Source organism: Heptranchias perlo, unplaced genomic scaffold (assembly GCF_035084215.1).
Source record: "Heptranchias perlo isolate sHepPer1 unplaced genomic scaffold, sHepPer1.hap1 HAP1_SCAFFOLD_43, whole genome shotgun sequence".
In the NCBI taxonomy this organism is placed as follows: Eukaryota; Metazoa; Chordata; class Chondrichthyes; order Hexanchiformes; family Hexanchidae; genus Heptranchias; species Heptranchias perlo.
The window spans coordinates 7,854,962-8,142,458 of NW_027139442.1; the positions used below are offsets into that span (position 1 = coordinate 7,854,962).

Here is a 287,497-nt window from a genome sequence, read left to right on the forward strand (position 1 = left end):
ACAAAGCATGTAAAATGGAACCATTCACTCCCGTCTGGTACTGTACCACTCATGTATGTCCCAATGTCATTTCCAGTGCACATACAGTATACACAGCGTGCAAAAGGAACGATTCACTCCCGCCTGGTACTGTATGGCCCCTGTGTGTCTCACTGTCCATGTACATTTATCAGGAAAGTTTGAGCAGGCTGAGGCTCTTTTCACTCGAAAAGAGAAAACTGAGGGGTGAACTAAAAGAGGTCTTTAAGATGATGAAAGGTTTTGATCGGGTAGACTTCGATAAAATGTTTCCACTTGCCGGGGAGATCAGCGCGAGGGGCCATAAATATAAGATAGTCACTTATAAATCCAATAGGGAATTCAAGAGAAACTTTTTTAACCAGAGAGTGGTTAGAATGTGGAATTCACTACCACAAGGAACAATTGAGTCGACTATCATAGATGCATTCAAGGGGAAGCTGGATAAACACATCAGGGAGAAAGTGATGGAAGGATATGTTGATAGGGTGAGATGAAGTGAGGAGGGAGGAATCTCATGTGGAGCATAAACACGGGAATGGCCTGTTTCTGTGCTGTACATTTTATGTGATTCTATGTAAAATAAATGAGAACAATTCAGTTCTTCCTTTACGGTACGATTAGTGCGTGCCCCAGTGTCAGCTCCTGCATATGTACAGCACCAAGCTTGTAAAAGGGAACGATTCACTCCTGTCTGGTACTGTACGGCCCCTGTGTGTCTCGGTGGCAGCTCCTGCACATGTACAGTACACAGTGGGTAAAAGGGAATGATTCACTCCCGTCTGGTACCTAACGCCTCGTGTTTCTCATTGTCAGCTCCTGTAGATCTACAGTACACAGAAAGTAAATGAGAATGATTCTCGCGTCTGATAATGTACAGTCCGTGTGTGTCTCAGTGTCAACTCCTGTACATGTACAGTATACATGAGGTGAAAGGGAACGACTGACTCCAGTCTGGTACTGTACAGCCCGTGTGTGTTTACCAGAGCTGTTACAAAGGCATGCCTGAGGTTGTCAGTAACAGATGGCAGGGCAGTGATGAACGGAAGGGTGGGACGGCTATTATTACGGACACGGGAGTAGACGATCTTTGCAATGGAGAGGATAGGGAGTCAGAAGCTCAGCTGGTTGTTGAATAGGATGTCGAAGTTACGAACAGTCTGGATTAGCCTCAAACAAAAGCCCAGGAAGGGGATGCAATCAGCGGCAAGGATGTCGAGATTGTGGGACCAAAGATCTTGACTTCCCAATTTTTAACTGGAAGAAATTGTGGCTCATCTAAGACAGGTTATCCAGGTAATAGGCTATCCTAGATTTGGTATTGTGCAATAAGAAGGGGTTAATTAATAATCATGTTCTGCGGGGTCCTTTAGGGAAGAGTGACCATAACACGATAGAATTCTTCATTAAGATGGAAAGTGAAGTAGTCCAAACCGAAACTAGGGTCCTAAATCTAAACAAAGGAAACTACGAAGGTATGAGTTGTGAGTTGCTATGATAGATTGGGAAGCTTCATTAAAAGGCATGATGTTGGATAGGTAATGACTAACATTTAAGGAACGAATTGCAACAATTATACGTTCCTTTCTGGCGCAAAAACACTATAAATGCGGCCCAACCATAGCTAACGAAAGAAATTAAGTATAGTATTGAATCCAAAGAGCAGTCATATAAAGTTGCCGGAAAAAGTAGCAAGCCTGAGGATAGGGACCAGTTTAGAACTTAGCAAAAAAGGACCAAGAGATTGATTAAGGGGGGGGGGGGAATAGAGTATGAGAGTAAACTTGCAAGGAACATTAAAGTGGAATTTATAAGTATGTAAAAAGAAAAAGATTCGTGAAGACAAATGTAGGTCCCTTACAGTCAGGAACGGGAGAATTTATAATGAGGAACAGGGAAATGGCAGAGCAATTAAACAAATACTTTGGTTCTGTCTTGACGGAAGAGGACACAAATAAATTCCCAGAAATGCTAGGGAACCAATGGTCCAGTGAGAAGGAGAAATTAAAGGTTATTAGTATTAGTAAAAAAGTAGTGCTGGAGAAATAAATGGGACTGAAGGCCGATAAATCCCCAGGATCTGATAATCTGCATCCCAGACTACCAGAAGAGGTAGCCATGGAAAGCGTGGATGCATTCGTTGCGATCTTCCAAAATTCAAAGAATATGGAACAGTTCCTGCAGATTTGAGAGTGGCAAATGTAATCCCACTATTTCAAAAAGAAGGGAGAGAGAAAACAGGGAACTACAGACCAGTTCACCTCACATCAGTAGCAGGGAAAGTGCTAGCGTCCATTATAAAATATGTGATAACAGGACATTTAGAAAATATCAACGGGATTAGACAAAGTAAACATAGATTTACGAAATGGAAATCATGTCTGACAAACCTACTGGAGTTTTTTGTGGCTGTAACTGGTGGAATAGATAAGGGAGAAACAGTGAAAATGGTTTATTTGTATTTTCAGAATGCCTTTGGTTAAAGTCCCACATCAGAGGTCAGTGTGCAATATTAAAGCACATGGGATTGGTGGTAATATACTGGCATGGATTGAAAATTGTTTAACAGACAGGAAACAGAGAGTACTAATAAGTGGATCGCATTCGGGGTGGCAGGCAGTGACTAGTGGGGTACCGCAGGGATCGGTGCTTGGGCACCGGCTATTCACAATATATATGGACTTGGATGAGTTAACGAAATGTAATATTTCCAGGTTTGCTGACGAAACAAAGCTAGGTGGGATCGTGATTTGTGAGGAGAATGCAAAGAGGCTTCAAGACGATTTAGACAAGTTGAGTGAATGGGCAAATGCATGCACATGCAGTATAATGTGGATAAATTTCAAGTTATCCACTTCGGAAGGAAAAACAGAAAGGTGGAGTATTAATTAAATGGTGATAGATTGGGGAATTATGATGTACAAAGGGACCTGGGTGATCTTGTACACGAGTAACTGCAAGCAAACATACAGCTGTGGCATGCAGTTCGGAGGGCAAATGGTATGTTGGCCTTCAATGCAAGAGGATGTGAGTACAGGAGCAATGATGTCTTAGTGCAGTTTTACAGGGCCTCGGTGAGACCACACCTGGAGCATTGTGTGCAGTTTTAGACTCCTTTCCTCGGGAAGGATATAGTTGCCATGGAGGGAGTGCAGCGAAGGTTCACCAGACTGATCCCTGGGATGGAAGGACTATCATATGAGGAGAGATTGGGTCGACTCGGCCTGTATTCACTCGAGTTTAGAAGAATGAGAGGGGATCTCATTGAAAGATATAACATTCTGGCAGAGCGAGACAGACTGGATGCAGGGCGGAAGATTCCGCTGGCTGGAAGGTTCCGAACGAGGATTCACAATCACTGGCTACGGGGTAGGTATTTAGGACTGAGATGGGGAGAAATTTCTGCACTCAGAGAGTGGTGAACCTGTGCAATTCTCTACCATGTAAGTCGGTGGAGGCCATATCACTGAATATATGAGCTGGATAGATTTCTGGATACGAAAGGCATCATGGGGTATGGGAAGAGACCGGGAATATGGTATTGAGATAGAGGATCAGCCATGATTATATTGAATGGCTTAGCAGGCTCGAAGTGCCGAATGGTCTACTCCTGCTCCTATTTTCTATGTTTCTAGCAGATGAGTCTGACAACACAAAGACATTGCAAGGGTCAAGAGAGGCCGTGGTTTTATCAGCGTACATCTAACGCTGGTCCATGTCTGTGGACAATGTCACCAAAGCACAACATGTAGATGAGGAAGAGGAGGTAGCCAAGGATTGAACTTTTGAGACATCAGAGATAATGGTGATAGGGTGGGAAGAGACGTTTATCCTGGCAATGATCAGATAAGAGTGTGGGACATAGTGAGGGTAGTCCCACCAAAAGAGGCCAAGGTCAGATGAATGAGGAGGTCATGGGTGGGTTTGCGGTCGGTGTATGGGGAAATCTGCAGGGCAATCAGGCAAGAGCTGGGTATTGCGGCTAATTGGATAGTTCTTTTAAAGAGCCAGCACAGGCACGATGGGTAGAATGGTCTCCTTCTGTTCGATATGATTCTATAATTTTATGTGTGTAGCGGCGGGTTTGGGGGTGGGGGGGTGGGGGGGGGTGGTGGGGGTGGGGGGGGGTGGCGTGGAGCGGTGGGCCTTGGTGGGAATTAAACCCAAGATTGAGAATTTTAAACGTAAGATGATGGGGAAGTGGGAATCAGTGAGGGTCAGTGAGGCCGAGCAGGACCTGGTGCGGGTCGAAAGGTGGAGGATGGATGGCCGGCCTGGAGTGAACTGCAGCAATGGTGGCTGGAGGGGACAAAGGCATAGGCGAGGGTTTCAATGCCAATGGGCTGAGGAAGGAATGAAGGCGGGTGAAGGAAGCACGGAGTCTTTATGACGGATGTCAAGTCGGTTCACGAGCTCAGCTCAGTTGCACGGGGCTAATTTTACTGGAGCCATGAATCAAACGTAAAATAAACGGGAAACATCTGCAGTAAAATAACGGAGAGAGGAATGGCAATGAAGCTCGTTCAGTGTCCGACCCCTGATATCACCCCATTTCTGAGCTACAATCCTGAACCTGCCCTTTAACAGTCCTTCTGTAAGAGACTCAAAATTCATATTTTAACTGGAATACTGCAGAAGCAGCATGAAGCGGATTTGTTTGTGGCCTTGGATTCAGTGTGCACTGCTGAGAAATCGTTATAAATGATAAAGGAATCAGCAGGAGTGAACATGGTTAATACAATTAGATGAAAACTGTAAATGAAGTCATTATTGTTGGATCAGTCCTGTATGAGCACAGTTTATAACTTTATTCCTGAGAGAAGTCTGATTAAGATAATGTCCTGGACTTTGAGATGTTTCTGATATTTCCACGTCATTCTTTACAAAGGATTCCAAGCTGCTGATATAATGTGTTTGTTCAATGACTGTAACCAGTAGCAATGATCAGGGATATAACCGTGTCAGTGGAGACTCAGCCCCTGTATAAATTAGGGCTCATTGAAATGAATGAGCTCTCAGTGCCTGCTGGAGCTGTGGTTTCCAGGCCAACAGCGGTCAGCGCTTCTCACAGAAATGGGATATCCAGGAATGTACCAGATACAAGAAATTTATTATCCGGTTCTTGCAGCCGTTGGAATTTCTGGTAAGCCATTACCTCAGCTGTTTATGGTGTAAATCGATGTTAGTTGTGCTACCGTTTTTGGTATTTTATTTCTCCCATCAGGCTTTACACAGCTGCCTGTTCTGTTTTATCAGTTGATGGAATGTCCTGTCTCGGCTCTTTCAGTCTTGTCACAGCTGCATGATATCCGCTATCATCTTTGTAATGCAACCCTGTCAGTGCTGCTGGATTATTCTGCGCACTGAATGTACTGTTGAATAATGGTATGTCCTTAACTTCTCAACATTCGGTCTTGCAGCAATTGCATTGTATCTGTAATGTACTTTTTATATCCAACCCTGGTATTGTAACTGGATTATTCTCTGTACTGAACGTATGGGAATCAGGGATCTGGGCTTAGAGCTGGTTTCAGACCATCAGGAGCTGTTAACAGTTTCATGTTGTGGATCGAACCTGTCCTGGAATATTTTTTCATCAATGTGTTTTCAGTGATTGTCAATGAGACAGCTCACGGTCTCAGTGTTACAAGGAGGCAGCGCAATGTCATCCCTCCCCGACAACATGGTTCAGTTTAACTGGGATTTCAATGTATTTATTGGTTGTCATTGTTACGAAATATTATGTCATTACTTGTGTATCTGACGCCGAATCAGATGTCTGTCCACTGAACTGAGTTTGCTGCTGATTACTCCACATCTCTTTCTCTGATTCACTGTGGGTGAATTCACTGTAAAATGCAAAGTTTTGAGTTTATGTTGTGTCAGTTTGTACAGTTTCCGTTCGAATCATGGTCCTTCTATTTATCTGTAGATTATAACTGGCAGCGGTGATGTTGGCGTTTTGTCAATTGAACAATGCCGCCATCCAACGCGGTGCTTCATAATTACAGGAGAAGGAATTTCAATTATTGTAAGGTGTGCCTGGAAGAGGGATTCGATTCTGTTTATTCCATGCATCATAGATGAAGTAAACAGTGTAGGTGAACAGGTGGAGATTTGGATGATCTGTAGAAACATTAAACTGTTGAGAGAGGCTTCACTATTTAACAAACTGACACTAAGAATATGATCGTTGGAACACGCGGCTGGTGAAGAGAAAGCAGGCGCAGAATGTTCGGATTGAATCGGATGTGAAAAGGGGCATTGAGAAATAGAGTAGAGAATGCAGAGAGACAGAAAAGAACGATAGAGAAAGACTGAAGAGGAAAACAAGAGGGATGGAGAAAATTAACGCCAGAATGGAAGGGAGAATGACAGAGAGACACGCAGAGAGACACACAGAGAGGCAGAGAGAGAGAACTAGAGAAAGAAAGATAAACTGGGAGAGAAAGACAGAGACAGAGAGATACGCACAAAAGGAGGGAGACACAGAGACACAGGGAGAAAGCAGCACCGGGGTGAACTTTCAGTCCAAATATTGAGAAGAAATGTGACTTGAAGGTGATATTAGGATGTTGTCAGATTGTAAGAGTTTTCACGCCGGGTGTGTTTATCGCTATCAGGTCCTCAGTCTGGTTAAATAAATGTTCCTTTTACTTATTTACTGACTGAATAAATAAACATAATTGAAATGTATTTAAAGAATAGACTCAGTCATTTCTTGACCGTTATGAATTATTCGGATACTGTATTCTAAAAGCTGTGTGTCAGCTTAATTCAATAAAGAACGAGGCTGACTTATAAATGCATTTTAATTTAATTTTAATTGAATGTGTAAAGTAAATAAATTGAAAACATTTGATGCCAAACGAGCTGTTCATTGACAAAAATAACCACAGAAATCATTGATTGGATTGTGTTAGCGGGACCTATGGATTCGATTCCCTCTAACACTCTGCTGCAGTCTCTCCCTGTGAATCCCAGCACCTCCTCCAACTGCATGGAATCCTCTTTCTCCTCACCCGTTGCTTCAGTTTATCGGCTTTCCTAAACCAGCTGCTGCTAACTCCCCTCCAGCTCCTACATGTCTTTTTCCTTGTCTCCCTCCCAATCTCACTCACAGGCTCGGTCTCCAGCTGCCCTTCCCCGTGTAGTGCCAGCCCCTGTCGGCTCTTCTAACTCAGAGCAACAAACCAGGTACACCTCCCGCTGTTCCCTCACCTTCCTACCGTTCGCACTCTTGCCACGTCCATTTGGAGCCCAAATCCGGTTTTAATCCGCTGGATTCCCGCTGGGTAAAAGCCCTTCTCCTTCCTCACCGGCACCGTGCCTTCACTTAGAACTTCCAGAGGATCTGGTGCTCAGTTTATTCACTTTGTGTATCGATTTCCCTATTAATTATTGATCATTGTGTTTTAAAACATGTCTCTGCCCGAAAGCGCTGCCCAGGCCAATGAATCACTTTCCACTCTTCGATGTAGCAACAAAGCTGGAAATTTCACCCCAGATCCTCTCAAGCTGCTGCTTTGACTCCAGGTCTGATCAGTAATTTCTCTGCTTCTTTTTCTCTCTCCTATAGTTAACTTGATGGCGATTGTGATCCTGTCCCGAGGAAAGTGCGGACTCTCCAAATGTATCACTCGCTACCTGGTGGGAATGGCAGTGGCCGATCTCCTGGTCGTTATCACTGATGTGATATTGAGGCAGATTCACAGGATTTATTTCCCACTTTCATTCATCAAAATTACTCCCGTGTGTTGTCTCGTTGCATTCCTGATTTTTGCAACCACAACGGCCTCTGTCTGGTTCAAAGTCGCTTTCAGCTTTGATCGATTTGTGACCATTTGTTGTGAGAAGCTGAAAACAAAATATTGCACCGAGAAAACGGCGGCTGTGGTTCTGGGAACAGTGAGTGTGCTGGGCTGTTTGGAGAGTCTCCCCTGGTACTTTACATTTGAACCTCTATTTATAATTGATAATGTTCCCTGGTTTTGTGTGCTTAAACCGAGCTTCGATACTTCTCCCGCATGGGTCGCATTTGAGTTGTTTCACCGCATTTTAACCCTTTGTGTCCCGTTCTGTCTGATTTTGCTGTTCAATGGTTTGACGGTCAGACATATTTTAGTGTCCAGCCGAGTCCGCAGGGGACTCCTGAGAAGAAGCAATGGAGAGAATCACAAGGATCCAGAGATGGAGAAGCGAAAAATGTCCATCATTTTACTCTTCAGTATATCGGGCAGTTTTATATTGTTATAGGTGACACAGGTTGTATTTTACTTCTATCAGCGAATTACAAACAGTAATGATTATTACTTCTCCCCCACTGACCCTCTTTATATCACGGTACACACAGCAGGAATGCTGCAACTTCTCAGTTGCTGCACAAACACGTGTATTTATGTCCTGACCCAGAATAAATTCAGAGAGGAGCTGAAGAACGCGGTGAAATACCCACTGATTCTAATTGTTAAATTAGTTAAATTATAGAAAGTGCTGAAGGGTTTCAATCACTTGAACTAAACCCCATTTCATTTTCTATCCCCTACACTTCACACTGGACGGTAAGTCCATTTTATATTAGCAGCACCGAGCCCGGAAATTATCTTAAATCTGATTCTGATATATTTTATTGATAATCTGACCGATTGAGGCAGGGCTCGCTCTGCAGGTGACGCATGAATTTCTACTCAAAAAGGCGGCACTAAAGAGCTCAGCTGGACTTCAACTAAATGGCCGCCCTGCACCGACAGGAAATGGGCAAAACTGGCAATCACAGTCACTGCTGTGGGCCGGATCAGAATGGGTGAACTCGATATAAACGGAGAGACAGAATGTGTGAGATATACAGACAGAGTGAGAGCTGACAGGGTTTTCATCATGGGACCAGGAGGCACAACGGGCAAACGGGGGGCTGGGGAGACAGATTGTGAGGGTGGTCCCTGGATTACGTTATTGGACCAGGAGAGCCTGAGACAGACGGGGCACAGGAGGAGGGGGTGACAGACTGTGTGTGTGGCGGGGGGTGTCCCTGGGTTACCTTATTGGACCAGGAGAACCTAAGGCGCACGGGGCAAGAGGGGAGGGTGACACAGACTGTGCGGGTGGTCCCTGGGTTATGTTGTTGGTCCAGGAGAGCCTAAGACACACTGGCAAAGGGGGTGAGTGATTAAGACTGTCAGGGGAGGGGGTCCTTGGGTTACGTTATTGGACCAGGAGAGCATGAGACACATATGGCAGAGGTGGAGGTGGAGGCAGGCTGTGAAGGGTGTGACTGGTTTATGTTATTGGATCAGGAGACACTGAGAAACATGGGGCACAAAGGGAGGGGAAGACTGGCTTCGAGGGGGATTGGTTACATTATTGGACCAGTGAAACTGAGACACACACAAACACACACGGAATGAACATGCATGAGATACGTGTCCCTTGTCCAAACAATGATGTTGAATTGAGCTGAACTGTGCCACAAATGAATATGGAATTAAAATATCAAATTCAATCCAGTTTGCTCCAGAGCTTCACAATTTTGCTTCGATATACCTCGTTAGAAGTAAATCGAGTTAGAGAGACTGAGAAAGGATGATAGAGAGAGACGGAGAGAATGAGTGACAGTGAGAGAGGGTGATACTGACTAACCGCATTTTGGAGCTGGATCTGCTGGTGGATTCACTGTGGAGCATCCGCGATGCTGAGATTATCGTGGATAGCACGTTCAGTGAGGTGGTCACACCGCAGGTAAAGATTATGCAGGAAGAAAATAAATGGGTGACCGCCAGGAAGAGTAGAAGGACTTGGCAGGTAGCGCTGGAGTCCCCTTGGGCCGTCTCACTCTCAAACAGATATATCGCTTTGGATACTGTTGGGGGAGATGGCTTATCAGGGGAAAGCAGCAAGAGCCAAGTTCGTGGCAGCACGGGTGGCTCTGCTGCACAGGAGGGGCGGAATAAGAGTGGCAGGTCTATAATGATAGGGGATTCAATTGTAAGGGGAACTGATAGGCGTTTCTGCAGCCGCAATCGTGACTCCAGTATGGTATGTTGCCTCCCTGTTGCTAAGGTCAAGGTTGTCACGGAGCAGCGGCAGGGCATTCCGGAGGGGGAGGGTCCATATCGGTACCAATGACATCGGCAAAAAGAAAAGATGAGTTCCTGCAAGGTGAATTTAAGGAGTTAGGAGATGAATTAAAAAGCAGGACCTCAAAGCTAGTGATCTCAGGACTACGACCAGTGCCACGTGCTAGTGAGTATCGGAATAGGAGAATAGACCAGATGAATGCGCGGCTGCAGTGATGGTGTAGGAGGGAGGGACTTAGATTCCTGGGATATTGGGACCGGTTCTGGGGAAGGTGGGACCTGTACAAGTGGGACGGGTTACACCCGAGCAGTACCGGGACCGATGTGCTCTCGGGGGTGTTTGCTAGTGTTGTTGGGGAAGGTTTAAACTAGAATGGCCGGGGGATGGGAACCTGAGCAGGGAGACAGAGGAGTGGGAAACAAGGATAGAAACAAAAGACAGAAAGGGAAGAAGCAATAGTGGAAGGCAGAGAAAACAAGGGCGAAAAACAAATGGGGCCATAGTGCAAAATAAAATTAAAATGACTAGTAATCATAAAAAGACAAGTCTAAAGGCATTGCGTCTTACTGCGCGGAGCATTCACAATAAGGTAGATGAATTAACAGCTCAGATAGAAATTAACTGTTATGATGTGGTTGTGATTACAGAGACATGGCTGCAGGGTGACCAAGGGTAGGAACTGAACATCCAGGTGTATTCAATATTTAGGAAGTACAGGCAAAAAGGGAAAGGAGGTGGGGTTGCGTTGGTAGTAAAGGAGGAAATCAATGCAATATTGAGGAAGGATATTGGCTCGGAAAATCACGATGTCGAATCTGTATGGGTGGAGCTAAGAAACACCAAGGGGCAGAAAACGTTGGTGGGGGGTTTCTATCGGCCCCCAAACAGTATTGGAGATGTAGGTGTAGAAATGCAGAGGAAATTAGAGACGTATGCAAGAAGGGTACAACTATAATCATGGGTGACATTAATCTATATATAGATTGGTCAAACCAAATTAGCATTAATATTGCGGGAGAGGAATTCCTGGAGTGTGTACGTGATGATTTTCTCGACCAATACGTTGAGGAACCAACTGGAGAACAGGCGATCCTCGACTGGGTATTGTACAATGAGAAAGGATTAACTAACAATCATGTTGTGCGGGGTCCCTTAGGGAAGAGCGACCATAACATGATAGAATTCCTCATTAAGTTGGAGAGTGAAGTAGTTGAATCCGAAACTAGGGTCCTGAATCTAAATAGAGGAAATTACGAAAGTATGAGGTGCGAGTTGGCTATGATAGATTGGGAAGCTTTACGAAAAGGGATGACAGTGGACAATGTTTAAAGGACGTGTGCAGGAATTAAAAGAATTATTCATCCATGTCTGTCGCATAAATAAAACAAGAAAGGTGGCTCAACCGTGGCTTACAAAAAAAAACAGATCCAAAGAGGAGACATATAAATTTGCCCGAACCGGGTGTCTTTTCTACTCTAAGCACAGCCTGCCTTTCTTGTACCTTCTCTTTCTCAATTTTTAGGCCATTCAGTATCTCAACGACCTCCTCTTTTACTCTGACTTTTGTTGCATCTTCTTCCTTGTTACAGACAGATGCAAAGTGCTCATTTAGTGTCTCAGCCTTGCACTCTGCCTCCATGCATAGACCCTCTTTTTGTCTTTAATCGGCCTCACATCTCCTCTTCCTACCCGTTTACTACTTATCTGTCCATCGAAGACTTTTGTTTTCCCTTTTACGTTGGCCACCAGTCTATTCTCATTCTCTCCCTTTACCCCTTTTATTTCCTTTTTCACTTCCCCTCTCTACTTTCTAGATTCAGCCTAGTTCTCACTTGTGTTGTCAACCAGACATCTGTCATACACCCCATTTTGCTGCTTCATCTTAATCTCTATCTCTTTCGTCATCCATTGAGCTCTGGCTTTTGTTGCCCTACCTTTCCCCGCGTGAGAATGAACCTAGACTATACCCGAAACATATCCTTCCTAAAGGCCACCCATTGTTCGATTACAGTTTTGACTGCCAATCTTTGATTCCAATTTACCCGGGCCATATCCGTTCTCAACCCACTGAATTTGGCCTACCTCCAATTAAGTATTTTTATTCTGGATTGCTCCCCGTCCTTTTCCTTAACTAATATAAACCGTATGATATTATGATCACTGTTCCCTAAATGTTCCCCTATTGATGCTTGATCCACTTGACCCAATATTCAGTAATGTTTTGGATAAAACGCATTAACTACTCTATTTTTGTATCCGTTGGTGTTCCGGATAAGCAATTATCTCATCCGTTAATGGTGTAAACCTGTTTTAACTCTCCTGCTGAAATTTACAATTTTCTTCTCCCATCATCTTTTGCAGAGTCACCTGTTGTGTTCTACCAGTTGATATCGTGTGTAAACTTGGTACGCTTTTGGTCTTGCGAGAGCTGCATTATATCTGCAATAAACTATGTGTATCCAGCCCTGAGAATGTTACTGGCTAATTATCTGTACTAAATGTATTGAAATCAGATGATTGGGCTAAGGCGTGGCATCATACCACGAGGAGCTGTTAACAGTTTCATGTTGTGGAACTAACCTGTCCTGGAATATATTTTCATGAATGTGTTTTCAGTGATTGATATCGAGACAGCTCACGGTCTCAGTATTACAAGGAGTCAGTGCAGTGTCCTTTCTCCCCAATAACATGGTTCAGTTGAACTGGGATTTCAAAGTATTTATTGGTTATCACTGTTATGAAATATTATTTCATTGTGTGTGTTCCTGCCACAGATTTAGATGTCTGGCCACTGAACTGAGATTCCTGCTAACTCTTTCACATCGTATCACAGTATCATAGTAGGTACAGCACAGGAGGTAGCTATTTGGCCCAACGTGCCTGTGCGGCTTTTTGAAAGAGCTATCAAATTAGTCCAATTCCCCTGCTCTTCCCCCATAGCCCTCGAATTTTTTTGCCTCAAGTATTTATCGTAGTCCCTTTAAAAAGTTAATATTGAATATGCACCCAACACATTTACAGAAAGTGCATTCCAGATCGTTACAACTCCCTGCATAACAAATGTATCCTCATATCGCCCCTGGCTCTTTTGCCGATCACCTTAAATCATTATCCTCTGATGACCGACCCTTCTACCACTGGAAGCAGTTTCTCCTTATTTACTCAATCATAACCATTCATGATCTTGAACACTTCTAACAAATCTCCACTTGACCTTGTCAGTTCTAAGGAGAACAATCCCAGCTTCTCCACTCTCTCCACAAAACCGAACTCCCCCATTCCTGGTATAATTCTAGTAAACCTCTTCTGCAACCTCTCTAAGGCCTTGACATAATTTCTGAGGTACCGTGCCCCGAATTGAACACAATAGTCAACCTGAGGCCCAACTAATGATTTATAAAGGATTAGGATAACTTTCTTGCTTTTGTACTATCTGCCTCGAGCTGTACTATCTTGTATCTAGCTGTACTGCCTCCAGCTGCACTATCCTGTATCTAGCTGTACTGCCTCCAGCTGCACTATCTTGTATCTAGCTGTACTGCCTCCAGCTGCACTATCCTGTATCTAGCTGTACTGCCCCCAGCTGCACTATCCTGTATCTAGCTGTACTGCCCCCAGCTGCACTATCCTGTATCTAGCTGTATTGCCTCCAGCTGCACTATCCTGTATCTAGCTGTACTGCCCCCAGCTGCAGTATCCTGTATCTAGCTGTATTGCCTCCAGCTGCACTATCCTGTATCTAGCTGTACTGCCTCCAGCTGCACTATCCTGTATCTAGCTGTACTGCCTACAGCTGCACTATCCTGTATCTAGCTGTATTGCCTCCAGCTGCACTATCCTGTCTCTAGCTATCCTGACTCCAGCTGTACTACCTTGCCTCCAGGCAAAGGAGGACCAGGTGTCACAGTGTGTCAGATACCCTCCCGCACCAGGGTTCAAATCGGTTGGGGTTAGGGAACTATGTCAGTTACGTGTGTCTAGCTGGTACCCCGCTAAAACTGAGCTAAGTCCCCGTGAGTGAATCTTCTTGTAAAAGCGTTTGTGTTTTATATATTGAAGTTCACTGCAAAATGCGGCAAAGGGAATAATTCGAACCAAAGAACTTCACAAGTTTTGTTTTTTTATGTATTCATTATCAGGGTGTGGGCGTCGCTGACAATCAAGAATCTGTTGCCCCTTCCTAGTTGCCCTTGAGAAAGTGGTGGAGAGCCTTCTTCTTGAACGGCTGCAGTCCGTGTATCCCACTCAGCTGTAAGGTAGGGAGGGCCGAAGTATTGATCTCGTAATATACTCTCTGCTGCACAACATCACCACAGTCTTCAACTGGGTCAATTTAAAGGAGCTTTCGTTGATGCAATCATCACACAAACGTGAATGTATTGGGAGAGCAACACTTCAGGAGGGGAAAAATGTAGGTCTTGTTCTGTGTTCTGCAGTGCTAGACTGAAGTTAGATACAGGGTGAAGCTGACTCTATCGATGGTTCCTAACCCTAAACTCTAACCCTCCCTGCCAACCTTACTCGAGTCAGATTATAATGGCATTAATAGGATTCGGGTTTTAGTTAGGGCTAGGACTTGGGCGAGGGTTAGGATTTGGCTAGGGCTATAAAGTCAGGATTAGGGTTCGGGTGCCAGGTTTAGGGTTAGGGTTTAGGGTAAGAGTGTCAGGGTTAGGGTGTTAGAGTAAATGGAAATCCCAATCCCTCCATCTCTGCAACCTCCTCCAACATCATTAAGTCCTCTGACTCTTGCCTGTTGTGCCCTTCTCCCCCTCGCTTCTTCCCATTATGAGACCTTTAACTGCCTCCACCCTATTCTCTGGAATTTCCTCCTTAATAAGCGCCAGGAACTTTTTTGGTCACTTTGTACAGGTTGATTTCTTTTTCTGGGACACTGTGAACAATTTCGGAGTTAAAATGCTGTGGAATGAGCTGCTCGTGAAAATTCATGGCTCCCATGACATCACGCATCCTCGAGCAGATGTAAATGATAGTGTTTTGGTTGCTCAGATGTTGTAGGGTCTTTAGCAGTAAGTGGTATTCACGTTTCTTGTAGACGATATCGGATCCCAGGATGATGTCGTAGTCTGTTGGAAATTGATCATGGTTTACACCCCACGAGAGAGCAGAGACTTTTGACCGCTGGATAATTGAAGAGGGGACATTGTTGGCCACGTTAAGTTCTATTTGATTCAGAACATCTGGTTTGTCTGTCAAGGTCACATCTCCACCTGCCAGAAGAATGTAAAAGAGTAATGACGTATCTTCACTTATTGCTTCCCTATGACACCAACCTGTAAATGTTAAATGTGGGCAAAAGGGATTCGGGGCAAAGCAAATTAACACAGCAAAGGCTGTTAAATATAATGATGAACTTGTGCAGTGTCACAACATTGATCAGCGATTCCATTAGCACAACGGTTATTTCACTGGATTTAGTAATTCAAAACTGCGGAATAAAAATCCAGCAACTTGAGCTCAAATCCAACCACGGCAGTTTGAGATTTTGATTTTAATTCGATAATGTCAACATAAAAAGCTGGTATCAGTAAAAGGGGCGATATTGACTTTCTGCCACAGCGTAAAAGCGGTGACAACGAGTTTGTCGCCCGTTGAACATTCCTCCCGGTTTTTATTTTTAGCTATCACACGTTTTAAACTGCCGCTTGAAGTCAATATCCGCCCCAAAGTGACCATGAAACTATCCGATTGTGGCAAAAACCCAATAGGTTCACTAATGTTCTTTAGGGAAGGAAACCTGCGTCCTGAAACGATCTGGCCTGTGTGTGACTCCAGTCTCACATCAATGTGGTTGATGCTTTACTGCCCTCTCGTGTGGTCGTGAGCCATGCCGCAATATCAAAATAAGGATAAAGCTGCGACACAGGCATCGAATTGGGTCAGAAAAAGGCACACCCAGCCCAGTTGACCTTGCAAGGTCCTCCTCGCTATCAATTAGGGACTGTTGTCAAAGTCGGGAGAGCTGCCTCACAAACTAGTCAAGCAACGGTCTGACATACTCTGAGAATCAGACCTGTCCTCACACTGAGGAAACCCTCCATCGTGTCGTGTGGCACTACCACCCTGCTGAGCGGGATAGATTAATAACAAATCTAGCAGCACAAAAGCAGGCACTCATGAGGCGCCATGGGCCCTAAGCAGCAGCATAATGGAATGCCACAACAATCTTGTCACCGCAGGGCTCGGCATATCCCTCACTTCTCACTCGCCATCAAGCTTGATGACTAAATCTGTTTCAATGTGGAATGTAGAAGAGCATGCCTGGAGCGGCAAGAGGCTTATATGAAAATCAGGTGCCAACTTGGTGAAGACACAGCAAAGGATTACCATGCATTATAAACAGTAAGAGCACCATGCATTATAAACAGTGAGAGCACCATGCATTATAAAGAGTGAGAGCACCATGAATTATAAACAATGAAAGCACCAGGCATAATAAACAGTGAGAGCACCATACATTATGAACAGTGAGAGCACCATGCATTATAAACAATGAAAGCACCAGGCATTATAAACAGTTAGAGCACCATGCATTATAAACAGTGAGAGCACCAGGCATTATAAACAGTTGGAGCACCATGCAATATAAAGAGTGGGAGCACCAGGCATTATAAACAATGAGAACACAATACATTATAAACAGTGAGAGCACCATGTATTATAAACAGTGAGAGCACAGTGCATTATAAAAAATGAGAGCACCATGCATTATAAACAGTGAGAGCACCATGCATTATATACAGTAAGAGCACCATGTATTCTCAACAGTGAGAGCACGATGCTGTGCACAGAGTTCAGCAATCCCCAAACCAAACAATCAGGTTAAAGCTCTGAAATCCGGTCACATCCAGTCGCGAATGGTGGTCGCAAATTAAGCAACTAACAGGAGAAGGAGGCTCGGTGAAGATTCTCATCCTCAACAAGAGCGCAGCCCAGCACATGGGAACATAAGAACATAAGAAATAGTAGCAGGAGTAGGCCATCCGGCCCCTCTTGTCTTCTCCTTTATTCGAAAAGATCATGGCTGGTCTTCGAACTCCACTCCACTTTCCCGCCCGATTCCCATATCCCTTGATTCCCTGAGTGCAAAAAAAAGTTTGATGCGCTTGCAAAAATCTACAGCCAGAAGTGCCAAGTGGATGATCATTCTCAGCCTCTTCCTGAGGTCCCCATCATCACAGATATTAGTCTTCAGCCAATTCCATTCACTCCACGTGAAAAACAATAAATGTTTGAGTTCATGAACTGGCAAAGGCTGTGTGTCACGACAACATCCCTTAACCTGCTGGTCTTTTCCTGCCCGTCATGTCCGTCTGCAACCCCAGCTCGTCAAGGTGTTTTTAGTGAAGCGATCTTTACACACAAAACCGCACCTGGGGAAGGGCTTGCGTCCGTCTGTAGTGAAATGAGACTCAATTCTCTTTGTGCCTCACCTTGCCCTTCTCTGAAGCTCAGGGACTCGAAATATTCTTGCCGGCCTCTGCTACAATGCGCCTGCGCATTTCTAGTCCCGTCCAACCGAAAGCAAAGTGACTGAATACGGAAGCGATCGCAAAATGCTCCCTGAAATCGGAAGGTTTGTTACAGCACAGCCCAAGGAGTCTCACCCCTTCTCCGAGTCTTTCTTCTCAACGCGCCCTTTCTCATTGCTCAGAGTGCGGAGGCCTGGTTTCTTCCGTTCACCCACAGTTGCATCAGGTCCGCACACTCCATGTTTAATTGTCTGGTTGGAGCAGAAAAGGAGATGATTTTAAGCCCAGTGTACAGAGAGTCAGCACCCACCACATCAGCCGGCAATGCATTCCAGAGACTTTCTACTCTCTGGGAAATGAAGAACCGCCAAACATCCAGACTCTTCTTACCTCTGTGTGGTCCAAACGCCTGTTCCCTGCTCCTCCCCAATCAATGAAACTGGAAATAATCTGAAACTGTGCACACCCACCATGGGTTGCCTCATAAAATGAAGACACTCAGTTCTTCTTTATTTGGTTAGGGGCTTGTGTCCGCGGGGGGTGTAGCTCAGTGGAAGAGCACATGCTTTGCATGTATGAGATCCCGGGTTTAATCCCCGGCATCTCCAAACCTGTTGAATTTGGATTCAATTGTGAAAATATTTTCTGAGACTGCCATCACCTTGAAACACAAGGACAGGCAAGAGTTTATTTTCCTCGCGAAAAAATGAACGCTCCGCACAGAATATGTTTCAATGATAGCCCGCACGCAACGTGGAAATGGCTCCCATCTCAGGGTTGGACTGCGTGCCCAGTTATGGATTATTTCCAGTTTCACAGATTTGGGGGAAGCGGCGGACAGGCGTTCAGAGCACAAAGAGGTAAGAATAGACTGAATGTTAGGCGTCAATGTGTTTTAGTGAAGTTATCTTTAAACACAAAACCACACCTGGTGCAAGTCCTGCGTCCGTCGATAGTGAAATGAGACTCAATACTCTCTCTGCCTCACCTTACCCTCCTCTGAAGTTCAAGACCCCAAATGTTCTTGCCGGCCTCTGCTACAATGTACCTGACCATTTCAAGTCCCGTCCAACCGTAAGCAAAGTCACTGATAATGGGAGCGTTCGAAGAATGTGGACCTGAAACAGAAATAATGGTCAGCAGAGCCCGAGAAGCGTCTCTCCCTCTCCGCGACTTTCTTCTCAACGCTCCCTTTCTCATTGTTCTGAGTGCCGAGCCCTGGATTCTTCCGTTCACCCACAGTGATATCCGGTCCGAATACTTCATGTTTTATCTTTTGGTTGTGACAGAAAAGGAGATGATTTTAAACCCAGTATACAGTCAGCACCCACCACACCAGGTGGCAATGCAATCCACAGACTCACTACTCTCTGGGAAATGAAGTACCACCGAACATCCAGACTATTATTACATCTGTGTAGTCTAAACGCCTGTTCCCTGCTCCTCCCCAATCTGTGAAACTGGAAATAATCGATCTCTGGGCAGAACCACCTTGGGTGGCCTCATAAAATGAGAACAATCAGTTCTTCTTTCCTTGGGGAGCGTGCTGTGTTATCTGTGGATGCAGCTCAGTGGTAGAGCGCATGCTCCGCACATATGAGGTCCTGGGTTGCATCACCAGAAACATGTTTTGCACCAAAATTACCGACAGAAAGAGGAAGCACGCTTTCTGAGCGCAGCGAGTTCCAACATCTGAGGCTCCACAAGCATTAAATTGTCCTCGAGCAGGACTTCATCACACAGCCACCTCAGCAGCTCAGCTCATAGCGGCCGCTGAATTACCGGGATGAGTGACGGTGCAATGCCGAGCAAGCAGCCCCAGCTCTTGTTCCTGTTTGACGCTCTGTCATTCTTCCATCTCACTTTATGATTCAGAGGTTGGATTTCAGCACAGTAACTGACCATTAGCAATTTTTAAAAAAAATTTCCGCAGACTTTTTTTATGGAAAGTTCAAAATAAAGTGGAGCAGAAACCCCGTGAACTGAAGCAGAGGTTGAACATTGTGAACAGGCGGGACCGCTGGGCATCTCGATGTCCTGGAGAGATGGAGCAGAAAGCTTTCGTCCTTACTTCTAAAGTGCCCACTTGTTCATTTTTTAACCACATTTATCGACGTGGGGATGTTACTCAGTGGAAGAGCGCGTGCTTTGTATGTATGTATACCCGGTTTCAATCCCTGGCATCTCGAAACAAGTTAAATGTCTAATTTTGGATTCAACTGTGAAAATATCCTCTGAGACTCGCCTCACCTTTGAACACAAGGACAGGCAAGGTTTTCTTTCCCTTGCGAAAAACTGAACGGTCTGCACAGAATATCTCTGCTGCTGCAATCAGTAGCCAGTGGTGTTCCACATGGGTAGGTGCTGGTTGCCAACTCTTTACAATCTATATTAACGATTTGAAGGAGGGGACCGAGTGTAATATATCAAAGTTTGCAGATTATACAAAGATGGGAGGGAAAGTAGAGAGTGAGGAGGACATAAAAATCCTGCAAGGGGATATAAACAGGCTCGGTGAGTGCGCGGAGATTTGGCAGATGCAATACAATATTGGAAAATGTGAGGTTATGCACTTTGGCAGGAAAAATAAACGAGCAAGTTATTTTCTTAATGGCGAGAAACTGGAAAGTACTGCAGTCCAAAGGGATCTGGGGGTCCAAGTGCATGAAAATCAAAAATTAGTGTGCAGGTGCAGCAGGTGATCAAGAAGGCCAACGGAATGTTGGCTTTTATTGCTAGTGGATACAATATAAAAAACAGGGAGGTATTGCTGCAGGTATATCAGATATTGGTGAGACTGCACCTGGAATACTGCTTACAGTTTTGGTGTCCATACCTAAGAAAAGACACACTTGCTATGGGGACAGTACAAAGGAGGTTCACTCGGTTAATCCCGGGGATGAGGGGGTTGATATATGAGGAGAGGTTGAGTAGATTGGGAATCTACTCATTGGAGTTCAGAAGAATGAGAGGCGATCTTATTGAAACATATAAGATTGTGAAGGGTCTTGATCGGGTGGATGCGGTAAGGATGTTCCCAAGGATGGGTGAAACTAGAACTACGGGGCATAATCTTAGAATAAGGGGCTGCTCTTTCAAAACTGAGATGAGGAGAAACTTCTTCACTCAGAGGGTAGTAGGTCTGTGGAATTTGCTGCCCCATGAAGCTGTGGAAACTACATCATTAAATAAATTTATAACAGAAATAGACAGTTTCCTAGAAGTAAAGGGAATTAAGGGTGACGGGGAGCAGGCAGGAAATTGGACATGAATTTCGATTTGAGGACAGGATTCGATCAGCCACGATCTTATTGAATGGCGGAGCAGGTTCGAGACGACGATTGGCCTACTCCTGCTCCTATTTCTATGGTCTTATTAATATAATTAAATGGTAGCGCGCCCACAACATTTAAATGGCTCCCATCTCAGGGTTGGACAGCGTGCCCAGTGATAGATTATTTCCAGTTTCACAGACTGGGCGGAAGCAGCGGACAGGCGTTTGGAGCACACAGAGGTAAGAATAGTCTTGATGTTGGGAGGTTCTTCTTTTCCCAGAGAGTACTGAGCACCTGGAATGCATTCCCGGCTGGTGTGGTGGGTGCTGACTCTCTCTCCGTCTTCTCGAGGGATCTGGACCGGTTCTTTACTGGGGCAGAGATCGCATCATATAGAAGGTGAGTGGTTTTACACTTAACCTACACATGGTCAATGTCATCCATTGAACATCGAGTCGATCACCTGAGGGAGTCGAGGAGGAATTTCCCAGAATTTCCCCTCCTTATTGGTCCTGGATTTCCTTTCTGGTTTTTAATCGCTCCCAGGAGAGTACATGTTTCCGGTGGGTGGGGCGGGTGCGGTAGGTACGACGTGTCCAGTCACGATGCTCCAGTCATGTGGAACAGGTTTAATGAACCAACTGTCTTTTCCTGCCCGTCATGTCCGTCTGTAACCCCAGCTCGTCAAGGTGTTTTTAGTGAAGCGATCTTTACACACAAAACCACACCTGGGGCAGGGCTTGCGTCCGTCTCCAGTGAAATGAGACTCAATTCTCTCTGTGCCTCACCTTGACCTCCTCTGAAGCTCAGGGACTCGAAATATTCTTGCCGGCCTCTGCTACAATGTGCCGGAGCATTTCTAGTTGCGTCCAACCGTCAGTCTCGTAACTGATAACGGGAGCGTTCGGAAAATTACGCCGTGAAATAGTAAGGATGGTTACAGCACAGCCCGAGGAGTCTCTCCCCTTCTCCCACCCTTTCTTCTCAACGCGCCCTTTCTCATTACTCTGAGTGCGGAGGCCTGGTTTCTTCCGTTCACCCACAGTTGCATCAGGTCCGCACACTCCATGTTTAATTGTCTGGTTGGAGCAGAAAAGGAGATGATTTTAAGCCCAGTATACAGAGAGTCAGCACCCACCACACCAGCCGGCAATGCATTCCAGAGACTCACTACTCTCTGAGAAATGAAGAACCGCCTAACCTTCCAGACTATTTTTACTTCTGTGCAGACTAAACGCCTGTTCCCTGCTCCTCCCCAATCTTTGAAACTGGAAATAATCTGAAACTGCGCGCGCCCACCATCGGTGGCCTAGTAAAATGAGAACAATTAGTTCTTCTTTACTCGGTTAGCGGTCACTGTAATCAAGGGATGCAACTCAGTGTGGTACAGCGCGTGCTTTGCATATATGAGGTCCTTAGTTTAATCCCCAGCATGTCCATTTTTTTTCCACCAGAATTAAGCAGGGAAAGGTGAATGACGCTTTCTGAGCGCAGCGAATTCCAACTTCTGAGGCTCCACAAGCATTAAATTTTCCCGGAGCAGGACTTCATCTCAAGGTCCCCTCAGCAACTCAGCTCATAGCAGCCGCCGACTGACCGGAATGTGTAACGGTGCAATGTCGAGCGAGCAGTCCCAGCTCTTGTTCCTGTCTGACGCTCTGTCATTCTTCCATCTCACTTTCTGATTCAGAGGTTGGATTTCAGCCTGGTCACTGACCATTAGCAATTATATTTTTTTATTTCCGCAGACATTTTTTTTTGGAAAGTTCAAAGCAAAGAGGAGCTGATACCCCGTGAACTGAAGCAGAGGTTGAACATTGTGAGCACTTGGGACCGCTGGGCATCTCGATGTCCTGGAGAGACGGAGCAGAAAGCTCACTTCTTTACTTCGAAAGTGCCTGCTTGTTTAGTTCTGAAGTGCCTATTGCTCCGTGGGGATGTCGCTCAGTGTAAGATCGCATGCAATCCCGGGTTCAATCCTTGGTATCTCCAAACATGTTAGATTTCACACTTTTGATTCAATTGTGAAAATATCCTATGAGGCTCGCCTCACCTTTAAACACAAGGATAGGAATATAGGAACAGGAGTAGGCCATTCAGCCCCTCGAGCCTGCTCCGCCATTTGATAAGATCAGTCAAGAGTTTCTTTACCTCGCGAAAAACCTAACGCCCCGCACAGAACATAATTTAATGGTAGCGCGCCCACAAACGTTTAAATGTCTCCCATCTCAGGGTTGGACAGCGTGCCCAGTGATAGATTATTTCCAGTTTCACAGATTGTGGAGGAGCAGTGGACTGGCGTTCAGACCACACGGAGGAAAGAATAGTCTGGATGTTGTGAGTTTCTTCTTCTCCTGGAGAGTACTGACTCTCTGTAATGCATTCCCGGCTGGTGTGGTGGGTGTTGACCCTCTCTCTCTGCCTTCTCGAGGAATCTGGGCCGGTTCTTGACTGGGGCTGAGATCTCATCACATGGAAGGTGAGTGGTTTTACAGTTAACCTGTCCATGACCAATGTCATATCCTGGACTGGTTTCAATCGCCTGACGGGGTATTGGAGGAACTTTCCAGAATTTTCCTTCCTTATTGGCCCTGGATTTTTTTCTGGTTTGTAACCGCTCCCAGGAGATTACATGTTTCCGGTGGGTGGGGCGGGTGGTGTCGGTAGGAGGTGTCCAGTCACGATGCACGAGGCATGTGGGGCAGGATTGATGAACCAACTTGTATTTTCCTGCCCGTCATGTCCGTCTGTAACCCCAGATCGTCAAGGTGTTTTTAGTGAAGTGATCTTTAAACACAAAATCACACCTGGGCCAAGTCCTGCGTTCGTCTATCGTGAAATGAGACGCAATGCTGTCAGTGTCTCACGTTATCCTCCTCTGAAGTTCAAGAACCCGAAATATTCCTGCCCGGCCTCTGCTACCATGTGCCTGAGCGTATCTAGTCCCGTCCACCCGTAAGCCTCGTGACTGATAACGGGAGCTTTCGAAGAACGGCGAACTGAAACAGAAATAATGGTGCACATAGCCGGAGGAGACTCTCCCCCTCTCCCTGACTGTCTTCTCATTTCTCTGAGTGCCGAGAGCTGGTTTCTTCTGTTCGCCCACAGTTGAATCAGATCCGCTTACCTCAGGTATAGTTGTCTGCTTGGCGTACAAAAGGAGATGCTTTTCAGCCCATTAAATCCTTGGGGTGGCCTTAGGAAAGTGAGACACTCAGTCTTTTTATACTTGGTTAGAGGTCTTCATTGTCTAGTGATGTAGCTCAGTGATAGACCGCATACTCCGCGTGTATGAGGTCCCGGGTTCTATCTTCAACCAATTTATCTCTCGAATTTTGAATTCCAGTCAGTCGGCGGCTGCTATGAGCTGAGCTGCTGAGGGGACCTTGAGATGAAGTCCTGCTCCAGGACAATTGAATGTTTGTCTTAGAAGTTGGATCTCGCTTCCCTCTGAAAGCACGATTCGTCTTTCTGTGGGGCATTCTGGTTAAAAAGAAGTGTTGGAAGCGTTAGATATTGAACCACGCAAAGCAGGCGCTATACACGCAAAGCAGGCGCTATACCACTGAGCTGCAACACGGAATCCAATAAACATCTTCTCAAGGGTAGAAGATTATCCTCGCTGGCAAAAAACAAGTTGGTGGAACTTTTCACTCTCTCCCAATTTGAAGCACTAATGAAAGCTTTCGAACCTGCTCAATCTTCCCAGAATGCAGTCTTCAACAATCAAGTTCTGTATTGATCCAAACTCTGCAAGTGAAAGATCCATATTGAAAATTCCAAAATCCTTCAAGGGGTAATCATATATTTAATCGAATGTTTAATACTGAGCCTGAGCTCGTATCACGCCTCCATGTGGGGGAACACCTGGGCAACAGTGATCACAATATTATAAGTTTTCGATTGGCTGGTAGAAACAAAGGTCCTGAAAATGTACAACTGATTCCAGATTTAATTGTAGCAAACTTCACTAAAATGGCAGAAGATTTAGAACAGGTTAATTGGCTAAAACTGTTGGATGGTGATGAAACCGATGTGGAATATAAATGCGAAGTTTTTAAAAACAAGATAAAAAATGTTGAAGACAAATATGTGCACAAAGTCTAAAAAGGGAGTGTGGTAAGAAAAGGCAAGGTGGCTGACTGGTCACGGACAAAGAGAAATAAGATATAAACAAAAGGATTTCTACAAACTAAAGGCGTCTAAGACTCAACTAAACAGAGTTAGGTACCGGGAACAGATAAAGAAAACGAAGGCTGCTGTTCGATCAGCGAAGGGGATAATGGAAAATCCGAACCTAGAGAATTGTGAATGTTTTCGGGAAAGCGTTTACAATTATGTGAAGAGTGAGAGAACTGTCGAAGACTCTATTGGGCCATTGAGGGATGATCAAGGACAGGTTACGAAGGACTCACGGGGTATGGTGGCAATGTTCATTGGGAACTTTGCGTCGGTTTTCACCCTTGAAGACGATGCTCGACTGTAAGAATTTCATGATGTTGTTGAAAATATTAACTTCGATGAACATAGTGTTTTAGAAATAATTACGAAGCTTAAAAGAGCGAGGGTAGCCAGTCCGAATAATATGCACCCAAGAGTCTTTATGGAGATTGGGCAGATGCTGTGCAAATCCCTAGTCCTTGTCTTTAATAGCTCGCTGCAATTTGGGACGGTTTCTGTACACTGGAAGGAGGCTAAAAAGTCCCCAATATTTAAAAAAAAGTAGTTAAGACGGACCCGGGTAAGGGTTTGACCACAGTCCGAGGGAATCTGCTTCAGGGGGTCTTTCGGGATGCAATGAATGACTACTCAGATAGAGAAGGACATATTAGGTGCACCCACCATGACTTCAAATAAAAGTGATCATGTCTTACAAAGTTGATTGTATTTTTTCAAGAAGTCACCAAGATGCTGGATGTGGGAAGCCCAGTAAACGCTCTTTACTTAGACTTCCAAAGAGCTTTTGACAAGGTACCGCGCAAGAGGGTTCTCTGCAAGTTCGAAGCCTCCGATATCAGTGGTAATATATTGAGCTGGATTGAGAACTGGCTGGAAGGTCATAGGCAGAAAGTAATTTTAGATGGATTTGGAGCTGTTTGGAGACCGCTCACCAGTGGTGTCCCTCAGGGATCGGTTTTAGGACCATTGATCTTTACTATTATTATTAATAATCTAGATGTAGATGTTGCAGGTACGATTTGCAGATGATACTAGGATTTGTGCGAGTGTGAGGTCTGTAGACAATTCTCGATTGCTTCAGGCAGATCTTGATGCGTTGGGGGATTGAGCTCGTGACTGGCTCCAAATGGAGCATAGAGTTTTAAAGGTTCATGAGAAATGCCGCGATGTGATAGGTAAAGAGAATAAGGAGCTAGGGTCTAATTATAGGAACATAGAACCAGATGAACCAGAGTAGACCATTCAGCCTCAAGAGCCTGTTCCGCAATTCAATCAGATCATGTCTGATTTGTACCTTAACTCCATCTACCAACATTTTTGCCATAACCCTTAATACCCTTGCCTAACAAAATTCTATCAAACTTAGTTTTGAAATTTTCAGTTGACCCCCAGCTTCAACAGCTTTTTGGGGAGAGAGTTCCAGATTCCCACTACCCTTCTTGTGAAGAAGTGTTTCCTCACATCACCCCGGAATGGCCAAGCTCTAATTTTTATGCCGCCTTGTTCTGGACTCCCCCACCTGAGGAAATAGTTCCTGCCTATCTACCCTATCACATCCTTATATCATCTCAAACACCTCAGTTATATCTTCCCTTAATTTCCGATATTCAATGGAATACAAGCCTGGTCTATGCAACCTGTCCACATACTTTAACCGCTTTAGCCACAGTATCATTCGAATGAATCTGCGCTGCACCCCCTGCAGGGTCAATATATCCTTCCTGAGGTGCGGTGCCCAGAACTGAATGCAGTACTCCAGATGGGGTCTCAGCAGAGTTCTGTGCAGCTGTACCATAACTTCCATCCCCTTGTATCCCAGCCACTTTGAGATAAAGGCCAGCATTCCATTAGTCTTTTAAATTATATTTTGTACCTGTCCGCTAGATTTTATTGATTCCTGTACTTGGACCCCTAAATCTCACTCTTTCTCCACAGTTCCGAGCTTCTCGCCATTTAGAAAAGACTCTGATCAATCTTTCTTAGGTCCGAAGTGGATGACCTCACACTTTCACACATTGAACTCCAATTGATTACAAAACAACACCAACTATTTTGTCCTTGTGCAAGACCGTCATCAGGCCTCAGTTTGAATACTTCGTCCAGTTTTGGTTAACCCTTACTGAGTAATACTGAGGCTTTGGAAAGGTTGCAGAAGAGAGCAAGCAGATTAATTCCCTGTTTGAAGCATCTTAGTTGTCAAGATAGGCTAAAAGAGCTGGGACTCTGCACTTTAGAGAAGCGGCGACTTTGGGGTGATTTGATCGAGGTGTATAAGATAATGAAGGGAATAGATTGTGCTCGGGGAGACAGTTTGTGCCAACTAAATATGTTAGGAAGGACCATGGGTCACAATTTTAAGCTGTACAAAATCAGATCTAGGTTAAATGTCAGGAAGTGATTCTTTTCCCAGAGAATAGTGAACCTCTGGAACAGACTGCCGGTTCGTGCAGTGTACGCCGATTCGCTGAATTCCTTCAAGCGAGAGCTGGACCTGCTTCTGACTGCGGTGGAGATCACCTCGTCCAAAAGGTTGGTACTGCATAGAATTATCAGGTACAGTATGATCTCCTGGGAGGACAAACTTTCACAGACTGAGAAGGTTAGACAACAGGAGGACAGACAGAAGGTATTTTGTTTCGGTCAATCAAAACGGGCTGCTGATGTGGGTAAGTGCTGCGTATACTTTATTTTGTATTAATAGGTGCAGTTATGTCGTACTGATTGAATTTGTGAAGCCAATAACTCCGATTGGTTTGTGAGTTTGCTTGGTGTGAAATGAAACAGTTTCTCGATTGGGATCAGCTTCATCTTAACAAGTATTTCCTGTCTGGGAATATTGAAAGATTGGTGAGGCGTGTGACACATGTACAGAAACATGAATATCCAGTTCAGATTAAAAGGGCGAACTATTCATGTTTCCCTGGGTTACAGTATTATAATGTTAGATATTGGACAGTCAAGAAAGAAGAATGTCCAATTCAGATTATAAGGGGCACTATTGATGCATCCCGGGGTTACAATGTCATATTGTTAGATAAAGGGCAATGCAGAAACACGAATATATAGTTTACATTATAAAGAGGACCGACTGCTGCATCCCTGGTCATGCTGTCGTGTTGTACGATATGGGGCAGTGCAGAAACACGAATATCTAGTTAATTATAAGGAAGAACTATTGTCATATTCCTCTGTTACTGTTTGGTATTGTTAGAAATTGGAGGCTCCAGAAAAATGAATGTCCAGGACAGGTTATAAAGGGAACTATGGATGTATCCTTGCTTTACGCTGTCACATTATTATTTATTGAGCAGTGCAGAAACACGAATATAGAGTTAAGATTTAAAAAGTGGAACTTTTGTTACATCCCTGGGTTACACTATCGTATTGCCAGATATGGACCAGTGCAGAAACAGAAATATCCTGATCAGATTCAAGCGGAATGATTGATGCATCCCTGGGTTACATGATCGTATTGTTAAATATTGGACAGTGCAGAAACACAGTTATTCAATTAAGATTAAAAAGGGGAACGATTGTTACATCCCTGGTTTACACTGTCGCATTGTTAGATATTAGACAGTGCCGAAACATGATTATCTTATACAGATTATACGGGGGAACGACTGTTAGATCATTGCGTTACACTGTCGTATTGTGGGATTTTTTTTTTATTCGTTCACGGGATGTGGGTGTCGCTGGCAAGGCCGGCATTTATTGCCCATCCCTAATTGCCCTCGAGAAGGTGGTGGTGAGCCGCCTTCTTGAACCGCTGCAGTCCGTGTGGTGACGGTTCTCCCACAGTGCTGTTAGGAAGGGAGTTCCAGGATTTTGACCCAGCGACAATGAAGGAACGGCGATATATTTTCAAGTCGGGATGGTGTGTGACTTGGAGGGGAACGTGCAGGTGGTGATGTTCCCATGCGCCTGCTGCCCTTGTCCTTCTAGGTGGTAGAGGTCGCGGGTTTGGGAGGTGCTGTCGAAGAAGCCTTGGCGAGTTGCTGCAGTGCATCCTGTGGATGGTTCACACTGCAGCCACAGTGCGCCGGTGGTGAAGGGAGTGAATGTTTAGGGTGGTGGATGGGGTGCCAATCAAGCGGGCTGCTTTATCTTGGATGGTGTCGAGCTTCTTGAGTGTTGTTGGAGCTGCACTCATCCAGGCAAGTGGAGAGTATTCCATCACACTCCTGACTTGTGCCTTGTAGATGGTGGAAAGGCTTTGGGGGAGTCAGGAGGTGAGTCACTCGCCGCAGAATACCCAGCCTCTGACCTGCTCTCGTAGCCACGGTATTTATATGGCTGGTCCAGTTAAGTTTCTGGTCAATGGTGACCCCCAGGATGTTGATGGTAGGGGATTCGGCGATGGTAATGCCGTTGAATGTCAAGGGGAGGTGGTTAGACTCTCTCTTGTTGGAGATGGTCATTGCCTGGCACTTGTCTGGCGCGAATGTTACTTGCCACTTATGAGCCCAAGCCTGGATGTTGTCCAGGTCTTGCTGCATGCAGGCTCGGACTGCTTCATTATCTGAGGGGTTGCGAATGGAACTGAACACTGTGCAGTCATCAGCGAACATCCCCATTTCTGACCTTATGATGGAGGGAAGGTGATTGATGAAGCAGCTGAAGATGGTTGGGCCTTGGACACTGCCCTGAGGAACTCCTGCAGTAATGCCCTGCGGCTCAGATGCTTGGCCTCCAACAACCACTACCATCTTCCTTTGTGCTAGGTATGACTCCAGCCACTGGAGAGTTTTCCCCCTGATTCCCATTGACTTCAATTTTACTAGGGCTCCTTGGTGCCACACTCGGTCAAATGCTGCCTTGATGTCAAGGGCAGTCACTCTCACCTCACAGTGAGAGTGACTGCCCTTGACATCAGTGCAGAAATATGACTATCCAGTCCAGATTATTACGGGAAACTATTGTTATATCCACGAGTTGCACTGTCGGATTGTTAGATATTGGGCAGTGCGGACACATTATTATCCAGTTCAATTTATAATGGGGAATTACTGTTACATCCCTGGGTTACAAAACCATATTGTTAGATCTTGGACAGTGCAGAAACATGAATATCCAGTTCAGATTAGAAGGAGGAACTATTGATATATCCATGTGTTACAGTACCATATTGTTAGATACGGGGCAGCATATTAGCCTCCGGAATTATTCAAGCACATCACAAATCTCAATCGAAATGAACCATGAAGCTTAGTGCTTTACAGAACAGGATGAGGCCAGTTGGCGCAACATTTCAATGCCAGTTCATGATTGAAGCAATTGAGAACGTAAGCCATGGTAAACTTTCTTCGAAATGCCCTATATCTTCATCAATTTCAAATATTAAATTCAATTTTCTCTTAAATGATGCAACGGTAAACGTTGCAATTGACTCTATTTTTGTTTTTGCATTCAATGCGGTAAAGCATCCCATAGTCCAACAAATATCTGCGTGAAGAATTTACACCTAATCCCTTTCATGATGAGCTGGAATTGATGACCCCTTGTCACTAATGCTCACAACCAAAGGATTCAGTCATTCTTTATGACTCTGTCACTGATCCTCACAACCAGAGGATACAGTAATTCTCTATTACTCTATCACTGATCCTCACAAACAGAGGATACAGTAATTTTTTATTTCTGTATAAAACACCTTCATGGTTTGAAATTTAAGTCTCCTCTTCTCCATTTTCATTTTAAAAAATCCCGGCATTTTACATCTTCCCTTTTTCCAGTTTCCTTTCCCTGACCTCATTCGAGAGAATCTAGATTGTGCTTTCTATGGGTTTAATGTTGTTTCTGTAATGGGCTTCCAAACTGCACACTATACTCTGGAACTACGGGCTTTAACCAAAGAGAATAAATAATAAAACTTCATCCGAGTCATCAGCCCGAGAGAGCAGGAAAACGGGTTATAACCCAAAAGAAAAAAGACATATAATTCATACATCTTGATCCTGTTCACTGTAGTTGGCCTAATTTTCGATAATGGGCCCCCTCAAGGCTGTCTCCGCTGTCTATTTGCCCCACTTTTGCCAGCCGTGCCTTCAGCCATACCCACTCTCCAGAATACCCTTTATTTCAGTGTGATGTCTGTTGATAAACCAAGTTATGTTGGTCGAACAGAACAGTGTCCACAAGTACGAGCTAATGTTAATTTATCTCAACAAATTACTTTTGCTCATACAGTGGACAACGAATGAACACATTCCAATGAAAGTCAACAATAACGCGCATTCACAGATCGCCTTTAATGTAATAAACATTCCCAAAGGAAGGGGGTAAAAAGAGGAGAAGCAAATGAAGGAACGGAGGGGATAAGGTTGGTTTTCGAGAGTAGAATTTAGAGGATTTAACATAGATAAATATCCTCAGCCGCTTTTCTGAGGTGTGATCAGATAAAAATGGACCCCTGGCCAAAGAAGGAGATATTAGGAGGGATGATAAAATTGTGAAGCAAGAGTTGGCTTTCACGGAAGATCAGAAATAAGAAATGAACTTGCCTTTCCATTGCGCTTTTCAAGACCCCAGGACGTCCCAAGATGCTTTGCATTCAATGCAGCACATTTGAAATGCAGGAAAATGGCTGAAAATTGCAGACCGCAAGCTCCCACAAACTGCAATGAGTAAAATGACCAGAAAATCGGTTTTAATAATGTTGGTTGAGGGATAAATACTGTTGAGGATAGAGGGGAGAATTGTGCTGCCCTTTTTTGAATATTGCAGTGGGATATTTATTATCTGCTTGAGAAAAGAGATGGACCCTCGGTTCCCAATGTGCGCTACAGAAAGACAGCACCTCTAACAGTACAGTACTCCCTCCATACTGCACTGTTCTATGAGGCTGGGTTGCCTATGGAGTGGGATTCCAACTCGCGACTTTCGAACATCAGAATCGAGACTTCTACCACTGAGCCACCACTGATACCTGAAAGGAGAGAAGGCGATGGAGAGGCAGCGATATGATGACATCTGAAAGGTGGTCCATGTCTGTGGACAATGTCACCAAAGGGCAGAATGTAGGTGAGGAAGAGGAGGAAGCCAAGGGTTGAACCATTGGAGACAGCAGAGATAACGGTGATTGGGTGGGAAAAGAAAATTCTCCTGGCTATGATCAGGAAAGTGAGTGGAACCAAGCAAGGGTGGTCCCACCAAAAGGTGAGTTTCCTGTAGGTGTGGAGGAGAGGGTGGAGATGGGGAGGGGAGGGCCACGGAGTGATTTATCCCCAGGATGAACATTTAAAATGTTTGGTGATCGGGACTTGCGAGTCAGTGAGGGTCAGTGAGGCCGAGCAGGACCTGACGCTGGTTGGAAGGTGGAGGTTGGGTGACCAGCGAGGATTGCATTAGAGGAACGGAGCCTGGAGGGTAAAGAGGCATTAATGAGGGTTTCAATGGCAATGGGCTGAGGAAAGAATGGAGGCGAGTGAAGGAAGCAGGGTTTACATGGGGCCAATTTTACTGGAGCCGTCAACAAATCTAAAACAAAAGGGTAAACATCTGCAGTAAAATAACGGAGAGAGGAATGACAATGAAGCTCGTTCAGTGTCCGACCCCTAATATCACGCACAGTCATTTCTCGACTGCAATCCTCAACGTGCCCTTTAACTGTCCCCGTGTCAGAGACTCAATATTCAAGTTTCAATTGGGAAACTACAGGAAGAGAGTGAAACGGGTTTGCTTCTGCCCCTGGATTCGGAGTACACGCGGAGAAATCGTTAAAATTTATAAATGAATCGGCAGGAGTGAACATGCTCAATACAATTATATGAAAACTGTAAATGAAGCCGCTCATTGTTGTTGGACCAGTCCTTTCTGAGCACAGCTTTTAACTTTATTCCTGAGAGAGGTTTCATCAAGATAATGTCCTTGACTTTGAGATGTTTGTGTTATATCCACGACATTACTTACACTGGAGACAACGCTGCTGATGTAATGTGTTTGTTCAGGTGACTGCAACTCATAGCAATGATCAGGGCTATATCCGTGTCAGTGGAGATTTATCCCCTGTATAAATCAGGCTCGTTACAATGTATCAGCTCAGAGTGCCTGCCGGAGCTGCGGTTTACAGATCAAGAGAAGTAATTGCTGCTCACCGAAATGGGATATCCAGTCCTGTCTCAGATAGAACGAATTTACTATCCTGTTCTTGCAGCCATTGGAATTCCTGGTAATCCGTTATCTTATCTGTGAATATTGTCAATCGGTGTTAACTGTGCTGCTGTTCCTGGAAAATTATTTTTCTCCCACCATGTTTCATGCAGCCACCTGTTCTGTTGTATCAGTTGGATGCTGGAATATTAAAAGTCTCTGCTCTTTTTGTTTTGCATTATATCGAGAATGAACTTTGTATATCCAACCCTGGCGTTGTTACTGGATAATTCTCTGAAAGCACTGTTGAGTAATGATATATCCAACTTCTGAACGTTCCGTCTTGTCGCAGCCGCAGAATATCTGTTATGATCTTTGCATAACCAAGTCTGTCATTGTTATTAGATTATTCGCTGCACTGAATGTATTTGCTCAATAATGTTATGACCTTAACTTGTAAACGTTCGGTCGTTTGGCAACTGCATTATATCTGTCGCAATTATTTTTATCCAACCCTGGCATTGTAACTGGATTATTCTCTGCATTGAATGTATTGGAATCAGGTGTCAGGGCTAAGAGCTGGTATCAAACCATCAGAAGCTGATAAAATTCTCATGTTGTGGACCTAACCTGACCTGGAAATATTTACACAAATGGGTTTTCAGTGATTGATAGAGACAGCTCACGGTCTCAGTGTTACAAGGAGGCAGCGCAATGTCCTCCCTCCCCAATAATATGGTTCAATGTAACTGGGATTTCAAAGTATTTGTTAGTTATCAATGTTACGAAATGTTATTCCATTATGTGTTTATCTGACTCGGCTCCAGAGTTCTGGATACTGAATTGAGTTTGTTGCTGATTCTTTCGCATCTCATTCTCTGCTTCACTGTGGATGAATTCACTGTAAAATGCAATGTTTTGAGGTTATGTTGTATCAGTTTGCACTTTATCTGTTGGAATCATGAGCCCTTCCATTTATCTGTAGATTATAAACAGCAGCGGTGACGTTGGCGTTTTGTTAATTGAACAATGCCGCCATCTAACGCTTTATTTATAATTAAAGGAGAAGGAATTTCAATCGTTGTGAGGTGTGTCTGGAAGAGGCATTCGATTCTGTTTATTCCTTGCATTGTAGATTAAGTGAACAGTATAGGTGAACAGTTGGAGACTTGGATGATCTGTAGAAACATTAAACTATTCACAGAGACTTCACCACTTAACAAACTGACACTAAGAATAAGATTGTTGGAACACGGGGCTGGTGAAGAGAGAGCAGGCGCAGGTTGCTAGGATTTACTCGAGTGTGAAAAGGGGCATTGTGAAACAGAGTAGAGAGAGTGCAGAGAGATAGAGAGAAGCGATAGAGAACGATAACGACAAGGAAAACGAGAGGGAGATGGAGAAAGAACGAGAGAAAGAGTGAGACAGAGAGAGTGACAGAGAGAGACACACACTCAGAACGAGAGTGGTTCGAGAGAGAGCGGCAGCAGTGTGAATAATTCATTGGAATGAACTGCTGAAACTTCCAGTACAATTATGAAGAGGAAATGTGACTTGAAGGTGTTATTAGGATGTTGTCAGATTGTGAGAGTTTCATTCTACTCGAGCCAGGTGTGTTTATCGCTCTCAGCTCCTCAGTCTGTTTATGTGAATTTTCATTTTACTTGTTTACTGACAGAATAAATAAACATAATTGAAATGTATTTAAAGAATAATATCAGTGATTTATTGATCGCATTGAATTATTAGGATAATGCATTCTGGAAGCTATGTGTCAGCTTAATTCAATAAAGAATTAGGCGAATTCAATGAATGCATTTTAATTTCATTTTAATTGAATATGCAAAGTAAATTCATTGAGCACATTATGTAATGAATAATCACAAAAAATAAAAGTTGAATTCATTAATTTGCGTTGTGTAACTGGAACCAAGAGATTAGATTTCCTCGAACACTTTACTGCAGTCTCTTCCTGTGAATCCCAGACTCTCCTCCCACTGTATTGAATCCTTTGTCTCTTCATCCGTTGCTTCAGTTTATCCGCATTCCCAAATAATCTGTTCTGCCTCCCCTCCAGCTCCAAATGTCCTTTTCCTTGGCTCCCTCCCAATCTCACTCACTGGTGCGGCCTCCAACTGCATCTTCGAATCCGATCCGAAGCCTCAAACACAACGCCGCGGATCTCGGTCTTAAACGCCATATTCCAGCCCTCTTCACCGAGAACAACAAGCCAGCAGTTCCCTCATCTTCCCGGCCCTCGCTCATTTCCCCGTTCATCGGGAGCCCAAATCGGGATTTAATCCGCTGGATTCCCGGTGTGCAAAACAACTTTTCTCTTCCCCACCGGCACTGCGCCCTCACTCGGCCCTTCCAGTCGATCCGCTCATCACTTTATTCACTTTCTCTGTCAATTTCCAAATTCATTATTGGTCATTGTGTTTTAAAACATTCCTCTGTCGGAAAGCACTGTCCAGGTCAGTCAATCAGTTCACACCGTTTGATGCACCAACAAAGCTGGAAATTTCACCACAGATCCTGTCAAACTGTTGCTTTGACTCCAGGTCTGATCAGTAATTTCTCTGCTTCCTTTTCTCTCTCTTACAGTTAACCTGGTGGCGATTGTGATCCTGTCCCGAGGAAAATGCGGACTCTCCAAATGTATCACTCGCTACCTGGTGGGAATGGCAGCGGCCGATCTCCTGGTCGTTATCAGTGCTGTCATAATGTGGCGCATCGTTGAGATTTATTTCCCAGTTTCATTCTTGACCATTACCCCCGTGTGCCGTCTCATTGTCATCCTGACTTTTGCAACCACAGCGGCCTCTATCTGGTTCACAGTGGTTTTCACCTTTGATCGATTTGTGGCCATTAGTTGTGAAAAGCTGAAAACAAAATATTGCACCGAGAAAACGGCGGCTGCTGTTACCGGGGTGGTGAGTGCCCTGAGCTGTTTACTAAACATTCCCTGGTACTTTGTAATTGGCCCGGAATATATAATGGACAATGTACACCGGGGTTGTGTCTGGAAACCGAGCTTTTTCACTTCGCCCGCATGGGCAGCGTTTGACTTTTTAAATCTTGTGTTAATGCCTTGTCTCCCATTCATTCTGATTTTGCTGTTCAATGTTCTCACCGCCAGGCACATTTTAGTTGCCAGTAGAGTCCGCAGGGGACTCCGGAGCAAAAGCAATGGAGAGACTCACAAGGATCCAGAGATGGAGAACCGAAGGAAATCCATCATTTTACTCTTCAGTATATCAGGCAGTTTTATATTGTTATGGAGCACATTTGTTATTTATTTTATAACTCTGCGTATAACAAACGCCCAGTCCTATCCAGCCAGTGACATTGAGTCAGCCGGATTCATGCTTCAACTTCTCAGTTCCTGCACCAACACGTGTATTTATGCTGTGACCCAGACTAAATTCAGAGAGGAGCTGAAGAACGGGTTGAAATACCCAATTAATATAATTTTACATTATTTAAATCATGGATACGTCTCAAGACTTTTCATCCGAAATTAAATAAAGTTTCAATTACAGTTCATTTTCACGTTTTGGGGTGGTGTCAGGCGGGCGGTATCGGATCGTGCGCCCGTTATTCACCACGCCTGATTTTACTATCCATTGCCAACAATGAGTTCACTAAAGTAACTGATATCAAATCAATACTTTAAATTTTTTGCTGTTATTAGTCTGAAAATAAAATGGTTTCAATGTTAAATGTTTAATCCTGAAATGAATAAAATCAAATCCTCCTTTTCAGTTGAAGATTATTTCCCATCACACACTCTGCCCGGTGGGATGGACTGAGGGTGAGCTGTCAGGGTCAGACAGCGTCCTGTTAATTGGGACATGTGTTTTGACCAGAACAGAATAATAATGAACCAACACCAGGTCGCTTACTAACTGGCAAAATATTAATGTAATTTCAAACTCCAGTGGGGAGTTCCGGAGATCGTTTCCTCTCTGAGCTGCTGTGCAGCAATGTTTACTCACTGCAGGGAGTTTAATGGGACATGAGGCTGGACCTGGTTACACAGATCTATGAGGAAACCTCCTGATACATTTCTGAGACGATCGGGGGCCTGGAGATTTCTCACGGCCGCAGCAGGCCAAGGGAAATCTCTCCTATTCCTCCTTGCCCCACAAAATATCAGTTAAAAATAAACTTCTCAGTGTTGTGGACCACTCAATGCCCATCGAAAGGGCGGCTTCTCCACCCATTTGTAACCAACATTAAATGGTGTCCCGTGTACTTCATAATACTCTGATTTACATATTACACGTGGCCTGACCGGAAACAGGTGGGTGTTGCTCCGGCCGCTCTCCTCAGGACCCTACGCACGATGGCGGAGGCAGGAACGCCACCGTTAAAGGAGCGGTTAATGACCTGGCACCATTTACTAGCCTCTTCCACCACATTTCCGCCAGGCGAGGATACTTAAAATCGGCCACACCTTTCCTGACCTACGACATAGAATCAATCTTCGAAGCCCACAAGCTGGTTCATTGTCTCAAACTGCACCGGTTCAGAACACGTGGAGGGACATTTTCATCAGCGCTGGGGGCTGTGCTGGTAGAGCGGATCACACGCCCATTATAAAACGGGCCCGATTTTAATTTCTGCTCAGTCAGTTTACCGTCCAAGCAGTGAAGGTAATATTACCCCCGACACCTTTGATCCCTTACTCCGAGCGTGAAAGACAACAGACAGTTTTTGCCAAACACTAACATAAATGAGGGCCAATGCATCCGTGTATTCAGGTAAAAGGCGATAAACACCTCCACAGAGAAAGGACTCCTATCTGAGAGAGGCAGTGGAGAGCTTGTGAGTGATAACAAGTTGAGAGCACCAGGGTTGTTCTGGAAATTTGTGGTCTGTCACAGGGAAAATCTGCTCTGCAGCTCATGTAGAAATCTAATGGTTCTTGGTGACCAACAGTTAATTAAAGGCAATTCTAGGCAATTAAACAAATAATGCCCAACAATGAGTCATATTATGGCCTCGTATCCAGAGAAGTTAGCCATTGATCGCTCTGATATCTCGAACGGCCCATCGGTCTCACTGGTATTCGGTGAGAGACATCTGGAATGGTCCATCGGTCTCACTGGTATTCGTTGCGAGATATCTCGTATGTTCCATCGGTCTCACTCGTATTCGGTGAGAGAAATCTCCAACAGGTTCTGGAATCCCCTGCTCCACCCCGGTTCACAGTATAAATTCACCTTTTCTTTCGAATGACAGCAGTACGCTTGGACCATCCTCCCTCAAGGTTCCCACCACAATCCCTGCTCATATGAAAGGAGCTTTGAAAGGGCCGTGAATCCACAAGCTATCATCCAATATGTGGATGAAATCCTAATACAGACCGAGACACAAGAAGAGCACCTGCGAATGGTGAGTGAGGTTTTCCATCGACTACAGTCTTCTGGATTTAAGTTAATGTTACTGAGCCGCTGTTGATAAAAGCTCAGGTCAAGTTCATTGGTGTCATCTTCGAGGCCGGGTCCCGCTCTGTGGACCAGGATAAATTCAAGGTTATCACCTCCTTACCACGGGCCACCGATGAGACCTCCCTGAACTTGTTTCTGGGACAGAATTGTGTGGGGATTTTATCTCTGACTATACAGAAATTGCTGCTCCCCTGTCTGGCCAACTCTGGGGGGGTGTTGAACGGCAGTGGACAGAGAGGCACACCAACATCATCACCACCCTTAAGACTAGACTTGTTACTGGTCCGATGCTTGCCGCCCCCATTATACAAAGCACTGTGCCCTTTACCCTCTTTCCTGATCACAGAGTTCCGTCGCCATGCTTGGGCGTTTCCATAATGTTAAGACCAATCGCATTAATTTATCATCGACTCCTCTCCAAGGAGCTGAGCTAAACTACACAGAATGAGAGAAGCAGGTACTTCCATTGTATTGAGCTCTCTCTAAGTTCCTCCATATCATTGGAGGTCACAAGGTTAAGGTTTACATCACAGTCGAGGGCTCTTCCTAACAAAAGGCCGAATTAAAGAGGGAAATGTATCTCTTGCCCGAATCGCTGATTGGCCTCCTTGTTCACCGAGACCCTCGAGGTCCCAACAGCAGACGATGTTCGGAGAATTTTTACTGACCCGGATCCGAAAAGTTTTAAATCTCATAAAAAATAGTCAGATTCCAAATTTGAGTCAAGATAGTTCTATAATGGTGTGGTTCAAGGGAACTTCAGATGAGTGTAATTTGAAAAGCTGCAGCTCTGCCTGTTACACCCACAAGCCGTGTAATCAAATGCAGCAAGTTTGGGGTTTGATACCAATGGTAATGACAGTACCCACACTGAGAAGGATGGGTCTGGTCACACTGGCCGAGCAGATGCAAGAAGTCTCGTGCAGCTGGACCGTACCCCACCACCTGTCCTGAAGTGAACCGTGTTGACCACAAGGCCATCAAACAGTGGACGGCACGGATCGTTTAAAGTGTCCTGCAGGGAAAGGGGTGTGTAGATCCGGTCGGCCAGTTCCCCGACCAGACGGTCGACACCATTTACTGGAACGTCGTATCGCCGGAACTGACCAACAGGCGCCAAGATGTACCCTGGATGGTGATGAGAAGGGCCCTCCCAATGCGGTCTTAACTGCACACAGCATCTCAGCACCAACGTGAGCTGCCCTCAAGGCTGCAGCGGGGCGAAACCATCCTCTATTTCGTGGAGGGCTGCCCCTCCCTGCAGAATGTGTGGAGACAGATGCGTTGGTGTCTGTCCCGGTTAATCCCCAACAGCTCGGTGACCCAGGACGCTGTGCTCTACGGGCTGGTTTCCGGTAACCAAACTGAGACAGATATCAACTGCTGCTGGTAGCTCATCAACTCGTTGAAGGAGGCCCTTTGGTCCGCCAGAAACCAGCTGGTCTTCCAGCTGAAGGAGCTGTCCACGACCGAGTGTTGCCGACTGGCACATTCCAAGGTCCAGGAGTAAGTGCTGTGGGACACATTGAAGCGAGGTGTGGCCTATGCAAAGGCTATATGGGGAAAGGCCACCGTGTAAGGCCATTTCACCTTGTATTGTACAGCATGTATTAGAAGATATGCACAGTGTTTTGAATTGTAATAACGGAATCACAGTGTGTACGATCTGTATTGTATTGTTTTGAATTGTAACTCTGATATTTACATTGAACTGTGTGTATCCATAAATTTTATGAAATAAACTATATTTTGAAATATTAAAAAAATGTTCCGGTCTCACCGTGTCTGTTATTATTGGACAGTGAGGATTGGAAATATAGCCGGACAGTAAAGATGTGGCGAGATATACAAAGAACATCTATTGAAGGCACCAGGTGAGAAATAAGAGTATTTTCTTCAAAGTGGGAAACAATAAACTGTCGAGGAGCAAAACGGTTTGGGTGTCCAGGGACACCAATCACTAAAAACTCGTGCATATGTACAAAAATAATTTTGAATATCCCAATTTCTAGGCTGTCATATCCGAAGGTACCACTATCAGGTACTTGGCCAACTCTCAGGAATTTGCTGCTGTAATCAGGCCCCAATGCCTCCCTTGCTGGTCCATTCCATACATTCAGCACCCCCTGCATTAAAGAGCTTCATTCAATCATTCTGCTTATCCTATGCCCCAGGTAGAGAAGACGAATAGTGGCAGGAGGACCCTGACCATCAGCCTTATGTGAGTTTGCACATTTCTGCTTTTTATTCCGTATTTTTCATTTATAATTTTTCCCTTTTTTTCTACATTGCTATTTTGATTTCATTCTTGCAGATTTTGCATTTTTAAACAAATTCTCCAAACCCTGTGCGCGGTGAGTGTTGTCTCCGGGCCCTTTGATTGACAGCTCTCACCTCCCCAGCCACGCTCGCCTCCTTGGCTGACAACTCCCATCACTTGACACGCGGCAGCGTCACTCACCTTAGCCCGCTGACGTCACGACGCGTACGTGCCGCTCCGGCCCGAGGGACGCCACGCATGAGCCGCGCGGTCGCTGTGCCGCGTTCGCTTCGCAACAGGCCGAAGCAGGGAGGATGATGTTGGCGGCCTCGGGCCGGCGGGAGGGCGATGCTGTGGGCGGGGGGCGAGGCCAACAGAGGGAGGGTCCGCACCCTGGAGTGACCTGAGAGGAGAGACGGGCGGAGTTACTCCTCCGTGCCCCGTGAATCTCCACTCTGGCAGAGCCCGGTGTCGAGCTAGGTTCGGGCGGTGGGGGTGGGCGGGGGAGTCACTCTGCCGCCTCCCAGTCAAACGGGCCGTGGGTCGGAGCTGAAAAGTGAGCGAGAATCAAACAGCACAGAGCGAGGCCGCCATGTCCATCGCGCCTGTGCCGGCTCTGTGAAAGAGGCCGCTCGGCCCATGGCGCATGTGCCGGCCCTGGGAAAAACCGATCCAATTAGTCGCACTCCCCCTGCTCTTTCCCCACAGTCCCGCAAATTTCCCCCCTTCAAGGATTGACCCGATTCCCTTTTGAAAGTTATTATTTAATCTGCTCCCACCGCCCTTTCAGGCAGTGAATTCCAGATCAGGACAACTCGCTGCCTGAAAACATTCTCCTCATCTCCCTCTGGCTCTTTTCCCAATTCCCTTCAATCTGTGTCCTCTGGTTATCGAACCTCCCGCCAGTGGTAACAGTTTCTGCCCATCGACTCAATCAAAACCCCTCCTCATTTTCAACCCCTCTATTAAATCTCCCCTGAACCGTGTCTGCTCTGAGGAGAACAATCCCAGCTTCTCCAGCCTCTCTCCGTAACTGAATTCCCTCATCCCCGGTACCAATCTGGTAAATCTCCAACTGAACCTTCTCTGCTCCAAAGACAGTAATCCCAGCTTCTCTATTCTCTCCACATAATTACTATTTTTTTATTAAGTGGGTTGTGCTTGGTATTTGGAAGCTGTAATTCGGTGAGTAGAAAGCAGTGGGAGGATAAGTCCGCAGATTGATTTTGGGAGATGGAGAAGACGGCGATCATGGATTCAGACAAGGCAGGGAGGTGGTCTTTGAGACCGTCCGTGCTCTGTTGTAAGATCTCTGTGTGTGTGTCTTGTTCCAGCCGTTCCCATTTGTACCTATGACCTGACTGGTGGATTCTGTGAACTCGACTGCTGCTGTGACCCTGACTGTTCCCCCGCGGACATCAATGTCTTCTCCACCTGTCCGCCAGGCAGTGAACCGTAAGTTTCTGTTTGTGTGTTACTACATTGGCTCCCGGTCGAGCACCGCCTCGATTTTGAAATCCTCATCCACGTGTTCAAATCGCACCACAATTTCGCCCCCATTCCTATCTCTGTAACCTCTTCCAAACGATATATTCTCCCCAGACAACTGTATATCTCTCCATCCCATGCACTCTCCCCTGGCTCACCACCAGCTTCTCAAGGGCAATTAGGAATGGGCAATAAATGACAGCCTCGCCAGCGACGCCCACATCCCATGAACGAATAAAAAAAATAACGTGGATTCTACCCCACCCATTTGTATCCTCCTGCAGCGCATGTATACTCTACGCACAGTCAGTGCTGGGAGAGTCACTCCTGTTATACACACAGTCGATGCTGGGACACTCAGTCCTGTTATACACACAGTCCGTGCTGGGACACTCATTCCTGATTATACACACTGTCAGTGTTGGGAGATTCAGTCCTTTTACACATGCTGTCAATGCAGGGACACTCAGTCCTGTTATACACACAGTCAATGCTGGGACACTCATTCCTGATCTACACACAGTCAGTGCTGGGACACTCAGTCCTGTTATACACACTGTCAATGCAGGGACACTCAGTCCTGTTATACACAGTCAGTGCTGGGACTCTCAGTCCTGTTATACACACAGTCAGTGCTGGGACACTCAGTCCTGTTAAACACACAGTCAATGCAGGGACACTCATTCCTGATATACACACAGTCAGTGCTGGGAGACTCAGTCCTTTTACACATGCTGTCAATGCAGGGACACTCAGTCCTGTTATACACACTGTCAATGCAGGGACACTCAGTCCTGTTATACACACAGTCAGTGCTGGGACACTCAGTTCTGTTACACACAGTCAGATAAATAAATAACTGCAAACAAAGAATAAAATCTCCAGGCCTGATGGTTTCTATCCAAGAGTATTAAAGGAAACAGGTGTGGTAATTACAGATGCAAAATTATTGAGCACTTGAACAAGTCTGAGCTGATAAAAGAGTGTCAAAATGGCTTTTTGAAGGACAGGTCATGTCTGACTTATCTATTTGTATTTTTTGATATAACTAACAAGTTGGACAGGGAAGCGTCTATGGATGTTGTCGATGTGGCCTTCCAGAAGGCATTTGATAAGGGTCAGCACAAGAGATTAATAGAATAAATAAAATGCACAAAATTGAAAGTGACCTTGTGACTTGGGTTGGAATTGGTTGGGAGATCGGAGAAGAGAGTCGGGATAAAGGGAACGTTGATTGATTAGCGGGATGTGACAAGTGGTATCCCCAGGGATCTGTACTGGTGCCTCAGCTTTTCACCATATTTATCAATAAATTGGATGAAGGAATAGCGAGTTGTAGATCCAAGTTTCCAGATGACACTAAGTTAGGACGTACATTAAGTGATGGAGATGGGAGCAGGAAGTTATAAAAGAGAAAGTTTAAGTGAATGGGCAAACTGTGGCAGATGGAGTTCAACGTGGGGAAGTGTGAGATCATTCACTTTGGATGCAAGAAGGATACATTGGAATATTTTCTTAAAGTGAGAGACTGGGAACTGTGGAGGAGCAACGGATTTGGGTGTCAATGTACACATATCACTAAAAGCTAATGCACAGATACAAAAAGTAATCACAGACTAATGGAATATTGGCCTTTATCTCGAGGGCTGGAATACAAAGTGAGGAAGTGATGCTTCAGTTCTATAGATCCTTGGTCAGAGCTCATCTGGAGTACTGATCCTCACCAAGGATATATTGGCCTTGGAGGGGGGACAGTGCAGATTCACCAGAAAGAAACTGGAGCTAGAAGGGTTTGATTATGAGGACCGGTTGCATAAACTTGGTTTGCATTCCCATGAGATTAGAAGGTTGAGGAGTCATCTGATCCAGATATTTAATATTATAAAGGGATTTGATAGGGTAGAAATAGAAACTATTTTCTCTTGTGGGGGAATCCAGAACAAGAGGACATAACCTTAAATTTAGAGCTTGGGTTCTTGGAGTGAAATCAGGAAACTCTTTTTCACACAAGGGTAGTGGAAATCTGCTCAGGCTTATTGAAGTGGACCCTGTGATATAATAGAATTCTCTGTCCAGTCAGCCTTGGTCATCTTGTAGATCCATCTTTTAAAAAGGTGGAGGAACTCAGTTCCAAGATGGATTCCACTCACTTCATCATGTGTCCTCAATCAGCTTGTCTTATCTTCGAGACATCTAGGACCAGAAACACTGCGTTTTAAAGAAAGCTGATTTATTTGACACTTGTACAGAATACTAAACTCCAGCCCAGTTTAAGGGGTAATTAAAATCAGAAACAAACCCCAACTGTCGGAATGAACATGGTTCAGTCCTTTACGTGATTAACAGCAGCAGTAACAGCAGAATCCAACCCCTGCAGTCACATGTGAACTCGCTGGTGACTCAGCAGGTGGAATGACCGAGTGAATGCCATCCCACACACTGAGCAGATGAGCGGCCTCTCCCCAGTGTGAGTACGTTCGTGTCTCAGCAGATCCCCCGTTCTTTTAAAGCTCTTCTGACAGTCAGAACATCTAAAGGGTCTCTTATCGGTGTGACCAAGTTGGTGTTCAATGAGGTGGGATGACTGAGTTAATCCCTTCCCACACACTGAGCAGGTGAACGGCCTCTCCCAGGTGTGAACTCGCTGGTGTTTCAGCAAGTGGGATGACTGAGTGAATCCCTTCCCACACACGGAGCAGGTGAACAGCCTCAAAGCAGTCTGCATACGCAGGTGTTTCAGCAGGCTGGAAATTTGTGTGAATCCCTTCCCACACACGGAGCAGGTGAACATCCTCAAAGCAGTTTGCATGCGCTGGTGTTTCAGTCGGCTGGAAATTTGTGTGAATCCCCTCCCACACACGGAGCAGGTGAACGGCGTCTCCCGAGTGTAAGTGCGTTGGTGTGTTAGTCGATCCTTTTATATTAAAAGCTCTTCTCACAGTTAGAACATTGAAAAGGTCTCTTCCCAGTTTCAATACGCTGGTGTTCCAATAGGCCAGATGATTGAGTGAATCCCTTCCCACACACGGAGAAGGGGAACGGCCTCTCCCCAGTGTGACTGCGTCGATGAGTTTCCAGCCGGGACGGGGAACTGAATCCCTTCCCACAGTCCCCACATTTCCACGGTTTCTCCATGGTGCGGGTGTACTTGTGTCTCTCCAGATTGGACGATCAGTTTAAGCCTCGTCCACACACAACACGTGTACGGTTTCTGCCCGCTGTGAATGGTGCGATGTTTTTTCAGGCGGTGTAACTGGTTAAAGCTCTTTCAACAGTCAGTGCACTGGAACACTCTCACTCGGGTGTGTGCGTCTCGGTGATTTTCCAGTTACACTGATGTTTGAAATCTTTTGCCACAGACAGAACAGACAAATATTTCTCCTTCTCGAATTAAAGGCCGATGATCTTCAGGTGCTGGTGAATCGGGTAACTGTCAGATCTTGACGTGATGTTTGGTTTGAATTTCTCTTCTGCAAATCCTCCCCTTCTCATACCCTGTAAAAGGAGTTTAAAGAAGTCCTCACTGTGAATACAGGATAGAAATTCAGAATTCGGAATTCTTGTTTCGATGGAACATTCTTCTCGCTCATTCCCCCAGAGTGTAAATCCCCGTCCCACACACTCACCCTCCTCCCTCTGCTGAAATCCAAGTCGATCGCACCGTCTCCAAAATTGTTCCTTCCATTTAAGTTTTCTCTCTTCCTTCAAGGTGCTGACTCTGGCTGGATTCAGCTCTACACTCTCTGGTTTCCATCTCTCTCCTCCCCTTTTCTCATTTTATCACTCCGGCCCTCCACCCTATCAAAGACCGTCCCATTTGTTCTTTCCCTCCCCCTCCCCCCACCACACACACTATGTCTGGCTCAGTCCTTGCTTAAAAACTTGAATCTTCAACATCTGACGAAACCCTAGTTCTGACCTGAAAAGTTAACTCTGTTTCTTTCTCCACGGATGCTGCCTCACTTGCTGAGTATTTCCATCATTTTCTGTTTTTAATTCAGAGTTTTAGCACCGCCAGTATTTTGGTTTTGATTGGATAAACCTCGCTCTTCTGAACCGCGTCGCAGAAATATCAGCGAGAGGCTTTCAAAATGGCGGATATCGTTAACCAGAATGGCGCACGGGGTAGAATGCGGTCCATCTACTTTAGAAGGGGTGCAGTGCGCAGGCGCGAGAAGCGATTATGGTCGGAGCATGCGCGGTGCGGGTCCCGGACAAAGCGGGGCGGAGCTTTGTCTGCGCAACACCGGCTCAGGCCTCGAATCCGAGCCGGGGACTCCGGCGCTCGATCGGGCCGGAGGGGGGCCGGGCTCCATTAAACCCTTCATCCAGCGCCTCCCTCGTCCTACCCACCACTTCCCGGTATCTGTTCCCGTTTCCACGGAGTCCTACTCGCGACAAACGACACGAGAGAGGCGCTCCCAGAATGGAAGGCGGGCTTGGGGAGAATGCGCAGTCTGATCGGGACAGCTTCGCCTTGGAGAGATAGAGGGGTTTCTGGGGCGCTGTGGATTGTGGGGCCTGCGGCCGTCATTAGTCGCCGGGTGTTGGTCAGTGTTTTATTGCCCGCGTCGGGCACAGATCCGTGTCCAGAAATACAGACTGAGGAATTCAGATCCGGTTTGCTGATCAGACACTGACCGTACAATTTAGAACATTGTTCCTCAAACTTTTTTTTTCTTGACTCAGTGGAAGAAAAACACTTCACCCTGGGATTCAATACAATAATATCTTCTGACTTTAGTTTTTATCAAATCCCAAATAAAGATCAATGCATGCTTGTTCTTCATTTCCCTTCAACTAATAACTAAAATTAGACAACGACTTTAGTTGAAAAACATTTTAAATACAGTGCAAATACAATTTTAAAAAAGAACAGGTTGAGTTTCACTTACTTAATGTGACTGGTGTTGATGATCTCGTTCCAATCTGGATCACGAGATGAAAGCGCTCCACGCATATCAGGTGCGCTGTTGAATCGGTTTCGTTCTCTTGTTTTTAACCTTCTCAGAGTTGAAAATCCCAGTTCGCACATGTAGGCTGTTGTGAACGGCAGCAACAACAGAACACTAATCTTACTTAACAGTGGATAATCGTAGAAAGCACGGATCCAAAAACGATGACAAACTGAATGACTTCTGGCGTGTTTTCAGTGTGCTCACAGGTGAGTCGCATCAGCTCGTTTTCTTCCTCAGCCGTCAAGTTTAGCTTCATTATTGATTCAGGATTTTCGAAAGCAAAAGAATCTTTCACCCAACGCTTTTTCTTCAAATTTTCAAATCTCTCTGCAGGTCTTGCTGCATGCAGTCCGAGCCCGCATGCAGCAAGACCTGGACAACATTCAGGCTTGGGCTCATAAGTGGCAAGTAATATTCGCGCCAGATAAGTGCCAGGCAATGACCATCTCCAACAAGAGAGAGTCCAACCACCTCCCCTTGACATTCAACGGCATTACCATCGCCGAATCCCCCACCATCAACATCCTGGGGGTCACCATTGACCAGAAACTGAACTGGACCAGCCATATAAATACTGTGGCTCCGAGAGCAGGTCAGAGGCTGGGTATTCTGCGGCGAGTGACTCACCTCCTGACTCCCCAAAGACTTTCCACCATCTACAACGCACAAGTCAGGAGTGTGATGGAATACTCTCCACTTGCCTGGATGAGTGCAGCTCCATCAACACTCAAGAAGCTCGACACCATCCAAGATAAAGCAGCCCGCTTGATTGGCACCCCATCCATCACCCTAAACATTCACTCCCTTCACCACTGGAGCACTGTGGCTGCAGTGTGTACCATCCACAGGATGCACTGCAGCAACTCGCTAAGGCTTCTTCGAAAGCACGTCCCAAACCCGCGACCTCTACCAGCTAGAAGGACAAGAGCAGCAGGCGCATGGGAACAACACCACCTGCACGTTCCCCTCCAAGTCACACACCATCCCGACTTGGAAATATATCGCCGTTGCTTCAATGTCGCTGGGTCAAAATCCTGGAACTCCCTTCCTAACAGCACTGTGGGAGAACCGTCACCACACGGACTGCAGCGGTTCAAGATGGCGGCTCATCACCACCTTCTCGAGGGCAATTCGGGATGGGCAATAAATGCTGGCCTCGCCAGCGACGCCCACATCCCATGAACGAATAAAAAAAAAATGGTCTGACATAGCAGCGAGATGTAACTGTACGACACATTTCATTTCATTCTCTTTTTCTTCATTGATGCTGTTCTCCTCAATGTGTTGTAACAGTGTGAAGCAGTAAACGAGTAAATGAGCACCGCTCCCATTTCTAAGCAAAAAGACTGCAGTTCACTGAGCTTCCTTGAATGAAATTAACAATTTTCACTACTTCCTTCAGGACTGCCATAAGATCAGGGGGATTACCCTTGGACGCCAAAGCTTCCTGGTGAATGAAACATTGATTCTAACCATCATTACCAGCTGCCTCAGATATTCTTCTCACAACTCCGCTATTTCTACCTGTCATATTTGCTGCACCATCACTTGGAATTCCGAGTCTAATTTGTGTTATCCATCTACACAGGCATGCAGTGCTTCGAATATCTGTGCTCCTGTATTTGTTGGTAAAGTTAGACAACACAACAAACCTTCCATAAAGTCATCTTGCCCGACATATCTCACAGAAACTAACAGTGTTGCACAATTTGAAATAGCAGCACTCTCGTCAGGTTGGACAGCAAAATCCCCGGCTCACTGGAACCAAGTAAAAAGCTTGGCTTCCAGATGGTCAGCAATAGAACATATTAGCCGAGACATTGTGTTATCACTGAGAGGAATGCTTCTCAATTTTTCAGCAGGCTTCTCGTCGAAGATTGTAGGCAGCATATCCTGAGATTGTGAAAGAATAAGTTTTTCGACAACTCTATGGACCATTTTCTCTTTTGCCACGCGGTATGCGACCAAATATGACGCCAGTTTTTTCTTATCATTCAGAGCAGTTGACCGACTACGAACTTGTGCTGATAACTTTAATTCCTGTTGCTTCCTTTGAAAATATTCAAGCGTGTGATCAACGAGTTCCCCATGTTTTGTTTCTAAATGTCTTTTTAATTTTGACGGTTTTAAACACTTGTTTCCAAGCACCTCGCTGCAAAGAACACACTGGGGCTTTGGATCTTTCTTTGCGTTTGCACAATTGATCAAAACACATTTTAAAAAAGCCTCACTATACTGCTTCGCCCACCATTTGGTTTCCTTCTTAGTCGGTGGTTCAGACCATCTCGACATGGCAGAAGTTTGTCCGCCATTTCTCGAACTTTCTGTTGAAGATGACGTACTGACACATGTTTTTTTTTTCTTTGTCGGAAGTAGATGGGTTTGATAACTGTGTTTCCGAACTTTCTCTTATTACAAAACGATCCATTTTTGGGGACTAAAGTTTGAAGGTTAAGCCGCTCCTGACTCCTTTCCCCCTGATACTGGGACCAGACCAACACCACTCACCATGGCTTTGGCGGCGAGGAAGAGCACGTCCTGGTTGATGCTCGGAAAAACTAAACATGACAGGAAGACTATTCCACTGGAACAAGACCATCGCTCCACAGAATGAAATGACTGCCTGTCATCTGCCCAACGGAAATTACCAAAGACAAACGTGAATCTAAACTTCAGTCCAACATTCAACCGATCAATGTCACGCAATCACAAGTTCTGAACATAAAACTCCCTGTGACATATCATCTCTTTATGAAATAAATGTTTGCCCGTTTCTTGTTTGATGTCCAGTTATGCTTCATTTGATTTTCCTGGGTTTGTGCTTTGACCGTACCCATTTAATGACAGTGAGCTGATATTTGCCAATCGGGCTCAGCATTCTCTGGCGAGCAGCTACCTGCCCTGTTAAGCGTCGCTGGTAACCTGATTTCTGACGAATTTCCTTTCCATGTTCCACTCCATTTATACTTTTCTTTTTAGGGTTCAAACGAGGGTGCGCAAATTGAAACAAAAAGCAATTTGGCAACATGCAGGTCTCCGCAGTAAACGCAAGAGCACTCAGAAGGAATCCCAATGGAACAAATCCCTTCTCATTCACTCGCACTGGAAAAAATCCTTAAAGACAAAATCCTATTCCCTCCCATTGCATAGAATCCCAAAGAGAAAAAACCCTTCATCATTCCAAGCCATTATAGAGAGTGCGGTGCCCAGAAGTGAACAGCGTGCTCTAAATGAGGTCTAACCAGAGCTCTGTATAACTGTGACAAAACTTCCACTCCTTTTTATTCCAGTTCCCTTGAGATGAAGATCAAAATTTCATCTCCATTTTAACTTTTGTTTAGTGATTTAGTAATCACTGTACTTGGACCCCTAAATTTCTCTCCTCCCCCACAGTTCCTAGCTTCTTGCCATGTAGAAAACACTCTGATCTATCTTTTTAAGTTCCAAATTGGATAACCTCACGCTTTCTCACCTTGACTTCCATCAGCCACAGATTTGCCCACTAACTTAATCTATCAGTGTCCCTTTGCAACTTTCTGCTCCCATCTATAACGCTTACTGTGCCACCTAACCTAGTGTGGCCAGCACACTGGGATATAAGGTTCTTCACATAAGAACAGAAGAAATATGAGCAGGAGTCGGCCATATGAGCCCTCGAGCCTGCTCCGCCATTCAGTCGATCAGGGCTGGTCTTCGACCTCAACTCCACTTTCCCGCCCCATCCCCATATCCCTTCATTCCCCTGGAGTCCAAAAATCTATCGATCTCAGCTTTGAATACAACTCAACAACTGAGCATCCACTGTCCTCTGGGGTAGAGAATTCGAAAGATTCTCAACCGTTTGAGTTCAAAAATTTTTCCACATATCGATCATAAATGTCCGACCCCTTATCTTGAGACTATGACCTCTAGTTCTTGACTCTCCAACAAGAGGAATCAGCCTCTCAGCCTGTCAAGCCGTCTAAGAATTTTATACGTTTCAATGCGATCACCTCTCATTCTTCTAAATTCCACAGAATATAGGCAAATCTTACACAATATCTCCTCATCGTCCAATTGCACAAAGACCCCCTTACTCTTGTATTCCAACACACTTGCGATAAAGGCTAACATATCATTTGCATTCCTCACTCCCATTGGAATCTTGGTGAATCACTATTTCGAGTATGTTTTCCCTCTATTCGTTCCATCGGGAAAATAAATGAACATTGAAAACATTTTACTATAATTATACTCGTTTATGTTTTGGAAACAATATCCAGTTAACTGCATCAAAATCGATTCCAAACTTAGAGTTTCAGAAGGAAGTGGATTAATGCGAATACTTAATTGCGATAGCCTGGAAACAAACCCGGGTCAACCACTTGGAATGCAGCAATGCTCGGCACTATACCACCATTGGTGATAATCAATAATCATAAAATAGTTCCCAAACATCAGAGCTTGAACAGACACAGCAGGCTGTTGGAATTTGTTCCATTCCCCACCACTCAGATAATGAAGCAGTCCTTGCCCGCATGCAGCAAGATCTGGACAACATCCAGACTTGGGCTGATAAATGGCAAGCAATATTCGCGCCAGAAAAGTGCCAGGCAATGACGATCACCAACAAGAGAGAGTATAACCACCTCTACATGAAATTCAACGGCATTACCATCGCCGAATCCCCCACCATCAACATCCTGGATGTCATCATTGACCAGAAACTTAACTGGACCAGCCACATAAATACTGTGGCTACAAGAGCAGGTCAGAGTCTCAGCATTCAGAGGCGAGTGACTCACCTCGTGACTCTCCAAAGACTTTCCACCATCTACAAAGCACAAGTCAGGAGTGTGATGTGATACTCTCCACTTGTTTGGATGAGTGCAGCTCCAACAACACTCAAGAAGCTCGACACCATCCAGGATAAAGCAGCCCGCTTGATTGGCACCCCATCCACCCCCCGAAACATTCACTCCCTTCACCACCGGCGCAATGTGGCTGCAGTGTGTACCATCTAGAAGGATAAGGGCAGCAGGCACATGGGAACAACACCACCTGCACGTTCCCCTCCAAATCACACACCATCCCGACTGGGAACTTATCGCCGTTCCAGCATCGTCGCTGAGTCGAATTCCTGCAACTCCCTCCCGAACAGCACTGTGGGACAACCATCACCACACGGACTTCAGCGGTTCAAGAATGCAGCTGACCACCACCTTCTCCAGGGCAATTAGAGATGGGCAATAAATGTTGGCCTCGCCAGCGACACCCACCTCCCATGAACGAATTAAAAAAAATCCGTAGAAATTCCCTTCTCCACTACATTAGTCACCGCTTCAAAAAATTCGATCAGGTTCATCAGGCAAATCCTTTACCCTTTAGTAATCCACGCTGGCTCTCTCTGATCAGCTGGAAATGTTCACGGTGTTGAGACACTCTATTCTTAATTGTAGAATCTAGTAAATTCCCGACAACTGATGCTGATAGCCCCTTTCCCGATGTAGTTACGTTATTAGCATTCTCCCGATGTCGCTCCAATTTCGCCCCTCACCCCACTTATGCAGTTCAAACGTAGTCCCTCTGCCAATGTAATTCCTATGCAGCCACTCCTCTTATGTAGGTCCACTGTCGCTCCTCTCCCTATGTAATTCCACTGTCGCTCCTCTCCCTATGTAATTCCACTGTCGCTCCTCTCCCTACGTAATTCCACTGTAGCTCCTCTCCCTATGTAATTCCACTGTAGCTCCTCTCCCTATGTAATTCCACTGCAGCTCCTCTCCCTTTTTAATTCCACTTTAGTCCCACTCCCTATGTAATTCCACTTTAGCCCCTCTCCCTATTTAATTCCACTGTAGCCCCTCTCCCTATCTAATTCCACTGTCGTCCCTCTCCCTTTCTAATTCCAATTTAGTCCCTCTTCCTATGGATTTCCACTGTAGCCCCTCCCCTTACGTATTTCCACTGTATCCTCTCTCTCTATGTAGCTCCACTGTAGCCCCTCTCCATATGTAATTCCACGGTAGCCCCTCTCCAATATGTATTTCACCTGTAGCCCCTCACCCTATGTAGTTACGATGTACACCTACTCGCTATATAGTTCAACTGTAACTCCTATATCTATGTAGTGCCGCAGTAGCCCTTCGCCTCATGTAGTTCCGCTGGAAGCCCTCTCTATGTAATTCCACTGTAGCCCCTCTACAAATGTAGTTCCACTGTACACCCTCTCCATGTTTTACCACTATGCACCCTCTTCATGTGTAGTTCCACTGTAGCCCCTCACCGTATGTAGTTTCAGTGCAGCCCCTCTTCCTGTGTCGTTCGTATGTAGCCTGAGCTGAAGACCTCCTCTTTAGTATCTCATTTTGCCTTCTGTTCCCAGCAGCATTTGCCTCTGGCACACGGGACTGTGAAGCTCATTTACTATTGTACAGCAGCCGATACATCCACAGGACTCTCTGACCTCTGACTGAAGCAGTGCTACATTAGGGACAATGTTGCTCAAATGCGGGATGTATCTCAAGGACGTGCATTGAAACACGTCATTCGAACCTTTGATAGATCTGTCGTGACGAAGCATTTGGAACATTGTCTCCAGTTCTCGCCATTGGTATTTCCAATGACGCAATGGACAAGGTTGAGGAGGAGTCCAAGAATGATTCCAGGGTTTAGGGCTCTAAGTTATGATGAGCAGGAACACAGGAGCTGAACTGATTGTCACTGAAAAGTAAAGACTGTATGGAACAGACTCTCACACAAATTACCCGAGTATCTCCTTCAAAAAAAACCGAGTAAATATGGAGTGAGTTGATGAGGTAATGAAGGAGACACGGATGTTACTGAGCTGCAGAGAGGTCTCAAAGCACCACCTATAGATGGGATGGCCAGGGACGATCGCTGATGGAGTTTTTTATATGTAATAAGGGGAGGTCAGAGCTGATAACAACTTCCCCCAATGAGCAGAAATACAAGAAGTGACTATTGATGGAATGGAACACCGCCACTGAGCCATCTCAACCCAGTATAGCACAGGAAGTACTGGATGTCCCAGTGCAGGACACCAAGTGAATGGAGGTCACCATCCCAAGGAATCCTCCTAACCCGCCGACCAGCTGATACATCTCATCCCAATGTCACAGCAGGAGGGAACATGTCAGGGTGTGGCAATCTGACGAGACTGTGACCAGTTAAAACGGGAGGCAATGCTCAGTGGGAGCTACTGGCGAGAAATCATTGGCAGCCTCAGGTAATAATTACTGAAAAAGGTTCAACATCACTGAGGAGCACTGAGAATTTGTGAAGTAAGTTTTCTAGCTCCATTTGTAAATTTGTCGGTAGCAGTAGCCTTTGCTGCTTCCGCTCACTGTTTTGCTTTCTCCTTAGAGCTGCTACATTGGCTCTGTAAAGCCCGAGGTTAAATTGTCTGCTCGTCATGAAGCAGTTTTCTTTAGAAATTTGAAGGATTATAATGCAGAATTTGAAGGCAAAGTTCTGTTTAATTTTAAATCAATTTCTTGTGCAGTTACAGAATTTGGGCTGCTGCGTGTTACGAATGGCAAATCTGAGTTTGAAACACACCCTCAGAGCTGCTTTAGCTCCGTCGCTGTAACTTTGTCAAAAATGCACTTATATTTACAAAGGTAAATGGAGTTTTGGCCGCACTTACGCTGAAGTTACCGTGGTGGAGCGGGAGCAGCGCCCAGGAAACTATAGTTTCACTCATGTTCATTCCCTCTTTATGATTGCATGGCCGTCTCCTATTCTCTCTCCGACTCCTTTATCAATCGGTTCTCCTTTCATTCTTTCTCACTCCCCTTTCTCACTCGGTTTTCATTTCATTCTCTCTCTCCTTTATCCCTCGGTTCTACTCTTATTCTCTCTCTCATCTTTATTCTTCTGGGCCTCCACTCCCATTCTCCCTCTCAATTTATATGCCGGGTTCCCCTCTTTCATTCTCTCTATCATTCTCTCTCTCCCCATTATCCTCCTGTGCTCCTCTCCGATTCTCCCTCTCCCCTTCATGCATCTAGTTCCCCTCTCGTCTTTCCTCTCTCCCCTTTATCCATCCCTCTCCCCTCTCTAATTCTCCACCTCCCTTTTATATGGCTGGTTCCCCTCTCTCACTCTCTCTCTCTCTCTCATCCTCCCGGTTCTCTTCTCTCAATCTCTTTCTCTTCTTAATCCACCAATTCCCCCTCTAATTCCCCCTCTCTCCTCCTCTGGAGTCTATAATTAAGGATAGAGTTGTAAACAATTTTACAACACCAAGTTATAGTCCAACAATTTGTTGGACTATAACTTGGGGTTGTAAAATTGTTTACAGTTGTCAACCCCAGTCCATCACCGGCATCTCCACATTAAGGATAGAGTGACTGAACACCTTGAAAATTTTCAGCTGACCAGGGAGAGCCAGCGTTGATTTGTAAAGGGTAGGTCATGCCTGACGAACCTGATTGAATTTTTTGAAGAGGTTACTAAAGTAGAGGACAGCGGAATGTCTATGGATATTGATTATATGGACTTCCAGAAGGCATTAGATAAAGTCGCTCATAAGAGACTATTAACTAAACTTGAAGCTCATGGAATTGAAGGCAAATTATTGACATGGTTAGGAAATTGGCTGAGCGGGACGAAACAGAGTAGGGATAATGGCTCAAATTGGCAGGATGTGACTAGTTGTGTCACATAGGGATCTGTTTTTGGGCCTCAACTATTCACTGGATTTATTAATGACTTTGATAACGGGATAGAGATCCATATATCCATGTTTGCCAATGACAAAAAGATAGGCAGCATTTTAAGCAGTGTAGATGGGAACATAACATTCCAGAAAGATAGTAACAGACTAAGTGAATGGGCAAAACTGTGGCAAGTGGATTTCATTGTAGGCATGTGTGAGGTCATCCACTTTGGACGAAAACAGGGTTCATCAGTGTACTTTCTAAATGGTGAAAAGCTCGAAACAGTGGAGGTCCAAAGAAACTTAGGGGTCCATGCACATAGATCATTAAAATGTCATGGAGAGGTACAGAAAATAATCAAAAATCTAATGGAATGCTGGCCTTTATATCGAGAGCAATAGAAAACAAGGGGGTAGAATTATGCTACAGCTAGAAAAAAAACCCAGATTAGACCTCACCTGGTGTACTGTGTTCAGTTCTGGGCACCACACCTCAGGAAGTATATATTGGCCTTCGAGGGAGTGCAGCGCAGATTTGCTAGAATGAGTTCGGGCGAAAGGTCTTCGACCTGAAACGTTGACACTTTTCATTCTCCACAGCTATGGTCTGACTTGCTGAGCTTCTCCAGCACTTTTTGTTTCTATTTCAGATTTCCAGCTTTCGAAGTATTTTGCTTTTGATTTACTGGAATGATATCTGGACTCCAAGTGTTATATTACGAGGAGACATTACACAAACTAAGGTTGCATTCCCTGGAATTTAGAAGTGTAAGGGGTGACCTAATCGAAGTTTTCAAGATATTAATGGGAACTGATAGGGTCGATAGAGAGAAACGATTTCCGCTGGGTGGGTTTGGGTTAGGGTTAGGGTTAGACATAGCCTAAAATTAAAGCCAAAACTTCCAGGAGTGAGATTAGGAAACACTTCTGCACGCAAAGGGTGGTGGAAGTTTGGAACTCTCTTCAACAAAGGCAGTAGATGGAAGCTCAATTGTTAATTTTATTTCTAAGATTGATAGATTTTTGTTAACCAAGAGTATTAAGGGATATGGGGCTCAGGCGGGTATATGGAGTTAGGTTACAGACCAGCCATGATCTCATTGAATGGCAGAACAGGCTCGAGGGGATTAAATGGCCTCCTCCTGCTCTAATGTGCTTTCAGTCTGTGAATTGCCAATTCTCAATCCAAGAATGAATCTTTTTCAATTGCTGAATTACCTGATATTTAGGGATCTTCTTACTACAGAAATGAGGGTAACGATCGACAGGCTTCCGAAGCACAAAGAATCATTGCCCCATCCTCCAGGTGGTGCTTTGTTAAACCAGGGATTTCCAAGCACTCCGACAGGGCACAGTTTGGAAACAGTTTTCCGGTTGGTAGAAAGTAACCGGAAGGCGGATAATTGAATATTTGCAGTTAGTTGTTGGCAAATAAATTGATTTCCAAGTTCATTTTAAAATAAAAAAACAATTCAACCGTCCGGGTCAAAGGCATCAGTTTTAGGTGCTCTGTGCTGATGATAATTTGAAATGTTGCTGACCTTAAAACAGTGCAGCTTTTGGGCCGTGCAATTACACGGAGCCCTGAGCAGATCCAGTTACGTTAATTAGCTGATCACTGAGGGCTTGCCGGTACCTGAGCTGGAAACACAATAAACTTTAATTAATTAGTCTCCCTTCTCTCGCCTCTTCACCAACAAATTTGATAATAACACATTAACACAATATTCAAAAGTGTTTGGAATCTAGGCTGTTCCCCATCGATTCGTTGTAACTCGAGTCAGATAAGAAATATATAAAGACACTGCGCAACAAAGCGCCGAGAGTCAGCGGCCTATCACATCGTCCCGCTGGCAGTGAGCAGCATGGAGCAGTGACTGTCACCACCACAGTGGGAAAAGGCAGTTACTGAACGGTGCAGCTGGTGAGACAGGTGAAGAACATGAAACTGGTCAAGAGTGGGCGGCAGAGAAAGGCTGCTCACCAACCCGGCCGAGGTTGGGTCGATGATACCACGGCTCGCAACAAAAGCTCTTCTGCCAGGTTTGTAAGCTGAGCAGCTCTGGATCAAAGGGAGTAACTTCACTAAAACAACAGTCGCAGTGTAAGGCAAACACCGTCCCTGCCTTCAGATAAAGGCCCACAGTTTCGGCTCTCTGCATACTGACTTTATTTGTTCACTTTCTTAATGAGGAACTTTCAGAAACTTTTGAATATTGCGTTAATGTGTTATTATCAAATTTGTTGGGGAAGAGGTGAGAGAAGGGATGCTAATTAATTAAAGTTTATTGTGTTTCCAGATCAGAGTTTGTATTGTTTTATCCACTGTCGGACAAGCGGACTGCACGCACCGAAAGCTGAAACCGAGACAGGCTCACATCCAGACCCCTGGACAAAACCTACCTAGAGACTGCAGTGGCTCAACAAGGATCAAAGCAGTACAGAGTGAGCTCAGAGAGGATAATGGAAACACAGCAGGAAAAGAAGCATTTCAGCAGCCCCGACTCCACGGAGGACAGCAACAAACTCGAAAGTCGCTATCAGTTTTGCGGGCACACTTTGAGAATCACTAGGGTCTCCAGCAATAAATTAGTGGTACCATCAATAATCTGGGAAGCTGTAAGTCCAATGTTTGGAGTAAATGCTTGGATCTGATAGAGAGAAACCAAACTCAGAGATTCTTCCTTCCACGACAGCAACCGCCAACACCCCCACCCCCGCCATGTTGAGGAAGCCCGACTTGATGAATTGGTTTTGCAGACGAACATGCATAAGAACATCGGAATTGCTAGAAGAAAGATTATTGTTCGCCGTCTCCTTTCCTGGTAGTCACATGACACAGTGAGAACCGAGTTGTAGACAAATAATAGCAATCAAACCGAATGAATTAGTCTCCAACAGACCCAGACATGAAGCGAGGAAAACCCTCCAGTGGTGGAGAGCTTTGGGAACCATAGGTCCAAAGTCACCTGTTCCTCCCAAACCTTCTCCACTCACCACATGTCATGTCTCCAATTAATCATCTGCCTGCCCACTCACTTACCCTGTCTACAACCCTGAGCAGACTCTTTGTATCCTCGTCACAGTTTACTTTCCCACGTATCTTTGTATCGTCAGCAAACTTGGATACATTACACTCGGTCCTCTCATCTAATTCATTAATATAGAGTGTAAAAAGCTGAGGCCCAAGCAGGGATCCTTGCGGCACCGCACTAGTTACAGCCTGCCAACCTGAATATGACCCGTTTATCACGACTCTCTGTTTTCTGTCCGTTAACCAATCCTCTATCTATGCTAATATATAACCCCCAACCGAATGAACCCCTTTTTACTCTTTTACTCTATCAAAACCGTTCGTGAATTTGAACACATCTTTAAAATCTCATCTTAAACTTCTCTGGTCTAATAGAACAACCCCAGCTTCTCCAGTCTCCCCACTTAACTGAAGTCCCGCACCCCTAGTACCATTCTATCAAATCTACACTGCACTGTCCCTAAAGCCTTGACATTCTTCCTAACGTAGTGCTCAGGATTAGACACAATACTCCTGCTGCGGCCTCACCAGTGATTTATAAAGGTTTAGCGTCACTTCCTTCATTTTGTATTCTGTGCCTATTTTATAAATCAAGGGTCCCGTATGCTTTTTTAACAGCCTTCCCAAATTGTCTTGCCACCTTCAAATATTTGTGTTAGTACAACCCGAGTTCGTTCTGTTCCTGTACCCCCTTCAAAATGGTAACATTTTGTTTATATTGTCTCTTCTTATTATTCCGATCAAAATGTATCATTTCACAGTCAGTTCTCTGCGTTAAATTTCATCTTCCATTTGTCTGCCCATTTCCCTTGTGTGTCTGGTCTCCTGAAGTCTGTTCTTAGCCTCCACATTGTTTACTACATTTCCGAGTTTCGTGTCATCTGCAAACTTTGAAATTATACCCTCTATACACAAGTCCAGTTCATTAATGCATATCAAAAAGATCAATGGTGTAAATACCGACCCCTGGAGAACACATCCAGCCTGAGAAATAACCGTTCACAACTACACTCTGCTTTCTGTCTCTTTGCCAATTTCATATCCACGCTGCCCCTGTCCTGTTAATCCCATGGGCATCAATGTTGCTAACTCATCTGCAACGTGGTACTTTGAAAATTCATGTCAACAAACACAACTGCACGAAAACCATCAACCCTATTAGTTACTTCATCAAATAACTCAATCAAGTTTATCAAACACGATTTGCCTTTAAGAAATCCGTGCTGACCGTTATTTATTAAAGCATGTTTTTCCAAGTGACAATTAATTTTGTCCAAGATTATTGTCTCCAAAAGTTTCCCCACCACCGACGTTAGGCTGACTGGCCTGTAGTTACCAGGTTTATCCTTCTCCCCTTTTTTGAACAGGAGAATAACATTTGCAACCAGTCAGTCCTCTGGCACCATCCCCATATCCAAGGAGGATTGAAAGATTGTGGCTATAACCTTTGCTATTTCCACCCTTACTACCCACAACAACCTAGGATGCAACCCACCTGGACCGCGTGGCTTTTCTACTTTGAGTACTGCCAACCTTTTTAGTGCATCCTCTACTATCTCTTCCTTTGCTGGGACATTGGCAGCATCCTCTTTTTTTGTGAATGTAGATGCAATGTTTTCATTTCGTACCCAAGCCGCGACTCCACAATGAGTTCGTTCTTTTGTCGCTAATTGGCCCCACCCTTCCTTTGACTGTCCTTTTGGTAATTGTCTGTTTATAAAAGACTTTACTGTTCCCTTTTATGTTATCTGCCACTATTTTCTCGTACACTCTCTTCGCCCGTATTATTTCCTTTTTCAGTTCTCCTCTGTACTTTATGTATTCTGCTTCATTTTCTAATGTATTATGGTCCTGACATTGGTCATAAGCCTCCTTTCTCTGTTTCGTTTTACTCTCTATATTTTCAATTATTCAGTGAGCTCCAGCACTGGATGCCCTTCCTAACTCCCTCATAGGAATGTGTTTCTTTTGCGCCCGAACTAGCTTCTCCTTGAAGGCCTCGCATTGCTTATTTACTGTTTTTACAGTCAGTCTTTGTTTGCATTCAACATGGGCCGGATCCCTTTTCAACTCACTGGAATTACCCCTCAGCAACTTCACCTTTGATTGATCAATGTCTCTTTCCATAACTACTCTACACCTAATATATAACATCCATGTCACCATGTTCTGTCTTCATACCATCCATGGCAACATGTTCTGTCTTCATACCATCCATGGCACCATTAAATTGTTTTTACCCTCCAGGCCATATTTACCGGGTTTTCCTCCTCCCTCACACAATGTAATGGTTATATAACCTTCTTGTATCATGTCTTGGGTTTATACGTTCCAATTCACCATACCCTGGGTTTATGCCGTCGTTATCGTCATGTACTCGGTTTATACCCTATCTGGCACAAAGTACTGAATGATGTATCCTCCATGCAATCGATATGGGGTTAATACTCCACCAGCACCATGTATTATGTTTAAACCCTCCTTGATCCCCTGCACTGGGAATCCACCATCCTTGACACTCTACACTGGGTATCCACCATCCCTGATCCCCTACACTGGGTATCCACCATCCTTGATCACCTACACTGGGTATCCATCATCCTTGATCCCCTACACTGGGTATCCACCATCCTTGACACCCTACACTGGGTATCCACCATCCTTGACACCCTACACTGGGTATCCACCATCCTTGACACCCTACACTGGGTATCCACCATCCTTGACACCCTACACTGGGTATCCACCATCCTTGACATCCTATACTGGTTATCCACGATACTTGATCCCCTACACTGGGTATCCTCCATCCTTGATCCCCTGCACTTGGTATCCACCATCCCTGATCCCCTGCATTGGGTATCCACCATCCTTGAAACCCTACAATGGGTATCCACCATCCCTGATCCCCTACGCTGGGTATCCATCATCCTTGATCCCCTACACTGGGTATCCACCATCCTTTACACCCTACATTGGGTATCCACCATCCTTGACACCCTACACTGGGTATCCACCATCCTTGGTACCCGACACTGGGTATCCACCATCCTTGATACCCTACACTGTGTATCCACCATCCTTGGCACCTTGTGCGGTATATACACGATTGTTAGCACCGTGCACGAGGTATTTTTTTTATTTCTTCATGGGATGTGGGCGTCGCTGACCAGCCCAGTATTTATTGCCCATCCCCAATTGCCCTTGAGTATACACAATCCTTAGCACCATGCGCGGTGTATCCACCATCTTTGACACCATTCCCGGTGTATACACCATCATTGACACCATGTGCATGGTATGCGCCATTCTTGACATCAAATATTGAGTTTATACCCATCACAACACGATGTTCAGATTTTTATATCTTCCTTGGAACTAAGTACTAGATTTATATCTTCCTAAGAATTACTTACTGGCTTGCACCCTCCCTTGCTCCCTCCCTTGCTCCCTCCCTTGCACCTTCCCTTGCACCTTCCCTTGCACTGATCCCTGCACCCTCCCATGCTCGCACCCTTGCACCTTCCCTTGCACCTTCCCTTGCACTGATCCCTGCACCCTCCCATGATCGCACCCTTGCATCCACGCTTGCTCTCTCCCTTGCACCCTCCCATGCTCCCACCCTTGTATCCACGCTTGCTCTCTCCCTTGCACCCTCCCTTGTTCACGATCTTGCACCTTCCCTTGCACCTATCCTTGCACTCTCCCTTGCTCCGACACGCTCCCTCCCTTGCACCCTCCCTTGCAACCTCCCTTGTAGTGTGAACTTGGATTCAGAAAGTTGCAGGTGAACGAATTCTAACGTTAATGCCATATTTTGTTTCAGGGCCTCGTTCTCTGCCGGTTCTTTGAGAAAGAGAAAATCAGTTTTTCTGGGAAGAAGATGATTGAATTGGGGTCGGGCACTGGGATCGTGGGGATTCTTGCAATCCTGCTGGGTGAGTTAAACTTTCCAAGCGATAGCACTTTGCATGTGTGAGGTTGAGCGATGAACTGTAATGGAATAGGACGGCTATATAATGAGAAGGACCATGACAGTGACTGGTCATTGGGGTGATTAAACCCCCAGTAATATGCACGTTTTGTGAACGCTGCAGTCTGTTCTTCTTTTGAGGTCTTTACTGTTAGGAACATAGGAACAGGAGTAGGCCATGCAGCCCCTCGTGCCTGCTCCGCCATTTGATAAGATCATGGCTGATCTGTGATCTAACTCCATATACCTGCCTTTGGCCCATATCCCTTAATACCTTTGGTTGCCAAAAAGCTATCTAACTCAGATTTAAATATAGCAATTGAGCTGGTATCAATTGCCGTTTGCGGAAGAGAGTTACAAACTTCTACAACCCTTTGTGTGTAGAAATGTTTTCTAATCTCGCTCCTGAAAGGTCTGGCTCTAATTTTTAAACTGCGCCTCCGACTCCTAAAATCCCCAACCAGCGGAAATAGTTTCTCTCTATCCACCCTATCTGTCCCCTTAATATCTTATAAACTTCGATCAGATTACCCCTTAACCTTCGAAACTCGAGAGAATACAACCCCAATTTGTGTAATCTCTCCTCGTAACTTAACCCTTGAAGTCCGGGTATCATTCTCGTAAACCTACGCTGCACTCCCACCAAGGCCAATATGTCCTTCCGAAGGTGCGGTGCCCAGAACTGCTCACAGAACTCCAGGTGCGGCCTAACCAGGGTTGACAGTTCTTCACCTCCAGTTTTGTTCTGTTTGATAGAGAATGCTTTCAAAGCACAGGACCCTCACCTCAGGCAATAAGAATGATGCCTCAGAAAATTCGCAGCTTTCTGGACTCAGCCGCTCCACCTGCCATCATGGAGAAAGTTCCTCCTCCCATCGGGGAGCGGGATCTCAATTGAACTGCTGTTGATCTGTGAAAATCGAGTAAGCGTAAAATTCCAGAAAATGACAAAGTGAAACATTTGATCACATTTCTCCTTGAGCTAATGAGCTGAGAACTAGATAACAATCAGAAATGGCCTGGTTATATTCAATGTAATATTTGCACAACATCCTGAACATCTCGACTCTGATCAGATATTAAACGGGGAAGCTGCAGCTTTTGATCATGTTTTTGAGTCCTTGTGAGCTCCAGTCACGTGCCCAGCACCCAACTGATGGCCAAATTATATTCCAAAAAACACTAAGCATGCTTTGGAATAAAATAATGAAGCAGTCCGTGCCCGCATACAGCACAACCTGAACAATATGCAGGCTTGGCTGTTATGTAGCAAGTAACATTCGTGCCAGACAAGAGCCAGGCAATAACGATCTCCAACAAGACAGAATCTAACCAATTCCCATTTACATCAAACGACATTACCATCGCCGAATCCCCCACCATCATCATCCTGGGGGTTACCATTGACCAGAAACTTAACTGGACCAGCCACATAAATAGTGTGGCTGCAAGAGCAGGTCGGAGGCCGTGTATTCTGCGGCATTGCCTGAGGAATTACTGAAGGAAATAAACATTATGTCCTTATCATTATCATAATCGAACAGCCCCACTTGTGACCTTGTGATGGAGGGAAGGTCATTAATGTAGCAGCTGAAAATCGTTGGGGCTTGATCACTGCCCAGCGATGTCCTGCGGCTGAGATGATTGGCCTCCAACAAACACTCTCATGTACCTTTGCACCAGGTATGACTCCAGCCACTTGAGAGTTTCCCCACTGATTACAATTGACGGCAGTTTTACGAGGGCTCCTTCGTGCCACACTCGGACAAATGCTGCCTTGATGTCAAGGGCAGTCAGTCTCATCTCACCTCTGGAATTCAGGATTCTTTTCCAAATATGGACCAAGGCTGTCATGAGGTCTGGAGCCGAGTGGTCCTGGCGGATCCCAAACTGAGCATCGGTGAGCAGGTTATTGGTTACTAAGTGCCGCTTGATAGCACTCTCGACATCTTCCATCACTTTGGCGATGATTGAGAGTTGGCTGATGGAGCGGTAATTGGCCGGATTGGATTTGTCCCGCTTTTTGTAGACAGTTCATACCTGGGCAATTTTCCATTTTTTAGTCGGATAGATGACAGTTCCGACTGGTACAGCTCAGGTCGGGGCACAGCTTATTCTGGAGCACAGGTCTTCAACACTGCAGCCGTGAGCCTTTGCCATGTCCATGAACTCAGCCATTTATTGTTATCACGTGGAGTGAATGGAATTGGCTGAAGACTGGTATCTGTGAGGATGGGGACCTCAGGAAGAGGCTGAGAATGATAATCCACTTGGCACTTCTGGCTGCAGATTGTTGCAAGCGCATCAAACTTTTTTTTGCATTCAGGGAATCAAGGGATATGGGAATCGGGCGGGAAAGTGGAGTGGAGTTCGAAGAGCAGCCGTGATCTTATCGAATGAGGGAGCAGGCTCGAGGGGCCGTATGGCCTACTCCTGCTCCTATTTCTTATGTTCTCATGTTCCCATGTGCTGGACTGCGCTCTTGTTGAGGATGAGAATGTTCACTGAGCCTCCTTCTCCTGTTGGTTGCTAAATTTGCGACCACCATTCGCGACTTGATGTGACCGGATTTCGGAGCTTTAACCTGGTTGTTTGGTTTGGGGATTGCTGAACTCTGTGCACAGCATGGTGCTCCCTCTGTTTATAATGCATGGTGCTCCCTCTGTTTATAATGCATGGTGCTCTCACTGTTTATAATGCATGGTGCTCTCACTGTTTATAATACATGGTGCTCCCACTTTTAATAATGCCTGGTGCTCTCACTCTTTATAATGCATGGTGCTCTCACTGTTTATAATGCATGGTGCTCTCGCTGTTTATAATGCATGCTGCTCTCGCTGTTTATAATGCATGCTCCTCTCGCTGCATATAAATCATGGTGCTCTCACTGTTCATAATGTATGGTGCTCTAACTGTTTATAATGCATGGTAATCCTTTGCTGCAGCTTCACCAAGTTGGCAGCTGATTTTCAAATACGCTCGGTGCCGCTCCAGGCATGCTCTTCTACATTCCTCATTGAAACAGATTTGGTCACCCAGCTTGATGGTGATGGAGAAGTGAGGGATATGTCGGGCCCTGCGATGACAAGATTGTTGTGGCATTCCATTATGCTGCTGCTTAGTGCCCATGGTGCCTCATAAGTGCCCGGTTTTGAGCTGCGAGATTTGTTATTAATCTATCCCACTCAGCAGGGCGGAGGTGCCACACGACACGATGGAGGGTTTCCTCAGAGTGAGGACAGGTCTGATTCTTTGAATATGTCAGACCGTTGCTTGACTAGTTTGTGAGGCAGCTCTCCCGACTTTGACAACAGTCCCCAATTGATAGCGAGGAGGAACTTGCAAGGTCAGCTGGGCTTGGTGTGCCTTTTTCTGTCCCAATTCGATGCCTGGATCGCAGCTTTATCCTTATTTTGATACCGCGGCGTGGCTCACGGCCACACGAGAGGGCAGTAAAGCATCAACCACATTGGTGTTGGACTGGAGTCACACACAAACCAGATTGGTGAAGGACGGCAGGTTTCCTTCACTAAAGGACGTTAGTTAACCTATTGTTTTTTTGCGACAATCGGATAGATTCATGGTCACTTTGGGGCGGATGTTGACTTCGAGCGGCAGTTTAAAACGTGTGATAGCTAAAAATAGAAATCGGGAGGAATGTTCAACGGGCGACAAACTCGTTGTCACCGGTTTTACGCTATGGCAGAAAGTCAATATCGCCCCTTTTACTGATACCAGCTTTTTATATTGACATTTATGAATTGAAAATCAAAATCTCAAACTGCCGTGGTTGGATTTGAACTCAGGTTACTGGATTTTTATTCCGCAGTTTTGGATTACTAAACCAGTGAAATAACCGCTGTGCTAATGGAATCGCTGAGCAATGCTGTGACACTGCACAAGTTCATCATTATCGTTCACAGCCTTTGCTGTGTTAATCTGCTTTGCCCCGAATCCCTTTTGCCCAAATTTACCATTTACATGTTGGGGTCATAGGGAAGCAATAAGTGAAGATACGTCATTGCTCTTTTACATTCTTCTGGCAGGTGGAGATGTGACCTTGACAGACAAACCAGAAGTTCTGAATCAAATAGAACTAAACGTGGCCAACAATGTCCCATCTTCAATTATCCAGCGGTCAAAAGTCTCTGCTCTCTCGTGGGGTGTAAACCATGATCAATTTCCAACAGACTACGACATCATCCTGGGATCCGATATCGTCTACAAGAAACGTGAACACCACTTACTGCTCAAGACCCTACAACATCTGAGCAACCAAAACACTATCATTTACATCTGCTCGAGGATGCGTGAGGTCATGGGAGCCATGAATTTTCACGAGGAGCTCATTCCACAGCATTTTAACTCCGAAATTGTTCACAGTGTCCCAGAAAAAGAAATCAACCTGTACAAAGTGATCAAAAAAGTTCCTGTCGCTTATTAAGGAGGAAATTCCATAGAATCGGGTGGAGGCAGTTGAAGGTCTCATAATGGGAAGAAGCGAGGGGGAGAAGGGCACAACAGGCAAGAGTCAGAGGACTGAATGATTTTTAAGGAGGTTGCAGAGATAGAGGAATTGGGATTTCCATTTACTCTAACACCCTAACCCTGACACGCTTACCCTAAACCCTAACCCTAAACCTGACACCCAAACCCTAATCCTGACTTTATAGCCCGAGCCAAACCCTAACCCTATACTAGTCCCAGCCCTAACCAAAACCCGAATCCTATTAATGCCACTGTAATCTGACGAGAGGTTGTCAGGGAGGGTTGGAGTTTAGGGTTAGGAACCCTCTATAGAGTCAGCTTCACCCTGTATCTAAATTCAGTCAAGCACTGCAGAACACAGAACAAGACCTACACTTTCCCCCTCCTGAAGTGTTGCTCTCCCACCACATACACGTTTGTGGAATGATTGCATCAACGTAAGCTCCTTTGAATTGACCCAGTTGAAGACTGCGGTGATGTTGTGCAGCAGAGAATATATTACGAGATGAATACTTCGGCACTCCCTACCTAACAGCTTAGTGGGATACACGGACTTCAGCCGTTCAAGAAGAAGGCTCACCACCACTTTCCCAAGGGCAACTAGGAAGGGGCAACAGATTCTGGCTTTGTCAGCGACGCCCACACCCTGATAATGAATATATAAAAAGAGAAAACTTGTGATGTTCTCTGGTTCGAATTATTCCCTTTGTCGCATTTTGCAGTGAACTTAAAAAAATAAAGAACAAACACTTTTACAAAAAGATTCATTCACGTGGACTTAGCTCAGTTTTTGCGGAATACCAGCTCGACACACGTAACTGACATAGCTCCCGACCTCCAACCGATTTCAACCCTGATGCGGGAGGGTATCTGACACACTGTGACAACTGGTCCTCCTTTGGCTGGAGGCAAGATATTACAGCTGGAGGCAGTACAGCTAGATACAGGATAGTACAGCTGGGGGCAGTGCAGCTCGGTACAGAACAGTACATCTGGGGGAAGTACAGCTAGGTACAGGATAGTACAGCTGGGGCAGTACAGCTAGGTACAGGATAGTACAGCTGGGGCAGTACAGCTAGATACAGGATAGTACAGCTGGGGGAAGTACAGCTAGGTACAGAATAGTACAGCTGGGGGCAGTACAGCTAGATACAGGATAGTACAGCTGGGGGCAGTGCAGCTAGGTACAGGATAGTACAGCTGGGGCAGTACAGCTCGGTACAGGATAGTATATCTGGGGGAAGTACAGCTCGGTAGAGGATAGTACAGCTGGAGGCAGACAGTACAAAAGCAAGGAAGTTATCCTAATCCTTTATAACTCATTGGTTAGGCCTCAGCTTGAATATTGTGTTCAATTCGGGGCACGGTACCTCAGAAAGGGTGTCAAGGCCTTAGAGAGGTTGAGGAAGAGGTTTACTGGAATTGTACCAGGAATGAGGGAGTCCCGTTATGTGGAGAGACTGGAGAAGCTGGGATTGTTCTCCTTCGAACTGACAAGGTCGAGTGGAGATTTGTTAGAAGTGTTCAAGATCATGCATGGTTATGATTGAGTAAATAAGGAGAAACTCCTTCCAGTGGTAGACGGGTCGGTCATCAGAGGACAAAGATTTAAGGCGATCGGCAAAAGAGCCAGGGGCGACATGAGGAAACATTTTTTATGCAGCGAGTTGTTACGATCTGGAATGCACTTTCTGTAAATGTGGTGGGGGCATATTCAATATTAACTTTTTAAAGGGACTTAGATAAAAATTGAGGCCAAAAAATTACAGGGCTATGGGGGAAGAGCAGGGGAATTGGACTAATTTGATAGCTCTTTCAAAAAGCCGCACAGGCACGTTGGGCCAAATAGCTTCCTCCTGTGCTGTACCTATTATGATACTGTGATACTATGTGAAAGAGTCAGCAGGAATCTCAGTTCAGTGGCCAGACATCTAAAGCTGTGGCAGGAACATACACAATGAAATAATATTTCATAACAGTGATAACCAATAAATACTTTGAAATCCCAGTTCAACTGAACCATGTTATTTGGGAGAAAGGACACTGCACTGACTCCTTGTAAAACTGAGACCGTGAGCTGTCTCGGTATCAATCACTGAAAACACATTCATGAAAATATATTCCAGGACAGGTTAGTTCCACAACATGAAACTGTTAACAGCTCCTCGTGGTATGATGCCACGCCTTAGCCCAATTATCTGATTTCAATATATTTGGTACAGATAATTAGCCAGTAACATTCTCAGGGCTGGATACATCGTTTATTGCAGATATAATGCAGCTGCCACAAGGCCAAAAGCGTACCATGTTTACACACGATATCAACTGGTAGAACACAACAGGTGGCTCTGTAAAAGATGATGGGAGAAAAAAATTGTAAATTTCAGCAGCAGAGTTAAAACTGATTTACACCATGAACGGATGAGATAATTGCTTATCCGGAACACCAACGGATGCAAGAACAGGGTATTTAATGCGTTTTACCCAAAACATTAATGAATATTGGGTCAAGTGGATCAAGCATCATTAGGGGAACATTTAGGGAATAGTGATCATAATATCATAGGGTTTAGATTAGTTACGGAAAAGGACGAGGAGCAATCCAGAATAAATATACTAAATTGGAGGTCGGCCAAATTCAGTGTGTTGAGAACGGATATGGCCCGGGTAAATTGGAATCAAAGATTGGCAGTCAAAACTGTAATCGAACAATGGGGGGCCTTGAGGGAGGATATGGTTCGGGTATTTTCTAGGTTCATTCTCACGCGGGGAAAGGTAGGGCAACAAAAGCCAGAGCTCCCTGGATGACGAAAGAGATAGAGATTAAGATGAAGCAGCAAAATGGGGTGTATGACAGATGTCTGGTTGATGACACAAGTGAGAACTGGGCTGAATCGAGAAAGTAGAGAGGGAAAGTGAAAAAGGAAATAAAAGTGGTAAAGGGAGAGAATGAGAATAGACTGGTGGCCAACGTAAAACGGAATCCAAAAGTCTTCGATGGGCAGATAAATAGTAAACGGGTAGGAAGAGGAGAGGTGGGGCCGATTAAAGACTAAAAGAAGATCTATGCATGGAGGCAGAGTGCAAGGCTGAGACACGAAATGAGTACTTTGCATCTGTCTGTAACAAGGAAGAAGATGCAACAAAAGTCAAAGTAAAAGAGGAGGTCGTTGAGATACTGGATGGGCTAAAAATTGATAAAGAGAAAGTACTAGAAAGGCAGGCTGTACTTAGAGTAGAAAAGACACCCGGTTTTTATCAAATGTTTATGTCTCCTCTTTGGATCTAATTTTTTTTTGTAAGCCACGGTTGAGCCACCTTTCTTGTTTTATTTTTGCGCCAGACATGGATGAATAATTGTTGTAATTCCTGCACATGTTCTTTAAATATTGTCCACTGTCATCCCTTTTCGTAAAGCTCCCCAATCTATCATAGCCAACTCGCACCTCATTCTTTCGTAATTTCCTCTATTTAGATTCAGGATCCTAGTTACGGATTCAACTACTTCACTCTCCATCTTAATGAGGAATTGTATCATGTTATGGTCGCTCTTCCCTAAGGGACCCCGCACAACATGATTGTTAGTTAATCCTTTCTCATTGCACAATGCCCAGTCTAGGATCACCTGTTCTCCAGTTGGTTCCTCAACGTATTGGTCTGGAAAACCATCACGTACACACTCCAGGAATTCCTCCCCGACAGTATTAATGCTAATTTGGTTTGACCAATCTATATATAGATTAATGTCACCCATGATTATAGTTGTACCCTTCTTGCATATGTCTCTAATTTCCTGTTTAATGTCCTCCTCTACATCTCCACTACTGTTTGGGGACAGATAGACACCCCCCACCAACGTTTTCTGCCCCCTGGTGTTTCTTCGCTCCATCCATACAGATTCGACATCGTGATTTTCTGAGCCAATATCCTTCCTCAATATTGCATTGATTTCCTCCTTTACTAACAACGCAACCCCACCTCCTTTCCCTTTTTGACTGTCCTTCCTAAATATTGAATACACCTGGATGTTCAGTTCCCATCCTTGGTCACCCTGCAGCAATGTCTCTGTAATCACAACTATATCATAACCGTTAATTTCTATCTGAGCTGTTAATTCATCTACTTTATTGTGAATGCTCCGCGCAGTCAGACGCAATGCCTTTAGACTTGTCCTTTTATGATTACTAGTCATTTTAATTTTATTTTGCTCAATGGCCCCATTTGTTTATCGCCCTTGTTTTCTCTGCCTTCCAATATTGCTTCTTCCCTTTCTGCCTTTTGTTTCTATCCTTGTTTCCCACTCCTCTGTCTCCCTGCTCAGGTTCCCATCCCCCGGCCATTCTAGTTTAAACCTTCCCCAACAACACTAGTAAACACCGCCGCGAGCACATCGGTCCCGGTACTGCTCGGGTGTAACCCGTCCCACTTGTACAGGTCCCACCTTCCCCAGAACCGGTCCCAAAGTCCCAGGAATCTAAGTCCCTCCATCCTACACCCCATCACTGCAGCCACGCATTCATCTGGTCTATTCTCCTGTTCTTATACTCACTAGCACGTGGCACTTGTAGTAGTTCTGAGATCACTACCTTTGAGGTCCTGCTTTTTAATTCATCTCCTAACTCCTTAAATTTACCTTGCAGGACCTCATCTTTTTTTTTTGCCTATGTCGTTGGTACCGATATGGACCACGAGTACTGGCTGTTCACCCTCCCCCTCCAGAATGCCCTGCCGCTGCTCCGTGACATCCTTGACCTTAGCAACAGGGAGGCAACATACCATACTGGAGTCACGTTTGCGGCAGCAGAAAAGCCTATCTGTTCCCCTTACAATTGAATCCCCTATCATTATAGCCCTGCCACTCTTATTCCGCCCCTCCTGTGCAGCAGAGCCACCCGTGCTGCCACGAACTTGGCTCTTGCTCCTTTCCCCTTATAAGCAATCTCACCCAACAGTATCCAAAGCGATATATCTGTTTGAGAGGGTGACGGCCCAAGGTGACTCCTGCGCTACCTACCTATTCCTTCTGCTCTTCCTGGCAGTCACCCATTTATTTTCTTCCCGCATAATCTTTTCCTGCGGTGTGACCACCTCACTGAACGTGCTATCCACGATAATCTCAGCATCGCGGATGCTCCACAGTGAATCCACCAGCAGCTCCAGCTCCAAAATACGGTTAATCAGTATCACCCTCTCTCACTGTCACTCATTCTCTCCGTCTCTCTCTATCATCCTTTCTCAGTCTCTCTCACTCTATTTACTTCTAACGAGGTATATAGATGCAAAATTGTGAAGCTCTGGAGCAAACTGAATTGAATTTGATATTTCAATTCCATATTCATTTGTGGCACAGTGCAGCTCAATTCAACATCATTGTTTTTACAAGGGACACGTATCTCATAACTGTGCATTCCGTGTGTGTTTGTGTGTGTCTCAGTTTCACTGGTCCAATAATGTAACCAATCCCCCTCGAAGACAGTCTTCACCTCCCTCTGTGCCCCATGTCTCTCAGTGTCTCCTGGTCCAATAACATAACCCATTCACCCCCTTGTCAACCTGTATCCACCTTCAGCTCTGCGATATATGTCTCATGCTCTCCTGGACCAATAACGTCACCCAAGGACCCCCTCCCCTGAAAGTCTTAATCACTCTCCCCCTTTGCCAGTGTGTCTTAGGCTCTCCTGGAACAACAACATAACCCAGGGACCACCCGCTCAGTCTGTGTCACCCTCCCCTCTTGCCCCGTGCGCCTTTGGCTCTCCAGGTCCAATAAGGTAACCCAGGAACCCCCCCCCACCCACCACAGTCTATCACCCCCTCCCCCTGTGCCCCGTCTGTCTCAGGCTCTGCTGGACCAATAACGTAATCCAGGGACCACCCTCACAATCTGTCTCCCCAGCCCCCCCTTTGCCCGGTGTGTCTCCTGTTCCCATGATGAAAACCCTGTCAGCTGTCACTCTGTCTGTATATCTCACACATTCTGTCTCTCCGTTTATATCGAGTTCACCCATTCTGATCCGGCCCACAGCAGTGACTGTGATTGCCAGTTTTGCCCATTTCCTGTCGGTGCAGGGCGGCCATTTAGTTGAAGTCCAGCTGAGCTCTTTAGTGCCGCCTTTTTGAGTAACAATTCATGCGTCACCTGCAGAGCGAGCCCTGCCTCAATCGGTCAGATTATCAATAAAATATATCAGAATTAGATTTAAGATAATTTCCGGGCTCGGTGCTGCTAATATAAAATGTACTTACCGTCCAGTGGGAAGTGTAGGGGATAGAATATGAAATGGGATTTAGTTCTAGTGATTGAAACCCTTCAGCACTTTCTATAATTTAACTAATTTAACAATTAGAATCAGTGGGTATTTCACCGCGTTCTTCAGCTCCTCTCTGAATTTATTCTGGGTCAGGACATAAATACACGTGTTTGTGCAGGAACTGAGAAGTTGCAGCATTCCTGCTGTGTGTTCTGTGATATAAAGAGGGTCAGTGGGGGAGAAGTAATCATCATAACTGTTTGTAATTCGCTGATAGAAGTAAAATACAACCTGTGTCACCCATAACAATATAAAACTGCCCGATGTACTGAAGAGTAAAATGATGGACATTTTTCGCTTCTCCATCTCTGGATCCATGTGATTCTCTCCATTGATTCTGCCCCGGAGTCCCCTGCGGACTCCGCTGGACACTAAAATATGTCTGACCGTCAAACCATTGAACATCAAAATCAGACAGAACGGGACACAAGGGGTTAAAATGCGGTGAAACAACTCAAATGCGACCCATGCGGGAGAAGTATTGAAGCTCGGTTTAAACATACAAAACCATGGAACATTATTATTTATAAATGCAGGTTCAAGTGTAAAATACCAGGGGAGACTCTCCAAACAGCTCAGCACACTCACTGTTCCAAGAACCACAGCCGCCGTTTTCTCGGTACAATATTTTGTTTTCAGCTTCTCACAACAAATGGTCACAAAACGATCAAAGGTGAAAGCGACTGTGAGCCAGACAGAGGCAGTTGTGGTTGCAAAAATCAGGACGGTAACGAGACAACACACGGGAGTAATTTCGAGGAATGAAACCGGGAAATAACTCGCATGAATCCGCCTCAATATTACATCAGTGATAACGACCAGGAGATCGGCCACAGCCATTCCCATCAGGTAGCGACTGATACATTTGGAGAGACCGCACTTTCCTCGGGACAGGATCACAATCGTCACCAAGTTAACTATAGGAGAGAGAAAAGGAAGCAGAGAAATTACTGATCAGAACTGGAGTCAAAGCAGCAGTTTGAGAGGATCTGGGCTGAAATTTCCAGCTTTGTTGCTGCATCGAAGGGTGGAAAGTGATTCATTGACCTGGGCAGCGCTTTCGGGCAGAGAGATGTTTTTAAACACAATTATCAATAATTAATAGGGAAATCGATACACAAAGTGAATAAACTGAGCACCGGATCCTCTGGAAGTTCTAAGTGAAGGCACGCTGCTGGTGAGGAAGGCGAAGGGCTTTTACCCAGCGGGAATCCAGCGGATTAAAGCCGGATTTGGGCTCCAGATGGACGTGGCAAGAGAGGGAACGGTAGGAAGGTGAGGGGACAGCGGGAGGTGCAGCTGGTTTGTTGCTCGGAGTTAGAAGAGCCGACAGGGGCTGGCACGACACGGGGAAGGGCAGCTGGAGACCGAGCCTGTGAGTGAGATTGGGAGGGAGAGAAGGAAAAAGATATGTGGGAGCTGGAGGGGAGTCAGGAGCAGCTGGTTTAATAAAGCCGATAAACTGAAGCAACGGATGAGGAGAAAGAGGATTCAATGCAGGTGGAGGAGGGGCTGGAATTCACAGGGAGAAACTGCAGCAGAGTGTTGGAGGGAATCTAATCTATAGGTCCCGCTAACACAATCCAATCAATAAATTCAACCAATGATTTCTGTGGTTATTTTTGTCAATGAACAGCTCGTTTGGCATCAAATGTTTTCGATTTATTTACTTTGCACATTGAATTAAAATTAAATTAAAATGCATTAGTTAAATCAGCCTCGTTCTTTATTGAATTAAGCTGACACACAGCTTTTAGAATACAATATCCGAATAATTCATAACGGTCAAGAAATGACTGAGTCTATTCTTTAAATACATTTCAATTATGTTTATTTATTCAGTCAGTAAAAATGAACATTTAATTAACCAGACTGAGGACCTGATGGTGATAAACACACCCGGCGTGAAAACTCTCACAATCTGACAACATCCTAATATCACCTTCAAGTCCGATTTCTTCTGAATATTTGTACTGAAAGTTTCAGCAGTTTATTCCGATGAATTGTTCATCCCGGTGCTGCTTTCTCCCTCTGTCTCTGTGTCTCCCTCTTTTTGTGCGTATCTCTCTGTCTCTGTCTCTCTCTCCCAGTGTATCTCTCTTTCTCTAGCGCTCTTTCTCTCTCTGCCTCTCTGTGTGTCTCTCTGCGTGTCTCTCTGTCATTCTCCCTTCCATTCTGGCGTTAATTTTCTCTAACCATCTCGTTTTCCTCTTCAGTCTCTTTCTCTATCGTTCTTTTATGTCTCTCTGCACTCCCTACTCTATTTCTCAATGCCCCTTTTCACATCCGATTCAATCCGAACATCCTGCGCCTGCTTTCAATTCACCAGCCCCGTGTTCCAACGATCATATTCTTAGTGTCAGTTTGTTAAATGGTGAAGCCTCTCTCAACAGTTTAATGTTTCTACAGATCATTCAAATCTCCACCTGTTCACCTACACTGTTTACTTCATCTGTGATGCATGGAACAAACAGAATCGAATCCCTCTTCCAGACACACCTCATAATAATTGAAATTCCTTCTCCTGTAATTATAAAGTACAGCGTTAGATGGCGGCATTGTTCAATTAACAAAACGGCAACATCACCGCTGCGACTGAAAATCTACAGAAAAATCGAAGGGCTCATGATTCAAACAGAAACAGTACAAACTGATACAGCATAACCTCAAAACTTTGCATTTTACAGTGAATTCTTCCACAGTGAATCAGAGAAAGAGATGTGAAAGAATCAGCAGCAAACTCAGTTCAGTAGGCAGACATCTGATTCGGCGTCAGATACACAAATAATTACAGAATATTTCGTAACAATGACAACCAATATTTCGTAACAATTACAACCAGTTAAACTGTACCATGTTGTCGGGGAGGGAGGACATTGCGCTGCCTCCTTTTAACACTGAGACCGTGAGCTGTCTCATTGACAATCAATGAAAACACATTGATGAAAAAAATATTCCAGGACAGGTTCGTTCCACAACATGAAACTGTTAACAGCTCCTCAATGTCTGATACCAGCTCTTAGCCCAGATCCCTGATTCCCATACGTTCAGTACAGAGAATAATCCAGTAACAATACAAGGGTTGGATATGAAAAGTACATTAAAGATATAATGCAATTGCTGCAAGACCGAATGTTTAGAAGTTAAGGACATGCAATTATTCAACAGTACATTCAGTGCACAGAATAATCCAGCAGCACTGACAGGGTTGCATTAAAAAGATGATAGCGGATACAATGCAGCTGCTAAAAGACTGAAAGAGCCGAGACAGGACATTCCATCAACGGATAGAACAGAACAGGCAGCTGTGTAAAGCCTGATGGGAGAAATAAAATACCAACAACGGTAGCACAACTAACATCGATTTACACCATCAACAGCTGAGGTAATGGCTTACCAGAAATTCCAACGGCTGCAAGAACCGGATAATAAATGTCTTCTATCTGGTAGATTACTGGATATCCCATTTCTGTGAGAAGCGCTGACTGCTGTTGACCTGGAAACCACAGCTCCAGCAGGCACTGAGAGCTCATTCATTTCAACGAGCCCTAATTTATGCAGGGGCTGAGTCTCCACTGACACGGTTATATCCCTGATCATTGTTTTTATTTACAATAATTGAACAAACACATTATATCAGCAGCTTTGACTCCTTTGTAAAGAATGACGTGGATATATCAGAAACATCTCAAAGTCCAGGACATTATCTTAATCAGACTTCTCTCAGGAATAAAGTTATAAACTGTGCTCATACAGGACTGATCCAACAATAATGAGCGGATTCATTTACAGTTTTCATCTAATTGTATTAACCATGTTCATTCTTGCTGATTGCTTTATACTTTATAGCGATTTCTCCGCAGTGTGCACTGAATTCACCGACACAAACAAATCCTCGTCTCGCTGCTTCTGCAGTATTGCAGTTAAAATATGAATTTTGAGTCTCTTACAGAAGGACAGTTGAAGGGCAGGTTCAGGATTCTAGCTGAGAAATGGGGTGATATCAGGTGTCGGACACTGAACGAGCTTCATTGCCATTCCTCTCTCCGTTATTTTACTGCAGATGTTTCCCGTTTATTTTACGTTTGATTCATGGCTCCAGTAAAATTAGCCCCGTGCAACTGTGCTGAGCTCGTGAACTGACTTGACCTCCGTCATAAAGACTCCGTGCTTCCTTCACCCGCCTTCATTCCTTCCTCAGCCCATTGGCATTGAAACCCACGTCTATGCCTTTGTCCCCTCCAGCCACCATTGCTGCAGTTCACTCCAGGTCGGCCATCCATCCTCCCCTTTCGACCCGCACCAGGTCCTGCTCGGCCTCACTGACCCTCACTGATTCATACTTCCCCATCATCTTACGTTTAAAATTCTCAATCTTGGGTTTAATTCCCACCAAGGCCCACCGCTCCACCACCCCCCAAACCCGCCGCTACACAGATAAAATCATAGAATCCTATCGAACAGAAGGAGACCATTCTACCCATCGTGCTTGTGCTGGCTCTTTAAAAAAACTATCCAATTAGCCGCAATACCCAGCTCTTTCCCGATTGCCCTGCAGATTTCCCCAGACACCGACCGCAAACCCACCCATGACCTCCTCATTCATCTGACCTTGGCCTCTTTTGGTGGGACTACCCTCACTATGTCCCACACTCTTATCTGATCATTGCCAGGATAAACGTCTCTTCCCACCCTATCACCGTTAACTCTGATGTCTCAAAAGTTCAATCCTTGGCGACCTCCTCTTCCTCATCTACATGTTGTGCTTTGGTGACATTGTCCACAGACATGGACCAGCGTTAGATGTACGCTGACAAAACCACGGCCTCTCTTGACCCTTCCAATGTCTTTGTGTTGTCAGACTCATCTGCTAGAAACATAGAAAATAGGAGCAGGAGTAGACCATTCGGCCCTTCGAGCCTGCTAAGCCATTCAATATAATCATGGCTGATCCTCTATCTCAATACCATATTCCCGGTCTCTTCCCATACCCCTTGATGCCTTTCGTATCTAGAAATCTATCTAGCTCATATATTCAGTGATATGGCCTCCACCGACTTCCATGGTAGAGAATTGCACAGGTTCACCACTCTCTGAGTGCAGAAATTTCTCCCCATCTCAGTCCTAAATACCTACCCCGTAGCCAGTGATTGTGAATCCTCGTTCGGGACCTTCCAGCCAGCGGAATCTTCCGCCCTGCATCCAGTCTGTCTCGCCCTGTCAGAATGTTATATGTTTCAATGATATCCCCTCTCATTCTTCTAAACTCGAGTGAATACAGGCCGAGTCGACCCAATCTCTCCTCATGTGATAGTCCTTCCATCCCAGGGATCAGTCTGGTGAACCTTCACTGCACTCCCTCCATGGCAACTATATCCTTCCCGAGGAAAGGAGTCTAAAACTGCACACAATGCTCCAGGTGTGGTCTCACCGAGGCCCTGTAAAACTGCACTAAGACATCCTTGCTCCTGTACTCACATCCTCTTGCATTGAAGGCCAACATACCATTTGACCTCCGAACTGCATGCCACAGCTGTATGTTTGCTTGCAGTTACTCGTGTACAAGATCACCCAGATCCCTTTGTACATCATAATTCCCCAATCTATCACCATTTAATTAATACTCCACCTTTCTGTTTTTCCTTCCGAAGTGGATAACTTGAAATTTATCCACATTATACTGCATGTGCATGCATTTGCCCATTCACTCAACTTGTCTAAATCGTCTTGAAGCCTCTTTGCATTCTCCTCACAAATCACGATCCCACCTAGCTTTGTTTCGTCAGCAAACCTGGAAATATTACATTTCGTTCACTCATCCAAGTCCATATATATTGTGAATAGCCGGTGCCCAAGCACCGATCCCTGCGGTACCCCACTAGTCACTGCCTGCCACCCCGAATGAGATCCACTTATTAGTACTCTCTGTTTCCTGTCTGTTAAACAATTTTCAATCCATGCCAGTATATTACCACCAATCCCATGTGCTTTAATATTGCACACTGACCTCTGATGTGGGACTTTAACCGAAGGCATTCTGAAAATACAAATAAACCATTTCCACTGTTTCTCCCTTATCTATTCCACCAGTTACAGCCACAAAAAACTCCAGTAGGTTTGTCAGACATGATTTCCATTTCATAAATCGATGTTTACTTTGTCTAATCCCGTTGATATTTTCTAAATGTCCTGTTATCACATATTTTATTATAGACGCTAGCACTTTCCCTGCTACTGATGTGAGGTTAACTGGTCTGTAGTTCCCTGTTTTCTCTCTCCCTTCTTTTTGAAATAGTGGGGTTACATTTGCCACTCTCAAATCTGCAGGAACTGTTCCATATACTTTGAATTTTGGAAGATCGCAACGAATGCATCCACGCTTTCCATGGCTACCTCTTCTGGTAGTCTGGGATGCAGATTATCAGATCCTGGGGATTTATCGGCCTTCAGTCCCATTTATTTCTCCAGCACTACTTTTTTACTAATACTAATAACCTTTAATTTCTCCTTCTCACTAGACCATTGGTTCCCTAGCATTTCTGGGAAGTTATTTGTGTCTTCTTCCGTCAAGACAGAACCAAAGTATTTGTTTAATTGCTCTGCCATTTCCCTGTTCCCCATTATAAATTCTCCCGTTCCTGAATGTAAGAGACCAACATTTGTCTTCACTAATCTTTTTCTTTTTACATACTTATAAATTCCACTTTAATGTTCCTTGCAAGTTTACTCTCATACTCTATTCCCCCCCCCCCCCACCTAATCAATCTCTTGGTCCTTTTTTGCTAAATTCTAAACTGGTCCCTATCCTCAGGCTTGCTACTTTTTCTAGCAACTTTATATGACTGCTCTTTGGATTCAATACTCTACTTAATTTCTTTCGTTAGCTATGGTTGGGCCGCATTTATAGTGTTTTTGCGCCAGAAAGGAACGTATAATTGTTGCAATTCGTTCCTTAAATGTTAGTCATTACCTATCCAACATCATGCCTTTTAATGAAGCTTCCAAATCTACCATTGCAACTCACAACTCATGCCTTCACAGTCTCCTTTGTTTAGATTTAGGAACCTAGTTTCGATTTGGACTACTTCACTTTCCATCTTAATGAAGAATTCTATCATGTTATAGTCACTCTTCCCTAAAGGACCCCGCAGAACATGATTATTAATTAACCCCTTCTTATTGCACAATACCAAATCTAGGATAGCCTATTACCTGGATAACCTGTCTTAGATGAGCCACAATTTCTTCCAGTTAAAAATTGGGAAGTCAAGATCTTTGGTCCCACAATCTCGACATCCTTGCCGCTGATTGCATCCCCTTCCTGTGCTTTTGTTTGAGGCTAATCCAGACTGTTCGTAACTTCGACATCATATTCAACAACCAGCTGAGCTTCTGACTCCCTATCCTCTCCATTGCAAAGACCGTCTACTCCCGTGTCCGTAATAATAGCCGTCCCACCCTTCCGTTCATCCCTGCCCTGCCATATGTTACTGACAACCTCAGGCATGCCTTTGTAACAGCTCTGGTAAACACACACGGGCTGTACAGTACCAGACTGGAGTCAGTCGTTCCCTTTCACCTCATGTATACTGTACATGTACAGGAGTTGAAACTGAGACACACACGGACTGTACATTATCAGACGCGAGAATCATTCTCATTTACTTTCTGTGTACTGTAGATCTACAGGAGCTGACAATGAGAAACACGAGGCGTACAGTACCAGACGGGAGTGAATCATTCCCTTTTACCCACTGTGTACTGTACATGTGCAGGAGCTGCCACCGAGACACACAGGGGCCGTACAGTACCAGACAGGAGTGAATCGTTCCCTTTTACAAGCATGGTGCTGTACATATACAGGAGCTGACACTGGGGCACGCACTCATCGTACCGTAAAGGAAGAACTGAATCGTTCTCATTTACTTTTACATAGAATCACATAAAATGTACAGCACAGGAACAGGCCATTCCCGTGTTTATGCTCCACATGAGATTCCTCCCTCCTCACTTCATCTCACCCTATCAACATATCCTTCCATCACTTTCTCCCTGATGTGTTTATCCAGCTTCCCCTTGAATGCATCGATGATAGTCGACTCAATTGTTCCTTGTGGTAGTGAATTCCACATTCTAACCACTCTCTGGTTAAAAAAAGTTTCTCTTGAATTCCCTATTGGATTTATAAGTGACTATCTTATATTTATGGCCCCGAGCGCTGATCTCCCCGGCAAGTGGAAACATTTTATCGAAGTCTACCCGATCAAAACCTTTCATCATCTTAAAGACCTCTTTTAGTTCACCCCTCAGTTTTCTCTTTTCGAGTGAAAAGAGCCTCAGCCTGCTCAAACTTTCCTGATAAATGTACATGGACAGTGAGACACACAGGGGCCATACAGTACCAAGCGGGAGTGAATCGTTCCTTTTGCACGCTGTGTATACTGTATGTGCACTGGAAATGACATTGGGACATACATGAGTGGTACAGTACCAGACGGGAGTGAATGGTTCCATTTTACATGCTTTGTACTGTACATGTACAGGAGCTGATAATGAGGCACACGGGCCAGACGGGAATGAATCGCTCCCATTTTACCCACTCTGTGCTGTGCATATACAGGAGCTGGCAGTGAAACACACACGGGCCGCACATCACCAGACAGGAGTGAATCATTCCCTTGTATCCGCTGTGTGTTGTACATACGTCAGAGCCGACACTCAGTCACCGTTTGTCTCCCTCGCTCTCTCTCTCTCTCTTTCTCTGGCTCCTGTCTCTGTTCCCATATTTCAACTTGTCTCTCTCCCTCTTTCAATTGTTCTTTCGTTCTCTGTGTTATCTCTCCCAAAATTTCTTGATTGAAACGTACCCTGAAATATTTCATTCTCATTATTTAAAATAACAACACATCACATTTCTACGGCATTTTAAAATGTTAAACATTCCAGCATTTTGGAACTCCCTGTTAACTATAGAGAGACAGGAGATGGGATTGTTCAATGGAGATTGACGATTTGTTCAATTCAATAGGGTGAGAATTAGATTGTGTCCCTCACATCTACACAGGATTGAAGCTGTTCACAGTATACAGCCTGAGATGATGAAATGGTTGAACAATGTCAGCGAAACTTCAAACTGACAAAATACATAAAAGAACAGGAGTTGGGAGAATATACAAAACCTGAGGCTCCGACCAGAGCGGAAGGAAGGTGTCAGCACCCTTCCAGTTCGACATCAATTATGCCTTTGGAGCAGATTCTGTTTAACTTTAGTTATTTAAATGTCGTCGCCGGGCAATGTGGGATTCGTCGGGGTCCCTGGGATGCTTGGGCCACAGGAGGAGGCGAGATGGGCTGCGAGGGGAACCCGTGTGCTTGGGCTCCAGGGGGGAGTGAGCGATAGGCTGCGAGGGGACCCCGGGTGCCTCGGCCTCAAGGGGAGGAGAGATACGCAGTGAGGGTTCCCTGGGGTGCTTGTGCCACAGTGGGAGGTGGAGACAGGCTCTGAGAGGCCTCTTGGGTGCTTGGGCCAGAGGGGTAGGGAGACACAGGCTGAGAGACGACCCCGGGGTGTCTGGGGCCACACGGGGTGGAGAAACAGGCTGCGAGGGGACAACGGGTGCTTGGGCCACAAGGGGAGAGGAGACAGGCTGCGACTGTTCCCTGGGGTGTTTGGGCCAGAACGGGAAGGGAAGACAGGCTGTGAGGAGAGCCAGGTTTGATGGGCCACAGTGAAAATGGGAGACAGGCTGAGAAATGACCCCGGGGTGCTTTGGCCACAAGGGGAGGGGAGACAAGCTGTGAGAGGACATTGGGTGCTTAGGACACAGGGGAATGGAGACAGGCTGCGAGAGGCCCTTGGGTTACATTATGCGCTCAGTGACACTGAGACACACACACACGTTGATAATCAGTCACACATGTCCCGTGTATGTGCTGACCCATTTGTGACACTTTTGTTCCATCAAATCAAACATTCCTAAATATGACAGCGAGTCCCTGCGTATCATTTTCTTTTAATCCACGGTGTACTGTACATGTATAGGAGCTGACACTGAGACACACATGGGCCGTGCAGTACCAGTCAGGAGTGAATCGTTCCCTTTTATCCACGGTGTACTGTACATGTGCAGGAGCTGACACTGACACACTCAGGCCGTACAGTATCAGACAGGAGTGAATCGTTCCCTTTTATCCACGGTGTACTGTGCATGTGCAGGAGCTGACTGACACACACGAGCCGTACAGCATCAGACAGGAGTGTTTTTTAAATTTTGCTGTGGGATTACTGGGTCACTGAGGGGTATTGGGTCCCTCTGGAGTTACTGGGTCACTACGGGGTTACTGGCTCATTGTGGGGTTACTGTATCTCTGTGAGGTTACTGAATCACTGCGGGGTTATTGGGTCACTGTGGGGTTACTGTATCACTGCGGGGTTATTGGTTCACTGTGGGGTTACTGAATCACTGCGGGGTTATTGGGTCACTGTGGGGTTACTGAATCACTGCGTGGTTATTGGGTCACTGTGGGGTTATTGGGTCACTTTGAGGTTACTGTGTCAGTGGAGGGTTATTGGGTCATTGTGGGGTTATTGTGTCACTGTGTTGTTACTGGTTAACTCTGGGGTGACTGTATCACTGTGGTGTTATTGGGTCACTTTGAAGTTGCTGTATCACTGCGGTGTTATTGGGTCACTGTGGAGTTACTGAGTTACTGTGGTGTTATTGGGTCACTTGTAGGATACTGTGTCACTGCAGGGTTATTGGGTCATTGTGGGGTAATTGGGTTACTGTTTGGTTGCTGGGTCACTCTGGGGTTACAGGGTCATTCTGGGGTGACTGGGTCACCGAGGGGTGACTGGGTAAATCTGGGGTTACTTGGTCACTGTGGGGTTACTGAGTCACTGTTGGGTTGCTGGGTCACTGTGCGGTTACTGGGTTATTGTGGGGTTACTCAGTCACTGTTGGGTTACTGAGTCACCGTCGGGTTACTGGGTCACTGTGGGGTTACATTGTCACTGTAGGATTACTGGGTCACTCTGGGGTTACTGGGTCACTGTTGACTTACTGGGTCATTGTGGGGGTACCGAGTCACTGTTGGGTGACGTGGTCACTGTGGGGTTAGTGTGTCACTGTGGGGTTACTGGGTAACTTTAGGATTACTGTGTCACTGTGGGGTTACTGGGTAACTTTAGGATTACTGAGTCACTGTGGGGTTACTGGGTCACTTTAGGATTACTGTGTCAGTGTGGGGTTACTGGGTCACTTTAGGATTACTGTGTCAGTGTGGGGTTGCTGGGTAACTTTAGGATTACTGTGTCACTGTGGGGTTACTGGATCACTTTAGGATTACTGTGTCAGTGTGGGGTTACTGGGTCACTTTAGGATTACTGAGTCACTGTGGGGTTACTGGGTTACTTTAGGATTACTGAGTCACTGTGGGGTTACTGGGTAACTTTAGGATTACTGTGTCACTGTGGGGTTACTGGGTAACTTTAGGATTACTGAGTCACTGTGGGGTTACTGGGTAACTTTAGGATTACTGAGTCACTGTGGGGTTACTGGGTCACTTTAGGATTACTGAGTCACTGTGGGGTTACTGGGTAACTTTAGGATTACTGAGTCACTGTGGGGTTACTGGGTCACTGTGGGGTTACTGTGTCACTGTGGGGTTACTGGGTAACTTTAGGATTACTGAGTCACTGTGGAGTTACTGGGTAACTTTAGGATTACTGAGTCACTGTGGGGTTACTGGGTCACTTTAGGATTACTGGGTCACTGTGGGGTTACTGGGTAACTTTAGGATTACTGAGTCACTGTGGGGTTACTGGGTCACTTTAGGATTACTGAGTCACTGTGGGGTTACTGGGTCACTTTAGGATTACTGAGTCACTGTGGGGTTACTGGGTCACTTTAGGATTACTGAGTCACTGTGGGGTTACTGGGTCACTTTAGGATTACTGGGTCACTGTGGGGTTACTGGGTAACTTTAGGATTACTGAGTCACTGTGGGGTTACTGGGTCACTTTAGGATTACTGGGTCACTGTGGGGTTACTGGGTCACTTTAGGATTACTGGGTCACTGTGGGGTTACTGGGTGATGATAATCTGTTCCCATTAGATTTGTGGTCCTTGAGTTTTCTGCTGATCGTCCAATTTAACTTGTGTATCTCTCTCTGCAGCTCCTCCTCCATCTCACTCGACATCTCCATCACTCTCTATGTACCTTTCCCTCCATCTCACTGTACATCTCCATCACTCTCTCTGCAACTCTCGCTCCATCTCTCTCAACATCTCCATCACTCTCGATGGACCTCTGCCTCCACCTCTCTCTACATCAGCATCTCTCTCAATGTACCTCTAACTACATCTCATTCTGCATCTCCATCACCCTCTAAATACCTCTGCCTCCATCTCTCTCTGCACCTCCATCTCTCTCTCTCTGCACCTCTCACTCCTTCACTCGACATCTCCGTTTCCCTCTCTGTACCTCACTCTGTTTATCTTTATTTCTCCACCTCTCGCTCTGTGCTTTTCATTATTTTTGTTTCTTTCTGCAAATCTGTAGTTCTGTATTTTTTAATCTCTGTCTCGACATCTCTCTCTCTCTCTCTCTCTCTCTCTCTCCATCTCTCTTTCAGTCTTCCAGTTTCTGTCTCTCTGTATCTCAGTTTCTCTCTGGTTCTCTGTGGATCTGGGTGAGATGAGATAGGAGAATTGAAGATTTTTTATTGAAATGGGGGAGACAGGCAGTGAGGGAGGAGCATGTGTTATATTCTGGTAACAATGACACTGAGACGCACAAAATCTATATATTTAGAGACATGTGTCCTGTGTGTATACATTGGAGTTAAATTTCCACTGGGATTCTCCCGGTAGTCCAAAGCAACCTGTATGTTTCTCCCTCTCCAGCTCCATCTCTCTCTCTACATTTCCATTTCTTCTAGTCTCTACCTCTTCTTGCATCTCTCTACCTTTCCATCTCTCTCTCTGCATCTTTATATTTAATTCTGCATCTATCTCTATTCATATCTCCGTATTTCTACAATTCTTTACATCTCTTTATCTCTCTATTTCTTCATATCTCTTTATCTATCCTGTCTCTCTGCATCATTGTACCACTCTCTTTTTATGTATCTCTTTATTTATGTCTCTATACCTCTCTCTATAAATGCAGCTCTCTTTGTATGTTTCTCTCTTTCTAATAAGGTCTATCTCTCTTTATTTCTCTCTACCTCTCTCTTTATATGTATTTCTCCCTTTGTATCTCTGTATCTCACTCTCTATATGTAACTCTCTTTTTATGTTTCTCTCTTTCTAATAATTTCTATCTCTCTTTTTATTTCTGTACTTCTCTACTTATATGTATTTCTCTCTTTATATCTCTGTACCTCTGTCTTAATGTGTAGATCTCTATTTATATTGATCTCTCGACATTTCTGTTTCTTCTCTATATTACTTTCTAACTCTCTTTACATCACTTTGTATTTTTACTCTCTGCATTTTTATCCGTCTCGCTTTGTATTTCTTTCTGCCCTTTTTAAATCTCTTTCTGTCTGCACATCTCTCTCTCTCTGTTTCTGAATATCTCTGCCTTCTGGTTTCAGTCTGTGTGTGTGTGTGTGTGTGTGTGTGTGTGTGTGTGTGTGTGTGTGTTGATCTCCCTTGCTGATATTCTCTCTCTATCTCTGCCTTTCTGTCCCTCTGTTTTCTGTTTCTCAGTCCCTCTCACTGTGGGCAGATGTTGACTGTGTGCGATAGTGTAAATTGGGTGACAGCAAATCAGGAGCCTCTTTTACATCTCTCCTGAGGTTTTTCCCATTAATGTTAAAATGGGGAGAGATGTAAACCCTCGCGATCACCCAGTTTACACTATCGCATGAAATCACAATCTACCCAGTGTTTATTCCTATCACTACATATCTGCTCCCCTCACTGTCTCTCCTCTCTCTCTGTATCTCCCCCTCTTCTGGATGAGTTGAGGTTCAGATCACCTGTGATGTAACTGATTTACGGAACAGGCTCGAGAGACTGAATGGCCTCCTCCTGTTACAATGTCAGCCATGTTTGTGTCTCTCTGTCCTTGTCTCTGTTCATAGAATCTTTGAAATTTAAGGCGCAGAAGTAGGCCATTCGGTATATCGTGTCCTTGCCGGTCGAAAATGAGTTATCCAGCCAAATCCCACTTTCCAGCTCTTGGTCCGTAGCCCGGTAGGTTATGGCACATCAAGTTCACATCCAAGTCCCCTTACAATCCCATCACGGTTTGTCAACTACCACCCTTTCAGGCAATGAGTTCCAGACACCCACCACACTCTGGGTGAAAACAATTCTCCTCAACTCCCATCTAATCATTCTACCCATCACTTTAAATCTATGGCCCCTGGTATTGACCTCTCTGCTAAGGGAAATAGGTCATTCCTATCAACTATAACTAGATCCCTCATAAACTTATACACATCAATCAAATATCTCCTCAGCCTCCTCTATTCCAAAGAAACAACCCCAGCTTATCCAATCTTTCCTCAAAGCTAATGTTCTTCTGTTCTTGCAACATCCTCACAAATCTCCTCTGTACCCTCTCCATTGCAAACATATATTTCCTGTAATGTGGTGACCAGAACTGTACGCAGTACTGTACCTGTGGTCGAATTAGTGTGTTATACAAATTTACAATAACCTCCCTGTTCTTATATTCTATGCCTCAGCTAATAAATGAAAGTATCCTGTATGACATCTTAACCACCTTATCTACCTGTCCTGCTGCCTCAGGGATCTGTGGACATGCACTCCAAGTTCCTTCTGTTCCTCTACAACTCTCATCATCCCACCATGTATTTTGTATTCCCTTGCCTTGTTTGCCCTCCCCAAATGCATTATCTCACACTTCTCCAGATTGAATTGCATTTGCCACTTTTCTGCCCACCCGACCAGTCCATTGATATCTTTCTGCAGACAACAGCTTCCTTCCTCGCTATCAAACACACGGCCAATGTTTGTATCATACGCAAACTTCTTAATCATGCTCCCTACATTTAAGTCTAAATCATTTGAATATGCCACCAAAGCAAGGGTACTATTACTGAGCGCTGCGGAACCCTACTGGAATCTACTTCCATTGACAAAAACACCTTTTGCTTCGTGCCATTGAGACAATTTTGGATCCAATTTGCCACTTTCCATTGGATCCCATGGGCTTTTACTTTTCTCACCAATCTGCGATGTGGGACCTTGTCAATAGCATTGCTAAAATCCATGTAAACTCCATCCAGCGCGCTAACCTCATCGACCCTCCTTGTTACCTCCTCAAACGAAAGATCAGTCACGTTAGTGAGACACGAGCTTCTCTTAATAAATCCATGCGGACTCTCCCCGATTCATCCGTGCCTTTCTAAATGATGATTAACACTGCCTCTCAGAACTTTTTTCAGTAATTTGCCCACCATCGACATTAGACTGACGTGCCTGTAATTACTTGTTCCAACCCTTTTTCCCTTCTTAAACAATGGTACAACGTTAGCAGTCCTCCAGTCATCCGGCTCCACGTCTGCAGCTAGAGAAGATTGGAACATGATGGTCAGAGCCTTCACTATTTCGTCCCTTGCTTCCCTTAACAGCCTAGGGTACATTTCACCCTGACCTGCGGTTTATCGACTTGCAAAGATGCTAAACCCCTTAATATTTAATCTCTTATTAGGTTTATCCAAACAATGATTCGCACTCCTCCTCCTAAACTACAATGTCTGCATCGCCTCCTTCTTTCGTGGAGACAGACGCAAAGTGTTCATTAAGAACCATACCCACGTCTCCCGCCTCCAAACACAGGTCGCCTTTTTGTTCTAATAGGCCATGCTCTTTCCTTAGTTATCTTCTTGCTCTTTATGTATTTAGAAAATATCATTGGATTTTCCTTGATTTTACTTGCCAATATTTTTTCATGTCCCTCTTTGCGTTCCTAATTTCCTTTTTAACTTCACCCCTGCACTTTCTATGCACCTCCAGGCTTTCTGGAGTATTGAGATCTCGGTATCTGACATAAACTGCCTCATTTGCCTTATCCTACCCTGTATGTTCCTTGACATGTAGGGGGCTCTTGATTTGGGAGTCCCACCTTTTGACGTTGTGCGAACAAATTTACACTGAAACCTCACTATCTCATCCTTGAATGTCTCCCACTGCTCTGACACTGATTTACCTTCAAGTAGCTGTTTCCAGTTTTCCAAACCATGTCTTTGTCCTTTTCCATAACTACTATATATCTAGAGTCATAGATTCATAGAGTCATAGAGTTATACAGCATGGATAGAGGCCCTTCGGCCCATCGTGTCCGCGCCGGCCATCAGCTCTGTCTACTCTAATCCCATATTCCAGCATTTGGTCCGTAGCCTTGTATGCTATGGCATTTCAAGTGCTCATCCAAATGCTTCTTGAATGTTGTGAGGGTTCCTGCCTCCACAACCCTTTCAAGCAGTGAGTTCCGGACTCCAACCACCCTCTGGGTGAAAAAGTTCTTTCTCAAATCCCCTCTAAACCTCCCGCCTTTTACCTTGAATCTATGTCCCCTTGTTATAGAACCCTCAACGAAGGGAAAAAGCTCCTTAGTATCCATCCTATCTGTGCCCCTCATAATTTTGGACACCTCAATCATGTCCCCCCTCAGCCTCCTCTGCTCCAAGGAAAACAAACCCAATCTTCCCAGTCTCTCTTCATAGCTGAAGCGCTCCAGCCCTGGTAACATCCTGGTGAATCTCCTCTGCACTCTCTCCAAAGCGATCACATCCTTCCTGTAGTGTGGCGACCAGAACTGCACACAGTACTCCAGCTGTGGCCTAACCAGTGTTTTATACAGCTCCATCATAACCTCCTTGCTCTTATATTCTATGCCTCGGCTAATAAAGGCAAGTATCCCATATGCCTTCTTTACCACCTTATCTACCTGTTCCGCCGCCTTCAGGGATCTGTGAACTTGCACACCAAGATCCCTCTGACCCTCTGTCTTGCCTAGGGTCCTCCAATTCATTGTGTTTCCCTTGCCTTGTTAGTCCCTCCAAAGTGCATCACCTCGCACTTTTCCGGGTTAAATTCCATTTGCCACTGTTCCGCCCATCCGACCAACCCATCTATATCGTCCTGCAGACTGAGGCTATCCTCCTCGCTATTTACCACCCTACCAATTTTTGTATCATCAGCGAACTTACTGATCATACCTTTTACATTCATATCCATGTCATTAATGTAGACCACAAACAGCAAGGGACCCAGCACCGATCCCTGTGGTACCCCACTGGCCACAGGCTTCCAGTCACAAAAACAACCTTCGACCATCACCCTCTGCCTTCTGCCACTAAGCCAGTTTTGTATCCAAAGTGACAAGGCACCCTGGATTCCATGGGCTCGTACCTTCTTGACCAGTCTCCTGTGGGGGACTTTATCGAAGGCCTTACTGAAATCCATATATACCACATCCACTGCGTTACCCTCATCCACACGCCAAGTCAACCCCTCAAAAAATTCAATCAAATTAGTCAGACATGATCTTCCCTTGACAAAGCCATGTTGACTATCCCTGATTAATCCTTGCTTCTCCAAGTGGAGACTAATTTTGTCCTTCAGAATTTTTTCCAATAATTTTCCTACCACTGATGTTAGGCTCACTGGCCTGTAGTTCCCCGGTTTTTCCCTACTCCCCTTCTTGAATAATGGTATTACATTAGCGGTTCTCCAGTCCTCTGGCACATCCCCTGTGGGCAGAGAGGTTCTGAATATATGTGTCAGAGCCCCCGCAATCTGCTCCTTTGCCTCACACAGTAACTAAACTATGATCACTACCACAAAAATGCTATCTCACTGATACACCTTTCACCTGCCCAGCTTCATTTTCTAAAACTAAATCCAGAACTGCCCCTCTCTTATTGGGTTTGCGACAAACTGGCTCAAGAATCATCCCCGGAATGCAATTATTCAATTCTCTGCCCTCTATACCTTTTACACTGATTCTATCCCAGTTAACATTCGGGGACTTGAAATCCCCTACCATTACTACCCTATTGTTTTTGCACTTCTCAGAAATGTGTCTGCTTATTTGCTCTTCGAACTCCCTCTGATGTTTGCGGGGTCTATCGTTCACTTCCAGAATTCTGATTGCCCATTTTTTGTTTTTTGTTCCACCCATATGGCCTCATTTGATGATCGTGGTGACATATCATCCCTCATCAGAGCTGTAATTGCTTCCTTAACCAATTTTTATCCTTTTTATCCATTTTTATCCTTTTTTAACACCACCTCTATTTCTGTTCTCTTATCTTTCTCCGTTCATGGGTAAGGGACACCTAACTTGGGTTTGTGATTTCCTGTAGTGATGGGAGGAACACCTTTCTGCAGTGAGGGATATGTCTGGGACTTGGATCCTCCTGTGTGTAAAGGTGTGTCTCTTTATTGCTGCCTGCCTATATATCTCTTACTCTGAGTCAACCCCTCAATTTGTCCATTTAGATTGTCCTCAACTCTTTTGGTTTCTCTCTGTAACTCCCTGATCTCTGTCTCTCTCGATCCGCATCTTCAGGCTTCTGTCTCCCTCTCCATTAACGAGGGAGATCCATTTTGTCTTAGAAGCAAGAGAGCCATTTTGTGTTAGGTGCAAGACATCCATTATGTTAAATTCCAGCAGTGCTCCATTTGGTCCATTTCATTTCCAGATAAATTTGTGGTGAGATTAGTCCACGGCCAGAAGAGATCCAGGGCGGTGATTTTTAAACCTTTTAAACTTTGTCAGGATGAGCATAACACAGAGGGTGGAGATTACACATAGGGAGAATATAACCCAACATGGAATATAACACAGATTGTGAGATTAAAAAGATGGGGAGATTACACACAATGGGAGGTTGCACATTGTGGGAGATTACACAGCATTCAATATTACACACTGGGGAATATGAGGGTGGATATTACACAGAAGCGGAGGTTATACAAAGAGGAATATTACACGGATGGTATTTGACATCAGACGGTAATATTACACAGAGGGCGAGATTACACGGAGTGTGAGATTACGCAGAGAGGGGGAGATTACCTAGAGGGGGAGATTACACAGAGGGAAGATTCTACAGGAGGGAGGTTATGCGAGGAGGAATATTACACGTGGAGGGGGGATATTACAAAGAGCATGGTGATTACACATAGGGGAATATTACACTGTAGGGCAGATTATACAGATGGGGAAATTACACAGAGTGTGAAGATTACACAGATGGAGGATATTGATATGTATCTTTCTTTTTATCTGTTTATCTCGTTCTATAAAACTCTATCTCTCTTTGTATCTCTGTAACTCTCTCTTTATGTGTATGTCTCTGTATATCTTCCAATTTTCTCTGCATCACTTTATATATCTCTCTCTCCATCTTTTTAATCTCTGCATCTTTATCCGTCCCGCTTTGTACATCTATGCATTTGTTTCTGCCTTTCCTTTATCTCTATCCAAATCGCGCTCTCTCTCTCTCTCTCTCTTTGCGAATATCCCTGCCTAGTATCACAGTTTCTCTCTCCCTCTGGTGATCTCCCTCGCTGTTATTCTCTCTGTTTCTCTTCTTTTCTATCCTTCTGTTTTATGTTTCTCGATCGCACTCACTTGAGGTAGATGTTGACTTTGTGCAATTGTGTAAAGTGGGTGACAGCGAATCGGGAGCCCGTTTCACATCTCTCCCGAGTTTATTTCCCATTGATACAAAAATGGGGAGAGATGTAAAACCTCGCTATCATCCGGTTTACACTTACTCATAAAATGAAAATCTACCAATTTTTATTCCTCTCTTAACATATCTGCTCCACTCACTGACTCTGCATGTCTCTCTCTCCATCTCTCTCGCTCTCTGTAACGCTCCCTCTTGTGGGTGAGTTGAGGTACAGATCAGCCACGATCTGACTGATTGGCGGAACATGCTCGAGAGACTGAATATCATTCTTCAATTCCTATCTCGCCCATGTTTTGTGTATCTCTGCCCTCTTCTCTGTATTTTTTATCTTGGGTGTCCAGGGCACAATTTCAAAATTTGCAGATGACACAAAACTTGGAATGGTAGTGAACGGTGAGGAGGATGGTGATAGTCTTCAAGAGGATATAGACAGGCTGGTGGAATGGGCGGACATGTGGCAGATAAATTTAACGCAGAAAAGTGTGAAGTGAAACATTTCTGAGGATGAGCGAGGGGAGGCAATATTTAACGAAAGGGTACAATTCTAAAAGGGGTGTAGGACGGAGAGATCTGAGGTTAGATGTACCCACATTGAAGGTGGCAGCGCAGGTTGAGAAAGCGGTTAAGAAAACATACCGGATCCTGAGCTTTATAAATAGAGGCGTAGAGTACAAAAGCAAGGAGGTTATGATGAACATTTATAAAACACAAGTGGAGTATTGTGACCAGTTCTGGGCACCGCACTTTAGGAAGGATGTGAAGGCCGTAGAGAGGGTGCAGAAGAGATTTACGAGAATGATTCCAGGGATGAGGGACTTCGGTTACTTGAATTGACTGGAGAAGCTTGGATTGTTCTCCTTCGAGCAGAGAAGGTTGACCGGAGATTTGATCGAGGTATTCAAAATCATGAAGGGTCTAGACAAAGTAAATAGAGTGAATCTGTTCCCATTGGAGGAAGGGTCAAGAACCAGAGGACATAGATTTAAGGTGAAGGCGACATTAGAAAAAAAACTTTTTTACACAGCGAGTGACTGTCATCTGGAATGCACTGCGTGAGGGGATGGCGGAAGTTGATTCAATCGGGGCTTTCAAAAGGGAATTGTGTAACTGGATAAGCACGCGAAGGGAAAAAGATTTGCAGGACTGCGGGAATAGGGCGGGGGTGTGGAACTGGCTGGAATGCCCATGCAGAAAGCCAGCAAGTACTCGACGGGCCGAAAGGCGTCCTTCAATGTTGTAACCATTCTATGATTCTATGATTCTAAGATTTAAATGAAATAGAGTAACAGAAATAGAGACTGCGAGAGACAGAGACAAAGACAATGAGACACAGACAGAGAGCGATTTAAAGAGAGAGAGAGACAGAGAAGGAGGCAAAGACAGGCAGACCGAGAGAGAGAGGGAGAGAGACAGAGAGAGAGAGACGGTGAGAGAGAGAGAGACAGAGAGAGAGGGAGAGAGAGAGAGAGAGGGACAAAGAGTGAGAGAGAGACTCAGAAAATTCAGTAAACTATCAGTGAATCAGCACAGACCGGGGATCAGGGCCTTTACCCAGTAAACTATCAGTGAATCAGCACAGACCGGGGATCAGGGCCTTTACTCAGTAAACTATCAGAGAATCAGCACAGACCGGGGATCAGGGCCTTTACCCAGTAAACTATCAGAGAATCAGCACAGACCGGGGATCAGGGCCTTTACCCAGTAAACTATCAGAGAATCAGCACAGACCAGGGATCAGGGACTTTACAGAGTAAACTATCTGGGAATCAGCACAGACCGGGGATCAGGGCCTTTACCCAGTAAACTATCAGAAAATCACCAAACACCAGGGATCGGGGCCTTTACCCACTAAAGTATCAGTGAATCAGCATCGACCAGGGATCAGGGCCTTTACCCAATAAACTATCAGGGAATAAGCTCAGACCGGGGATAAGGGCCTTTACCCAGTAAACTATCAGAGAATCAGCACAAGCCAGGGATCAGGGCCTTTACCCAGTAAACTATCAGAGAATCAGCACAAGCCAGGGATCAGGGCCTTTCAAATTTCAGCTAAAATACATTTGCATCATCATTAGCATATAATCTTCAATAAACCAACGTAATCGGGCAGCGTAATAGAACGTAATCAATTTTTTCCATTACAAAGTATTTCTTGATGTATTTAGGAGTGGTAACCCGGTGAAGTTTTATTCTAAAAACTAAAAATGAGGTTGATCGACAAGAATAAGCATAATTAGCGTTTCGAGTCCTCTGCCTGTGAGTAACCTGGTTTTTCGTCACTGAAAATGAATTTAAACAGCTATATTGAACGATACACTTGTTTCATTAATGTACACTAGTCAGTTTCTTAGTTAATTAATATTTTTTTTATGTGATGAACATTTAAAACCGTGCCCACTCATGCCTGGGTGCCAGAGAAAACGAGTAGAATGTGAAGAGGTTCCTGAACCAGCGCAGTCGGTGGAATCTCGCAATGTCGACCTGGAGATCTGGTCAGTTCTGTGGGTGGGACCTGATCCCGAACAATTGAATCTTCAACCAGCGTAAAAGATGGCTGAAAATACCAACCTAATGGTTTTAGGTGTAACTCACTGACGTTTAAAACTCCCCCAATCTTTTGCCCTGAACCTGACGATTCCGCTTGGATTGAACACGACCCCCTATACTTTACATTCTCCAATTTAATCTACCCAAACAACACCTCTCTCCCAAACTATCTCTCTCCCTGCCTGTATCTGTTCATTCTCTCTATGCCTGATTCTCCCTGTTTGGTTCTCTCTCTTTGTCTCATTCTCTTTCTCTCTCTGATTCTGCCGGCCTCATTTTCTTTCGGTTTCTGTTTCTGTCTGTCTCTCTGTCACATTCTCACTCTGTCTCTCTATCTCTATCACCCTCTCTCGTTCTCTGTCATTCTCTCACTATTACCCTCTCTCACTCTGTCTCTCATTCTCTCCCTATTACCTTCTCTCACTCTCTCTCCGTCTATCTCTCAACCACCCTCTCTCACTCTATATCACCCTCTCTCACCCTCTCTCATTCTCTCTGTATCACCCTCTCTCACCCTTTCTCATAGTGTCTCTTTCTATCGCCTTCTCACTTTCTCTCATTCTTTCTCTCTCTATCACCATTTCTCATCCCCTCTCTCTCTCTCTCTCTTTCTAGCCACTTCTAACATGGCATATTGACGCATAATTGTGAAGGTCTGGAACGAACTCATTTGAATTTGATATATAATCCCATATCCATTTATGTCACAGCTCAGCTCAGTTCAACATCAAGCATGTAAAGGGACATATGTCTCCAGGCTGTACAGTCTATGTGCCTCGTGTGCCTCAGTGTTACCGAACTCATAACGGCACATTGGGGTCCCCCTCACCGCCTGTCTCCGCCTCACCTTGTGCCCCATGTGTCTCAGGCACTACTGGTCTTATAACGGAACCAGGGATCCCCCCTCACAGCCTGTCTCATCTCCCCCCTGTGCACCATGTGTGTCTGGCTCTCCTGCTCCAATAATGTCACCCTGTCGCCTGTCTTTCTGTCTGTCTGTCTCTCTGTCTACCTCTTTCATTCTGTCTCTCCATTGATGTAGAGTGCACCCATTCTGATCCGACCCACAGCAGTGACTGTGATTGCCAGGTTTTCCCATTTTGCTCTCGGTGCAGGGCGGTCACTTAGTTGAAGTCCGGCTGAGCTCTTTACTGCCGCCACTTTGAGCAACAATTTATGTGTAGTCTGCAGAACAAACTCTGCCCTCAATAGGTCAGATTATCAAAAAAGTAGAATATCAAAATCAGATTTAAGGTCATTTCCGGGCTCAGCGCTGCAAATATAAAATGTAATTTCCGTCCAGTGGGAAGTGTAGGGGACAGAATATGAAATGGGATTTATTTCTAGTGATTGAAACCCTTCAGCTCTTTCTATAATTTAACTAATTTAACAATTAGAATCAATGGGTATTTCACCGCGTTCTTCAGCTCCTCTCTGAATTTACTCTGGGTCAGGACATAAATACACGTGTTTGTGCAGGAACTGAGAAGCTGCAGCATTCCTGCAGTGTGTTCTGTGATATAAATAGGGTCAGTGGGGGAGTAATAATAATAACTTTTTGTAATTCGCTGATAGATGTAAAATACAACCTGTGTCACCCATAACAATATAAAACTGCCCGATATACTGAAGAGTAAAATGATGGATTTCTTTCCGTTCTCCATCTCTGGATCCTTGTGATACTCTCCATTGCTTCTGCCCCGGAGTCCCCTGCTGACTCGGCTGGACACTAAAATACGTCTGACAGTGAGAACATTGAGCAGCAAAATGAGACAGAACTGGACACAAGGAGTTAAAATACGGTGAAACATATCAAATGCGGCCCATACGGGGGAAGTACTGAAGCTCGGTTTAGTCACACAAAACCAGAGAACATTATCAATTATATATTCGGGTTTATATATGAAGCACCAGTGGAGACTCTCTAAACAGCTCAGCACACTTACTGTTCCCAGAACCACAGCCGCCGTTTTCTCGGTGCAATATTTTGTTTTCAGCTTCTCACAACAAATGGCCACAAATCGATCAAAGGTGAAAGCGACTGTGAGCCTGACAGAAACCTCAGTGGTTGCAAAAATCAGGAAGTTAACGAGACTACACAATGGAGTAATGGACAGGAAGGAAAACGGGAAATACAGCTCACGAATCCACCTCAATAACGGATCGGTGATAACGACCAGGAGATCGGCGGCCGCCATTCCCACCAGGTAGCGAGTGATACATTTGGAGAGTCCGCACTTTCCTCGGGACAGGATCACAATCGCCACCAAGTTAGTTGTAAGAGGGAGAAACGAAAACAGAGAAATTACTGATCAGACCTGGAGTCAAAGCAGCGACTTGAGAGGTTCTGGGGTGAAATTATCATCTTTGTTGCTGCATGGAAGGGTAGAAAGTGATTCATTTACCTCGGCAGCGTTTTCGGGCAAAGAGACTTTTCTAAACGCAATATTCAATAATGAATTGGGAAATCGATAAAGAAAGTGAATAAAGTAAGCGCCGCATCCATTGGAAGGTCTGAGTGAGGGCGCAGTGCCGGTGGGGAAGGGAGAAGGGGTTTTACCGAACAGGAATCCAGCGGAATTAAGCCGGATTTGGGCTCCAGACTGACAGGGAAGAGAGCGAAGGGTCAGGAAGGTGAGGGGGCACGGGGAGGTGTAACTGATTTGTTGCTCTGGGACAAGAGAGCCGAAAGGAGCTGGCACTAAACGGAGGAAGGCAGCTGGAGACCGAGCCAGTGAGTGCGATTAGGAGGGAGACAGGGAAAAGGACATGTAGGAGCTGGAGGGGATTAAGGAGCAGCTGCTTTGGGAAAGCGGATTATCTGAAGCAACGGGTGTGGAGACAAAGGATTCAATGCAGTGGGAGGAGAGGCTGGGATTCACAGGGAGAGACTGCAGCAGAGTGTTCGAGGAAATCTTATCTATAGCACGCATTAACACAAACAAATCAAAAAATTCAACGATTGATTTCTGTGGTTATTGGTGTCAAGGAACAGCTCGTTGGGTATAAAATGAGTTCAATATATTTACTATGCACATTCAATTATAATTTACTTAATGCATTAAAGAAATCAGCCTCATTCTATATTGAATTAAGCTGACAAATATCATTTAGAATACAATATCTTAATAATTCATAACGGTCAAAAAATGACTGAGTCTATTCTTCAATTAAATTTCAATTATGTTTATTTATTCAGTCAGTAAATAAGTAAAAGGAACATTCGCTTAACCAGACTGAGGACCTGATAGCGGTAAACATACCCGGCGGGAGTACAATAAAACTCTGACAATCTGACAACAACCTGAAAACACCTCAATTCACATTTCCTTTGAATATTTGTACTGAAAGCGTCAGCAGTTCATTCCGATTAATTGTCCACTCCGGTCTTGGTCTCCCTGTCTCTATGTGTCTTTCTCGCCATGTGTCTCCCTATCTCTCTCTCTGTCACTCTCCCCTCACTTTCCCTGTCTAACTATCTCTGTCTTTCTCCCCCTCTCTATTTCTGTGTCTCATCGGAACATAGGAACAGGAATAGGCCATTCAGCCCCTTGTGCCTGCTCCGCCATTTGATAAGATCATGGCTGATATGTGATCTAACTCCATATACCTGCCTTTGGCCCGTATCCCTTAATACTTTTGATTGCCAAAAAACTATCTATCTCAGATTTAAATTTAGCAATTGAGCTAGTGTCAATTGCCGTTTGCGGAAGAGAGTTCCAAACTTCTACCATCCTTAGAATGTTTTCTAATCTCGCTCCTGAAAGGTCTGGCTCTAATTTTTGGACTGTGCCCCCTCCTCCTGGAATCTCCAACCAGCGGAAATAGTTTGTCTATCCACCCGATCTGTTCCTCTTAATATCTTATAAACTTCGATCAGATCACCCCTTAACCTTCGAAACTCCATAGAATACAACCCCAATTTGTGTCATTTCCCCTCGTAACTTAACCCGTGAACTCCAGGTATCATTCTAGTAAACCTACGCTGCACTCTCTCCAAGGCAATATGTCCTTCCGAAGGTGCGGTGCCCAGAACTGCTCACAGTACTCCAGGTGGGGTCTAACCAGGTTTTGTATAGCTGCAGCATAACTTCTGCCCTCTTGTACTCTAGTCCTCTAGATATAAAGGCCAGCATTCCATTAGCCTTACTGATTATTTTATGATCGAGTCTCTCTTTCATTTTATGTGTGAGACTCTATACCTCTGTCTCATCCTACCTCCCTCTGTGTGTCTGCCCCTCTCGCTCTGTGTCTCTTGCTCCTTCTTTATCTTTTTCACGTTCATTCTGCCCCACCTTCTCTCTGTTTCTTTTTCCCTTTCTCCCACTCTCTGTATCTCCCTGTGTCCCTCTCACTCTCTCTCTCTCCCTCTTTCTCAGGTTCCTTCGCTCCATCGCGCTTGTTTTCCTTCTCAGTCTCTTCCTCTATTGCTTTTTCTCATTCTCTCCTTTCTCCCTACTCTGTTCATCAATGCTCCTTTTCACATCCGATTCAATCCGAACATCCAGCACCTGCATTCTGTTCACCAGCCACGTATTCCAACGATCCTATTCTCAGTGTCAGTTTATTAAATGGTGAAGCCTCTGTGAACAGTTTAATGTTTCTACAGATCATCCAAATCTCCACCTGTTCACCTACACTGTTCACTTCATCCACAATGCATGGAATAAACAGAATCGAATGCCTCTCCCAGATACACCTCACATTAATTGAAATTCCTTCTCCTGTAATTAAAAGGTACAGCGTTAGATGGCGGCATTGTTCAATTAGTAAAACACCAACATCACCGCTGCTGCTTATAATCTGCAGAAAAATAGAATGGCTCCTGATTCCAAAGTGCAAGCTGATAAAACAACACCAAAACAAAGCCTTTCCACCATCTACAAGGCACAAGTCAGGAGTGTGATGGAATTCTCTCCACTTGCCTGGATGAGTGCAGCTCCAACAACACTCAAGAAGCTCGACACCATCCAAGATAAAGCAGCCCGCTTGATTGGCACCCCATCCACCACCCTAAACATTCACTCCCTTCACCACCGGCGCACTGTGGCTGCAGTGTGTGCCATCCACAGGATGCACTGCAGCAACTCGCCAAGGCATCTTCGACAGCAAATCCCAAACCCGCGACCTCTACGACCTAGAAGGACAAGAGCAGCAGGCGCATGGGAACAACACCACCTGCACGTTCCCCTCCAAGTCACACACCATCCCGACTTGGAAAAATATCGCCGTTACTTCATTGTCGCTGGGTCAAAATCCTGGAACTCCCTTCCTAACAGCACTGTGGGAGAACCGTCACCACACGGACTGCAGCGGTTCAAGAAGGCGGCTCACCACCACCTTCTCAAGGGCAATTTGGGATGGGCAATAAATGCTGGCCTCGCCAGCGATGCCCACATCCCGTGAACGAATAAAAAAAAATACAGTGAATTCATCCACAGTGAATCAGAGAATGAGATGTGAAAGAATCAGCAGCAAACTCAGTTGAGTATCCAGACATCAGAAGCGGCGTCAGATACACACACAATGAAATCATCTTTCAAAACAGTGATAACCAATAAATATATTGGAATACCAGCTAAACGAAACCCTATCATTGGCAAGGGAGGACATTGTGCTGCCTCCTTGTCACAATAAGACAGTCCGCCATCTCATAAGAACATCAGACATCGGAACAGTAGTATGCCATTCGGCCCCTCGAGCCTACTCCGCCATTCAATAAGATCATGGCTAATCTTCCACATCAACTCCACCTTCGCTCCCGATCCCCATATCCCTTGATTTCCCTAGAATCCAAAAATAGATCCATCTCAATATTGAATATATTCAATGACTCAGAATCCACAGCCCTCTGGGGTAGAGAATTCCAAAGATTCACAACCCTCTGCGTGAAGAAATTCCTCCTCATCTCAGTCTTGAATGGCCGACCCCGTATCCTATGATTCGGCCCCCTATTTCTAGATTCTCTAGCCAGGGGAAACAATTTCTCAGCACCTATCCTGTCAAGCCCCCTCATAATGTTTCCATAAGATCTCGTCTCATTCTTCTAAACTCGATGGAGTATAGACCCATTCTACTCAAACTCTCTTCATTGGACAACACTTTCATCCCTGGAATTAATTTGGTCAACATTTTTGCACGGTCTACAATGCAAGTATATCCTTCTTTAGATAAGAAGATTAAAACTGTATGCAGTACTCCAAGTTAGGTCTCACCAATGCCATGTACAACTGTGGTAAGGCATTCTTACACGTGTACACCAACCCCCTTGCATTAAAGGTCAACATGCCATTTGCGTTCCCAATCACGTGCTGAACCTGCATTCTAACAATTTGTGTTTCTTGTACGAGGACACTCAAGTCTCTCTGAACACCAACATTTAATAGATTCTCACCATTAAAAAAACAATCACTTTTTCTATTCTTCCTACCAAAGTGAATAACCTCACACTTCCCCACATTATACTCCATCTGCCATCTTCTTGCCCATTCACTTAGTTTGTCTATATCCCTTTGTAGACTCTTTGTGCCCTCATCACAGCTTACTTTCCCACCTAGCATTGTATCATCTGCAAATTGGATACATTACACTCGGCCCCTTCATCTAAGTCATTAATATAGATTGTAAATAGCTGAGGTCCAAGCACCAATCCATGCGGCACCCCACAAGTTACAGCCTGCCAACCTGAAAATAACCAGTTTATCCCCACTGTTTGTTTTCTATCCGTTAACCAATCCTCTGTCAATGCTAATATGTTACCTCCAAACCCATTAGCCCTTACGTTGTGTCACAAACTTTTATTTGACTTTTGAAAATCCAATTATACTATATCCACTGGTTCTCCTTTATCTACTCTGCTGGTTACATCCTCAAAAAACTCCAATAATTATTTTTAAACACGATTCCCTTGCACAAAACCATGTGGACTCTGGCTAATCACATTAGGATTTTCTTATTTTCCTTTTACCACATCCTTAATAATGGATTCCAGCATTTTTCCGACGACCGACATCAGGCTAACTGCTCTGCAGTTCCCTTTTTTCTATCTCCCTCCCTTCTTGAATAGAGGGGTAATATTTTTTCCTTCCAATCCACTGGGACGGTTCCAGAATCGAGAGAATTTTGGATGATCATAACCAACACATCCACTAACTCTGCAGCCACCTCTTTTAGAACCCTAGGACGTAGGCCATCAGCTCCGGGGGATTTGTGAGCTTCTAGTCCCATTAGTTTTTCTAGCACTTTTTCTCTAGTGATATTAAGTGTTTTAAGTTCTTTACTTTCTTTTAACCTTTGTTTCCCCAATATTTTTGGTACAATTTTTGTGTCTTCCACTGTAAAGACAGATACAAAATAATTGTTTCTCGCATCTGCCATTTCCTGATTCCCCATTATAATTTATCCTATCTCAGCCTCTAATGGCTCAACGTTTACTATTGCTTGCAAGTTTACTTTCATATTAAATTTTCTCCCTTTTTATCAACTTTTGGTCGTCCTTTGTTGGTTTCAAATGCTCACCCAATCCCCAGGCTTATTACTCGTCTTGGCAACATTAGAAAATTCTTCTTTTAATTTAATACTGCCCTTGACCTCTTTAGTTAGCCACGGGTCTCATTTTCAATCACCGAAAACACAGTGAAGAAAAAAATATGTCAGGGCAGGTTAGTTCCACAAAATGAAACTGTTAACAGCTCCTGATGGTCTGATACCAGATCTTAGCCCAGACACCTGATTCCAAGACATCCAGTACAGGGAATAACCCAGTGTCAATGACAGGGTTGGATTTCCAATGTACATCACAGGTATAATGCAATTGCTGCAAGACCGAAAGTTTAGAAGATAGATAAGGACGTACCATTATTCAACAATACATTCAGTGAAGAGAATAATCCAGCAACAATCGCAAGGTTGGATATACAAACTACATTACGTATACATTGTAACTCCTCCAAGACGGAAAGAGCAGAGACAAGACATCCCATCAACTGATACTACAGAACAGGTGGATGTGTAAAGCATGATGGGTGAAAAAGGTGTCAAGTGCAGCAGCACAGTTAATATCGATTTACACCATTAACAGCTGAGAAAACGGCGTACCCAGAACTCCAACGGCTGCAAGAACAGGATAATAAATGCGTTGTTTCTGATAGGTTATGGGATATTCCATTTCTGTGAGAAGCACTGACTTCTTTTGGCCTGGAAACCACAACTCCGGCAGATACTGTGAGATGATTCATTCCAACTAGCCCTGATTTATGCAGGGGATAAGTCTCCATTGGCAAGGTAATACCCCTGATCATTACATTATTTTTACAATCATTTGAACAAACACATTACATCAGCAGCATTGACTCGAATGTAAATAATGACGTGGATATAAGACGGTACCTCAAAGTCCAGGACATTAGCTTAATCAGGCCTCTCTCAGGAATAAAGTTACAAGCTGTGCTCATACAGGACCCTGAAGGCGGCGGAACAGGTAGATAAGGTGGTAAAGAAGGCATATGGGATACTTGCCTTTATTAGCCGAGGCATAGAATATAAGAGCAAGGAGGTTATGATGGAGCTGTATAAAACACTGGTTAGGCCACAGCTGGAGTACTGTGTGCAGTTCTGGTCGCCACACTACAGGAAGGATGTGATCGCTTTGGAGAGGGTGCAGAGGAGATTCACCAGGATGTGACCAGGGCTGGAGCGCTTCAGCTATGAAGAGAGACTGGGAAGATTGGATTTGTTTTCCTTGGAGCAGAGGAGGCTGAGGGGGGACATGATTGAGGTGTACAAAATTATGAGGGGCACAGATAGGATGGATACTAAGGAGCTTTTTCCCTTCGTTGAGGGTTCTATAACAAGGGGGCATAGATTCAAGGTAAAAGGCCGGAGGTTTAGAGGGGATTTGAGAAAGAACTTTTTCACCCAGAGGGTGGTTGGAGTCTGGAACTCACTGCCTGAAAGGGTTGTGGAGGCAGGAACCCTCACAGCATTCAAGAAGCATTTGGATGAGCACTTGAAATGCCATAGCATACAAGGCTACGGACCAAATGCTGGAATATGGGATTAGAGTAGACAGGGCTGATGGCCGGCGCGGACACGATGGGCCGAAGGGCCTCTATCCGTGCTGTATGACTCTATGACTCTCTATGACTCTAGGACTGATCCAACAACAATGAACGGCTTCATTTACAGTTTTATCGAACTACATTGTACATGTTCACTTCTGCCGACTCATTTATAACTCATATCAATTTCTCCGCAGTGTACACTGAATCCAGGGACACAAACAGACCCATTTCACTCTGTTCCTGCAGTTTCCCAGTTAAAATATTAATTTTGAGTCTCTGACAGAAGGACAGCAGGATTGTAGCCGAGAAATGACTGTGGGTGATATTAGGGGTCGGACACTGAACGAGCTTCATTGCCATTCCTCGCTCCGTTGTTTTATTGCAGATGTTTCCCGATTTGTTCTAGATTTGACTCATGGCTCCAATAAAATTGGCCACGTGTAACTGAGCTAAGCTCACAGCCCAATTTTATTTCTGTCATAAAGGCCCTGTACTTCTCTGACCCAACTTCATTCCTTCCTCAGCTCAGTGCCATTGAAACTCTCAGTCTTCCTCTGCCCCTCCAGACTCTGTTTCTCCAGTTCACTCCAGGCCGGCCATCCATCCTCCACTTTCCTGCTCGGCCTCACTGACCCTCACTGACGCCCACTTCCACATCGCCTTACATTCAACATTTTCATATTTGGGCTTAAATCCCTCCATGGCTCATCACTCCGCATCCCCCTCCCCTCATCTACACATAAAATGATAGAAGCACAGAAGGACGCCATTCGACCCATCTTGCCTGTGCTGGCCCTTTGAAAGAGCTACACAATTAGCCACAGTGGCCTGCTCTTCCCCGATCGCCCTGCAAATTTCCCCTTACAGCGACAGCAAACCCACCCATGACTTCATCATTCATCAGTCACTGGCCTATTTAGTTGGGATTACCTCAATAGTTTATATTCAACTATCTGATCATAACCAGGAGAATCTTCTCTTCCCTCCTTATCATCTTTATCTCTGATGCATTTAAGTGTTCAATCTTTGGCTCCCTCCTCTTCCTCATCTACATGCTGCCCTTTGGTGACACTGTCTGCAGATATGGACCAGCTTTCAAATGTACGCTGACAAAACCATCGCCTCTCTTGGCCCTTCCAATGTCGTTGTGTTGTAAGACCCATATCCTGTTGTAGATGAGCTGCTATTTCCTCCAGTTACAATTGAGAAGTCATGATCTTTGTTCCCTCAATCTCGACATCCTTGCCGCTGATTTCACCCCATCCCGGGATTTTGTCTGAGGCTGGTCCTGACCGTTCGTAACTTTCACGTGCTATTCAACTCCGAGCTGAGCTTCTGAACCCCTCTCCTCTTTATCGCAAAGACCGTCTACTCCTGTGTCCATAATAATGCCTGTCCGACCTCTCTACACTTCTGCTGCTGAAATCCTCACACAGGCCTTTGTAAGCTCTCCGGTAAACTCACACGAGCCACTCATTACCAGACTGAAGTCATTCATTACATTTTAGCTGATGTGTACTGTACATGCAGAGGAGCTGAAACTGACACATACACGGTTACTACAGTATGCATAAAAACATAAGAAATATGCGCAGGAGCAGGCCACACGGCCATTCGAACCTGTTCCGCCATTAAATGAGCTCATGGCTATTCTTCTACTTCAAATCCATTTCCCACCCAATTCCCAAAACCCTTGATTTTTAGATTCCAAAAATGTATCGATCTCAGCTTTGAATATACTCAATACTCAGCATCCACGGTATTCTAGGGTAGAGAATTCCAAAGATTCACAACCATCTAAGTGAAGAAATTCCTCCTCATCTCAGTCTTAAATGGCCGACCACTTAACCCGAGGCCATGCCCCATAGTTCTAGACGCTCCACCCAGGGTAAACAAGCTCTCCGCATTTACCCTGTCAAGACCCGTAACAACCTTATATGCTTCAATTAGATCACCTTTCATTCTTCTAAATTCCAGATAGTATAGGCCCATTCTACTCAATCTCTCCTCATACGACATCCCTCTCATCCCAAGAATCAATTTAGTGAACCTTTGTTGCACCGGCTCTAAGGCAAATACATTCTTCCTTGAATAAGGAGACCAAAGCTATACACAGTACTCCAGGTGAGGTCTCACAAAAGCCCTGTATAATTGTAGTAAGTCTTCCTTACACCTACCCCCTTTGCAATAAAGGCCAACATGCTATTTGCCTTCCTATTTGATTGCTGTACCTTCATGCTAACGTTTTGTGTTTCGTGTACGAGGACATCCAAATCTCTCTGAACACCAACATTTAATACTTTCTCACTATTTTAAAAATATTCTGTTTTTCTATTCTTCCTCCAAAAGTGAATAACCTCACATTTCCCCACATTACATTCCATCTGACACCTTCTTGCCAACTCACTTAACCTTTATATCTCTTTGTAGACTCCTTATGTCCTCCTGACAACTTGCTTTCCTACCTAGCTTTGTATCGTCACCAAATTTGGATACATTACACTCTGTCCCTTCATCTAAGACGTTAATATAGATTGTTAATAGCTGAGGCCAAAGCACCGATCCGTAAGGCACACCACTACTTATAACCTGCCAACCTGAAAATGGCCAGTTTATCCCTACTCTCTGTTTTCTCTCCGGTAACCAATCCTCTATCCATGCTGATATATTACACCCAAACCCATGTGTCCTTATCTTGTGCAAATACATTTTTATGTGACACCTTATTGAATGCCTTTTGAAAATCCAGATATAATACATCCACTGGTCTGACTGTGTCTCTTAGGGGTTATTGGGTCACTGTGGGTTTACTGGGTCACTGAGGGATCACTGGATCACTGTGCGGTTACTGGGTCACTGTAGGGTGTCTGGGTCACTGTAGGGTGTCTGGGTCACTTTGGGATTACTGGTTCACTGTGGAGATACAAAGATGGGGAAATTACACAGGTATTGAATATGTATATATATTTTTATGTGTTCCTTTCGTTCTCTAAATCTCTGTATCTCTCGTTATGAGTAACTCTCTCTCTATGAATAGTTCCCTCTTGATATGTCCATCTCTCTTTATGTCTTCATATACATACACATACACACAGATATATATATATATATATATATGTATATATTACCTTCTGTGACTTTATCCATCACGCTTGACACATCTGTGTATCTCATGATGCCTTTCTTTTTCAATCTTTCCGTCTACAAACCTCCCTCACTCTTTGTGAACATCTCTGCCACCTTGAATCAGTTTCAACCTCTCCTTCCGATCTCCCTCGGTTTATCTCTGCCTTTCTGTCCCTTTGTTTTCCGTTTCTCAGTCCGTTTCACTGGGGGTAGTTGTTGACTTTGTGCAATAGTGTAAAGCGGGTGACAGCGAATCGAGAGCCAGTTTTACGTCTCTCCCGAGATTTTTTCCCATTAATGTAATAATGAGGATAGATGGAAAACATTTCTATTAACCGGCTAACATGATTGCATAAAGTCAAAATCTAGCCCAATGTTTATTCTATTCTCTGCACATAGGTTAATAGGGGTGAGTCAACAGTAAGTAAATTAATAATAATCGAGTATTTAAAGTGCGTTTAGAGGTAAAGAAAATAGGTTGATGAACAGAGGGGCAGATTGCACGGCGGGGGAGATTACATAGAAGGGGAATATTACGCCGAGAGGAACATCACACGCAATGAGGTGGATTATTACACGGCGGAAAACATGGGATTCGAGACAGAGTGATCGGTTGCACACAATGGATTGATGCCTGCTCACAATTGTAGCTGATCTGATGCATCGTGTCCATAGCCTACTAGTGCTCAGCGTGAGTCATTGGTTGCGGTACTTGCCTGCATCACATGCAAGGTTTGGGATGGTTCAGGAGAGAAGTGAGCAGGTTCAGTTGCAGCGACAGTGCTGTTCAACAAACAATGCCAAGCCAGAGAGAAAATCCAACTATTCGAGGGATGAGGCCTGGTCGTTCATGGCGGAGAAGCTAAAGATGCCAGTGGTACCACCTGAGAAGGTGGCTGGAATATCCCAGAAATGTGCTCGCAGTCTTGAATTTTCCCACCCATTCATTCTGACAGTTAGGAAGCCGCAGAGCAGCGAGTGCATAAGTCATAAGCCCAGTTACTGGGTTATGGATTGCTGTGTTGGAAGATTTGGCCAGATTGAGACAATGGCATGAAAACAAGTCCCCTCAGCAGGGGCCATACTTCCAGCCCACTTGCAGGACATTAATCCACAACCATTTCAACATGAAGACCATTGTAACCAAGCAGATGTGTAACAGCTGTGACACTTACCGCTGTCTGGGTCAACTCCCAGGTGGCCACCCATACTGGACAAGGTGCATTTTCACAGAAATGTACTGGAAGCTGGTGGCGATTGGTATCTCCAGTCTCTTGTTAATAGTTGCCACTGTGTGTGACGATGTCTTCGACAAGTGGCTGCCAGTCGCGTGCAAGAAGAGAGTTGATATTCACTGAAATCTGAGCCCTTCGCTAAGGTTAGATAAGGGTGGCAGGGCAGGTGGTTCGTCGTAACTGCAGTATGTGGAGACCAGTGAGATTCTGAGCAAAGCAGCCACATATGCGATAAGTGTCCGAAACTCGAGGAATTTCGGCTCCGAGTTGTTGAGCTGCAGTGTGAGCTGCACACATTGCGATGCATAAGGGATGGGAGAGAGTTATCTGGACACTTTGATCCAGGAGGCAGTCACACCCCTTAGGTTAAGTAGCAGTTTCCAGTTGGTAGTGGTCACGGACATGAAGGGTGTGACTGCGAGTCAGAAGGTGTGGGGACACAGGATGAAGTGATGGAGAATCCTAAGCCCTTGACATTGTCCAACAGGTACGAGATAATTGCTATCCGTATAGATGTGAACAAGGATTGCAGGCAGGTTGGTAAACTGACCACGGCACAGTGATACCGGTGGACATTCAAGTGGGGAGAGTAAAAAGGAATGTGGTACTGGTAGGGGACAGTACAGTCAGGAGCATAGATACGGTTCTCTGTAGCCTCGATCACGAGTCCAGAAGGCCGTGTTCCCTGCCCGGTGTCAGGGTTAAGGATATCGCCTCGCAGAACTTGCAGCATAACGGGGAGGATCCAGTTGTCGTGGTCCATGTTGGAACCAACGAATTAGGTAGAACTAGGAATGAGGTTCAGCTGAGGGAATTTGAAGAGTTCGGGACCAAATTAAAAAGCAGAACCTCAAAAGTAATAATCTCTGGAATACTGCCTGAGCCATTACCTGAGCAAATTGACATAGGGTCAAACATATCAGAGCTTTAAATGCGTGGCTGAAAAAGTGGTGTGGGCGACAGGGGTTTAGATTCATGGGGCATTGGCACCAGTACCAGGAGTGAGAAAGGATCTTCGCTTGGAAGATCAGGAATTAGAATCAGGATGGAGATAAGAAACAATAAGGAGAAGAAAACACTGGTGGAAGCAGTTATTGGAGCCCCTTACAGGTGCTAAACCATTGCACAGAGTATTAATCAAGGAACAATAGGAGCTTGTAACAATGGTAATGTTATAATCGTGGGAGACTTTAATCTTCATGTAGACTGGACAAATCAAATTGGCAAAGGTCGTCCGGATGACGAGTTCATAGAATGCATTCGAGGCAGTTTCCTAGAAAAATACTTCGTGGAACCAACCAGGGGATAGGCTATTTTTGATGTTGTTTTGAGTAATGAGTCTGGGTTAATTAGTAATCTCTTGGTAAAGAATCCTGTGGGGAAGAGTGATCATAATATGATCGAATTTCACATTGAGTTTCGAAGTGATATAATTCAGTCAGAAGCTGGAGTATTAAACTTAAATGAAGCCAATTCCATAGGAATGAGGGGGGAGTTAGAAACATAGAACCATAGAAAAGGTACAGCACAGAAGGGGGCCATTCGGCCCATCGTGTCTGCGCTGGCTCGAAGATCAACCAGATGCCGATTCCAATCCCACCTTCCAGCACCTGGTCCGTAGCCCTGTAGCTTACAGCAATTTAGGTGCAGGTCCAGTACTTTTTAAATGAGTTGAGGGTCCGTGCCTCGACAACCAATTCGTGAAGCGAATTCCATACACCCACCACCCTCTGGGTGAAAAAGTTTTTCCTCATGTCACCTCTATTCCTTCCACCAATCAGCTTAAATCTATGCCCTCTAGTTATTGAACTCTCCGCTAGGGGAAACACGTACTTCCTGTCTGCTCTATCTGGGCCCTTCATAATTTTGTACACCTCAATCAAGTCTCCCCTCAGCCGCCTCTGCTCCAAGAAAAACCACCCCAGCCGATCCAATCTCTCCTCGTAGCTGCAATTTTCAAGCCCTGGCAACATTCTTGTCAATCATCTGTGCACTCTCTCCAGAGCAATTACGTCCTTCCTGTAATGTGGTGACCAGAACTGCGCACAATACTCCAGCTGTGGCCTTACCAGCGTCTTTTTCAATTCCATTATTACATCCCTGCTTTTGTATTCTATACCTCGGCTAATAACGGAGAGCATTCCGTAAGCCTTCTTCACAACCTTATCTACCTTTACTGCCACCTTCAGGGACGTGTGCACATGCACTCCAAGATCTCTCACTTCCTCTACCCCTCTCAATATATTCCCATTTACTGCGTATTTCCTTTTACGCTTTGCCCTCCCTAAGTGCATTACCTCAGACTTCTCCGGGTTGAACTTCATTTGCCACTTTTCGGCCCACTCCACCAACCCATTGATATCTTTTTGGAGTCGACAGCTATCCTCTTCACTATCAATTGCATTTGCCAATCATGTCGCCAACATTGAAGTCCAAATCATTAATATATGCCACAAACGGCAAGGGACCCAACACTGAACCCTCTGGCACACCACTGGAAACAGATTTCCATTCGTAAAGACATCCATCGATTTTTACCCTTTGTTACCTGTTACTGCGCCAATTTTGGATCCAATTCGCCACACCTCCCTGTATCCAATGGGCTTTTACCTTTCTGACCAGTCTGCCATGTGGGACCTTGTCAAATGCCTTACTAAAATCCATGCAGACAACATCCACTGCATTACCCTCATCATTCCTCCTTGTCATTTCCTCAAATCATTCAATCAGATTTGAAAGACATGACCTTCCCTGAACAAATCCATGCTGACTATCCCTGATTAAAACATGCCTTTCCAAGTGACAGTTTATCCTATCTCTCAGTATTGATTCTAATAGTTTGCCCACCACCGAGGTAAGACTGATTGGCCTATAATTGTTCGGCCTTTCCCTCGTACATTTTTAAACAATGGTACTACGTTTGCAGTCTTCCAGTCCTCCGGTACCTCCCCTGTATCTAGTGAGGATTGGAAAATGATCCTCAGAGCATCCGCTGTTTCCTCCCTGGCTTCCGTTAATAGCCTTGGAAACAATCCATCCAGCCCTGGTGACTTGTCAACTTTCAAGGATTCCAGTCCCTCTAGTATTTCCTTTCTCGTTACGTTTACCTTATCCAATATTTCCCACCTCTCCTCTTTAACTACTATGTCCGGATCATCACTTTTCCTTTGTGAATACGGAGACAAAATAATCATTTAAAACACTACCCACATTCTCTGCTTCTTCACACAAGCTACCCTTATCATCCCTGATAGATCCCACCTTTTCCTTAGCTAGTCTCTTGTTCTTAATGTATTGATAAAACATCTTTGGGTTTTCTTTAATATTACTAGCTAATATTTTCTCATGCCCTCTCTTTGCTTTCCTCATTTCCTTTTTAACGTCATCCCTGAACTTTCTATACTCCGCTAGGCTTTCTGCAGTACTTAATTTGCTGTGAGTCATAAGCTTTCTTTTTCTGTTTTATCTTGCCCTGTATACTTCTAGACAACCAGGGGGCTCTAAATTTGGCAGTGCCACCCTTTTGCTTTGAGGGGACGTGTCTCCATGTGCCCGTAGAATTTCACTTTTTAGTGCCTCCCCTGGCTTGCCACTGATTTCTCCTCAATTAGTTATGTCCAGTCCACTTCTGCCAAATCACCTCTTAGTTCTGTAAAATTTGCCTTCCCCCAAATTAAAACGTTTACTCCTAATTTAACTCTGTCCTTTTCCATAATAATGCTAAAACTGACTGAATTGTGGTCAACAACCCCCATATGGTCACCCGCTGTCAATTCACCCACTTTCCCATCTTCATTTCCCAGGACTAAATCTGGAATTGCATCCCCTCTTGTTGGGCTTTTCACGTATTGGCTAAAAAAAGTTCTCCTGGACACTGATCAATAATTTTGCGCCCTCTGTGCCCCTCACACTGTTTGAATCCCAGTTGATGTTAGGGTTGTTGAAGTCCCCCACTATTTTTGCCCTCTTATTTTTGCACTCAGAAATTTGCCCACATATTTGTTCTTCTATCTCCCTTTCGCTATTCGGGGGTCTATAGTATACGCCTAGTAGTGTGACTGCCCCTTTTTTATTTCTTAGCTCAACCCATATGGCCTCGATTGATGATCCATTTAGCATATCATCCCTTCTCACAAGTGTAATTGATTCTTTAACCAATAATGCTAACGCCCCTCCCATTTTATCACACACTCTATACTTCCATAAAAAAACTCTGTTTCCAGGGACATTGAGCAGACAATTATCCCGCTCTTTAAGCCCGGTTTCCATTATAGCAATGATATCATGCTGCCGTGTGTATATCTGTGCCCTTAGCTCATATGTTTTGTTTGTAATATTCCTTGCATTGAAGTATACACCCTTCAACCCCGTCAATTTCCTCTGCTGAACAGGATTTAACCTTTGCTTCTTTTGTCTTTCTGAGTTGCTAACTACGTCACTGTTAGGGTAAAATTTGGGCTGTTGGGTTAAAGGGAAAGATGAAGTGACTATTGTGTGCATGGCTGCGGTCATTGCCCCAAGACCACACTGAAATGCGCTTTGTGCAGACCAGACTAACCCTAATTAAAAGCTTAAACATAACACTTGACTACTAACAAAATGGACTGTACTAAACAAAATGGATACTGTGACTGTGGGAAAGACAGGTAAAGTGCAGAGTTTGTATATTCCGAAAACTGACTTGCAGTCTGTGAATACAAAAGACATTTCACAACGAGCTGATAAAAAATACAGAACCAGACTGAATAGACGAAGACCATACTGTCTTAAGGTGATAACAGTTGTTTTAATATGATTGGAGGTCCGCGGTTGCTGTGCTAATGTATACACTAATAAAGACTAATGATGTAATAGCTACTGAAAATCTGTATTTCAAAGGTATAAAAAAGCATGACAACCATTTTGAAGTTGAGAAGGTAGTTGCGAACGCTGCGGAGCGTCCAGTTCTTCTCCCAAAGTACTTTGTCCAATAAACTGCATGTTGAATCTTTAAGTCTGACTCCGAGTGGTGATTTTCCCACAACAAATTGGTGTAGTCGGCAGGATCTCACTGCTGGTGAGCTGATCGGTTGGCCTCTATCAGCGAACTGGAGTAGAGATTATTGGACTGTGGGAGTCAGACTGAGCCAACAGTGCAGTTAAAAACGTGGGGTAAGTTAAGAGAATTCATGGGACTGTTGGGTATGAACAGGAACTGGTTGCTTGTGCTGATCCGGTATCAAACTCTGTAGTGGCGAACAAACGCAGAGATGAGAGCATAAGTTAGAGCTTAAGTTAATTTACGATGTGTACTATCTGATCATATTAACCTGGAGCCGAACTCCATGCGAGGAAGCACATTACCAAACCGGTAATTGTGGCCGTGAGTATTTAGTTGCAACTGAAAGTAAAATCTGGAGTGGAGTTCGGGCTGGGATTTCAGAAAGTTTCAGAAAGTTTGGGAGGAAAAAGTAAGTCTGGTGAGACCGGCAGTGCCCGGTGATTAGAGGTCGGCAGTGCCCGACAAGACCGACAGTGATCGGTTATTAGATCCGGCTGAGTTCCGGGGCCAGGATCCGAAAGTTTGAGAGAAAAGAAAATCCGGTGAGAGACCGGAACCCGAAAGATTTAGAGAAAAGAAAATCCGGTAAGAGACCGGAACCCGAAAGATTGAGAAAAAAGAAAACCCGGTGGGTAGACCGGGACCCGAAGGATATAGCGAGATCAGGACACAGCAATTAAAGATGACAATTGAACAACCTAGATGGGGACCTGCGGGTTCCCTTATTGAGAAGAATATGACAGACAGACGCTCGTTGATTAAGCAGATGCAAAAGGATGGTTGGGATATTTCTCAGACCTTAGAACAACAGAGAAAGTGGATAGATGGGGAAAAGAAGGATAGAACAAAAAAGGCAGGAGTATTACTAGTCCACCAACTAGCTGGACTAATAGGACAAGTAGGCACCTCCTCTAGAAAGTGGAGCGAAGATAAGGATAAAATAAGGGAATTCGAAAAAAAAAATCAATTAAAATGTTTAAAAGACAGAGACACGGAAAAGAAAGGGTGTACTGTCTCTTTAAAAAGCCTGTCCTGATTGTGAGTGTTTTTTTTTTCGGTGTTGTGGGCCACGCCCCCTTCTTACTGCGTCTTACGTGTTTTCTTCTTTTGTGTGTGTTTTGTCTTGTGTTTAATTCTGAGATTGCTGAATTAAAATTGGAGTTATTGAGGTTAAGTCACCTATTAAATCCTGATTCTTATAAAATGTGAGCATGTCAAATTCCAGACATGGGATCTTCTAAAAATTGGCATTTTGAATTTTTATCTTGTGATTGGCTGTGGTTAAAAAAAAAGGTTAAAAAAAAATAACGGGACAGATATAAAAAAGCTATCTGGTATCACCGTGATCGGAAACGTTGGAAAGCTGGAACAGCTCGGAGAGTTGGTCACAATCATACCCACTAAATGTATGTAAAAAAAATGAATTGGAAAGCTATAGTTGTGTATGACGAGCAAATTTCAAAACTTACGAAGACTAACTATAAACTAAAATGTACGATGGGAGATGTTGTTTCCCGGTATGAATTTTTTTTAAAAAAGAATTTATGTGAAAATTACGTTGACGTATGCTTAGAAAAGTTTAACCTTCCCAAGGACACAGATATCGGTTTCCAATTCACCAAGACAAAATGAGGTTTTAATTGTAAAGAAAGATAAAGTGCAGATTTAAAGAATTACAAGTTACAATTGCAGGATGATCTCTAGTTATAATTTAAACTGATCTTCGAAGCATTTTGTGCTATTGTGATTGATTAAACACTATGATTAAAATAAATCTCAAAAAATAGTGTGAGAAAGATAAAGTGAAAGCAATCCACAAATGTGAGAAGTGAAAAAAAAATTCAGTCAAAGCTGTGTGAAGTTAATTTTAACCCCTTCCATCCCAAGAAGCCAGACTGTCATGCCAAGCAGTTCAAACAGATAGAAATGACCCAACCCAGTCGGTTGAGAACTGTCTGAGGCTTGCCCAGAACACAGGTTGAACATGAGGTAACAATTGGTATAGGTTATATTATTAAAGTTGACCCAATTACTCGGAAATGCCAAAGGCACCCAGACAATGCTACGGTGGAAAAATTTGATAAGAAAGGAATGTAAAACAAATCATATGAAAAGAAAGCATAGGTTAGACAATTGGAAGTCCATTACTTGAGCTATGTACTGACAGAGCGTACTAAACGCCTATCAGTTTTACCCCGCCACAGTATGATAAGGAACTTCAACAAGTTCGGGGGCTATTCACGAATAATAGATAGAATACAAATCTGACCATCGAGGGGAGACGTTCCCTGACAAATTATATAACTCGCATTGAGAATGCTAAGAAAATTCAACAATTATCTCAACACCTCCTAACTCAAGTGTTAAAACAAAGCGAGACATGGAATAGAGGTGGACATCGTAAAAGAGATAGACAAATATGGAGACCTAAAGGTCTGTGATAAGTCATTGATTTGGACATCTTGAAAACACGGGGATTAGGACTTGGAGTTGGGAATTCCAGTCTGCAGTCCTACGTACATCTGTATGTGGGAGAGGCAGTGTTTATTTCAGACAGGCTGCGTGCTCCAGAGAGAGAGAGAGAGAAAGAGACAAGGCAATTTCTCTCTCCTGTTTTGTTTTCTCATTTGGTTTCGGGTAAAGGGATTATTCCTTTGGACAAAATAAATAATAAATGAAGTTTTGACAAATTAACCCCTTGGGCTCTCAAGAAGAGCCGCAATGGATTTTCTGTGTTTCTTTCAAAACAGGTGACCCTGATTTTTGGGACCACATGAGTGTTGATGTTGCAGGATTACCAAGAGTAATTACAAAGTTACGATGCAACCTTTGCTGGACAAATTTGGTGCATGAAACGATCCAGTGATGTTAAAGATTTAAGACTTTAGCTGCAGACATCAGCAGATACCAAATGTCACAGCGTGGTGATATCAACCTGATTCTCTTCCTTTGAAAACATTTTGATTTGTTTTGTTTTAACCCATTTATTGTCTTCTGAGACAGAGTGCTCGAGGTGGGAAAATATGGGAGTTACATCCAAAAAAAAAATTATGAGTCCTTCATCTCCACTATAAAACCACAAAGCCTGGACATAATTTGTTTCTGAAATTGGAATTGATAAATAAATTTATATGAGGAGAAAAATTTACTGGTAATTTAAGGGGATAATCAAATTATATATTAAAATAAAAGAAGTCCAGTCTAAATGGTTCCTATTGAATGCTGTGTATCAAGAATTCTTTTCGGGAGGGAAGAAAATTTTACATTCACATGTCCTGTCAGTCCAACAATACTGCTCTCAAGTTGGGATAATTGTGAAATGATAGAAGGGACTCGGGCACAATGTAGTGGGATATTTTGGGAAATGAAAAGCGGTTCAAGAAGAAATTACGTAAAATAAATAAATTTTGGGATATTGGAGCTAACTGTAAATATTGTATCGGAAAGTAACATTGATTTGGCAATATTAGATCAAAAGGTCAGAGATTTAGGGCCTCGCATTAAAGATATATTTAAAAATAAATGAAAATACAGATAAGGAATTGTCTAAGGATCAAATACTGATCATACATTTGCACAGGATAACTACAGTGCTAGAAACACATGCCCGAACGATTAATAAATTAATAAAAGACGAATATAATGTATCTTAGCAGGCGGCTGCTAATAACATCTGCAGTACATATGGTAACTGCATTGTGGAACAGACACGAGAGAACCTAGCCCAGATACAGGCAGGGGAAGTACCCTTATGAATAACGAATCAACAAACTGAGGGTGAGCCTGACCTGTGGGCATGATGGAGGTGGTACCTCCAACCGGCTGTTACCAAACAAGAACATCACTCCTTGCCAATTCAGGGCAATGGAGCGAGTGTACCCCACTCAAGTGGAGTGTAAACCTGACGGAGGAGGGCTCCTAGGGTTGGTACTAGTAATACTGGTGATGGCACCCGAAACCCAGGGACGAGAGGTGTAACAAGAATATTGGGGTAATGAAGGACGGAATGCACATATCCCATCACAATATGTTACAATATGCTGAAAAAAAAATTAAAGGGAATTTGGCTGGAACAAATTTGAAGGGATGTGTTACTTGACATGCTGTGACTGTATGTCCACATAGTGTTGGACACAGCCCAGAAGCACAGGGTGAGATAATTTACAACAGAAATGCGTATGTGCCGCCCCAACAGCCGAATAGCATAAAGATAGGGCACTTTGCACCCAAAATCTGTAACATTTAACCTGTGAGTTACGGGTTAGGCATACGCACAGAACATCACGGAAGATAAATACCCGAAAGGCTGTGTATTAAGTGTCGGACCAATGTTCCATGGACTTTATCGGTATTGGTCTCAATGATTATTAAGCCATAATCATGACCAAAAGGGGGGTCTGTTAGGGTAAAGTTTGGGCTGTTGGGTTAAAGGCAAAGATGAAGTGACTATTGTGTGCATGGCTGCGGTCATTGCCCCAAGACCACACTGAAATGCGCTTTGTGCAGACCAGACTAACCCTAATTAAAAGCTTAAACATAACACGTGCCTACTAACAAAATGGACTCAACTAAACAAAATGGATTCTGTGACTGTGGGAAAGACAGGTAAAGTGCAGAGTTTGTATATTTCGAAAACTGACTTACAGTCTGGGAATACAAAAGACATTTCACAACGAACTGATAAAAACTACAGAACCAGACTGAATAGACAAAGACCATACTGTCTTAAGGTGATAACAGTTGTTTTAATATGATTGGAGTTCCGTGGTTGCTGTGCTAATGTATACACTAATAAAGACTAATGATGTAATAGCTACTGAAAATCTGTATTTCAAAGGTATAAAAAAGCATGACAACCATTTTGAAGTTGAGAAGGTAGTTGCGAACGCTGCGGAGCGTCCAGTTCTTCTCCAAAAGTATTTTGTCCAATAAACTGCATGTTGAATCTTTAAGTCTGACTCCGAGTGGTGATTTTCCCACAACAGTCACTAACTGCTTTTCTACTTCCCGTTTCCTGTTCTGAATTTGTCCGATCTGTACCTGACCTTTGGTTCCCATCCCCCTGCCATACTAGTTTTAATCCTCCACAACAGAACTAGCTAATGACCCCGCGAGGATATTGGTCCCGGTTCTGCTGGGGTGCAACCCGTCCAGCTTGTACAGGTCCCGCATTTCCCAGAATCGTTCCCAATGCCTCAGGAATTTAAACCCCTCCCTCCAACACCATCTTTGAAGCCGTGCATTCATCTGGTCTATTCTCCTATTTCTGCTCTCGCCAGCACGTAGCACTGGGAGTAATCCTGAGATTACGACCTTAGAGGTCTGGCTTTTTAATGTATTTCCTAACTCCATATATTCTGCTTGCAGGACCTCATCCTTTTTTTAAAAAAACGTTTTTGTTGGTACCGATATGGACCACGACCTCTGGCTGTTCACCCTCCCCCTTCAGAATGTCCTGCAGCCGCTCCGCGACACCCTTGACCCTCGCACCAGGGAGGTGACATACCATCCTGGAGTCACTTCTGCGGCCGCAGAAACGCCTATCTGTTCCCCTTACGATGGAATCCACAATCACTCTTGCTCTCCCATTCTTTTTCCTCCCCTTTTGTGCAGCTGAGTCACTGGTGTTGACACGGTCTTGGCTCTTGATGCATTCCCCTGATAAGCCATCTCCTCAAACAATATCGAAAGCGGAATATCTGTTTGAAAGAGAGATGGCCACAGGGTCTCCTGCTCTAATTGCCTCGTCCTTTTACTCTGCCTTGCGCTCACCCATTTCCTTTCTGACTGCGTAATCTTTATCTGCAGTGTGACGACCTCACTGAACGTGCTATCCACGATAATCTCACATCACGAATGCTCCACAGTGAATCCACCCGCAGCCCCAGCTCCGAAATGCGGTTAGAAAGTCGCTGCAGCTGGACATACTCCCTGCACAGATGGTCGCCAGGGACACCGGTAGTGCCCATGACTTCCCACATAGCGCAGGAGCATATCACGTGTGCGAGCTCTGCTCGTTAAGCTCGTTAGTTATTGAGTTTACTCCTTTAAATTACTCCTAATTTAGAGAATGTTAACTACACTAGGGACCTTGATTCACTTGCTATAACTAAATTAAGTTGCGTTTTTTAAAGTTTAGTTTTACGCAATGAGTTACTTCGCCCACAGTGCGAAGAAAGAAGAATACAGAAAAGATTCTCACCACCAACCACCGACCTGCCTTTCCTGTGACGTCACACTGCAGTTTTGTGTTGTTGTTGCTGTGGCCCGCTCTCGGTTCGCTCCTCTCCGCTCTGATGACTAATCAAATGCACCTCACCCCTGACTGCACCAAATCGTCAATTATAGACTCTGTCGAAACCAAACTCCGTCGATGGCGATGGCTGTTGCTGTTCCATGCTCCCTCACTCCCGTGCATTAGGAAAACCTTTCTTAATCTATGCTCGCTGGAATACCAGTCACCTGAGTGAGCCCTGCTGACAGTAGATTACCAGTTCTAACAAGTCACCTAATTAACCAGGTGACCAACTGTCACTTCAAGCTGCTTGTTTACCACTAACTGAAAACTGCAAGTTAAGATTAAATTTAAGGTAAATGCTTGATGCCAAACTTAATGAAATTTTAGATGAAGGTCAACCCTTAAAAATCCCCTCACTCACCAAATTCCCAATCACAGACTCTGTCGAAACCAGACTCCGTCGATAGCCGTTACCCCGTGCTCTCTGATTGATACAAATCACGTGAGTCTCATCGGGTGCAGCCTGCGGTGAATGTCTCGGTCCTTCCCGTCTGGAGAGAAAGCTTCTTGTCCAATGATTGATTAGAAAGGAGAAATAAGGTGCACAGAGGACTGGGAGAGACAAGTAGCATTAGAATAAAAAATAGTTCAGAAATAGCAGGGACCAGGCAGGGGGCAAATGTGGGGCTGTCTTAGATGACATTGGAATGCATGTCCATAAATGGGCGTAGCTTGGGAAATAATGTCGGTGAGCTGCAGGCTCAAGTCCAGATGGCACTATGATATTGTGGCAATAACAGAGACCTGGCTGAAGGTGGGGGAGGATTGGGAAGGGGACGTACTGAATATTCCTGGCTAGAAGGTATTCAGGAAAGATAGGGATGGAAAGAAAGGAGAGGGTGGCAGTATTAATCAAATAAACTATTATAGCACTGGAAAGGGATGATGTAGTTGATGGGGCCAAAGACAGAATCTATTATCTGGTGCAGAAACTTTAATCCGGGACAAAATAAATTGGCACTTGGAAAAGTATGGCCTAACAAATGAAAGTCGGGACGGATTTGTTGAAGTAAAATCGCGTTTGACTAAATTGATTGAATTCATTGATGAAGTAACGTAAGGATTGATGAGAGTAGTGCGGTTGATGTGTATGTGGACTTTCTAAAGGCATTTGATAAAGTACCACTTGTTAGCAAAATCAGAGCCCATGGCATTAAATAGACAGTGGCAGCGTGGATATAAAATTCGCTAAGGTACATAAAGCAGAGAATAATGGTAAAGAGTTGTTTTTCAGACAGGAGAGAAGTAAACAGTGGTGATCCCCAGGAGTCAGCATGAGGACCATTGCTCTTTTTGATATATGTTAATGACCTGGGCTTGGGTATAGAGGGTATAATTTCAAAGTTTGCCGATGACACGAAACTCGGAAATGTAGTGAACAATGTGGAGGATAGTAACGGACTTCAGGAGGACACAGACAGACTTCTGAAATGGGAGGACACACGGCAGATGAAATTTAATGCAGAGAAGTGTGAAATGATGCATGTTGGTACGAAGAATGAGGAGAGGCAATATAAAGTAAATGGTACAATTGTAAAGGGGGTGCAGGAACAGAGAGATTTGTGGGGGTGCACACACACAAATCTTTGAAGGTGGCAGGACATGTTGAGAAGTCGGTTAAAAAGCCTATTAGATCCTGGGATTTATTAAGCATGGAAGTTATGCTAAATCTTTGTAAAATAATGGTTAGACCTCAGCTGGAGTATTGTGTTCAATTCTGGGCACCACGCTTTAGGAAAGGATGTCAAGGTCTCAGAGAGGGTGTCGAAGAGATTTACCAAATTAGTGCCAGCGATGAGGGACTTCAGTTTCGTGGGGAGATGGAGAAGCTGGCGTTGTTCTCCTTGGAACAGAGAAGGTTAAGGGGAGATTTGAGAGAGGTGTTCAAAATCATTAACGGTTTTGACAGAGTAAACAAGGGGAAACTATTTCCAGTTGCAGAACGGTCGGTTACCAGAGACACGGATTTAAGGTGATTGCCGAAAGAGCCAGAGGGGAGATGAGAAAACATTTTTTTTTTACGCAGCGAGTTTCGATGCTCTGGAATGCACTGGAAGCATATACAATGGTAACTTTCAAAAGAGAATTGAATAAATATTTGAAGGAAAAAAAATCCAGGGCTATGGGGAAAGAGCGGTGCAGTGGAACTAATTGGTAACTCTTTAAGAGAGCTGGCATAGACACGATGGACCGAATGGCCTCCTCTTCTGCTGTACCTACTATAATACTGTGATACAATGATTCCTCCTCCCAAAATTGATCTTTCTTGATCTACTCGTTGCGATATTTTGACAAACATATCCTAAGGGTAGAGGGAGAGAGAGAAAAGGAATTGATTAAGAAACAAAGCAAGGTATTAAAAACAAAGAGAAAGAGCCCAGCGCTCCCTCACCCTCACTCTCTCCGTTACTCGGGCAATCTCTCAGCCACAACATTGACAAACAAATCCCATTTACAAACCAGAAGATCTACAGAGGATAGCGAAAAGTTGGGAGAGACAGAAAGATACTAAGGACAGACTGAAGAGCACAGGCTGACTGAGAAATTCTCCCCACCCCCCGAGAGAAAGGTGGAAGGGTTTGGGATGGGACACACCGCCCAGCCATCCTCTCCCATGTGAACTCCTTGCTTGAGCCTTTGACGTGTTGGGATGAATCGCAATCTACTCCCTTGGGTGCCTGTCCATTGTGATGTTAATCCATAGACAGCCCAGGCCAGGACTGGTTTGACCAGGAGACATGTTGGAATGAGGCACATTCAAATGACCTCGTTTGCTGATTTGAAACCATTACAGTCTGTCTACCCTCCCCCTGTGGCCCAAACACCACAGGATCCCATTGCAGCCTGTCACCCCCTCCCAATGTGGCCCAAGAACCCCAGGTCCATTCACAACCTGTCTCCTCATTCCCCTGAGGCCCAAACACCACAGGGGCCCCTCGCACATCCCATAAAAAGAATCTGCTCCAAAGACACTATTGATTCAGACTGGAATTGGTGTTGACACAGGTTTTGTGTCTTCTCCCATCTCTTCCTTTCTGTATTTTGTCATTTTGAAGTTTTTCAGACATTTTTTAACGATATCCCATTTGGTACTTTCCGGCCTGTGTATATCTCAGTGTCAGCTCCTTTCCATGTACAGTGCACAGTGGGTACGATTCACTCCCGTCTTCTAATCTATGGATAGTGTGAGCCTCAGTTTCAGCTCCTGTATATGGACAGTACACCGAAAGAAAATGGGAATGGTTCACTCCTTACTGGCGAGTCTAATAACTAGGATGGCAGATCGGGCTTTAAACTAATGAAAGAGGGGGCAGGGTTCAGATAAGGGTAAATTGATAAGTCTAAATAGAATAGTCAAGGCTGGATATCAGAGTAGCGATTTTGGTAATAACAAGCAGAGTGTGTTCGGAAGGGACAGCGAGTTTAACAAAGGTAACACGGCTTTAGAATAGAATCACAGAAATTTACGGCAAATAGGAAGCCATTCGGTCCATCATGTCTGTGCCAACCGAAAAAGAGCTATCAGGATAATAATTCCACTTTCCGGCTCTTGGTCCGCAGCCTTTTAGCTTATGGCACTTCAAGTGCATTTCCAAGTACTTTTTAAATGCGATGAGGTTTCCAACTCGTCCACTCCTTCAGGCAGTGAGTTCCAGACTCCCAACACACTTTGGGTGAAAAACATTCTCCTCAACTGCTCTCTAATCTTTCTACCAATAACTTTAAGTCTATACCCCTGGTTATTGAGCTCTCTGCTTAGGGAAACAGGTCCTTCCTATCCACTCTCTCGAGGTCCCTCATCGTTTTGCTCACATCAATTAAATCTCCCAATAGCCTCCAATGTTCCAAAGAAAACAACCCTAGCCTATCCAATCATTCCTCAAAGCTAAAACTCTCCAGTCCTGGCAACATCCTTGTAAATCTCCTTTGTACCACCTCGAGTGCAATCTCATCTTTCCTATATAGTGGTGACCAGAACTGTAGGCGGTACTCAAGCTGCGGCCTAACTACTGTTTTATAAATTTCGAGCATAACCTCCCTGCTCTTACTTTCTATGTCTCTGCTAATAAAGGGAAGTATCCGGTATGTCTTCTTAACTGCCTTATCTACCTGTCCTGCTATCTTCAGGATCTGTGGACATGCACTCCAATGTCCCTCTGTCCCTCTTCACCTCTCAGTATCCTTCCATTTATTGTGTACTCCCTTGCCTTGTTTGCCTTCGCCAAATGCATTACCTCAGACGTCTCTGGATGGAATTCCATTTGCCACTTTTCTGCCAACCGGACCAGTCCATTGATGTCTTCCTGCAGTCTACAGGTTTCTTCCTCACTATGAACCACACGGCCAATTTTTGTTTCATCTAAAACTTCTTAATCATGCTGCCGACATTAAGTCTAAATCATTGATGTATACCAAAAAAGCAAGCGACCTAGTAATGAGCCCTGCGGAACCCCACTGGAAACAGCCTTCCAGTCACAAAAAGACCCGTCGACCATTGCCCTTTGCTCCCTTCCACTGAGCCAATTTTGGATCCAACTTCCCACTTTCCCTTGGATTCCATGGGCTTTTACTTTTATGAACAGTGTGACATGTGGAAACTTGTCAAAAGCCTTGCTAAAATCCATGTCGACTACTGCAAAAACACGACCCTCATCAACCTTCCTTGTTGCCTCCTCAAAAAATGCAATGAAGTTAGTCAGACAGATCTTCCATTACAAGTACATGCCTACAGTCCTTGATTAATCCGTGCCTTTCTAAATGTCGATTTATGTATCCAACAGAATTTTTTCCAATAATTTGCCCACTACCGAGGTTATGGTGACTGGCCTATAATTACACGGTTTCTTCCCTGCTCCCTTTATAATCAATGGTGCAACGTCAGCAGCTCTCCAGTCCCACAGCACCACACCTGTAGCCAGAGAGGATTGGAAAATGATGGTCAGAGCCTCCGCTGTTTCGTCCTTAGTTTCTCTTAACAGCCTGGGATACATTTGATCCGGGCCTGGCGATTTACCTAATTTCAAAGATGCTAAACCCCTTAATATTTCCTTTATCACTATGTTTATCCCATCTAATGTTTCACAATCCTCCTCTTTAACTTCAATGTCTGCATCGTCCCCCGGTTTTTGAAGACAGACGCAAAGTATTCCTTTAGAACCATACCCAGGTCTTTTGCCGCCACACACAGGATACCTTTTTGGTGTCGAGTCGGCCGTAACCTTTCCTTAGTCATCCTCATGTTCTTTCTGTATTTTTTAAACATCCTTGGGTTTTCCTTGATTTTACTTGACAATACATTTTTCCCGTGCCTTCCCTTTGCTTCCTTAATTTCCTTTCTAATTTAGTTACTGCACTATCTGTACTCCTCTTGGCTTTCTTGCAGTGTTGAGCTCTCGTTATCTGACATGAGCTTCCATTTTTTGCCTTAACCTACCCTGTATGCTCTTTGACATCCAGGGGGCTCTAGGCTTGGGGGTGCCACCCTTTTACTTGGTGGGAACATATTTGCTCTGAACACTCCTTATCTCCCCCTTCAATGCCTCCCACTGCTCAGACACTTATTTACCTTCAAGTAGCTGTTTCCAGTCCACTTTTGCCAAATCATATCTCAGTTAAGTAAAATTGGCCTTTCCCCATTGAGAACTTTTTTTCCTGTTCCATCTTTGTCCTTATCCATAAATACGCTAAATCTAACTGAATTATGATCACGACCACGAAAATGCTCTCCCACTGATACTGCTTCCACCTGCCCAGCTTCATTCCCTAAAACGAAGTCCAGAACTGCCCCCTTTCTTGTCCAGCTTGCTACATACTGGGAAAAAAAAGTTCTCCTGAATGCAATTTAAGAGTTCTGCCCCCTGTATACCTGTTGCACTGATTTCTCCCAGTTAATATTAGTGACTAAGGCCATATCAAGGAAAAATCGTAAAAAGTTAAAATTAAAGCCGCTATATCTGAATGCACGAAGCATTCGCAACAAGATAGATGAATTAATGGTGACCAAGGCTAGGAACTAAATATTCCAGGACACTTGACTTTTCGACAAGATATGCGAAATGGAAAAGGAGTGGGGGTGTGGGTGTGGGGGGGGGGGGGGGTGGGGGGGTGCGGGGGGAGGTGGAGTCGTGGTAGTCCTGATAATAAAAGATGAGATGAAGTCAGTCGTGAGAAAGGACCTTAACTCAGAAAATCAGGATGTAGAATCAGTATTTTTAGAGCTAAGAAATTACAAGGGGCATAAAACACGGGTGGGCGTAGTTTCTCACACCTTAACAGTTATAGTATTATACAAAGTATGCATCTGCACATTGGAGGTGCATGTAACAAGGGCAATGCAATAATCGTGTCGAACTTTAACCCTCATATAGACTGGGAAAACCAAATTGGCAAACGTAATTTGGATGACTAGTTGATGGAATGCAATCAAGACAATTTTCTAGGACAATATATCGAGGGATCAACTAGGCGACAGGCTATTTTACATTTAGCATTGTGGAATGAGACAGGGTTAATTAGTATTCTTGTCGTAAAGGATCCTCTGGTGAAGAGTGATCATAATATGATAGAATTTCATATAGTGTTAGGACGTCGTGTATTTAAGTCCGAAACTATGGTCTTAAATTTAAACAAGAACAATTCTATAGGCATCACGGGTGAGTTGGCTAAGGTAGATTCGGAAAGAATATTGAAGAGCAATGGTGAATATTTAAAGAAATAATTCATAATCCTCAACGAATATACATTCCCTTGAGGAATGTAAACTCCACAGTAAAGTGATCCAAACGTGGCTAACTAGAAAAGTCAAGGGTAGTTTTCGATTAAAAGAAGAGGCTTACAATGTTGCCAAAAAGACGAGTAAGCTTGAGGATTGGGAGGATTTTAGAAATCATCAAAGGATGACAATGAAATTGATGAAGAGGAAGAAAATTGAAAATGAGTGTAAACTAGCAAGATATATAAAAACAGATTGTAAGAGCTATTACAAGCATGCAAAAAGGATGAGATTGGCGAACGGAAACGTGGGTCCCTTAAAGGCAGAGACAGGATCGTGTATGAAGAGGAATAAAGAAATGGCAGAGACGTTAATCAAATACTTTTATCTGACTTCACAGTAGAAGACACAAAAAACATAACGAAAATATTTGGGAATCAAGGCTCTAATGAGGGTGAAGAACTTAAATTAATTAAGATTAGTAAAGAAAAAGTACTGGAGAAGTTAATGGGGCTAAAAACCAACAGAACTCTTGGACCTGATGGCCCCTATATCCTAGCGTATTAACAGATATGGCTGCAGTGATAGTGGATGCATTGTTTTTTATCTGAAATCAGTTGTAGGAAAAATGCTGGATTCTATTATAAGGACGTAGTAATGGGGCACTTAAAAAATCATAAAATAATTCGGCAGCGTCAACACAGTTTTATGAAAGGTGTTTGAAAAATCGATTGGAGTTTTGTTAGGGTGCAACTAGCTGAGTAAATAAGGGGGAACCAATGAATGTATATTTCGATTTCCTAAAGGCATGCGATAAGGTGCCACATAAGAGGTAGTTACAGAAGATTAGGGCTCATGGGATTGGGGGTAATATATCAGCATGGATTGAGGATTGGTTTAACGGACAGAAAAGAGAGGGTCGGAATAAATTGGTCATTTTCGGGTGGCAGGTTGTAACTAGTGGGATGCCGCAAGGATCAGTGCATGGGCCTCAACTGTTTACAATATATATCAATGACTTAAATGAGGGCACCGAGTGTAATGTTTCCAAATTTGGTGATGGTACAAAGCTAGGGGGTAAGTAAGCTGTGAGGAGGACGCTAAGAGACTGCAAAGGGATAGATAGCGGTTAAGTGAGTGGGCAAGAAGTTGGCAGCTGGAGAATAAGATGAAAAACAGTGAAATTATCCACTTTATAGGAAGAATAGAAAAACGGAATCGTTTTTAAAAGGCCAGAGACTGAGAAATGTTGGTGTTCAGACGGATTTAGGTGTACTTGCACACGAACCACAGAAAATTATTCTGCAGTCTCAGCAAACAATTTGGAAATGAAATGTTGTGTTAGTCTGTATTGCAAGAGTGTCGGAGTATGAGAGTAAGGAAGACATGCTGCCATGATATAGGGTCTGGTGAGACCACATCTGGAGTACTGTGCACAGTTTTGTTCTCCTTATCTAAAGAAGGATATACTTGACTTAGAGTGGTGGAATGAAGGTTCACTGGATTAATTCCTGGGATGAAAAGGTTGTCCTATGAGGGGAGATTGTGTAGAATGGGCCTATAGTCTCTCGAGTTTAGAAGAGTGAAAGATGATCTCATTGAAACATAGAAGATTCATAGAGGGCTTGACAGGGTCGGTGCTGAGAGGCTGTTTCCCCTTTCTGGAGAGTCTAGAACTCGGGGTCATCGTCTCAAGATAAAGGATCGGCCATTTAGGGCCAAGATATGGAAATATTTCTTCACTCAGAGGGTAGTGAATCTTTAGAATTCTCTGCCGCAGAGAGCTGACGATGCTCCGTTGTTGACTGAGATCAATAGATTTTGGGGCACGAAGGGAATCAGGGGATATCGGGATCGGGCGGGAAGGTGGAGTTGAGGTCGAAGATAAGCCATGATCTTATTGAATGGTGGAGTAAATTGAGGGGCCATACGGCCGACTCCTGCTCCTATTCTTATGTTCTTATGTTCGTATGAGAGAGAGAGAGAAAGAGAAACAGAAATGGACTGGTGCAAACTCGGATCGGTGGATTGGTCGGGTCTGGCTTTCAGATTGGGTGATATGGGATGCAGTTTTGAGAAACCCTTATTCAATATTTTAAAACAAAACACAGTTTTCAAAAACAACACGATCTGCATTTGTGTTTTACTTCTGCAACTTCTGACCTGGCAGATGCAATTTAATGCAGATAAGTGTGAAGTGATGCACTTTGAGAGGAACAACACGGAGAGGCCGCATAATCCAAATGGTACTATTTTGAGTGAGGTGAAAGAGCCGAGGGACTTCGGGGAGGCGGCGGGAGAAAATATTCATAAATCTTTGAAGGTGGCAGTGCAAGTTGATAAGTCGGCTAAGAAAGCAAATGGGATACTTGGCTTTTTAAATAGGGACATTGAATACAAAAACAAGGAAATCATGTTGGACATTTACAAAATACAGGTGATGTCTCAGCTTGGAGTGTTGTAGTCAATTCTGGGCACCACACTTCAGGAAGGATTCAAAGGTCTTGGAGCGGGTACAGATGAGATTTACAAACATACCAGGGGTGAGGGACTTCATTCATGTGAAGAGATTGGAGAAGCTGGGATTTTTCACCTTACAGCAGAGAAAGTTAAGGGGAGCTTTAATAGAGGTGTTTAAAATAATGAAGGGTATTGATAGAGCCAATAGGGAGAAATTGTTTCCTCTGGCAGGCGGGTCGGTATCCAGAGGTCATAGATTTAAAATAATTGGCAAAAGACTTAAAGCGGAAATGAGGAGAAATGTTTTCACACAGAGGGTTGTTAAGATCCATAACTCATTACCTGAAAGAGTAGTGAAAGCAGATTCGATACGAACTTTCAAAAGGCGATTGGACATGTACTTCACAAGGATTAATTTGCAGGGTTATGGGGAAAAAGCTGGGGTGTAGGATTGAATGGGATAGCTCTTTTGAAGAGCCGGCACAGGCACGGCGGGCTAAATGGCCTCCTTCTGTGTTGTATGATTCTATCAGTCAATGATTTTGTGTATTTCGTGGTCCTCTCTACAGTGTGTGTCTTTCCCATTGAGGAGAGGTACTCTGTAAAAATGTCCCAGTGCTGTGTTAACACATAATGGTGCCTAAGAACAAACTCAAAATTGAGGTCAGCACTTGAATCAAAATCGCTGTATTTACATTAAAATAAAATGTCTCTCTCAGTCTGTATCTCCTTCTCTGAACTCTACGGCCATGTGTGTCTCAGTGTCAGTTCCTGTACATGTAGGGTAGACATTAGGTAAAAGGGAACGATTCATTCCTGTCATCACTGTACATCTCCTCTCTGTCTCAGTGTCAGCTCCTGTACTGGAGCCGCACATAGCGGGTTAAAGGGATCGATTCACTCCCTGCTGGTAATATGTGTGTTTACCGGAGACAATACAAAGGCATGTCTGAGGGTTTCAGCAGCAGATGGGCAGGACGGTGGGACGGTCATTATTACCGGCACGGAAGTCGGTGGGCTTTGCAATGGATAGGATAGGGGATCAGACGCACAGCTCGGGGTTGAATCGGACATCGAAGTTACGAACAGTCAGGATAAGCCTCAGACAAAAGCCCGGGATGGGAATGCAATCAGTGCAAGGAAGTGGAGATCGTGAGACCATGTATCATGACTTTCGAATTGCAACTGTCTCATTTAAAACCGGATGTCGGCCTGACAACACAAAGACATTGGAAGGGTCAAGAGAGGTGTTGGTTTTGTCAGCATGCAGCTGAAGCTGATCCATCTCTGCGGACAATGTCACCAAAGGACAGCATGTAGATGAGGAAGAGGAGGGCGCCAAGGATTGAAACTTTCGAGACATCAGAGATTACAGTGATAGGGTGGGAAGAGAAGCTTCTCCTGGCTATGATCAGATAGGTGAGTGGAACCAAGCGAGGGTAGTTCCACCCAAAGAGGCCAGTGACAGATGAATGAGGAGGTCACGGGTGAGTTTACAGCAGGTGTATGGGGAAATTTGCATGGCTATGGGGCAAGAGCAGGGGCATGCGATTAATTGGACATCTCTTTCAAAGAGCCATCACAGGGACGATAGGTCGAATGGCCTTCTGTGCATTATGATTCTATCATTTTATATGTCGGGGGGGGTGGGGGGGCGGAGGGGAGTGCGGATGACTGGGCCATGGAAGGATTTAAACCCAAGACTGAGAATTTCAATTGTAAGGCGATGTGGAACTGAGAGACAGTGAGGTTCAGTGATGGCAAACAGGACCTGGTACAGGTCCGAAGATGGAGAATGGGTGCCCGGCCAGAAGTGAACTGGAGGAATGGAGTCTGGAGGGGACAGAGGCATGGATGAGGGTTTCAATGGCAATGGGCTGAGGAAGGAATAAAGGCGGGTGAGGGAAGCACGGGGCTCAAATCGGATCATGAGCTTCGCTCAGTCACACGCGACCAATTTTACGGAGCCATGAACCACATGTAGAATAAACGGGGAAACATCTGCAATAAAACAACGGAGAGAGGAATGGAAATGAAGCTCGTTCAATGTCCGACCCCTCAAATCACCCATAGTCATTTCTCGGCTAAAATACTGAACCCGCCAGTTAACTCTGTCAAAGACACAAAATTAATATTTTAACTGGGAAACTGCAGGAACAGAGTGAAATGGGTCTGCTGTGTCCGTGGATTCAGTGTAAACTGCGGTAAAAGTGGTTTAAATTGAAATGAATAGGTAAGAATGAATATGGTCAACACAATTAGATGAAGACTGTAAATGCAGCCGCTCATTATTATTCGATCAGTCCTGTATGAGCACAGCTTGTAACTTTATTCCTGAGAGAGATCTGATTTATTAATGTCCTTGACTTTCAAGTGTTTCTGTTACAACCACGTCATTATTTACACCGGAGTCAAAGCAGCTGATTTAATGTGTTTGTTCAAATGACTGTAACTGTAAAGCAATGATCAGGGGTATAACCGTGTCAGTGGAGAATTATTCCCTCTATATATCAGGGATCGGTGGAATGAATCAGCTCACAGTAGCTTCCCGAGCTGTGGTTTCCAGGCCAACAGAAGTCAGTGCTTCTCACAGAAATGGGATATTCAGTCATCTATCAGATACAACTCATTTATTATCCTATTCTTGCAGCCGTTGGAGTTCTAGGTAAGCCGTTATCTCAGCTGTTAATGGTGTAAATCAGTGTTAACTGTGCCGCTGTACTTGGCACTTTTTTCACCCATCAAGTTTAACACAGCCACCTGTTTTCTTCTATCAGCTGAAGGAATGTCTTGTCTCTGCTCTTTCTGTCTTGTAGGAGTTACATTTGTTTATGTAACGTACATTTTATATCCAATCCTGCGATCGATGCTGGATTATTCTCTGTTCCGAATGCATTATTGAATAATGGTATGTCATTAATTTCTAAACCTTCGGTCTTGCAGCAATTGCATTATATCTGGAATGAAATCTGTACATCCAACCCTGGCAGTGTTACTGGATTAGTCCCTGTATTGAATATATGGAAATCAGGTGTCTGGGCTATGAGCTGGTATCAGACAACCAGAAGCTGTTAAACAGTTTCATGTTGTGGAACTAATCTGTCCTGAAATATTTTTTCAATCAATGTGTTTTCAGTGATTGATAATGAGACAGCTCACTGTCTCAGTGTTACAAGGAGGCAGTGCAATGTCCTCCCTCCCCAATCACATAGCTCAGTTTAACTGGGATTTCAATGTATTTATTGATTATCATTGTTATGAAAGATTATTTGATTGTGTGTGTATCTGACGCCGCTTCAGATGTCTGGCTGCTGAACTGAGTTTGCTGCTTATCCTTTCACATCTTCTTCTCTGATTCACTGTGGATGAATTCACTGTAAAATGCAATGCTTTGAGATTATTTTGCATGAGTTTGCACTTTATCTGTTGGACTCAAGAGCCATTCTATTTATCTGTGGGTTTTTTGCAGCAGCGGTGATGTTGGCGTTTTGTTAATTGAACAATGCCGCCAACTAACGTTCTACTTTGTAATTACAGGAGAAAGAATTTCAATTATTGTGAGGTTTGTCTGGAAGAGGCATTGGATTCTGTTTATTCCATGCATTGTAGACGAAGTGAACAGTGTAGGTGAACAGGTGGATACCTGGATGTTCTGTAAAAACATTAAACAATTCACAGAGGCTTCACCATTTATCAAACTGACATTCAGAATAGAATCGTTGGAACACGGGAATGTTGAACAGAGTGCAGGCGCAGGATGTTAATATTGAATCGGATGTGAAAAGGGGCATTGACAAGGGGAGTAGGGAGTGAGGAGAGATAGAGAGAAGAGATAGAGAGAGGCCGAGAAGGAAAACGAGAGGGGGAGAGAAGAAACGTGAGAAAGAGAAAGTGAGAGTGAGAGATACACAGGGAGACACAGAGACAGGGAGAGAGAGAGACTGAAAGAGAGAGAGAGACTGAAAGAGAGAGAGAGAGAGAGAGAGAGAGAGAGACAGAGAGAGAGAGACAGAGACAGACAGACAGGGTGAAAGAGAGAGAGAGCAGCAGCGGGCTGAACACTTAATCGGAATGAACTGCTGAAACTTCCAGCACAAGTATTTGGAGGAAATAAGACTTGAAGGAGCTATTAGGATGTTGTCAGATTGTGAGAGTTGTATTCTGCTCTCTCCAGGTGTGTTTATCGCTATCAGGTCCTCAATCTCTTTAGATGAATGTTCTTTTTTCTTATTTACAAACATAAATATATAACATAAACATATATAAATAAACATGATTGAAATGTATTTAAATAATAGACTCAGTCATTTCATGACCGTTATGAATTATTTGGATATGTATTCTAAAAGCTATGTGCCAGCTTAAATCAATATAGAATGAGACTGCATTCTTTAATGCATTAATTTAATATTAATTGAATGTGCAAATTAAATTTATGAGCACATTTTATCTGCAAGGAGCTGTTTCCTGACACCAATAACCACAGAAACCAATGGTTGAATTTATTGATTGGATTGTGTTACTGGGACCTACAGATTAGATTTCCTCCATCACTTTGGTGCTGTCTCTCCCTGTGAATCCCAGCCACCCCTCCCACTGTATTGAATCCTCTGACTCCTGATCCGTTGCTTCAGTTTATTCTCTTCCACAAACCATCTGCTCCTGATTCCCCTCCAGCTCCTACATGTCCTTTTCCTTGTCTCCCTCCAATCTCACTCACTGGCTCAGTCACCAACTGCCTTTCGTCGTTTACCCAGCCCCGTCGGCTCTCTTAACCGAGAGCAACAAACCAGCTGCACCTCCCCCTGTCCCCTCATCATCCCGGCCCTTCGTTTTCTTTCACCATCCATCTGGAGCCCAAATCCGGCTTTAACCCTTTGGATTCCCGCTCAGTAAAACACCTTCTCCCTTCCCAACCGGCACTGCTTCCACACACGGCACTTCCAGTGGATCCGGTGCTCACTTTATTCACTTTCCTTATCGATTTCCCAATTCATTATTGATCATTGTGTTTAAAAACATTTCTCTGCCCGGAAGTGCTGCCCAGGTCAATGAATCACTTTCCACCCTTCGAGGCAGCAACAAAGACTGAAATTTTATCCCAGATCCTCTCAAACTGCTACTTTGGCTCCAGGTTTGTTCAGTAATTTCTCTGCTTCCTTTTCTCTCTCTTACAGTTAACTTGGTGGCGATCGTGATCCTGTCCCGAGGAAAGTGCGGACTCTCCAAATGTATCAGTCGCTACCTGGTGGGAATGGCAGCGGCCGATCTCCTGGTCGTTATCACTGATGTGATACTGAGGCGGATTAATGCCTTTTATTTCCCAGTTTTATTCCTGGACATTACTCACGTGTGTAGTCTCATTAATTTCCTGGTTTTTGCAACCACCGAGATTTCTGTCTGGCTCACAGTCACTTTCACCTTTGATCGATTTGTGGCCCTTTGTTGTGAGAAGCTGAAAACAAAATATTGCACCGAGAAAACGGCGGCTGTGGTTCTGGGAACAGTGAGTGTGCTGAGCTGTTTAGAGAGTCTCCCCAGGTACTTTATATATAAACCTAAATATATGATTAATAATGTTCCCTGGTTTTGCTTGATTAAAGCAAGCTTCAAGACTTCCCCCGCATGGGCCGCATATGACATGTTTCACCGCCTTTTAACCCCATGTGTCCCGGTCTTTCTGATTTTGCTCTTCAATGCTCTGACGGTCAGACGTATTTTAGTGTCCAGTCGAGTCCGGAGGGGACTCCGGGGCCGCAGCAATGGAGAGAATCAGAAGGATCCAGAGATGGAGAACCGAAAGAAATCCATCATTTTACTCTTCAGTATATCTGGCAGTTTTATATTGTTATGGGTGACACAGGTTGTATTTTACATCTATCAGCGAATTACAAACCGCTATTCTAACTCCTACACTGACACTCTTTTTATCACAAAACGCACAGCAGGAATGCTGCAGATTCTCAGTTCCTGCACAAACACGTGTATTTATGTCCTGACCCAGAGTAAATTCAGAGAGGAGCTGAAGAACGCGGTGAAATACCCACTGATTCTAATTGTTAAATTAGTTAAATTATAGAAAGAGCTGAAGGGTTTCAAGCACTAGAACTAAATCCCATTTCGAATTCTGTCCCCTACACTTCCCATTGGATGGAAAGTACATTTTATATTAGCAGCACCGAGCCCGCAAATGATCTTAAATCTGATTTTGAAATATTTTATTGATAATCTGACCTATTGTGGCAAGTCTTGTTCTGCAGACGACACATGAATTGTTGCTCAAAAAGGCGGCACTAAAGAGCTCAGCTGGACTTCAACTAAATAGCCGCCTTGAAACTACAGGAAAATGGGCAAAGGTGGCAATCATAGTCACTGCTGTGGGTCGGATCCGAATGGGTGCACTCTACATAAGTGAAGAGACGGAATTGCGGAGATAGACAGACAGACAGGCAGACAAACGACAGTTAGGTTCTGGGACCAGAAAACCCTGAGACACATGGGGCACAGGGGGAAGGGGTGACAGGCTGCGAGTGGACCCCTGGTTTAGGTTATCTGACCAGGAGAGCCTGAAAAACATGGCGCACTGATAAAAGGTAAGACAGGCGGTAGAGTGGGAGCCCTAAGTTACGTTATTGGACCAGGAGTGTCTGATACAGATGGGGCACTCCTGGAGAGGGGGAGACAGGATTTGAGGGGGACCCCTTTCTTACGTTATCGGACCAGTGACACTGCGGCACACACAAACATACACACACATACACACACACACAAACATACACACACACACACAAAATGTACTCTTAGGAGACACGTGTGCCTTGTAAACGCATTGATGTTGAATTGAGCTGAGCTGTGCAACGAATGAATATGGGTTTAAATATCAAATTCAAATCAGTTTGTTCCAGAGCTTCACAATTTTGATTCAAGACACTTTGTCAGAAGCAGACAGAATGAGTGAAAGTGAGAGAGGGTGAGAGAGAGAGAGAGAATGAGGCAGAGAGGCAGAGAGAAACAGAGAGATTAGGACAGATACAGACAGAGAGAGAGATAGTGTGGGAGAGAGGGTTTATTGGGTAGATTAAAAAGGAGAAGGTTAAATTGGGGTCGAGTTTGCAACTGTTTACACCTATGGTATCAGTTCAATCCGGGTGGAATTGGCCGAACCAGGGAACAGATCCGGGGAATTTTAAACGTCAGTGAGTTGCACACAAAAACACTTACGTTGATATTTTCAGCCATCTTTTACATTGGTTGAAGATTCAGATGTCCGGGATCAGGTCCCGCCCACAGAACTGACCAGATCCCCTGGTCGACATTGCGAGATTCCACCTGTTCTGCTGGTTCGGGAAGCCCTTCAAATTGTACTCGTTTTCTTAGGCACTCAGATAATAATGGGCACGTTTTAAAGGTTGCTCACTTCAAAAAAATATTAATTTACTAAGACATTGACTAGTGTACATCAATGAAACAAGTAAATGATTCAATATCGTTGTTTAAAGTCATTTTCAGTGATTATAAACCAGGTTACTCACAGGTGGAGGAAAGGAAATTATTATTTAAAATGCTAATTTTTGTGATAAGCCCCATTTTTAGCTGTACTAATAAAACTGCACCAGTTTACTACTCCTAAATACATCAAGGAATACTTTTTAATGGAAATAAATTAAAATAAATGATTACGTTCTATTACACTGCCTGATTACGCTGGTTAATTGAAGATTATACCTTTGCGATTATGCAAAAGAAATTCAACGGAAATTTGAAAGGGTCTGATTCCTGCTGTGTGCTGATTCTCTGAGGATTACTGGAACCCTGTCTATGGTGATTCCCGGATCGTGATTCTCTCTCTCTTAGTCTTTCTTTCTGCCCCTCACTTTCGTTTAATTCTTGCTGCCCCCAATCGCCTCCTTCCTCCCTCTAGGATTACGAGCCCTCAAGTCTTGTCCTGGGGTCTCGAGGAATGAAGGATTAAGCTCCTGGACACTGCCGTGAGCAAAAAGCCGGGAGAAAAATCAATGGAACGTCAAAAATTACTTTGAACACTTTTGTTTATTAATGAGGCTGTTTGACCGGGTGATGGGTGAACGGGACTTGTTGCGACTTAGGTTACGGGCAGCAGGAGTTTCGGATGAGCTGGAGTTTCGGAGGGTGAAAGATGGGAAACCGGCTTGGAGAGCATTGGAACAGTGGAGTCTGGAAGAGACAAAGGGATGGATGAGGGGGACAACTGGGTTACGTTTTGGGACCAATGACACTGACACACACACACACACACACACACACACTGTACAGTCAGGAGGCAAGCGTCGCTTTTACTGACATTGAGGCTGAATTGAGCTGAGCTTTGCCACAAGTGAATAGGCAATTAAAATATCAAATTCAAATCAGTTCGCTTCAGACCTTCCCCATGTGGCTGAGTGGTTGAATTATAATACGATTTCACATCAGGGCCCACAATAGATTCTGAATTTCCAGCTATTTCGTTCTGTCTGTGCAGCTTTTTCAAAATAAAACATAAAACTAAGGAAATATTTTAAGGCTGTTTTCACATTTGGGCAAATTGGGTGCTGCAGGGCGCTCCCTGCCAGTTTTTTTTTAAATTCGTTCACGGGATGTGGGCGTCGCTGGCGAGGCCAGCATTTATTACCCAACCCTAATTGCCCTCGAGAAGGCTTTCAATTTCAGTTAAAACCACACACAGGTCACATTGTCAGCCGTGGCTCAGTGGGCAGCACTCTCGCCTCTGAATTAGCCAATTGTGGGTTAATAATCCCACTCCAGAGACTTGCGTACAAAATCTAGGCTGACAGTCCTCGTGAGGAACTGAGGGAGTGCTGCACCGTCAGAGGTTCCGTCCTCAGATGAGACGTTAAATTGAGGCCACTTCTGCTTTCTCAGGTGGACCTAAAAGTTTCCATGGCATTATGTTGAAGAAGAACAGGGAGTTCTCCCCGATGCCCTGGTCCATATTTATCGCTCAAACAACATTACTAAAACACGGACGATCTAGTCATTATCACATTGCTGTTTTTGGGGTCTTGCTGTGCGCAATTTGGCAAGATTCCACAAACAGCAATGTGATAAAGACCAGATCATCTGTGTTTTACATCTATCTTTCCTACAGTACTACAGTGACGACACCTGATCAGTACTTCATTGGCTTTAAAACTCTTTGTGGTCGTGAAAGGAGCTGCATAAATGCGATTCTTTCTAACTTTGCACTCGCCCCAATTCAAAATCACGGCAGATGTTAAATGGGGACAACGATTGAGCTTAAATTTTTAGAATCGATGAAATGGATGTCAGTTGTCAAGGTGACTTTATGAAGCTTTCTGCTAGTCAAACGTACGTTTACGAATGCATATTCTGTTCTCACTGTTGGTAATAAGTTAAAAAGCTGTCGGAAATGCACACAAAATCTGGACTTCTTTGTCTTTCTCTCTCTCTCTCTCTGTCTCTCTATGCCTCTCTCTCTCTCTCTCTCTCTGTGTCTCTCTCTGTATCTGTCTCACGCTTTCTTTCTCTGTCTCTCTCTCCATCTCTCTGCCTCTTTGTATCTCTGTGTGTGTGTCTCTCGCTTTCTCTCTCTCTCTGCCTCTCTGTCTGTCCCTCTCTTTCATTTAATTCTTGCTGCCCCGATCGCATCCTTCCCAGCTCTAACATTCCCAATCCTCCAGAAGTTTCCCGGTAGCTCCACGAATGAAAAAAATAATCTCCTGGACACTGTTGCGAGCAAAAATCCGGGAGAAAAATCATAGGAACGTTAAAAAATAATTAAAATATTACTTTGAACACTTTTGTTAACAAATGATAAAAATATTGGAGAAAAAGAAGGCTGTTTGACCGGGTGATGGGTGAACGGGACTTAGTGCGAGTTAGGATACGGGCAACAGGAGAGCATTGGAATAGTGAGTCTGGAGGTGACGAAGGCATTGACGAGGGTTTCAGCAGCTGGTGAGCTGAGACAGGGGCGGAAACGTGCGATGTTACGGAGGTGGGACGAGGCGGTCTTGGTGATGGAGCGGATAAGATATATCACTCTATATTTCTTTATATCTGTTTCCATCTCTCACTGTCCCTCTCTCTCTCTCTGTCTCTCTCTCTCTCTCTCCCGCTCTGTCTGTTGGTCTATTTCTCTCTCAATCCCGCTCTCTGTTTCTCTCTCGGTCTCTCTCTCTCTCTATGTCTCTCTATCTCTCAGGAGGAGTTTCGGATGTGCTGCAGCTTACAGGGGTAGAAGATGGGAGGCCGGACAGGAGAGCTTTGGAATAGTGGAGTGTCGAGGTGACAAAAGCTTGGATGAGGGTTTCAGCAGCAGATAAGCTGAGGTAAGGGCAGAGACAGGCGATGTTACGGCGCTGGAAGTATGCGGTCTTGGTAATGGAGCGGATTTGGTACGCCTCTCTGTCTCTCTCTCTCTGGCTATTTCTCTCTCTGCCTCGCTGTCTCTGTGTTTCTCTCTCTCTTTCTCTCTCTCTCTCTCTCTCTGTCTATCTAACCCTGTCTCTATTTCTCTCTATCTCTCTGTGCCTGTCTGTCTCTCTCGATATCTCTTTCTCTCTGTTTGTCTCTCTCTCTCCCTCTATGTCTCTGTTTCACTCTCACTGTCTCTCTCTGCTCTCTCTCTCTGCCTCTCTAACCCTCTCTCTATTTCTGTCTATCTCTCTGTGCCTGTCTGTCTCTCTCGATTTATCTTTCTCTTTGTTTGTCTCTCTCTCTCCCTTTATGTCTGTTTCACTCTCACTGCCTCTCTCTCTCTCTGCTCTCTCTCTCTCTCTGTCCATCTCCAGGTCTGTCTCGGCGGCTCCAGGAATTACAAATTTATGTCCTGGACACGGTTGCGAGGAAAAATCAGGGAGGCAAATCTTCGGAACGTTAAAAATGGATTTTTTTTTGAACAATTACTTCGAATAATAGAATAATAGGATCATAGAATGATTACAGCATAGAAGTAGGTTATTGGGCCCGTCGAGCCCGTGCTGGCTCTGTGCACGAGCTCTCCAGCTACTCTCACTCATCTATCCGTTCCCCATAGCCCTGCAACTTATTTTTCCTTCAAACAATTGTCCAATTCCCTTTTGAAAGCCACTATTGAATCCGCCTCCCCCACAACCTCAGTCAGTGCATTCCAGATTCTAACCACTCGCTGTTTAAAAAAAGTTTTTCCTCCTGTCGCCTTGGGTTCTTTTACAAATCATCTTATATCTGTGTCCTCTGTTTCTTGACACTTCCTCCAATGGGAACAGATTCTCTCTATCTTCTCTGTCGAGATCCTTCATGATTTTGAATACCTCTATTAGATCTCCTCTCAACCTTCTCTGCTCGAAGGAGAACAACCCCAGCTTCTCCAGTCTATCGGAATTCCTTCAGGCCTGGAATCATTCTAGTAAATCTTTTCTGTAACATCTCTAAGGCCTTCACGTCCTTACTAAAGTGCAGTGCCGAGAATTCGACACAATACTGCAGTTGTGGCCGAACCAATGTTTTATAAAGGTTCATCATAACTTCGTTGTTTTTGTACTCTATGACTCTATTTATAAAGCCCATGGTCCCGTATGCTTTTTAAATGCTTTCCCAACCTGCCCTGCCACCTTCAACGATTTGCACACATATACCTCCAGTTTTCTCTACCCCTGCACTCCCTTTAGAATTGTACCATTTAGTTTACATTGCCTCTCCTCGTTCTTCCTACCTAATTGAATCACTTCGCACTTTTCTGCGTTAAATTTCATCTCCCATGTGTCCGCCCATTCGACCAACATGTCTGTGTCCTCTTGAAGTCTATCAATATCCTCCTTACTATTCACTACAAATCCAAGTTTTGTGTCATCTGCAAATGTTGAAATTGTGCCCTGTACACCCAAGTCAAAGTCATTAATATATCAATAAAATATAGTGGTCTTACTACCCACCTCAGGGGAACAACACTGTAGACCTTCTTCCAGTGAGAAGAACAACTGTTCACTACACTCTGTTTCCTGTCACTTCGCCTATTTCGTATCCATGCCACCACTGCCCCGTTTATTCCATGGGCTTCAACTTTGATGACAAGCCTATTAAGTGGCATTTTATCAAACACATTTTGAAAGTCCATATACACAACATCAATCACATTGCCCTCATCTACCCTTTCTGTTACCTCATCAAATAAAACAATCAAGCTGGTTAAACACGATTTGCCTTTGCAAATCCGTGCTGGCTTTAGTTAATCCACACTTGTCCACACTTGTCCATCTGATTTTCCATTTTGTCCCTGATTATCCTTTCCAGATATTTTCTTACAACCGAGGTTAAACTTACTGGCCGCTGGTTGTCGCGTTTATCCTTACACCCTTTTTTAACAAGGATGTAACAATTGCAATTCTGCAGTCCTCTGGCACCACCTCCGTATCAAAGGACGATTGGAAAATTATGGCCAGTACCTCCGAAATTTCAAACCTTATTTCCCTCAGCAACCTACAATGCATCCCATTCGGACAGGGTGGCTTATCTGCTTTATGTACAGCCAGGCTTTCTAGTACCTCCTCTTTGTCATTTTTTAGCCCATCCATTAACTAAGCTACCTCCTCTTTTACTGTGAATTTGACAGCATCTTCTTCCTTGTTAAAGACAGATGCAAAACATTCATTTAGTACCCCAGCCATGCCCTCTGCCTCCATGTGCAGATCTCCTCTTTGGTCCATAATTGGCCCCACCCCTCCTCTTACTACCTGTTTACTATTTATACGCCTATAGAAAACTTCTGGATTTCTTTTAAAGATATTTACCAGTCTATTCTCATATTCTCTCTTTGCCGCTCTTATTTCCTTTTTCTCTTACCCTCTGAACTTTCTATATTGAGCCTGATTCTCACTTGTATTTATGAACCTAACATTCCCTTTTTCTGCTTCACCTTACTCTCTATCTCTTTCGTCATTCAGGGAGCTGTGCTTTGGTTGTCCTACCTTTCCCCTCGTGGAAATGTACCCAGACTGTACCCGACCAATCTCCTCTGACAAAGGCCGCCCATTGATCGATCACTGATTTGCCTGCCTATCTTTGATTCCACGTTACCCGGGCCAGATCCATTCTCAACCCACTGGGTTGGTGCTTACAATTAAGTACTTTTACTGTAGACTGCTCCTTGTCCTTTTCCATAGCTAATCTAAACCTTATGATACTATGATCACTGTTCCTTTGAACACTTCTGTTAGTGATAAAAGTATTGGAGAAAACAAAGGCTGTTCGACCGGGGTGATGGATGAACCGGGCAGCAGGGGGTTCGGATGAGTGGCAGTTTGCAGAGGGTGGAAGATGAGAGTTCGGCTGGAGAGCGTTGGAATAGTGGAATCTGGAGGTGACAAAGGCAGGAATGAGTGTTTCAGTAGCAGAGCTGCCAGAGGCAGTAGTAGAGGCGGGTACAATTTTGTCTTTTAAAAAGCATTTGGACAGTTACATGGGTAAGATGGGTATAGAGGGATATGGGCCAAGTGCAGGAAATTGGGACTAGCTTAGTGGTATAAACTGGGCGGCATGGACATGTTGGGCCGAAGGGCCTGTTTCCATGTTGTAACTTCTATGATTCTATGATTCTATAAGCTGAGGCAGGGGCAGAGAAGGGCGATGTTTTGGAGATTGAATTAGGGGACTTGGTGATGGAACGGATATGATATGTCGTTCTATCTCTCATTCTGTCTCTGTCTCTCCCTCTCTGTCTCTCTATGCCTGTATCTCGGACTGTCTCTCTCTCTGCCTCACTCTCTCTCCGTCCCTCGCTCTCTTTCTCTTTCTGTCTATCTATCACTTTGCCTCTCACGCTCTCTCTCTCTGTTTGCATCACACACACTCTCTCTCCCTCACTGTCTCTGTCTCTCTTGCTCTCGAACTCGCCCTTTCGCTCGCTCTTTCTCACTGTCTCTCTCTCTAACTCTCTCTCTGTCTCTCTCTGTCTCACTCCATTACTGTCCCAGAAGCTCCAGGAATGAACGTTTAATATGCTGGACACTGCTGCGAGCAAAAATCCGGGAGAAAAATCATAGGAACGTAAACAAAAAGGATTTGAAAAAATACTTTGAACATTTTTGTTTATTCGTGATAAAAATATTGGATAAAAAACACGTTTGACCGGGTGATTGGTGAATGCGATTGGTGCGAGTTAGTTTCCGGCAGCAAGAGTTGGTGTTTACGGAGGGTGGAAGATGGGAGGCCGGCCAGGAGAGCATTCGAATAGTGGAGTCTGGAGGTGAAAAAGGCATGGATGGGGGGGATTCCTGTGTTATGTTATGGAACCAGTGACACTGAGGCACACACGCAGAGACTGTTCAGTCAGGAAGCGCCTATCCCTTGTACAGATATTGGGATTGAATTGAGCTGTGCTATGCCACAAATTAATTTCCGAATACAATAATAAATTCAAATCCGTTCACTCCAAAGGTTCCCCATGTGTCTGCGTGGTTGCATTACAATACAATTTCACAACAGGGCCCAAAATGGCTTCTGAATTAACAGCTGTTTCTTTCTGAGTTTTAGGTGCACTTGTTCAAAAATAAAACTTAAAGTAAGAAAACATTTAAAGGCCGTTTTCAGCATTTGTGTAAATTGCAAGTGCTTTTAATTTCAAATAAAACTCTACACATTGTCAGCTGACAATGTAACATATGTAGAGTTTTATTTGACACCAGTGGGTGTCACACTTGCCTCTGAATTAGAAAGTTGTGGGCTGAAGTCCCACTCCCAAGATTTGAGCACAAAAATCTAGGCTGACACTCCCGGTTCTGTACTGATGGAGTTCTGCACTGTCGAACGTTCCATCCTTCAGATGAGACGTTAAACCAAGGCCACATCTGTCCTGTCAGGTGGACGTATAAGATCCCGTGGCACTATTTTTAAGAAGAGCAGGGGAGTTCTCCCGGATGTCCTGACCCATATTTATCCACTGTGATTTGAGCCACATCAAATATTTTGCACCGAGCATGTGCCTTGTTGTCGGGCATGCGCACATGATGTTGAGCCGCATTGGCGCGCGTGGTGTTGAGCCCACGGCCGCGCATGGTCCATCGTGCCGCGCAGACACGCCATGTTCGAACTTCAGCCATCGTAGTAGCTGCCATTGGTTTGCCGTGCCTGGAGGGAGACCGAGTCTGCTGAAGGAACTTTGACCGATGCCTTGCTGGACCAACCGAGCCTACCAGGGGAAGCAAGAACCCCTTTGCTGCCTTGCTGGACTGACCGAGCCTGCGAGGGAACGTTGACGGGGGAACCTTTGACCCGTTTGATACCATGCTGGACTCAACGAAGTTGTTCAATGCTCTGCGGCATAAAGCTAAATGGATCTTTGTGGTATCTTTGGATGTGCTTTGCTTTTTAATTGTTGATTGCTGGTTCAATATCAGTGAGTTTCATAGTAGTTGCGCTTTAACGTTCTTGTTGATTGCTGCTTTAATCACGGTTGTATTTTGTGAGTTCATAGTAGTTGCGTGAGCTACCAGGAGAATCGCTTCAACCGCTGTAGCGATTCGTAGATTCTTATCGTTGCACGTTAACATCAGACGTGCTTCGAGATAGCATCATCAACGACTGCATGAATCATAGTAGTCAGGTTAGTGCTTGCTCGATGTGGCCTCACATTTTCCTTTCCTGCATTAACCCTGATGAGCACCGTATTTTTAGCCAATTGAAGAATCCTTCAGGTCTCCCCTCTGTGAAAGTCCGTGGGTACGGTTAACATCACTGTGTGAAAGTCTGTGAGTATAGTTCGCTACATGCCGCTTATTGTGTTCAGTGCATTTGATATGATCCATGCAAAACTGCCTGCCTGTTACTTTGTTTCTTGCGTTTGTCTCCACGTGTTATGCCCTGTGCCTTTTGTCTGGAGCACGTAAAGCTGCAGCACACTGTGTAAGGCCCATTTGCTCCCATTTGTCCACCGAGCTTCTCACCATGAGCTCCCCTTTGCCCATTGTACAACGAACTTCTAACCATGAGCTCCCCTTTGCCCATTGTACAACGAGCTTCCCACCATGTGCTCCCCTTTGCCCATTGTACAACGAGCTTCCCACCATGAGCTCCCCTTTGCCCATTGTACAACGAGCTTACAATCATGAGCTCCCCTTTGCCCATTGTACAACGATATTCCAACCATGAGCTCCCCTTTGCCCATTGTACAAAGAGATTCCAACCATGAGCTCCCCTTTGCCCATTGTCCACCGAGCTTCTCACCATGTGCTCCCCTTTGCCCATTGTACAACGAGCTTCTCACCATGAGCTCCCCTTTGGCCACCTGACAACAAGCTTCTCACCATGTGCTCACCTTTGGCCACCTTACAACGAGCTTCTCACCATGAGTTTCCCTTTGGACACCTTACAACGAGCTTCTCACCATGAGCTCCCCTTTGCCCATTGTACAACGAGCTTCTCACCATGTGCTCCCCTTTGGCCACCTTACAACGAGCTTCTCACCATCTGCTCCCCTTTGGCCACCTGACAACAAGCTTCTCACCATGTGCTCCCCTTTGGCCACCTTACAACGAGCTTCTCACCATGTGCTCCCCTTTGTCGGTGTATCCATTTCATTTGTAGTATAACTATGAGAGCTGTTTTTTCTTACTTGCAGGTGCAGGAACCTCGGACAATGTTCCTCCTTTGTGCATTTATTTGGCGCATCTGGACCTAGATTTATCAATTCACAAGCGAAAGACATTGGGGTTTGAGGCCTGGAAGGTGCAAATTTTCTGACCATCTGTAATTTTGCAGTGATCAAGAATTTAGGGAGCTAGGTAGCAGATTAAAGAGCAGGACCCCAAAGGTTGTAATCTCTGGATTACTCCCAGTGCCACGGGCTAGTGAGTATAGAAATAGGAGGATAGAACAGATGAATGCGTGGCTAAAGAGTTGGTGCAGGAGGGAGGGTTTCAGTTTCCTGGATCACTGGGCCTGCTTCTGGGGAAGGTCGGACTTGTACAAGTCGGACGGGTTGCACCTGAACCAGAGCGGGACAAATATCCTTGCGGGGAGGTTTGCTAGCACTGTTGGGGGGGTTTAAACTAACTTGGTAGGGGGATGGGATACAGAGTGGAGCTACAATAGGGGGTGATGTGCAGCCAAATATAGAGAAAAAAACAAGTCAGCTTGGAAGACGGGGCAAATATGTGAGGGCAAGGCTGGATGGCATCTATTTTAATGCAAGGAGTCTTGCGAATAAGGTGGATGAACTGGAGGTGTTGATAAACACATGGGAGTATGATATTGTTGCTGTCACAGAGACATGGTTGAGGGAGGGGCAAGACTGGCAGCTCAATATTCCGGGGTACAGAATCTTCAGGCGAGACAGAGGGGGAGGTATAAGAGGAGGGCGGGGGGGTCGCAATATTAATTAAATAATCAATTACTGCCATAAGGAGGGATGATATATTAGCAGGTTCCTCAAATGAGGCCATATGGGTGGAGCTTAAAAACAAAAAGGGGGCAAGCACTTTGATGGGAGTGTACTATAGGCCCCCAAACAGTGAGGGGGAGATAGAGGAACAGATATGTAGGCAAATCTCAGAAAATTGTGCAAATAATAGGGTAATAATAGTGGGGGATTTCAACTTCCCCAATATTAACTGGGATATTCAGAGTGTAAAAGGCTTAGAGGGTACAAAATTCTTAACGTGCATCCAGGAGAGATTTTTGAGCCAGCATGTAGAAAGTCCGACAAGAGAGGGGGCGGTACTGGACCGAATTCTAGGGAATGTGGCCGGCCAAGTGGAAGAAGTGCCAGAAAGGTGAGCACTTTGGTGACAGTGACCATAATTCGGTGAGATTTAAGGTGGTCATGGAAAAGGACAGGGAGGGGCCGGAAATAAAGGTTCTAAATTGGGGGAAGGCCGATTTTAATAGGATAAGGCAGGATCTGGCCAAAATGGACTGGGATCAGCTGCTTGTAGGAAAATCCGCATCGGAGCAATGGGAGTCTTTCAGAAGGGAGATTGAGACCATACAATGGCAACATGTTCCCGTAAAGGTCAAGGGTGGTTCCAAGAACTCCAGGGAACCTTGGATGTCAGGGGATATACGAGAATGGATTCGGAAAAAAAGGAGGGCTTTTGGCAGATACAAAAGGCTAAAGACGGAGGAAGCCCTAGAGGAGTACAAAAAGTGCAGGGGGATACTTAAAAAAGAAGTTAGGAGATCAAGGAAGGGCCATGAAATAACACTGGTGAGCAAAATAAAGGAAAATCCTAAGATGTTTTATAAGTATATTAAGGGTAAGAGGATGACTAGGGAAAAAATAGGGACCATTAGGGACAAAAATGGCAATCTGTGTGTGGAGCCGGCAGATGTAGGAGGGGTTCTAAATGATTTTTTTGCATCTGTTTTCACTATGGAGAAGGACGATGTAGACATAGAAATACGGCAGGGGGACTGTGATATACTCGAACATATTAACATCGAGCGGGAGGAGGTATTGGCGGTTTTAGCAGGCCTAAAAATAGATAAATCCCCAGGCCCGGACGAAATGTATCCCAGGCTACTGTGTGAGGCAAAGGAGGAGATTGCGGGGGCTCTAACACATATATTCAGAACCTCTCTGGCCACAGGGGATGTGCCAGAGGACTGGAGAACCGCTAATGTAGTACCATTATTCTCAAAGGGGAGTAGGGAAAAACCGGGGAACTCAAGGCCAGTGAGCCTAACATCAGTCGTAGGAAAATAATTGGAAAACATTCTGAAGGACAAAATTAGTCTCCACTTGGAGAAGCAGGGATTAATCAGGGAAAGTCAACATGGCTTTGTCAAGGGAAGATCATGTCTGACTAATTTGATTGTTTTTTTTGAGGGGGTGACTAGGCGTGTGGATGAGGGTAACGCAGTGGATGTGGTATACATGGATTTCAGTAAGGCCTTCGATAAAATCCCCCACAGGAGACTGGTCAAGAAGGTACGAGCCCATGGAATCCAGGGTGCCTTGGCACTTTGGATACAAAACTGGCTTAGTGGCAGAAGGCAGAGGGTGATGGTCGAAGGTTGTTTTTGTGACTGGAAGCTTGTGGCCAGTGGGGTACCACAGGGATCGGTGCTGGGTCCCTTGCTGTTTGTGGTCTACATTAATGACTTGGATATGAATGTAAAAGGTATGATCAGTAAGTTCGCTGATGATACAACAATTGGTAGGGTGGTAAATAGCGAGGAGGATAACCTCATTCTGCAGGACGATATAGATTGGCTGGTCAGATGGGCGGAACAGTGGCAAATGGAATTTAACCCGGAAAAGTGCGAGGTGATGCACTTTGGAGGGACTAACAAGGCAAGGGAATACACAATGAATGGGAGGACCCTAGGCAAGACAGAGGGTCAGAGGGATCTTGGTGTGCAAGTTCACAGATCCCTGAAGGCGGCGGAACAGGTAGATAAGGTAGTAAAGAAGGCATATGTGACACTTGCCTTTATTAGCCGAGGCATAGAATATAAGAGCAAGGAGGTTATGATGGAGCTGTATAAAACACTGGTTAGGCCACAGCTGGAGTACTGTGTGCAGTTCTGTTCGCCACACTACAGGAAGGATGTGATCGCTTTGGAGAGGGTGCAGAGGAGATTCACCAGGATGTTACCAGGTCTGGAGCGCTTCAGCTATGAAGAGAGACTGGGAAGATTGGGTTTGTTTTCCTTGGAGCAGAGGAGGCTGAGGTAGGACATGATTGAGGTGTACAAAATTATGAGGGGCACAGATAGGATGGATACTAAGGAGCTTTTTCCCTTCGTTGAGGGTTCTATAACAATGGGACATAGATTCAAGGTAAAAGGCGGGAGGTTTAGAGGGGATTTGAGAAAGAACTTTTTCACCCAGAGGGTGGTTGGAGTCTGTAACTCACTGCCTGAAAGGGTTGTGGAGGCAGGAACCCTCACAACATTCAAGAAGCATTTGGATGAGCACTTGAAATGCCATAGCATACAAGGCTACGGACCAAATGCTGGAATATGGTATTAGAGTAGACAGGGCTTGATGGTCGGCGCGGACATGTTGGGCCGAAGGGCCTCTATCCGTGTTGTGTCACTCTATGACTCTCTATGACTCTATATTATGGAGGTCTTGGCAATGGAACGAATATAATATGCCTCTCTGTTTCTCTGTCTGTCTCTCTGTCTCTGTCTCTCTTTCTTTGTCTCTCACTCAGCAGGCTACTGAAGGTATGCTGCATTGTCGGTGGTGACGTCCTTCAGATGAGACTTTAAAGCGAGTTCGAGTCTGCCTTCTCAGGTGGACGTAAAAGATCCAACGGCACTATTTTGAAGAAGAACAGGGCAGTTCTCACCGCTTCTCTGGCCATATTTATCCCTCAACCAACATTTAGTGATTATCTACACAGATTATCCGGTCACTTTTACTACATTTCTACAGTGACTGCACTTCAAAAGTACTTCATTGGCTTTAAAATGATTTGGGGTATCCTGAGGTCATGAAAGGCGCTGTATGAATGCGATTCTTTCTTTCCTTATTTACATTCACCGCAAGTCAAAATCATGACAGATGTTAACTGGGACCAAAGTGACCCAATATTTTGAGATTCAATTTATTGGATATTAAGATTTCCAGTGGGGAAAGTCGCTTTATGAAGCTTGGGCCTCGGTTACAACATCTCAATGTCTCCATAAGTTCAACTGAAGGTCGTATTCTCTCCACACATAAGCCACAAATAGTTTGATACACTTTGTGCTATTTTTGAAACGTTGCACTTGTAAGGAACTTAGAGAGGAATTTGGGCCCCAGCAGATGCTAATTTTCTGGCACTACAGAGCTGGGTGGAGATGAGCAATTGGGTCCACAGCTTTCCTGGTCTCTTCACCATCTGCTTTAACTTATATTTTTTGTATTGTTAGAAACAACATGTCAGGGGTTAACTCCTAACACCACACAAAGTTTGCTTCTAACAAGACAGACATCATCTGGACTCGCGAATCAGAAGTATAATTGACACCACATTGGAGGGTTTGGTTAATACAAAGAACATAAGAACATAAGAAATAGTAGCAGGAGTAGGCCAATCGGCCCCTCGAGCCTGCTCCGCCATTCAATAAGTTCATGGATGATCTGATCCTAACCTCAATCTAAATTCATGTCCAATTTCCTGCCTGCTCCCCGTCACCCCTAATTCCCTTTACTTCTTGTAAACTGTCTATTTCTGTTTTAAATTTATTTAATGATGTAGCTTCCACAGCTTCCTGGGGCAGCAAATTCCACAGACCTACTACGCTCTGAGTGAAGAAGTTTCTCCTCATCTCAGTTTTGAAAGAGCAGCCCCTTATTCTAAGATTACGCCCCCTAGTTCTAGTTTCACCCATCCTTGGGAACATTTTGACCGCATCCACCCGATCAAGCCCCTTCACAATCTTATATATTTCAATAACATCGCCTCTCATTCTTCTGAACTCCAATGAGTAGAGTCCCAATCCACTCAACCTCTCCTCATATGTCTGCCCCCTCATCCCCGGGAAGGATTGCAGTACTGAGGAGGACTGCGACAAAACACAGGGAGACGTTATAAAACTTGAAGAATGGGCGAGTAAATGGCAAATGAATTTCAATATAGATAAGCGTGAGGCGGTACATTTTGGTAGGAGTAATAAGGAGACCACATATTCCTTGGAAAATAAAAGTCTAAATGGGGAAGAGGAGCAATGGGATCTCGTCGAACCAATACACAAATCATTAAAAGTAGCACCGCGAGTTGACAAAGTCATTAAGAATAAACAAATAGAGCTATGGGGTTCATTTCTATGGGACGATAATTGAAATATTTTAAGCTTCTATAGAACATTGGTTAGTTCACACTTGGAGTGCTGTGACTGGTTCAAGTCTCCATTTCATACCATAACTCTGTAGAAGGTTCAAAAAAGATTTGCAAGGATGATATCAAATTGAAACGGTGCACCTCTCACATCCCACAGACTTTTTTTGGCTGATTTGTAACCTTTCCGCTCTCTTAAATCCTTGTGGAGAATATTAGTGCAGTTTTAATTAGTTACAAACACTGATCCTACTTCCCCACTGCCCCGGAAACAACTCACACGAGCCCCTTTCACAGGGCTCGAGGGCAAAAACCAGGCCCCAGTGAAAGAGATCGATTACAGACACAGCTCACCCTCAACACCCACACACAGGGGCTGGAAGGAGCAAAGTGTGGACATGGGACACACTCCTTCTACACACAGAATGTACAATCGGGAGGCACGTCTCCGTGCATGTAAAAGGGAACGATTCACTCCCGTCTGGTACTGTACGTCCGGTGTGTGTCTCAGTTTCATCTCCTGTACATGTGCAGTACACAGCGAGTAAAAGGGAACGATTCACTCCAGTCTGATACTGTACGGCCCGTGTGTGTCTCAGTATCAGCTCCTGTACATGTACAGCACACAATGGGTGAAATGGATCGAATCAGTGAGAGATTGCAATATTCAGTATAACGGTTATTTGAGGGGTTCAGTTGCTAAACCGGTTTTGATTTTGGCAGACACTATTTACAGTAAAGTATTGAGTGGGAGGTTGGTATAATCCATGTCCGGTGCATACTTGACCTGTGAAATACTGAATTTTGATCATAATAAAGTGCGTTTGGATTAATAGGGGATACGATTTAACTACACTGGGCTGGATTGTTGTTTTTTAAATCATTCATTAACTCTCTCTCTCTCTCTCTCTCTGTAAACACTCTGAGGCAGTGAAACTCTCTCTGACAAACTGTTCAAAGAAATAAATACATCAGACATGGACAATAAATAAAACCCTGGGCTAGAAATGAGCCCTCGCCGCCCCCCCCCCCACCCCCCACCCCCCCAACCCCCCCTCCCCCCACCCCCGTACTTTTCAATAAAGAAGAAATGAGAGGGACAACAGAGAGTGGAAGAAAGAAATAGAGAGGGAGAGAAACAGGGTGAGATATAGGAGCAAGAGAGAGGAGCCAGAGATAGGGAAAGAGGGAAAGAGAGAGAGAGAGCGAGAGAAACAAGGACTCCGTGTCAGCTCCTGTACAGGTACAGCACATAATGGCCTAAAGGGTATGTATGATTCAATCCTGTCTGATAATGTACGGCCCGTGTGCATCTCAGTGTCAGCTCCCGTACATGTACAGTGCACAATGGGTAAATGGGAACGAGTCTCTCCTGTCTGGTAATGTATGGCCCACGTGTGCTTCAGTGTCAGCTCCTGAACTTGCATCAGGAAAGATTGAGCAGGCTGGGGCTCTTTTCTCTAGAAAAGGGAAGACTGAGGGGTGAAATAATAGTCTTTAAGATTATTAAAGATTTTGATAGGGTAGACATAGTGAAGATATTTTCACTTGCATGGTAGACCAGGGGCCATAAATATAAGATAGTCACTAATAAATCCAATAGTGAATTCAGGAGAAACTTTTTTACCCGGAGAGTGGTTTGAAAGTGAAACTCGCTACCACAAGGAGTAATTGCGGCTTCCAGCATTGATGCATTTAAGGGGAAGCTAGATAAACACAGCAGGGCGAAAGGAAGGGAAGGGTATGCTGATAGGGTTAGATGAAGAAGGAGGGAGGAGGTGCATATGCAATATAAATACAGGCATGGACCTTTTGGGCCGAATGGCCTGTTTCTGTGCTGTACATTCTACGTAATTCTATGCAAATGTAAATGGAAACGATTCACTCCTTCCCATACTGTACAACCCGTGTGTGTCTCATTATCAGCTTCTTTGCATGTACAGTATACAGTGAGTACAAGGGAATGATTCACGCCCGTCTGGTACTGTACGGCCCGTGTGTGTCTTAGTGTCGGCTCCTGTACACGTACAGCATATAGCTTGTAATAGGGAACATTTCATACCCGTCTGGTTCTCTACCGCCCTTGTGTGTCTCAGTGTCAGTTCCTGTACACGTACAACATACAGCAAGTAAAATAAATGATTCACTCCCGTCTGGTACTGTACGGCCTGTGTGTGTCTCAATGTCAGCTCCTGTACATGTACAGTACACAGCACGTGTGAGATGAATGAGGAGGTCACCAGTGGGTTTCCTGTAGTTGTATGGGGAACTTTTCAGGGCTATGGGGCAAGAGCAGAGGAGGGCGACGAATTGGATAGTACTTTCAAAGGGCCAGCACAAGCACGATGGGTCGAACTGCGTGCTCTGTGCTCTAGATTCGATCATTTTATGTGTGGAGCTGGGGGGAGGGGGCAGTGGGATGCGGGGGGTGGGGGCGGGTCTATGGTATTTAAACCCAAGAATGATAAGTTTAAATATAAGGCGATGGGGAACTGGGAGCCAGTGAGGGTCATTGAGGCCGAGAAGGTCCTGGTGCGGGTCGGAAGGTGGAGGATGGGTGGTCGGCCAGGAGTGAACTGGAGGAATGGAGTCTGGAGGGGACAGAGGCATTGATGAAAGTTTCAATGGCAATAGGCTGAGGAAGGAATGAAGGCGGGTGAGGGAAGCACGGGGTCTTTGTGATGGAGGTCAAATCGGGTCATGAGCTCAGCTCGGGGTTACACGGGACCAGTTTTATTGGAGCCATGAATCAAATTTAGTAAAAACGCGGAAACATCTGCAGTAATACAATGGAGAGAGAAATGGCAATGAAGCGCGTTCAGTGTCCGACCCCAAATATCACCCACAGTCATTTCTCGGCTGTAATTCTCAACCTGCCCTTTAACTGTCCTTTTGTAAGATTATACTGTCACCTGCGAAATCTGTATCAAATATATCGTTTTGGCAATGTACTTTTTGTATTAATTAAATTTATATTTGATGATTGTTAACCAATGTATTGCCGTAATCATACGTGTACTTGGACTCATTGTACAACCTATTTTTGGGACATGTACCTTCTTCTGTCCTTGTATGAACGCAATTTTCACTTTTATATTAAATAAGCAAGTATATAGTAATTAACCACACAACTTAGAATCTGCCAAGCTTTGTAAAAAGTATGAAATCGCCAGCACGGCACATAACCTGTCACCATAGCTACGCAGACATGTCCACGAGGCTGGAACCTAACGTTCCATATGAAACAATGGAGACTTAGATTTCCAAGCCTGGGGTCCAGACAGGAGTGGAAGATAACAGACGGTGCTAAAATTGGCTTTTAGAAAAACACCACCAGATAAAGTGAGGGTCCAGTCCCGAGGGAATGGTGGTAACTGGTGATTGGTCAATTCAAGGGGCATGACATGGTGGTAGGAGTGGCAACTCCATCACCCCCTGTCCATCCGAGAAAGAGAGAAGGATACTCGACGCTCTATTGGCCATCTCGCCCTTTTGAGAGACCCCAATTGTGTAAACCCCTCTGCCAATAATAGGCTCACCCTCAAAAGTGGCATGAAAGAGACAACCCTTGCGAGTGTCAGGTTATAGAGGACACAGACGTGATTAACCGTTGACCCTGGATCGAAAGTAGGCATCCTTAAGGAAGGAAGTGTCTGGATCCAAAATGGTCAGAGGCCAACGAAACAGGGACCGACAGGGAGCATTGTCTTGGAGAACAGGAAGCCTCAGAGAGGGTAGAAAGGGAACCTTGTCTCGAGGGAAAGGAAGACCCCAACCGTAGACAGAGGAAGCCTCGACGGGGAAGGACAACGATATTAGCGGAAGAGACCACTGGGGGGATGACCGTCATGAGTCCTGTGCGAAGTAAGCACACTCTCGACACAGGACGGGTGATATAACTCTAGTTCTGTATTTACTAACTATTGCTTAAGCACGCATAGTGCTGAACCTTCTGAGAAACATAATAAAACTCCACTGTACCATAATCGTGTTAGAAATACCCTACACAGATGTTCAAAGTCCATATTTTAACTGGGAAACTGCAGGAAAAGAGCGAAACGGGTCTGTTTGTGTTCCTGGAATCAGTGTGCAGGCGGTGAAATCGGTATAAATCGGCAAGAGTGAACATGGTCAATACAATTATATGAAAATTGTAAATGAAGCCGCTCATTATTGTTGGATCAGTCGTGTATGAGCACAGCTTGTAACTTTATTCCTGAGATAGATCTGATTCAGGTGGTTTTCTGAACTTTGGGATGTTTGTGATATATCCACGTCATTATTTACATCGGAGTCAAAGCTGCTGATGTAATGTGGTTGTTCAAATGACTGTAATTAATAGCAATAATCAGGTGTATAACCGTGTCAGTGGAGATTTATCCCCTGTATAAATCAGGGATTGTTGGAATGAATCACCTCATAGTGCCTTCCAGAGCTGTGGTTTTCAAGCCAAAATAAGTCACGGCTTCTCGCAGAAATGCATTATTCAGTAATTCGTCAGATAAAACACATTTATTATCCTGTTCTTGCAGCCGTTGGAGTTTCGGGTAAGTCGATGTTAACTGTGCTGCTGTACATGGTATTTTATTTCTCCCATCATGCTTTACACAGCCGGCAGTTCTTGTATTCGATCAGTCGATGGAATGTCCTGTCTCTGCTCTTTTCGTCTTGTAGCAGCTGCATTTTATCCCTTATAATTCAACCCTAGCATTGTTACTGGTTTATTCTCTGTACTGAAAATATTGTTGAATAATGGTATGTTCTTAACATTTAAACATGTGCTCTAGGAGGAGCTTCATTATATCTGTAATGTACTTTGTAATCCAACTCTGGCATTGTTATCAGATTATTCTATGCACTGAAAGTACTGGAGTCAGGTGTCTGGTCTAAGAGCTAGTATCAGACCATCAGGAGCTGTAAGCAGTTTCATGGTGTGGAACTAACCAGTCCTGGAATATTGTTTCATCAATGAGTTTTCAGTGATTGTTAATGAGACAGTTCACTGTTTCATTGTTACTAATAGACAGCGCAATGTCCTCCCTCCACAATAAAATGGCTCAGTTTAACTGGGATTTTCATGTATTTATTGGTTATCACTGTTGTAAAAGATTATGTCATTGTGTGTGTATCTGTCGCGGCTTCAGATGTCTGGCTAATGAACAAAGTTTGCTGCTGATTCTTTCAAATATCCTTCTCTGATTGACTGTGGATGAATTGACTGTAAAATGCAATATTTTGAGGTTTTGTTCTGTTAGTTTGCACTTTTTCTGTTGGAATCAGGAGCCATTCCATTTATTTGTAGATTATCAGCAGCAGATGTGATTTTGGCGTTTTTTTAATTGGTCAATGCCGCCATCTAAAGCTGTACTTTATAATTGCAGGAGAATGAATTTCAATTATTGTGAGATGTGTCTGGAAGCTGCATTCGGTTCTGTTTATTCTATGCATTGTAGGTGAAGTGAACAGTGTCGGTGAACAGGTGGAGACTTGGATGATCTGTAGCAACATTAAACTATTCACAGAGGCTTCACCATTTAATAAACTGCCACGGAGAATAGAATCGTTCGAACACGGGGCTGGTGAACAGAATGCAGGCTCAAGATGTTAGGATTGAATCGGATGTGAAAACTGGCATTGAGAAAGAGAGCAGAGAGACAGAGAGATACGGGGGGGGGGGGGGGGGGATAGACCGAGAGAAAGCAGCAGCGGAGTGAACAATTAATCGGAATGAGCTGCTGAAACTCCCAGTACAATTATGAAGCAGAATTGTAACTTGAAGGTTTTATTAGGATAATTTCAGATTGTGAGAGTTTTATTGTACTCTCTCCTGGTGTGTTTATCGCTTTCAGGTCCTCAATCTGTTTAGATCAATGTTCCTTTCAATAATTCACTGACTGAATAAATAAACATCATTGAAATATATTTAAAGAATAGACTCAGTCATTTCTTGACCGTTATGACCTATTAAGATACTGCATTCTAAAAGCTATGTGTCAGCTTAATCCAATAAAAAACGAGGCTGATTTAGTGAATACATTTTAATTTAATTTTAATCGAATATGCAAAGTTAACTTATTGAAAGCAACATCTACCCAACGAGTAGTTCCCTGACACCAATAAGGACAGAATTCAATGGTTGAATTTATTGATTGGATTGTGTTAGTGGAGCCTATAGATTAGATTCCCTCTAACATTCTGCTGCAGTCTCTCCCTATGAATTCCAGCCTCTCCTCCCCCTGCATTGAATCCTCTGTCTCCTCACCCGTTGCCTCCGTATATCCGCTTTCCCAAACCACACGTTCCTGACTCCCCTCCAGCTCCCACATGTCCTTTTCATTGTTCCCCTCCCAATTTCACTCAATTGCTCGATCTCCAGCTGCCTTTCCCCGTTCAGTGCCAGTCCCTGTCGGCTATCTTAACCCAGAGCAACAAATCAGCTGCACCTACCCCTGTCCTCTCACATTCTCGACACTTCGCCCTCTTCCCCGTCCGTCTGGAGCCCAAACCCATCTTTAATTCGCTGCATTCCCGCTCAGTAAAGCCCCTTCTCCTTCCCCACCATCACTGCGCCCACACTCAGACCTTCCACTGGGTCACGTGCTCACTTTATTAACTTTCTGTATCGTTTTCCCAATTCATTATTGATCATTGTGTTTAAAAACATCTTTCTGCCCGAAAGCGCTGCCCAGGTCAATGAATCATTTTCAACCGTTTGATGCAGCAACAAAGCTGGAAATTTCACCCCAGATCCTCTGAAACTGCTGCTTTGGCTCCAGGTCTGATTAGTAATTTCTCTGCTCCCTTTTCTCTCTCTTACAGTTAACTTGGTGGCAATTGTGATCCTGTCGAGAGGAAAGTGCGGACTCTCCAAATGTATCACTCGCTACATGGTAGGAATGGCATTGGCCGATCTCGTAGTTGTTATCCCTGATCCGATATTGAGGCGGATTCGTGTGATTTATTTCCCAATTTCATTCCTGGATATTACTCCCGTGTGTAGTCTCGTTACCTTCCTCGTTTTTGCAACCATGGTGGTTTCTGTCTGGCTCACAGTCGCTTTCACCTTTGATCGATTTGTGGCCATTTGTTGTGAGAAGCTGAAAACAAAATATTGCACCGAGAAAACGGCGGCTGTGGTTCTGGGAACAGTGAGTGTGCTGAGCTGTTTGGAGAGTCTCCCCTGGTACTTCATAATTGAACCTAAATATATTATTGATAATGTTCCCTGGTTTTGTGTGAGTAAACCGAGCTTCAATACTTCTACCGCATGGGTCGCATTTGACATGATTCACCTCATTTTAACCCCTTGTGTCCCGGTCTTTCTGATTTTGCTGCTCAATGTTCTGACGGTCAGACGTATTTTAGTGTCCAGTCGAGTCCGCAGAGGACTCCGGGGCAGAAGCAATGGAGAGAATCACAAGGATCCAGAGATGGAGAACCGAAAGAAATCCATCATTTTACTCTTCAGTATATCGGGCTGTTTTATATTGTTATGGATGACACAGGTTGTATTTTATATCTATCAGCGAATTACAAACAGTTATTATTATTACTCCCCCACTGACCCTCTTTATATCACGGAATCCACTGCAGGAATGCTGCAACTCCTCAGTTCCTGCACAAACACGTGTATTTATGTTCTGACCCAGACTAAATTCAGAGAGGAGCTGAAGAACGCGGTGAAATACCCACTGATTCTAATTGTTAAATTAGTAAAATTATAGAAAGAGCTGAAGGTTTTCAAGCACAAGAACTAAATCCCATTTCATATTCTGTGCCCACACTTCCCAATGGACGGAAAGTTAATTTTATATTAGCAGAACCGACACCTCAAATGATCTTAAACCTGATTCTGATATTATGTTTTGTAAATAATCTGACCTATTGTGGCAGGGCTGGTTCTGCAGATGACACATGGATTGTTGCTCAAAAAGGCGACACTAAAGAGCTCAGCTGGCCCTCAACTACATGGCCGCCCTGTATCTACTGCAAAATGTGCAAACCTGGCAACTATAGTCACTGCTGAGTGTCTGATCAGAATGGGTGCACTCTACAGAAATGGAGAGACAAAATTTCAGAGATGGACAGACACACAGGCAGACAAACGACAGGGTTACGTTATGGGACCAGGAAACACTGAGACACAAGGGGCACATGGGGAGGGGGTGACAGGTTGCGAGTGGACCTCTGGGTTAGGTTATTGGACCAGGAGAGTCTGAGAAACATGGCACAAACGGAAAAGGTGAGACAGGCTGTGAGGAGGATCCCTGCGTTACGTTATTGGGCAATGAGTGCCTGAGACACATAGGGCACAGGGAGAGCGGGAGACAGGATTTGGGGGGGGACCCCTTTTTACGTTATGAGAGCAGTGACACTGCGACACACACACACACACACACACACATACACACAATGTCCAGTCAGGAGACACGTGTCCCGTGTACACACTTTGATGTTCATTTGAACTGAGCTGTGCCACAAATGAACATGGGACTAAAATATCAACTTCAATTCAGTTTGTTCCAGAGCTTCACAATTTTGATTCAAGACACCTTGTCAGAAGCAGATGGAATGAGTGAAAGTGAAAGAGGGTGATAGAGAGAGAGAGACAGAGAGAGAATGAGACAGAGAGACAGAGGGAAACAGAGACATTGGGACAGATACAGACACAGAGAGAAATAATGTGGTAGAGAGGGTTTTTGAGGGTAGATTGAAAAGGAGAAGTTAAAATATGGAGGTCGAGTTTTCATTTGTTTACACCAGTGATATCAGTTCAATCCGGGCGGAATTGGCCAAACCAGGGAAAAGATGGGGGGGATTTTAAACTTCAGTGAGTTGCACCCAAAACCACTTAGGTTGGTATTTTCAGTCATCTTTTATGCTCGTTGAACAATCAATTGTCCCGGATCAGGGCTTGCCCACAGAACTGATCAGGTCCCCAGGTCGACATTGCGAGATTCCGCTGATTGCGCTGGTTCGGGAAGCTCTTCAAATTGTCTCGTTTTCTTCGGCACTCAGGCATCAGTGGGCACGTTTTAAAATGTTCTTCACATCAAAAAATAAGAAATTGACTCGTGTATATCAATGAAACACACTATGACTCTATACAAGGCTACGGACCAAATGCTGGAATGTGGGATTAGAGTCGACAGGGCTTGATGGCCGGCGCGGACACGATGGGCCGAAGGGCCTCTATCCGTGCTGTATAATTCTATGAAACAAGTAAATGGTTCAATGTAGTTGTTTAAATCATATTCAGTGATTAAAAACAGGTTACTCACAGGTGGAGGATTGGAAATTATTATTAAAAATGCTATTTTTGGTGATAAACCTCATTTTCAGCTGCACCAATAAAACTGCACCAGATTACCACTCCTAAATACATCAAGGAATACCTTTTAATGGAAAGGAATTAGAAGAAACGATGTCGTTCTATTACAATGCCCGATTACGCTGGTTAATTGAAGATCATACGTTTGTGATTATGCAAATGATTTTTAACGGAAATTTGAAAGGGCCTGATCCCTGGTCTGCGCTGATTTACTCATAGTTTACTGGGAAACGACCCTGATCTCTGGTGTGTGCTGATTCACCTGATAGTTTAGTGGGTAAAGGCCCTGATCCCTGGTTTATGCTGTTTTACTCATAGTTTACTGAGTCAAGGCCCTGATCCCTGTCTGTGGTGATTCCCTGATCGTTTGGAGGGTAAAGGCACTGATCCCTGTCCTGTGCTGATTCACCCAATGATTTACGGGGTAAAGGCCTTCATTTCTGGTTTGTGCTGATTCACTCATAGTTCACTGGGTAAAGGCCCTGATCCCTGGTGCGTGCTGATTCACCTGATAGTTTACTGGGTAAATGCCCTGATTCCTGATTTGTGCTGATTCACCTGATAGTTTACTGGGTAAAGGCCCTGATCCTTGGTCTGCGCTGATCCACCAGACAGTTTCCTGGGTAAATCCCCTGATCCCTGATCTATGCTGATTCACCTAATAATTTACTGCATAAAGGCGCTGATACCTTGTCTGTGCTGATTCTCTGATGGCTTTCCAGGTAAATGTTATCAAGTGTGTCAGTCTTCTATTTTGAAGAATACTTGTAAATACTTGTAGTAAGCTGAATACAGTAGGCTTCTTCCAATTAAAAGAAAGCCTCTCCTTTAGTGAGAGAGATTCAACAAACTCGGTACAATCAAAGGTAGATATGTGCTCTTTTATTCCAGCATGTCTGTGGATACAGCACAGTGGAGACAGCTCCTTCAATATTGCACGAAAACTAAAAACTAACACCAAGAACTGTGGGCTTTTGTAGATCAAAACATGGTTGCACCCAGTACATTCAGTATCCGAATGTTACAATGAAACGTGACAATATCTAATTAAACAACTGTCAGCCCACAGGTGCAGAATTTCACTGGATCAACAACCTCACCAAATGTTAAATCACATCTCGTAGCAAGATCCACAAACCGAACACAAGTTGAATGGGCAAATACACCAATCCCTGACCTTCCTTAAAGGTTTACTGGGCAAATGTTATGGAGGTGAATGTAAGCGGTCCTGGTGAAGGAACGGTTATATGTCTCTCTGTCTTTCTCTCTCTATCTCTGTGTGTGGGTCTCTCTCTGTCTCTCTTCCTGTCTCTATCACTCAATTGATCTCTCTCTCTCTCTCTGTCTTTTTGTCTTACCCTCTGTCTCTCTCTCTTTCTGTGTGTGTGTCTCTCTCTGTCTCTCCTTATCCCTCTCTGTCTCTCTCTCTCGGTCTCTCTTTATCTCAGTTTCTCTCTCTCTCTCTATGTCTGTCGCTCTCTGTCTCACTTTCTCAGTCTTTCTTACTGTCCCTCTCCTTAATTTAATTCTTGCTGCACCCAATCGCCTTCTTCCTCTCTCTAGGATTCCGAGCCGTCAAGGTCTGCCGCGGGGGCTCGAGGAATGAAGGATTAAGCTCCTGGTCACTACTGTGAGCAAAAAACCTGGAGAAAAATCACTGGAACGTCAAAAATACTTTGACCACTTGTCTTTTTACTGAGGCTGTTTGACCGGGTGATGGGTGAACGGGACTTGTTGCGAGTTACGTTACGGGCAGCAGGAGTTTCGGATGAGTTGGAGTTTCGGAGGGTGGAAGATGGGAGGCCGACCAGGAGAGCATTGGAAAAGCGGAATCTGGAGGTGACAAAGGGATGGATGAGGGGGACTCCTGGGTTACGTTTTGGGACCAGTGACACTGACACACACACGGACTGTACAGTCAGGAGACACGCGTCCCTTGTACTGACATTGGGCTGGAATTGACCTGAACTGTGCCACAAATGAATAGGGAATTAAAATATCAAATTCAAATCAGTTCGCTCCAAAGCTTCCCCATATGTCTGAAAGGGTGAATTCCAATAAAATTTCATATCAGGGACCAAAATAGATTCTGAATTAACAGTTATTTCTTTCTGTAGGTGCACCTTTTAAAAAAAATAAAACTTAAAACTAAGGAAATATTTTACGGCTCTTTTCACATTTGGGCAAACCGGGTGTTGCAAGGCGCAAACTGCGAATGCTTTCACATTCAATTAAAACCACACACAGGTCACATTGTCAGCCGTGGCTCAGTGGGCAGCACTCTCGCCTCTGAATTAGTAAATTGTGGGTTAATAATCCCACTCCAGAGACTTGCGTACAAAATCTAGGCTGACACACGTAGTGAGGAACTGAGGGAGTGCTGCATTTTCAGAGGTTCCGTCCTCAGATGAGACGATAAACTGAGGCTGCGTCTGCTCTCTCAGGTGGACCTAAAAGATTCCATGGAACCATATTGAAGAAGAACAGGGGAGTTCTCCCCGATGTCCTGGTCTATATTTACCCCACAAACAACATTACTAAAACACAGACGATCTGGTCATTATCACATTGATGTTTGTGGGATCTTGCTGTGCGCAATTTGGCAAGATCCCACAAACAGCAATGTGAAAAAGAACAGATCATCTGTGTTTTACATCTGTCTTCCCTCCGCTACAACAGTGACAACATTTCATAAGTACTTCATTGGCTGTAAATCGCTTTGGGATATCTTGAGGTCGTTAAAGGGATTGCATAAATGCGAGTCTTTCTTACTTATACTCACCCCAACTCAAAATCAGGTCAGATGTTAACTTGGGCCAAATTGATCCTAAATTTTTAGATTCCATGAAATGGATATTTAGATTGATAGTTGTGAAGGTCACTTAATGAAGCTTTCTGCTGGTCAAACGTACGTTTATGAATGCACATACTGTTCACACTGCTGGTAATAAATCGGAAATGCACTCAACATCAGGACTGCTTTCTCTTTCAGAGTGTCTATATCTCAGTCTCTCTCTCGCTCTGGCTCTCTCTGCTGCTCTATCTCTCTGTCTATCTCCCTGTGTCTCTCTCTCTGTATCTGTCTCTCTTTCTCTCCTTCTTTCTCTGCCTCTCTCTGTCTCTCTCTCCCTCTCTGTCTCTCTCTCTCTGTCTCGGTCTCTCCATCTTTCAGTCTCTCTCTCTGTCTTGCTCTCTCTCTGTCTTCTTCTCTCTTTCTCTCTCTCTCTGCCTCTCTGTCTGTCCCTCTCTTTCATTTAATTCTTGCTGCCCCCGATCGCATCCTTCCCCACTCTAACATTCCCAGCCCTCCAGGACTGTCCCGATAGCTCCAGGAATGAAAGATTAACCTTCCGGACACTGCTGCGAGGAAAACTCCAGGAGAAAAATAAAAGTAACGTTAAAAAATGATTAAAAATTGCTTTTAACATTTTTGTTCATAAATAATAAAACTATTGGCAAAAAGAATGCTGTTGGACCGTGTGATGGATGAACGGGACGTACTGCGAGTTAGGATACTGGCAGCAGGAGTTTCGGATGAGCTCGAGTTTACAGAGGTTGGATGATGGGAGGCCGACCAGGAGAGCATTGGAATAGTGAATCTGGACGTGACAATGGATGAGGGTTTCAGCAGCTGCTGAGCTGAGGCAGTGGCGGAGGAAGGTGATGTTATGGAAGAGGAATTGGACGGTCTTGGTGATGGAGCAGATATGAAATGCCTCTCTGTCTCTCTGTCTCTCTTTCCCTTTCCATCTGTGTGTGTGTGTTTCTCTCTCTCTCTCTCTTTCTCTGTCTTTCTCTCTCTGGGTCTCTCTCTGTCTCTCTATTCCTGTGTGCCTCTTTCTCTATCTCGCTCTCTCCGTGTCTCTCTCTGTTTCTCTATCCATGTGTCCCTGTCTCTGTCTTTTTCTCTCTGTGACTCTCTCTGTCTATCCAACCCTGTCTCTCTTTCGCTCTATTTTCTCTTTCTCTCAGTCTTTCTCTGTGCCTGTCTGGCGATCTCCCTGTATCCTTCTCTCTGCCTGACTCTCTCTCCCTTCCTCTCTCTCTGTTTCTCTCTCATTGTCTCGCTATCCCTCTCTCTGCCTCTCTTCAGGACTGTCCCGGAGGCGCTAGGAATTAAAGACTAATGTCCTGGACATACTGCGAGGAAAAATCAGGGAGACAAATCTTAGGAACATTAAATAATATTTTAAAAATGCTTCGAATCATGGAATAATAGAATCATAGAATGGTTACAGCACAGAAGTAGGCCATTCGGCCCGTGGAGCCCGTGCCAGCGCACTGCATGAGCAATCCAGCTGATCCCACTCCACATTCCTTTCACTGTAGCCTGCAATTTATTTTTCCTTCAAGTACTTATCCAATTTCCTTTTTGAAAGCCATGATTCAATCCGCCTCCACTAGCCTCTCAGGTAGTACATTCCAGATCCTAACCACTCGCTGTGTGAGAAAGTTTTTCCTCATGTCACCTTTGGTCCTTTTTCAAATCACCTTAAATCTGTGTCCTCTGGTTCTTGACCCTTCCGCCAATGTGAACGGTTTCTCTCTATCTACTCTGTCTAGACCCCTCATGAATTTGAACACCGCTATCAAATCTCCTCTCAACCTTCTCTGCCCCAAGGAAAATAACACCAGCTTAGAATCATAGAATCATAGAAAATGTACGGCACAGAAGGAGGCCATTCGTCCCATCGTGCCCGCACCTGCAGAAAATGTGCCAGCCAGCCTAACCCCACCCTCCAGCACTTGGTCCGTAGCTGTAGCTTGTGGCACTTCAGGTGTACATTCAGGTACTTTTTAAATGAGTTGAGGGTTTTTGCCTCGACCACCCTTTCAGTCATCGAGCTCCAGACTCCCATCACCCTCTAAAACTTTCAACACCACCAAGGTTAAACTGACTGGCCCGTAGTTGCTGGGTTTATCCTTACACACTTTTTTGAACAAGGGTGTAACATTTGCATTCTTTAGTCCTCTGGCACCACCCCCGCATTTAAGTATGATTGGAATATTGTGGCCAGTGCCTCCGAAACTTCCACCCTTACTTCACTCAGCAACCGAGGGTGCATCCCATCCGGATCGGGTGACTTCTCTACTTTAGGTACAGCCAGCCTTTCTAGTACCTCCCCTTTATAATTTTTTTAGCCCATCCAGTATTTAACTTCCTCCTCTTTTACTGTGACTTCAGCAGCATCTTCTTCCTTGGTATTACAGATGCAAAACATTCATTTAGTTTCTCAGCCATGCCCTCTGCCTCCATTATTAGACCTCCTTTTTGGTCCCTAATTGGTCCACCCCTCCCCCTAATACTCGTTTATTTTGTTATTATTCATTCATGGGATGTGGCCGTCGCTGGCGAGGCCGGCATTTATTGCCCATCCCGAATTTCCCTTGAGAAGGTGGTGGTGATCCGCCTTCTTGAACCCCTGCAGTCCATGTATTTATATGCCTATAGAAGACTTTTGGATTCCCTTTAGTGACCATTCTGTTCTCATACTCTCTCTTTGCCCCTCTTATTTCCTTTTTCATTTCCCCTCTGAACTTTCTATATTTAGCCAGTTTATCACTTATATTATTAATCTGACATTTGTCAGACGCCCGTTTTATCTGCTTCATCTTACTCTCTGTCTCTTTCTCCAACCAGGGAGCTCTGGCTTTGGTTGCCCTCCCTTTCCCATCGTAGCAATGTAACTAGACTGTACCCGACCTATCTTCTCTTAAAAGGCTACCCATTGTTCGATTACAGTTTTGCTTGCCAATCTTTGATTCCAATTACCCGGGCCAGATCTGTTCTGAACCCAGTGGAAATTGGCCCACCTACAGTTAAGTATTTTTACTGTACAGTGTTCCTTGTCCTTTTCGATAGCTAATCTACACATTATGATACTATGATCATTGTTCCTTTGAACACTTTTGTTTGTTAGTGATAAAGGTATAGGAGAAAGAAAAGGCTATCTGACCGGGTGATGGCTGAACGGGATTTGTTGCCAGTTAGGTTACGAGCAGCAGGAGTTTCGGATGAGTTGGAGTTTAGGCAGGGTGGAAGATGGGATGCTGGCCAGGAGAGCATTGGAATAGTGGAGTCTGGGTGACAAAGGCGTGGATGTGGGTTTCAGCCGCAGAATCCCTAAGGCAGGGGCGGACAAGGGCGATGTTATGGAGATGGAATTAGGCAGATTTGGTAATGGAGCCGATTTGATATGTCTCTCTTTCTCTGTTTCTCCCTCTCTCTCTGTCTCTATCTCTCTCTCTCTGAGTATGTCTCTCTGTCTCACTCCCTGTGTCTCGAACGTGTGTCTCCGACTCCCTCTGCCTCTCTCGCTATCTCTTTCTGTATCTCTATCACTTTGTCTTTCCCGCTCTCTCTCTTTCTGTCTCTCTCTGTCTGCCTCGCTCTTTCTCTCTCTCTTCCTCTCTCTGTCTCTCTCTCTCTCACTCTATCTCTGTCTCTCTAGCTCTCGAAATCTCCTTCTCTCTTTTTCTTTCTCACCGTCTCGCTTACTGTCTCTCTCTCTCTGTCTCACTCTCTCTCTCTCTGTCTCTCTCTCTCTCACTCTATCTCTGTCTCTCGCTCTCGAAATCTCCTTCTCTCTTTTTCTTTCTAACCGTCTCGCTCACTGTCTCTCTCTCTCTCTGTGTCTCTATCTCTCTGTTTCTCTCTCGGCCTGTCCTGGAAGCACGGGGAATGAAAGCGTAATCTTCTGGACACTGCTGCGAGCAAAAATCTGGGAGAAAAATCAAAGGAACGTTAACAAAAAGGATTTTAAAAAGATACTTTGAATACTTGTTTATTAGTGATAAAAATTTTGGAGAAAATAAAGCTGTTTGAAATGAGCAAGAATCACCGCTCCTTGGATCACCTGCGCCTCAAATAGCAGGAGGCTGATCCAGTCACGGTGACCTCTGGTGTTAAGGAGTATAATCTGCCGATATGTGATGGTCAAGCTATCTGCAACTGACTTTTCTGACTTTGGTATTCACTCTCTTGCAGATATGCAGTTGTAGCCCAAAGGCATTTGGCGTTTTCTCTGGGGAGACTTATCCCGCTGTGGGCCGTTGGCCGTCATCGCAAACTCGTGTGCAGAGAGTCACAGGTGCTGTTGTTGAGAGAACTGAAGCCCATCCGCGCCCCCTCACAAGCGCTGAGAAGCACTGACTTGCATCCGATGCGTGACGCCACCAGTTGTTCTTCCTGACCAGCACTGGAACGGAGCCATTTTGACAAGTTGCAGCGAGTAGAGGAACCTTGGATGGAAATTTCCGAGGGGACGGCTGAACCAAGCAGCAACTCACTGAGCTTCACTGAAGTGCCTCTTGAGAATGCCGTCACTGTTGTTCCATCTGATGTTGATGACTCTGATCCCCCCCCCTCCTCCCCGCATTGTACATCGTGAAGAGGACATCCGTGGGTGATAAAGCTCCTAGCCCCTCACCACCTGACCGCACCCAGTTTGCAGTTGGCACTGTGAGTTCCAGCAATGTCTGCCAGCACACCACTCGGCTTCATACAGCCGAGCAGCCGTGGCCGCTGTCTGTCACATGGGGCGAGGGAGCAGGCTGACTGATGGTTCACCTGGCTCAGCACAAGAGACGGCTGCAGCTATTGTGCGGCCCCGGACTTCACAATACATCGAACCTCGTGGGACTCGGGTCAATTTCGCCTTCAGGCACTTGAAGGTTGCCGATTGTGGTCTGTTAAACGACGAGGACAGCCAAGGGGTTCAAAAGGCTCTGGGACACTTCAATAAGAAGAAAAAACCACAAGATCCAAACGCTGCACCAGCTGGTTGCGACTTTTGTCACATGGGGAACCCACCCAGCCGCCTAATCAATGATCCAGAGGTTTCATGGTTGCAATGTGGGGTGTCGGATGTTTCACCATTGTTGCTTCCCTCCCGGTGTGACCCCATTCACATATATATGTTAAGAGTGTTCACACTAACCTTGCACATGTATCTTTTCTATGATGGATACCGAACATGCTGCAAAGTTGATGGTTGCACTGAATCATTCAGAACAGGTCCATTTGGAACAAGTGTAAGCTCATCGATATCAACAGCCAATGTTTACCACACATGGGAATGGACAGTTGTTTCGTTCTGCTAGCGTTGCTTCTAATTTTGCAAATGTATTATGGCTGACCACGGTCTCCTGGAGCTTTGCTTGATTGCTTTAAGGAGTCGGGCCGGAATTTCCTCGAGCGCTTCCAAAAATTGGACCGTGTTTTTCCCTTTGGGTTTTTTGTCTCCCCTCGGAGTGAGAAATGATCCTTGTAGTTGATCGCTGGTGCACGCCGTTACATTGACTGATGCAAGATTTTCAACTCTCTATCGATTAAATCCATGAAAGTCGCACTATCGTACTCGTTTGTCTCGTGAGTCCCACGTCAATAAATGTCATGAAATTCTTTCTATATCATGTGTTTCTTTCATGAATCCCGTATCAGTAAAATTCCTGTTGCGGCAGTTGTCTGTTTTGTGAATCCTATATCAACACAATCTGTGAGTTTCAGCCTGTGTCGCCTTGCACTTTATCGTCGGTGTGACGATCTGCACATCGTGAAGCCAATATTCAGCTGGAAGCCCCACAGTGCGGCGGACCACTGCACCAGGAATTAAGCGTAGAAACATGAACATCTCATCTCCTTTTCCCTCCGTTTACAGTGCTGCCCTGGAAATATGGGATGTGTCAGGCATCGCTGAGAGCTTCTGGGACAGCCCAGATTGAAAACACACCCGTCCTTAATGCCCCTGACAGTGTCAGTGGGAGGCAGCCCTCTCTTGCACGTATCTGCTACTTTATCCACTGCTCCTCTCACATATCTGTCCTTTACCTGCACTGGGGTCGGAGTCCATCACCGATCAGGGCCCAGACCACCTGTGAGCAGCACTGCAGGCGAATGTAAACTCAGTGCAAAAGTGGAACTTGCAGCTGATTCCCAGCCCTGGGAGGCATGTAGGGAGACACACATATCGAAATGACTTCACCCTTGTGAAGGGGCTCACAGGAAAAAGAGCCAAGAATAATTACAGCAAAGCATTGTAAAATAGTAATCTCAAGGAGGGTATAGGGAGATACAACTTGAAGCAAACAAGAGAGGTGAACAAAACAATAGTGAATGAAATTAGAACAGAAACAGAAACAATTCTGAGAATACTGAAGTTTAAAGCTATTTGCCATTAGTTCTCCCCTGCATTTGTTAAAATGTGCAAAGCTCATTTTGTGCAGGAGCATGGCAAATCACCAGCCGTGCTCTTTGAAAAATTATAGGCTGCCCAAAAGCTGAGGCTGTCGTTAGAAATATGGTGAGTGCTTGACATGCGCTGCTCGCTGCATCAGTATCACGAAACACTCTACTTACTATTCAGTAAGGGATTGGGGAGAGAATGTGAAATAACCAATGAACAAATTAAACAGGCCTTGCGCTTGGGTGGTGGTGATACTGACCACTGGGGTGGGGGCGATAAAGTTCACTGGTGTGGGGGCAATAATTTTCACTGTGGGGGGGCAATAATGCTCACTGGGGTGGGGGCGGTACTGACCACTGGGGTGAGGGTGATAATCGTCACTGTGGAGGGGGGGTGATACTGGCCACTGTGGTGCGGGTGATACTGCTCACTGGCGTGGTGATACTGCTCACTGTGGTGCGGGTGATACTGCTCAGTGAGGTGGGGGTGATACTGCTCAGTGCGGGGACGTGATACTGCTCACTGACGGGTGATACTGTTCACTGGGATGGGGGTGAGACTGCTCACTGGGGGGAGTGATATTGCTCACTGGGATGGGGGTGATACTGCTCACTGCGGGGAGTGATATTGCTCACTGAGTTGGAGGTGATGCTGCTCACTGTAGGGGGATGATACTGCTCACGGGGGGGGGGGGGGCGAGTCGACTCTGCAGAATGGTGGGGTGATACTGCTTACCGTGGGGGGATGATAATGCTTGCTGGGGTAGGGGTGACACTGCTTATTGGGGTGGAGGTGATGCTGCTGACTGTGATGGGGATGATACAGCTCACCGTGGGGAGGGGGGGGGTTCATATTGCTCACTGGGGTGGGGGTGACACTGCTCACTGGGGTGGGCTTCATACTGCTCACTGGGGTGGGTGACACTGCTCACTGGGGTGGGGGTGAGACTTTTCACTGGAGTGGGCTTTATACTGCTCACTGGGGTGGGGGTGAGATGGTTCACTGTGTTGGGGTTGATAATGACCACTGTGGTGGGGGTGCTAATTTACATTTGAGGGGGATGATTCTGACCACTAGGATGGGGGTGATACTGCTCACTGGAGGGGTTAACTGGGGTGCTGTTGCTATTGCTCACTGGGGGAGGTGTTGCACTGCTTACTGGGGTGGGGCTGATACTGCTCACTTTGGGGTGATACTGCTCACTGGGGGTAGGGGCGATACTGCTTAGTGAGCAGTTCTGGGCACCGCACATTCGGAACGACACATTGGCCTTGGAGGGAGTGCAGCGTAGTTTTACCAGAATGATACCCGGACTTCAAGGGTTCAGTTACGAGGAGAGATTACACAAATTGGGGCTGTATTCTCTGGAGTTTAGAGGGCTAAGGGGTGATCTGATCGAAGTTTATAAGATATTAAGGGGAACGGATCGGGTGAATAGAGAGAAACTATTTCCGCTGGTTGGGGATTTTTGGAGTAGGGGGCACAGTCTAAAAATTAGAGCCAGACCTTTCAGGAGCGAGATTCGAAAACATTTCTAAGCACAAAGGGTGGTAGAAGTTTGGAACTCTCTTCCACAAACGGGAATTGATACGAGCGCAATTGCTAAATTTAAATGTGAGATAGATAGTTTTTTTGGCAACCAAAGGTATTAAGGGATATGGGCCAAAGGCAGGTATATGGAACTAGAGCACAGATCAGCCATGATCTTATCAAATGGCGGAGCAGGCACGAGGGGCTGAATGGCCTACTCCTGTTCCTATGTTCCTATGACATGAGGATCGGGCGGGAAAGTGGATTTGAAGTCGAAGGTCAGCCATGATCTTCTTGAATGGCGGAGCAGGCTCGAGGGACCGTGTGGCCTACTCCTGCTCCTTTTGCTGAAGTTCTTGTACATACTGTACCACTTTTGTGTATCTCAGTGATAGCTCCTATACATGTACAGTGCACAGTTGGTAAAAGGGAAAGATTCACTCACGTCTGCTACTGTCCGGTCCTGTGTGTCTCAGTGTCAGCTCCTGTACATGTACAGCACACAGCGGGTAAAAGGGAACGATTCGCTTCCATCTGGTACTATAGGGCCCATGTAAGTCTCAGTGTCAGCTCCTGCACATGTACATGTACAGCACCGAGAAATGTTTGATTTGATAGAAAAAATATGTCATAAATTGGTCAGCACATACACGGGATATGTGTCACTGACTGTTCAAGGTGTGTGTGTTTCAGTGTCACTGATCACATAATGTCACCCGCGTCCCCTCACAGCCTATCCACCCTCCCCCTGTGGCCCAAGAACCCCAGCTACCCCTGGCACATCCCACACTGCCCGGCGACGACATTTCAAGAAATAGAGTTCAACAGAATCTGCTCCAAATACACAATGGATACAGAAATAGAATCAGTGCTGACACCTTCCTTCCGCTCTGCTCTGGGCCTCAGGTTTTTTCTATACTCTCCCATCTCCTGTTCTTTTAAATTTTTTGTCATTTTGTCGTTTCTCAGGCATTGTTTAACCATTTCCTTATCTCAGGCTATTCATTGTAAACAGCTTCAATCCAGTGTAGAATTCAAAGCCTGGTATTCTGCGGCGAGTGACTCACCTCCTGACTCCCCAAAGCCTTTCCACCATCTTCAAGGCACAAGTCAGGAGTGTGATGGAATACTTTACACTTGCCTGGATGAGTGCAGCTCCAACAACACTCAAGAAGGTCGACACCATCCAGGACAAAGCAGCCCGCTTGATTGGCACCCTTTCCACCACCCGAAACATTCACTCCCTTCACCACCGGCGCACAGTGGCTGCAGTGTGTACTATCCACAGGATGCACTGCAGCAACTCGCCAACGCTTCTTCGACAGCACCTCCCAAACCCGCGACCTCCACCACCTAGAAGGACAAGAGCAGCAGGCACATCGGAACAACACCACCTGCACGTTCCCCTCCAAGTCACACACCATACCGACTTGGAAATATATCGCCGTTCCTTCATTGTCACTCGGTCAAAATCCTGGAACTCTTCATAACAGCACTGTGGGAGAATCGGCACCACACGGACTGCAATGGTTCAAGAAGGCGGCTCACCACCACCTTCTCAAGGGCAATTAGGGATGGGCAATAAATGCCGGCCTCGCCAGCGGCGCCCATATCCCATGAACGAATAAAAAAAATACTTCCGTGTGAAGTCTCGTCAACTTCCTGATTTTTGTCACCACCGAGGATTCTGTCTGGCTCACAGTCGCTTTCATGTTTAATCGATTTGTGGCCGTTTGTTGTGAGAAGATAAAAACAAAACATTGTACCGAGAAAACGGCGGCTGCGGTTCTGTAAACTGTGAGTGTGCTGAGCTGTTTAGAGACTCTCCCCTAGTACTTTATATATATATATAGAATTGACGATGTTTCCTTGATGTGTGCTTAAACCGAGCTTCAGGACTACTCCCCCACACACAACGTGCCCCATATGACATGTTTCACCGCATTTTAACTCCATGTGTCCCGTTCTGTCTGATTTTGCTGCTCAATGTTCTGACGGTCGGACGTATTTCAGTGTCCAGTCGAGTCCGCAGTGGGCTCCGGGGCCGTAGCAATAGAGAGAGTCACAAGGATCCAGAGATGGAGAACCAAAAAAATTCCATTATTTTACTCTTCATTATATTGGGCAGTTTTATATTGTTATGGGTGACACAGGTTGTATTTTCCATCTATCAGCGAATTACAAATAATCATTCTGAATCCATCACTGGCCCTGATTATATCACAGAATCGTCATCAATTATGCTCCAACTTCTCAGTTCCTGCACAAACACGTGTGTTTATATCCCGACACAGACTAAATTCAGAGAGGAGTTGAAGAACGCGGTGAAATACCCATTGATTCTAATTGTTAAATCAGTTAAATTATAGAAAGAGCTGAAGGGTTTCAAGCACTAGAACTAAATCCCATTTCATATTCTATCCCCTACACTTTCTACTGGGCGGAAATTGCATATTATGTTAGCAGCACTGAGCCCGGAAATGATCTTAAACCTGATTCTGATGTTATATTTTATGAATAATCTGACCTATTGAGGCAGGGCTTGTTCTGTAGACGACACATGAATTGTTGCTTAAAAAGACGGCACTGAATAGCTCAGCTGGGTATCAACTAAATGGCCGCCCTGCACCGACAGCAAAATGGGCAAACCTGCCAATCACAGTCGCTGCCGTGGGCCTGATCAGAATGGGTGCACTCTACATAAATGGAGAAACAGAATGAAGGAGACAGACAGACAGACAGACAGCTGACGGGTTTTCATTATTGGACCTGGAGAGCCTGAGACACATGGGGCACAGGGGGAGGGGGAGACGAGACTGTGAGGGGACCCCTACATTACCTTATGGGATCGGTGACAGTGAGGCACACGAGGCATAAAGGAACGGGGAGACAGGCTGCGAGGGGTCTCTTTCGTTACGTTAATGGACCAGTGACACTCGGACACACACACACGCACACAGACTGCACAGTCAGGAGACGCTTGACCCTTGTACACACATTGATGTTGAATTGAGCTGAACTGTGCCACAAATGAATATGGGGATCGAAATATCAGATTGAAATAAGTTCGCTACAGAGCTTCGCAATTTTGCTTCAAGATATCTTGTCAGAAGTGGATAGAAGGGGAGATTGAGACAGGGTGATCGAGAAAGAGAGGGGGAGATGCTGCTGGAGAGAGAGAATGGGAGCGAGTGAGAACGGGTGATAGAGAGTGAATGAGAGTAAGAATGGAAGAGAGTGAGGGCGGGTGATAGAGGGAGAGAAACAAATGAAATAGAGTAAGAGAGGGTAATAGAGAGAGAAACAGAGAGAGAGCGAGAGAGGATGACAGAGAGGGAATGAGAGAGAGTGAGAGAGGGTGACAGAGAGAAAGAATGAGAGAGGGTGATATAGTGAGAGAGAAAATTGTACAGAGTGAGAGAAGGTAATAGAGAGAGAATGAAAGGCTGATAAAGGGAGAATGAGAGAAAGTGAGGGAGGGTGTTAGAGAGAGAGAGAGAGAGAGAGTGAGAATGAAACAGAGAGACAGAGAGAAACAGAGCCAAAATGAAAATCAGGCAGAGAGAATGAAATCGAGAAGGAGAATGAGACAGAGAGAATGAAACAGAAAGAATCGCGCATAGAGAGAATGAAACAGAGACAGACAGGGAGTGAGATAATGTGGGAGAGAGGTAGATTTTAAAGGAGAATGTAAAGTATAGAGGTCGTGTTTACATTTGTTTACACCAATAGTATCAGTTCAATCCAGGAGGAATCGTCCGAATCAGGGCAAAAGAACGGGGAAATTTTAAACAGTGAGTTGCACCCAAACCACTTACTTTTGTATTTTCAGCCATTTTTTTACGCTGGTTGAAGATTCAGTTGTCCCGGATCTGGTCTCGCCCACAGAACTGACCAGGTCCCCAGGTCGACGTTGCGAGATTCCACCGATTGCCCTGGTTCGGGAAGCTCTTCTAATTGTACTCGTTTTCTTAGGCACTCAGGAAAAAGTGGGCATGGTTTAATATGTTCTTCACATCAAAAAATATTAACTTACTAAGAAATTGAGCAGTGTGCATCAATGAACCAAGCAAATGGTTCAATATAGTTGTTTAAAGTCCCTTTCTGTAATTATAAACTAGGTTACTCACAGGTGGAGGACAGGGAATTATTATTAAAAATGCTTATTTTTGGTGATACTCCCAATTTTTAACTGTATGAATAAAACTGCACCGGGTTACCACTCCTAAATACATCAAGCAATAATTTTAATGGAAAGAAAAAATAAATAAAAGTGATAACGTTCTATTACGCTGGCCGATTACACTGTTTTATTGAAGATTTTATGTTTATGATGATGCAAATGAATTTCATCGGAAATTTGAAAGGGGCTGATCCCTGGTTTGTGCTGATGCTCTGAGGGATTACTGGGTGAAGGCCCTGATCCCGGCACTCTGCTGATTCCCTGAAAGTTTACTGGGTTAAGGCCCTGATCCCTGGTCTGTGCTGATTCACTGATGGTTTACTGTGTAAAGGCCCTGATCTTTGTTCTGTGTTGATTCTCTGGTAGTTTACTGAGTAAAGGCCCGGATCCTTGGTCTGTGCTGAATCTCTGATCTTTTACTGGGTAAAGGCACTGATCCCAAATCTGTGCTGATTCACTGATGGTTTACAGAGTAAAGGCCCTGGTCTATCCTTTATTGAGGGAAGTTCAACAGACAGGGTAAAATCAAAGGTTGCAGCCTGTCTCTTGATACATTACAGTGGAGACAACTTCTTCAGTATTGTACCAAAACTGAAAACTAACAGCAAAAGTCGTGGTGTTCTGTATATGAAAACATGGTTGCACTCAGTGCATTCTGTACCAGAATGTTGCAATGAAACGTCCAATATCTAATTAACTAACTGTCAGCTCACAGGTGCAGAACTTCACTGGATCAACAATCTCACTAAATTTTAAAGTACATCTTCTGACAAGGTCTACAAACCCTACACACTTTGTCCCATTTTTAAAAGTGAGCCTTCCTCTGTGGATTCAATGTAATGGAGGTGGAAGTAGGCCGCTGAAGGAGCTGATATGATGTGTCTCTCCGTCTCTTTCTCTCTCTTTGTCTCTTCCTGTCCCTCTTTCTGCCTCTCTATCTATTTTTGTCTCTCTCTCTCTGCCTCGCTCTCTCTCTCTCTGACTCTGCTTCTCCCCGTCTCTCTCTTTGTCTCTGCTTCTCTCTGTCTCTCTATCTCTTACTCTTCCTCTATCTCACTGTCTCTCTCCCTCTCTCTCTCTCTCTCTCGGTCTTTCGATAAATACCTCTCTCTCTCTCTCTGCCTCTCTCTGTCGCTGTTTCATTGCCTATTTGTCTCTCCAGCTCTGTCTCTCTGTCTTGCTCAGTTTCTTTTTCTGTCCATCTCTTTCATTTAATTCTTGGGTCCCCAGCCCTCCAGGTCTCCGGAATGAAAGATTAATCTCCTGAACACTGCTGCGAGCGAACTTCCGGGAGAAAAATCATAGGAAATGTTTTTAAAATGTTTTTTTAAAAGAAATTACTTTGAACACTTTAGTTTATTAATGATTAAAATAGTGGAGAAAAAAAGTCAATTTGACCGGGTGCTTGGTGAACGGGACTTGGTGTAAGTTTGAATACGGGCAGAATGAGCTGTAGTTTACAGAGGGCGAAAGATGGGAGGCTGCCAGGAGAGCATTGGAATAGTGGAGTCTGGAGGCAACAAAGGCATGGAGGAGGAATTCAGCAGCAGATGAGCTGAGGCAGGAGCAGAAACGGGCGACGTTACGAAGGTAGAATTAGGCGGTCTTGGTGAATGAGCGAATATGATATGTCTCTCTGTCCCTCTGCCTGTGTCTCTGTTTCTCTCTCTCTCTCTCTCTCTCTCTGTATCTCAGTACAGTACTGAGGGACTGCTGTATTGTCTGTGGCACCGACCTTCAGATGGGACGTTAAACCGATGCCCCGTCTGCACTCTCAGTTGGACATAAAAGATCTCATGGCAGTAATTCGAAGAAGAACAGGGCAGTTCTCCGCGCTTTCCTGGCCAAAAGTATCCCTCAACCAACATTTACTCATTTTCTACTCAGATTATGTGGTCATTACCACATTGCTGTTTGTCGGATTTTGCTGCAAGCAATTTGGCTGCTGCCTTTCCCACATTTCAACAGTGACCACACTTCAAAAGAACCTCAGTGGCTGTAAAACGCTTTGGGATGTCCTGAGGTCGTGAAAGGCGATGTATAAATGCAAGCCTTTCTTTCTTTCATTGGCCCCAAGTCAAAATCAGGACAAATGTTAACTGGGCACAGAGTGACACAAACCTTTTAGATTTGATGAAATGGATATTTAGATTACCAGTTGTAAAGGTCACTTTATGAAGCCTGAGCCTCGGTTACAACATCTCAATAACTCCACAAGTTCACCTGAAGGTCACGTTCTCGCCATACATAAGCGACAAATAGATTGATACACGTTTTATTATTTTTGAAAAGATGCACTTGCAAGAAAATTTATGGCGGAGCTGATAATGATTTTCTGGCATTACTGAGCCGGGTGGAGATGAGGGATTGGGTCCACAGCATTCCTGCCCTCTCCGCCATCTACTTTAATATATAGTTTTGTATTGCTTTCAATGGCATTTAAGGGTTTAACTCCTAAAACCGCACAAAGTTTGCTTCTGACAAGACAGACACCATTTGTACTCCCGAATCGGAAGTACAATTTCAAAATTTGGGGATGACACCAAATCGGGGGCGTAGATAATACTGAGGAGATCTGCGACAAAATACAGGAAGATGTTTATAAAAATGCAAAATGGGTGCGTAAATTTAAAATGAATTTCAATATGGATAAGAGCGAGGTGGTACATTTTGTTTGAAGGAATAAGAAGGCCACATACTCCTTGGACACTAAGAGTCTAAATGAGGAAAAGGAGCACAAGGATCCAGGGGTACAAATGCACAAATCATTAAAAGTGGCAACGCAAGCTATTAAGGTCATACAAAAGCAAAAAAAGCTCTGGGGTTCATTTATAGGTGAATAGAATTGAAAAGCAGGGAAATTGTGTTAAACTTGTACATAACTTTGGTTGGACCATACTTGGAGTACTGTGAACAGTGCTGGGCTCCATGTTACAATAAGGATATAGAAGCTCCGGAGAAATTTCAAGAAAGATTTACAAGGATGATACCAGAACTGAAAGTTTGCACCTCTCACATCCCACACATTGTTTTTCTTTGCTGATTTGAAACCTTTCCACTCCCCAGTGGGGATTATTACTGCTGTTTGCAATAATTATAAACACCTTCCCCACTGCCCCGAAATCAACTCACACAAGCCCCTTTTACAGGGCTCGGGGGCAAAGAACAGACCCCAGTGAAAGAGATCGATTCCAGACACAGCTCACCCCCAACACCCACACACAGGGGCTGGAAGGAGCAAAGTGTGGACATGGGACACACTACTTCTGCACACATAAACACTTTCCAATCAGGAGACGCGTGTCCGTGTATGTAAAAGGGAAGGATTCACTCCCGTCTGATACTGTATGGCCCATGTGTGTCTCAGGGTCAGCTTCTGTACATGTACAGTGTATAGCAGTAAAAGGGAACAATTCACTCCCGTCTGATACTGTACGGCCCTTGTGTGACTCCGGGTCAGCTTCTGAACATGTACAAGGCACAGTGGATTAAATGTAACGATTCATTCCTGTCTAGCACCGTACTGCTCCTGTGTGTTCCAGTTTCTGCTATTATACATGTACAATGTCCTAAAATGGAACGATTCACTCTTGTCTGATCATGTAGGGCCCGAATATGTCTCAGTGTGAGCTCCTGCGCATGTACAGTATACAGCGGTAAACAGGAGCAGTTAACTCCAATCTGATAGTGTATAGCCCGTGTGTGCCTCAGTGTTAGCGGCTGTACATATACAGTAAACAGAAAGTTAATGAGAGTACGGCATGCATGTACCTCATGATCAGCATCTGCACATGCACAATACACAGAAAGTAAATGGGAATGATTCACTCAGTACTGGTGAATCGAATAACAAGAGTTGTAGATAGGGCTTTAAACTAATAAAAGGAGATTGGTTCAGGGATGGGTACATCTATTAATGTAAAGACAGAAGTTAATGCTGCAGAGCAGTGTAGCGATTTGAGTAAAACAAGCAGCATGTGTCAGAATGACACAGAGAGTTTAACAATGATAACAGGGCATTATTGACAAAGGTACCATCAAGGAAAAATAGTAAAAAGTTAAAATTGAAGGCGCTATATCTGAATGCACGAAGCATTCGCAACAAGATAGATGAATGAATGGTGCAAATAGAGATAAATGGGTTGGACCTTTTAGCCATCACTGAGACGTGGTTGCAGTATGGCCAATGTTGGGAGCTAAATATTCCAGGGCACTTGACTGTTAGGGAAGATAAGCAAAATGGAAAAGGAGGGATAAGGGTGGTGCCGGGTTAGCCCTGATAATAAAGGATGAGATAAAGGCAGTAGTGAGCTCAGAAAACCAGGAAGTGGAATCAATATGGTGGAGTTAAGACGTAACAAGGGACAGAAAATAATGTGGGAGCACATTATAGGCCCCCGAACAGTTCTAAATTTGGAAAGGGTATCCATCAGGAAATTAGAGGCGCATGTAACAAGATTAATGCAATAATCGTGGTAGGCTTTAAACATCGTATAGAAGGGAAAAAGCAAATTGGCAAACATAGTTTGGAGTACGAGTTCATGGAATACATTCCAGGTAGTTTTCCAGAATAATAACTAGAGAACAGGTTACTTTAAATATAGTATTGTGTAATGAGACAGGTATAATTAGTAATCTTATAGTAAAGGATCCTCTTGGGAAGAGTGATCATAATATTAAAGAATTTCATATTGATTCTGAGAGTGAAGTAGTTAAGTCCGAAACTCGGGTCTTAACTTTGAACAAGGCCAATTATGTAGATATGAGGGGTGAGTTGGCTACCATAGATTGGGAAAATTATGTTAAAGATAAGATGGTAGATAAGCAATGGTGAACATTTAAAGAACAAATTCATAATTCACAACGAATATACATTCACTTGAGGAACAAAAGCACAACGGGAAATATGATCCAAGCGTGGCATATATAATAGTAAGCCTGAAGATTGGGCGGGTTTTAGAAATCAGCAAAGGAAGAAATTGATAAAGAGGGAGAAAATTGAATATGAGAATAAACTAACATGAATGAAAACAGATTGTTAGACTTTTATAATGAAGTAAAAAGGCAGAGAATGGCGAAAGTAAACGTTGCTCCGTTGGAGGCAGAGGCAGGAGAATGTATAATGGTGGATAAGGAAATGGCAGAGACGTTAAACAAATGGTTCACAGATGGTGGCTTTCCACCATCTACATGATGCCCCAGAGCATGGTACATTGGCGAGACCATGCAGACGCTGCGACAACGGATGAACGGACACCGCGCAACAATCGCCAAACAGGAGGGTTCCCTCCCAGTCGGGGAACACTTCAGCAGTCATGGACATTCATCCACCGACCTTCGGGTAAGCGTACTCCAAGGCGGCCATCGAGACACACGACAACGCAAAATCGTCGAGCAGAAATTGATAGCCAAGTTCCGCACCCATGAGGACGGCCTCAACCGGGATCTTGGGTTCATGTCACGCTACACGTTACCCCACCATCGAAAGAATGTTATCTGTTTTTAATATAATGGGTCATTTGCTGGCTCTCTCTGCCTTCCGGATGTTTCTGCCTCTCTCTGTGTTTTTTTTTCTCTGTTTTTTTTCCCTGTTTGTTTTTTTGTTGAATGTGTATTCGGGGATTCTGCAGGTGACACCTCTCTGTCTGAACACGGTGATTGCCTTGGCAACGGGCAGTTGCAGGGGCAGTCTGTAAACACCATGTATAGTTCTATATGTATAAATGCGTAGGCTTCAAGGAGCTCTTGAAACATTTGCCTGAGGAAGGAGAAAATCTCCGAAAGCTTGTGAATTTAAAATAAAATTGCTGGACTATAACTTGGTGTTGTAAAATTGTTTACAATCACCATCTACAAGGCACAAGTCAGGAGTGTGATGGAATACTCTCCACTTGCCTGGATGAGTGCAGCTCCAACAACACTCAAGAAGCTTGACACAAACGGACAAAGCAGCCCGCTTGATTGGCACCCCATCCACCATCCGAAACATTCACTCCCTTCACCACCGGCGCACTGTGGCTGCAGTGTGTACTATCCACAGGATGCACTGCAGCAACTCGCCAATGCTTCTTCGACAGCACCTCCCAAACCCGCGAACTCTACCATCTGGAAGGACAAGGGCAGCAGGCACATCGGAACAACACCACCTGCACGTTCCCATCCAAGTCACACACCATCCCGACATGGAAATAGATCGCCGTCCCTTCATCGTCGCTGGGTCAAAACACTGGAACTCCCTTCCGAACAGCACTGTGGGAGAAACTTCACCACACGGACTGAAGCGGTTCAAGAGGCGGCTCACCACCACATTCTCAAGGGCAATTAGGGATGGGCAATAAATGCTGGCCTTGCCAGCGACACCCACATCCCAAGAACGAATAAAAAATATATGTATTATATCTGTCTTCTCGTAGAAGACACAAAAACATACCAGAAATAATGGTGATCCAAGGGTCCAATGAGAGGGAGGAACTTATAGTAATTAAGATTAGTACAGAAAAGGTAATGGAGCAACTAATGGGACTAAATGCTGACAAATCCCTTGAACCTGATGGCCGACAACCTCGGGTTCTTAACGACGTGGCTGCAGCGATGATGGAAGCATTGGTGTGAACTGCCAAAATTTCGCAGCCGACAGAACAGTCACCGTCGATTGGAAGACAGCAAATGCAACCTCGTTATTCAAGAAAGGCAGAAGAGAGATAGGAGGGAACTCGAGGCCAGTTAGCCTGACATCAGTCGTGGGGGAAATGTTGTCATCTATTATTAAGGAAGCAATAAGAGGCCATTTAGAAAATCATATTATGATTTGACAGATTCAACACGGTTTTATGAAAGATAAATCGTGTTTGATTGATGAGTTGAGTTTTTTGAGGATGTAACGAGCACGGTAGATGGGGGGAAACAGTGGATGTATATTTGTTTTTTCTAATGGCATTCGAGAAGGTACCACACTGGAGGTTGTTACACAACATTAGGGCTCATTCGATTGGGGGTAATACATTAGTATTGATTGGGAATTGGTTCACGGACAGAAAACAGAGTGCAGGAATAAACGGTTCACATTCGGGTTGTCAGGTTGTAATCAGTGGGGTGCCGCAATAATCACTGCTTGGGCCTCAGCTGTTTACAATATAAATCAAAGAGTTAAATGAGGGGACCGAGTGGAATGTATCCAAGTTTGCTGACGATGCAAAGTTTGGTGGGAAAGTAAGCTGTGAGAAAGACGCAAAGAGGCTGCAAAGGGATATCGGCAGATTAAGTGAGTGGGCGAGACGTTGGCAGTAGGAGCATAATGTGGGAAAATGTGAAATTATCCAATTTCTAAGAAGAATAGAAAAGCTGAATATTTTTAGAAATTGAGAGACTACAAAATGTTGGTATTCTGTGGGATTTAGGAGCCCCTGTACACGAATCACAGAATGTTAACATGCAGGTACAGCAAGTAATTATGAAAGCAAATGATATGTTAACCTTTATTGCAAGGTGGTTGGAGTACAAGAGAAAGGAAGGATTGCTGCAACTATACAGGGATATGGTGAGATCTCGACTGGAGTATTGTGTACAGTTTTGGACTCCTTACCTAAGGAAGGATAATGTTGCCTTCGAGGGGGTACAACGAAGGTTCACTAGATGGATTCCTGGGATGAGAGGGTTGTACTATGAGGAGAGTTTGAGTAGAATCGGTTTATATTCTCTGGAGTTTAGAAGAATGAGATGTATTCTCCTTGAAGCGTATACATTTCTTAGAGGGCATGGCAAGGTAAGTTTTGAGTGTTTGGTTCTCCTGTCTGCAGAGTCTAGAAATAAGGATCATAGTGTCAAGCTTACGGATCGGCTATTTAAGGCCGAGATAAGGAAAAATTCCTTTGTTCAGAGGGTTGTGAATCTTTGGAATTCTCTACCCCAGTGGACTGTGGATGCTCTGACGCTGAGTATATTCAAGACTGAGATCGATGGGTTTTTGGACACAAAACCAATCAAGGGATATGGGGATCGGGCAGGAAAGTGGAGTTGAGGCCGAAGATCAGCCTTGATCTTACTAAATGGCAGAGCAGGCTCGAAGGGCCGATGGCCTACTCCTGCACCTATTTCTAGTGTTCTTATGTTCTCATGTTTTAATGTAAGAGAGAGGGAGGGAGAAAAAGAGACAGAGATAGAGAGAGAGAGACTGAAACAGAAACAGAGAAATGCTCGAGTACAAACTCAGTTCGGTAGATTTGTCGTGTCTGGCATTCAGATTGAAGTTTGCAGGATGTAATTTTTTTAAAACTTCGTTCAATATTTTAAAATGAAATAGCAGCATTTAAAAATTATTTTGAGGGGGTGGAAGAGCAGAGGGAACTCGGGGTGCATATTCACAAATCTTGAAGGTGGCAGAGCAAGTTGATAAGTGGATTAAGAAAGCATATGGTAAACTTGCCTTTATAAATAGGGGCGTTGAATACATAAACAAGGAAGTCATGCTTAAACATTACAAATTACTGGTTAGGCCTCAGCTGGAGTATTGTGCACAATGCAACACTTTAGGAAGGAATCCAAGGCCTTGGAGAGGGTTCAGAGGACGATTACCAGGTTCATACCAGGGATGCGGTGTTTCATTTACGTGGAGAGATTAGAGAGCTGGGATTGTTGTCCTTGGAGAAGGTTAATGGAAGTCCTATTAGAGGTGTTCAAAATAATGATGGGTTTTAATAGAGCAAATAGGGAGAAAGTGTTTCCTCTGGCAAATGGGTCGATAATCAGAGGTCATGAATTTAAAATAATTTGTAAAAGAACTGGAGCGTAAAAGATGATAAATATTTTCACTTGGAGGGTTGTTATGATCTGGAATGTACTTCTTGAAAGCGTGGTGGAAGCAGATTGCATAGGAACTTTAAAAAGCCAATTGCACTAAAGAGGACTGATTTGCAGGCTGATACGGAAAAAGCTGGGCTTTGGACTAAGTGGGATATCTCTTTCCAAGAGCTCACACAGGCACGATGAGCTGCATGGCCTCTTTCTGTGTGGTTAGATTCTATCATTCTGTGATCCTCTACCTGTGTTTCACTTTGCTTTTCGTGGTATTCTGCACAATGTGTGTTTCTCCCAGTTAGGAGTGAAACATTGCAATAAATTTCCCAGTGCTGTGTTAACTCAAAATTTTTGCCCTGAACAAACACATAATTGAGGTCTACTCCTGAATCGAAGTCACTTCATTTACATTGGAACAAAATATCTCTCAGTCTGTACCTCCTTCTCTGTAATGTACGGTCCACGTGTTTCTCAGTGTCCGCTCATGTGCATGCCCAGTCCACTGCAGTTAAAAGTGAACGATTGAAGCCTGTCTGATACCGTACGGTCCTTGTGTGTCCCCGAGTCAGCTTCTGTACATGTACCGTACATAGATAGAATGAGATAGAGAGACGGAGAGAATAAGGCATAGAGAGACAGACAGACAGAGAATGGGAGAAAGTGCAAAAGACAGAGAGAAATTGAGACCGAAAATAAAGAGAAGGAGACAGAAAGTTAGACAGTGTGAGTAAGGGAGAGAGAGATGGGGAAAGGGAAATAGTGAAAGAGGGAGACAATGAGACATAGTTTGAAGGAAAGTGAGACAGCATGAAAGGGGCACAGAGCAAGAAGCAGAGCGAGACAAACAATGACAGAGGGTGAGAGAGAGAGAGAGGGAGAACAGCAATCAGGGAGGCTAAGAGTTGGGGAAAAGAGGGCAAGAGAAAGGAAGCTAGATGGAGAGAGAAACAGAGAGAGGGAAACCATGAGAAATAGAGCAGGACTGAATGAGACAGAGGGAGAGAGAGTGAGAGAGAGAGAGACAGAGAGACCAAGAGACTGAAACAGAAACAGAGAAAAGGACTGGTGCAAACTCACATCGGCAGATCGGTTGGGTCTGGCATGGAGATTGGCAGATGTGGGATGTAGTTTTAAGAAAACTTATAAAAATGTTTTGATCTAAAACACCAGTTTTTAAACATAACGTTGAGATCTGTGCATTTGTTTTACTTGTGATTTCTGATCTGGCAAGTGCAATTTAATGCAGATAAGTGTGAATTGATGCTCTTTAAGCTGAACAACACGGAAAGGCAGTGCAATCTGAATGGCACTAATTTGTGTGTGGAGGTACAGCAGAGGGCCCGGGGCCGGGGTTCCTATTCACAAATCTTTGAAAGTTGCAGGGCAAGTTGATAAGGGGGTTATGAATGCGTATGGGCTACTTGGCTTTATAAATTGGGGCATTGAATACACAGACAAGGAAGTCATGCTAAAACTTTACAGATCACTGGTTCGGCCTCTTCTGGATTTCTGTGTACAATTCTGGGCCCTAAACTTTCGGAAAGATTTCAAGATCTTGGAGAGGGCACAGAGTAGATTTGCCAGGTTGATACCAAGGGTGAGGAACTTCATTTATGTGGAGAGATTGGAGAAGCTGGGATTGTTCTTCTTGGAACAGAGAAAGTTAATAGAGGTGTTCACAATAATGAAGGGTTTTCATGGAGCAAATGGTGAGACATTGTTTCCTCTCGCAGGTGGGTGGGTAACCAGAGATAATAGATGTAAAATAATTGGCAAAAGAACGAAAACTGAAATTAGGAGAAATGTTTTCACACAGAGGGTTGTTAAGATCTATAATGCATTACCTGAAAGAGTAGTGAAAGCAGCTTCGATAGGAACATTCAAAAGGCGATTGGACATGTTCTTGATGAGGATTAATTTGCAGGGTTATTGAGACAAAGCTGGGGTGTAGGATTAAATGGGATAGCTCCTCCGAGGAGCCGGTACAGGCCCGACGGGCTGAATAGCCTCCTCCTGTGCTGTAAAATTCTAGCATTCTATAATTTCTTATCTGCGTTTCACTTTGTATTTCGTGCCCATCTCTATATTGTCTGTCCTTCCCAGTGAGCATAAGAAGAACATAAGAAATAGGAGCCATAGTAATAGTAGGCCATACGGCCCCTCGAGCCTGCTCTGCCATTCAATCAGGTCATGGTTGATCTTCGACCTCAACTCCGTTTTCCTGCCCGATCCCCATTTCCCTTGATTCCCTGAGATTCCAAACATCTATCTACATCAGCCTTGAATATTCTCAACGAATCAGCAATGGAGAGAAGAGGGGTTGAATTGAAAGTCGAAGTTACGAACAGTCAAGTTCGGGCTCAGACAAAAGCTCAGGGATGGGGATAGAATCAGAGGCAAGGATGTGGATATTGTGGAATCAAAGATCATGACGTTCCGAATTGTAACTGAAGCAAATTGTGGCTCATCTAAAACCGAATGTTGGTCTGAAAACGCAAAGACATTGGAAGGGTCAAGAGAGGCGGTGGTTTTGTCAGCGGACCAAGCTGGTCCATGTCTGTGGACGACGTGACCAAAGGGCAGCGTGTAGATGAGGAAGAGGAGCGAGCCAAGGATTGACCCTTTAGAGACATCAGATATAACGGTGATGGGGGTGGGAAGACAACCTTCTCCATTCTATGATCAGAAAGGTTTGTGGAACCAAGCGAGGGTAGTCCCACCAAAAGAGACCAGCGTCTGATGAATGAGGAAGTCACTGGTTGGTTTGTTGTGTTTGGAAATTTTCAGGGCTATGGGGCGAGCGCAGGGGAGTGCGATTAATTTGATCGTTCTTTCAACAGCCGGCATAGGCACGATGGGCCGGGTGGCCTCCTTCTATGCTGTACGATTCCATCACTTTATCTGTGGAGGTGAGGGGGCCATGAGGAGGGGTGGGCCATGGAGTGATTTAAAACCAAGAATGAGAATTTTAAGTGTAAGTCGATGGGGAACTGAGAGCCAGTGAGGGTCAATGAGGCTGAGCAGGACGTGGTGCTGGTCAGAAGGTGGAGGATGTATAGCCGGCCTGGTCTGAACTGGAGGAATGGAGTCTGGAAGGGACAGAGGCAAGGATGACGGTTTCAATGACGATGGGCTGAGGAAAGAATGTGGGCGTGTGAGGGAAGCACAGAGCTTTTCTGCTGGAGGTCAAATCGGGTCATGAGCTCTGCTCAGTTACACGCAGCCAATTTTACTGGAGCCATGAACGAAATGCAGGGCAAACGGGTCAACATGTGAGGTTAAACAACGGACAGAGGAATGAAAATGAAGCACATTCAGTGTCCGTTCCCTAATATCACCCACATTCATTTCTCAGCTACAAACCTGAACCTGCCCTTTTACTGTCCTTCTGTCAGAGACTCAAAATTCATATTTTTACAGGGAAACTGCAGAAACGGGTCTGTTTGTGTCCCCAGTTTCAATGTATACTGCAGAGAAATCGGTATCATTGATAAATAAATCGGCAGGAGTGAACATGGTCAATACAATTATATGAAAACTGTAAATGAAGCCGCTCATTGTTGTTGGATCAGTCCTGTGTGAGTACAGTTTGTAAATTGATTCCTGAGAGGAGTCTGATTATGATAATGGCCTGGATTTTGAGGTGTTTCTGTTATATCCACGTCATTATTTTACATTGGAGGCAAAGCTGCTGATGTAATGTGTTTGATCAAGTGACTGTAAATAACAGCAATGATCAGGGGTACAACTGTGTCAGTGGAGAATTATCCCCTGTATAAATCAGAGTTCGTTAGAATGAATCAGCTCACAGTGCCTTCCAGAGCTGAAGTTTCCAAGACAGCAGAAGACAGTTCTTCTTACTGAAATGGGATATTCAGTAATCTATCTGATAGAACGCGGTTATTACGATGTTCTTGCAGCCATTGGGGTTTCTGGTAAGCCGAAATCTCAGCTGTTAATGGTGTAAATCGATGTTAACTGTGCTGCTGTACTTGGTATTTTATTTTTCTCATCATATTTTAAAGAGCTACCTGTTGTGTTCCATCAATTGATGGAATGTCCTGTCTCTCATCTTTTTGTATTGTAGCAGCTGCATTAAATCTGTAATGATCTTTATAATCCAACCCTGACATTGTTGCTGGATTATTCTCTGTCCCAAAGGTGTTGTTGAATAATATTATGCGCTTAACTTCTAAACGTTCGGTTCTGGAGCAATTGCATTATGTCTGTAATGTACTTTGTGCATTCAACCCTGGCATTCTTACTGGATTATTCTCTGTACTGAATGTATTGGAATCAGGTGTCTGGGCTAAGAGCTGATTTCAGACCATCAGGAGCTGTTAACAGTTTCATATTGTGGAACTAACCTGTCCTGGAATATTTTTTCATCAATGCGTTTTCCGTGATTGAAAATGAGACAGCTCACGGTCTCATTGTTACAAGGAGGCAGCGCAATGTCCGCCCCCCACCCCAACCCCACCATAACATCGTTCAATTTAATTTGGATTTCATTGTATTGATTGGTTATCACTGTTGTGAAAGATTATTTCATTATGTGTGTATCTGACACCGCTTCAGATGTCTGGATACTGAACTGAGTTTGTTGCTGATTCTTTCATATCTCCTCTGCTTCACTGTGGATGAATTAACTGTAAAATGAAATGTTTTGAGGTTATGTTGAATCAGTTTGCACTTTATCTGTTGGAATCAGGAGCCCTACTATTTATCTGTAGATTATAAGCAGCAGCGGTGAAGTTGGCGTTTTGTTAATTGAAGAAAGCCACCATCTTACACTGTGCTTTATAACTACAGGAAAGGGAATTTCAATTGATATGAGGTGTGTCTGGAACAGGCTTTCGATTCTGTTTCTTCCGTGCATTGTAGATGGAGCGAACAGTGTAGGGGAACGGGTGGAGAATTGTATGATCTGTAGAAACATTAAACTATTCACAGGGATTTTACCATTTAATAAACTGACATTGATAATAGGATCGTTGGAACACGGGGTTGGTGAACAGAATGCAGGCGCAGGATGTTAGGATTGAATCGGATGTGAAAAGGGGCATTGAGAGAAATAATAGAGACCGTGGAGAAAGATAGCGAGGAGCGATAGAGAAATGGACTGAGAAGGAAAATGAGAGGGAGGGAGAAATGGAACGCGAGACAGCAAAAGAAAGAGTGTCAGAGGCAAGGGGAGAAACAGAGAGAGAGAGACAGAGAGAGAGGCAGACTGAGAGGGAGAGATAGAGATCGTCAGAGAGAAAGTGAATGCAGCAGCGAGGTGAGCAATTAAACTGAATGAACTCTTGAAACTTCCAGTGCAATGGTGAAGAGGAAATGTGACTTGAAGGTGTCATTCGGATGTTGTCAGATTGTGAGAGTTTTATTTTACTTGAGCATGGTCTGTTTATCACCACGTTGTCCTCAGTCTGTTCAGGTTATTGTTACTTTCATTTATTTACTGGTTAAATAAATCAGCACTATTGAAATGTATTGAAAGAATAAACTCAGTCATTTGTTAACCGTTGTGAATTATTACGATACTGAAATCAAAAGCTATGTATTTGCTTAATTCAATAAAGAACGAGGCTGATTTCATTAATAATTTTTATATAATTTTAATTGAATGTGCAAAGTAATTTATTGGACACATTACGTACCCAACGAACTGTTCCCTTGCACCAATAACCACAGAAATCAATTGTTGAATTTATTAGTTGGATTGTGTTACTGGGACCTATAGATTAGATTTCCTCTGACACTCTGCTGCTGTCTCTCCCTGTGAATCTCAGCCTCTCCTCCCACTGCATTGAATCCTTTGTCTACTATCCATTGCTTCAATTTATTTGCTTTCCCAAACTATCTGCTCCAGCCTCCACTCCAGCTCCAACCTGTCCTTTTCCTTGTCTCCCTCCCAATCTCACTCACTGGCTCGGTTTCCAGCCGCATTTCCCCGTTTAGCGCCAGCCCCTATCGGCTTTTTTAATCCGGAGCAACAAACCTGCTGCACCTCTACCTGTCCCTACACCTTCTCGAAACTTCGCTCCCTTCCCCATCCGTCTGGAGCCCAAACCCGGCCTTAATCCGCTGGATTCCTGCTCGGTAAAACCTCTTCTCCAACCCCACCGGCACTGTGCCCTCACCCAGCCCTTCCAGTGGATCCGGTGCTCACTTTATTCACTTTCTTTATCGATTTCCCAATTCATTATTGACCATTGTGTTTAAAAACATTTCTCTGCCTAAAAGCGCTGCCCAGGTCAACGAATCACTTTCCACCCTTCGATGCAGCAGCAATGCTGGAAATTTCAATCCAGATCCTTTCAAACTGATGCTTTGGCTCCAGGTCTCATCAGTAATTTCTCTACTTCGTTTCCACTCTCTTACAGTTAACTTGATGGCGATTGTGATCCTGTCCCGAGGAAAGTGCGGACTCTCCAAATGTATCAGTCGCTACCTGGTGGGAATGGCGGCGGCCGATCTCCTGGTCGTTATCACTGATGTTATATTGAGAGGGATCAGTTTGTTTCATTTCCCATTTTCATTCCTGAATATTACTCCCGTGTGCAGCTTCGTTTCCTTCCTGATTTTTGCAACCACAGAGATTTCTGTCTGGTTCACAGTCGCTTTCACCTTTGATCGATTTGTGACCATTTGTTGTGAGAAGCTGAAAACAAAATATTGCACCGAGAAAACGGCGGCTGTGGTTCTGGGAACAGTGAGTGTGCTGAGCTGTTTGGAGAGTCTCCCCTGGTACTTTATATTTGAACCTTACTTTATAATTGACTACGTTCCGTGGTTTTGTTCGATTAAACCGAGCTTCAATACTTCCCCCGCATGGGCCGCATTTGAGTTGTTTCACCGCATTTTAACACCTTGTATCCCGTTCTGTCTGATTTTGCTGCTCAATGTTCTGACGGTCAGACGTATTTTGCTGTCCAATCGAGTCCGCAGGGGACTCCGGGGTCGCAGCAATGGAGAGAATGACAAGGATCCAGAGATGGAGAACCGAAAAAAGTCCATCATTTTACTTTTCAGTGTATCGGGTAGTTTCATATTGTTATGGGTGACACAGGTTGTATTTTCCATCTATCAGCGAATTACAAACGTTCATCATTACTCCCCCACTGACCCTCTTTATATCGCGGAACGCGCAGCAGGAATGCTGCAGCTTCTCAGTTCCTGCACAAACACGTGTATTTATGTCCTGACCCAGACTAAATTCAGAGAGGAGCTGAAGAACGCGGTGAAATACCCACTGATTCTAATTGTTAAATTAGTTAAATTATAGAAAGAGCTGAAGAGTTTCAATCACTAGAACTAAATCCCATTTCATATTCTGTCCCCTACACTTCACACTGGACGGAAAATACATTTTATATTAGCAGCACCGAGCCCGGAAATTATCGTAAATCTGATTCTGATATACTTTATAAATAATCTGCCCTATTGAGGCAGGACTTATTCTGCAGCCGACACATGAATTGTTGCTCACAAATGCTGCACTAAAGAACTCAGCTGGACTTCAACTGAATGACTGCCCCGCACCGACAGCAAAATGGGCAAAACTGGCAATCACAGGTCACTGCTGTGGGCCGGATCGGACTGTGTGCACTCTATATAAATGGGGAGACGGAATGACGGAGACAGACAGACAGACAGACAACAGGGTTACGTTGCAGGGCCTGGAGACCCTGAGACTCAGGAGGGCACAGGGGTAGCGCGAGACAGAATGCGAGGGGGAATCCTGGTTGTGTTTTTGGACAAGTGATACGGGCCATTCAAGTAGGGGGAGTAAAAGGAATGAGGTTTTTGTAGGCGACCGTATAGTTAGAGGGATAGACACTGTTGATGATGGATAAGCAGTGGCAAACATATATAGGAACATAGGAACATTGGAACAGGCGTAGGCCATTCAGCCCCTCGTGCCTGCTCCGCCATTTGATAAGAACAATGCTGATCTGTGATCTTAACTCCATATCCCTGCCTTTGGTCCATATCCCTTACTACCTTTGGTTGCCAAAAAGCTATCTATCTCAGATTTAAATTTAGCAATTGAGCTAGTATTAATTTGCGTTTGTGGAAGAGAGTTCCAAATTTCTACCCCCTTCGTGTGTAGAATTGTTTTCTAATTTCACTCCTGAAAGGTCTGGCTCTAATTTTTAGACTGTGCCCCCTACTCCTAAAATCCCCATATTTTAAGTACTTTTAAAAAAGTTTCTATGATTTTTCTCCCGGATTTTTTCTCACAGCAGTGTCCAGGAGATGAATACATCATTCCTAGAGCTTGTAGGACAGTCCTGGAGAGAGACAGATAGAGAGTGACAGAGAGAGAGAGACAGTGAGAGGGATAGAAGTCCAGAATTTGAGTGCATTTCCGACAGGTTTTTAACTTATTACCAGCAGTGAGAACAGAATATTCATTGGGAAACGTATGTGTTGGCAAGCAGAATGCTTCATAAAGTGACCTCCACAACTGGCAATCTAAATGTCCATTTCATCGAATCTAAAAAGTTTGAGCCAGTTCACATCTGTCTCGATTTTGACTTGGGGTGAGTTTAAAGAAAGAAAGTCTCGCATGTATACAGCACCGGTCACGACCTCAGGATATCCCAAACGCTTTAGAGACAATGAAGAACTTTTGAAGTGTAATCGCTGTTATAACGTAGGGAAGGCGGCAGCCAAATTGCGCACAGCAAGATTGCACAAACAGCAGCGTGATAATGACCATATCAAATGTATTTTATTCATGTTGGTTGTGGGAAATATATGGGCCGGGTCATCTCTTCTGCTCTTCTTCAAAATAGTGGCAAATGATCTTTTACATCCACCCAAGAGGGCAGATAGTGCCTCGGCTGAACATCTCATCTGAAGGACGGCACCTCCGACAGTGCAGTGCTCCCTCAGTACTGTACTGAAAGTTTCACCGTAAATTTTGTGCTGAAGTCTCTGGAGTGGGAGTTGAATCCACAACTTTCTAATTCAGAGGAGAGAGTGCTACCCACTGAACCACGGCTAACAATGTAACATATGTAGTGTCTTAATCGAAATTAAAAGCACTTACTGGGAGCACCTTGCAGCACACAGTTTGCCCAAATATGAAAACAGCCTTAAAATATTTTCTTTGTTTTAAGTATTATTTTGAAAAAGTGCACCTAAAACTCAGAAAGAAATTGCTGTTAATTCAGAAGCCATTTTGTGCCCTTACGTGAATTTGTATTGTAATGAAACCACACGGACACATGGGGAAGGTCTGCAGCAAACTGATTTGAATTTGATATTTGAATCGCATATTCATTTGTGGCACAGCTCAGCGCAATTCAATCCCAATGTCTATACAAAGGACACGTGTCTCCTGACGATACATTCTGTCTGTCCGTGTGTGTCTCAGTGTCACTGGTCCCATAACGTCACGCAGCGTCTCCTGACACATCCCACACTGCATGGCGACGACATTTAAAGAACTAAAGTTAAACAGAACGTGCCACAAATGAACAGCAGATCTCGAGATTGAATGTGTGTTGATTTCCTCCTTCTCTCTGCTCTGTGAGGGGGCGGGGAGGGGGGGGCGGCGGTGTCATTTGAAACCGATGTTTTTGTACATTCCCCATGTCCGATGTATTTCTTTCTTTGAACAGATTTTCAGAGAGAATTTCACCGCCTCTGGGTGTTTACAGAGAGAGAGAGAAAAAAAAACCTGTTCACATCCTGGTCTGAACGACCCAGTCAAGTGAGAGATTTAAGAGAAAGCAATTCAGCCCAATGTAGTTAAACCTTGTCCTCTGTTAAGCCAAACGCACCATATTATAATCAAAATTCAATATTTCGCAGGGCGAAGATGTACCAGAATCGGATTGTACCCACCTCCCTAAACTAAATGCAATTCTTCTCTGTTCTCTCTTTTCTACTCCCCCTTTTGTGCAGTATTCCCCCTCTTTGTTTACTATTCCCCCTCTGTGTTCCATTGCCCCCTCTGTGAACTATTGCCCCCTCTGTGTACTATTCCACAGTCTATCTAATATTTACCCCCCGTGTACCATTCCACCCTCTGCGTACTATTCCCCGTCTGTGTAACATTCCCCCTCAGTTCACTATTCCCCCCTGTACTATTTGCCCGCTCTGTGTACTATTCCCTCCTCTGTGTAATCTTCTCCCCTCTGTGTTATCCTCCACACTCTGTACAATCTTTCCCACTCTGTGCAATCTCCTCCGATCTGTGCAATCCCCCCCCCCACACTCAATGTATTCTTCCCCTCCCCACTCTGTGTAATCTTCCCCCCTCCCTCAGTTCTGTGTCATCTTCTCCGCTCTGTGCAATTCTCCACACTCAGTGCAATCTTTCCCCCTCTGTGCAATCTCCTCCGATCTGTGTAACCACCACCCCTCTCCCCAGTCTGTGTAATCTTCCCAACTCTCTGCAAAATCCCCTCATCTCTGTTTAATTTTCTCCGCTCTGTGTAATCTTTCCCCCTCTGTGTAATCTTTCCCCGCTCTGTGCAATCTTTCCTCCACTCTGTGTAACCTTCCGCCCTGTGCAATCGTTCCCGCTCTGTGTAATCATTCCCCCCCGTGTGTCATCTCCCCCCCCCCCCCCCACCCTCTGTGTCGTATAAACTCTCACCCGCCGTGTAAAACTTCCCCCTTCTCTGTAATTTTTCACCTTTTGTGTAATATTTCTCGCTCTGTGTAATATTTCTCCGCGTGTAATCTCCCTCTCTAAGTAATGCTCCTCCTGGCCCACACAAGGGATCAATAATAAAGATTTAAAAATCAACGACCTGGATCTCTTCTGATCCTGAACTCTTCTCACCACAAATTTCACTGGACATGATTCGGACCAAAAGGAGCACAGCTGGAACTCAACAAAATGGATGTCCTGCATCTAACACAAAGTGGACGACACTCGCCTTGTGCTAAATGACTGGCTAGAAACTAAATGGAGCCTGAGAGAGAAGACTGGGGATAAAGCAAGTGAAGGGCAGAGGTCGAGGGATTACAGAGAGAGACCAAAATCGATAAGGACAATCAAAATAGACAAACTGAGGGGCAGTCTCCGAGCAAGTGATGTATAGACAGGAAGAAATAAAAAGACGCACCTTTGCACACAGGAGGATCCGAGCACAAGACATCTCCTGAACTGCAGAAAGGCGTTCCTCCCATCACTGCAAGGAATCACAAACCCAAGCTTGGTGTCACTTACCCATGAATAGAGACAGTCAAGAGAACAGAGAGGAGGGCAGAGAAACGCATACATGGGCGATATAGGAACAGGAGTAGGCCATTCAGTGCCTCGAGCCTGTTCTGCCAATCAGTTAGATCACTGTCTGATCTGTACCTCAACTCACCCACAAGAGGTAGAGATACAGAGAAAGAGGCAGAGACTGTGAGGTTAGCAGATATGTAGAGAAAGGAAAAAAAGACTAGGGTAGATTTTGACTTTACGTGATAGTACAAACCGGGTAATAGCGGGATTTAACATTTCTCCCCATTTTTACATCATTAGGAAAAAAATCAATTCTTCCCATTGATTTTTAAATCAATGGGAACAAAAGTAGAGAGATTGGTAAAACGGGCTCCCGATTCGCTGTCACCCGCTTTACACAATCGCACAAAGTCAATATCTAGCCCCAGTGAGAAGGACTGAGCCACACAAAACAGTAGGACAAAAAGGCAGAGGTACAGAGAGAATAACAGCGAGGGCGATCACCAGAAAGAGAGAAACTGAGACCAGAGGCACAGACATTCAGAAAGAAAGAGAGGTGTGTAGACAGAAAGGGATAACAAGGGCATAAAGCGAGACGATAAAGATGCAAAGAGTAAAAACACAGAGAGATGTATAGAGAGATTTAAAGTGATACAGAGAAGATAGAGATTCATAAAGATATATATATATATATATATAGGTGCAGAGATATAAAGAGAGAGGTACAGAGACAAAAAAACAGAGAGATACACATAAACAGAAAGGTGCAGATATAAAGAGATATAGATTGATAGAAAGAGAAAGACAGATAAAAAAAATCAACATAAATATTCTGTGTAATCTCTGTCACTGTGTCACCGCTGCCTTTGTGTAATGTTCCCCTTTGTGTAATCTCCAACTCTGTGTAATATTCCATCTGTGTACTAGTCCCCTCTGTGTAATATCCCCAACTGTGTAACATTCCTGCTGTGTAATCTCCACACTCTGTGCAATCTCCCTCTGTGTGTAACAATCCCTCTGTGTAATTTTCCACCTCTGTGTAACATTCATCTCTGTGTAATCTCCCACTCCGTGTCATTTCTCCAACTATGTAATCTCCCCTTCCATGTAATCTAATCCCTCTGTGTAACATCCTCCTTTGTGTAATCTCCTTCTCTGTGTAATTTTCCCATCTGTTTAATATTCCCGCTTTGCGTAATCTCACCCTCTGTGTAAACTCCACCTTTTGTGTAATCTCCTCCTCTGTGCAATCTCCACCCTCTGTGTAATCTCCAACCTCTGTGCAATATTCACCCAATGTGTAATCTCCACCCTCTGTGCAATCTCCATCCTCTGTGTAATCTCCACATTATGTGTAATCTCCACCGTCTGTGCAATATTCACCCAATGTGGAATCTCCACCCTTGATGTAATCTTCACCCTCTGTGCAATCTCCACCCTCTGTGCAAACTCCACACTCTGTGCAATCTCCACCCTCTGTATAATCTCCACCATCTGGGCAATCTTCACCCTCTGTGTACTCACCACCCTCTGTTAATCTTCACCCTCTATGCAATCTCCACCCTCTGTGAAATCTCCACCCTCTGTGAAATCTCCACCCTCTGTGTAATCTCCACACTCTGTGTAATCTTCACCCTCTGTGAAATCTCCACCCTCTGTGAAATCTCCACCCTCTGTGAAATCTCCACCCTCTGTGAAATCTCCACCCTCTGTGAAATCTCCACCCTCTGTGTAATCTCCATACTCTGTATAATCTTCACCCTATATGCGATCTCCACTCTCTGTGAAATCTACACCCTCTCTGCAATGTCCATCCTCTGTGCAATCCCCACCCTCTGCGTAATCTCCACCCTCTGTTCAATCTCCCCCTCAAGTAACCTCCACCCTCTGTTCAATCTCCCCCTCCATGTAACCCCCACCCTCTGTGCAATCCCCACCCTCTGTGTAATCTCCACCCTCTGTTCAATCTCCCCCTCAAGTAACCTCCACCATCTGTTCAATCTCCACCTCCATGTAACCCCCACCCTCTGTGCAATCTTCACACTCTGTGCAATCTGCACCTTGTGTATAATCTCCAGCCTCTATGCAATCTCCACACGCAGCAATCTGCACCCTTTGTGTAATCTTCCCCCTCTGTGAAATCTCCACGCTCTGTGAAATCTCCAACCTCTGTGAAATCTCCACCCTCTGTGCAATCTGCACCCTCTGTGTAATCTCCACCCTCTGTGATATGCCCTTCTCTGTAAACTTCTTCCTCTGTATAATCTCCTTCCTTTGTGTAATTGCCACCCACTGTGCAATCTCCACCCTCTGTGAAATCTCCACCTTCTGTGTAATCTACCCCTCTATTTATTCTCCACCCTCTGTATAATCTGCAACCACTGTGTGATATTACCCACTGTGCAATCGCACCCTCTGTTTAATAGCCCCTCCCTGTAATCCCCGAACTCTGTGTAATTTCCCACTCTGTGTAATTTCCCCCTCTGTGTAATATTCCCCCTTTGTTTTATCTTCCCCGCTTTGTCATCTGCGCCCTCTGTGTGGCATTCCCCTCTGTGTAACCTCCCACTCTGTGTAAAGCCTCTCCTGACGAGGAAACGTTAATAACGATTTATAAATCACTGACCTGGATCTCCTCTGGCCGTGGACTCATTTCGCCACAAATTCCTCTGGACATGCGTGGTCTTGCACCGAACACAAAATAGCCCTTTGTACTTAAAACTAAATGGATGCCTCTCGCCTAACGGAGAGGGAGAGAGCAGCATGGATACACAGCAGGAGAGACAGATCGAGAGGGAGTTACAGAGAGACACCAAAAGAGATCAGGGCAATTTTAAAGAGACGAACTGACATACTTAGAGCAAGAGATATTTTGGCAGGCAGACATAAAGGGGCACAACTTTACACACAGGAGAATCCCAGCCTCAGACCTATCCCGCACTGCAGAAAAGTGTTCCTCCCATCACTGTAGGGAATCACAAATTGAAACGTTGTGTCCCGTACCCATGAATGGAGTAAGGTGAGAGAACAGAGAGAATTGCAGAGAGACATAAAACATGGGTGAAGTGGGAATAGGAGAAGGCTATTCAGTCCCTCGAGCCTGTTCCACCAATCAGTTCGATCATGGCTGACCTGTACCTCAACTCACCCACAAGAGGGAGAGATACAGAGATGGAGAGATAGGGAGAGAGATAGATAGATGGATAGAGAGAGAGAGAGAGATGCAGAGTCGGTGAAGGAAGCGGATATGTAGGGAGATTAATACAAACACTGGGGTAGATTTTGACTTTATAAGTTATTGTAAACCGGATGATGGCGAGCTTTTACATCTCACCTCATTTTTGCATCAATGGGAAATAAACTCGGAAGGAATGTGAAACAGGCTCCCGATTCGCTGTCACCCGCTTTACACAATTGCATCAATGCAGCATCCACCTCCAGTGATAGCGACTGAGAAGCAGAAAATAGAAGGCAGAGATAGAGAGAGAATAACAGCGTGGGAGATCGCAGGAGAGAGAGAGAAACTGAAATAGAAGGCAGAGATATTCACAAAGATAGAGAGAGATGTGTTGATAGAGATAAAAGAAAGGCAGAAAGATGCATAGATGTACAAAGCGAGATGGATAAAGATGCAGAGAGTAAGAAGATGTAGGGAGAGATATATAAAATGATGCAGACAGATACACTCAAAGAGAGAGTTACAGAGATATAAAGAGAAAAACTGAGTTTTATCGGACGAGAGAAACAGATAATAAGAAAGACACATATGAATATCCACCAGCTGTGTAACCTCCACACTCTGTGTAATTTCCCCATTTGTATAATCTCCCCTTTAGTGTAACATTCCACTTTGTGTAATCACCGTGTTCTGTGTAAATTTCTCCCTCTGTGTAATATTCCTCCTGTGCGTAATCTCCCCTCTGTGCAGTCTCCCCTATGTGTAATCTCCCCTCGGTGTAAATTTCCCCCTCTGTGTAATCTCTCCTCAGCGTAATCTCCCCTCTGCGTAATCTCCCCTCTGTGTAATCGCCCCTCTGTATAATCTCCCTTCTGTCTAATCTCCCCTCTGTGTAATCTCCCTTCTGTGTAATCTCCACTCTGTCTAATCTTCCCTCTGTGTAATCTCCCACTCCGTGTAATCACCCCCTCCGTCTAATATCCCCCTCTAAATAATATACCATCCGTGTAATATTCCCCTCTGTGTAATCTCCCCCAGTGATTAATCTCCCCCACTGTGTAATCTCCCCCTCTTAATAATGGTTTAAAAATCGGCGACCTGGATCTCTTTTGGCCGCGGAGTAATCTCACCACAAATTTCTCTGGAAATGAAATGGACCAAACGGAGCATATCTGGAACTCAGCATAATGGCTGCCTTGAACCTAACACAAAAATAGACTACTTGCAGCTAAAACAAAATGGCTATCTTGCTCCGAACACAAAATGGATGTCCAACACTTAATGGAGAGGGACACAGAAGCCTGGCGATACAGAAGGAGAGCGACAGAGATCGGTGTGGGGTGGGGTACCTGATGAAATATATCCAAGGACGTTATGGGAGGTTCGGGAGGAAATTGTGGGTCCTCCAGCAGAGATATTTGAATCATCGACAGCTACAGGTGAGGTGCCTGAAGATTGGAGGGTAGCAAATGTTGTGCCTTTGTTTAAGAAGGGCGGCAGGGAAAAGCCTGGGAACTACAGACCGGTGAACCTGACATCTGTAGTGGGTAAGTTATTGGAGGGTATTCTGAGGGACAGGATTTACAGGCATTTGGAGAGGCAGGGACTGATTAGGAACAGTCAGCATGGTTTTGTGAGAGGAAAATCATGTCTCACGAAGTTGATTGAGTTTTTTGAAGGGGTAATCAAGAAGATAGATGAGGGCTGTGCAGTAGACGTGGTCGACATGGACTTTAGCAAAGCCTTTGACAATGTAACGCATGGTAGGTTGTTGCATAAGGTGAAATCTCACGGGATCCAAGGTGAGGTAGCCAATTGGATACAAAATTGGATTGACGACAGAAGACAGAGGGTGGTTGTGGAGTGTTGTTTTTCAAATTGGAGGCCTGTGACCAGCGTTGTGCCTCAGGGATCGGTGCTGGTTCCGCTGTTATTTGTTATTTATATTAATGATTTGGATGAGAATTTAGGAGGCATGGTTAGTAAGTTGGCAGATGACACCAAGATTGGTGCCATTGTTGGCAGTGAAGAAGGTGATCTCGGATTGCAACGGGATCTTCATAAATTGGGCCAGTGGGTCGATGAATGGCAGATGGAGTTTAATTTAGATAAATGTGAGGTGATGCATTTTGGTAGATCGAATCGGGCCAGGACCTACTCCGTTAATGGTAGGGCGTTGGGGAGAGTTATAGAACAAAGAGATCTGGGAGTACAGGTTCATAGCTCCTTGAAAGTGGAGTCACAGGTGCATAGGGTGGTGAAGAAGGCGTTCAGCATGCTTGGTTTCAGAGGTCAGAACATTGAATGCAGGAGTTGGGATATCTTGTTGAAGTTGTACAAGACATTAGTAAGGCCACACTTGGAATACTGTGTACAGTTCTGGTCACCCTATTATAGAATGGATATTATTAAACTAGAAAGAGTGCAGAAAAGATTTACTAGGATGCTACCGGGACTTGATGGTTTGACTTATAGGAAGAGATTGGATCGACTGAGACGTTTTTCCCTGGAGAGTAGGAGGTTTAGGGGTGATATTATAGAAGTCTATAAAATAATGAGGGGCATAGATAAGGTCGATAGTCAAAATCATTTCCCAAAGGAAGTGGAGTCTATAACGAGGGGGCATAGATTTAAGCTGCGAGGGGAGAGATACAAAAGGGTCCAGAGGGGCATTTTATTCACTCAAAGGGTGGTGAGGATCTGGAACGAGCTGCCAGAGGCAGTAATGGAGGCGGGTACAAATTTGTCTTTTAAAAAGCTTTTGGACAGTTACATGGGTAAGATGGGTATAGAGGGATATGGGCCAAGTGCAGGCAATTGGGACTAGCTTAGTGGTATAAACTGGGCGACATGGACATGTTGGGCCAAAGGCCTGTTTCCATGTTGTAAACTTCTATGATTCTATGAGACACGTGTCCCTTGTGCACACATTGATTTTGAATTGAGCTGAGCTGTGCCTCAAATGAATATGTGATTAAATATCAAATTGAAATCAGTTTTCTCCAGAGCGTCACAATGTTGCTTCAAGATACCTTGTCAGAAGCAGATAGAATGAGAGAGAGTGAGATAAGGTAAGAGTGAGAGAGAGGGACAGAGACAGAGAGAGAATGAGCGAGGTTGAGACAGGATGAAAATGAGGCAGAGAGAATGAGACAGAGAGAGAAAGGCAGAGAGAATGAAACAGAAACAATCAAGCATAGAGAGAATAAAACAGATACAGACAGAGAGAGCTAATGTGGGAGAGAGGGGTTGTTGGGGGAGATGAAAAGGATGATATAAAACAGAAGGGTCGAGTTTGTATTTGTTTACACAGTAATATCAGTTCAACCTGGGTGGAATCGGCCGAACAAGGACAAAAGTTCGCGGGAATATTAAACGTCAGTGAATTGCACCCAAAACCACTTACGATGGTATTTTCAGCCATTTTTTATGCTGGTTGATCTGGTCCCACCCCTGGAACTGACCAGGTCCACACTTTGACATTGAGAGATTCCTCCCATTGCGCTGGTTCGGGAAGCATTTCAAATTGTTCGTTTTCTTCGGCACAAAGTCAATAATTGACAATTTTCAAAATGTCCTTCACACCAAAAATATTAATTTACTAAGAAATCGACTAGTGCATATTAATGAAACAAGTAAATGGTTCAATATCATTGTTTAAAGTCATTTTCAGTGATTATAAACCAAGTTACCCACAGGTGGACGACTTGAAACTTATATTAAAAATGTTTATTTTTGGTGATAAACCACATTTCTAGCTGTACTAATAAATCTGCACCTAGTTACAAATCTTAACTACATCAAGGAATACTTTTTAATAGAATAAAAATCAAAGAAATGAATACGTTCTAATACATTGCCAGATTGTGCAGGTTTATTGGAGATTGTGATTGTGCAAATTGAATTTTAAAACAAACTTGAAATACCCTGATATCTGGTCTGTGCTGATTCACTGATAGTTTAATGGGTAAAGGCCCTGATCCCTGGTCTGTGCTGATTCACCTGCTGGATTACTGGATAAAGGCCCTGGCACCTGTTCTGTGATGATATAGCTGCTGGTTTACTGGGTAAAGGCCCTGATCCATGGTCTGCGCTGATTCACTGATAGTTTACTGGGGAAAGGCCCTGATCCATGGTCTGCGCTGATTCACTGATAGTTTACTGGGTAAAGGCCCAGACACCTGTTCTGTGCTGATTCACCTCTTGGTTTATTGGTTAAAGGCCCTGATCCTTGGTCTGTGCTCATTCACCCACTGGTTTATTGGGTAAAGGCCCTGATCCTCGTCTGTGCTGATTCACCTGCTGGTATACTGGGAAAAGCCCTGATCCCTGATCTGTGTTGATTCAAATGTTGGATTAACGGGTAAAGCCCCTGATACCTGGTCTGTGCTGATTCTCTGATAGTTTACTCGGTAAAGGACCTGACACCTGGTATGTGCTCATTCACCTGCAGGTTTGCTGGGTAATTGCCCTGATCCCTGGTGTTTTTTTCATTCGTTCATGGGATGTGGGCGTCGCTGGTGAGGCTAGCATTTATTGCACATCGCTAATTGCCCTTGAGAAGGTAGTGGTCAGCCGCCTTCTTGAATCGCTGCTGTCCGTGTGGTGAAGGTTCTCCCATAGTGCTGTTAGGAAGGGAGTTCCAGGATTTTGACCCAGCGACGATGAAGGAACGGCGATATATTTCCAAGGCGGGATGGTGTGTGACTTGCAGAGGAACGTGCAGGTGGTGTTCTTCCCGTGTGCCTGCTGCCCTTGTCCTTCCAGGTGGTAGAGGTCGCGGGTTTGGGAGGTGCTGTCGAAGAAGCCTTGGCGAGTTGCTGCTGTGCATCCTATGGATGGTACACACTGCAGCCACAGCGCGCCGGTGTTGAAGGGACTGAACGCTTAGGGTGGTGGATGGGGTGCCAATCAAACGGGCTGCTTTGTCCTGGATGGTGTCGAGCTTCTTGAGTGCTGTTGGAGCTGCACTCATCCAGGCAATTGTAGAGTTTTCCATCACACTCCTGATTTGTGCCTTGTGGATGGTGGAAAGGCTTTGGGGTGTCAGGAGGTGAGTCACTCGCTGCAGAATACCCAGCCTCTGACCTGCGCTTGTAGACACAGTATTTGTATGCTGATCCTCCTGCTGGTTTACTGGGTAAAGGCCCTGATCCCTGCTCTGTTCTGATTCTCTGATGAATTACTGGTTACAGGCCCAGTTCCCTGGTCTGTACTGATTCCCTGTTTGTTTAGTGAATAAAGGCCCTGATTCCTGGTTTGTGCTGATTCTCTGTTGGTTTACTGGGTAAATATGAACGAGTGTGTCAGTCTTCTATTTTAATGAATGCTTGAGAATACTTATAGTAAGCAGAATTCGTTAGGCTTCTTCCAATTAAAAGAAAGTCTCTCCTTTATATGGAATTGTTGAACAAACAGTGTACAATCAAAGGTAGATATGCGTTCTTTAATTCCAGCCTCTATCTGCATACAGGACAGTCGAGACATCTCCTTCAGTCTTGCACCAAAACTGAAAACTAACAGCAAAAAGCGTGGTCATTTGCAAATCAAAACGTGGTTACTCTCAGTACATTCAGGAGCCAATTGCTACATCGATACGTGACTATAGTCTCATGAACCAACTGTCAGCCCACAGGTGCAGAACTTCACTGGATCAATAAGCTCACCGAATGTTAAAGCACATCCCGTAACAAGGTCCTCAAACAGAACACAAGTTGCCCCTTTTCTAAGTGAGTCTTTCTCAGTGGATTCAATGTTATGCAGGTGGAAATAAGCGGTCCCGGTGAAGGAGCAGATATGATCTCTCCCTCTCTCTTTATCTCTTCCTATCCCTCTTTCTGTCGCTCTCTCTCTATCTCTTTCTCTTTCTCTGCCTTTGTCTGTCTCTGTCTCTCTTTTCACTCTGTCTCTCTCTGTTTACCTGTCTCTCTGTATATCTCCGTGTGTTTTTTCCTCTCTGTAGCTCTGTCTTTCTCTCTCCCTCTCTCTGTCTCTCTCTCACACACAATGTATCTCTCTTTCTCTCTGTATCTCGGTCTGTCTATCTATGCTTCCCTCGCTCTCTCTCTCTGACTTTCTCAGTCACTATTTCTGAACCTCTCTTCAATTTAATTCTTGGAATCATAGAATCATAGAATGGTAACAACACGGAAGGAGTCCATTCGATCCGACGAGTACGTGCCGGCTCTCTGCAAGTTCAATTGAGCGGTTCCAACTACCCCATCCTTTCCCTGTAGCTCTAGAAATATTTCCTTCAAGTATTTATCTAATTCCGTTTTGAAAGTCACGATTGAATGTGCCTCCACCACCCCCTCAGGCAGTGCATTCCAGATCACAACCACTTGCTGTGTGAAAAACTGTCTTTTCATGTCGCCTTTTGGTTCTTTTGTCAACCACCCTAACTCTATGTCCTCTGACCCTTCTCATCATTGACCCTTCCGCCAATGGGAACAGTTTCTCGCTATCTCCTTTGTCGAGACACTTCATGATTTTAAATACCTCTATCCGATCTCCTCTCAAACTCTCTGCTCCAAGGAGAACAACCACAGCTTCTCCAGTCTATCCACGTAACTGATTTCCCACATCCCTGGAATCATTCCAGTAAATCTCGTCTGCACCCTGTCTAAGGTCTTTACATCCTTCCTAAAGTGCGGAGTACAGAACTGGACACAATGCTCCAGTTGTGGTAGAACCAGTGTTTTATAAAGGTTCATCATAACCGCTTAGCTTTTGGACTCTGTGCCTCTATTTATAAAGCCCAAGACCCCATCTGCTTTCGTAACCACTTTCTCAACCTGTCCTTACACCTTCAACACTTTTTGCACATATACCACCAGGTCTCTCTGTTCCTGCACCCCTTTTAGTATTGTACCCTTAATTTGTACTGCCTCTCTTTGTTCTTTCTACCGAATTGCGTTGAACTTCATCTGCCACGTGTCCGCCATTCCACCAGCCTGTATATCTCCTCTTGAAGACCATCACCATCCGACTTACTGTTCACTGCCCTTCCAAGTTTTGTTTCATCTGCAAATTTAGAAATTGTGCCCTGTACACTCAAGTTCAACTCATTAACATATATTTAAAAAAGGAATAGCCCCAGTACCGGCCACTGGGGAACACCACTGTACATCTCCCTCCAGTCCAAGAAACAACCGTTCACCCCTACTCTCTGTTTCCTATTACTTAGCCAATTTTGTAACCATGCTGCCACTGCCCATTTTATTTCATGGGCTTCATCTTTGATTACAAGCCTGTTATGCCACTCTTTATCAAACGCCTTTTTGAAGTCCATATACACCACAAACCACATTGCCCTCATTGACACTGTCTGTTACCTCATCAGAAAACTCAATCAATTCTTGCTGCCTCCGACTGCCACCCCCCACCCCACCTCCAGGGTTCCCAGCCATCCATCACTATCCCTGAGGCTCCAGGAATTAAAGATTAATCTTCTCGACACAGCTGCGAACAAATATCTTGGAGGAAAATCATAGGAATGTTAAAAACAGTGTTGATTTTAAAAGACTTACTTTGAACGCTTTTGTTTATTAGTGTTAAAAATATTGGAGAAAAAAAGACTTTTTGACCGGGTGATGGATGAACTGGACTTGGTGCGAGTTAGGGAAACGAACAGCAAGAGTTTCGGATGAGCTGGAGTTTATGCAGGGTGGAAGAGAGGAGACCGGCTCGGAGAGCATTGGAATAGTGGAGTCTGGAGGTGACAAAGGCATGGATGAGGGTTTCAGCAGCAGATGAGCTGAGGCTGGGCGGAGACGGGTGATGTTATGGAGGAAGAAGTTGGCGGTCTTGACGATGGTGCGGATATGATATGCCTCTCTGTCTGCCTCTCTGTCTCTGTCTCTCTGTCTCTCTCTGTCTCTCTCAGTACAATACTCGGAATTTGGGTCCGAGCAGATGATGATTTTCTGGCATTACTGAGCGAGGTTGAGATGAGTGATTGTGTCCACAGCATTCGTGCCCTCCCCACCATCTGCTTTAACTTATACATTCGTATTGCTAGAAACAGCATGTAAAGGGTTAACTCCGAACACCACACAATATTCTCTTCTAACAAGACAGATAACATTTGGACTTGCAAATCGGAATTACAATTTCAAAATTTACCGATGACACCAAATTGGGTGCTGTGGTTAATACTGAGGAGGGCTGCGACAAAATACAAGAAGACGTTAATAAACTTGCAGAATGGGCATGTAAATGGCAAATGAATTGCAATATAGGTAAGCGTGAGACACATACTCCGTGGAAAATAAGAGTCTAAATGGGGGAGAGGAGCAATGCGATTTAGGGGTATAAATAAACAAATCATTAAAGTAGCAACGAGAGTTAACAAAGACATTGAAAAAACAAAAGAGCTCTGGGTTCATTTTCAAGGGAATAGAATTGAAAAGCAGGGAAATTATCTTAAGCTTGTATAGAACCTTGGTTAGACAACACGTGGAGCACTCTTGACGGTTCTCGTCTCCATATTATAAAAGGGGTATCGGCGCTCTGGAGAACGTTCATAAAAGGTTTACAAGGATGACACCAGAACTGAAAGATTGCACCTCCCACATGCCACAGACTGTTTCTTTTTTGCTGATTTGAAACCTTTCCACTTTTTTCAATCCCTGTGGGGAATATTACTGCAGTTTGAAATAGTTATAAACACTGACCCACTTTGTCCATTGCCCCGGAAAGAACGCAAACAAACCCCTTTCACAGGGGTCGTCGGCAAAGAACAGACCCCAGTGAAAGCGATCGATTCCAGACACAGCTCACCCGCAACACCCACACACAGGGGCTGGAAGGAGCAAAGTGTGGACATGGGACACACTCCTACACACACACGCGCCCAGATTATACAATCAGGAGACATGTATCCGTCTTTGTGAAAGGCAACGATTCACTCTCTTCTGGTGCTATGTGTCTCTGTGTCAGCTCCTGTATATGTACAGCACACAGTGGATAAAAGTGAACAATTACTGAGAAACTGCAATGTTCAGTATAACGGTTATTTGAGGGGTTCAGTCCCTAAATCGGCTGTGTTTTGGCAGGCACTTTTTAAATTAAAATGTTGAGTTTTGTTTAGGGAGGTGGGTGCAATCCGTGACCGTGACATATTCGCCCTGTGAAATATTGAATTTTTATCATAATCAAGTGCATTTGGATTAATAGGGGTCAAGTTTTAACTACACTGGGCGAGATTATGTTTTTTCTAATCACTCACTGACTCTCTCTCTCTCTCTGTAAATTCCCTGAGTCAGTGAAACAATCTCTGACAAACTGTTCAAAGAAATAAACATATCGGACATGTGGAATATACAAAGACCTGGGCTTGAAATGAGCCCCGCCCCACAGAACAGAGAGAAGGAGGAAATCAACACACATTCAAGGTCTGGATTTGTTGAGTCTTTGCAGCAGGTTCTGTTCAAATATAGATCTTCACATGTAGTCGCCGGACAGTGTGGGATGTGCCAGGAGGCCAGGAGACAAACTGGACACCTGGTACCATAACATATCTCATGTATAAACAGTGATAATAATCACTGATTATTCCTCTCTCTCTTTCTCACTCAATGTCCCGATTTATATATTTGTAGATATAATATATGCATGTGTGTACAATTATATTAATCCATGATTATTCCCCTCTCTCACTGTACCAATTCATATATTTATAGTTATTGATATAATCATATATATACATTTATATTAATCCCTGGTTATTCCTCTCTCTCTCACACTGTTCCACTTTATATATTAACTGATATATATTGATGGAGATACATTTAGATTCATCCCTGATTATTCCCCCTCATTCTTTGTCCCAGCATATATATTTATAGATATTGGTATATTCATGTACATGCATTTATATTAATTCTTGATTATCCACCTTTCTCTCTCACTGTCCCAGTTTATATATTTATAGACAGAGATATGTTCATGTGTATACATTGATAGTAATCCCTGATTATTCCTTCACTTACTGTCCTATTTCTTATATTTAGATATATACATTTACATAATCCCTGATTATTCCTCTGTCCCAGTTTATATATTCATAGATATGGATATATTCATGTATATGCATCAATATTAATTCCTGATTAATCCCCTCTCCCTCACTGTCTCAGTTTATGTATTTATAGATTTATTCATGTTTATACGTTTATATTAATCCATGATTATTGCTCCTCTCTCACTGTCCCAGTTTATATACTTATAGATATTTTCATGGGTATACATTGAAATCAATACCTTATTATTCCTCTCTCATTTGCGGATCCAGTTTATATATTGATACGGATATAATCAAGTGTACCCATTTATATTAATCTCTGATTATTGCCCTCTCTCTCCCATTTTCCCAGTTGAGAACAGGGCAGGTAAATAAGGCATTCAGGATACTTTCCTTTATTAGACGAGGCATAGAATATAAGAGCAGGGAGGTTATGCTCGAACTGCATAAAACATTGGTTAGGCCAGAGCTTGAGTACTGCCTACAGTTCTAGTCACCACATTACAGAAAAGATGTGATTGCAACTAGAGAGGGCACAGAGTAGATTTACGGGGATGTTGACAGGGCTGGAGAATTTTAGCTATGAGAAAAGATTGGGTAGGCTGGGGTTGTTTTCTTTGGAAGAAAGGAGGCTGGCGGGAGATTTAATTGAGTTATATAATATTATGACGGGACTAGAAAGAGTGTATAGGGAGGATCTATTTAATTTAGCAGAGGGGTCGGTGATCAAGAGATATAGATTTAAAGTAATTGCTGGAAGGATTAGACTGGACCTGAGGAGAATTGTTTCCACCCAGAGGGTGGTGGCGGTCTGGAATTCACTGCCTGAAAGAGTGGTCGAGGCAGAAACCCTCAAATCATTTATAAGGTACTTGGATGAGCACTTGAAGTGCCGTAACCTGCAGGGCTACGGACCAAGTGCTGGAAAGTGTGATTAAGCTGCATAGCTCTTTTTCGGCCAGCACGGACACAATGGGCCGAATGGCCTCCTACGTGCCGTAACTTTCAATGATTTTATGATTCTATGGTGGGGAGGACAGGAATGCTGTTGACACAATCGCTCGTCTCCATTTCTCAGTAATGCCAATAAACCATCATCTGCTCGGGCCCAAATTTCTCCCTTAGTTCGTTGCAAGTGCAACTTCTCAAAAAGAACACAAAGTGCATTAAGACATTTGGAGCTTATGTGTGGAAAGAACATGGCCTTCAGATGAACTTGTGGAGTCACTGAGAGGTAGGAACCGAGGCCCAAGCTTCATAAAGTGACATTTACAACTGGAAATCTAATTATCCATTTAATCGAATATAAAAAGATTGGGTCATTTTGTCCCGCATGAACATCTGTCCTGATTTTGTCTTGGGCTGAGTGTAAAAAAGAAAGACTCGCTTTATACAGCGCCTTTCGTGACCTCGCGGTATCCCAAAGTGTTTTCCAGCCAAATAAGTACTTCTGAAGCGTAGTCACTGTTGTAAGGTGGGAAAGGCGGCAGCCAAAACGTGCACAGCAAGCTCCCACCAACAACAATCTGGTAATGACCAGATAATCTGTGTAGGTAATCAGTAAATGTTTGTTGAGGGAAAACTATGGCCAGGAAAGCGAGAGAACTGCCCTGCTCTTCTTCAAAAGAGTGCCATGTAATCTTTTCACTCACCGAAGAGGGCCGATAGGGCCTCGGTTTAACTTCCCATCTGAAGCACGGAACCACCCTGAGTACTGTACTGAGAGAGAGATAGAGACAGACAGACAGCGACAGAGAGACAGAGACAGCGATGCATATCATATCCACTCTATCACTACGACCGCCTACTTCCACCTCTGTAACATCGCCCGTCTCTGCCGCTGCCACACCTCACCTGCTACTGAAACCCACATCCATCCCTTTTTCACCACCAGACTCTACTATTCCAATGCTCTCCTGACCAGTCTCCCATCTTCCACCCTCCATAAAATACAGCTCATCCGAAACTCCTGCTGCCCGTATCCTAACTCGTGCCACGTCCCGTTCAAACATCACCCTGTCAAACAGCCTTTTTTTTCTCCAAAATGTTATCAGTAATAAACAAAAGTGTGCGCAGTAATTTTCTAAAAAAAACATTGTTTTTAATGTTCCTATGATTTTTCTCCTGGATTTTTGTGCACAGTTGTGTCCAGGAGATTAATCTTTCATTCCTGGAGCCTCCGGGACAGACCTGGATGGATTGGAAATGTAGAGGGGGAGCGAGGCGATCGGGGGCAGCAAGAATTGTTTGAGTTTTTTGATGAGATGACAGAGGGTAGATGAGAGCAGTTTGGTTGATGTGCAGAAAATGGACTTCCAAAAGGCATTTGAGAAAGTGCTGCATAATAAGCTTGTCATCAATGTGGAAGCCCATGGAATAAAGTGGGCAGTGGCAGCAGGCATACGAATTTGGCTCACTCGTGGAAACAGAGAGAATTGGTGAACGGTTGTTTTTCAGACTGGAGGGAGGTATACAGTAGTGTTCCCCAGGAGTCGGTACTAGGGCCAATACTCTTTTTATATATCAATGAATTTGATTGTGTGTACAAGGCACAATTTCTAAATTTCCAGATGACACAAAACTTGGAAGGGTAGCGAATAGTGAGGAGGATAGTGATAGACTCCATGAGGTCATAGAGAGGCTGGTGGAATGGGCAGAAACGAGGCAGGTGAAATTCAAAGCAGAAAAGTGTAAAGTGATACATTTCGGAGGAAGAACAAGGAGAGGAAGTTAAAACTAAAGATTACAATTCGAAAAGGAATGCAGGAACCGAGAGATCTTGGGGTATATGTGCACAAAGAGTTGAAAGCGGCGGGACAGGCTGAGAAAGCGGTTAAGAAAGAATATTGGATCCTGGGCTTCAGAAACAGAGGCATAGAGCAGAAAAGTAAGGAGGTTATGAGGAACCTTTATAAAACACTGGTTCAGCCACAAAGGGAGTATTGTGTCCAGTTCTTTCTAATTGTGTCAATTCTGGGCACCACACTTTAGGAAAGATGTGAAGGCCTTAGAGACGGTGTAGAAAAGATTTGCTGGAATGGTCCCAGGGATGAGGGACTTCAGTTGCGTGAACGGACTGGAGAAACTGGGGTCGTTCTCCTTAGAGCAGAGAAAGTTGAGAGGAGAATTGATGGAGGCATTTAAAATCATGCAGCGTCTCGACAGAGTGGATAGAGAGAAACTGTTCCCATTGGCGGAAGGGTCAAGAACCAGAGGACATAGATTTAAGGTGATTGGCAAAAGAATGAACGGCGACATGTGAAAAATCTTTTTTTACTCAGTTAGTGGCTGTGATCTGGAATGCACTGCCTGAGGGGGTGGTGGTGGCAGATTCAATCGGGGCTTTCAAGAGGGAATTCTTTAAGTACTTGAAGGGAAAAAAAAGTGCAGGGCTACGAGGATAGGTTGGGGGAGTGGGACTAGCTGGATTGCTCTTGCAGAAAGCCGGCAAGTATTCGACAGGCCGAATGGCCTCCTTCCATTTTGTAACCATTCTATGATTCTATGATTCTATGACTCGAAGAATTAAATGAAAGAGATGGAGAGAAATAGAGATTAAGAGAGACCGAGATAGAGGGACAGAGAGGGCGATAGAGAGACAGAGAGAAAGAGACAGAGACATTGAGACAGAGACAGAGAGAGAGAGAGAGGCAGAGAGAGAGACACACACACAGAGGCATAGATAGACGGACTGAGAGAAAGGCACACAGAGAGAGACAGGGAGAGACTGAAAGCAACAGAGAGAGAGGGAGGAGACAGAAAGACAGAGAGGAACAGAGAAAGACAGAGAGAGAGAGACTCAGAGATAGAGAGATATAATAAGAGAGAGATAGAGAGAAAGAAAAAGACAGAGATAGACGGAGGGACAGAGAGAGAGACACAGACAGAAAAAGACAGATGGACTGGAAGAGATAGATAGAGAGAGAGAGAGAGACAGAGACAGAGAGACATATCATATCCATTTCTTGATCAGGGCCTTCTATTTTCACCTCCGTAACATTGAATCCACAGACGAAGGCTCATTTAAACAGACGAAGGCTCAACTTGTGTTGGGTTTTCGGACCTTGCCATGAGATGTGCTTTAACATTTGGTGAGATTGTTGATCCAGTGAAGTTAGGCAACCGTGGGCTGACAGTTGCTTGATTAGATGTTGTCACGTTTCATTGTAACATTCGGGTACTGGATGTATTGCGTGTAACCATATTTTGATCTAAAAAACACCACGCGTTTTTCTGTTACTTTTTAGTTTGGTACAATACTGAAGGAGCTGTCTCCACTGTATTGTATCCAGAGACAGGCTGGACTTAAGGAACGCATATCTAATTTTGATTGTACCCTGTTTGTGGAACTGCTCTCAATAAAGGAGAGGTTTTCGTTTAATTGGAAGAAGCAGACTGTATTCTGCTTATGACAAGTATTCGTTAAAATAGGAGACTGAAAACACTCGTTAAAAATTACACAGTAAACAGAGAATCAGCAAAAATCAGGGATCAGGGCCTTTACACAGTAAACTATCAGAGAATCAGCACAGACCAGGGATCAGGGCCTTTACCCAGTAAACTATCAGAGAATCAGCACAGACCAGGGATCAGGGCCATTATCCAGTAAACTATCGGGGAATCAGCACAGACCAGGGATCAGGGCCTTTGCCCAGTAAACTATCAGTGAATCAGCACAGACCAGGGATCAGGGCCTTTACCCGATAAACTATCAGAGAATCAGCACAGACCAGGGATCAGGTCCTTTACCCAGTAAACTATCAGAGTATCAGCACAGAACAGGGATCAGGGCCTTTACTCAGTAAACTATCAGAGTATCAGCACAGAACAGGGATCAGGGCCTTTACTCAGTAAACTATCAACGAATCAGCACAGATCAGGGATCAGGGCCTTTCAATTTTCCGATAAAATTCATTTACATAATCACAAACATATAATCTTTAATAAACCAATGTAACCTGGCAGAGTAATAGAACGTTGTCATTTATTGACATTTTTTTCCATTAAATATATTCCTTGATGTATTTTTGAGCGGTAACCTGGTGCAGTAATATTTAAACAGGTCAAAATGGGGTTCATCACCAAGAGTAAGCTTTTTAAACTACCATTTCCAGTCCTCCACCAGTGAGTAACCTGGTTTATAATCACTGAAAATGATTTTAAAGAGCTACATTGAACCATTTACTTGTTCCATTGATCTAAACCAGTCAATTTATGAGTAAATTCATATTTTTTTGATGTGAAGAACATTTTAAACCGTGCCCACTAATGCCTGAGTGCCTATGAAAACGAGCGCAATTGGAAGAGCTTCCGGAACCAATGCAATCGGTGGAATCTCGCAATGTCGACCTGGGGATCTGGTCAGTTCTGCGGGCGGGACCTGATCCCGCAGAATTGAATCTTCAACCAGCGTAAAAGATGGCTCAAAATACCAACGAAAGTGGTTTTGGGTGCCACTCACTGACGATTAAAATCCACCCGATCTTTTGTCCTGATTCGGATGATTCCACCTGGATTGAACGGATATTAGTGGTGTAAACAAATGCAAACACGACCCCTATAGTTTATATTCTCCTTTTTAATCTACCCAAACAACACCTCTCTCCCAAACGATCTCTCTCTCTGTCTGTATCTGTTTCATTCTCTCTATGCTTGATTCTCTCTGTTTGATTCTCTCTCTTTGTCTCATTCTCCTTCGCTCTCTCATTCTCTGTGCCTCATTTTCATTCTATCTCTATTTCTCTCTGTATGTCTGTCTCATTCTCACTCTGTCTGTTTCTCTCTCTATCACTCTCTCTCACTCTCTCTCATTCTCTTTCTCTGTTTCTCTCTCTATCACCCTCTCTCACTCTCTCTCATTCCCTATCCCTCTATCACCATCTCTCACTCTCTCTATCATAATCTTCCTCTCTCTATCATCCTATTTCAATCTCTCTCATTCTATACACTTCTGACAAGGCATATTGAAGCAAAATTGTGAAGCTCTGGAGCAAACTGATTTGAATTGGATATTTTTATCCAATATTTATTTGAGGCACAGCTCAGCTCAATCAACATCAATGTGTGTACAAAGGACACGTGTCTCCTGACTGCACAGACTGTGTGTGTGGGGGTCTCAATGTCATTGGTACCATAACATAACCAATGAGTACCTCTCGCATCCTGTCTCCGCATTACTCTGTGCTGCGTATGCCTCAGTTTCACCAATTCCATAAGGGAACTTAGGGGTCCCCCTCTCAGACCGTCTCCCCCTCCCCTTGTGCCCCATGTGTCTCGGGCTCTCCTGGTCCAATAACGTAACCGATGGAACACATGAAACATCCTGTCCCCCATCACCCTGTGCCACATGTGATTCAGGCTCTCCTGGTCTGTACCTCTGTCTGTCTTTCTGTCTATCTCTTTCATTCCGTCTCTCCATTTATGCACAGAGCACCCATTCTGATCAGGCCCAAAGCAGTGACTGTGATTGCCAGTTTTGCCCATTTTGCTTTAGGTGCAGGGCAGCAATTTAGTTGCAGTCCGGCTGAGCTCATTAGTGCCGCATTTTTGAGCAACGATTTATGTGTCGTCTGCAGAACAAGCCCTGCCTCAATAGGTCAGATTATCAATAAAATATATTATCAGAATCAGATTTAAGATAATTTCCCCGCTCAGTGCTACTGATATAAAATGTAATTTCCGTCCATTGCGAAGTGTTCGGGATAGAATATGAAATGGGATTTAGTTCTAGTGCTTGAAACCCTTCAGCTCTTTCTATAATTGAACTAATGTAACAATTAGAATCAGTGGGTATTTCACTGCGTTCTTCAGCTCCTCTCTGAATTTAGTCTGGGTCAGGACATAAATACACGTGTTTGTGCAGGAACTGAGAAGCTGCAGCATTGCTGCTGTGTATTCTGTGCTATAAAGTGGGTCAGTATAGGAGTAATAATAATAACTGTTTGTAATTCGCTGATAGATGTAAAATACAACCAGTGTCACCCATAACAATATAAAACTGCCCGATAGACTGAAGAGTAAAATGATAGATTTCTTTCGGTTCTCCATCTCTGGATCCTTGTGATTCTCTCCATTGCTTCGGCCCCGGAGTCTCCTGCGGATTCGACTGGACACTAAAATACGTCTGACCGTGAGAAGATTGAGCAGCAAAATCAAACAGAACGGGACACAAGGGGTAAAAATGCGGTGAAACAACTCAAATGCGGCCCATGCTGGGGAAGTATTGAAGCTCGGTTTATACACACAAAACCAGGGAAGATTATCAATTATAAATGCAGGTTCAATTGTAAAGTACCAGGGGAGACTCTGTACACAGCCCAGCACATATGGAAGCAATAAGTGAAGATACGTCATTGCTCTTTTACATTCTTCTGGCAGGTGGAGATGTGACCTTGGCAGGCAAACCAGAAGTTCTGAATCAAATAGAACTAAACGTGGCCAACAATGTCCCCTCTTCAATTATCCAGCGGTCAAAAGTCTCTGCTCTCTCGTGGGGTGTAAACCATGATCAATTTCCGACAGACTACGATATCATCCTGGGATCCGATATCGTCAACAAGAAACGTGAATTCCACTTATAGCTCAAGACCCTACAACATCTGAGCAACGAAAACACTATCATTTACATCTGCTCGAGGATGTTTGAGTACATGGGAGCCATGAATTTTCACGAGCAGCTCATTCCACAGCATTTTAACTCCGAAATTGTTCACAGTGTTCCAGAAATAGAAATCAACCTGTACAAAGTGATCAAAAAAGTTCCTTCCGCTTATTAAGGAGGAAATTCCAGAGAATAGGGTGGAGGCAGTTAAACGTCTCATAATGGGAAGAAGCGAGGGGGAGAAGGGCACAACAGGCAAGAGTCAGAGGACTGAATGATGTTGGAGGAGGTTGCAGAGATAGAGGGATTGGGATTTCCATTTACTCTAACACCCTAACCCTGACACTCTTACCCTAAACCCTAACCCTAAACCTGAAACCTTAACCCTAATCCTGACGTTATAGCCCGAGCCAATCCCTAACCCGAGCCCCAGTCCGAGCCCTAACCAAAACCCGAATCCTGTTAATTCCATTATAATCTGACTGGAGTAGGGTTGGCAGGGAGGGTTAGAGTTTAGGTTTAAGAACCCTCCACAGAGTCAGCTTCACCCTGTATCTAACGTCAGTCTCGCACTGCAGAACACAGCACAAGACCTACACTATTCCCCTACTTAGTGTTGCTCTCCTACTACATTCACGTTTGTGTGGTGATTGCATCAACCTAAGCACGTTTGAATTGAACCAGTTGAAGACTGCGGTGATGTTGTGCAGCAGAGAATATTTTACGAGATCAAAACTTTGTCCCTCCCTACCTAACAGCTTAGTGGGATACACGGACTGGAGCCGTTCAAGAAGAAGGCTCACCACCACTTTCTCAAGGGCATCCAGGGAGGGGCAACAGGTTCTGGCCTTGTCAGCGACGCCCACACCCTGATAATGAATATATAAAAAAAGAAATCGTGTGATGTTCTCTGGTTCGAATTGTTCCCTTTGCCGCATTTTGCAGTGAACTTCAATATATGAAGAACGAACGCTTTTACAAAAAGATTCATTCATGGGGACTTAGCTCAGTGTTAGCGGGGTACCAGCAAGACACACGTAACTGACATAGCTCCCTACCTCCAACCGATTTGAACCCTGGTGCGGGAGGGTATCTGACACACTGTGACACCTGGTCCTCCTTTGGCTGGAGGCAAGATAGTACAGCTGGAGGCAGTACAGCTAGAAATAGGATAGTGCAGCTGGAGGCAATACAGCTTGGCAAAGGCTAGTACAGCTGGAGGCAGTACAGCTAGATACAGGATAGTACAGCTGGAGGCAGTAAAGCTAGGTATAGGATAGCACAGCTAGGGGCAATACAGCTCGGTATCGAATAGTACAGCTGGAGGCTGTATGGCTAGGTACAGGATAGTACATCTGGGGGCAGTACAGCTAGTACAGGATAATACAGCTGGAGGCAGTACGGCTAGGTACAGGATAGTACATCTGGGGGAAGTACAGCTAGGTACAGCATAGTACAGCTGGGGGCAGTGCAGCTCGGTGGAGGATAGTACATCTGTGGGAAGTACAGCTAGGTACAGGATAGTACAGCTGGGGGCAGTACAGCTAGGTACAGGATAGTACAGCTCGGTACAGGATAGTACAGCTGGGGGCAGTACAGCTAGGTGGAGGATAGTACATCTGTGGGAAGTACAGCAATGTACAGGATAGTACAGCTGGGAGCAGTGCAGCTAGGTACAGGAAAGTACAGCTGGGGGCAGTACAGTTAGGTACAGGATAGTACAGCTGGGGTAAGTACAGCTAGGTACAGGAAAGTACAGCTGGGGGCAGTACAGTTAGGTACAGGATAGTACAGCTGGAGGAAGTACAGCTAGATACAGGATTGTACAGCTGGGGGCAGTACAGCTAGGTACAGGATAGTACAGCTGGGGGCAATACAGCTAGGTACAGGTTAGTACATCTGGGGGCAGTACAGCAAGGTACAGGATAGTACATGTGGGGGAAGTACAGCTAGGTACAGGATTGTACATCTGGGGGAAGTACAGCTAGGTACAGGATAGTACAGCTGGGGGCAGTACAGCTAGGTACAGGATAGTACAGCTGGGGGCAGTACAACTCGGTACAGGATAGTACATCTGGGGGAAGTACAGCTAGGTACAGGATAGTACAGCTGGGGGCAGTACAGCTCGGTACAGGATAGTACATCTGGGGGAAATACAGCTAGGTAGAGGATAGTGCAGCTGGAGGCAGACAGCACAAAAGCAAGGAAGTTATCCATATCCTTTATCAATCATTGGTTCGGCCTCAGCTTGAATATTGTGTTCTATTCGGGGCACGGTACCTCAGAAAGGATGTCAAGGCCTTAGAAAAGTTGCAGAAGACGTTTACTAAAATTGTACCAGGAATGAGGGAGTCTCGTTATGTGGAGAGACTGGAGAAGCTGGGATTGTTCTCCTTAGAACTGACAAGATCGAATGGTGATTTGTTAGAAGTGTTCAAGATCATGAATGGTTTTGATTGAGTAAATAAGGAGAAACTGCTTAAAGTGGTAGAAGGGTCGGTCATCAGAGGACAAAGATTTAAGCTGATCGGCAAAAGAGCCAGAGGCGACATGAGGAAACAATTTTATGCAGCGAGTTGTAATGATCTGGAATGCACCGTTTGAGACGGTGGTTGGTGCATATTCAATATTAACTTTTTAGGGGAATTAGATTAATAATTGAAGGGAAAAAATACAGGACTATGGGGGAAGAGCAGGGGAATTGGACTAATTTGATAGCTCTTTCAAAAAGCCGCACAGGCACGTTGGGCCAAATAGCTTCCTCCTGTGCTGTACCTACTATGATACTGTGATACTATGTGAAAGAGTCAGCAGGAATCTCAGTTCAGTGGCCAGACATCTAAAGCTGTGGCAGGTACACACACAATGAAATAATATTTCATAACAGTGATAACCAATAAATACTTTGAAATCCCAGTTCAACTGAACGATATTATTGCGGAGAAAGAGCACTGCACTGACTCCTTGTAATACTGAGACGGTGAGCTGTGTCGGTATCAATCACTGAAAACACATTCATGAAAATATATGCCAGGACAGGTTAGTTCCACAAGCTTGTGGTATGATGCCACGCCTTAGCACAATCATCTGATTTCAATATATTTAGAACAGAGAATTCGCCAGTAACATTCTCAGGGGTGGATACACATAGTTTATTGCAGATATAATGCAGCTGGTACAAGACCAGAAGCGTTTACACACTCCATCAACTGATAGTACAGAACAGGCGGCTTTGTAAAAGATGATGGAAGAATAAAATTGCAAAGTTCAGCAGCAGAGTTAAAACCGATTTACACCATTAACGGATGAGATAATTCCTTATCTGGAGCATCAACGGATGCAAGAAAAGGGTAGTTAATGCGTTTTATCCAAAACATTACTGGATATTGGGTCAAGTAGATCAAGCATCAATAGGGGAACATTTAGGGAACAGTGATCATAATATCATAAGGTTTAGATTAGTTACGGAAAAGGACGAGGAGCAATCCAGAATAAAAATACTTAATTGGAGGTCGGCCAAATTCAGTGGGTTGAGAACGGATATGGCCCGGGTAAATTGGAATCAAAGATTAGCAGGCAAAACTGTGATCGAACAATGGGGGGCCTTTAGGGAGGATATGGTTCGAGTATAGTCTAGGTTCATTCTCATGCGGGGAAAGGGAGGGCAACAAAAGCCAGAGCTCCCTGGATGAAGAAATAGATAGAGAGTAAGATGAAGCAGCAAAAGGGGGTGTATGACAGATGTCTGGTTGATAACACAAGTGAGAACTAGGCTGAATCTAGAAAGTAGGGAGGGGAATTGAAAAAGGAAATAAAAGGGGTAAAGATAGAGTATGAGAATTGACTGGCGGGCAACATAAAAGGGAATCCAAAAGTCTTCCATAGGCAGATAAATAGTAAACGGGTAGGAAGAGGAGTGGTGGGTCCGATTAAAGACCCAAAAGAAGATCTATGCATGGAGGCAGAGGGCACGGCTGAGATACTAAATGAGTACTTTACATCTGTCTGTAACAAGGAAGAAGATGCAACAAAAATCAGAGTAAAAGAGGAGGTCGTTGAGATACTGGATGGGTTAAAAATTGATAAAGAGAAGGTATTCGAAAGGCTGGCTGTACTTAGAGTAGAAAAGACACCCGGTTCGGATGGGATGCACCGTAGGTTGCTGAGGGAAGTAAGGGTGGAAATTGTAGAGGTACTAGCCATAATCTTCCGATCCTCCTTCGATACGGGGGTGGTGCGTGAGGACTGGAGAATTGCAAATGTTACATCATCGTTCAAAGAAGGCTGTGAGGATAAACCCGGCAACTACAGACCAGTCAGTTTAACCTCAGTGGTGGGAAAACTGTTAGAAGTGAAAATCCGGGATAACATTAATAGTCACTTGTACAAGCATGGATTAATAAAGAAAAGACAGCACGGATTTGTTAAAGGAAAATCGGCTAAACTATCTTCATTGAGTTTTTTGACGAGTTAACAGGGAGGGTCGATGAGGGCAATGATGTTGATGTTGTTTATATGGACTTTCAAAACGTGCTTGAAAAAGTGCCACAAAATAGGTTTAGCAGCAAAATTGAAGTCCATGGAATAAAAGGGGCAATGGCAGCATCGATATGAAATTGACTAAATGATAGGAAAAAGAGAGTCGTGGTGAACAGTTGTTTTTTCGGACTAGTGGAAGGCACACAGTGGTGTTCCACGGGGATCGGTGCTCGGACCACTGCGTTTCTTGGTATAAATTAATGACTTGGAGTTGCGTGTCTTGGGCACAATTTCAAACTTTGCAGATGACACAAAGCTTGGAAGTGTACTGAGCAGTAAGGAGGATAGTGATAGACTTTAAGAGGACACAATCAGGCTGGTGGAATGGGCGGATACGTTGCGGATGAAATTTAATGCAGAGAAGTGAGAAATGATACATTTTGGAAGGAAGAACGAGAAGGGGCAATATAAACTAAAGGGTACAATTCTAAAGGGGGTGCAGGAACAGAGAGATCTGGGGGGTATATATGCACAAATCTTTCAAGGTGGCAGGACAGGTTGAGAAAGCCGTTAATAAAGCATATGGAATCTTGGGCTTGAAAATGGAGGCATAGAGTACAAAAGTATGGAAGTTATGTTGAACTTTTATAAAACACTGATTTGGCTAAAACTGGAGTACTGTGTCCAACTCTGGGCACCACACTTTAGGACGGATGTGAAGGCCTCAGAGAGGGTGCAGAAAAGATTTACTGGAATGGTTTCAGGGATGAGGGACTTGAGTGACGTGAATAGACTGGAAAAGCTGGGGTCGGTCTCCTTGGAACAGAGACGGCTGAGAGGAGATTTGATAGCGGTGTTCAAAATCATGAGGGGTGTAGACAGAGTAGATAGAGATAAACTGTTTCCATTGGCAGAAGGGTCGAGAAAAGAAGGACACAGATTTAAGGTGATTGGCAAAAGAACCAACTCATTCTCAACATATTCTCAACACATTCTCTATATATTCTCAACATATTCTCAACGTAGCCTATTATCTCCTGTAAAATGCTTGAACCCTGCAGTGTGAAGAGCTTCCAGCATCACCTCGCTCAGTCTGACTAACTGTATTCTGGGTAAGTTTTAACTCGGCCATTTCATGATCCTCAGCGACTATCCTCCGATTCCCAGCGATCTTATGTTTATAAGCGGGTGCTCTTTATGCATTAAGGTGCCGAATGTAAACGTTAGTGGTTTCTATGCTTTATATTTTGAAATCACCTCATCTAAATGTTCGCTTTATATGTTAAAAATGCCTAATCTTACACCAAGGAGTCTCTTGACTCTCTCCCAGTCATCGCCCATGGAAAGATGAATCTTCTGAAGCTCCACAGCATTAAATTTTCCCGGAGCGGGACTTCATCACACGGTGTCCTCAACAGCTCAGCTCATAGCAGCCCCCGACTGATCGGAATGTGTGACGGTGCAACGTCGAGCGAGCAGTCCCAGCTCTTGTTCCTGTTTGATCCTCTGTCATTCAGACAACTCACTTTATGATTCAAACGTTAGAATTTAGCGGACAGGCGTTTCGACAACACAGATATAAGAATAATCTGCATATTTAGCGGTTCTTCCTTTGCCAGAGAGTATTGAGCCTCTGGAGTGCATTGCCGGCAGGTGTGGTGGATGCTGACTCTCTCTCTCTGTGCCTTCTCCAGGGATCTGGATCGGTTCTTGACTGGGGCAGCGATCGCATCATATAGAAGGTGAGTGGTTTTACAGTTCACCTACGCATGGTCAATGTCGTGTCCTGGACTGGTTTCGATCGCCTGAAAGTGTCGGGGAGCAATTTTTCACAATCCGCCCTCCTTATCGGCCTTTGATGTTTTTTCAGGTTTGTAACCGGTCCCAGGAGATTACATGTTTCCGGTGGGTGGTGTCGGTAGGAAGTGTCAAGTCACGATGCTCCGCGCATGTGGGACAGGATTGATGAACCAACTGGTCTTTTCCTCACCATCATGTCTGTCTGTAACCTCAGCTCGTCAAGGTGTTTTTAGTGAAGTGATTTTAAACACAAAACCGCACCTGGGGCAATTCCTGCGTCCGTCCATCGTGAAATGAGGCTCAATGCTCTCCATGCCTCACGTTGTCCTCCTCTGAAGCTGGAGGACTCGAAATATTCTTGCCGGCCTCTGCTTCAATGTGCCTCAGCATTTCAGATCCCATCCAACCGTAAGCAAAGTGATTGATAACCTGAGCGTTCGAAAAATGCGCCCTGAAATAGGGAGCATGGTTACAGCACAGTTCAAGGCGCCTAACATCCAAAATATTCTTACCTCTGTGTAGTCTAAACGCCTGTTCCCTTCTCCTCCCCAATCTGTGAAACTGGAAGTAATCTGTCACGGGGCATACCCACCTTGGGTGGCCGCATAAAATGAGGACTGTCAGTTCTTCTTTCCTTGGTTAAAGCTCCATGTTATTTGTGGTGTAGCTCAGTGGGAGAGCGCAAGTTTCGCATGTATGAGGTCCTGGGTTGCATCCCCAAAAATATTTTTTCATCAGAATTATGCACGGAAAGGCAAATCGCGCTTTCTGAGAGCAGCGAATTCCAACCTCTGAGGTTCCACAAGGTTTAAATTGTCCCCGAGCAGGACTTCATCTCACGGTCCCCTCAGCAATTCAGCTCAAAGCAGCTGCCGACTGACCGGAACGTGTGACGGTTCAATGTCGAGCGAGCAGTCCCAGTTCTTGTTCCTGTTTGTCGCTCTGTCATTCTTCCATCTCACTTTATGATTCATGGTTGGATTTCAGCCTAGTCACTGACTATTGACAATTGTATTACTCATTTCTGCAGACTTCTTTTTGGAAAGTTTAGAGTAATTTTAAAGGAAAGAGAAGCAGAAACCCCGTGAACTGAAGAAGAGGTTGAACATTGTGAGCACGTGGAACGACTGGGCATCTCGTTGTCGGGGAGAGACAGAGCGGAAAACCCACTTATTAATGTCTAGAGTAGCGAAGACTTCGCTGTCGGGATGTTGCTCAGTGGTAGAGCGCATGCTTTGTATGTATGCAACCCCGGGTTCAAGCCCCTGCATCTCCACGCATTTTATGTTTCGAATTTTGAATCGCCCTCTTGTCCTCACCTTCACACACAAGGACAGGAAAGAGTTTCTTTCCCTCGAGAAAAACCGAACGCTCTGCACACGATACAATTCAATGGAAGCGCGCACGCGCCTTTGAAATGGCTCTCATCCCGGGGCTGGATAGCGTGCCCGTGATAGAAACATCGAAAACAGGAGCAGGAGCAGGCCATTCGGCCCTTCGAGCCTGCTTCGCCATTGAATATGATCATGGCTGATCCTGTATCTTAGTACCATATTCTCGCTCTCTCCCCATACCCCTCGATTCCTTCTGTGTGTACAAATCTGTTTGTCTCCTTAAATATATTCAGTGTCTTGGCCTCCAGAGCCTTGTGTGGTAGAGAGTTTCACAGATTGGGGAGGAGCAGCGGACAGGCGTTTGGACCACACAGAGGTAAGAATAGTCTAGATATTAGGCGGTTCTTCATTTGCCAGAGAGTAGTGACCCTCTGGAATGCATTGCCGGCTGGAGTGGTGGGTGCTGACTCTCTTTCTGCCGTCTCGAGGATCTGGATCGGTTCTTAACTGAGGCAGAGATCGCATCATATAGAAGGTGAGTTGTTTTACAGTTAAAGTACACATGGTCAGTGTGATGCACTGAACTCGATTCGATCGCCTGAGGGATTCGCGGAGGAATTACATAGAATGTCCATTCCTTATTGGTCCTGGATTTTTTTCTGGTTTGTAATCGCTCCCAGGAGATTACATGTTTTCGGTGGGTGGGGCGGGTGGTGGGACACTCAATCCTGTTATACGCACCCTCAGTGCTGGGACACTCAGTCCTGTTATACACACAGTCAGTGCTAGGACACTCAGTCCTGTTATATACAGAGTCAGTGCTGGGACAGTCAGTCCTCTTATCGACACAGTCAGTGCTGGGACAATTAGTCCTGTTATACACACAGTCATTGCTGGGACACTCAGTCCTGTAATACACACAGTCAGTGCTGGGACACTCAGTCCTGTTATATACAGTCAGATAAATAAATAACTGCAAACTAAGAATGAAATCTCCAGGATGTGACGGTTTCCAATCCAGAGTATTAAAGGAAACAGGTGGGGAAATTGCAGATGCATTAGTCATAATTTCCAAAGCTCTCCAGACTCAGGAGTTGTGCGTTTGGATATGAATGTTGAAAATGTCACTCCGTTATTTAAGAAAGGAGGGAGGGAGAAACCAGGAAAATACAGACCTGTCATTTGAACGTCATTTGTGGGGAGCTTACTTAAATCTATCATGAGAGACAAAATGAGCTGGTCAAAGAGAGTCAACTTGGATTTGTGAAGAGCAGGTCATGTCTGACTAATTTAGTTGGATTTGTTGAGGGAACTACAAGGTGGACAGGGAAGTGTCCATGAAGGTTTTCGATATGGACTTACAGAATGCATTTGATAAGGTTCAGCACAAGAGATTAATAGAATAAATAAATTGCACAGAATTGAAAGTGACCTTGTGACTTGGGTTGGAATTGGTTGGGAGGTCGGAGAAAAGAGTAGGGAGAAAGGGAATGTTCTTTCATTGGCGGGATATGACAAGTGGTGTCCCCAGGGATCTGTACTGGGTCCTCAGCTTTTCACCATATTTATCAATAACTTGGATGAAGCAATAGAGAGTTATAGGTCCAAGTTTCCAGATGACACTAAGTTATGAGGCACAGTACGTTGTGTAGATGGGAGCAGGAAGTTACAAAGGGAAAGTTTAAGTGAATGGGAAAACTTTGGCAGATGGAGTTCAATTGTATCAGGTCCGCATACCTCAGGTATAGTTGTCTGCTTGGAGTACAAAAGGAGATGCTTTTCAGCCCAGTGAATCCTCGGGTGGCCTTCGGAAAGTGAGGCTCTCAGACCCTTTATACTTGGTTAGAGGTCTTCAGTATCTAGGTGATGTCGCTCAGAGATAGACCGCATGCTTCGCGTATATGAGGTCTCGGTTTCAATCTACACGTCCTTCATGTTTCGAATTTTGAATATATTTATGAGAAGACCATTTTGAACTCGCCTCACATTTAGACACAAGGACGGGCAAGACTTTCTTTATCTCGAGCCAAACCTCACAATCTGCGCAGGGTTAAATTCAATGGAAGAGCGCATGCGCCATTTCAATGACTCCCGAAACCAGGGCAGGATTGCTTGCCTCGTGATTGATATTTCCAGTTTGATAAATTGGGGAAGACCAGAAGGCAGGCGTTTAGACAGCACGGAAGTAATCGAGGCTACATGGTGGGCGATTCTTCTTTACCCAGAAAGTAGTGAGCCTCTGGAATGGTTTGTCGGCTGGTGTGGTGGGTGTTGACTCTCTGCATGCCTTCTCGAGGAAGATAGTACCATAGCAGGATACAGCACAGTAGGAGGCCATTCAACCCATCGTGCCTGTGCCAGCTCTTTGGTAGAGCTATCCAAATAGTCGCACTCCCTTGTTCTTTCCCCATAGCCCTGGAAATGTTTTCCCTTCAAGGATTGATCCAATTCCCTTTTGAAAGTTATTATTGAATTTACTTCCTTTCCCTTTCAGTTAGTGTATTCCAGATCAGAACAACTCACTGCCCGAGCAACTCACTGCTTCCACAGGTCGCCTCTGGTTCCTTTCCCAATTACAGTAAATCTTTGTTCCCTGGTTACCGATCCTTCTGCCACTGGTAACAATTTCGCCTTATTTACTGAATCAAAACCGTTCATGATTTTGAACACCTCTATAAAATCTCCCCTTAAGCTTCTCTGCTCTAAGGAGAAAAATCCCAGCTTCTCCAGTCTCTCCACATATTTGAAGTCACTCGTCCCTGATATCATTCTGGTAAATATTCCATTCACCTTCTCTGCTCTGGGGAGAACAACCGAGCTTCTCCAGTCTCTCCACATAACTGAAGTCACTCATCCCTGGTACCATTCTAGTAAATCTCTTCTGCACCCTCTCCAAGGCCTTGACATCCTTCCTAGTGTTTGGTGCCCAGAATTGAGCACAATCCTCCAGCTGAGGACCAACCAGTGTTTTATAAAGTCTTACCATAACTTCTTTGTTTTAGTATTCTATGCCTCTATGTATAAAACCAAGAATCACATATGTCTTTTCAACAGCCTTCTCAACTTCAAGGAATTGTGCACATACACCCCCGGGTCTCTCTCTTCCTCTCTTTAAAATCATACCATTTAGTTTATATTGCCTCTCCTCGTTATTTCTACCAAAATGAATCACTTCACACTTCTCAGCATTAAATTTCATCTGCCATGTGTCTGCCCATTTCACCAGTGTGTCTATGTCCTCCTGTAGTCTGTTACTATCCTTCACATTGTTTACTACATATCCAAGTTTCGTGCAATCTGAAATCTTTGAAATTATACCCTGTATACTCACGTCCATATCATTAATATATATCAAAAAGAGAAATGGTCCTAATACTGATCCCTGGGAAACACCATTGAAGAGTCCCCTCCAGTCTGAAAAACAACCGTTCACCACTACTCTCTGCTTTCTGTCCCAGAGCTTTAATCCCATGGGCTTTAATTTTGCTCAAAAGTCTATTATGTGATGCTTCATCAAATGCCTTTTGAAAGTACAAATGCACAACATCAACCGCACTGCCCTCATCAACCCTCTCCATTAGTTCATCAAAGAGTTCAATCAAGTTCGTCAAACACGATTTTCCTTCAACAAATTCGTGCTGACTTTCATTTATTTTGTGTGTAGATACTTAGTTACATTCAATAAAGGATTGATCGCAACCTATTGGTGTCGAGTTCCAATCGATCTTGCAAACTGGCGACTTCAGCATATGAACTTGACCTGCGATAATCTGGATTGAGTGAAACTAATTGCCTCGGATGGAGAAGGTGCTCAACCCAGTCCGTTAAAGTAGGAAACAGGAAACCCGTATTGGCGAAAGCATGAGTTTTCCCTCCAATACTGACAGTAACCATGGAGACTATTAGGCATTTGTTTGTGATTTATTTCGCTGCCCTCACAATTCCATGGAATTATATATTTGAGAACTTTTAATCTTTCTTTCGTTGTTTTCTTCCAGTATCTGTCACTTTACATTAAAATGCAACTACCTCGTGTCTGTTCAATGCAGCCAAGCTGCCTGTATCATTTTGAATTTATTTTATCATTTTCCTCACAGTTTAATAAACCCTGCTTTTGTTTTGGAGCATATTTGGAGATTGGGCTCCGTCACCTAAGTCCAAATCATCTCTACTTACTGGTTATAAGAGTTTCTCCACAACTGAACGTAGAGCCACTGGTCTTTAAGTGTCCAATTGATTCCCCTCTCCCTCCCACAACAAAAACAGCATACTGATTTCATACCAGGACACAACAATGTCAGAACACAGGGGCTTTTTATCAATCAGCCGCAGGGAGCAGAGATTTCACAGACCGGATGGCAAGAAGCGAAACAGGCCCGAGCCAAAGATAATATCTAATAAAGCTTCATCCTAGTCATTAGCCCCAGAGAACAGTAAAATGGATTATAATCAAAGAGATAAAAGAGAAATATCTGATAAAACGTTGTCATAATCACTGCAGCTGGTCTCATCTTGGAGACTGTCTAAAGGTTGCCTCACAGTTGCACCAACCTATTTCAATGCCTCTCGATAAACCTAGTTAAGATTTTCCAACAAAATTGATTTCCAAGAGTATTTGCCAAGTCTGTCTGTATAGAAATCGCTTTCTGGTACAAGAATATTAGCCCAGAAATTACCTTTGATCCCACAGTGGACAACAAATGAACACATTCCAATAAAAGTCAACAACAACTCGAATTCACAGACAGCATTTAATTTAATGAACATTCCCAAGGGGCTTCACAGAGGCGTGAGGAACAACGGGCACAAAAAGAATAAGAAGATATCAGGAGAAGTGATGAAAACCTCGGTCAAAGAGTGGGTTTAAGGAGGCTGTAAGTAATAGAAATGGAGAGACGGAAGGGATAAACAAGGGTTTCCGAGAGTAGAGTTTAGTTTTCTGAAGGAATGGCCACCAATGGTGGAATGAAGAGAGTGCAGGATGGTAAAATATAACGATAATTACTTGTATTTATATAACGCATTTAACATAGATAAATATCCTAAAGCGCTTCGCAGAGGTATTAACAGACAAATATGGACCCTCGGCCAAAGAAGGGGATATTAGGAGGGAAGAGAAAAGGTTGTCGCAAGAGATGGATTTCATGGAATGTCTGAAAGAAAGAAATAACTTGGAATCACATAGCGCCTTTTACGACCTCAGGACGTTCCAAAGCGCTTTACAGACAATGAATTATTTTTGAAGTGCAGCCATTGTTGTAATGTAGGTAACGTGGCAATTTACTCACAGAAAGCTCCCACCAACAGGAATGAGATAATGACAAGATAATCTGTTTCAGTGAAGTTTGTTGAGGAATGGGTATTGGCCAGGACACCTGGGAGTACTCTCCTGCTCTTCGTTAAATATTGCATTGGGATCTTTTACATCCACCTGAGAAGGCAGAATTGTTATCGGATTAACATCTCTTTGGAAAGCGGCATCTCGGCCGGTACAGCGCTTCCTCAGTACTGCACTGCAGTATCAGCCTGGATTATATGTTCAAGTCTGTGGAGTGTGACTCAAACTCACAACCTTCCGAGTCAGAGGCGAACTGCTACCACTGAACTGCGTCAGACAACTGAGAGGGGGAGAGGGAGATGGACGGGCTGAGGGAGGGCATTCATGAGCGTGCATATGGCGGTCAAAAGTCGGGTCAATGGACTGTGGATGCACAAGCGGCCAAAGGTGGAGGAGCTGAGTGTTTGGGAAGGGCATTTACGCTGGAAGAGGTTACAGAGATCAGTAGGGATGAGGAGCTTATGATTTAAGTGTAAGGAAGAATAAAAAGGCATCGGAGACTGGAAGCCAATGCAGGTCAGTAAGGACTTGGATGATTGATGGGGCACTCGCCAATCAAAAAGAGAGGGGTGGGGATGGAATCGGTGGCCAGGATGTGGAGGTCGTGGGTCAAAGTTCATGAATTCCCAATTTGAAACTGGAGGAAATTGATGCACATCTACAATAGAATATCGCTCTGACAGCACAAATATATTGGAATGGTCAAGAGAGGCGGTGGTTTTGTCAGCGACCATCTGAAAGCTGGTCCATGTCTGCGGACAATATCAGCACAGGGCAGCATGTAGATGAGGAAGACGGAGTCAAGGATTGAACCTTTGGAGACAACAGATATAACGGTGATAGGGTGGGAAGAGAAGCTTCTCCTGGTTATGATCAGATAGGTGAGTGGAACCAAGCAAAGGTAGACCCACCAAAAGAGGCCAGTGATCGATGATTGAGGAGGTCACGGATGGGTTTCCTGTAAGTGTCGAGGAGAGGGTGGAGATTGTTAGGGATTGGCCATGGAGGGATTTAAACCACAGGAAGAAAATTTTAAATATTAGGCGATGGGGAACTGGGCGTCAGTGAGGGTCAGTGAGGCCGAGCAGGACCTGGTGCTGGTTGGAAGGGAGACTTTGGGTGGCCGACCAGGAGCTTATTGGAGGAATGGAGTCTGGAGGGGACGGAAACATTGATGAGGGTTTCAATGGCAATGGGGTCATGAAGGAATGAAGATGAGTGAAGGAATCAAAGGTCCTTTGTGATGAAGGTCAAATCGGGTCATGAGCGCAGCTCGGGGTTACACTAGAGCAATTTTACTGGAGCCGCCAAACAATGTAAGATAAGAGGGTAAACGTCTGCAGTAAAATAACGGGGAGAGGAATTGCAATGAAGCTCGTTCAGTGTCCAACCCCTAATATCAACCACAGTCATTTCTCGGCTGCAATCCTCAACGTGTCCTTTAACTGTCCCCGTGTCAGAGACTCAAAATTCATATTTTAACTGGGAACCTGCAGGAACAGATTGAAACGGGTCTGCTTGTGCCCCTGGATTCAGTGCACACGCGGAGAAATCAGTACAATGTATAATTGAATCGGCAGGAGTGAACATCGTCAATACAATTATATGAAAACTGTAAATGAAGCCGCTCATTGTTGTTGGACCGGTCCTTTCTGAGCACAGCTTTTAACTTTATTCCCGAGCGAGGTCTCATTAATATAATGTCCTGGACTTTGAGATGTTTGTGATATATCCACCTCATCATTTACACCGGAGGCAAAGCTGCTGATGTAATGTGTTTGTTCAAGGGACTGTAACTAATAGCAATGATCAGGGGTATAACCGTGTCAGTGCAGATTTGTCCGCTGTATAAATCAGGGCTTGTTGCAATGTATCAGCGCAGAGTGCCTGCCGGAGCTGCGGTTTTCAGTTCAACAGAAGTCACTGCTTCTCACAGAAATGGGATATCCATTAATGTTTCAGATAGAACGCATTTACTATCCTGCTCTTGCAGCCATTGGAGTTCCTGGTAAGCCGTTATCTCATCTGTGAATATTGTAAATCGGTGTTAACTGTGCTGCTGTACTTGGCAAATATTTTTTTCTCCCACCATATTTTACGCAGCCAGCCGTTCTCTTATATCAGTTGAATGATAGAATGTTTAAAGTCTCTGCTCTTTTGGTCTTGTAGGAGCTGCATTATATCTGTAATGAACATTGTATATCCAACCCTGGCACTGTTACTGGACTGTTCTTTGTACTGAATATACTGTTGAATAATGTTATGTCCTTAACTTCAAAACTTTCAGTCTTGTAACAGCTGCATTATATCTGTTATGCTCTTTACATATCCAACACAGGCATTGTTACTGGATTATTCTCTGCACTGAATTTATTGTGGAATAACGGTCCATCTTTTGGACCTGTAGCAATTGCATTATTTCTGCCGTGAACATTTTTTATTCAACCCTGGCATTGTTACTGGATTATTCTCTGTACTGAATGCATTGTAATCAGGTGTGTGGGTTAATAGCTTGCCTCAGACCATCAGGAACTGTAACAGTTTCATGTTGTGAAATATATTTCCATAAATGTGGTTTCAGTGATTGATAATGAGACAGCTCACGGTCTCAGTGTTACAAGGAGGCAGAGCAATGTCCTCCCTCCACAATAACATGGTTCAGTTTAACTGGGATTTCAATGTACTTATTGGTTATCACTGTTATGAAATATTTCGTCATGTGTGTGTCTGTTGCAGCTCCAAATGTCTGGCGACTGAACTGAGTTTGCTGCTGATTCTTTCACATCTCATTCTCTGCTTCACTGAGGATGAATTGCTGTAAAATGCAATGTTTTGTGGTTATGTTGTATCAGTTTGCACTTTATCTGTTGGAATCATGAGTCCTTCTATTTATCTGTCGATAAAAAACAGCTGCGGTGATGATGGTGTTTTGTTAATTAAACAATTCCGCCATCTAACGCTGTACTTTATAATTACAGGAGATGGAATTTCAATTATTGTGAGGTGTGTCTGGAAGAGGCATTCGATTCTGTTTATTCCATGCATTGTAGATGAAGTGAACAGTGTAGATGATCAGGTGGAGACTTGGATGATCTGTAGAAACATTAAACTATTCACAGAGGCTTCACCATTTAATAAACTGACACTGAGAACAGGATCGTTGGAACACGGGGCTGGTGAAGAGAAAGCAGGCGCAGGATGTTAGGATTTACTCGGATGTGAAAAGCGGCATTGAGAAAGAGAGTAGAGACAGTGCGGAGAGTTGGAGAGGAGAGTTAGAGAACGCGACTTAGATGGAAAACGAAAGGGAGGTGGTGAAGGAACGAGAGGAATAGCGAGAGACAGGGAGAGATACATAGACAATGAGGGAGAGAGAGAGTTTTATTGAACTCTCGCTGGGTGTGTTTATCACCATCAGGTCCTCCGTCTGTTTATGTGAATGTTCCTTTTACTTGCTCACTGACTGAATAAATAAACATAATTGAAATGTATTTGAAGTATAAAATCAGTGATTTATTGATCACATTGAATTATTAGGATGCTGTATTCTAGAAGCCATGTGTCAGCTTCAAAGGACGAGGTTAATTTAATTATTGCATTTTAATGTAATTTTAATTGGATGTGCAAAGTAAATTTATTGGAAACATTATGTAACGAACGAGCTGCTTCCCGACACAATAAACACAAAAATTAAAATTTGAATTCATTAATTGCATTCTGTTGCTGGGAACTACAGATTAGATTTCCTCTAACACTCTGCTGCAGTCTCTCCCGGTGAATCTCAGCCTCTCCTCTCACTGCATTGAATTCTCTGCCTCCTTACTCGTTCCTTCATTTCATCCGCTTTCCCAAACCATGTGCTTCTGGCTCCCCTCCAGTTCTTATGCCATTTTTCGTGTTTCCCTCCCAATCTCACTCACTGGCTCGGCCTTCGGCAGCCACTTCCAATACGATACGAAGCCTCAAACTCACCGCCACGGATGTCATCTTCCCCGTCTTGTGCCAGCTCCTGTCGGCTCTCTTCACCCAGAGCAACAAACCAGAAGCACCTCCCCCTGTCCCCTCACCTTCCCGGCTCTCGTTCACGTTCCCGTCCATCTGGAGCCTAAATTCGGATTTAACCTGCAGGATTCACGGTCCGTAAAATCCCTTCTCCCTTCACGACCGGCTTTGCGCCCTCTCTCGTCTCTTCCAGTGGCTCCGGTGCTCACTTTATTCACTTTCTGTATTAATTTCCTAATTCATTGTTTATAATTGTGTTTGAAAACATTTCTCTGTCCGAAAGCGCTGCCCAGGTCAATGAATCAGTTCCCACCGTTTGATGCAGCAAAAAAGCTGGACATTTTACCCCAGACCCTGTCAAACTGATGCTTTGACTCCAGGTCTGACCAGTAATTTCTCTGCTTCCGTTTCTCTGTCTTACAGTTAACTTGGTGGCGATTGTGATCCTGTCCCGAGGAAAGTGCGGACTCTCCAAATGTATCACTCGCTACCTGGTGGGAATGGCGGCGGCCGATCTCCTGGTCGTTATCACTGATGTTATATTGAGGTTAATTGGTAGCATTTATTTCCCAGTTTCATTCTTGACCGTTAACCCCGTGTGCCGTCTCATAGTCACCATGAGTTTTTCAGCTACAGCGACCTCTGTCTGGTTCACAGTGGTTTTCACCTTTGATCGATTTGTGGCCATTTCTTGTCAGAAGCTGAAAGCAAAATATTGCACCGAGAAAACGGCGGCTGCTGTTATCGGGGTGGTGAGTGCGCTGAGCTGTTTACTAAACATTCCCTGGTACTTTGTGTTTGACCCGGAATATATAATGGACAATGTGACCCGGGATTGTGTCGTGAAGCCGACCTTATTCACTTCACCCGCTTGGGCAGCTTTTGACTTGTTTAATCTTGTGTTCCTGCCTTGTCTCCCATTCATTCTGATTTTGCTGTTCAGTGTTCTCACCGCCAGGCACATTTTTGCGGCCAGTAGAGTCCGCAGGGGACTCCGGGGCCGCAGCAATGGAGAGAATCACAGGGATCCAGAGATGGAGAACCGAAGGAAATCCATCATTTTACTCTTCAGTGTATCAGGCAGTTTTATATTATTATGGAGCACATTCGTTTTCTTTGTTATCTCTCTGCGTGCAACAAACGTCCAGTACTATACCGTCAGTGACATTGAGTCAGCCGGAGCCATGCTTCAGCTTCTCAGTTCCTGCACCAACACGTGTATTTATGCTGTGACCCAGACTAAATTCAGAGAGGAGCTGAAGAACGGGGTGAAATACCCACTGAATCTGATTGTTACATTAGTTAAATCGTAGAAACGTCTCAAGACTGACATAAAATTAAATGAAAAGTCAATGAGAGTGGATTATCCGGTTTGCCGGTGGAGTAAGTCGGCGGTCGCGGATCGGCCGCCCGTTGTTCACTGCGCCTGATTTTACTATCCATTGACACCAATGAGTTCACTACAGTAACTGATATCAATCCAATACTTTAAATAAATTTGGAAATACCAGGCAGGAATTATATTTTACCCGACAAATGCGGTGTTGTGAAATGATACAAGATGTGATTCTGACATGAAATGGTTTGCTGTTATTAATCTGGAAATAATATGATTTCAATATTAAATGTTTTATCCTGAAATGAATAAAATCAAATTCTCCTTTTCGGTTGATGATTATTTCCCATCACACACACTGCCCGGTGGGATGGACTGAGGGTGAGCTGTCAGGGTCAGACAGCGTCCTGTTCATTGGGACATTTGTTTTGACCAGAACAGAATAATAAAGGCCCAACACCCGGACCGTTACTAACTGGTGAAATATTAATGTAATTTCAAACTGCAGTGGGGAGTTCCGGAGATCGTTTCCTCTCTGAACTGCTGTGCAGCAATGTTTACTCACTGCCGGGTTTTTAATGGGACATGAGGCTGGGCCTGGTTACACAGATCTATAAGGAAACCTCAGGATACATTTCTGAGACGATCAGGGACCGGGAGATTTCTCACGACAGAAGCATGCCAAGGGAAAGCTCTCCTGCTCCTCCTTGCCCCACAAAATATGAGTTAAAAAGAAACTTCTCGGTGTTCTGGACCACTCAATGCCCATCGAAAGCGCGGCTCCACCATCCATTTGTGCCCAACATTAAATGGTGTCCCGTGTACGTCATCATACTCTGATTTACATATTACACGTGGCCTTAACGGAAACAGGTGAGTGTTGCTCTGGCCGCTCTTCTCAGGACCCTACCCACGATGGTGGAGGCAGGAACGCCAGCGTTAAAGCGGCGGTAAGTGACCTGACACCATTTACTAGCCTCATCCACCCCATTTCGGCCAGGTGGGATACATAAAATCGGCCACACCTTTCCTGACCTACGCTCTAGAATCAATCTTCGAAGCCCAAAAGCTGGTCCATTTTCTCAAACTGCATCGGTTCATAACACGTGGTGGGAAATTTTCACCATCGCTGGGGAATGAACTGGAAGATCGGAACTCTCGCCCCTTATAGAAGCGGCCGATTTTAATTTCTACTCCGTCAGTTTACCGCCCAAGCAGTGAAGGTGAAATTATCCCCAACGTCACTGACCCCAAGGTTCGGCAGATGTGTTAAAGACATCAGACAGTGTTTGCCAAACACGAACATGAATGTGGGCTAATGGATCCGTGTATTCGGGTAAAAGGTGATAACCCCCTCCACGGAGACTGAACCCATATACCGTGGAGTCAAAGAGGAGTTCATCTCCAACAGCTCGGTAACACAGGACGCTGTGCTCTATGGGCAGTTGTCCAAGATGCACAACGAGATAGATATCAACTGCTGCTGGAAGACCATCAATTCGGTGAAGGAGGCCCTTTGTTCCCCCGAAACCTGCTGGTCTTCCAGTCGAGGGAACTGTCCGCGGTTAAGTGTTGGCCACTGGCACACTCCAAGGTCCAGTATTTCATGCTGAGGTGCACACTAAAGCGAGGTGTGGCCTACACAAAGGCTTTATGGGTAAAGGCAACCGTGTAAGGCTATCCCACCTTGTATTGTACAGCATGTGTTAGAAGATATGTCCTGTGTTTTGACTGGTAATAATGGAATCGTGTGATGTGTATTGTATTTGTTTTGAATTGTAATTGCAAAATTTACATTGAACTGTGTGTATCCATGAATTTTATGAAATAAAGTATATTTAAAAATATTAAAAATAAGTTCCAGTCTCACTATGTCTCTTCTTATTGGACACTGAAGAGTGGAAACAGACCCGAATCGTAAAGATGTGGGAATTTATACAAATATCATTCATTGCAGGCATCAGGTGAGAAATAGGGAGTATTTTCTTAATGGTGAGAAAATAGGGACTGCAGAGGAGCGGAGGGGATTGGGTGTCCAGGTACACCAATCAATAAAATTAAGTGCACAAGTGTAAAAAATGAATGAAAGATTCCAATTTCTAGGCTGTCAGATCCCAAGGTAGCGCTATCAGGTACTTAGTTCACTCTCTGGAATTTGCTGCTACAATCAGGCCCCACTGCCTCCCTCGCTGGTCCATTCCATACATCCAGCAACCTCTGCATTAAAAAAATTACATTCAAGCATTCTGCTCATCCAGTGCCCCAGGTGGAGAAGTCTAATAGTGGCGGGAGGACCCAAACCATTCGCCTTATGTGACTTTGGACATTTCTGTTTTTAATTCAGATTATTGAATTTGCAATTTTTTCACTTTTTTGTACATTTCTATTTTTATTTTTTGAACAAATTATCCTAACCCTGTGCGCAGTGAGTGCTGACTCCGGGCCCTTTGACAGCCCTCACCTCCGCCCGCCTGCGTCCTGGGCTGACTCCTCCTATCACGTGACATGCGGTACCGTCTCTCCCCTTTGCGCGCTGACATCGCGATGCGAATATGCATCTCCGGCCCGAGAGACGCCGCGCTTGCACCGCGTTCCCTTAGCAACAGGCGCCTGCTGGGAGGATGATGATGGCGGCCTCGGGTCGGCTGGCGAGCGGCCGCTGCTGTGGGCGGGGCGAGACCGACAGAGGGAGGGTCCGCACTTGGAAGTGGCCTGGGCCCCGGGGCCTTCGAATGGCGCAGTGAGGGCGGCCCGAGCTACAGCTCCTCCGACTTCAGGCCCGAGCGGCGTTAATGGGGTCGCAACCCCGGGGACGGAGGGACCGACACCCCGGGACGGAGGGACCGAGACCCCGGGATGGAGGGACCGACACCCCGGAACGGTGGGACCGAGATAACGGGAAGGAGGGACCGAGACCCCGGGACGGTGGGACCGCGATTCTGGGACAGCGGGGCGTCGACTCCGGGATCGAGAAATCGCGACCCCAGGGATGGAGGGACTGCGACCCCGGGATGGAGGGACCGCGACCCCATGGACGGAGGGACTGCGACCCCGGGATGGTGGGACCGTGACCACGGAAGGAAGGGACCGTGACCCTGGGACAGATGGACCATGACCCCAGAATGCAGGGGCCGTGACCCCGGGATGGATGGACCGCGACCCCAGGGACGGAGGGACCGCGACCACAGGGATGGAGGGACCGCGACCCCGGGATGGAGTGACCATGACCCCGGGAGGGAGGTGGTCTTTGAGACCGTTCATGCGCTGTTGTGAGACCTCTGTGTGTGTCTTGTTCTGTTCGTGTTCTATTACATTGGCTCCCGGTGTGGCAATGCATCGATTTTAAAATTCTCATCCTTGTGTTCAAATCCCTCCACGACCCTCACCTCCTCCAACCGATTTAATCTCCACCGACAACCTCGAGTCTCGCCACCCTGTCATGGATTCGACCCCACCCATATACTTCCTCCTGCACCAATGTGCACCCTGCGCTCAGTGCTCGGACACTCAGTCCTGTAAAACACAGTCAGTGCTGGGCCACTCAATCCTGTTATACACACCCTCAGTGCTGGGACAGTCAGTCCTCTTACAGACACAGTCAGTGCTGGGACAGTCAGTCCTCTTACAGACACAGTCAGTGCTGGGACACTCAATCCTGTTATACACACAGTCAGTGCTGGGACATTCAGTCCTGTTATACACACAGTCAGTGCCGGGACACGCAGTCCTGTCATACACACAGTCAGTGCTGGGACATTCAGTCCTGTTATACACACAGTCAGTGCTGGGACACTCAGTCCTGTCATACACACAGTCAGTGCTGGGACATTCAGTCCTGTTATACACACACTCAGTGCTGGGACACTCAGTCCTGTTATACACACAGTCAGTGCTGGGACATTCAGTCCTGTTATACACACACTCAGTGCTGGGACACGCAGACCTGTTATACACAGTCAGATCAATAAATAACTGCAAACTAAGAATGAAATCTCCAGAATCTGTCGGTTTCCACCCCAGGGAATTGAAGGAAACATGTGGGGAAATTGCAGATTCATTAGATATAATTTCCAAACCTCTCCAGACTCAGGATTTGTGCGTTTGAAAATGTCACTCCGTTATTTAAGAAAGGAGGGAGGGAGAAACCAGGAAAATACAGACCTGTCATTTTAACGTCGGTTGTGGGGAGCAAACTTAAATCTATCATGAGAGACGAAATGAGCTGGTCAAAGAGAGTCAAATTGGATTTGTGAAGGGCAGGTCATGTCTGACTAATTTAGTTGTATTTGATGAGGAAACTAACAAGGTGGACAGGGGAGTGTCTATGAAGGTTTTCTATATGGACTTACAGAATGCATTTGATAAGGTTCAGCACAAGAGATTATTAGAATAAATAAAATGCACAGAATTGAAAGTGACCTTGTGACATGGGTTGGAATTGGTTGGGAGGTCGGAGAAAAGAGTAGGGAGAAAGGGAATGTTCTTTCATTGGCGGGATATGACAAGTGGTGTCGCCAGGGATCTGTGCTGGGTCCTCAGCTTTTCACCATATTTATCAGTAACTTGGATGAAGCAATAGAGAGTTATAGGTCCAATTTCCAGATGACACTAAGTTATGAGGCACAGCACGTCGTGTAGTTAGGAGCAGCAAGTTAAAAAGGGAAAGTTTAAGTGAATGGGAAAACAGTGGCAGATGGAGTTCAATGTTGGGAAGTGTGAGATGATTCACTTTGGATGCAAAAAGGAAACATTGGAGTATTTTCTTAAAGTGAGAAACTGTGAATGGTGGAGGAGCAAAGGGATTTGGGAGTCGATGTACACAAATCACTAATGGCTAGTGCACAGATACAAAAAGCAATCACATACTAATGGCCTTTATCTTCGGGGCTGGAATACAACGGGAAGGAAGTGATGCTTCAGTTCTACAGAGCCTTGGTCAGAGCCCATCTGTAGTACTGATCCTCACCAAGGATATATTGGCCTTGGAGGGGGGACAGTGCAGATTCACCAGAATGATACTGAGGCTTGAAGTGTTCAATTATGAGGACCGGTTGCATGAACTTGGTTTTGCATTCCCTTGAGTTTAGAAGTTTGAGCGGTGATCTGAACCAGGGATTTAAAATAATAAAGGGATTCGATGTGGTAGGAATAGAAACTACTTTCTCTGGTGGGAGAATCAAGAGCAAGAGGACATAACCTTACATTTCGAGCTAGGGTGTCTAGGATTGAAATCAGGAATCTCTTTTTCACACAAGGATAGTGGAAACCTGCTCAGGCTGATTGAAGTGGACCCTGTGATATAATCGAATTTTCTGTCCTGTCAGACTTGGACATCTTGTAGATCCACATTTTAAAAAGTTGGAGGAGCTCAGTTCTAAGACGTATTCCGCTCACGTCGTCATAAGTCCTCTAACTGTTTCTTTTATCATCGAGATATGAAGGTCAAAAACACCGTGTTTAAAATAAAGCTGATTTATTTGACACTTGGACGGAAAACTAAACTGCAGCCCAGTTAAAGGGGGTCATTATCATCAGAAACAAACTCCAACTGTCAGAATGAACGTGGTTTAGTCCTGGATACAGCAATAACAGCAGAATCCAACTCCTGCAGTCACATGTGAACTCGCTGGTGACTCAGCAGGTGGGATGACTGAGTGAATCCCATCCCACACACGGAACAGGTGATCGGCCTCTCCTCAATGTGAATACGTTCATGTCTCATCAGATCCCATGTTCTTTTAAAGCTCTTCTCACATTTTGAACAATTAAAGGGTCTCTTATCAGTGTGAACAAGTTGGTGTTCAATGTGGCCGGATGAACAAGTGAATTCCTTCCCACACACAGAGCAGGTGAATGGCCTCTCCCCAGTGTGAACTCGTTGGTGTGTCAGCAGGGTGGATGACTGAGTGAAGCTCTTCCCACACACGGAGCAGGTGAACGGCCTCTCCCCAGTGTGAACTCGCTGGTGTGTCAGCAGGGTGGATGACTGAGCGAATCCCTTCCCGCAAAGGGAGCAGGTGAACGGCCTCTCCTTGAAGTGAACTTGCTGATGTCTCAGGAGGTGGGATGATCGAGTGAATCGCTTCCCACACACAGAGCAGGTGAACGGCCTATCCCCAGTGTGGACTCGCTGGTGTGTCATTCGGCTGGATGAGCGAGTAAATCCCTTCCCACACACGGAGCAGGTGAACGGCCTCTCCCCAGTATGAGTGCGTTGGTGTGTCAGCAGATCACTTTTTCTTCTAAAGCTCTTCTCACAGACAGAACATTTAAAAAGACACTTATCAGTGTGAACAAGTTGATGTTCAATGAGGTGGGAAGATTGAGTGAATCCGCTCCCACACACGGAGCAGGTGAACGGCCTCTCCCCAGTGTGAATTCGCTGGTGTGTCAGCAGGTTGGATGACTGAATGAATCCCTTCCCACACACGGAGCAGGTGAACGGCCTCTCCCCACTGTGAATGCGTTGGTGTGTCAGCAGATCACTTTTTCTTTTAAAGCTCTTCTCACAGACAGAACATTTAAAAAGTCTCTTATCAGTGTGAACAAGTTGATGTTCAATGAGGTGGGATGACTGAGTGAATCCCTTCCCACACACGGAGCAGGTGAACGGCCTCTCCCCAGTGTGTCTGTGCCGATGAGTTTCCAGCCGGGACGAGTAACTGAATCCCCTCCCACAATCCCCACATTTCCACGGTTTCTCCATGGTGCGGGCGTCCTCGCGTCTCTCCAGGTTGGACGATCAGTACAAGTCTCGTCTGCACAGAGAAAATTTGTCTGGTTTCTCCCCACTGTGAATGGTACAATGTTTTTTCAGGCTGTGTAACTGGTTAAAATTCTTTCCACAGTTAGTGCACTGGAACACTCTCACTCGGGTGTGTGTGTCTCGCTGCTATTCCAGTCACAGTGATGTTTGAAATCTTTTCCCACGGATGGAACAGATCAACATTTCTCCTATATTTTAAGGCCGATAATCTTCAGGTGCTGGTGAATAGAGTGACTGTCAGATCTTGACGTGATGTTTGGTTTGAGTTTCTTTTCTGCAAATCCTCCCCTTCTAATACCCTGTAAAAGGAGCTAACAAAAGTCCTCACTGTGAATACGGAATAGAAATTCAGAACAGGCAATTCTAGTTTCGATGGAACATTCTACCCGCTCATTCCCCAAGACAGTAAATCCCCGTCCCACACACTCACCCTCCTCCCTCTGCTGAAACCCATATCCATCGCACCACTTCCAACAATTTTCCTTCTATTTAATGTTTCTGTATTGAAGATCCCGACTAGGACTGGTTTCAGTTCCACACTCACATTCCCTCTCCTCTTCTGAAGGTGCTAGTTCTGGCTTGGTTCAGTTCTGCACTCACTGCTCCCAACCCTCTCCTCCCCTGAAGGTGCTGACTCTGGTTGGATTCTGTTCTACACTCACTGGTTCCCCTCTCCTCTCCTGAAGATGCTCACTCTTGCTGTGTGTATATGGTCTGCCCCTCATTTCGAGACTATGTCCCTCCCTGTAGCTGCCTGTAAGCAGTCCATATGTAATACCTCCCAAATTTTGCGACGGAATCTCCCTGACCAGTCACCATTTCTCCTTCATTTAAAGACTATCCCTGACCTATCACAATTTCTCCTTTATTTGCAGACAGTCCCTGACCAGTCAGCATTTCAGCTTCATTGACAGACACTCCCTGACCAAACATAATTTCTCCTTCATTTACAAACTCTCTCTGACCAGTCAGCATTTTCCTTCATTAATAGACGCTCCCTGGCCCATCACTATTTCTTCTTCATTTATGGACATTACCTGACCTGTCAACATTTCTCCTGCATTCACAGACACTCCCGGACCAATCACCGTTCCTCCTTCATTTACAGACACTCCTTGACCAGTTACCATTTCTTCTTCATTATCAAACGCTGCCTGAGAAGTCACCATTTCTCCATCATTTATAGATACTCCCTAACCCGTCACCGTTTCTCCTTCATTTATAGACACTCCCTGACCTGTCACCATGTCCTCTCCCATTTATAGATACTCCCTTACCAGACGCCATTTCACCTGCATTTATAAACGCTCCCTGACCCGTCACCATTCCTCCTTCATTTATCGACACGCCCTGACCTGTCACCATTTCGATTTCATTTATAGACACTCCCTAACCAGACACGACTTTTCCTTCATTTACAGACACTCCCTAATCAGACAATTTTTTCTTCATTTGCAGACACTCCCTGACCGATCACCATTTCTTCTTCATTTACAGACATTCACTGTCCCGTCCCCATTACTCTTTCATTTATAGGCACTCCCTGACCCTTCACCGCTTCTCCTTCATATATAGACACTCCCTCACCTGGCACCATTTATCCTTCATTTAGAGACAATCCCTGTCCAGTCACCATTTATCCTTCATTGACAGACACTCCCTAACTAGTCAGCATTTCTCCTTCATTTACAGACACCCCCTGACCTGTCACCAGTTCTCCTTCATTTCCAGACACTCCATGACCAGTCACCATTTATCCTTCATTTACGGACACTCCATGACCAGTCACAATTTCTCCTTCATTTAGAGACACTTCCTGACCAATCACTATTTCTCCTTCATTGACAGACGCTCCCTGAACGTCCCCATTTCTACTTCATTTGGACACACTTCCTAACCAATCACCATTTCTCCTTCATTGACAGACGCTCCCTGACCGTCCCCATTTCTACTTTATTTACAGACACTCCCTGAACAATCACATTTCTCCTTCATTTGCAGACACTCCCTGACCGGTTATCATTTCTGCTTCATTTACTGACACTCCCTGACCAGTCACCTCCTCTCACCGCATCTCCCTCCAGATGTCCGTTCACTTGTGAGCAAGGCCCTTGCCATCCACAATCTTATTGCGGATGGCTGCATTTAGGAACATTGGAACAGGAGTTGGCCATTCAGCCCCACGAGCCGGTTCCGCCATTCAATTCGATCATGGCTGATTTATATCTTAACTTTATCTCCCCTACCTAGTATCATAGCCCTTAATACTTTGGCCAAACAAAAATCTATCAATCTCGATTTTCAAATTTACAATTGACCCCCAGCCTCAACAGCTTTTTGGAGTGAAGAGAGTTCCAGATTTCCACTCCCCTTTGTGTGAAGAATTGCATCCTGACGTCACCCCTCAATGGCCGAGCTCTAATTTTAAGATGATTCCCGCTTGTTCTGGACTCTCCCAGCAGAGGAAATAGTTTATCTCCATCTACTCTATCAAAAGCTCTAATCATCTTAAACACCTCAATTAGATCAATCCTTAATCTTGTTTATTCAAGAGAATACACGTCTAGTCTACGCATCTGTGCTCATCATTTACATAATTCATCACCATAAGTACAGGATAGAAATTCAGAACACACAGTTCGAGTTTCTATGGAACATTCTTTTCTCCCTTGCCCCTCCTAAGCTGTGAATGCCCCGTCTAACACACTCTCCCTCCTTGCCCCTATTAAGCGGTCAATCCCCGTCCCACACGATCTCCCACCCTGCCCCTATTAAGCTGTAAATCAACCGTCCCACACTCTCCCTCCTTGCCCCTATTAAGCTGTAAATCCCCCGTCCCACACTCTCTCCCTTCTTGCCCCTTTAAAGCTGTAAATCCCCCGTCCCACACACTCTCCCTCCTTGCTCTCATTAAGCTGTAAATCCCCCGTCCCACACTATCCCTCCTTGCCCCAATTAAACACTGAATTCCCCCATCCCACACACTATCCCTCCGTGACACTTCCTCGCTGTTTGAAATCCAGATTCATTGCAGGATCTATTTTTCCTCCCTTTCTCTCCTGAAGGTTCTGCGTGATGTTGGGTTTCGAGCCCAGTCACAGTTTACCCTCCAGTACCCGGCCAAGTGGTAATTCTGCAACTGTGAGCCTGTACAGCGAGCTGCGGGCGTTTCAACTATGGGGAGCAGCACAGTCACCGTCCCTGGCTGATTCCGTCCGGCAAAGCTGAGGCCAACGGGAGCAGATCAACAACAACCTGCATTTACACTGAGCGGAGTCTCAGCAACACCGAGTGCGGCTCAGGCCCCGAATCAGAGCCGGGAGACCCGGGGGATCGGGCGGGCGGGGGTCCCGGGACTCCATTACACCCATCACCCAGCGCCTCCCCCGTCCTACCCGCCGCTTCCCGTTTTTTTCTCCCGTTTCCACCGAGTCGGACTCGCGAACAAAGGAAAGGAGCGATGCCTTCCCAGAATGCACGGCGGGCCTGGGGAGCATGCGCAGTCTGAGCGGGAAGTCAGCGCGTTCGAGAGATAGAGGGGTTTCTGGGGCATTGCGGATTGTGGGGCCTCCGGCAGCCATTAGTCTCCATGCGTCGGTTAGTGTTTTATTGCCCGCGTCGCGCACAGAACCGTTTCTCGAAATACAGACTGAGGAATTCAGAGCCGGTTTGCTAAACAGACACTGACCGTACAATGTAGAAAATTTATTTTCAATTTTTTTTCTCGTGACTCAGTGGAAGAAAAACACTTCCCCCAGGGACCCAAAAAATAATATCTTCTGACTGGAGTTTTCATCAAATCCCAATAAAGGTCAATGCATGCTCGCCCTTCACTTCACTTCAAGTAATAAATAAAATTAGACATCGACGTTACTTGAAAAACATTTTAATTACAGTATAAATACAGTAAATAAAAGATCAGGTTGAGTTTCACTTAAATAATGTGACGGATGGGTCTGCCTGTTGTTCATGACCTCATTCCAATCTGGATCACAAGATGAAAGCTCGACATTCATATCAGGTGCGCTGTTGACTCGGTTTCTTTCTCTTGTTTTTAACATTCTCAAAGTCGAAAATCCCAGTTCGCACATGTAGGCTGTTGTGAATGGCAGCAAAACAGAACACTAATCTTAGTCAACAGAGGATATTCTTTGAAAGCACTGAGCCAAAAAGAAGACACACTGAATGACTTGTGGCGTGTTTTCAGTGTGCTCACAGGTGAGTCGCACCAGCTCGTTTTCTTACTCAGGCATCAAGTTTAGTTTAATTTTCTATTCAGGATTTTCCTTCAAATTTTCAAATCCCTCTGCAGAGAAGTCGCGACAAAAATTGTCAGACAGAGCAGCGAGATGTAACTGTATGACACATTTCATTTCATTTCATTTCATTCACTTTACCTTCATTGGTGCTGTTCTCCTCAATGTGTTGTAACAGTGTTGGGAACATGGAATATCTCGGGAGATTACTTTTCAGTCGGGCTTGCCACAGTTCTAATGACTTCTGGAATGTTTTTTTATCTGTTCACAATGTCGAAACAAATCATTGCCTCTTCCTTGTAACTTCAAATTCAGTTCCTTTAAAATTGAGAACATGTCAGCCAGGTAAGACAACTTCATGAACCAACTGTCATCATAAAATACATTTGCAAAATTAAATGTTTCTCTACCAGAAAAATGTGAATCTCTTTCCTGAGGTCGTAAACCCTTGTAAGCACCCTGCCCCGTGACAGCCGTCGTACTTCAGTGTGAAACAGTAAATGAGTAAGCTCAGCTCCCATTTCTGAGCATAATGCTTCAAAAAGCCTGCAGTACAGTGAGCTTCCTTTAATGAAATTAACAATTTTCACTACTTCCTTCAGTACTGCCATCAGATCAGGGGGAACAGCCTTGGGCTCCAAAGCCTCGTGGTGAATGAAACAGTGATTCTAACCATCATTACCAGCTGCCTCAGATATTCATCTCACAACTCCGCTATTTCTACCTGTCATATTTGCTGCACAATCACTTGGAATTTCTTTGCAATTAGCCCAGTCCAATTTGTATTTTCCATCTACACAGTCATGCAGTGCTTCGAATATCTCTGCTCCTGTTTTATTTGTTGGTAAAGTTAGACAACACAACAAAACTTCCATTAAGTCATCTTGCCCGACATATCTCACAGAAACTAACAGTGTTGCACAATTTGAAATATCAGTACTTTCGACAAGTTGGATAGCAAAATCCCCGGCTGACTGTAACCTAGCAATAAGCTTGGCTTCTAAATGGTCAGCAATAGAACATATTCGCCGAGACATTGTGTTATCACTGAGAGGAATGGTTCTCAATTTTTCAGCAGGCTTCTCGACAAAGATTGTCCGCACCATATCCAGAGATGCTGGAAGAATAAGTTTTTCGCCAACTGTATGGGCCATTTTCTCTTTTTCCACACGATATGCGACTAAATATGACACCAGTTGTGCCTTATCATTCAGAGCAGTTGACAGACTAAGAACTTGTGCTGATAACTTTAATCCCTGTTTCTTCCTTTAAAAATATTCAAGCGTGTGATCAACGAGTTCCCCATGTGTTGTCAATAAATGACTTTTTAATTTTGACGAGTTTTAAACTCTTGTTTCCAAGCACCTCGCTAAAATTAACACACTGGGGCTTTCGATCTTGGTTTGCGTTTGCACAATTGATGAAACCACATTTCAAAAAAGCCTCACGATACTGATTCATCCTCGATGTGGTCGGTGATTCAGAGGTGGTTCAGACCCGGTCGATATGGCAGAAGAGCGTCCATCATTAATTGAACTTTCTGTTGCAGAAGAACTTCTTTCTCTTCTTACAAAACGATTAATTTTGGGGAAATAAAGTTTGATGATTAAGACGCCCCCGACTCCTTTCCCCTTGATACTGGACTTACACCAGCACCACAAACCGTGGCTTGGAGGCGAGGAAGAGCGTGTCCTTGCAGTTGCTCGGAAAAAGTAAACATAACTGAAAGTGTATTCCACCAGAAAAAGGCCATCGCTCCACAGAATGAAATGACTGCCTGCCATCTTCCTAACGGAAATTACCTGTGAAATGATTGCCTGCCATCTGCCCAACGAAAATTACCTGTGAAATGACTGCCTGCCATCTGCCTAACCGGATATTACCTGTGAAATGATTGCCTGCTATTTGCCCAACGGAAACTACCGAATACAGATGTGAAAGTAAATTTCAGTCCAACATTCAACCAATCAATTTCACGCAATCACAAGTTTTGACGACAAGACTGCCTGTGACATATCATCTACTTATGAAATAAATGTTTGCCCTTTTCTTATTTGATGTCCAGTTTTGATTCATTTTATTTTCCTGGGTTTGTATTGTGACCGTACCCATTTAATGGCAGTGAGCTGATATTGTCAATCGGGCTCAGCATTCTCTGGCGAGCAGCTACCGGCCTTATAAGCTCCGCTGATAACCTGATATCTGAAGAATTTCCTTTCCATGTTTCATTATATTTATACTTTTCTATTTAGGTTAAAACGAGGGGGCACAATGTTAAAAACAAAGCAATTTGGCAACATACAGGTCTCCCCAGTAAACGCAAGAGCACGCAGAATAAATCTCAATGGAACAAACCTCTTCTCTTTCATTCCCACTGGAAAAAATCCGAAAAGACCAAACCCTTTCCTATTCCCTCCCATTGCATAGGATCACAAAGAGAAAAACTCCTTCTCATTCCAAGCCATTATAGAGAGTTCGTTGCCCAGAACTGAGCACGGTACTCTAAATGAGGACTAACCAGAGCTCTGTATAACTTCCACTCCTTTTTATTTCCGTTCCCTTGAGATAAAGATCAAAATTTCATCTCCATTTTAACTTCTTTTTAGTGATTTAGTAATCACTGTTGGTGATATCTGTACTTGGATCCACATATGCCTCGATTCCCCTGGACTGCAAAAATCTATCGATCTCAGCTTTGATTATATTCAACGACTGAGCATCCACAGCCCTCTGGGGTTGAGAATTCCAAAGATTCACAACACTTTCAGTGAAGAAATTCTCCCTAATTTCGATCCTAAATGGCCGGCCCCTTATCTTGAGACTGTGACCTCTAGTTCTTGATTCTCCAGCAGGGTAATCAGCCTCTCCTCACCGACCCTGTCAAACCACCTAAGAATTTTATACGTTTCAATGCGATCACCTACCATTCTTCTAAACTCCAGCGAATATAAGCCAATATTACACAATATTTCAACATAGTACAATTGCAGCAAGACCTCCTTACTTTTATATTCCAACACCCTTGCAATAAAGGCTGACATATCATTTGACTTCCTCACTCTCATTCGACCCTTGCTAACTCACCATTCTCAGTATGTTTTTCCTCTGTTCCTTCTATAGGGAAAAGAAATGAACATTGAAAACATTTTAATGTAATTACAGCGGTTTATATTTTGGAAACAATATCCAGCTGAACTGCATCAAATTCGATGACAAACTTCTAGTTTCAAAAGGAAGTGAATTAATAGCGATGGCTGGGAATCGAACCCGGGTCAACTGCTTGGAAGGCAGCTATGCTCACCACTATACCACCATCGCTGACCATCTACCGCCATAAAATAGTTCCTAAACATTAAACCCTAAACAGACACTGCAGGCTTTTGGATTTTGTCCTTCATTTCAACTGGTTTCTGACGGATCCTTTCTCGCTCTGTTGCAGTTCCAGTTTCCGCCCAGTAGTTGTCGCCAACCCCCGATCAGAACAGCCAGTAATTCTTCACCTTTTCTCGGACTGAAGAGACGGTCGATACCTGCAATACTTCACCAGTTGGAAAAACATTTTGCCGCAGCTCACATCAGCCATTGAGTAAAGTTAAATAGTTACATTAAATCATTACAGAGACCGGACGACCAGCTGGGCACGAGTGGCAGCTTAATAGTCAAGCCTATAAGATCTTTTGAAAGGACAGGGAAATAGGGAATGAAGGCAGAGTAGCAATATTATTAAAGGACAATATTACAGCAGTTGAAAGATACAATATCAGTGAGGGTGAGCGGGCAGTGTAAACACTCTGAGAGAGACCCATCACAAGTGGCCCCACTGTACTCCTCCAGAAGGTATAAGAAGGGCGAGTGGGGGAGGAAATACTTAATTCATTGTGAAAGTATTGTGGAAATGTCTGGAAGAGGAAAAACCGGCGGTAAAGCTCGGTCCAAGGCCAAGTCTCGCTCATCCCGGGCCGGACTGCAGTTCCCTGTGGGCCGTGTTCACAGGCTCCTGCGAAAGGGGAACTACGTTGAACGTGTGGGTGCCAGATCCCCGGTCTATCTGGCTGCTTTGTTCGAGCATCTGACGGCTGAAATCCTCGAGCTGGCCGGCAACGCGGCCCGGGACAACAAGAAGAATCGCATCATCCCCAGACACCTGCAGCTGGCCATCCGCAACGACGAGGAGCTCAACAAGCTGATGGGATGGGTGACCATCGCTCAGGGCGGGGTGCTGCCTAATATCCAGGCCGTGCTGTTGCCGAAGAAAAGCGCTGTGAGCATCAAAAAGAAGTGAAGCGTCCAAAATTTAATCTAATAACAGGACAAGGTCAGGACCAATCTTATTAATTACTTTGACTAATTAACAGTAAGAGTAAATAAGGGTAACCTGGTAGATGTAATATATTTGGATTTTCAGATAGCCTTATATAAGGTACCGCATTGTAGAATCATGGCAAAGTTCAGTCTATGTGGAGTCAGGGGACAGGTAGCGGAATGGATAGCAAGCTGGCGACAAAAAAGAAAACAGAGAATATGGGTTACGGTTAGCTGCTTAGAGTGGCAAAAAGTGGGAAGTGGTTTAACACAGGGATCAGTGCTGGGACCACTGCTGTTCACAATTAACATTAACGATTTGGATTCGGGAATCGGAAGTACAATTTCAAAATTTGACGATGATACCAAATTGGGGGGTACAGTTAATACAAAGGAAGAATGTGTCAAAATGCAAGAGGACATTAATAAACTTGCAGAATGAAGAATAAGGAGGTCACATATTGTTTGGATAATAAGTCTAAACAGGATAGAGGAGCAATGGGATCGAGAGCTACAGATACACAAATTACTAAAAGTGGCAACTGAAAGTAGCTTCGCCAGCGTTACCGTCTGACAAAGACACTCGCCCTCAATCTGTGAAAAGATGATGACCATGAACTGGGACTGAAGCCGAACACATCCCCAGTTACAGTGAGGCCCGGCCCGGACATCTCCTTCTCCCTGTTTTATATCAGATAGTATCCCACCTTCATGTCCAGCACTGGAGAGAGAGAAACAGTATCAGTCTTAGACTCCTATCAGTGTCTAAATCACGCACAATAGCAATATCCACCTTCATATTCAGCACCAGCGAGAGAGAGGGAGGAAGACACGGGGAGAGAGACAGAGAGTGGTGAGACACAGTGACAGACAGACGTAAACAGTATTAGTTCCAGACTGACCGGTAAAGTTCCATTTTATGCAGAAAGATCGCGCTGGTGAGACAGAAGATGCAATTTCATCTCTCACTGATATTGTACAAGGGACAGACACACTATTAATCCCACACTCAGGGACAGTGCAGAGAATGACAAAAACAATGGGCCACATTTAACCCTCTTTTGCCTGTTGTACCATCTGAAGTTTTCCAGCTCAAGGCTGTTCGATATTACTCTTAGTGACCGAGAATTTCATTCCGGTTAAATTAATCTGGGTCTGTTGCTGTCAGATATTAATCCTACACGGTCCCAGCAAATACACCAACTCCCACTTTCCTCCCATGTTTCTCCAAGATTGGTTTGAGAAATCCTCCCTCCAGTTTCGGAGTCACACGTTTATTTATCAGTAGAGGGGCCAAAATTGAATAGCTCATTCCACAGCCGCCCACTTTATCTATGAACGGCGCTTTACCATTAAAAGATATGGACAGGAACAGCAGGGATGGAAACATCTAGTTTCATGGATGGAGATTGTAAAGTCAGTCTGGATTCCAGCGTTAGGCACTGGTGGAATCCCATCTGTTTCCCATTCTGGTGCCTGTTCCTGCACTGCCTGTGGACCCCATTCCCTCTGACCTTTCCCCCAGCCCCACTTCCATTGCTCAGACTCTGAAAAATTCCAATTGGGGAAAGTCTCCATCGATTTTTGTATTGGGAATTATACCAGATATCTGCGCATGCGTGTTTCAGCCCAGCCCCCAGGGCTGGTTGTGGGTGAGCAGAAGAGCGCATGCGCGCTCCCCTCCCCCAGCTCGGCCAGTGGGCGCCATTCCCTCAGTGAGCGGAAGAAGATGCTTTCAAACAGCCGGGAATGGAGAGATCACGGCCCCCGGAGGAAGGGAGCAAAGAGCAGCCTCGTTACAGCAGCTCATCGCATCGGGACCGTGTCCGCAGATGGGCTCAGAGATCGGCATTGAATCCGGGGGAAGGTCAGGGGGAGTCCGGGGGCTGTTTTGTCAGAGGCGGAGTGGATCAGGAACTGGTCCCTGAAAATGGAGTGAGCGGGGGAAGTGAGAGGTCATTCTCGGGCTGTGTGTGTACAGCGTGTGTCCAGGGGAAGGGAGACAGAATGGGAAGAACCTACTATTTAAAATCATTGATGCTTTCTCTCCCCAAACCAGCAGTGAATGTTCCTGGTTAAGTTCCAGCCTCACCCTGTTTGTTGTTATTGGACAGTGAAGAGTGGAAACAGAGTCGGACAGTGAGGATGTGGGGAGTTATACAAAGAGCATATTATTGCAGGCACCAGGTGAGAAGTGTGAAGGACACATTTCAAACAAAGGCTGTTTGCTTTCAGTTGAACGGTTAGTCCCATGGGTGAGGAGATTGGTAACCTGACCCGCACATCACGTAGTCCCATTCATGGATCAGTGCAGGGGTTGGGTTGTGTCTGGATGTCTCTAAATTGTTATAAAGCAGCCCAACACACCTGGTGTGCAGAAGCTGAGTGCTGCAGTGCTGCAGTGGAATCAGATACTGATACTGTTTGTAGCGCTGGTTTTCATTTGTGGATATTCAAAATAATTATTAACAGATATTAAACTGATCAGTTTTGTATTTTCCACCTCACCTGTTCTTGAGTTACAAGAGATACGTTTCTTTTTACAGGCAAACCCTTGAAGGAGCCAGAATAAATGTGAAATTACGTCCACCCGAGGCAAAGGAACAGTGCTGCCAACTCCTTCTCACACACAGTATGTATATTATCACTCACAGAGCACGGAGACGCAGACAGCTCATCAGTTCCACAGTCTCAGACAGCAGAAGTAGTCAGTCCCACACGGATCCCAAAGTTCCAGAGACACATTTTCAATCCAACAGTCAAACAGAGCAGGTGAGGCAGACACTGTTCCATTTCTCCCGAACTCAGTCCCGCTGGAAGGTAGTTACAAAAATCCCAGTCCAAAGTCTCGCTTTCAGATTGTCAATTTCACAAAAGGGCAACATTAGCCATGAAATAAATACCAGATACCCCGAGATTCAAATTGAATACTTGTTCAGAACTCGCTCACACACGTGAGTTTAATACATGCAGCATCCATTCGAATAGTGTACCATTCGAATACAAATTGCAAGTCCAAAAATCATGTATAGTATCAGATTGAGAAATCCTGTGACAGTGTAACCTGAGAAACAAATTAGATACCAGTTTATAATATACTCATAGTATGAGTTTTAAAGATACAGTATCAATTGTATTAGCACAGACAGAGATACACATTACATACCAGTCCAAAAATGTTATAAAATAAAATTTAACAATTCAGTTTCAATTCCCTAAGTGCAGACTGATCTACACATGATATAGCAATTCAAAAATGTCATCATGACAGTTTGAAAGATACATTATCATTCACAATATTACTCACAGAGATACAGATTTAATAGTAGTCCAAAAGCACACAAATTATTTGATTAAAACCTCCAGCATCAAATCCTGAAGTTTTTCCAAATTTACCAATTAAATAATGAGAAAAATTATTTAAACATTGAGTTATTAAAGTACAGTATTGAATACCATAATGTAATCTGAGAAAATAGTTACATACAGATACAGAATGAATCTCACAGTCAGATACAGTAAAGAGACGCACAGACACATAATAAATCCCACATTCACACACAGTACCAGAGATGACAGATACAGAATAAATCTCACACTCACACACAGTACCAGAAATTGACAGATACAGAATGAATCTCATACTCATATAGAGTACCAGGAACAGACTGTATCTCACTCACACACAGTACCACAAACTGACAGATACAGAATGAATGTCACAGTCACATTACTGCAGACTGAGTTACACATTGCATACCTGTCCAAAGATCTCATAGTGTCAGATTGAAAGATACTGTATCAATTCCACTAGTTCAGACTGAGCAACATATTAGATATATTGGTAAATACTCATACAGCATTATACTGAAATAAACATTATCAATTCCTTTGGTACAGACTGAGCTACACAATACATAAAAGTCCAAAAACCTCATAAATGTTCAGACTGGAAGATACAGCTTCAATTCTATTAGCACTGCCTGAGCTGTACATTACATCCCAGACTGAAAATCCCATAAAATATTAGACTGAAAGAGAGAGTATCGATTCCATGAGTGCAGACTGAGCCACACGTTATATAGCAGTCCAAGAATCTCATAATGTATCAGACTCAAAGATACAACATCAAATCCATTAGCACAGACTGAACTATATGTTACTCACCAGTCCAAAAATCTCACAGAGTATCAGATTGAATGATTCAATATCACTTCCATTATTGAGGACTGAGCAACACATCACATTCCAGTCCAAAAATCTCATACATTATCAGACTGATAGATACAGTATCAATTCCTTTAGTGCAGGAAGAGCTACATATTACATACCAGTCCAAAAATCTCATACAGTGTTAGACTCAGATACAGACTTAATCCCATTATTGCAGACTGAGCTACACATCACATTCCAGTCCAAAAATCTCATACAATATCAGACTGATAGATACAGTATCAATTCCTTTAGTGCAGGATGAGCTACATATTACTTATCAGTCCAAAAATCTCATACAGTGTTAGAGTCAGATACAGAATTAATCCCATTATCGCAGACTGAGCTACACATTACATACCAGTTCTGTAATTTCAACATGAAAAGACTGAAAAGTACATTATCATTCACAATAAAGTTCAGAGATTAAGATGGAACACGACTCCAAAACTCACACACGTTGTTTGATTAAAGAAAATCGAAAAGTGTATCCATATTAACAAATTAAATACTCGAAGAACTGAATATACTTTAAAGTATTAAAAATACAGTTTCAAATCCGATACTGTAATCTGAAATAAGAATACAGAATTAATCCAGACTTGCACATTGTCTCAGAGACTGAATTACAGAATTAATCCCACACTGAGATAAAATAGCAGCAAATGGCAGATACAGAATGTATCCAACACTCACAGACAGTACCAGAGACTGACAGGTACTGGAGATAAACAGATACAGAATGAATCCATCACTTTTATGTCGTACCTTAGACTGACAGATGCAGGATGTACCCTACGCTCACACTCAGTAGTGGAGACTGATAGATACAGAATGAATCCCAAACTCACGCACAGTACCAGAGACAGACAGGTCGAGAATAAACCCCACTCTCATACACAGTCCCAGAGACAGACAGATGGAGATTAAACCCCACTCTCATGCACAGTACCTGAGACTGACCTCTACTGGACGTACGCGAGAACTGTAAAAGAGCGGAACAAATTCACATCATCTGTCATGGTTGCAGAAACAGGACAATGTGCAATGTGAGGAAAGTCTCTGTCTGCAACTATTACTCTCGTATGATAGTGAAAAATGAAGACAATTGATTCAAAATAAGGTTTTTGTTTTACTCATTCGATAGTTGTGAATTTATCGCTTTATTTTTCACTGTACATTGCACAGTATTTCTCTGTGATTTCTCAGGACACGATTTACATTGCTCCTCTACCCCGTTTCGACTCTTCTTTACTAAGCAGTATGTGGCCTCCTTATTCCCCCAAGTGAAACGCGCCACCTCACGCCTTTCTATATTGAAATTCAATGGCCATTGAAACGGCCGTTCTGCAAGGTTATTTTGTCACAGTCTTCCTCAGTATAGACAATACCCCCTCAATTAATTAGAAGAATTTAACACAGCATTACAAATAGTGTTTGGTCTCACAAAATGTACTTGCAGCACGTCTCCATTCCTAGTTTTTCTGAATCCCACTCGTGCAATATAATGTGAAGAATGAGTTTCTCTTCTGTCCCTCTCTCATCTGCAAACTTCAATGTCCCGGGGTTTGGGGACATCTACTGGCCGGAAGCAGAACTGCAACAAATCGGTACAAATTGGTGAAACCGGATAATGTGCAGTGTGAGCGTGTTTGCAATTGGCAGGAATTAAATCTGATTTTTCACACCTGCCCATTAACCGTTAGTGTTTGTTATTGAACAGTGAACAGAGCCGGACAGTAAGGATATGGGGAGTTATAAAAATAGCATCGATTGCAGGCATCAGGTAAGAAGTTTGAAGGACACATTTTAAACAGTGGCTGTTTTGTTTAGGTTTAGTGGTTAGTCCCATGGGAGAGGGGATTAGAAATCTGACCTGCACAAAGGTCCCCGCCCAATCGGGTAGACCCATTCATGGATCAGTGCAGGGGTTGGATTGTGTCTGGATGTCAAGAAATTGTTGGAAAACAGCCCAACATACCTGGTGTGCAGGAGCTGAGTGCTGCAGCACTGCAGTGAAGCCAGAAACTGACACTGTTTGTATCGCTGGTTTTCATTTGTGGATATTACAAAGATTATTAACAGAGAGATTCAATTGTTCACTTTTGTATTTTCTAATTCACATGTTGTTAATTTTCAAGCGATATTTTTTCTTCCGACAGGCAAATCCTTGAAGGACCCAGAATCAATGTGATGTTCACTCCACCCGAGGCACAAGGAGCAGTCAGTGCAGCCAGCTCCTTCTCACACACAGTCGGTACATTATCACTCACAGAGCTGAAAGACACAGACAGGTCACCAGCCCCACAGTCTCAGACAGCAGAAATAGTCAGTCCCACACTGATCCCAATCCAAACAGACAAACAGAGTAGGAGAGACAGACGGAATTTCCATTTCACAACAACTCAGTACCGCTGACCGGCAGATAAATAATTCCCAGTCCAAAACCACACCCAGTATCAGATTGAAAGGCTCTCTGTCAATCTCACATTAGTTCAGCCTTAGCTACAAATTTAATCCCAGAAAGAACTGACACGTAGTCCTGATTGATAGGTACAGAATGAATCACAATAGTGTACACCGAGATTCAAATTAAATACTAGCCCATAACTCTCACACATTATGAGTTTAAAGATGCAGTATTCATGCCGATATTATGCACTGAGATACAAATTAGATACCAGTTCCGATGTTACCCAAATTTGACTCACATATTTGTCCAAAAACCTCATAGTGCCAAAATGAAATGTCCATTTCAATTCCTTTACTGTAGACTGAGGTACACATTAGATACCAGTCCAAAATTCTCATACAGTATGAGACTGAAAGATACAGTATCAATCCCATTAGTGCAGACTGAGCTACACGTCACATAACAGTCCAAAATTTTCAGTGTCAGGTTGAAAGATACGGAATCAATTCCATCACTGCAGATTGAGCTACACATTGCATACCAGTCAAAAAATCACATCGAGCATCGTACTGGAAGATACAGTATCAATCCCATTAGTGCAGACTGAGGTTCACATTCAAAAGTCACATTCAGTGTCAAACTGAAAGATACAGTATCAATTCCATTAGTGCAGAGTGAACGACACCTTACAAACCAGCCTAAATATATTACACACTATCATTCTGAAAGGTACAGTATTAATTCCATTAGTGCAGACTGAGCTACACATTATATATCGTCCAAAAATCTCATACATTATCATACTAAAACAAACAGTATGAATCCTATTAGTGTAGACAAAGCTACACATTACAAACCAGTCCAAAAATCTCTTGCAGTGTCTGACTGAAAGTTAGAGTGTCAATTCCATTAGTACAGACTGAACCACAGATTACAGACCATTCCAAAAATCGCATACAGTGTCAGACTGAAAGATACAATATCAATTCCATTACCCCAGTCTGAGCCACACAATAAATACGAGTCCAAAAATTTCACTGCAAAAGATTGAAATCTACATTATCTTCAGAGATTAAGATGTAATCCTACAACAAAACTCACACACGTTGTTAGATTAAAACAAAATCCAAAAGTGTATCCATATTTACAAATTAATGCTAGACAAAAGATTTGTATATATTAATGAATTAAAGAAACAGTTTCAAGCACCATACTGTAACCTGAAATAAGACTACAGAACGGATCCAGACTTGCACTTTGCCCAGAGACTGAGTTACAGAATTAATCCCCCACTGAGATAAAATACCAGAGACTGACAGTCACAGAATGAATCCCAAACTCACAGATAGAACCAGAGATTGACAGATACAGATTGAATCCCACACTCACACACAATACCAGAGACTGACAGATACAGAATGAATCTCACATTCACAGACAGAACCAGAGACTGACATACAGAATGAATCCCACACTCACAGATAGCACCAGAGACTGACAGATACAGAATGAATCCCACACTCACAGATAGCACCAGAGACTGACAGATAGAGAATGAATCCCACACTCACATACAGTACCAGAGACTGACAGATACAGAATGAAACCCACACTCACATACAGTACCAGAGACTGACAGATACAGAATGAATCCCACACTCGCAGTTAGCACCAGAGATTGACAGATACAGAATGATTCCCACACTCACATGGAGTACCAGAGACTGACAGATACAGAATGAATCCCACACTCACAGCTAGCACCAGAGATTGACAGATACAGAATGAATCCCACACTCAAAGACTGTACTGGAGACTGACGGATACATAATGAATATCACACTCACATAAAGTACCAAATACTGACAGATACAGAATGAATCCCACACTCACAGACTGTACTGGAGACTGACGGATACAGAATGAATATCACACTCACATACTGACTGACAGACAGAGAATTAATCCCACACGCTCATACAGTCTGACATCTACTGGCCATAAGTGAGAACTGTAACAGGGTGGAACAAATTCACATTATCTTCGTTGTGACAGATTAAGGACAATGTGCAATGTGAGGAAATAGTTTCTCTCTGTAACTTCTACTCTCGTATTTTTTCATATTTTGTCAGTGAAAATTTAGACAATTGATTCATAATAAAGTTTCTGTTTTGCTCATTCGAAAGTTGCCCCATTATATTTCACTCTACATTGCGCAATGTTTCTGTCTGATTTCTCAGGACACGATTTATATTAATTCAAATAAACCGAACTGAAACACAAATAAAAACTGAGCGCAAATCTGGAAGATTCAACGGCGACCGTCAAAAGTGAAAGGGATAAAATATAGAAAAAAATCAAACCGAAAATGCTGGAAAGAGTCAGCTGGTCCGGCAGCATCTGTGGAGAAGGGAAGCTCGGGTTAACGGTTCAGGTCAATGACCCTTCTATAGATCAGAAAGGTTAATCCGACCTAATTTAAATAAGGAACGGGAATCAGCAGAGGGATAAACTTCAGAAAATCAATTAATTTCACTAATCCGGGCAATTGTGTCCCGTATCCACCGTACAAATCAGGGCAAATAATAATACAAAGGAACAGAGTTAAATTCATCGTTATGGGGGAAGAAATGAATTTTAAAAGTATTTTTTATATAAATTAGACCTGTTTGGAGAAATTATCGCTCTGAACATCATTAAGTTCGAATCCAGTCTTGGTGTTGCTGAATTCAGCGTGCTGGGATTCAAACCTTTTGGAATTAACTGCTTGGAAGGCAGCGATACTCACCATTATAGCGCCTTATTTCACTCAGAGGGAGAAATAGAGTGTTTCTGTGCATTTTCGGACTAAATTGCTCCCTTTTGGTTTCTGGCACTTTAATTATATACAATAAATAGTTCCCAAACATCCGCCCCTGAACAGACACAACAAGCTGGTAGAATTTCTCATTCATAGATATTAAATAAGGGGATGGCAAAAGCGAATAGGAAGAGGTTAGGAAGAAGTCACAAAAACAATTAGGGAAGCAAACAGGAACCACGAAATCAAATTATCAAGGAATATAAAAAGTAACAGTAAATTATTCTACAGTCACAAAAATAACAAAAGGAAAATCAGAATATCTTGAGGGCCACTAAGGGATTCACAAGATAAGCTCACAGGTAACGTCAGCTAAATTCCACAAATATTGAATTATTACTTGCCTCAGTATTTACCCGGGAGATTAACAGGGTGAACATGATATTAGAGAAAGAGGTCAATAAAGATATCAAGACATTTAAGTTAGAAAGGGTGGTAGAACTCCTGGTCCAGATGGATTGCATCCGCACATATTAATTGAAACAAGGGAAGAGATAGCAGAGGCACTGTTACATATATCCCAAAAATCATTCCAGAAAGGAATAGTGCCAGTGGACTGGATGACAGTTAATGTGATTCTTATATTTTGAAACAGGAGATAGAACAAGTCCAGGGAACTATAGACCAGTTAACTAAAGTTCGGTGGTAGGAATGATCATGGAATCCTTTACTCAATGATGCAATAGAAATACTTCTAGAAACCAAAAATATAATAAAGTATAGTCAGCACGGATTTCAGAAAGGGAAGGTTTAATAGTTTGGCAGTAGGTTTGGCAGTTTAATTTACAGTTCAACATAACTTATCTCCTTTTCAATTCTATTCCTCTAGAATGTGCTGTGTTTGCTCTTTTATGGTCTTGTCAACCTGCGTTGCTACTTTTAATGATTTGTCAAACTGTACCCCTAAATCCCTTTGCTCTTCCACCCCATTTAGACTTTTATTTTCCAAGCAGTATGTGGCCTCCTTATTCCCCGTCGCAAAATGCACCACCTCACACCTTTCAATATGGAAATTCAATGCCCATTTACACCGCCTTTCAGCAAGCTTATTAAACTCTTTTTTTATTTTGTTGTATTTTTCCTCAGTATCGGCTATACCCCCTAAATTAATTACAAACATTTAATACAGCATTACAACTAATGCTTTGTCCAATAAAATGATCTCCATTCCCCGTTTTTCTGAATCCCACTCGTGCAATATAATGTGAAGAATGAGTTTATCTTCTGTCCCTCGCTCATCTGCAATCTTCAATGACCCGGGGTTTGGGGACATCTACTGGCCGGAAGCAGAACTGCAACAGTTCGAAACAAATTTCTGAAACCGGACAATGTGCAGTCTGAGCGTGTTTGTTTCTTCAGATATCCAATCAAATCGATGAAGGAAAAATATTGTGACATCAGTCCCAATCACAATCATTGCCTTCCCTCATCCCTCATTAGCATAGGGCTGTGGGGCTGCCTATTTAATCCGAGCTCGGAGCGGATTTGGTTCATTTCTGAGTCTGAAATTGATTTTGAAAATACCTGAGGACAAGAAAGCAGCTCCCAAGAAGGGCGCCAAGAAAACCTTGAGTAAAGCACCAGCCAAAGGCGGCAAGAAGCGGAGAAAGTCGAGGAAGGAGAGTTACTCCATCTACGTCTACAAATTGATGAAGCAGGTTCACCCCGACACCGGCATCTCCTCCAAGGCCATGAGCATCATGAACTCCTTTGTGAACGATATATTCGAGCGCATCGCGGGTGAGGCTTCCCGCCTGGCCCATTACAACAAGCGGGCAACCATCAGCTCCCGGGAGATCCAGACCGCCGGACGCCTGCTGCTGCCCGGGGAACTGGCCAAGCACGCCGTGTCGGAAGGGACAAAGGCGGTGACCAAGTACACCAGCTCCAAGTAAAACTCCACAATGTACTGAAAAAAATAAACACAAAGGCTATTTTAAGAGCCACCCACAGTCTCTCTGAAGAAGCTGTACCGACACCTCTGCATGGAATCATTTTACTGTCGATAGTTTGACACTAACTGTCTCTCTATAACTTGTGCTTTTGTAATATCTCTTGATAGCGGGAAGATTCTCATAATAACTGCCGGGTATAATCTGTGTGTCGATGTTCAATTTACAGCCAATAAACAAAAACGTGTCCCTGAACCTCTCATTCCAGTTCATATCCCGCCCCTTCCCCCGCCTCTGCCCCTTCAGAGCTGTTTTAAGGCGGTGGATTCGAGTTCGGTCATTTCTTTCTCCTTCTCACGTTTGCTTGTTCATTATTCGGGAATATCACTTTCAGAGCCGCAATCCTTTGAAATGCAGCAACCCTGGAAGGGACTTCACACCGCGTACAGAATAGTCTAAAAGATCTGTCACTGTTCGACTTCTTACACCAGGAATCTCGGCTCCGGTTTCGATCCCGTTACAAAATGGGACTTTATTCCCGCCGGATTGAAAGCGAACTGTGAATGGAGCCGGATTTTAACCGGATTGTAAAAGATTCTGGAAGTTGTGACGGGAAACGTCGAATAACAGAGTAAAAGGAGAGAGATTTTTAAATCTTTGTATTAAGGCGACATTATTTACTAAATTCGCTTCTTGTGTTTCAAATATATTGGCGGCCTTTTCAAATTTCAAAAAAACGGTTCAGTTCGGTATTTTCCGCCCTTTTCTCATTGCCGGCTATTGATTGGTGAATAAAACAGCTCTCTGAATGGGCTGTTCGTTGAACCAATGAGATTGAGAACAGATGGAACAATCACAAGTGCCCCCACTGCACTCCTCCAGAAGGTACAAGAAGGGCGAGTGCGGGAGGATTTCTTCATTCTTTGTGAAAGTGTTTGTGAGATTGTGGAAATGTCTGGAAGAGGAAAAAACCGGCGGTAAAGCTCGGGCCAAGGCCAAGTCTCGCTCAACCCGGGCCGGACTGCAGTTCCCTGTGGGCCGTGTTCACAGGCTCCTGCGAAAGGGGAACTATGCTGAACGTGTTGGTGCCGGAGCCCCGATCTATCTGGCTGCTGTGCTCGAGTATCTGACGGCTGAAATCCTCGAGCTGGCCGGCAACGCGGCCCGCGACAACAAGAAGTCCCGCATCATCCCCAGACACCTGCAGCTGGCCATCCGCAACGACGAGGAGCTCAACAAGCTGCTGGGACGGGTGACCATCGCTCAGGGCGGGGTGCTGCCTAATATCCAGGCCGTGCTGCTGCCGAAGAAAACAAGCAATGTGAGCTCCAAAAGCAAGAAAAGCGGCAAAGACTTAATCTGATAACCCAAAGGCTCTTTTCAGAGCCACCCACTGTATCTATGAAAGGGCTGGTCCCCACACAGTACCTTGGTCTGTCCATCCCGGTCCCCGAATCTATCCAGTCCCCACACAGGACCTGGGTCTGTCCATCCATGTCCCTGAACCTATCCAGTCCCTTACAGGATCTGTCACCATCCATTCCGTTCCCTGAATCTATCCAGTGCACAATGACCTCAGCTCTAATTAAACTCATTGTACCCATACAGGAAATGTCTCTGTTCATCCCAGTGCCTGAATCTATCCAGTCCCCACACAGGACCAGTCTCCATCCATCCCGGTGCCTGAATCTATCCAGTCCCCACACAGGATCATTCTCCATCCATCCCAGTGCCTGATTCTATCCAGTCCCATACTGACCGAAGTACGGAAAGGTATAGAGTGCCTTCCACACCGATTTATGTTTATTGAACTATTGGGCGCCTCCTGTCAGATACAAATCTGAAAACTAAAACTCCCTCTTCCAACGGTTCCGGAGCGGCACTGATTGATTCTGTTATGAGAGTGATTGTATTGGAACTGTAGTGGGACTCATTTATTGAATTTCAAATGGATTTTCCGCCTTTTTTCCGAGGTATCCTTGAATATCAATCCGGAGTCTGTAAGGATTGTGTCTGAATTTTTATTTCCTATTTGATGCTGGTGAAAATTTTATAAAGGACGGTAACTAATTCCTGGAGGCGGAGCTTGAAGTTTCACGTCCGCTTGTCCGTCATTCTGAGCCAGTCTCCTCCCCTCCCGCATTTCATGCTCTGTCTGTCATTCAAACACTCCTCCCCGGCCTCTCCGATAATGTGCCTTTCTCAACCAGTTCGGGGCGGGCTTTATAAATAGAGAAGAAAGGCGAGGGTTTTTCATTCAGCAGCGATCTGAATGAATTAACATCATGTCTGACAGAGGTGAAGGAGGCAAAGGAGTCGGCAAAGGCGGAGCCAAGCGGCACCGGAAAGTGCTTCGTGATAACATCCAGGGGATCACCAAACCAGCCATTCGCCGCCTGGCTCGCCGTGGCGGTGTCAAGCGGATCTCGGGTCTGATCTACGAGGAAACCCGCGGGGTGCTGAAGGTTTTCCTGGAGAATGTAATCAGAGACGCGGTCACCGACACTGAACACGCCAAGCGCAAGACGGTCACTGCCATGGATGTGGTGTACGCTCTGAAACGGCAGGGCCGCACTCTCTATGGATTCGGCGGCGAAACAACTCGACCCTTTCTAACAAGACACAAAACAAAGGCTCTTTTAAGAGCCGCCCACCGCCTCACAGAGAGAGCACTGACCTGGGAACTGGTGCGGGGTTATATGGGGCTGGGGAATAGTTTTATAATTAAAGAGTTTTCTGTGACACACAGTACGGTGAGGTGGGATCGGCGGCGAGCGGCACCGGTTACTGAGAGCGAAATTTCCCTTCTTGAGTGCATTGAATTGCCCAGGGAACATTACAAGTGAGTTTACCCGGAGCTGAATTCCCCCCCTCACTGAAATGCTCCTTCACTCCATTCGCTCTGTTTTTGTTCTATTTATCAGTCAGATGTTGTGATGTGGGACCGGGGGTTTCCATGGGAGAACAGGTTGAACTGTGCCGCTGTGATAAGGGCCCAGCTTGTGATATGGATTTTCCCTCTGACGGTTGTTTCTGACACTGAGACTGAGAGGGTTTGTGAAATTGAACCGTTTGAGCTCCGTCATTGGGGACCTGGAATTACCACAGGCCCAACTGGCAAAGCCCGCTCTAAATAGAGGCTACTTCTCATTGGTTGCTTTGCTTGAAAACTAATTTCCTTAACCAATCGGAGAGACGACAATAAGAAAACGGAGCAAATTATTGGCCACAATTGACCGATTTTTTAAAATGTGAAAAAAGCCGCCAATTTCAGTGTATGAAATAAGTGAATTACTCGGACATGTCGTTTTTACACAAAGACTTAAAATCTCTTTGAAATAATGTTATTCCGTATTACACGTCCCAAATTCCGAGCGCTGTTTTACAAATATATTCTCCATAACTTGCGGAATAAAACCCCATTCACAGATTGCTGTTTTGGACAAATTTCACTTCAACCTGCAAAAATAACAAATTCCAGGCTATCAATTGATTCCGTTGCAGGGACTGAACAGGAACCGTGTGTCCTGAAAACGGAATCATTGACGAAGCCTTAAAATGAGCCGATTCTTTTCTCCAAGACTTTCATTCTGGATTGAGGCACTGCGGGGAACGTGCTGCTAATATGCGGGATATTAATATCAGTAATTAATTATTTAAGAGATTGGCTCCACAGTGAGAAAGAGGAAGGAACTGAATACTGATTCTTAGACCTGAAAGTGGTGGTTCACGGGAAAACCGGGGGCGGTGTGAATCTGAATGAAAGGGAGAGCAAAGCAAAGGGGAATTGAACGGACCCCGGACCCGTGTTCAATTTATTGGGCAGTAAATTCGTCAGAGACAAACATTAAAATGGAGCAGTTTCACTGACTTTCTTTCAATTTCCCCATCAGATTCAAAGGATGATGACCGAGTAAAGCAGCAATTCTGTATCTGTCAGTCTCTGGTCCCGCATGTGAGTGGGATTCATTCTGAATCTGTCAGTTTCTGGTACTGTATGTCAGTGTGGGATTCATTCTGTATCTGTCAGTCTCTGGTACTGTGTGTGAATTTGTGATTTATTCTGTATCTGTCAGTCTCTGGTACTGTGTGTGAGCGTGAGATTCATTCTGTGTATGTCAGTCTCTGGTACTGTATGTGAGTGTGAGATTTATTCTGTATCTGTCAGTCTCTGGTACTGTGTGTGAGTGTGGTGTTCATTCTTTATTTGTCTGTGTCTAGAACTGAACATGAGTGTGGGATTCATTCTGTGCCTATCAGTCTGTGGTATTCTGCGTGTGTGGGGTTTATTCAGTATTTGTCTGTCACGGGTACTGTATACGAGTGTCAGTTTTATTCTGTTTCTGTTTTTCTCTGGTGCTCTATGTGAATGTGGGATTTATTCTGTATCTGACTGCTTCTGGTACTGTGTGTGAGTGTGGGATTCATTCTGTGTCTGACTGTCTCTGGTACTGTGTGTGAGTGTGTGATTCTTTCTGTGTCTGACTGTCTCTGGTACTGTGTGGGAGTGTAGGATTCATTCTGTAGATCTCAGTCTCTGGTACTGCTTGTGAGTGTGGGATTCATTCTGTGCCTGTCAGTCTCTGGTACTTTTCGTGTGTGTGGGGTTTATTCTGTATCTGTCTGTCTCTGATACTGTACATGAGTGTGGGGTTTATTTGTTATCTGTCAGTCTCTGTTTCTGTATATAAATGTGGGGTTTATTCGGTATCTCTCTGTCTATGAAGCTGTATTCGAGTGTGGGGTTGATCTTGTATCATCTGTCTCTGACACTGTACATGTGTGTGGGGTGTATTATGTATCTGTGAGTCTCTGGTGCTGTCTGTGAATCTGGGATTCATTCTGTATCTGTCATTCTCTGGTACTGTATTTGAGTCTGGGATTCATTCTGTATCTGTCAGTCTCTGGTACTGTGTGAGAGTGTGGGATTCATTCTGTATCTATCATTCTCTGGTACTGTATTTGAGTGTGGGATTAATTCTGTATCTGTCAGTCTCTGGTACTGTGTGTGAGTGTGGGATTCATTGTGTGTCTGTCTGTCTCTGGTATTGTATGTGAGTGTTTGAGTCATTCTGTATCTATCATTCTCTGGTATTGTATTTGAGTGTGGGGCACATTCTGTATCTGTCAGTCTCTGGTGCTGTGTGTGAGTGTGAGATTCATTCTCTATCTGTCAGCCTCTGGTACTGTGTGTAAGTGAGGGATTCATTCTGTATCTATCAGTCTCTGCTACTGTTTGTGAGTGTGGGATTCATTGTTTATCTGTCAGTCTCTGCTACTGTATGTGAGTGTGGTGTTCATTCTTTATTTGTCTGTGTCTAGAACTGAACATGAGTGTGGGATTAATTCTGTATCTGTCAGTCTCTGGTACTGTGTGTGAGTGTGGGATTCATTGTGTGTCTGTCTGTCTCTGGTATTGTATGTGAGTGTTTGAGTCATTCTGTATCTATCATTCTCTGGTATTGTATTTGAGTGTGGGGCACATTCTGTATCTGTCAGTCTCTGGTGCTGTGTGTGAGTGTGAGATTCATTCTCTATCTGTCAGCCTCTGGTACTGTGTGTAAGTGAGGGATTCATTCTGTATCTATCAGTCTCTGCTACTGTTTGTGAGTGTGGGATTCATTGTTTATCTGTCAGTCTCTGCTACTGTATGTGAGTGTGGTGTTCATTCTTTATTTGTCTGTGTCTAGAACTGAACATGAGTGTGGGATTCATTCTGTATCTGTCAGTCTCTGGTACTCTGCGTGTGTGTGGTTTATTCAGTATTTGTCTGTCACGGGTACTGTATACGAGTGTCAGGTTTATTCAGTTTCTGTCTTTCTCTGGTACTGTATGTGAGTGTGGTGTTCATTCTTTATTTGTCTGTGTCTAGAATGATACATAAGTGTGGGGTTTATTCTGTATCTGTCAGTCTCTGGTGCTCTCTGAGAGTGTGGAATTCATTCTGTATCTGCCATTCTCTGCTATTTTATCTCAGTGTGAGAATCATTCTGCAATTCAGTCTCTGAGACAATGTGCAATTCTGAATTCATTCTGTATTCTTATTTCAGTTTGCATTATTGTATTTGAAACTTTATCTTTAATAGTTTAAATCATATGCAATTTTTTATCGAGTGTTTAATTTGTAAATATTGATATACTTTTGGATTTTCTTTAATCAAACAGTGTGTGAGTTTTCGAGTGGTGTGACATCTAAATCCCTGAGCTCTGTTTTGAATGACAATATACCTTTCAAACTGATCATGGTGAAATTATTTAACAGGTATATAATGTGCAGCTCAGTCTATAATAATGGAATGTATTCTGTATCTCAGTTTGACACTGTATGAGATTTTTTGACTGGAATGTAATATGTAGCTCAGCCTGACTAATAGAATTGACAATGTATCTATCAGTCTGATACTGTATGTGATTTTTAGACTGGTTTGTAACATGTAGCTCAGTACATGCGAATGGAATTGATGTTGTATCTTTGAGTTTGATATGGTATGACATTGTTGGACTTCTAAATAATGTTTGGTTCAGTCTGCACTAATGGAATTGTTACATTATATTTCAATCTGACACTATAAGATTTTTGGACTGGCATGTTATGTGTAACTCAGTCTGCAGCAATTTGACTGTGAGATTCGTTCTGTATTTGTCTGACTGTGGTACTTTGTGATTCATTCTGTATCTGTCAGCCTGTGGTACTGTGTGTGAGTTTGGGATTCATTCAATAAATGTCAGTCCCTGGTACTATATGTGAATGAGATTCATTCTGTTCCTGTCAGTCTCTGGCACCATGTGTGCAATTGGGATTTATTCCACATCTGTCAGTCTCTGGTTCTGTATGTGAGTGAGACATTCATTCCATTTCCATCACTCTCTGATACTGTATATGAGTGATATAAATACTGTATCTGTCAGTCTGTGCTACAGTATGTGAGTGTGGGATTCGTTCTGTATCTGTTAGTCACTGGTACATTGTGTGAGTGAGGGATTCATTCAAGATGTCAATCTCTTGCACAGGATCTGAGTATGCGATTCATTCTTTAACTGTATCTAATTTGTATCTCAGTTTAGAGTATGGCGTTCAAAACCGTATCTTTAATACCTGAATGTATAAATAATTTTTCCCAGTGCTTAAGTGGTAGATAATCATATGCTTTAAAATGTGATGCTGCAGGTTATATTCATAGATTGTGGGCACTTTTTGGGCTCCTATTAAATCCGCTTCGATATGAACAAAATTGTGATATAGTGTATCTTCCAAACTGATATGGTGACATTTTGGAACTTGTATATAATGTGTAGCTCAGTCTGCATGAATGGAATACTGCATATTTCAGTCTGAATCTGTATCAGTTTTTTGTATTGGTATATAATATGTAGCTCAGTCTGCACTAATGGCATTCATACAATATCTTTCAGGGTGTCACTGTACGAGACTTTAGCACTTCTATGCAATGTGTTGCTCTGGGTCTAATCGAATTGAAATTGTAACTTTCAGTTTCATAAAATGGGTGAGTTCTGAACTGGTATCTGATTTTGTTTCTCAGGTTATACTATCTTTCAGCATCTCTCACTCTGATACTGTAAGTGAGTTTTGGACTTGTATGTAATTTGTATCTCAGGTTACAGAATTGGGATGGATACTGCATTTTTTAATGTCATAATGTGTGTGAGTGCTACTTGTTATTTGAGATGAATCTTGGATTACATTAATGGGGCTAATGCTGTATCTTTCAATCGGGCACCATGTGTCAGTTCTATCTGTGATTCAATTTCTAGTTTCGACCACACTATTGGGAAATTGACACAGTGCCTTTCAATCTGATGGTGGGTGTGATATTGGACTGGGAATTGTGGATCTACCTGGCAGTTGTTCTGAGTTGGGGTGAAATAGAAACAACGTCTGCTACTCCTCCTCTGACTGTTGAATTGAAAGTGTGTCTGTGGTACTTGGGATCAGTGTGGGACTGACTACTTCTACTGTCTGAGACTGAGGAACTGATGACCTGTCTGTGTCTCTGTGCTCTGTGTGTGATAATGTACCTACTGTGTGTGAGAAGCTGGCTGCACTCTTCCTTGTGCCTCGAGTGGAGGAAACATCACATTTATTCTGGGTCCTTCAAAGATTTGCCTGGAGAAAGAAAAAGTATTTCTTGTAATTCAAGAAGACATGAGGTAGAAAATACAAAAGTGATCAATTTAATCTCTGTTAATAATCATTATGAAAACCAGCCATACAAACAGTGTCAGTGTCTGATTCCACTGCAGTACTGCAACACTCAGCTTCTACAAACCAGGTGTTTTAGAACAATTTAATGACATCCAGACACAACCCAACGCCTCCACTGATTCATGAATGGGACTGCCCGATGGGGCAGGGACCTTTGCACAGGTCAGGTTTCTAATCCCCTCTCCCATGGGACGAACAGTTCAACCGAAACCAAACAACCACTGTTTAAAATGTGTCCTTCACACTTCTCACCTGGTGACTGCAACAGACGCTCTTTGTATAATTCCCCACATCCTCACTGTCCGGCTCTGTTTCCACTCTTCACTGTCCAAAAACAATAATCAGGGTGAGACTGGAACTAAACCAGGAACATTCACTCCTGGTTTGGGGAGAGAAAGCAGCAATGATTTTAAATAGCAGGTTCTTCCCATTCTGTCTCCCTTACCCTGGACACACCCTGTACATACAAAGCCAGAGAATGACCTCTCTCTTCCGCCCCCCCCTCCCCCCCACTCACTCCTAATTCCGGGAACACTTCCCGATCCACTCCGCCTCTTAAAAACAGCCCCCGGACTCCCCCTGCCCTTCCCCCGGATTCAATGCCGATCTCTGAGCCCATCTGCGGACTCGGTCCTGAAGCGATGAGCTGCTGTAACGAGGCTGTTCTTTGCTCCCTTCCCCCTGGAGCCGTGATCTCTCCATTCCCGGCTGTTTTCAACCATCTTCTTCCGCTCACTGAGGGAATGGTGCCCACAGGACGAACTGTGGGAGGGGAGCGCGCATGCGCTCTTCTGATCACCAACAATCAGCGCTGGAGGCGGGGCTGAGTCACGCATGCGCAGATGTCTGGTTTAATTCCCAATACAAAAATCGATGCAATCTTTCGCCAATTGGAATTTTTTCAGAGTCTGAGCAAAGGAAGTGGGGCTGGGGGAAAGGTCAGAGGGAATGGGGTCCACAGGCAGTGCAGGAACAGGCACCAGAATGGGAAACAGATGGGATTCCACCAGTGCCTAACGCTGGAAACCAAAACTAGATGTTTCCATCCCTGCTGTTTCTCTCGGTATCTTCTGATGGTAAAGAGCCTTTCAGAGATAATGTGGGCGGCTGTGAAATGAGCATATGGATTCCATTCTTTCCTGGACTCTTTACTGATAAAACTGATGCGTGGCTACGAAAATGGAGGGAGGTTTTCTGAAACCAATCCTGGAGAAACATGTGAGGAAAGTGTGAGTCGGTGTGTCTGTTGGCACCGTGTAGGATTAATATCTGACAGCACCAGTCTCAGATTAATTTAATCAGAGTCAAACTCTCGATTGATGAGTGTAACACCGAACGTCCCTGTTCTGCAAAACCGAATATAGTACAACAGGCAAGAGAGTGTTAAATGTGCCCCATTGTTTTTGTCACTCTCTGCATTGTCCCTGAGTTTGCGATTATTAGTGTTTCTGTCTCTGGTACAATATCAGTGAGAGATGAGATTACATCTTCTCTCTCTCCAATAGGTTTTTTTCTGGATAAAGCTAAACTTTACAGGTCAGCCTGTAACTGATATAGTGGCACTCTGTCTCTCCGCTCTCTCTCACCGTGTCTGTCGCACTCTCTCTCTCTGGTGCTCTATATGAAGGTGGATACTGCTATTGAGCGTGTTATGAGCACACTGATAGGAAGTGTAAGGCTGACAGAGTGTGTTTGTCTCTCTCTTGCGCTGGAAATGAAGGTGGGATATTGTCTGATATAAAACAGAGAGAATGGGGTGTCCGGGCCTCACTGTAACTGGGGATGTGTTCGGCTCCAGTAACAGTTCACGGTCATTTTCATTTCACAGATTCAGTGAGTCTGTGAGACGGTAACACTGGTGGAGAAACTCCGCGTCACAACTCAAACCCAAACACACGAGATTCTCCAAATCAGCTGGAATAAAGTATTTGTAAACTGCTGAACCCGTCTGGGAGGCGATGTGCGGGGAGATAGAATCGGGCCTGGGACTGAAATGGAAGGAGGCGGGTTGACTTGTTATCGAAGGGACTGTATTTCGGCAGGAATGTTACTGACTGTTAATTGTAAGGGGGCTTATTTAAAAGCTCCGGGTTTCTGGAAATCCTTGAATATGAAGCCCGAGTCTGTAAGGGTTTGTGCGGAGCGCTGTGTTTCGGTTCTATTATCGATAAACGGTTTGAAATTGGCGGGTGGAGAAAGCTGGAGGTGGAGCTGGAAGATCAGAGGCCGCTCTCCGCTTTGTCGGACATTCTGACTCCTCCCCTCCAGCTTTCTCTGTTTAATCCCCCATATGGAACCAACGCTGGTAGGTGGACTCGAAACACGGTTTAGTTATTAACAGGCGAAGTAATGTTTCTGATCTCCTGGGCACCAGGCCGTTCACTGTTATTTGTTTCTGTTCAGAGCTGGATCTCAGTGATTCTCCAGTGTGTTTGATGCGTTATGTAAACAATCCAACAAAATAGAACAGAAACGGAGCGAAGCGCTGAATCCCACAGATGTAGAAAGGTTAGTCGAGCAGTTCTGGTGATGCTTAACGAGCCCAGCATGGCAAGTAGTTTAAATAAATACAAGAAATCTGGTGATGTGTGGTCTGGGGTCCATAAGTCACCGTTTAAAGTACCGGACTGTTTTCGGTTCCGCGAATCCCGTCCCATTAACACCTCATCTCGTCTACAATGGGACAAAAGCAGCTCAATGCAACACTGATAGCATGATATCAGCGTCTCCCTCAGACAGTAACCAGCCCTTTCACACATACTGTGGGTGGCTCTGAAAAGAGCCTTTACATCGAGTTACATCGAAACTACGGGACAGAAACAGGCCATTCGGCCCAACTGGTCTGTGCCGGCGTTAATGCTCCTCGCGAGCCACCTCCCTCCCTAATTCATATAACCCTTTCAGAATACCCTTCCATTCTTTTCTTCCTCGTGTGTTAAACTAGCTTCCCCTTGAATGGACCTGTGCTATTTGTCTGAACTGCTGCTTGTGGTAGTCATTTCCACATTCTAACCACTATTTGGGTAAATAAGTTTCTCGTGAATTCCCCATTGGATTTATTAGCGACTTTTTATATTTATTGCCTGTAGCTTTGGACTCCCCACAAGTGGAAACATTTTATCTATGTCTACCCTATGAAACCCGATCGGAAGACCTCTATCAGGTCACCCGTCAGCCTTCTCTTTTCAGAGAAAACACCCCCAGTCTGTTCACCATTTCCTGATAAGAATATCCTCTCATTTCTCGTATCATGAGAATCGGTTTTGCACCTTCTCCAATCCATCTCCGTCCGTTCTATAATGTGGAGAACAGAACTGTGCACAATACTCCAAGTTTGGTCTAACCAAGGTCCCATACAAATTTAAGATAACTTCTTTGCTTTTCAATTCTATCTCTCTAGAAGTGAATCATAGTTTTTAAGTTTCCTTATTATGACCTTATTGACCTGCGTCGCTATTTTGTGTAATTTGTATATCTGTACCACCAGATCCCTTTGCTCCACTATCCCGTTTAGACTCTTATAATCCAAGCAGTGTGTGACCTCCTTATTCTTCATTCTGCAAGTTTATTAATGTCCTCTTCCATTTTGATGCATTCTTCCTTTGTATTAACTACATCCCCCAATTTGGTGTCGTCCACAAATTTTGGAGTTGTAATTCCCATTCCCAAATCCAAATCGTTAATGTAAATTCTGAAGAACAGTGGTCCCAGCAACTTGAACATCACTTCCCATCTTTTGCCAGTCTGAGTAGCTGCCCTTAACCTCTATTCTCAGTTTTCTGTTTTGTAGCCAACTTACTATCCATTCTGCCACCTGTCCCCTGACTCCACGTGCTCTGAACTAAGCCATGAGTCTATAATGCGGTACCTTATCGAAGGCCTTCGGAAAATCGAAATCTTTTGCATCTACTGTATTAAACTTGTATTCACTTTCTGTTCCTTCTTCAAAGATTTCAATGAGGTTCGTCCTGTCCTTTGGGTTATCAGATTAAATCTTGGCCGCATTACTAGCTCTTGGAGCTGACAATGCTGGTTTTCTTCGGCAGCAGCACGGCCTGGATATCTGGCAACACCCTGAGCGATGGTCACCCGTCCCAGCAGCTTGTTGAGCTCCTCGTCGGTGCGAATGGCCAGCTGCAGGTGTCTGGGAATGATTCGGGTCTTCTTGTTGTAGCGTTCCGCGTTGCCGGCCAACTCGAGGATTTCAGCCGTCAGATACTCGAGCACAGCAGCCAGATAGACCTGGGCTCCGGCACCCACACGTTCAGCACAGTTCCCCTTTCGCAGGTGCCTGTGAACACGGCCCACAGGGAACTGCATTCCGGCCCTGGATGAGCGAGACTTGGCCTTGGCCCGAGCTTTACCGACGGTTTTTCCTCTTCCAGACATTTCCACAATCTCACAAATACTTTCGCAACGAATAAAGAAATCCTCCTGCACTCACACTTCTTACTCCTTCCGGATGAATACAGTGGGAGCATTTGTGATGGGTCTCACTCAGAGTGTTTACACTGCCCGCTCGCCCTCATTGATATTCTGTCTTTTCAACTGCTGTAATATTGTCCTTGAGCAATGTTGCTGCTCCCCCTCCTTTTCCTACTTCTCTGTCCTTTCTAAAGATCTTATAGACTTGAATATTAAGCAGCCAGTCGTGCTCAGTTGGTAGTCAGGTCTCCGGAATCATTTAATATAATTATTCAACCTCAATGAATGGTTAATGCGGCCGATTTCAGGTGAAGGATTACTGGCTGTTGTGTAATTTCCATTGATTGGGGGTTGGCGTCATCTATTGGGCGGAGACGGGTACTGCAACAGAGCGAGAAAGGATCTGTCAGAAATTGTTCAAATGAAGAACAAAATCCAACAGCCGGCAGCGTCTGTTCAGGGTCTGATGTTTAGCAACTATTTTAGTATTGTGCATTGTCAGCCATGGTGGTATCGTGGTGAGCATAGCTGCCTTCCAAGCAGTTGATTCGGTTTCGATTCCCGGTCATCGCAATTAAGTGTATTTCATTAGTTTGTTTCCTTCAGAAACTCTTAAGTTTGCAATCGAATTTGATGCAGTTCCGTTGGATATTGTTTCCAAAACATAAACGGGTGTAATTATGTTAAAAGGATTTCAGCCTTCATTTCTTTTCCCAAAAAAAGGAATAGAGGATAAACATGCTGGAAATAGTGGGCTACAAAGGGTCTAATCGGAGTGAGGAAGGCAAATGATATGGACGCCTTTATTGTAAGGGTGTTGGAATATAAGAGTAAGGAGGTCTTGCTGCAATTGTAGTATGAGAAAATATTGTGTAAAATTGGCCTATATTCTGTGGAGATAGAAGAATGAGAGGTGATCTCATTGAAATGTACAGCATTCTTAGACGGCTTGACAGGGTAGATGCTGAGAGGCTGATTCCCCTGGCTGGACAGTCAAGAACTGGAGCTCATAGTCACAAGATAAGGGGTCGGCCATTTAGGTCCGACATGTGGAAAAATTTCTGCACTCAAATGGCTGTTAATTTTTGGAATTCTCTACCCCAGAGGGCTGTGGACGCTCAGTGGTTGAGTATATTCAAAGCTGAGATCGATAGATTTTTGGAATCTCGGGGAATCAAGGGATATGGGGATCGTGCGGGAAAGTGGAGATGAGATCGGAGATCAGCCCTGATCTGATTGAATGGCTGAGAGGGCTCGTGGGACCGTATGGCCTCCTCCTGCTCCTATTTCTTACGTTCTGATGTAGAGAGCCTTATATCCAAGTATGCTGACGACACTAAGTTATGTGGCACAGTAAGCATGGGAGCAGAAAGTTGCAAAGGGACACTGATAGATTCATTGAGTGGGCAAAACTGTGGCAGACGTGTGAGGTCATCCACCTTGGACAATAAAAAGATAGATCAGAATATTTTCTAAATGGCAAGAAACTAGGAACTGCGGATGAGCAAGTGCAGAATTCACGAAAAGGTGCAAAAAAAGTTAAAATGGCAATGCAATTTTGATTATTATCTCAATGGATCCGGAATAAAAAGGAGTGGAAGTTTTGTCACAGTTATACAGAGCTCTGGTTACACCTCATTTAGAGTACTGTGTTCAGTTCTGGGCAGCGCACCTCTGGCAGAATAAGAACATAAGGAATATGAGCAGGAGGAGGCCATACGGCCCCTCGAGCCTGCTCCGCCATTCAATAGTTCATGGCTGATCTTGTACCTGATCTCCACTTTACCGCCCTATCCCCATATCCCTTGATTGCCTGGTCCAAAAATCCATCAAACTCAATCTTGAATACACTAAACGACTGAGCATCCACAGCCCTCTGGGGTGGAGAGAACAGCATCAATGAAGATAAAGGGAATGAAATGAAATGTATCATACAGTTACATCTCCCTGCTCTGTCTGAACATTTTGATCACTACTCCCCTGCAGAGGGATTTGAAAATTTGATGGAAAAGCGTTGGGTGAAAGATCCTTTTTGCTTTCGAAAATCCTGAATTAATAATGAAGCTAAACTTGATTCCTGAGTAAGAAAACGAGCTGATGCGACTCACCTGTGAGCACAGTGAAAACACGCCACAAGTCATTCAGTTTGTCATCTTTTTCGATCAGTGCTTTCAAAGAATATCCTCTGTTGAGTAAGATAAGTGTTCTGTTATTGCGGCCGTTCACAACAACCTACATGTGCGAACTGGAATTTTCGACTTTGAGAACAAGAGAAAGAAACCGGCTTAACAGCGCACCTGATATGCGTGTGGCGCTTTCATCTTGTGATCCAGATTGGAACGAGATCATGACCAACAGGCAGACCCACCCCTCACATTAAGTAATGAAACTCAACCATACTTTTTTTTTACTGTATTTATACTGTATTTTTTTTTAAAAATCAAGCAACGTCGATGTTTAATTTAAGTTGTGACTTGAAGTTGAATCAAGTGAAGTGAAGAGCGAGCATGGATTCACCTTTATTGGGATTTGATGAAAACTCCAGTCAGAAGATATTATTGTTTTGGGTCCCTGGGGGAAGTGTTTTTCTTCCACTGGCTCGCGAGGAAACCAGTTTGAGAAACACTGTTCTACATTGCACGGTCAGTGTCTGTTCAGCAAACCCGTTCTGAATTCCTCAGTCTGTATTTCTCGACACTGTTCTGTGGGAGTCGCGGGTAATAAAACACTGACCAACACCCGGCGAGTAATGGCGGCCGCAGGCCCCACAATCCCCCGCACCCCAGAAACCCCTCTGTCTCTAAAAAGGTGCTCATTTCCTGATCAGACTGCGCATGCTCTCAGGCCCGCCTTGCATTCCACAGCGCCTCGGCCCTGTCGCTTGTCGCGAGTCGGACTCGGTGGAAACGGGAGAAGAAACCGGGAAGCGGCGGATAGGACGGGGGAGGGGCTGGAAGAGGGGTTTGATGGAGCCCGGGGACGCCCGCCCATCCGCCGGGCACCCCGGCGCTGATTCGGGGCCTGAGCCGCCCTCGGTCTTGCTGAGACTCCAACCAGTGTAAATGCAGGTTGTTGTTGATCTCCTCCCGTTGGCCTCAGCTTTGCAGAACAGAATCAGACAGGGACGTTGCCTGTGCTGCTGCCCATGGTAGAAATACCGACAGCTCGCTGTAAAGGCTCACAGGTGCAGAATTACCACTTGGCCGGGTACTGGAGGGCAAACAATGACTGGGCCCGAACCCCACCATCACGCAGCACCTTCAGGAGTGAAAGGGAGAAAAATAGAGGCTGCGATGAATCTGGATTTCAAACAGCGAGGACGTGTCAAAGAGGGAGAGTGCGGGACGGGGGATTTACATCTTAACAGGGGCAAGGAGGGAGAGTGTGGGACGGGGGATTTACATCTTAACAGAGGCAAGGAGGGAGAGTGTGGGACGGGGGATTTACATCTTAACAGAGGCAAGGAGGGAGAGTGTGGGACGGGGCATTTACAGCTTAACAGGGGCAAGGAGAAAGAAATGTGGGAGGGGGCATTTACAGATTAACAGGGGCAAGGAGGGAGAGTGTGTGGGACGGGGGATTTACAGCTTAATAGGGGCAAGGAGGGAGAGTGTGGGACGGGGCATTTACAGTTTAATAGGGGCAAGGAGGGAGTGTGTGGGACGGGGGATTAACAGCTTAATGAGGGCAAGGAGGGAGTGTGTGTGGGGCCGTGGATTTACAGATTAACAGGGGCAAGGAGGAAGAGTGTGTGGGACGGGGAATTTGCAGCTTAATAGGGGCAAGGAGGGAGAGTGTGTGGGACGGAGGATTTAAAGCTTAATAGGGGCAAGGGAGAAAATAATGTTCCACAGAAACTAAAACTTTCTGTTCTGAATTTCTGTCCTGCACTTGCAGAGATCACTGACGTAAAAGATGAGGACAGATTGCATAGACTCTTGAATATACAAGATTAAGGGGTGATCTAATTGAGGTATTTAAGATGATTAAAGGATTGGATAGGGTATTTCGAGAGAAACCACTTACTCTGGTGCGAGAGTCTGGAACAAGTTGGGGATCACCTTAAATTTAGAGCGAGGCCATTGAGGGGTGATGTCAGGAAGCAATTCTTCACACAAAGGGGAGTGGAAATCTGGAACTCTCTTCACTCCAAAAAGCTGTTGAAGCTGGGGGTCAATTGTAAATTTGAAATTGACATTTTTTTTTGCCAGAGTATTAAGGGTTATGATACCAAGTAGGGTAGATAGAGTTAAGATACAGATCAGCCATGATTTAATTAAATGACGGAACAGGATCGTGGGGCTGAATGGCCGACTGCTGTTCATATGTTGCCAATAGCAGCCATCCGCAATAAGGCTGTGGAAGGCAAGGGCCTTGTTCACAAGTGAACGGACGAGGGAGATGCTGAGAAAGGTGGTGACTGGTCAGGGAGTGTCTGTAAATGAAGGAGAAATGGAGATTGGCCAGGTAGTGTCTGTAAATGAAGGAGAAATGATGACTGGTCAGGGAGAATCTGCAAATGAAGGAGAAATAGTGACAGATCAGTGACCGTCTTTAAATGGAGGATAAATGGTGACTGGTCAGAGAGAGTCCATCGCCAAAATTGGGAGATATCACAGATGGACTGCTTACAGGCAGCAATAGGGAGGGACATGGTATCGAAATGAGGGGTCGAGGATATACAACCAGCCAGAGTCAGCATCTTCAGGGGAGAAGAGGGAGGGAAACCATTGAATGTAGAACTGAAACGAACCAGAATCAGCTCCTTCAGGGGAGGAGAGGGAAGTGAACCAGTGAGTGTCGAACTGAACCCAGTCAGAGCCAGCACCTTCAGGGGAACAGAGGGAGGGGAACCAGTGAATGTGGAATTGAACCCAACCAGAGTCAGCTCCTTCACGGGAGGAGACGAAGTGGAACCAGTGAGTGCAGAACTGAACCCAGTCAGAGGCAGCACCTTCAGGGGAACAGAGGGAGAGGATCCAGTGAATGTGGAAATGAACCCAACCAGAGTCAACTCTTTCAGGGGAGGAGAGGGAGAGAAACCAGTGAGTGTAGAACTGAACCCAGTCAGAGCCAGAACCTTCAGGGGAGGAGAGGGAGGAGAGCCAGTGAGTGTAGAACTGAAACCAGCTGGAGTCAGCACCTTCAGGGGAGGAGAGGTAGGGGATCCTGTGAGTGCAGAACTGAACACAGCCAGAGTCAACACCTTCAGGGGAGGAGAGGGAGGGGATCCTGTGAGTGCAGAACTGAACACAGCCAGAGTCAGCACCTTCAGGGGAGGAGAGGGAGGGGAACCAGTGAATGTAGAACTGAACACAGCCAGAGTCAACACCTTCTGGGGAGGAGAGGGAGGGGATCCTGTGAGTGCAGAACTGAACTCAGCCAGAGTCAACACCTTCAGGGGAGGAGAGGGAGGGGAACCAGTGAATGTAGAACTGAACCCAGTCAGAGACAGGACCATCAGGGCAGGAGAGAAAGGGGAACCGGTGAGTTTAGAATTGAACCCAGTCAGAGTCAAGGCTGTCAGAGTGGAGAAAAAAAAATTAAATAGAAGAAAAAGTTTTGGAGATGGTCAGATGGGTTTGGATTTCTGCAGAGGGAGGAGGGTGAGTGTGTGGGACGGGGATTTACATTCTGGGGGAATGAGCGGGAAGAATGTTCCATAGAAACTAGAATTGCCTTTTCTGAATTTCTATCCTCTGTTCACAATGTAAACTCCTTCTACAGAGTATTAGAAGGCGAGTATTTGCAGACGGGAAACTCAATCCAAACATCACGTCAAGATCTGACAGTCACTCAATTCACCAGCACCTGAAGATCATCGGGCTTTGAATAAAGAAGGAGAAATGTTTGTCTGTTCTGTCTGTGGGAAAAGATTTCAAATATCAGTTTAACTGGAAAAGCACCGAGAAACACACACCCGAGTGAAAGTGTTCCAGTGCACTGACTGTGAAAAGAGCTTTAACCAGTTACACAGTCTGAAAAAAACATCACACCATTCACAGCAGGGCGAAACCATACATGTGTTGTGTGTGTGGACGAGTCTTCTACTGATCGTCCAACCTGGAAAGAGACAAGAACAGCCGCACCATGGAGAAACCGTGGAAATGTGGGGACTGTGGGAAGGGATTCAATTACCCGTCCCAGCTGGAAACTCATCGACGCAGACACACTGGGGCGAGGCCGTTCCCCGGCTCCGTTTGTGGGAAGGGATTGAATGCGTCATCCAGCCGACTGAAACACCATCGAGTTCACACTGGGGAGAGACCGTTCACCTGCACTGAGTGTGGGAAGGGATTCACTCGATCATCCCACCTGCTAACACACCAGTAAGTTCACACCGGGGAGAGGCCGTTTAATTGCACTGCGTGGGAAGGGATTCACTCAGTCATCCCACCTGCTCACACACCAACGAGTTCACACTGGGAAGAGGCCATTCACCTGCTCTGTGCGTGGGAAGGTGTTCACTTGTTCATCCAGTCTTCTGACACATCAACTTTTTCACACTGATAAGAAACCTCTTAAATGTTCTGACTGTGAGAATAGCTTTAAAAGTACAAAGGATCTTCTGGCACACCAACGGATTCACACAGGGGAGAGGCCGTTCACCTGCACTGAGTGCGGGATGAGATTCACTCAGTCATCCCATCTGCTTACACACCAGCGAGTTCACACTGGGGAGAGGCCATTCACCTGCTCCATGTGTGGGAAGAGATTCAGTCGTTCATCCCACCTCATTGAACATCAACTTGTTCACACTGGTAAGAGACTTTTTAAATGTCCTGACTGTGAAATGAGTTTTAAAAGAATGGGGGATCTGCTGAGACACCAATGCACTCACACTGGGGAGAGGCCGTTTACCTGCTCTGTGTGTGGTAAGGAATTCACTCGGTCATCCAGCCTCATTGAACACCAAATTGCTCACACTGATAAGAGACGCTTTACATGTTCTGACTGTGAAATGAGCTTTAAATTAATGGGGGATCTGCCGAGACACAACGCACTCACACTGGGGAGAGGCCGTTTACCTGCTCTGTGCGTGGGAAGGGATTCACTCGATCATCCCACCTGCTGAGACACCAGAGAGTTCATGAGTGACTCCAGGGGTTGGACTCTGCTGTTAATCACATCCAGGACGTTCATTCTGACGGTTGGGGTTTGTTTCTGATGTTAATAATCCCTTTAACTGGGCTGGAATTTGGTATTCTGTAAAAGTGTCAAATAAATCAGCTTTCTTTTAAACACAATGGGCTAAAAAAATGGGCGTGCAGCGCCCGTTGTTTCTGCGCTGCGTGACCTCTCGAAGTGCCAAGATAGCGTCTTGGCTGCGTGCGCACATTCCCTGCGTGACGTGTACCGGTCGCCATCTTGGACTAGGTATTAGCACGTGCGCAAATACCGAACGCCGGCAGCATGTAAAGTAAGAAGAAAATGGATACAATCCGTCTGCAACGCTGATTTAAAGTGATAGACACCATTTTGGAACTTAAGGTTCAACTCAATGCAATCGTACCCATGACCATCTGAACATGTCTTAGCGTGCCTGGAGGACCCCCGACCAGCGCTTTTTAAATGGACCATGCAGGATGTACAGGCTAGCGGCTGGATTATTGATTCTAGCTGCTGATGCATTTGTTACTGTTTTTGGAGATCTCCTATGCTTGAATACCACAATGCGGGGACATAGCCTAACATTTAGAGCCAGGATTTGCAGGAGTGAAGTTCGGAAACATTTCTTTACGCAAAGGTTCAGAGAAGTATGGAACACTCTTCTGCAAATGGCAGTTAATGCAGGCTCAATTGTGAATTCTAAATCTGAGATTGATAGATTTCTGTGAACCAAGGGTATTAAGGGATATGGGGCTCAGGCAGGTATATGGAGTTAGGTCACAGGTCCACCATGATCTCATAAAATGGTGGAACAGGCTCGAGGGGCTAAATGACACTTCCACTTATTGCCTCCTTTTATGCGCCAACTTCTATTGCAAGAAAGCGGCACCTGTATCTGGGTGATGTGCCTGTCATGGTTGAATAGCTACCAGTGTGTATGTCCTGTCGCTTGCAACAGTGGTAATGTGTAAGGGTGAGAGGAAGCATCTGACTGGAAGGGTTGAGTACTGATTGAAATAGTTTGTTGGTATGTGGGTGATGATGGGTGCAGTGCCTGGTGCAGTTGGTAGGAGCCGTCACTTGACAGTTGACCTTACTCACCTTGACCACTCGTGTCAAAGTATTGAACTTCTTCCTGCATGTTCATTATTCTGTTCGCCTGGCATGGACTTCATCCCCTGCTGCCTCCCACTGACTTTTGGGCATTTTTCTGGAGGCCGTCTTGAACCCCCCACCCCCCTGCGGATATAGGATGTCCCTTCTTCTGCCTACCACCTGCACCAAGGTGCATCAGCAGAGAGCCTTGGTGCACGCACTCTTGCAGGCTCAGATTGGCAGATTGGAGAGGTCTGGCATACATATTGGAGGATGTGGGATTTAGTAGTGTGCAAGCTTTATTCAATGTTTTGACACAACTCGTCAGTTTGTAAACATAGGGTTAGGATAACAGAGGGTAAAGCATCTGTGCTTTACATGTCTGATGTCTAATCTCCATGCAGACAGCAGACTTATTATTAGCAAGTAACAGGTACCGGCTACCTTCAAGATATTTTAAGAGACACCCGCCCTTGAAGAGATTGAAGCCCAACCCCCCCTCCCCCACCCGCCCCCCGCTGGTGAAAAATGTGCATTTCTATTTCTACTCTATCGAATCCCTTTATAATTTTAAATATCTGAATCAGATCACCCCTCAAACTTCTAAACTCAAGGGAATGCAATCCAATTTATGCAACCGGTCCTCATAATTGAACCATTCAAGCCCCAGTACCATTCTGGCGAATCTGCACTGTCCCCCCTCCAAGGCCAATATATCGTTGGTGAGGATCAGTACTCCAGATGGGCTCTGACCAAGGCTCTGTAGAACTGAAGCATCACTTCTTCCCCTTTGTATTCCAACACTGGAGATAAAGGCCAACATTCTATTAGTCTGTGATTATTTTTTGTATCTGTGCACTGGCTTTTAGTGATTTGCTCCTCCACCGTTCCCAGTCTCTCACTTTAAGAAAATACTCCAATGTTTCCCTTTTGCAACCAAAATGAATGATCTCACACTTCCCCACATTGAACTCCATCTGCCACAGTTTGTCCATTCACTTAAACTGTCCCTTTAAACCCCGCTCCCATCTACATCACTTACTGTGCCTCCTAACTGAGTGTTACCTGTAAACTTGGATCTACAACTCTCTATTCCTTCATCCAAGTTATTGATAAATATGGTGAAAAGCTAAGGCACCAGTACAGATCCCTGGGGACCCCACTTGTCACATCCCGCCAATCAAAGAACTTTCCCTTTATTCCTACTCTCTTCTCCGACCTCCCAACCTAAGTCACAAGGTCACTTTCAATTCTGTGCCTTTTATTTATTCTATTAATCTCTTGTGCTGAACGTTATCAAATGCCTTCTGGAAGTCCATTTGGACAACATCCATAGACACTCCCCTGTCCACCTTGTTCGTTACCTCAAAAAATCCAACTAGATTAGTCAGACATGACCGGCCCTTTACAAATCCATGTTGACTCTCTTTGATCAGCTCAGACTTGTTCAAGTGCTCAATCATTTTGCCTCTGATGATAAATTCCAGAAACTACCCCACAACTGACCTTAAACAGACAGGTCTGTATTTTCCTGGTTTCTTCCTCCCTCCTTTCTTACATAACGGAGTGACGTTTTCAATTTTCATCTCCAAAGGCACAATTCCTGAGTCGAGAAAGCTTTGGGAAATTATGACTAATGCATCTGCAATTTCCCCACCCGTTTCCTTTAATACCCTGGGGTGGAAACCATCAGGTCCTGGGGATTTCATTCTTTGTTTGCAGTTATTTATTCATCCGATTGTGTATAACAAGACTGAATGTCCCAGCACTGACTGTGTACATAACAGGACTGAATGTCCCAGCACTGACTGTGTACATAACACGAATGAATGTCCCAGCACTGACTGTGTGTATAACAAGACTGAGTGTCCCAGCGCTGACTGTGTACATAACAGGACTGAGTGTCCCAGCACTGACGGTGTGCATAACAGGACTGAGTATCCTAGCACTCACTGTGTACATAACAGGACTGAGTGTCCCAGCACTGACGGTGTATATAACAGCATTGAGTGTCCCAGCAGTGATTGTGTGAATAATAGGACTGACTGTCCCAGCACTGAAAGTGTGTATAACAGGACTGAGTGTCCAAGCAATGATTGTGCATATATATAGTGTACATGGGCTGTGGGCGGAGATAAATCGGTGGGTTAGAATCCATGATAGGATGAAGTGACATGGGGTTGTCGGTGGAGATTAAATCGGTTGGAGGAAGTTACAGAGATAGGGAGGGGGCAAGGACCACGGAGGGATTCGAACACAAGGATGAAGATTTTAAAATCGAGAAATTGTCGGATCGGGAGCCAACGTAGTAACACACGAACAGAAACTTACGGTTCACTTCCCGGCAGACAGATGGAGATGGCATTGATGTCCGCGGAGGAACAGTCAGGGTCACAGAAGCAGTCGAGTTCACAGACTCCGCCAGTCAGGTGACAGGTACAAATGGGAACTGCTGGAAGAAGACACACAGAGATCGTACAACAGAGCAGGGATGGTCCCAAAGACGACCTCCCTCCCTTGTCTGAATCCACGATCGCCGTCTTCTCCATCTCCCAAAGTCAATCTTCAGGCTTATCATCCCACTGCTTTCGACTCACCGAATCACAGCTTCCAGATACCAAGCATAACACACTTAATAAATAATAATAATTATGTGGAGAGAATAGAGAAGCTGGCATTACTCTCTTTGGAGCAGAGAAGGTTCAGGGGAGATTCACCAGAATGGTATCGGGGATGAGGGACTTCAGTTATGTGGAGAGACTGGAGAAGCTGGGATTGTCCTCCTTAGAGCAGAGACGGTTAAGGGGAGATTTAATCGAGGTTTTCAAAATGGGGAGGGGTTTTGATGGAGTCGATGGGGAGAAACTGTTGCCTTTCGCTGGAGGGTCGGGAACCAAAGGACACAGATTGAAGGGAATTGGGAAAAGAGCCAGAGGGTGATGAGGAGAATGTTTTTAGGGAGCGAGTTGTTCTGATCTGGAATTCACTGCCTGAAATTGCGGTGGGAGCAGATTCAATAATAACTTTCAAAAGGGAATCGTGTCAATCCTTGAAGGGGGAAATTTGCTGGGCTGTGGGGAATGAGCAGGGGAGTGGGACTAATAGGATCGCTCTTTCACAGGGCCGGCACAGGCGCCATGGGCCGAGCTGCCTGTTTCACAGAGCAGGCAAAGGCGCGATGGGCCGAGCAGCCTCTCTCTCTTCTGTTTGATACTCGCTCACTTTTGATAGAGTGGTGATTCACGGGAACCGCAGGAGGCTACGAGTAACTCCACCCGTCTCCCCCTCCCCCCGCCGCCCACCCCGCTCTCCCCTCCCAGGTCACTCCTTGGTCCGGGCCCATCCTCTGTCGGCCTCGCCCCCGCCCACAGCTGTGACCGCCCGCCCGCCGGCCTCGGCCGCCATCTTCATCCTCCCCGCGCCAGGCTGTTGCTCAGGCAACGCGGCGCAAGGACCGCGTCTTGACGTCAGCACGCAATAATCTGCAAGAATGAAGTTAAAATATAAAGGTACAAAAAAAAAGCAATAATTGCAAATAAAATAAGCTGAATTAAAAACAGAAACGTCCAAACTCATATAAGGCGAATGGTCTGTGTCCTCCCGCCAATATTAGTCTTCTCTACCTGGGGCATAGAAGGAGCAGAATGATTGAATGAACCTTTTTAATGCAGAGGGCGCTGGATGTATGGAATGGACCAGCAAGGGAGGCAGTGGGGCCCAATTATATAAGCAAATTCCAGAGAGTTGGCCAAATACCTGACAGCAGTACCTTGGGATATGACAAACTATGAATTGGGACCTTTATTTTTTTTGTACATGTGCAATAGCTTTTCGTGATTGGTATACCTGGCCACCGATATCCCTTTGCTCCTCCAGAGCCCCTGGTTTCTCATCATTCAGAAATTAATCCTATTTCTCACCTGGTGCCTGCAATAGATGTTCTTTTTATAACTCCCCACATCTTTACTGTCCGGCTATGTTTCCACGGTTCACTGTCCAATACCAGCACAAACGGTGAGATTGGAACTTTTAAAAAATATTTCAAGATATACTTTATTTCATAAAATTTATGGATACACACAGTTCAATGTAAATACCACAATTGCAATTCAAAACAATAGAATGTATAACGTACACGCTACGATTCCGTTATTACAATTGAAAACACAGCACATATTTTCTAATAGATGCTGTACAAAATGGCCTTACACGGTGGTCTTTCCCCATAGAGCCTTTGGGCAGGCCGCACCTTACGTCAGTGCTTCCCACACCACGGACTACTGGACCTTGGAGTGTGGCAAGTGACAATACTCGGTCGTGATCAGCTCCTTCAGCTAGAACACCAGATGAATTTAGGAAGACCAAAGGGCCTCCTTCAACGATTTGATGGCCTTCCAGCAGCAGTTGATATCTATCTCGAGGTGCGTCCCAGGTAATTGCCCTCAGAGCACTGCATCCTGTGTTATCGCACTGTTGGGGGTGAACCCCACTTCGACTCCACGGTATAGGGGTCCTGTCTCTATGGAGGGAGGATATCACCTTTTAACCGAATACCCGGATCCATTTGCCCACATTCCCGTCAGTGTTTGACAAACACTATATGATGTCATTCACACACCTGTCGAACCTTGGAGTCAGAGAAGTAGGGGGTAATTTCACCTTCACTGCTTGGTCGATAAACTGACGGAACAGAAATTAAAATCGGGCCGGTTCCATAAGTGGCGGGTGATCCGCTCTACCAGTTCAGCCCCCAGCGATGGTGAAAATTTCCCTCCACGTGTTGTGAAGCGGTACAGTTTGAGACAATGGACCTGTTTGTGGGCTTCGAAGATTGATACTAGGGCGTACGTCAGGAAAGGTGTGGCGAATTTTAAGTATCCCGGCTGGCGGCAATCGGGTGGTGGAAGATAGTAAATGGTGTCAGATCAAGTAACTCCCCTTTAACGCTGGCG

General features: G+C 44.5%; 2 protein-coding genes, 2 non-coding genes and 3 pseudogenes across 4 annotated transcripts; 4 read left to right on the forward strand and 3 right to left on the reverse strand.

Annotated features, from left to right (window-relative positions):
• The first annotated feature begins 18,121 nt into the window (after positions 1–18,121).
• trnaa-ugc (transfer RNA alanine (anticodon UGC)) lies at positions 18,122–18,193 on the forward strand. The gene has a single exon. It is a non-coding gene; the product is annotated as a tRNA-Ala (tRNA).
• Positions 18,194–44,711: 26,518 nt separating this feature from the next.
• LOC137312574 (zinc finger protein 271-like) lies at positions 44,712–241,696 on the reverse strand. The gene is made up of 3 exons (XM_067979104.1): positions 241,294–241,696; positions 240,608–241,209; positions 44,712–45,221 (listed from the first exon to the last, which is right to left on the reverse strand). Exons 1-3 carry the CDS (start codon positions 241,694–241,696, stop codon positions 44,712–44,714), a joined length of 1,515 nt encoding a protein of 504 aa, XP_067835205.1.
• LOC137312468 (EEF1A lysine methyltransferase 3-like) lies at positions 58,418–67,405 on the forward strand. The gene is made up of 3 exons (XM_067979017.1): positions 58,418–58,573; positions 62,815–62,926; positions 67,008–67,405. The coding sequence occupies exons 1-3, from the start codon at positions 58,418–58,420 to the stop codon at positions 67,403–67,405; spliced, it is 666 nt and encodes a 221-aa protein (XP_067835118.1).
• Positions 156,155–159,434, forward strand: LOC137312469 (probable G-protein coupled receptor 139; annotated as a pseudogene).
• LOC137312470 (probable G-protein coupled receptor 139) lies at positions 188,565–192,014 on the forward strand (annotated as a pseudogene).
• Positions 241,697–249,258: 7,562 nt separating the features above from the next.
• trnag-ucc (transfer RNA glycine (anticodon UCC)) lies at positions 249,259–249,330 on the reverse strand. Its single transcript has one exon. It is a non-coding gene; the product is annotated as a tRNA-Gly (tRNA).
• Positions 249,331–273,922: 24,592 nt separating this feature from the next.
• LOC137312415 (histone H2A-like) lies at positions 273,923–274,304 on the reverse strand (annotated as a pseudogene).
• Positions 274,305–287,497: the final 13,193 nt, after the last annotated feature.

What these genes read in the sequence shown, in the direction of transcription:
- LOC137312468 (XM_067979017.1), top strand. Translation starts at nt 58,418, where the DNA reads ATGGAAACACAGCAGGAAAAGAAGCATTTCAGCAGCCCCGACTCCACG. An exon ending in CATCAATAATCTGGGAAGCT is followed by an intron (nt 58,574 to 62,814) that starts GTAAGTCCAATG and finishes ATTTTGTTTCAG; the next exon opens with GGCCTCGTTCTCTGCCGGTT. An exon ending in GATTCTTGCAATCCTGCTGG is followed by an intron (nt 62,927 to 67,007) that starts GTGAGTTAAACT and finishes TTCTTCTGGCAG; the next exon opens with GTGGAGATGTGACCTTGACA.
- LOC137312574 (XM_067979104.1), bottom strand. Translation starts at nt 241,696, where the DNA reads ATGGAGAAACCGTGGAAATGTGGGGATTGTGGGAGGGGATTCAGTTAC. An exon ending in ATCTTCCCACCTCATTGAAC is followed by an intron (nt 241,210 to 241,293) that starts ATCAACTTGTTC and finishes ATCTGCTGACAC; the next exon opens with ACCAACGCACTCATACTGGG. An exon ending in TGAGTCACCAGCGAGTTCAC is followed by an intron (nt 45,222 to 240,607) that starts ATGTGACTGCAG and finishes CAACGCACTTAC; the next exon opens with ACTCGGGAGACGCCGTTCAC.